This window comes from Schistocerca piceifrons, chromosome 4, assembly GCF_021461385.2.
Source record: "Schistocerca piceifrons isolate TAMUIC-IGC-003096 chromosome 4, iqSchPice1.1, whole genome shotgun sequence".
NCBI lineage: Eukaryota > Metazoa > Arthropoda > Insecta > Orthoptera > Acrididae > Schistocerca > Schistocerca piceifrons.
In genome coordinates, this window is record NC_060141.1 from 714,184,932 (window position 1) to 714,473,289 (window position 288,358).

Genomic DNA, 288,358 nt, shown 5'->3' on the forward strand with positions numbered 1-288,358 from the left:
AAAACTAAATACTGAATACTGAAATATGAATATGTGCATTTTTCTTGTCCATAAAGTGTAATAAATGTTCCCAGAATGAGGTTTTCGCTCTGCAGCGAAGTCTGCTCTGATACGAGACTTCGTGGCAGATGGAGTCTGTGAAGCGGACCGAGACTCGAACTCGCTACCTTTTCCTTTCGTGAAAAGTCTGCTCTGATACGAGACTTAGTGGCAGATGGAGTCTGTGAACCGGACCGAGACTCGAACTCGGGACCTTTTCCTTTCGTGAGCAAGTGCGACTCAAGACCTGTACCTCACAGCTTTACTTCCTGGGTGTGAGTCGTGCTCGGGAAACGCAGCTGGTACAGCATTTGCCCGCGAAAGACAAAGGTCCCAAAATCGAGTCTCGGTCCAACACACACGGTTTTAATCTGCCACGAAGTTTTGGAACAAATGCTGGGATTGTATGATTTATAATCAGTAGACGTCTAGCCTTGTAGCATCTAGGATGCCAAAAGTCTAATAGAGTACATGAGGCTGTACACCAATGAGTCTAGACACTACGATCAGTGCCCATGGCAGGGCTGAGTTCTGCCTGGTGACGCTGCGGTCACGTGACCCCTTAAGAAAAGTACATTAGCGAAGCAGAGACAAATTTGGACTCACTCCGGGTACGTGCAATGTAGCCTGCAAATGGGACAATCCACTGACAGAAGCGACTGTGACAAAGGGCTAATTGATATAGTCCGGCTTCTAGATCGAGCACCTCGGAAAAGGTGAAGCTCGTCGACTGGTCGCGTGTCGTGAGCATCCAAGGAAAGTGATTGGAGGACGGTGAAACTACGACTAGGTGACCAGGAGTTTGAAACGCACGCCTCATCACAGAACTTGGAGGTCGGAGACTCGCCCACTCTGTAAAGCAAGGTAGGCGGCGATCTGCGGCCGATCTGACGACAAAGTACCGTCCTGGTGTAGAAAAAAGTGTTTCGGTGCACATGGTTCAGAGCACTTTGTTGAACATGAGGATCTGCAGCAGATGACGGCTTATAGCGGGCAGATGATAACTGAGATTCGAAGGTGGACCAGTGGAAATGCGTCGGCTAGTTGGGTGACTCACGTTTCTTGTTGCCCTGTGTCAGTGATCGTGTCAGGATATTTTGTCACTCTGAAAAACTGCTGTTCGAAACATGCATCAAGCCACAGATTCAGGCCGGGGGAGACTGTTTTATGCTCTGAGGGATATTAATTTAGGTTTGCACTGGAGCTGTGGCAGTAATCGGAGGAAACATGACAGTTGTGGACTCCTTAATGTTATTGCTGACCACCGGCATTCCTTACTGCTTAATGCCTTTTCCGAATGGCGATTACATGCTCCACCAGAATAACTGTCCGTGTCGCAAGACCAGAATCGTACCACAGTTAACTGAAGGGTGTGATAATGAACACCAGCTTGAACATCTCTAGGATGCTGTCGTGAGCCAAGTCCGCGCCCAAAAACTCCCCGCCGGTAATTAACGAGGATCGCAAACCCATGCGTAGGGAGCTGATGCCACATAGAATCAAGACCTAAAACGCACTTGTCAAATCTATGCCACTTTGAATCACTGCTGTGACCGAAACTTGAACCAACTCGCTATTAACCCTCTAACGCAGCCATGGGCAATCTTTGGTGACCCGCGGGCCTGGTTCAGATTCTTCATATTCAGTTCGCGGGCCACCTTCGTGACGCGACAGCAGTGCTGCTAGGCAGAACTAAAGCGTCTGTGACGTTAATGTTTACTGGGTAATAAACTGACATGAATGGCATCCCTTTCACGATATTCCACGCCAACAAATTATACGTCAAAAACGCATTTTCGAGTGTACTTTCATGTTGACTCCATCTTTAGATGTTTGTATTTATTTATGCCGCATGAACATTTCCTTATTGATGACGTTATACGATAGCTAGCTCAAAAACTTCAATTGGAAACCTCTACAATGATGTCAGTAAAGAAACAATGGCCGGTCGTTGTGGCCGAGCGGTTCTAGGCGCTTCAGACCGGAACCGCGCTGCCGCTACGGTCGCAGGTTCGAATCCTGCCTCGGGCATGGATGTGTGTGATGTCCTTAGGTTAGTTAGGTTTAAGTAGTTCTAAGTCTAGGGGACTGATGACCTCAGATGATAAGTCCCATAGTGCTTAAAAAAAAGGAAATGTTCACGAAAAAAAGTTGATATACACCTCTGAAGGTTAGATGTCAGGCATCTTGAAATGTCACAGAGGGAAAAAAGTCAACTGCTTTCAGTTTATTCATTAAATTACTTGGAACTTCAAGAGCAGCATTGTTCTACCGCATCCAAAATGGACAATAACTATTCATAATATTAAGTTTTACTTATTTATTTATTTATGGACAAGAATTATGTGTAATTTTAATATGCGAAACAAAATAAAAACTAAATACTGCAATGAGGTAGGCAATCCCAATCGACAAAGAGTAACTTTGCAATTTTTGGCCACAGGCAAGTTATTAGACTTCTCAGAATTTAATGTACTAAATTCCACAAAACTGTAAGTCAGGTTTTTTTAAATATTTGTCCAAAAATACTTTTGCTAACTGATCAGATAGGCAATGGGTTGTTTCTGCAAGCGATCTAAAATTATAAGTAACGTGTGTGCGTTGTCAGCAGTGACACAGGCGAAAATATTTCTCCCCGCACTCTTTCAAGGAATGGCCTCTTTCCCCCACTATCTGCACGCCCATGAGCACATGAACCATGAATTCGCGCTGTGAACGGAAACATGTTTCTCTTTGTTGTTCAAATCCAGCGGTAGCGAAACTACTTTGTGCTTGCGCGCAGTAACCAGAATTTTGAGTGGTTTGCACCGTGAGCTCCGAACCCGAGGTGAGTGGGACGCTGGCGGAAAAATCTAAAAATGCGTTTAGTGTGAGTGCCTCGCTCTCTCTCTCACACGAATTTCTTCCGCGGGCCGGATGCAAACCTATCGCGGCCGGATCCGGCCCGGGGGTCGTCGGTAGCCCACCCGTGATCTAATGCAGGGTCTTCCCATTGTGCAACAAACCGAAAATTTACGTATATTGTTAAGGAAGCCAGTCGTATATGCATGATATTGCCGTGTGGCTATACTAACTGTCTGGCTGCGTCGACCTAGACTGCTTTTAGCGCCGTTATATTGGCAGAAACAGTTCAGAATAACCCACCTTTGCTGAAGGTCGAAGGACGTAAACATATGCGAAAACAGTTAAAGAGTGAATTATTTCTGCGCCTTAGATCACGACGAGGTACATTTTTAAGGTATGCAGAACGCTGCTTATGATATCATGGATTATACACTGAAGCGGCAAAGAAACTGCTATAGGCATGCGTATTCGAATACAAAGACGTAAATAGACACAATACGACGCTGCGGTCGGCAACGCCTATAAAAGGCAACAAGCGCTTGGCGCACTTCTTAGATCGTTTACTCCCGCTACAACGGCAGGTTATCACGATTTAGGTAAGTTTAAAAATGGTTCAAATGGCTCTGAGCACTATGGGACTTAACAGCTATGGTCATCAGTCCCCTAGAACTTAGAACTACTTAAACCTAACTAACCTAAGGACAGCACACAACACCCAGTCATCACGAGGTAAGTTTAACGTGCTGTTACAGTCGGTGCACAAGCGATGGGACACAGCATGTTCGAGGTAGCAATGAAGTGGGAATTTTCCCGTACGACCATTTCAGAGTGTTCCGTGAATATTAGGAATCCGATAAAGCGTCAAATCTCGGACAACGCTGCGGCCGGAAAAAGGGACCAACGACGACTGACGAGATTTGTTTAACGAGAGAGAAGTGCAACCCTTCCGCAAACTGCTGCAGATTTCAATATTGGGCGATCAACAAGTGACGGCGTGCGAACCATTCAACGAAACATCATCGATATGGGCTTTCGGAGCCGAAGGCCCACTCGTGTACCCTTGCTTCATTAGAATATTGCAGGCTAATAGATGGTGGTCATGAGTCTGGTCCCTCGTACTGCATATGTACAATGATTCGTGTGTTAATCTGAACAGTTTATAACAGGGATTTTATTTTTCCTTTGCCTGTTAACGCGGCTGTGAAGTTCGGTAGTGTTAAACGCTCGCGAATAAAAGTGAAATGCAGTTTTGTGTTGCCGTTGCCAGTCAATCTCCTAAATGTTTTTAAACTCTTCCGTAAGTTTTCCCCTTGTTAAGAAGTTTCTTGTAATTTGTACAATGATTCAGACGGCGGTTCTGAAAAGTATTTATTTGTACGCTGCGTGAATCGCATGTTGGTGTTATTGTGATTGATCAGACTCAGCTTCTACGATTTCTACTGTACGCTGGTTCCAAAGCCTATTCTAGGAGATGACCTCAAAGTGTTTTCTTCTGCAGAAATGTCACACTCTTGTCATGTGCGGGGGGACGTCATCGGATCGGTGTTGGTCTCCGGGGCGGCGCGTCGCGTCCGTACCACAGCGGACGTCAGTTAATTGCTGAGAAGACAAATGAGACGGCTGCTTGGCCACTGTCCGCTGACGAAGCTCACTAACGGGACTTCCAGCGTCTGACGGAAACCAAAATACCCAGCCCAGAGAAGACGCAGCTTAAATGTCTGCAACACTCCTACTGTTACTTGCTGAGAACTGACGTGAAATAGAAATATGACGTATGATTCGTACTGGCACGTTGTTTAGATGTGGCACGTGGTTGAGCAACATGTCGGCAGAACTGAGTATTCATGCTCTTTAGTCCGCTTACCGTACATCCTCTACAAACGAAAATGTGGGCAGTTTGCGAACTTAATCGTAACCACACACCAAACTGTAGAATGCTGGGTGCTCTGCAGCTTGTTTGCATTTGTTAAAGGACATCTTGTTGCACACTGTGAGCTGCACTTCAAAAGTGCACGTCTACATCATTTTAAGTCATTACAAAAATTTTACAGTTGCCGACCGACGACGATCTGTGTATAGTAATGATCGAGACCATTTACAAGCATCATAAAGAGTTTACGTGTGACACTGAAGTCGTTCGATGTAGATGTGTACAGTATACGACACTGATGATGCGCTGTCTGGCAAATAAATACTTGTGAAGTACAGCTCATGGTGTATAACCTGTTTTTTTATCAAATGACTGGGACTGCTGCATTAATCACAATCCTGGCAGTTCGTCTACATCTACGCTCTGCAAACAAGTGAGACGTGCGTGGCAGAGATACGTTCCGTTGCATCAACTATTACAGTTTTTCCCCATTGCACTCACGTATGGCGTGCGGAACGACTGATTGCTTATATGGCTCTGTGCGTGCTGTAATTAGTCTAATCTTTCTTTCGCGACTCCTCTGGGAGCGATACGTTGCGGTTGGTGGTATATTTCTAGATTAATCACCTAAAGTAGGTTCTAGAAAATTTGTGTGTAGCTTCTCGCAGGATAGCTTGCGCACGTCTTCAAGCATCTGCCAGTTGAGTTCTTTCAGCATCTTCGTGACACACACCCATGGGCAAACAAGTTCAAAAATGGTTCAAATGGCTCTGAGCACTATGGGACTTAACATCTGTGGTCATCAGTCCCCTAGAACCTAGAACTACTTAAACCTAACTAACCTAAGGACATCACACACATCCATGCCCGAGGCAGGATTCGAACCTGCGGCCGTAGCAGTCGCGCGGATCCGGACTGAGCGCCTAGAACCGCTAAGCCACCGCGGCCGGCTGGCAAACAAGTCTGTGACCGTTCCAGTTGTCCTTCATCTACATACATACCCTGCAAATCACACTTAGTGCCGGACAGAGTGTTCATCGTACCACCTTCACAATAATTATCTATTATTCCCGTCTCGGAAAGCGCGCGGAAATAACGAACACCTATATCTTTGCTTGTGAGCTGTGACTCTTTCTTTCTTTCTTTCACTGGTGCCACGTCCCGCGCTGACGCGTGGTCGACATTGTTAGAAACGGATCTGGCAAGGTTAGTGGAAAGGGATGGCCGGATGCCCTTCCTGCCGCCGCCTCGTACCCCCCGGGACGGAATTAGTGTACCCCTGCTGTCTGCGTCTAGTGAAATCCATTGAATAGTGCGAACGTGTTCAGATGTCTGCGAGTCGTGTAAGTGAGGCGGAACGTGGGAACCAGCCCGGTATTCACGTAGCGGGATGTGGAAAACCGCCTAAAAACCACATCCAGGCTGGCCCGCACACCGACCGACGTCGGTAATCCGCAGGGCGGATTCGATCCGGGGCCAGTGCGCCTACCCGAGTCCAGGAAGCAGCGCATTAGCGCTCTCGGCTAACCTGGCGGGTCTCTCCTTGCGAGCTGTGATTCCCCTTATTTTATTATGATGATCGTTTTTCCCTATATAGATCGGCGTCAACAATATATTACTGACATTTGAAGGAGAAAGATAGTGACTGAAATTTAGTGAGACGACACCACCGCAACGAAAAACACCTCCGTTCTAGTCATGTCCACCCCGAATCCTGTATCATGTCGGTGAAACTCTCTCCCCTATTTCTCGACGATACAAAACGTGCTGCTCTTCTTTGAAATTTCTCGGTGTACTGCGTCAGTGGTATCTGGTAAGGAGTCCAGACTGCGCAGCAGTACCACAAAAGAAGACGGACAACCGTAGTGTGGATCTGTTACATTTTCAGAGAGTTCTGGTAAAAAGAAGCAGCCCTTGGTTTGCCTTCCCCACAATATTTGTTACGTGTTCTTCGCAATTTAAGTTGTTCGTGATTGAAATTCCCAGATATGTAGTTGAATTTACGGCCTTCAGATTTGACGTATTTATCGTGTGACCGAAGTTTAACGGAGTCCTTTAAGCACTCATGTGGATGACCTCACACTTTTCATTATTCAGGGTCAATTGCCACTATTTGCTTCATACAGATATATTTTCTAAATCGTTTCACAATTTATTTTGATCCTCTGATGACTTTACTAGACGATAAACGACAGTATCATCTGCAAACGACCTAAGACTAATGTTCCGGCTGTCTTCTAAGTCGTTTATGAAGGTAAAGAGCAGCAGAGGGCCTATAACGCTACCTTGGGAATCCCCAAAAATCACTTCTGCTTTATTCGATGACTTTCCGTCAGTTACTACGAATAGTGACCTCTCTGACAGGAAATCACGAAACCAGTCACATTATTTAGACGATGTTCTATAAGCACGCAATTTCACTTCAAATCGCTTGTGTGGTACAGTGTCAAAAGGCTTCTGGAAATCTTGGAATGCGGAATCAATTTAAAATCCCTTGTCAGCAGCACTCACCACCTCGTGTGAGTAAATACCTAGTTCTGTTTCACAAGAAAGTTGGTTTCTAAATGCTTGTTGACTGTGTGTCAATAAACCGTTCTCTTCGAGGTAATTCATAATGTTCGAACATAATATACGTTCCAAAATCCTGCTGCATATCCACGTTAATGATATGGGTCTGTAATTTAGTGGATACTTCCTACTACCTTTCTTGTGGAACTCTCCAGTCTTTGGGGCGGATCTTTCGTCGAGCGAATAGTTGCATATGATTGTTAAATATGATAGCTATTGCATCAGCGTACTCTGAAAGGAATGTAATTGGTATACGGTCTGGACCAGAAGACTTGCTTTTATTAAGTGATTTAAGTCGCTTCACTACTCCGAAGGTATCTACTTCTAAGTTATTCATGTTGGCAGCTGTTATTAGTATCCGTTCAATAACCCCTCTTAGTCCTGTTTGGTTGAGTCTCACACACTTTAAATTACTTTCAAGACTATTCTTGATTTCATTGCCCACGTAAGGTACTGTGCTTTAATGATCTAAGTCTAATTTTAATCTTTATTTTGGTAATGAAATAGTGTTTCCCGTTACCAATCACTGAGAAGTTACCAACATTTATGCTTAGGCCGCTATAACACAGGTTGTTCTGCGTTGAATATGAAATACGGTGGAAACAGTGTGTTATTATGAGCACCTGCGAGAAATTTATAGGCTTTCGTCATTATAAGCGGAGTGGAGTCCTTCTGTGTGCTAGGACGTCTCACTACTTGGAGGTTGAGAGGGTAGCTGCCGTGGTGATATACTTGGTATAGAAGCTGAAGAACTATTTACCCAAGCGGGCGTTGACCGTAGTGAAGTTTCGTACTGCCTAATCGTGCTGCACTCATCTCTACGACTTATAAAAGCTTTGAATACAGGTGATGAAAAACAAAGAAGCGAGCAAGTTAAAGAAAATACGTGAAGCGTACTTGACATAATATGCAAATACATTCTGTTTAAAATCATAAAAACGTTTTCTAAGAACTGGTTCGAGAATAATTATTAGACATCATTTGAAAACTTCCCTTCACAGAATGGGCAAAGAGCATCGTCTTTATCTGGCTGGAGTCCACCAACCGAAAGGTCACATGGAGAATCACCAGAACCAGTTGAGAGCCGCATGACGTCATCGTCAACACAATCTGAGTCATTACTGTGCATTTCTTTTCGCTTAATCAAAGTTTTCTTTAAATGTCGACTATTCTTGCTAACGCCTCATCCACGGCCAAATGCACCAAGCCCTCTACTACGAGTTTGGGTTTGGGTTCCAGAAAAATATGGCTGTGATATATCATAAGTCAAGTTCCTTTTGATAGCTGTTAATTTCCCTCGTCTGCGTCCGCGGCCACGAAGATTAGCTGCATCTTTTTTTCACTTCTATGTAAGCTTCTATGAAAGCTTCTTTTATATGAAGGTCCTGTTACAAGACTAGCAACACACGGTTTTCGTCCACGAGACGATATTTTCATCTTCTCAGGTATGGGATGGATATCCCTTGGCGACACACCAAATGCAATAGGCTCATGGACATCAGTTTCAATAGCATTAGGATCCTCTTCAGTCTGAACTCTCTTTTCGAGTTCCTCTTGTTTCGGTTGGTCGGCAAACGCCGGAATCGGGACTTCTTCCTCAGCGATGAATTCATCTTCAAATATATTTCTTTCTGAGGGATAAATTCCTGTTAGCCTAAACCCATTTACTGCGTTAATGTCGGTTGTACACCGGAGATAGGGCTTGCCAAAGAGAGACGGTATATCATAGGGACCAACAGGTTTGCTTTCATGCAGCATCCATTGATGAATATTCTCGCTGTAGTGAGTCTTAAGTGCACCCATAAAAGTACAATCCCGGGGTAGCAGTTTGTGTGTTGTGTGTGAAGGCAGTGAGAAAAAGGTGATGAAGTTTTCTCTTGCCACATCAATGTTCCTTACACGGGAGAAGTGACCATCAAGGATGAGTACAATAGACGAAGTCTCTGTTTGCTTTGTTTTTTCAACAAAATGTTTCAATCAGCCTATGAATAGGTTTTTTTGGCCCAACCAGATGGGTTGGCTCTCCCAATTGACCCAGGAGGAGCAATTTTCATAAGAACGTTTGCCATATTCATTCTCGGGAATATGAACATCGGGGGAACATAAGATTCTCCCGCACTCATCGAACAGATGACAGTTACTACAGACCCTCGCTCTGCAGTAGTCAGAGAACAAATTTGGCGTTTACTTCTGCTTACACTTATTTGCGGTATCTTAGTCTGAACTACACTAAGGCCTGTTTCGTCGACGTTCCATAGACGATCTTCTGGATATTTATGTTTATGGTATTCAGCTTGTAGCAAGTCGTAGAATAAGTTAACTCTCTCGCAGGTAAAGCCTTTTGCTCGAGCATACGACGTTCTGGTTGGCTTTCTAATTGAAAGCTTATCTTGATGATGTAGAAGAAAATGGTCAAGCCAAGCCCTTCCAGCAATTTCATTTCGGAAGTTTGTTGCAATTCCATTCCTAACTGCAAGTTCGTAGGCCACTTTCGAACATCCATACGAGTAAAACCATAGAATTTGGCCTCCATATACTGTAATTAATCCACTAGTTCACTTTCTAGGACTGCTGGTAGAGCTGGTTTTCTTCCAAGCTTTTTAGTTTCAACATCTGCCATCTGTGAGCTATTAGCCTCACGCAAATACGGGCGCAGTGTTGTTTTTGGGACAGCAAAATGTTTCGATGCTTTTTTAATTCCCATCGTTTTGCCTGCGACAGCAGACACAGCGACTCACCAAGGCGTCTCACATTTTGTTTTTATCCCAAACCTGCCTTTTAGAGGTTGGTTTAGGTGCCAGATTAGCCTAGGCTTCTGTAAACAAAAATAAAAATATTTTACGGACTGCTTATAATATGAATCCCGGGGTCCACATTACAAGCACCATTGGTGGCCATATTGCAGTCACCTACACCTTGTAAACTCGTGTAAACAACTTATAAACGAAATAGGTCGTATGCATGGTGCTTACACCTAAGTATTAACCAATAATGCTATGTTAATAAAGTGAAATTCACATACCTCTCAAAGTTTTGAACAGTAGCTTGAAAAATATTACCTCACTGTCACTCAATCAGCTGCTTCCAGCGCTCCTGCAGGACAGTGAGGATACTACTACACTAGTTCCGGCTGTCACCACTAGAGTTCAGCTAAATGTTACTAAGATATTAAGGGGGGACCATATTTGTTGCAGGGGCTTTATTGCTACCACTTCCTCTACTATAGTCATAGTTTTCGTTTTGTAAAGTGTGAACCAACTTAATCTAAATTTTTGCTCAATTTTTAGTTCATTTTCATCGTTGAGATGCTTTGGCATGTAGTAAATAACGGAAGCAGCGCAACAGCAGTAGATGAAAAACGTCCAACGACTTGCTTGAATTAATGATATATTCTTTGTGATGTATACGAACTTTAATTACAGTTGAATAGGGACTGCATCTGTTGAGTATGGATATAGGGAAAACTGGGAACGGGCTATAAACAGCTGGGAGCAGTATTGGGCACTGTCGACAGGCTTCAGGTTGTGCTGTAGGCTGCAGTGGCCTTGGGGCACCTGATACGGACGCTACCGCACCTCTGGAGCCTATAGAGACATCTGGGATTGTTGGTCACGCAGCGCCTCCCGATTCGATCGTCCCGGTCGGCCGACACTTACCTAGCGCTGAATTTCAAATAGTGGCAGGGTCACGAATCTCTAAGTGGAAGAGGAAAAGTGGGTACAGGTCACATTGTTGTCCCTCTACGCCTTAAAAACAGCTTTGAGGTATTGCCTACTGCTGAAAGTACGTCTGAACCAACAGAGGACGCCTCGAATGTTGGGACTGGGGCTGATCTTCCCGAAAGGTCCGTAGAAGTCCGTAGGGTGAAACTGATTGTGATTAGGAGCTCCAACGTTAGGTGACTGACAGGGAGACCCTTAGGGAAATAGTGGGCAGGTCTGGAAGGAAGTCCAGTTTCCACCCTGTTTAACTGCCGCTGCGGTGAGGGGGGTGGGGGGCGGGTTGTCACATGTGAGTTGTGGAGGGGCGCTGCAGGAATCGTCAGAGTGCACTGCGTGCACCCAGCTACAAATTGTGTCTCATGTTGACATGAATGACGCCTGCCTCTTGGTTCCAGAGAGAATCTTTGGTTCGCACATGTGGCGGCATGCTTTGGTGAAGACAGCTACCGTTTTGCAGCATCGTTCATCGTTCTGAGAACAGATCGCGGTCTTCTGGTTTGGAGCCAAGTGGAAGGCTTAAACCAGAGGCTCAGATGATTCTCGCGTAGGATGCGGATTTATGGACCTGCACTATCGGGTGGAGAGTTGTAGAGCACCCTTAATACGAGAGGCGTGGGTTACACGCAGGAAGTGGCGACAGAGGGTAGCGGAGTACTTGTGGCGAATACATGTGTGTTTCAGAGGATAGAAAAATTCTCCCACAGGCCCAGTATGTTGTTATCTCAGACAGGAGAGAATGCTATGCCAATTAATTAAAGTGGGTACCATTCGTCGTGGAAGACGAGAGAAAGGAGAGGTTAATAAGGTTAATATATTAGTTAACTGCAGGAATGCCTATGGGAAGGTACCCGAAGTAGCGTTGCTTATAAACGGTAACAATGGCCACATGGTAGTGGAGACAGAAATACGACAAACCAGATGTTAATAGCATCAAAGCGAGCCAGTTCGTATACCCTATACATCCCACTAACTCTACTCCAACAACTTCGTTGTTTTCACTTTAACTTCCAATCTTGGTATGCAGTCCCACCTATACAAACGCATCCCAGCAGCACTCTCCCTGCACTCTCCTTAGACAGTTCTAACAGTATTTCTCTCCCATATAACGATACCTGCTCTAACATTTACTCATTCTTTTTGGTGTAGCTCGTTCTGTCTCTTTCCCACATAAAGGATTCCTCTTCTCTTCTCAATCTCTCATACATATCTTTCTGCTTATAACCATGCACGATCAGGTCTCCATCCTGGTTATATCTGCTTCATATGTTTTGCTGCCAGTCACCATCGTCCATTACACACTTTCAAAGATATCAACCCTCCTGCTACATTGATACACCACTCTATACACCAACACAACCAGTCAATCTCTCCTACATCAACGCTTCCCAGGGCATGCCCTTACTGTGTAAGTGTAGTGAAACACTTCAACAGGTTTTTCACTGTTTCTTTTAAGAGGCATCGTCGTGAGATCTTCATTTTAATAATTTTAAGAACATGGGAGGTATTTTATCCTTTTTAATATTTAAAACTTTTCCATTTCGCGTAAAGAGTTGTGGCTAGAGAACGGCATGTAGTCGCGCTGCCGTCCATGAAATGCGAAGAAATTAAAGAACAGTGAAGGTAAAGCAGCGTCGACGCACTATTTGTTCGTCAAGAACCAGTTTCTCTGCTTCCGAGAAAATATTTCATTATCAGTGTGGCGTTTATGCCGCGTCTCTGCCTACATGTTGCATTTTGTTGAAGACACAAAGGAATTTAGACATTAGCTGCTAGTAGGCACTGATTTATATCAATGGGGCAAGTTGAAAATCGTTCGCGACCGGGAATCGAACATGGTTCTCCTGCTTACTAGACAGACGCGCTGGACACTATCCCGCCCGTACACAATGGTCGCCACAACCATACTGACTACCCTAGCATGCCTCCCTTCAGACCCTGATGTAGTGCCCCTGCTCGTTAGCTTCATTACTTGCCGTATCTCGTCGATTCCCTTTAAGATTCTAGCCGTGATCCATTCAGTGCCGATACACACCAAGCTCGACCTTTTACGGGATCTGCAATATGGTAAGGCGGGTACCAGGTTGAGATTCATTGGGAGAGTCCTTAGAAAATGTAGTCCATCAACAAAGGAGGTGGCTTACAAAACACTCGTTCGACTTATACTTGAGTATAGCTCATCAGTGTGGGATCCGTACCAGGTCGGGTTGACAGAGGAGATAGAGAACATCCAAAGAAGAGCGGCGCGTTTCGTCATAGCGTTATTTAGTAAGCGTGATAGCGTTAAGGAGATGTTTAGCAAACTCAAGTGGCAGACTCTGCAAGAGAGGCGCTCTGCATCGCGGTATAGCTTGCTGTCCAGGTTTCGAGAGGGTGCGTTTCTGGATGAGGTATCGAATATATTGCTTCCCCCTACTTATACCTCCCGAGGAGATCACGAATGTAAAATTAGAGAGATTAGAGCGCGCACGGAGGCTTTCAGACAGTCGTTGTCCCGCGAACCATACGCGACTGGAACAGGAAAGGGAGGTAATGACAGTGGCACGTAAAGTGCCCTCCGCCACACACCGTTGGGTGGCTTGCGGAGTATAAATGTAGATGTAGATGTAGATATGTCGCAAGTAATGAGGCTAATAAGCATGGCCACTGCATCAGTAGTCTGCGGTTTAAGTTGAGAATTCGGATCTGACGGGAAGCGTGCTAGGCTGGTCTATGCGGCTGTGTAGACCGCTTTGTCCGGATTGATTAGTGGTCAGCACATCTGCCTAGTAAGCAGGAAACTCGGGTTCGAATCCAAGCCCGCACACATTTTCAACTTGCATCATTGACGTAAGTCAATGTCAAATGGCAGCTGACGTCTTTAATTCCTTTATGTCTTAATTTTTTACAATGATTGCTGGATTATAAAGGTCCATGAAATGCGAAGAAATTAAAGAACAGTGAAGGTAAAGCAGCGTCGACGCACTATTTGTTCGTCAAGAACCAGTTTCTCTAATTCCGAGAAAATATTTCATTATCAGTGTGGCGTTTGTGCCGCGTCTCTGCCTACATGTTGCATTTTGTTGAAGACACAAAGGAATTAAAGACATTAGCTGCTAGTAGGCACTGATTTATATCAATGGGGCAAGTTGAAAATCGTTCGCGACCGGGAATCGAACATGGTTCTCCTGCTTACTAGACAGACGCGCTGGACACTATCCCGCCCGTACACAACATGGATAACAGAACTCGTATATCATACTTCGTTGTTACGTCGCATGGGCAACCGATCGCTCGATAGATCGCATGTGTGTGGGAAAATCGTAGCGATCGGTCGCTGATCACACGGGTATCACAATCTGATAGATTTACTACGTAGGTGGTGATAGGGTAGGTGGGTGGGTGGGGGGGGGGGGGGCGATATGGCGCATCCGATCACTTGAATGCAACCGATGTAATACTATAGTATTTACTGACGGAATAGGAGTCCTGCTAGTTGCGGATAGTATCACAGAGGGTATCAGTACCAACTAAAACACTATTCTCAACAAGATTTCTCTTCGTAACATGACTCCTTTATGATAAAATCTGAAAGCGCGTGCTTGTCTGTTTAGCTTCTCATTTCGCTTTTTTTTTTCTGTAGGAAGTAGACCGTGATTGCACCAAAATGACAAAGAAACACGTTTATACGGATAGAAAAACTTCGAAAAGTAGCCCCAGTTGTGTAAACTACGCTTCAGTTGGCAAGCGGGCAAGCGGAAACCAGTAAATAAGTTTTGTCAAAATGAGTTTTTCGACATTTTCAAGATAAGGTCATTTCTTCGGTGATGGTATTGGCGATTAAAGGTTTGTTCAGTTTCAGTATTAAAAAAAACATAAGTTGAAACTTTAATTTGCTTTTTTTCCAAAACAACATGTTTCAGTTTAGCAGGATCTATAACTTATAAAATATACGTGCAGTTACATGATACCGGTTTGTTATTTGTGAGTCGGCTTTTCTTCTACTGTAGTAAGTAGGATTTTTGCGATATGTTTTAATTTAGACTTTTAGTGCACGTTTTTATAACATTTTTTGCCGAAAAAATGGCTTATTTCAGAGGGCCGCTATTTTTAAAGAAACCATTTTTTAAATGTCCTACGTAAAAACTTACACATTATCATCAGTTTCAAAGCAGTTTATGAATTTTTGTTCTAGGCTGAAAATTGTGGCGTTTGGAGGTTCCACCAAACACCCTCGCACTCCCCGAAGGCCTTTCGTCGATGTCATATAGTGTCCTCTGGGTGCAAGTTTTTACTTAAACAGTACTTAATAGAAAATTTAGGGAGTACAATAAAGGTTTGAAGTCAGTTCTGTAACTTGTTTTTTTTTTAATTGAAAAAAATCGTGAATATCGGTTCCAAAATCGAGCGTCACCCTGATCTGCTCACTTCAGTGGAAGTCTCCGATCATTTTCCGAATAGACGAAGTCTTCGATCAGTTACCGAATAGACTACACGTAAATTTGGCTATGCAGTGCGGTGTCAAGAAAAAGAGAGTAGTTGCCTCGGATGACGTACAGGTGCAATCTCACGTTAATCTTACACGATAGTGGGGGAGTCTACGATAGGTTTCTGAGGAGGCAAAACGTGATTGAGCGTGTGAAGTGCGATTTCACGTACAGACGGGACACTTTGCTAAAATAGTTACCTCGCAAAACTTACAAGTGTGATCTCATGCTCGTCCTGGGGCCGTGTGAAGTACTCCTACGACTTTTACGGCGCCCTGCAAGTAATGGTTTACATCTGGAAACTTTACTGTGAACACTGATAGCAGACTTCCTCTCGGAATCTTTTTCTCGATTTTGTGATTCTATGAATAACAGAAATTCTTTTGGAATCCCGTTATTTCCCAAGTCTCATTTTTAGTAGTGTTGAGATTTTTCCGTTTTGTCACTCTGCTGTGAAGTGTTCACTGCGTTCAACTTAGAATCTGCGGCCGGTGAAGAATTAATCGGGGCGACGACAACGAGTCTTCTTTTCAATACAGGACGTAAATACTTTGCCTCCAGTCGCGCTAGGAGAAGTGGGCGCCGATAATACACTCAGGGGTCCACCGTGTATGTTGCATCTGACGGAAAGTGTTGTATCAGTAACACACTGTGTAGTACATAAGGATTAAAATTTGTACCTTTTCGGAAAAAAGGCAACAGGCGCATGCCATCCCCTTTGTGAGGAAACAGTTTGAGTAAGTGCAACCCTCAAAAGTATTACACTTGGAATCCATGTCCGTGGATGTTTTTAAATATTGCACTTGACATACGATCATACGAGTAAGTATTCCATCAAGATGCAAACAAGTGTCATATGGCTTCAGTGAAGAATCGGCAATGTCCATGGAAGACAAAAAAAAAAAAAAAGGTTCAAATGGCTCTGAGCACTATGCGATTCAACTTCTGAGGTCATCAGTCGCCTAGAACTTAGAACTAATTAAACCTAACTAACCTAAGGACATCACACACATCCATGCCCGAGGCAGGATTCGAACCTGCGACTGTAGCGGTCACGCGGTTCCAGACTGAAGCGCCTTTAACCGCACGGCCACACCGGTCGGCCATGGAAGACAGAATGTGTAAAACACAAAGATCATTGTGAAACAGAAGACCCAAAGTGTGGTGCCTGGTGTTCAGAATTCTTGCTACGTGGTTAACTCTTGTCTATGAGCACATTTAGCGCTGGAAAAACCCTCCGCTGTGTGTCGCGTCCGGCCTGTCTCCACAGTCCAGCTGACCCGCACAATGAGTGACGTGTCCGGTGACGTATCCGTGTCGTGACGTCAGGAAGTCGCGCTCCTAGCGCCGCTAATTGGTATCAATTTGACGGACGGAGCTGGAAAAACTAAGGCGTAGAAGGTGCTCTTCAACGCTCACGTTGGGCACTCCACAGTGTCACTTGCGAGTGCCAGGATTCCCCACCGGGCAGCACTCGCGTGGGACCTGTCAGAACCACCAACGGAGTCGTGTGGGAGAGCGGTCCCAGTGAACTTAACTGACGAACCGTGAGCGCTCACTGGAAGTTGTCCGCAAACTGACTTCTCTGACGAAATGTAGCACTCAGATCACGGCAGTGCACACTTGTTAACCGTATTACTTTAAAAGAAGCACTATCCTCACCAGTATCCATGAAAGTTTTGTGCTTTTACTTGCCTCGTTGGTTTCTGACTGATAATTAAATGAAATTTTCGTATATTACTAGCCCCATGAACCATGGGCCTCGCCGTTGGTGGGGAGGCTTGCGTGCCTCAGCGATACAGATAGCCGTACCGTAGGTGCAACCACAACGGAGGGGTATCTGTTGAGAGGCCATACAAACGCGTGGTTCCTGAAGAGGGGCAGCAGGCTTTTCAGTAGTTGCAGGGGCAACAGTCTGGATGATTGACCGATCTGGCCTTGTAACAATAACCAAAACGGCCTTGCTGTGCTGGTACTGCGAACGGCTGAAAGCAAGGGGAAACTACGGCCGTAATTTTTCCCGAGGGCATGTAGCTTTACTGTATGGTTAGTAGCATGGAGAGCTGCATCAAACCAGTCTCAGGACTGAACACCACAACAACACTAGCCATTAACATTGCTACACCACGAAGATGACGTGCTACACACGCGAAATTTAACCGACAGGAAGGAGATGCTGTGATATGCAAGTGATTAGCTTTTCAGAGCATTCACACAAGGTTGGCGCTGGTGGCGACACCTACACCCCCGTGCTGACATGAGGCAAGTTTCCAACCGATTTCTCATACACAAACAGCAGTTGACCGGTGATGCCTCGTGTAAGGAGGACAAATGCGTACCATCACGTTTCTGCCTTTGCTAAAGGTCGGATTGAAGCCTATCGCGACTGCGGTTTAACGTATCGCGACATTGCTGCTTGCGTTGGTCGAGATCCAATGACTGTTAGCAGAATATGGAATCGGTGGGTTCAAGAGGATAATACGGAACGCCGTGCTGGATACCAACGGCCTCGTATCACTAGAAGTCGAAATGACAGGCATCTTATCCGCATGGCTGTAACGGATCGTGCAGCCTCGTCTCGATCCCTGAGTCAGCAGATGGTGAAGTTTGCAAGAAAACAACCACCTGCACGAACAGTTCGACGACGTTTGCAGCAGCATGGACTATCAGCTCGGAGACCATGGCTGCAGTTACTCTTGACGCTGCATCACAGACAGGAGCGCCTGCGATGGTGTACTCAGCGACAAACCTGGGTGTACGAATGGCAAAACGTCATTTTCTCGGATGAATCCAGGTTCTGTTTACAGCATCATGATGGTCGCATCCGTGTTTGCCGACATCGCGGTGAACGCATTGGAAGCGTGTATTCGTCATCGCCATAATGGCGTATCACCCGGCGTGATGGTATGGGGTGCCATTGGTTATACGTCTCGGTCACCTCTTGTTCGCATTGACGGCATTTTGAGCAGTGGACGTTACATTTCAGATCCCTGCGAAACCCTACATTTCAGCAGGATAATGCACGACCGTATGTTGCAGGTCCTGTACGGGCCTTTCTGGATACAGAAAATGTTCGATTGCTGCCCTGGCCAGCACATTCTAAAATGGTTCAAATGGCTGTGAGCACTATGGGACTTAATAGCTGACGTCATCAGTCCCCTAGAACTTAGAACTACTTAAACCTAACTAGCCTAAGGACATCACACACATCCATGCCCGAGGCAGGATTCAAAACTGCGACCGTAGCGGTCGCGCGGCCAGCACATTCTCCAGATCTCTCACCAATTGAAAACGTCTGGTCAATGGTGGCCGAGCAACTGGCTCGTCAGAATACGCCAGTCACTACTCTTGATGAACGGTGGTATCGTGTTGAATGTGTATGGGCAGCTGTACCTGTACACGCCATCCAAGCTCTGTTTGACTCAATGCCCAGGCGTATCAAGGACTTTATTACGGCCAGAGGTGGGTGTTCTGGGTACTGATTTCTCAGGATCTATGCACCCAAATTGCGTGAAAATGTAATCACACGTCAGTTCTAGTATAATATATTTGTCCAATGAATACCCGTTTATCGTCTGCATTTCTTCTTGGTGTAGCAATTTTAATGGCCAGTAGTGTACTTTTGCTTGCTTATTCTTCTGACACTTCTAGTCCATGTTACGGAGAACCGACACTACCCTGGTACTGAATGAGGCCCAGAACCTTTATGTATTATCAGTCCTTCTTATGGAAATTATAGCTCTGAAATAAATCAATAGCTACTAAATATTTGGGCATATGAATCTCCTTGTATACCTGTCCTGCTTCTCGTAGACTCATACGGCGACGAACGTTCCTTTATGCACTGAAAGAGATTTGCAGGGTTGTACAAAATATGGAAAAGCCGCAAGAAATGCATGACTGAAAATTACTGTAGATGTTTGCCAAGCGAGCAAGTTGCGCTGTTGTATTTTACCACGAACGGCACCTGTGCAATGTTCTCTATACTTTGCAAGTGTCATTTCTGGTCAGAGCAGTGCTCTACGTAGTTGCGAGTGTGTTATACAGGCCCGTATCTGGGGGGGGGGGGGGGGGTCAAACCTGGGCATCTATCCCGGGCGGTAATTTCAGAGGGCGGCAAATTCATATTCTTGAAGGAAAAAGAAAACCTTGTTGCACAAAGTGCCTATCGTCCAGCGCACATTCATCTAGATTTATACTCCAGCGGTGTGCGGCGGAGGGTACTTTACGTGCCACTGTCGTTACCTCCCTTTCCTGTTCCAGTCGCGTATGGTTCGCGGGAAGAACGACTGCCGGAAAGCCTCCGTGCGCGCTCGAATCTCTCTAATTTTACATTCGTGATCTCCTCGGGTGATATAAGTAGAGGAAGCAATATATTCGATACCTCATCCAGAAACGCATCCTCTCGAAACCTGGACAGCAAGCTACACCGCGATGCAGAGCGCCTCTCTTGCATAGTCTGCCACTTGAGTTTGCTAAACATCTCCGTAACGCTATCACGCTTACTAAATAACGCTGTGACGAAACGCGCCGCTCTTCTTTGGATGTTCTCTATCTCCTCTGTCAACCCGACCTGGTACGGATCCCACACTGATGAGCAATACTCAAGTATAGGTCGAACGAGTGTTTTGTAAGCCACCTCCTTTGTTGATGGACTACATTTTCTAAGGACTCTCCCAATGAAGCTCAACCTGGCACCCGCCTAACCAATAATTAATTTTATATGATCATTCCACTTCAAATCGTTCCGTACGCATACTCCCAGATATTTTACAGAACTAACAGCTACCAGTGTTTGTTCCGCTATCATATAATCATACAATAAAGGATCCTTCTTTATATGTATTCGCAATACATTACATTTGTCAATGTTAAGGGTCTATCGATTGTTCAAATGATTTTGAAACGCTTTCCTGTTGGTTTTTGAACATTGTTGAACACATTCTAAGTTGATATCTGAACGAATCATAAGTTGATTTTTGAATGTGTGCAAACTGTAAGTGATGTCCCTGCCAGGGGAATTCGCATCGCATCTAGAAATAAAGGCTTTCCCGCAGACAAAAGGGGACAGGGCTATACGAGCCGAGCCGAATAAACCCGAACGGGTGAATGCCTGTCGCTTTTTGTTTATGTGAATGACTGGGTGTGCGAATGCTAGGTGCTGTTATAATTATTAGTGTAATCCGTAGATTGAGAATACCAGAGTGGAAATAAACGACCAACAGAAACAACAGGTAGAACAGATCATATATTACTTCTAGGTGAATCCAAGAAAATGAAATTTTGACAGGAAATTTTAGCCAGATCGCTACACTACTAAGGGCCAGTTGAACAGGATCTGATTCGCAGTCGCTTAATTCTATTCTCGGAAAAGCACGAAAAACGCGTTATACGAAAACGTAATAATGCCTAACTGGAGAGTAAAAGCCGGATAACTACATCGGCGATTCTGGCATGGTTAGTGAAGTTAACTGGAGAATAGGTTTTGACAATGGCAGGAATAGTTACAAAATTAGTGATAGTAAGTTTGCTTGTTAGAACGAGGAAGGAGAAGAAATGGGGACGTCACACATATTATACGGAAGAATATGACGATTTCGAAATTTAAAAAAATTTCATCCTACTACTTTTCGATCTCATGCTCGAGAAACTGGAGCATATGAATGAAATGTGAAGCTATTTACTAAACATAGAACTTTTTCTTGTAGTGGGACTAATAAGCATCTGATTCTCGTATTTATGTGAATTATATGGTTCAATGGCTCTGAGCACTATGGGACTTAACATCTTAGGTCATCAGTCCCCTAGAACTTAGAACTACTTAAACCTAACTAACCTAAGGACATCACACACATCCATGCCCGAGGAAGGATTCGAACCTGCGACCGTAGCAGTCCCGCGGTTCCGGACTGCACCGCCTAGAACCGCACGACCACCGCGGCCGGCTATGTGAATTATATTTGTCGTGTTATTTAAGTAAGTGAGGTGCCAAAACTGTCTCGCTTATTTGGCGTGTTTTACAGTTTCTGCAGAATTAGAAAGGCCTGTTTCGTTTTATCTAGCAGATAGTAAGAAAATAGACGTAATCAAATCGAGAAAGTACGCCAGTCTTGGGTACTATTCGTATCAACAGCTTTTTCAGTATCACACAGCGACATATTGATTTTTCATGTAGCAAAATATTTGACGAACTTTGATGAGGTAATAGATTCTTTCGCAGAAACGAAAGCACGCCGTTTAAAGAGGTAGCAAGACAGAGAGAAAAAAATACTGGGACCTAGGGATTAGAGAAATGTGTACTGTTTTGCTTGTCTCTTGTGTTTAATGCTTTAATGTTTCCTATATTTAATTTTATATCACAGAAAAGACAAAGTTATCAGCTAATAGGCAACAAAGAGTGTAAGTTTTCTGTAGAGTTCTTACTCTCCCGGTCACAAATAAGCCCACACAGAGCTGGCTTTTTTTTTTTAAGGGCGTGGGATGTGGGAGTAGCCGACTCGGAGCAGGAGAGGCTTCACAGGACATTTTAATTTACACTGTCCTGAATATAGGTTTGATGACTTCCATTACAAAATATACATGTTTGAATTCCACTGAGCGAAATAGAGCGACGCGCAACAGAAGAATGCTGTGTCCACTTTGGCACACTGAAGACCAAATAATATGTCACACATTTCCTCGAACGTATCTTTCTAATACATGAAACTCTTTAGAAAGATGTGCGCTACAAAATGAACATATTTTTTGAAAAATCAGTATATTTTTTAGAAATATTTGGCGTCCCATCTCAAACGCTCCATGGTGAGCGGTGCGGAGGGGGGGGGGGGGGGGGGGGGCACAATCAAGTTTTTGCCCCCGTTCGGAAAAATACGTCCGGGGATGGCATTATGTCGCAGCTACGTGTATTCCAAGTCAGGAAACTGTTGTTGCTCTCATGATCGGTGTTTCCGTACCAATGGTAGCCGAAAGGTTTGGTGTTTCAAGGGGCACCGTAAGGAAGATTTATACTGCATACTGGGAAAGCCGAAAAACATCGTCGCGAACGAAAATGTGTGTTGAGTGGTCGTGACAGATCGCCATCGAAGAGACCTGTGACGAAAAATAAAGGGATGACAGCTGCAAAAGTCACCGCAGAACTGAATGTCGCACTCGCGAAACCTGTCAGCACCAAAAGAACTCGAAGGCAGCTCCATAAGCTGGGAATTGCAGGGCCATTAAGAATTCCATAACCAGGCATCAGTCATTCAAATACCTGTAACAAGAAAAGTTCGTGCCAAAGCCATAAAACTTTGACTATGAAGCAATGGAAGAAAGCTATTTGCTCCGATATATCTTGGTGCACACTGTTTCCAATTTCTATCGGAGTTTACATACCAAGAGTGAAACATGGCGGGTGTTCGGTGAATATTTGGGCAGCCATGTCGTGGTAGTCCGTGGGCCCCGTCGCATTACTGTCAAAGACTATGTGACTATTTTGGCTTACCGGGTCCATCCCATGGTGCCATGTTTGTTCCCCAATGGTGACGCTATTTGCTAAGACGACGGCGACCTCATTCAGACAGCTCGCAACGTCCACGACTGGTTTTGCGAGCGCGAGGATGAATTGTCGCATCTCCTGTCGCCATCGCAGCAACCAGATCTCAAAATTATTGAGACTTTGTGTTCTAGTTAGGGGAGAATGGCGTTTGATAACTACCCACCTCCGTTATCGTTACCTGAACTTGCTACTATTTTGCGGGATGTAACCATTTATCCATTCATCGATGGATGGAGGCTGTTTTGAATGCCAAAGATTTGCGACACTATATTAAACATGCCAATATATTGTATTTTTGGTGCTTCATTTTTGTTTTCACACCTGCCTGTACCCCTGCGCATTGTACATAGCTCACTCTGCCATAAAAGTGCGAGACTGTGATCACGGGAAAGGTAGGCTGAGAGTTACGGAAGACAGTTCGGAAGATAGTGTGAAATCAGTAACAATAATTTCCAATTAATCTATATTGAGACTAATACAACAAACGGAGTGGGGTTTCCATTCACAAAGAAAGTAGCCACATGGCGGAATACTAAAGGCATATAGTGCGTGACAACGCGCTATCAAAAATACAAATGCCGCGAACTCTTACAGCTATTATAACTGTAAAAGGCATTTAAAAACCCACTGATATGGATATAAGAAAATATGAGGTTTGACTGGTGTAGCAAGAAAATTCATACGGGCTAGAATACTTTTCGAAATACCGAATGGTATTTATAAACGACAGGTTTAGAGAAAATCGTCTAATGTAAATTCTACGTCCGGAATGTGGCTTCAATATTACCGGATAAAACAGGAAATACGAATGATCAAAATCCTTCCGCGTATCAAGAGTAATAGAGAATTTGTTACCCACAGCTGGCAGCGCTGCGTATCGGGAGGAGTTCCTAGCCGGCCGGTGTGGCCAAGCTGCCGGCACGGTAGCTCAGCGTGTTTGGTCAGAGGGCTGCGTGCTCTCTGTAATAAAAAAAACTCAGTCAAGACATCAACGATCAACTTGAACGGATGTCTTGTGACGTCCGCCCAGACCAAACGCAACGAACTATATCGAACAAAATGAAAAAAAAAGTGATTCTAGGCGTTTCAGTCTGGAACCGCGCACCGCTACGGTCGCACGTTCGAATCCTGCCTCGGGCATGGATGTGTGTGTTGTCCTTAGGTTAGTTAGGTTTAAGAAGTTCTGAGTCTAGGGGACTGATGACCTGAGATGTTAAGTCCCACAGTGCTCAGAGCCATTTGAACCATTGAATTACTTGCAAGTGGGCCCGACCGTTATATACAGGGTGGCCCATTGATCGTGACCGGGCCAAATGTCTCACGAAATAAGCGTCAAACGAAAAAACTACAAAGAACGAAACTTGTCTACCTTGAAGGGGGAAACCAGATGGCGCTATGGTTGGCGCGCTAGATGGCGCTGCCATTGGTCAAACGGATATCAACTGCGTTTTTTTAAATAGGAACCCCCCATTTTTTAAATTACATATTTGTGTAGTACGTAAAGAAATATGAATGTTTTAGTTGGACCACATTTTCCGCTTTGTGATAGATGGCGCTCTAATAGTCACAAACATATGGCTCACAATTTTAGACGAACAGTGGTAACAGGTAGGTTTTTAAAATTAAAATAAAGAACATACGGACGTTTGAACATTTTATTGCGGTTGTTCCAATGTGATACATGTACCTTTGTCAACTTATCATTTCTGAGAACGCATACTGTTACAGCGTGATTGCCTGTAAATACCACATTAATGCAATAAATGCTCAAAATTATGTCAGTCAGCCTCAATGCATTTGGCAATACGTGTAACGACATTCCTCTGAACAGCGAGTAGTTCGCCTTCCGTAACGTTCGCATGCCATTCTGTCATGCAGTGAAACATCTTGTAGTAACATCGGTAGAACATTACCTAGGAAATCAGCATACATTGCACCATTTAGACTGCCATCGATAAAATGGGGGCCAATCATCCTTCCTCCCACAATGCCGCACCATACATTAACCAGGCAAGGTCGCAGATGTTCCACTTGTTGCAGCCATCGTGGGGTTTCTTTTGCCCAATTCTGCATATTATGCCGGTTTACGTTACCGCTGTTGGTGAATGACGCTTCATCGCTAAATTTCTCTTGTGCCTATTGGCAGAGCAGTACACGACGTTCAAAGCCGTCGCCATGCAATTCCTGGTGCAATCGATATTGATGTAGCATTCTCTACACCGACGTTTTTGAGATTCCCGATTCTCGCGCAATTTGTCTGCTACTGATGTGCGGATTAGCCACGACAGCAGCTAAAACAGCTACTTGGGCATCATCATTTGTTGCAGGTCGTGGTTGACGTTTCACATGTGGCTGAACACTTCCTGTTTCCTTAAATAACGTAACTATCCGGCGAACAGTCCGGACACTTGGATGATGTCGTCCAGGATACCCAGCAGCATACATAGCACACGCCCGTTGGGCATTTTGATTACAATAGCCATACATCAACACGATATCGACCTTTTCCGCAATTGGTAAACGGTCCATTTTAACACGAGTGATGTTTGTTGTTGTTGTAGTCTTCAGTCCTGAGACTGGTTTGATGCAGCTCTCCATGCTACTCTATCCTGTGCAAGCTTCTTCATCTCCCACTACCTACTGCAACCTACATCCTTCTGAATCTGCTTAGTGTATTCATCTCTTGGTCTCCCTCTACGATTTTTACCCTCCATGCTGCCCTCCAATGCTAAATTTGTGATCCCTTGATGCCTCAAAACATGCCCTACCAACCGATCCCTTCTTCTAGTCGTTGTGCCACAAACTTCTCTTCTCCCCAATCCTATTCAATACCTCCTCATTAGTTACGTGATCTACCCACCTTATCTTCAGCATTCTTCTGTAGCACCACATTTCGAAAGCTTCTATTCTCTTCTTGTCCAAACTAGTTATCGTCCATGTTTCACTTCCATACATGGCTTCACTCCATACAAATACTTTCAGAAACGACTTCCTGACACTTAAATCTATACTCGACGTTAACAACTTTCTCTTCTTCAGAAACGATTTCCTTGCCATTGCCAGTCTACATTTTATATCCTCTCTACTTCGACCATCATCAGTTATTTTACTCCCCAAATAGCAAAACTCCTTTACTACTTTAAGTGTCATTTCCTAATCTAATTCCTCATCATCACCCGATTTAATTTGACTACATTCCATTACCCTCGTTTTGCTTTTGTTGATATTCATCTTATATCCTCCTTTCAAGACACTGTCCATTCCGTTCAACTGCTCTTCCAAGTCCTTTGCTGTCTCTGACAGAATTACAATGTCATCGGCGAACCTCAAAGTTTTTACTTCTTCTCCATGAATTTTAATACCTACTCCGAATATTTCTTTTGTTTCCTTTACTGCTTGCTCAATATACAGATTGAATAACATCGGGGAGAGGCTACAACCCTGTCTCACTCCTTTCCCTACCACTGCTTCCCTTTCATGCCCCTCGACTCTTATAACTGCCATCTGATTTCTGTACAAATTGTAAATAGCCTTTCGCTCCCTGTATTTTATACCTGCCACCTTCAGAATTTGAAAGAGAGTATTCCAGTTAACATTGTGAAAAGCTTTCTCTAAGTCTACAAATGCTAGAAACGTAGGTTTGCCTTTTCTTAATCTTTCTTCTAAGATAAGTCGTAAGGTTAGTATTGCCTCACGTGTTCCAACATTTCTACGGAATCCAAACTGATCTTCCCCGAGGTCCGCTTCTACCAGTTTTTCCATTCGTCTGTAAAGAATTCGCGTTAGTATGTTGCAGCTGTGACTTATTAAACTGATAGTTCGGTAATTTTCACATCTGTCAACACCTGCTTTCTTTGGGATTGGAATTATTATATTCTTCTTGAAGTCTGAGGGTATTTCGCCTGTCTCATACATCTTGCTCACCAGATGGTAGAGTTTTGTCATGACTGGCTCTCCCAAGGCCATCAGTAGTTCTAATGGAATGTTGTCTACTCCCGGGGCCTTGTTTCGACTCAGGTCTTTCTTCATCAATTAAATTCAATATTTCTTCTGTTACCCAAGGATTTCTACTAGCCCTCGTCTTTTTACCTATTTGATCCTCTGCTGCCTTTACTACTTCATCCCTCAAAGCTACCCATTCTTCTTCTACTGTATTTCTTTCCCCCATTCCTGTCAATTGTTCCCTTATGCTCTCCCTGAAACTCTCTACAACCTCTGGTTCTTTCAGTTTATCCAGGTCCCATCTCCTTAGATTCCCACCTTTTTGCAGTTTCTTCAGTTTCAATCTGCAGTTCATAACCAATAGATTGTGGTCAGAATCCACATCTGCCCCTGGAAAAGTCTTACAATTTAAAACCTGGTTCCTAAATCTCTGTCTTACCATTATATAATCTATCTGTTACCTTTTAGTATCGCCAGGATTCTTCCAGGTATACAACCTTCTTTTATGATTCTTGAACCAAATGTTAGCTATGATTAAGCTATGCTCTGTGCAAAATTCTACAAGGCGGCTTCCTCTTTCATTTCTTCCCCCCAATCCATATTCACCTACTATGTTTCCTTCTCTCCCTTTTTCTACTGACGAATTCCAGTCACCCATGACTATTAAATTTTCGTCTCCCTTCACTACCTGAATAATTTCTTTTATCTCGTCATACATTTCATCTATTTCTTCATCATCTGCAGAGCTAGTTGGCATGTAAACTTGTACTACTGTAGTAGGCATGGGCTTTGTGTCTATCTTGGCCACAATAATGCGTTCACTATGCTGTTTGTAGTAGCTAACCCGCACTCCTATGTTTTTATTCATTAGTAAACCTACTCCTGCATTACCCCTATTTGATTTTGTATTTATAACCCTGTAATCACCTGACCAAAAGTCTTGTTCCTCCTGTAACCGAACTTCACTAATTCCCACTATATCTAACTTTAACCTATCCATTTCCGTTTTTAAATTTTCTAACCTACCTGCCCGATTAAGGGATCTGACATTCCACGCTCCGATCCATAGAACGCCAGTTTTCTTTCTCCTGATAACGACGTCCTCCTGAGTAGTCCCCGCCCGGAGATCCGAATGGGGGACTATTTTACCTCCGGAATATTTTACCCAAGAGGACGCCATCATCATTTAATCATACAGTAAAGCTGCATGTCCTCGGGAAAAATTACGGCTGTATTTTCCCCTTGCTTTCAGCCGTTCGCAGTACCAGCACAACAAGGCCGTTTTGGTTAATGTTACAAGGCCAGATCAGTCAATCATCCAGACTGTTGCCCCTGCAACTACTGAAAAGCCTGCTGCCCCTCTTCAGGAACCACATGTTTGTCTGGCCTCTCAACAGCTACCCCTCCGTTGTGGTTGCACCTACGGTACGGCCATCTGTATCGCTGAGGCACGCAAGCCTGCCCACCAGCGGCAAGGTCCATGGTTCATGGGGGGATGTATCACGAAGCAAATACCGTCCGCACTGGCGGAATGTTACGTGATACCACGTACTTACGTGTCTGTGACTATTACAGCGCCATCTATCACAAAGCGAAAAAAGTGGTTCGACTAAAACATTCATATTTCTTTACGTACTACACGAGTATGTAATTAAAAAATGGGGGTTCCTATTTTAAAAAAACGCAGTTGATATCCATTTGATCTATGGCAGAGCCATCTAGCGGGCCAACCAGAGCGCCATCTGGTTTCACCCTTCAAGCTAGACGAGTTTCGTTCTTTGTAGCTTTTGCGTTTGATGCTTATTTCGTGAGATGTTTGGCCCGGTCACTATCAATGGACCACCCTGCATAGGGTGTTAAAAAAAAGGATCTCGCATACTCGTACATGCTATTAATACCAGAAGAAATGTTCCTATAATGATATGTCCGGAAACCAATACCTGCTGGTATGTGGACCAATCTGTTCTCTGATTCAACTTGGTCTCTTACGTAGAAGTAACACTACAGCGAGCGCAGCCTGACAAATCCTTCGGCACTTCGTCGCAGTGATTCATGCATTCTATCCCATTTCGAATTCCATCACATACATCGGTCACGCTTCTGAAACGTCCACACACTGTCTATGAATTGGGCATTCACAAATGCCTTTAAATGTCCCCATAGCCAGAAACCTAACAGATTCAAATCCATTGAATTTGGTCGCCATTCTAGCGGACATCTTCCACGAATCCACCGCCCACGAAACATTGGTGTCAGGTTCTGCTAACCACCCATAGAAAGTGGGGTAGCGGACCGTCGTGTAAAAACCATAGTAGTCGTCTTTGTGCAAGGGTAACGACCATCGCGCAGAAATCGGTGATACACTGCACCTGTTAACAGTTTTGTAACGTTTGTTGCTCTCACTATGTCAGCGAAAACTCCTTCACTGATGATGAGCGGATCCTGTTGCCTTACCTCCATGATTTGCTCGGGCATTTGCATCTGCTCATACTTGCATATTGTGGCAATTTACTGTGTCATATCCTATGAATCTTGCCACATCGACAAGTAATACGGCCCAGGTGTCAACATGGTGCTTGTTTCCGGACATATAATTGTTCAAATTTTTGTTCTAGTTTTCACTGCTGTGACGGGCTGTCGCTGATGAATTGGGTTCTGAACAGGTGAAGAATGATATGATTCTTGCACGCCTAAAACGTAAGAGCTGAAACATATTTACAGCCAAAATGGATACTTACCTTTTACTATACAACTTGTTCTTTGCTGTAGTGTTGATCAGAGCGTAGGTACATTTATAACCTATAGGTAGAACTTGTGATGAAACATAAGCACTGTTCAGTAGCAACTCTTACCTGTGGCACTGTTCAAAATTCACAAACATATGCAAGAACTTGGAGATTCTAATCGATTGCCTCTAACTCTACTGTCGCCAGACACGGTACTGTATACGCTGCTAGCTGTGGACCCGGCGTTGACTGGGACGTAACCTGGTATAGAAGTGACCTCGTGGCCGTGTGCCGATCTACACTAAAGAGCAAAAGAAACTGCTGCACCTGCATAACATCGTGTAGGGCATCCGCGAGCACTCATAAGGGCCGCAACACGACGTGGCAAAGACTCTACGAATATCTGAAGCAGTGCTGGAGGGAATTGACACCATGAATCCTGCAGGGCTGCCCATCAATCCGTAAGAATACGAGGGGGTGGAGATCTCTCTGAACGGCATGTTGCAGGGCATCATAGATATGCTCAATAATGTTCATTCCTGGTGAATTTGGTGGCCAGCGGAAGTGTTAGAAGGGTGTTCCTGGAGCCACTCTGTAGCAATTAGGGACGTGTGGGGTGTCGCATTATCCTGCTGGAATTGCCCAAATCCGTCGGTATTCACAATGGACATGAATGGATGCAGGTGATCTGGCAGGTTGCTTACGTACGTGTCACCTGTCAGAGTCGTATCTAGACGTATCAGAGGTCCCCTATCACTGCAACTGCACACGCCTCCACGAGCTTGAACAGTCCCCTGCTGACATGCAGGGTTCGTGGATTCATGATATTGTCTCCATACCCATACATGTCCAGGCGATGCGTAAAGCTTTGTGCCGTGCAGTCATCAAGAGTACATGCGTTGGGACTTCGGCTCCGAAGCCCATATCGATAATGTCTCATTGACTGGTTCGCACGCTGACACTTATTGATGGCCCAGCATCGAAATCTGCAGCAATTTGCGGTAGGTTTGTATTTGTGTCACGTTGAACGATTCTCTTCAGTCGTCGTTGATCCCGTTCTTGCAAGATTTTTTTCCGGTGCAGCGATGTCGGAGATTTGATGTTTTACCGAATTCCTGATATTCAGGGGACACTCGTGAAATGGTCGAATGGGAAAATCCACACTTCATCTCTACCTCGGAGATGCTGTGTCCCATTGCTCGTGCGCCGACAACACCACCACGTTCAAACCCACTTAAATCTTGATAACCTGCCATTGTAGGAGCAGTAACCGACCTAACAACTACGGCAGCCACTGTTGTCTTGTATATGCGTTGCTGACCGCAGCGCCTTAATCTGCCTGTTTACGTATGTCTCTATTTGAATACGCATGCCTATACCAGATCCTTTGGCGTTTCAGTGTACAACTTCTTCTTTGCTGTGATTGTGGCGCAGGTACTTTAATGTACATAGGTAGAACTAATGTAACACTTGTGATGAAGCCGGCCGGTGTGGCCGTGCGGTTCTAGGCGCTTCAGTCTGGAACCGCGTGACCGCTACGGTCGCAGGTTCGAATCCTGCCTCGGGCATGGATGTGTGTGATGTCCTTAGATTAGTTAGGTTTAAGTAGTTCTAAGTTCTAGGGGACTGATGACCACAGATGTTAAGTCCCATAGTGCTCAGAGCCATTTGAACCATTTGAACTTGTGATGAAACAGAAGCGCTGTTCATTAGAAACTATTTCCCGTAGCGCTTTACAAAGACAAAGTTCACAAACTTATGCAACAAATTGCAGATTCTAACTGATGTCTATAACTCTGTTGTCGCCAGACACGGTACTGTATTCGCTGCTTGCTGTAGACTAGGCGTTGACTGGGACGTAACCTGGTGTAGAAGTGACCTTGTGTCCGTGTGTCGATCTGTTTCGTGTCAGGCCGCTGACGGTGGTGAGAGGGAACTTCTGTTGGCGTGTTTCGCTACTTCCGTCTCATTGGTGTGGCCAGAGATGCACCAAGAGCAAGGATCATCTTTGTGGTGTCGATAGCAGGCGCCTATAGACTACACCACACTGACTAATACACTTTCTTTAAGCATGCTGCACCTTCCATCCAGACTGCAAAATACAGCAGATTTATTACTGTTATTCGTTATGTATTTTTGTTCATGTCACCTTCTGATAAAAAACTTTGATCTCAAAGATACAAACACCAGAGTCAAATGAGTGACCGTGCTCAAAGTCAATGGAAACGTCATTCTTGTTGATGTTGTGTGTGGCCACTCATTTGCGTGGATCTTAAATAGATCTTTAGAGTTGCGGGGGACTCACGAAATCGATGATTGGATCAGAAATTGGAAGCTGTGATCCGTATGACAGGGCATGGGACGGAAAGTCGCTGGAATCGAGAGATTAAAAGCTGTAATCGTTGAGGTAAGGTAGAGGGAGTGGTTAGAAGTGGGAGACAGAAAACTGTAGTTAATGGGACACTGGAAAAGTAGTGGCTGGAAGCAACAGACTAAAAGTTAGATGGACTGATGAAGCAAGGTATCAGTCGGGGTGTGGCTCCTTGAAGCTACTGAAGCGAAATCAAGTTTTTCTTCTTCACCTCCACATTAGCAGAGTTTCGTTCCCTGTCGAGCGGACCCATCACTGCGTAGTACCTGTGGCATACATCTGTTCGTGTGCTGCATTTTGCGAGAGTGTTCTCTGGCTGCTCGTGAGAGGGCAAACTGTTCGAGTGAATCTATGACATGGCAAGCATCAAATCACTGTTTCTCCCATAATTGCTCCTACCACAAATGTTGAAAATGCAATCTGAATGTTGTTCCAACATGTTTCAGGAGTGCACCTGGGATGTTAAATCGTCTCGTTCCGCTATTGCGGCTGTAAATTACACAGGCATTGTGGTGGAGTGTTGCCTAACTTCCGAGTGCGATGCTGAGATTCTTCGTTCGTTGAGTTGGTTCGGAAACAGAAACTCTAGACAGGAGGTACAGGTAGTTATGAATATGCATCGCATGATCAGACATTAACATTGTAATCTGACCCAAGCTCAGAAGGCAAATTGCTCTAAGATCGTTAGTGAGGCAGAGCTGATACAATGCATTACGTAAACTGAGATGAGGATATCTCGACTAATTAGTCTGCTGATCATAATAACACGTTTTTTATCTACTGTATGAGAAAGACTGAATTTTGAGCTTATTTGGCGTCGTCATAATTCACAGAGTGGGCAGAGAGAAAAATGGTTCAAATGGCTCTAAGCACTATGGGACTTAACATCTAAAGTCATCAGTCCCCTAGACTTAGGACTACTTAAACCTAACTAACCTGAGGACATCACACACATCTATGCCCGAGGCAGGATTCGAACCTGCGACCGCAGCAGCCGCGTGGTTCCGGACTGAAGCGCCCAGAACCACTCGGCTACAGAGGCTGGCTAGCCAGAAAAGATAAAACGATCAGCCACTGCAGATTTGTTTGACAGAAGTATGTGAATGTGCCGCCAGTCTCTGTTGCATCGTTCTGGTACAATACTTGTGGTTTGTCCTATACATAATATTAACATAGTGACGCATAGTTTTACATATTACGTGGCTTAACGCCTCCCAGAAGAGCTATGACTTTGACATGCAGGAGGAAAACCATTAGCACTAGACGTTTTCCCAGGAGTCTCGCTTTAAGTAAACACCTCCCTTCTCTTTTCCTCTTCTTCAGTGTAAAGAAATCTTATTTCCGTTACCCGTAGTGTGTTTTAATGTGCATTTATTACAAACCTTAGGGTTCGGGTGGCAGTGATTGTGCTTTCATGGCTCCTTGGCACGGAGGTACTATTGCTCGAACGGCTGAAACCGATACGAATGATTTTCAAATACAGATATTCATCTGTTGAGGGTTAACGTATCGGAAGACTACAGAAGGACAAGGAGCTTTACCGTGTAATCTCTTCTTGATCCAGAGTGGTTTTGGATAAATTGCAACTTACTGGGTATTTTGTTGCGGAGTCGTATGGCTGGAATCGAGAAGACGGGGAATGCTTTAGTGTTACGCAGAGGTACAGCCACGATGCTGGGCATATGGAGTAATGATCGATACTTGATATGCGATCAGAACGGTTAGCATGTCTTTTTGTGTTTCGATTAATGAAATTTCGATTAATTGTTTATGACGCATCGCTTCAGACAATTTATCGCAGACGAAATATCAATTTCTTCGAAAATTGTATTTTAGATTAATCATAAGAGATTCCTATTTCGAAGAAGTGGTTAGTTTTGAGACAGAAATCTGTTAATTAAATTTACTGAATAATAAATCTATCTTTGTTAATTTACATATCTATTTTGTTAAGAAATTTATTTAATTTCTATAGCTCCGTTTTTAGCGTTTTCATGAATTAAAAAAGAAAAGTTTTAGAGACAGTTAATTACTGTAAACCTAAATCAGGATAATCCTTTTTATTCCATTCTGCATAATTGCATCCACACTTCTTTTGCTGACTGACAGGTCCTACGCCAACTGCCGAGTCGTATTGCGTCTGTCCTCGCGAATGGCAACATCAGCTCGCTCGCTACAACATGCCAGTTGCGACAGCCGTGGATGGTCTCCCTGACCCCTGCAAATCGTGGAACTCCACCGAACTTCCTTCTGATGACCCCACTCACCGTTCCCAGCAACTAACGGTGCTTCTGTCGACATCAGGCGCTCCATAGACTTTGCAGAAGAGTTTGTGAATATTGCCGACAGTTTCTTTCTCTGCAGTGAGAAATTCAATGATGGTACGTTGCTTGTAATGTACGAGGGGGAGTCAAATGAAAACGTTAAATATTTTTTTAAATATTATTTACTGTGCAGAAGTGGTACAGAGCTGTATCGCTTTTCAACATAATCTCCCCCACGCTCAATGCAAGTCCTCCAGCGCTTACAAAGTGCATAAATTCCTTTAGAAAAAAATTCTTTTGGTACTCCGCGCAACCACTCATGCACCGCGTGGCGTACCTATTCATCAGAACGAACTTCTTTCCTCCCATTGCGTCTTTGATTGGTCCAAACATATGGCGCCATTCCTTGCTCGCTCTTTTCGTTTCTGGTTGGTGGAAGTGAACCCAGGTTTCGTCCTCAGTAACGATTCTTGAAAGGAAACCATCACCTTCTCGTTCAAAGCGCCGAAGAAGTTCTTCACAAGCATCAACACGTCGTTCTCTCATTTCAGGAGTCAGCTGCCGTGGCACCCATCTTGCAGACACTTTGTGAAACTGGAGCATATCATGCACAATGTGATGTGCTGATCCATGACTAATCTGTGAACATGCTGCAATGTCATTTAGTGTCATTTGGCGGTTTTCCTTCACTATGGCTTCCACTGGTGCAGTGTTCTGTGGAATCACAACTCGTTGTGCCTGACCTTGACGAGGAGCATCTTCCACTGAAGTCACACCATTTTCGAACTTTCTAGACTTTCTGCTGTGACAAACATGCATCACCGTACTGAACCTTCATTCGTCGATGAATTTCAATAGGTTTCACACCTTCACTACGCAAAAACCGAATAACAGAACGCTGTTCTTCAAAAATGTTTAAATGTGTGTTAAATCTTATGGGACTTAACTACTAAGGTCATCAGTCCCTGAGCTTACACACTACTTATCCTAAATTAATCTAAGGACAAACACACACACCCATGCCCGAGGGAGGACTAGAACATCCGCCGAAATCAGCCGCACAGTCCCTGACTGCAGCGCCTTAGACTGCTCGGCTAATCCTGGAACGCTGTTCTTCCCTGGTGCAAGTCGCAAGTGGGGCGGCCATCTTTATACTGATACTGCGACGGTATGTGTGCGTCTGCACTATGCTGCCACCTATGGACCAATCTGCACGCTGTTTGTAGCACTCTCACCAGCTTACACGATGACGGGGATAAATTTCGATTTGTTATTGCAAATATAAGGTTTTCATTTGACTCACCCTCGAACATTACCTACACTGAAACTGTCGTGTAACTACACCATTTGTCGGAAGTGACGGAAACTGGCACGGTCACTCAGGAGACTTCAAATTATACACTACAGGCAATTACAATTACTACACCAAGAAGAAATGCAGATGACAAACGGGTATTCATTGGACAAATGTATTATACTAGAACTGATATGTGATTACATTTTCACGCAATTTGGGTGCATAGATCCTGAGAAATCAGTACCCAGAACAACCACCTCTGGCCGTAATAACGGCCTTGATACGCCTGGGCATTGAGTCAAACAGAGATTGGTTGGCGTGTACAGGTACAGCTGCCCATACCGCTTCAACACGATACCATAGTTCATCAAGAGTAGTGACTGGCGTATTGTGACGAGCCAGTTGCTCGGCCACCATTGACCAGACGTTTTCAATTGGTGAGAGATCTGGAGAATGTGCTGGCCAGGGTAGCAGTCGAACATTTTGTGTATCCAGAAAGGCCCGCACAGGACCTGCAACATGCGGTCGTGCATTATCCTGCTGAAATGCAGGGTTTCGCATGGATCGAATGAAGGGTAGAGCCACGGGTCGTAACACATCTGAAATGTAACGTCCACTGTTGAAAGTGCCGTCAATGCGAACAAGAGGTGACCGAGACGTGTAACCAATGGCACCCCATACCACCACGCCGGGTGATACGCTAGTAGGGTGATGACGAATACACGCCTCCAATGTGAGTTCACCGTGATGTCGCCAAAGACGGATGCGACCATAATGATGCTGTAAACAGAACCTGGATTCACCCGAAAGAATGACGTTTTGCCATTCGTGCACCCAGGTTCGTCGTTGAGTTCACCATCGCAAGCGTTCCTGTCTGTGATGCGGCGTTAAGGGTAACTGATAGTCCATGCTACTGCAAACGTCGTCGAACTTTTCGTGCAGATCGTTGTTGTTTTCCAAACGTCCCCATCAGTTGACTCAGGGATCGAGACGTGGCTGCACGATCCGTTACAACCATGCAGGTAACATGCCTGAATCTCGACTGCTAGTGATACGAAGCCGTTGGGATCCAGCACGGCGTTCCATATTACCCTTCTGAACCCACCGATTCCATATTCTGCTAATAGTCGTTGGATCTCGACGAGCGCGAGCAGCAATGTCGCGATACGATAAACCGCAATCGCGATAGGCTACAGTCCGATCTTCATCAAAGTCGAAAAACGTGATGGTACGCATTCCTCCTCCTTACGCGAGGCAGCACAACAACGTTTCACCAGGCAACGACGGTCAACTGCTGTTTGTGTGTGAGAAATCGGTTGGAAACTTTCCTCATGTCAGCACGTTGTAGGTGTCGCCACCGGCGCCAACCTTGTGTGAATGCTCTGAAAAGCTAATCATTTGCATATGATAGCATCTTCTTCCTGTCGGTTAAATTTCGCGTCTGTAGCACGTAATCTTCGTGGTGTAGCAACTTGAATGGCCAGTAGAGTACATACGTATTTTGAGTTCATAGCATTGTTTTCGGCTGAGAAAAAAAAAAAAAAAAAAGGCGGTGCGTTACTTTCTGGGAAGCCCACGTGCTTCATCGCATTTACGTCTCTTAGAACGACAAAAACAAAAAAAAAACAAAAAAAATATGCGGAATATTTCTGGCACTCATTGTTTGCACTCGCCATTCGCAAATAGAACAGGGAAGGGGGGAAACAGATGACAGTACCTTTTTTTTCTTTCTTTTTTTTATTAAATAAAGAAAGCAAAATTTTCAGTCGAGGGCACATTTTTTTTTTTTTTACAGTCTGTCGCGCTGACCACTTTTTTTTTATTTTGCGCGGACTTTTTTTTTTTTTAAAGAAAAAGTAAATAAAAATAAAAACGCGGTTTCTTCGCTTTATGGTCCAACAACGCGACCACTTTTTTTTTTCTGGTAACCGGAAGGCAGGGTAAACAAACAATCTTTATTTGTACAATTGTGCTGTCCTATGGGAAAGTATCGAAACAGCAAAAACAATTTGGAAACCATAAAATATAAAATCAACGTAAAGGCCGCCCTCTTTTTTTTTCTTTTTTTCGTAACATGAATAAAGTAAATGACAATCCTAGTCACGGGCGGGAGTGAAAATGTTCTGCATCACAATCCTCGCAGCACGCGGTGTCGCATCATAAATCTGGCAGCAAGCCATATAATCTTGACCATATCTGTCAATGTGGGCGGCATGTATTTCTCCTGCGTCGACCATTCGAAGGACCATTATCTGAGGCGGTTTCGGTGGTTACCATCGTTTTTTTTTTTTTCACGTAAACATAATCCAGTCATAACTGGCGCCAACAGGCAGGGGCCAGTTTTCTCCTCAGTGTGCCATGTGCTAATTTAATTGAACCGCACAGTACTGTCTCTAGTCGTTCTGCTGCAGGAGTCTTCTCAGTTCTGGGACACCCCAGCTGTCGGGCGGATTGTGAAAAACACTGCCTAAAAAATTGGAAAAGTAAGTCCTGTATTTCGTATGACTCCGTATGAGCTTGTGTTGTTCTTGTAAATATATCGAATAATCCATCACGGACTTAATATCATACGAATACAAATATTTCGTCGCATGTACAGCGATCCAATTGACCGCATACGTCTTTTGCTTGGGAAAAAAGGTCTTGTCCGGTAGAAAGAGTACATCCGATGTGATATCTGTGTAGGTAGTGCGCCGTAAGAAGGCCAGTATTCGACGCGTCAGCATCCAGACATCCCTCGCTGCGCCACACACTAAACCATGTTCTTCCGTTGCTAACAGTCCACAGTCTGTGAAGAGAGGAGAATCGACCATATGAATTGTATGTAATCGACTCCTGGTCACAAGTTTACGGTTTATAAGAATATACCACGTCGATCTCGCTGCTGTTGACAGTAATGGAGTATGCACTGCACACCAAATGTGGTCCCACGTTCTCGACGGATATTTGAATTCCATTAAGTTGCGGCCATGTTGATCCATCAAGCACCTATAGATCTCCCGAGTCGTGGGTATTCTCGTCGAAGGTACTTTCAGACGAACATAACTGTAATCAACAAGAAATGAGGCAATGTGTGCAAGAGAAGGCGATATATTGCCCACCGCAATAGGGGGTTCGTACGAAGGCGGAACAAGTACTTCTATCAGAGCTGACGTTATGTTATGCTTACGTTGTTGCCAATTTCGTATCATCGCTCGCATGTAAAGCGCCAGAGCTTTGTTTCGCACGTTTGTGAGGTTGAGCCCTCCGTTCCGGAACTGTAGCGTTAACGTGTCATATTTGATCTTAAATAACATCCCAGTACTAACATAGTAACCAAAGGCAGCCATGAGGCGGTCTGCAATACCCTTCGGTATTGGTAGGATCTGCGCTAAATGGGGCAGACGTGACGCTATGTGAACGTTAGTGTATGCCACACGTTGGATCATGTCAAAGGCTCTCAGTGAGTTGTTGCGTATCGTCAGACGAACATTCTGCAGAAGCCGCCGATAACTCGCCGCCGCTGACCGCCGTAGTGAACGGGAAAATGTGATCCCCAGACATCTCAGCGATTCCACCGTCTGAAACGGTCCCGGTATGTCTTCCAGACCCCGTCCAATGTGCATAATTTTGGATTTCGTCATGTTAACGACACTGCCTGCCGCCGTCCCGTAAGAGTCTAGATGTTCAACAGCCTGACGCACTTCATATCCTGATCGGACGAGAAGGATCAGGTCGTCCGCATATGCGCGACAGGCGAAAGAGTTCTCATTAAGCGCTATCCCAGTAAGTGAGCGCCTCATAACACACATCAGCGGCTCAAGTGCTATCGCGAACAGCATCATGGAGAGTGGGCACCCCTGTCGGACTGAGCTGTTAATAGGAATCGAGCCCGCTTCCCGGCCATTTACAATCACCTTCGATGTAGCCCCTCGTATGAGCCTCATAACGATGGAGATGAAGACAGGTGGAATCGCCATTCGGCTCATGACTAACGACAAGAAGTCATGGTTTATCCTGTCGAGCGCACGATCGAAGTCCACAGATATCATCGCTGCTCGCATTTTACACGTTTCCGAAAGGGCGATAACGTCACGGTATTCACTTAACACCGAGGAGATGTTGCTTCGCACCCCTAGGCAAGCCTGATCAGGGGATATTGTCCTGGATATCGCCAGCTTGATACGAGACGCTAGTAGTCGAGCAAAGATTTTATAGTCGGTGTTTAGCATAGTGAGAGGCCGATATTGATTAACACTGCAACTCCCCACCATCTTCGGGATGGGAAGAAGAAAGCCCGTCACAAAATCCGACGGTAGGCGCATGTCCGGACGCATCGCCTCATTGTACATCGACACCAACTGTGGCATCATCATGTCCACGAATTCTCGATAAAACTCTAGCGTAATCCCATCTGGCCCTGGTGATTTATGAGCCGCTCCTTTTGTGAGTGCCGCCTTTATATCGTCTTCTGTGAGTGGCTCCATAAGCGCTGCCTTATCCGTCTCTGTCAGTGTCGCTTGCAGATGTTGAAGTATCTCTTCCCCCACCCGACGGTCTGTCGGTGTACCGGCACAGAGATGGCGGAAATGCTCTAAAAATTCTTTTGCAATGTCCTGTTGTGTTGTCAGTTGACGGCCATCTAAACCGTGGAGCACTGTTACCAATGCCCGGCGGTAACGTTTGTGTTCCCGCGACACATGGTGCATCGAGGTACTTTCCCCAGTGATGGTGTCGAGACATCTTGCCCGTATTGGGATGCCACCCAGTCGTCGTCGCGTGATCGATAGCATTTGTGCCTTGACACGATGAACTTCCGCATGATGTTCTGCAGACGGCACCTGGAATGACAGCTCACGAAGTATGGTGTAATAGTAATCAAGAGTGTCTCTTTGCCATCTCGTCTTATCCCGACCATACTGTATTAGAGCTCTTCTTATTGCCGGCTTAGTACACTCTAGCCACCATTGAAGCACGAAGGTATATGTTGGTAGACGGCGTTGACATGTGGTCCATACCGCCTCGACTCTCTGACGACATTCGAGGTCCGCCAAAAGTGACGAATTGAGCTTCCATGTCCCGCGGCTTCTCCACACACTTTGCCTAGGGAGTGATATGGTACAAATGTAAGCCAGATGATCAGTAAATGCCGCAGGCCATCGTTCCGCGTCGACCACCTTATCCTGTAGGCCAACCGAAACATATATTCGATCGAGTCTGCTCGCCGAGTGACTGGTAAAAAAAGTATAGCCCTCACGGTTCCTGTGCAGCAAGTCCCAGGTGTCGCTTAACTCCAGATCCCGGCATAGCACGTGCAATTCACGACAGGTATTGTAATGTGGAGTCTGGTCTTTTTGGGCTAAAACACAATTGAAGTCGCCACCTATAATGAAATGATCGAATCTGCCGGTAAATAAGGGCACAATCTCTTCCGAATAATATCTAGCACGCGCCCGTCTGTTGTCTGTGCCGGAAGGGGCATAAACATTGAGAATGCGAATTCCATTAACAGTTATCGCCAGTCCTTGTGCCGAAGGTAGATAAGCCAGGTCTCGGACCGGAATCCCGTCCCGGACCAATATCGCCGTTCCACTGTCGTTGTTCGAGTGCGGCGAGGTGTAGGAGATGTATCCATGTACTTCCTGGAACTCAGGAATGTAAATTTCCTGCACCATCAGTATATCCACATCCGACGCGTATATCATGTCCCTAAACAACCGCTGTTTCACAGGCGATCTAATGGTATTTACATTCACTGTCCCAATTCTGTATGCCTGGGGTCGAGTAGCTGTCATCTCCACATGATGTTAAAATGGCATAGTTTCACCGTATCGATAGTCCCTTTTCACATCCGCAGAGGGTCGCCCGACGGACGTGTCACTGCGGCATTAGGTGTCTTGAGATGCGGACGGATGCAAGTCCCCACCAATAGATTGGTCCGCAGCGGTGATTTCGTCGTCCTGCTCATACCATCTGATATTATTGGGATGCTCCAAATTTTCCAGTGCGGCATTGATGTGTGGCATCTGTTGTGCTTTCGCAGCATTAGACTCCGCCGCAGAAGGGGTATCAGGCCCCTGAGCGGATGCGTCATCTGAACGACATGACATCTTTTCACCGTCCGAAGTCATATGGTCTGCGACATCCGAAGCTTGTGGTTCCAAGTCAGACAGGTCCATAGAGTTAGACTCATCTGGGCTCCCAAGAAGAGAAGGGAGCGTCTCCGCAGAGTTTAGTCGGTGCTTCTTGCGGCGTTTTGGCGAGCGTTGTTTGCAGGCCCTAACCTCGGCCTCTGGTGTTGTCGAATCTTGTCTCTCCTGCGTTCCCGCCGCCGCCACAATGCCCCGGTGCCTTTCCACTTCAGCTTCCATGCCTACTGGGATGCTGTCATCCTCTTTCTGCACCGCCTGTAGTGTCTGAGATTGGAGGTTGGTCGGAGCCATTTCTTCTTCAGTGGGGTCCGACGGCTCCTCAATCAACTGCGGCGTCGGTTCGATAGGGTGTTCCGACCTCGGCGTCACCTCCCCGCGAAGCGCCGTCACGTAAGTCATTGGCAGTGACGTCGGTGTAGTCGGATTCTGGAAGTCGCCGCTGGGGATTTGCACCAGTCCCCTCTGCATACACGCAGATCGCAGATGTCCTTCACCACCACACCCGGAGCATGTCCGGGGCTGTCCATCATAGATAACAATAGCTCTACAGCCGCCGATGTTTATGTACGATGGCACATGCTTCGAAAGGGCAATTCGCACCTGTCGGACACTATTGAGCACTGGATACGTGCTAAAACTTGCCCAACGTTCGGCCGTATGACTAATAACTCTGCCATATGACTGGAGTGATTCAGTGACCAATGATTCGGGTACCTCGAAAGGCAGCTCGAAGACTCGAATCGTACGCACTACCAGGCCCGAATGAGCGACTAAAACTTCGCCAATATGACCATCGGAGTGTCGGAACTGGAATCCTCGTTTGGCGGCTTCAATGATCCTATCGCATGCTGCGTCGTCAATCATCTTTACGTAAAGGGTGCTGCTCACGATTGATAAATGAATTCCAATAATCTCCGTGTAATTAAGATGCACTTCGTCCCTCAAGAAACGTTCGATTTCGAAAGCCTTCGGTCTTGCATACTCGTTACAGAACGTGAACTGTATCGTGGTTTTTCGGAAATTGTGATCCATTGCGTTCGATTCAAACAGTAACACACGCGAGTAACGACGGTGTAAACACTGCTTCTTCCGCGAACGTTCGCAGCCGGGACGTAAACAAGTCCGAGCTGCTCCGCGGCTAAAGGCGGACTGTACCTGAAGTACCCCCTTCCACACACCGTCAGGTGGCTTGTGGAGAGTGCATGTAGATACCTACACGACCTGCCAAGTGGTTGCTTACATCTAATCTCGGGAATAGAACAAACTACGATAGGCCTCTCTCGAGGAAATATAACGATAAGACAAACAGGATAGTTACACAAGATCCTGTGTTCGCCGTTGACGGGTGTGCCCAGTGCAGGTGTAGAGGAGGAATGCGGCTGGCGGTGCAGCGTCCGAGACGAGCAGGGTTGAGGCTATACGCAGTGCTCCTGGTGGGGAGTGGGGCGCCTGCCGTGGACACAGCCAGCCGTGGAGATGCTATCGCGGTGCTTACAGAATCAATGCGCCGTGAAGGCCGCCGCGCGGGAAAGTGGTGCCGCTCCCGCCGCCCGTGGTATGCAAATGCCGCCGCCCCGCCCACGGCAGCGGCAGCGGCCGCCTCCGATAAAGGAAGAGGCCTCAATCAGTAGCGGGCTGGGCGCCTCTGGGCCCGGAGCACCACCACTCCCTCACTGCACCCGAACTCCTCGACACAGGGCTCAGTCTGGCGGTAAACACACGCGCTCACCTACTGCAATACTCAAGAGTCTGCTACTGTTGCGGATGTTTAGTCTGACCGCAGAAGTACCCCAGCTCTAAAGGATCAGACTGAACGAAAAATACCTTCTTTTTATTATATTCTGGACTCCACCGACAATATTTCAGTGGTTGGCCGGCCGGAGTGGCCGAGCGGTTCTAGGCGCTTCAGTCTGGAACCGCGTGACCACTACGGTCGCAGGTTCAAAAATGGATCAAATGGCTCTGAGCACTATGGGACTCAAATGCTGAGGTCATTAGTCCCCTGGAACTTAGAACTAGTTAAACCTAACTAACCTAAGGACATCACAAACATCCATGCCCGAGGCAGGATTCGAACCTGCGACCGTAGCGGTCTTGCGGTTCCAGACTGAGGCGCCTTTAACCGCATGGCCACTTCGGCCGGCCCAGGTCGCAGGTTCGAATCCTGCCTCAGGTGCAGATGTGTGTGATGTCCTTAGGGTAGTTAGGTTTATGTAGTTCTAACAAGGTGTGGTGTGCATACTGTAAGACCTTCGGTACACACACCATCAGATTATTTGACTCGTCGCTCTAACGAAGTAGGCGAGTGTCAGCAGTATGTCTCGTGGTCTTATCGTGGCGTGTTTATCTTCTGCCGTTAGGACAGACGATAGAAATGCCACTTGCACGCTTAGAGTAGCAGATTGACGGTGACCAACTTTAAACAGAACTTGGTTAATTTTCACACACATTTATTAAAATAACAAAAATCATAGACATTACGTAACTTGATTCTGGATGCTGTTTACAATTGACAATCTGATGTTCCTTTGGTCTTGGTACGTTAATCTTATTCTCACATATCTCTGATACTTGACAAAGTGTCTATTCATTTATCTTCATGGGTCTGTACAGGAATACGGTAATCTTATTAGGTGCAGACTGAAACTTGACTATAGACTGGCACAGACTAATGTAGACTGGTACGGACTGGTGCAGACAAATGCAGACTGACTAATCGGAGGTCTGTACACACGTTATAACACCTCGCACGTTCATGTATCACTGCGCAAGTGTGATCCACGAGGAGAAAAGGTTCTACATTAGCAGCAGTCTCATTGGCTGCGTTACATATTAATACGTGGATCGACGGAAGCAGAATTTGGTCCGTCTCTAAGGCAGCGCCATTTAGTAGTGCGGAGACGGACGAGCGCTGCGCCTGCGCTGTTGTGCTTAGTGGGGCGCGCTCTAGTGGGAAAGTTGTGTACGCGCTGACTACGCAGAACTATGTACACAACACAAGGGATCCTCCCCATCGCAAACCCTCAGATTTAGTTATAGTTTGGCATAGTGGATAGGCCTTGAAAAACTGAACACAGACAATCGAGAAAACAGGAAGAAGTTGTGTGGAACTATGAAAAAAATGAGCAAAATATACAAATTGAGTAGTCCATGCGCAAGATACGCCGTTGTCCCGTGGTTAGCGTGAGCAGCTGCGGAATGAGAGGTCCTTGGTTCAAGTTTTCCCTCGAGTGAAAAGGTTTACTTTCATTATTTTCGCAAAGTTATGATCTGTCTGTTCGTCCATTGACGTCTCTGTTCACTGTAATAAGTTTAGTGTCTGTGTTTTGTGACCGCACTGCAAAACCGTGCGATTATTAGACGAAAGGACTTGCCTCTCCAATGGGAACCGAAAACATTTTATCGCAAGGTCATAGGTCAACCGATTCCTCCACAGAAAAACGCGTCTGATATATTCTATACGACACTGGTGACGGCATGTGCGTCACATGACTGGAATATGTTGTCGACCCACCTAACTTGTACACTTGGCAAATGGGTAAAAAGATTCTTCTACCTTGCCTGATTTAGGTTTTCTTGTGGATGTGATAATCACTCCCAAAAAAGTGATGTAAACATAAGAGTTTGTCACATAAACTGCAACAAATGAATGCAACAGATTCACAGTCGCACAGTTTTCCCTCTGCTCTGTGAAAACATATGTTTTTGACGTTTTCAAATTTTTCCGTGTGTAGACCGTCAAATCCTGCATATGTCCAAGCAAATCTGAACACGTCCTGGAATTTTGGAGAGCGAAGTTGATTATGTGTGAGTGCCTGAACATTGATAATTATCTGAAAATAAAAAATTAAACTTCACTCGATGGAAGACCTGAACCAAGGACGTCTCGTTCCGCAGTTTCTCACGCTAACCACGGGACCACGGCGCTCCGGAGCTTACACTATCCTTGATGTTGCATATCTTGCACATGGACTACTCAGTTTGTATATTTTGCTTATTTTTTTCATAGTTCAACACAACTTCTTCCCGTTTTCTCTATTGATCTGTGTTCAGTTTTTCAAGGCCTATCCGCTGTGCCAACTTATAACTAAATCTGAGGGTGGGTGGGATGGGGAGGTTCCCTTATAAGTTCTAGGAGACTGATGACCTCAGATGTTAAGTCCCATAGTGCTCAGAGCCATTTTTATTTCAGTGGTTGTTCGTGAATAATTTATGATTGCTTTGCTACACTTACGTCTATGCTGTACAAGCCACTTTGCGGTGTGTGGCGGAGAGTACTTTGCGTACCACTCTCACTCTCCCCCTTCCCCCCCTCTCCCCTCTTTCCTGTTCAGTCGAAAAAAGTTGTCGACAAGAACGATTTCCTGTGGCTTCTTTTGGCTCGAATCTACCTAATTTTATCTTATTGATCTTTTCACGAGGTATACGTAAGAGGAATCAATATACACACTAAGACCAAAAAAGAAATTTGCGCACCAAGGAGGAATTACCCGAATGTGCAGATGTGATGTTTATGTTAACCCAAAACAAGTGATTACATTTCAGAAAAACTGCATGATTTACACAAGAGCAACAGAAAGAACTTCAGCAATTGATGGAGTGATTAACGCTTATGTTATATTATGTTATGTTAACCGGGGACCTAGAAACGACGGAGAGGCTCCGTCCCCGCCGCAGCCGCAGTGGTCCGCAACCCCACGACGACTACCGCAGCCCACTTCACCCCTCCGGCACTCCACACTGATTTTTGGACAACATGTTTGTGGAGAGAAGCAGCGATTAGTATGATTAATCAATAATCCAAGAACAGTCTTAATCGCATTTATTATTGTTACATAGTTTCCTGCCGTTATGTAGACAGGAGTGACACCACCTGCAGTCGACCAATGGTGTAAACGCCCAGAAGATGACCCCTACGTCGGGTTGAAACCGGTTGGCGGTATTATAACAATAATAAATGCGATTAAGACTGTTCTTGAATTACTGACACCGCACTGATCCCCAGGGTTATTGTGTGGTTCGGCCCCGAGTGGACCCCCCCCAGGGAACGTCTCACACCAGACGAGTGTAACCCCTACGTTTGCGTGGTAGAGTAATGGTGGTGTACGCGTACGTGGAGAACTTGTTTTCGCACCAATCGCCGACATGGTGTAACTGAGGCGGAATAAGGGGAACCAGCCCGCATTCGCCGAGGTAGATGGAAAACCGCCTAAAAACCATCCACAGCCTGGCCGGTTCACCGGACCTCGACACAAATCCGCCGGGCGGATTCATGCCGGGGACCAGCGCTCCTTCCCGCCCGGAAAGCCGTGCGGTAGACCGTACGGCCAACCGGGCGGGCTCATTAACGCTTAGTCCTCCTCTGGCCCTTATCCAAGCAGTTATTCGGCTTGGTATAGATTGACAGAGTTTTTGGAAGTGCACCTGAGGGATAACATGCGAAATTCCGTCCAACTGACGCGTTATATCGTGAAGATGGTTTTAGGGCCCGTCCCAAAATGTTCCTAACGTTCTCAGTTGAGGAGAGCTCCAGCGACCTTGCTGGCCAACGTCAGGTTTGGCAACCGCGACAAGCAGTAGCAAGCCTCGCCATGTGCGGACGGGCACTATCTTGCTGAAATGTAAGCCTAGAATTTCTTGCCATGTAGGATAACAAAACAGGGCATAGATTATCGTTGATGATCCGCTATGCTGTAAGGGTGCTGCGGATGACAACCAAAGGGGTCCTGCTATGAAAAGAAATAGCATCCCATAGCATCACTCCTGGTTGTAGGGCTGTAAGTAGGGCGACAATCAGGTTTGTATCCCACCATTCTGCGGGGCGTCTCCAGACACGTCTTTGGCCTGGAATCATATTGACTGGAGTAGAACTGTCTTCGGTGGTGATTCCCGCTTTGAAATGAGTACCCGTGACCAGCGATGACCTGTCTGAACATATGTCACAGAGGGACATGCAACAACTCTACTAAACAATGGCAAACCGAATAACTGCTTGCATAGGGGACAGGTGGACCAATGCGTTATTGAATTGCTCAATTTCTGAAGCTCTTTATCTTGAATAAATCATCCATTTTTCTTAAACTGTTATGATTTCTTCGTCTATACATGTAAATCACATCTAGTAATTCCCGTCCCATTCGGAAAATACCTTGATAATTGTCCGAAAAAAAAAAATTAAACTTTTCACTCGAGGGAAAACATGAACCAAGAACCTCTCGTTCCGCAACTGCTCACGGTTTTTGTCTTAGAGTTTTTATTTGTCGACTCAAATAGAAATATACGCTCTATAAACTTCAACAATAAACCACACAGTGATGCAGAACGCCTTTCTCGGAGCGTCTGTGACTGGAGAAGTGAACCTGTAACGAAACGCGCTGCTCTTCTTTGTGTCTTCTCTATTTCCTCTTTCAGTCCTGTCTGGCAACGGATCCAGAAATACTCAATTATTGGTCGAATGAACTAGTGTTTTGTAAGCTACTTCCTTGCTGAAAGGACCTGTGGTCTCCAGTAGCTCGTTACAGAGTTAAAATGTAATTATTTTTTATTTTATCTTTTATCTTGAAAAGAGCGTGTAATACGCGATCATCAAAACGTAGAACACATAACCGAGGGTAATTCAACAACCCTGAAACGATACCCAACCACTTTCAACACAGGGCAGTCGCTCTTCCACTGCATTCAGTGAAACAATATACGACGTGCAAACTGAACCGATCAGTACTTGTGCAATCACTTCTCGTCAGATCATATCATGGTGGGCTGGCATATGGATCCTGAGCATAAAGGTGTTGTGCAGCCATCTGCCAGCCTATCAGGATTTGATCTGACGAGAAGTGAGTGGACAAGACTGAACAGGATAAGAGCCGGTCACGCCAGGTGCAATGCTATGATACACAGATGGGGTCTCCAAAACTCCCCAACCCACGATTGTGGGCCCGAGAACACACAGTTCAGCATATTTTCACAGACTACCTGAGAGAAATTATCCAGGACCATTCAGTGATTTTAGTAATGCTTCTCCCTCTGCTACCAAATGGCTTGATTCATTGGACGTTCAACTCTGATTAAATGTAGCTACTTTAATTGACAGTCCTAATTTAATAGTTTAAGTGTTCTCCCTATTTGTGTTACTATATCCATAATTTTGTGAATTTAAACGTATCAGCTTTGTGTCTAAATCCTTAAATGCACAATTTGTTGGTTGGTTGATTTGCGGGAAGGGACCAAAAGGCGAGGTCATCGGTCCCGTCGAATTAAGGAAGGGTGAGGAAGAAAGACGGCCGTATACTTCCAAAGGAATCATTCTGAGATGTGCCTGAAGCGATTTAGGGAAATCATGGAAAACCTAAATCAGGATGCCCGGAGGCGGGTTTGAATCGTTGTCCTTCCGAATGCGAGTCGAGTGTGCAAAACTCAAACTATATGTATTCCTCAATAGGTTCTGTTCAGTTGAAGGCCGTTTCTAGGTCGGGTTTACCGGTTGCTATCACTGCCTTGAACCATGAACCGACATCTGCCACGCTTGCTTCGAGCAACAATGTATTGGTATTGTAAGAATGTCCGCATTTGTAATATTTCTTCACCACAATCAGTTTTCAAGCAATTTCGTTCTGTTTATGTGGAATCGCTGTCACTGTTAGGCGAATTCCCCGGCAGTTTCTGTATTTATGGAATGTCCTGGCCAATAAGTCTTATCGTTGTGAAAGGGTTGTACTCCAGTGTGTTGCTGGCTTAAGATATCTACATTTACATCTACATGACTACTCTGTAGTTCATACCTAAGTGCCTGATAGAGGGTTCATCGAATCACTTTCATACTACGGGATGTCAAATTAAATACCTTTAAGCCGTGTAGTTTCCAAACTTATGTTATTTGGCTACCAGTTTCAGCGTTTCATTACGCCATCTTCAGTTCCCTGACCGACGTGTAGGAAGATTTTACCTCGGTTATGATCAAAATAGGGGCCACAAATATTGGTATTAGTAGATTTCTGCTTGCTATAGTGATCATCTGGTAGTCAAATAAAACTAGACGGCTGAAAGGTATTTAATTTGGCATCCTGTGTCTAACAGCAGAGTCCCGCAACCGTCTCTAAAATCTGGACATACAGAGACTTTCATACTATTTCTCTACCGCTCCACTCTCGAACAGCACCTGGGAAAAACGGACACTTAAATCTTTCCTTGAGAGCTCTGATTTCTCCCATTTACTATGATCATTTCACCCTGTCAGGAGGACGCCAACAAAATGTTTTCGCTTTCGGGGTTGAACGTTGGCGATCGAAATTTCGTGTAAGCAACGAAGAACGCCTATGTTTTAATGATAGTCATCCCAATTCGCATATCACACCCGTTAAACTCTCTTCCCTATTTCGCTATGATACGAAATGAAATCCTCTTCTTTGAACGTTTTCGATGTCCTCCCTCACTCCTAACTGGTAAGGATCCCGTACTGCAATTCGAGACTCTAGCAAAGGACGGACAAGTGTAGTGTAGGCAACCTATTCAGTGGCTTTTTTGTGCATTCTAAGCGTCCTGCTAATAAAACGCAGTCTTTGGTCCGCCTTCCCCACAACATTATCTATATGATCGTTGCAATTTAGTTGAATTTACAGCCTTTAGATTTCTGTTATTTTTAGTGCATCCGAAATTTAACAGATTCCTATCAGAATTTATGTTGATGACCTCACACTTCTCATTGTTCAGTCAGCTGCCACTTTACGCGCCGTACATATATTTTGCCTGAACCATTTTGCAGTTCAGTTCGATCTTCTGATGACCATATTAGACGGTAAGTGACACCATCATCTGCAAACAGCGTAAGGTCGCTGCTCATATTATCTCCTAAATCATTTTTATAGATTAGCAACAGCAGAAAGCCTAAAACACATCCTTGGGAAACGATACATGTCACTTTTGCTTTACTCTACGACTTCTCGTTACTACGAAATGTGATCTTTTCCGACAGAAAATCACGAAACCATTCGCATAGCTGAAGCGAAACTCCATAGCCACGCAGTCTGATTAAAATTCTCTTGTGAGGAACGCTATCAAAAGCCTTCTGGAAACCTAGAAATATGGAGTCAATTGTGGACCCCTGGCGATAGTACTCATTACGAGTAGTTCATGACAATAAGGAGCTAGTTGTGATGCGTAAGAACAATATTTTCTGAATCCGTGCTGATTATTTGTCAAAACATCGTTTTATCTAGGTAGTTTATAATACTCCTGTATACGGGAATAATTGTACGTCTTTTATTTATTTACGTTTTTAAATAACAATATGTTCCATCTACTGATAATTCACGTAGTAACCACAACGCAGCTCGATCGCAAATGGGTTTGCGACTGCCTTTTGGGTAATACGTATCTCGGCTTTTTTAAGCAATGTTTTATGTATTGCGTTTTATATTTCCAAAATATTAGCCAACATTTTATGAACAAGGTTAATGAATTCTTTAATCTAAACTACAAGGTGTCTAGAAAGATACGGTACAACTTTAATGTGTTATAGCACCAAAACTAATTAAAATAATCATTCATTTTGGCTTTTGTGTGACCCAAGGTATGAGTCAAGCATAGTTACAAGAGTTCAAGAAATGGATCAACGTTAGGGTGGCTTATGTAGATCAAAGGAACTTACAAGCAGGGCGTAGAAAGCGACTGCCTTAGGATGTCGGTATGCCTGTGGTACAAGAATTTCATGCAGACAGGAATGGTCGATGTGAAGCATCATATTGGACGATCTGGAGCAAGTGATGCCGACACAGAACGTATACGGCTTTGCTTTTTCAAAGTTCACCACAGACGTCTGTGCAGAGGGCATTTGAGGAGCTGCAAACCCTTAGGGTAACTGTGCACCAGGTCCTTTGGAAATGTATCAATAGCGACTGCAACTGTTGCTCATACTGAAACCAGACGACAAGCCATAACGTATGTAAACGCTGTGAACGTTGTTCACCGTTTAGAGATGGATAAAATTTTTTAAAGTAATCTAGCATTTCCTGACGAAGCAGCATTCCACATGTATGGTAGGATAAACAGACACAGGGTTCGCATCTGGGGCACAACCAATTCACATACTGCGACTGTAGAAGTACGTGGCAGCCCGAAAGTGAATGTTTGGCTTTTTTTGATAGTTGATCGCATTGTGGAACCATTTTTTTCTCAGGAAAAAACAAACAGATAATTCTAGCAGTTCTCTCGATACGCTGGGGCTGTTTGCTTTACCACAACTGGCTGACTGCCAAGACACAGTCGTTTTACAACAAGAAAGTGCACCGTCACATTGGATTCAGACAAAGTGAAACGGTCTACGCCAGGTGTTTCCAGATCGCTGGACTGGCAGGGTGGTCTATTCCGAAGTCCCCTAGGTCACCTGACAATGCACCGATGGACTTGCTTCTGTGGGTGTATCTCAAGGACAGAGTTTACCAAACATCTATCTACCACATCAATGATTTGAAGAACTGATTCGTTGCAGCCATTCCCACAGTTGATGCGGATATGTTGTGTCGAGTGTGGATAGGGTTTGAGTACAACTGCATATTGTGCACTTCACCAAAAGCGCACATGTTAAAATTGACAGAACGGCAAAAGAACTTTGTGAGATAGTCTCCCATCAGAAAAACGAAGTGTGAATAATTTAATTAGTGTGGATACTATCTATATCCATACTAATAATAAAACTGTTGAACCATCATGTCCGTCTATCTGTTTGGACATGCTAATCTAGAAAACGACAAGACGAATTTTCATGAGGCTTCCACAGGTAAATGGAGCGTAGCTTGAAGCAACATATAGGCTCTTTTTTTATTTCATCAAAATCGGATCACTTTGAAAAAAAGATATCGTAAAAGTATGCTCAGCTTAGCAGTTCGGAAATTCATCTCAGTGATGGTTATTACACCAAAGAACCGGTGCCGTCAGTTTCGTAGTACAACGAAAAGACCAATATATGGCGCTATTCGTTTCTACCTCAGTTGGAGAAATATTTTCATAATTTTACGTCAGTGACAGAACTAAGCGCAGGAAATTTATTTAGGAATTTACTTGGCTACGATATGTGGATTTCATGATTTCGCTTTGATATTAAAAACTTAACGACATTGCTTTGCTTCTTTCGGTAGGTTTCTTTGCTAGGAAAAAAACGATTTACTAAGCTTGCTTTGTGATTTAAGCGCCTACCCATTGCACTTGGTTTATTTCTGTTTACGAATAAAAATTCACGGAAAACGATCTAATCTTACAGAATGATCCAGAACAGCTAGGAGACTGAGGCCTATGCAAGTCTCAAGAATCCAATGAAGACCGGCATGCGAGACTTTTTGTGGCTTCAGAATATCAGGTTTTAATTCGCTCTTTCTAAACTTCTTCCGAAAGCGAGGTACAGCGTATGTCTGATCGAGAGCATCATACATTATCCTGCCCCTCAGAACCCTTCGTTCAAAGTGGGTTAACACACAAAATCATAGGAAAGGGGTGCAGGCGAGCGAGTTTCTATAACCCGAATCCTGCTTACTCGTAACAATTTTCCATTTCGCTTCAAACATGTACAATTTTCAGTGAGATTATGTTATGCTACGACCACAAACTAAATAAAAAGCCAGACATTGTGTGTTGCGGGCATGAATCTTAGTGTCAGTTGCTTTTTGCATGGCCAGATCTTCATGGTTCTCTCCCATGTTAGAAAGGTAAACAAGCTCTTCATTCATGTTCCCAATCTACTTCAGACTTTGTATGCAGAGAATATCTATCAGTCAAAAATAAATTCCACGCTTACGAAGTCTTGGGCACAGCTATAAATAAATAACTGGTCTACGCCTGGTACTCAGCTACACTGGTGTCCAAAACTAAAGCAACAAACGGAAAATTTTGTAAGGTTGCTTTTATTTTGCCGCAGAACAGTAAAAACAGGTGATACCAAAGTAGAAACACTGTAAAGAATACAGAACGTAAACAACTGCAACATCCAGAACAGAAGACAAAAATGTTCTTCTTAACGGATTTGCACATATATTCCGACAGCTGGTTAATGTGCTCACTATGATGTGTGACCACAGCTGGCAGCAATAGAGGCCTGACAACGACGGAGCATGCTGTAAATAACGTCATAAGTATCATATTTGTGGTGTCACCGCCAGACACCACACTTGCTAGGTGGTAGCCTTTAAATCGGCCGCGGTCCATTAGTATACACCGGACCCGCGTGTCGCCACTGTCAGTGATAGCAGACCGAGCGCCACCACACGGCAGGTCTAGAGAGACGTACTGGCATTCGCCCCAGTTGTACAGCCGACGTTCATAGCAATGGTTCACTGACAAATACTATTAATGCTATTAATTTCTTTAACTGTTCCAGACCTCACGCCAGTCAGCGTGTAATTAAACGCGAGCATTTCGGCCTCCTCTAGAAACACAGTGTTGACTCTGCTGCCAACACTACCATATTGAAGGAGTAACGCCCATTCTTCCTGCGCAGGTGCTCGCAAGTCTTGTCGAGTTGTTGGTGGATGTTGACGTGATGCAACCCGTCTCCCTAGTGCATCCCAGAGATGCTCTGTGGCATTCAAATTGGGGGAGCTAGCAGGCCATCTCATGCGTGCAGTATCTTCCGTTTCCAAGAAAACATCAACCACTCGTGCTCTATGAGGCCGAGCATTATTGTCCATCAATAGGAAGTCTGGGTGCACAGCATCTCACAACAACCGTACATGAGGTCCCAAGATCTCGTCATGACACCTGACAGCAGTTAAACCTTTCCGGTACACCCTTAAAATTTCGTGATGATGTGTTCGAGTGGTCAACATAATCCCTGCCGACACCATTAGTGACCCTCTTCGATATCGGTCTTTTCCACAATGTTCGTGTCTCGAAATCGTTTTCCACATTCCCTTCAGATGCGAATCCGTCGAGAATCATTCTCCAGGCCAAATCGGGATTCATCTGTGAAAAGAACATTGGCTCACTGTTCGGTTGTCGACGTGGCATGTTGACGACTCCGCTCTAGACGCTCCCTACTGTGAAGACGCGTCAGAGGCACACATACAGCACGTCTCCGACAATAAAGGCCACTCTGTCAAACCATTCTCTATACTGTTTGACTCGAGAGCGTGCGAACCATTCAACGAAAGATAATCGATACGGGCTTTCGGAGCCGAAGGCCCACTCGTGTACCCATAATGACTGCATGACACAAAGCTTTACTCCTCGCCTGGGCCCGTCAACACCGACGTTGGACTGTTGATGACTGGAAACATGTTGCCTGGTCGGACGAGTCCCATTTCAAATTGTATCGAATGGATGGTCGTGTACGGGTATGGAAACAATCTCATGGACTCTGGGTGAAAGCAGGAGACTGTTCAACCTGATGGAAGGTGGTTTGGGATTCCTGATACGTCTAGATACGAGTCTGACAGGTGACACGTACGTAAGCATACTGTCTGGTTACCTGCATCCATTCACGTCCATTGTGTATTCCGACGGATTTGGGCAGTTCCTGCAGGACAATGCGAAACCCCACACGTCCTGAAATGCTACAGAGTGGGTCCAGGAACACTCTTCTGAGTTTAAACACTTCTGCTTGCCACTGAACTCTCCAGATTGAACGTTATTGAGCAGGTCTGGGATGTGTTGCAACGTGCTGTTCAAAAGAGACCTCCACTCCCGCGTACTCTTACGGATTTATGGATAGCCTTGCATGATCCATGGTGTCAGTTCCCTCCAGCACTGCTTCAGACAGTCGAGTCCACGCCACGCCGTGTTAAGGCTCTTCTGGATGCTCGCGGGTGCCCTACACGATATTAGGCTGGTGTACTCGCTTCTTTGGCTCTTCAGCGTATTTAGTCGTAGTAAGTGTGTAAGAATGTTATGATTCGCAAAATAAGTAGGATTGTCAGATTTGTATAAATTAGTGCTTAACAATCAGTATGTTGTATTGAAAGCCTCTTCGGGGTTGCTGCCGGATCCTAAAATCAACTTGACTCGATATTTCGGCGATCCAACTGTTCGCCATCTTCAGGAAATGCTGCTTCTGCTGATGAGCCCCGCTGAGAACTGACGCCAGGTTGCAAATCGACGTCCTATATAGGCCACCGTTCGGTACACGGCGCATGCGCCGCCCATCACGGTTTCTGCCTTCCAAAACAGGGAGGTGGCGCCGCTCTTAGTGAAAGACTGCTGGCAACGATATATCGCAATCAAGGCCGCACCGAAGAAAGTTAAGTTTTGTTGCGAGATAATACAGGATTCCATTGTCTCTGTTGATTAAATTATCAACCAACCTAATTTCAATCGCCTCTTTATAGACACTGTTCCAAAAACCGGAAATGTTGGCAACCACAACAGATTCCTCAAATTTCATTTTGTGTCCCTCATTTAGGCGGTGTTCTGCTACCGCCGATTTTTCCGGCTGGAGAGGCTCCATCCCCGCCGCAGCCGCAGTGGTCCACAACCCCACGACGACTACCGCAGTCCACTTCACCCCTCCGCCGCCCCACGCCGAACCCAGGGTTACTGTGCGGTTCGGCCGCCGGTGGACACCCCCAGGGAACGTCTCACACTAGACGAGTGTAACCCCTATGTTTGCGTGGTAGAGTAATGGTGGTGTACGCGTACGTGGAAAACTTATTTGCGCAGCAATCGCCGATATAGTACAACTGAGGCGGAATAAGGGAAACCAGCCCGCATTCGCCGAGGCAGATGGAAAACCGCCTAAAAACCATCCACAGACTAGCCGGTTCGCCGGACCTCGACACAAATCCGCCGGGCGTATTCGTGCCGGGGACCAGGCACTCCTTCCCTCGCGGAAAGCCATGCGTTAGACCTCACGGCCAACCGGGCGGGCTAACAATCGGAAGTCCAGTAATTTCAGAAGTAGTGAACCTGAGGACGTTCGGCTATGGATGACGATATCAACCAGGAGATGAGAACTTTTTACTAATGCGCATGACGGATATTCCGGCAGCTTTGGTATCTGCCAGAGATATTTTAGCTTGTAAATCTGTCGCAAATGTCCAAGGATGTCTCAGTTATTAGCACTCAGCACGCCAACTAGAGCACTGGTCTTAGATTAGCAAAGGGCACTTCCCCTACCTGTATCCCTTAGAGCATATCGATTGGAGCCCCGCTTCCCGCGGCGTCCCTCCTGCGCTGACAGCAACTCTGCAACAACAACGACCGAATAGTCAGACGCCACAGTCGACAGGATCGTTCTCTTCTATTTTAACATAAAACATCAGGTTAACATGTTTGTAACATCTAATTTTGAACACACATTTGTTATCTATATTTCACTTATGTACCATTGTTACACCGAAAATGCAGATAAAATACATTCTGCACCATCCAGAATTTTCGCCGTTTAACATCTGTTGACAACTTGTACTGTACTTACGTTTCTGAAGCCGCAAGCTTTATTATAGAAACTATATTTAATATTTAATCGATGTAATAGTGTATTTTTTTTTGACTGTATATATTGGGTAATAGCCAAAAGTTAAATGTATCGACAGCAACGACGAAATGGCAGTATCTGTGCCGTTGTTTATCTTTGCGTATGGAGACTCTCTGTCGCGTTGCGAACAGAGAGGAGGCAGGAGCAGCTTGAATTAAGAAAGTGCGGAAGTGTTTGTTGGGTGCTTCCGCCAACGCGATGTGTATGCTCACGCCAATGTAGACGCTCCTGGTCCATTAACCCGCGAGTATGGAGCGCACGGTACGAGTGGGTAGGCGGAGGAAGCTGCAGTTTCACCATCTATTGCCTGGGGGAGGTTACACCATCTTACTACATATACAGATTTGTAGCATTTTTCGAGAATATTGAAAGAAACAAGGTTATACTTGACTTTCGTTAGCCCAGCGATCACAGTTATTTTAACTGCTCCACGTACAACTCTTTGATACTGGAATCTCACTTGCAATACAATTAGGTCTTACTGCCAGGAAGGATAAGTTTTAATTACTGTTAGTATTGTCCTCGTTCTTGGATTAATAATTACGTTATTTTATTTATATTATGTCGTGCTTACATTGCAGTTTCCGCTGATGTTACAGGTTCTTGATGGATGATTACACTGTAACCAAGTTAGCCGACGTAAATCTCACTTATGGGGAGCCTTAATGCCGAAGTCGAGCAGCATGTATCCAGAACGTTTTCCAGGTAAATTTTTACCTAATCCTGTCATATTTCATGGCCGGCTTCGTGAAACAAGCGTCTTAGGGAAGACCGACGGGAAACAGGTAGTCCTGTCAGTGTGCAAACATTTCACTTTGAGGAAATTGTTTCACCATGAAATTATGACGGCCACAGAACTGGCACAAGATTCACAGTTAAGCAACTAAATACCTCCAACGCCAATGTGTGGAACGTTCTGCTCGAGATGGGAATGCATTCATTCAATTATCGCAATGACAAAGCCAACCAACTTATGACTTTCTCCAGTACGTGGGATTATGCCAACGTATCTACATCAAACTGTAAGCGTCCCTGAGCTCCAGATGTGTGTTTTGTTTACTGAAGAGGCTGCCTGCACAAGAGAAGGAGTACTGAATTGTCATAATAGCCGTGTGTGGGAATTGGAAAGCCTTAAGGCGACTCGTTTGTTCTACAACAGCAGAGATTTACTATGAGTGTGTGGGCTGGTACTGTTCACGAAAATCTGTTTTGGGCCTGTCTCCTATCTAACAGGTACAGGTGTGAAGCACAGGCCGGTCGCAAACTTTCGCTAGTTGAGATGGCCCCATGACAAATGAACAATGATAGGACTGTGAAACTTTACGGAAATATTTAAAGGACATGGGGAAGAGAAATACCGAATAAACCATTTAAAAAATCACTTTTTAATTTCCACATGAGAAGGCATTCCGTCTGCAGGCCACAAGTGGCCCATCGGGACCATCCGACCGCCGTGTCATCCTCGGCTGAGAATGCGGATAGGAGGGGCGTGTGGTCAGCACACCGCTTTCCCGGTCGTTACGATGGTTTTCTGTGACCAGAGCCGCTACTATTCGGTCGAGTAGCTCCTCAATTGGCATCACGAGGCTGAGTGCACCCCGAAAAATGGCAACAGCGTATGGCGGCCCGGATGGTCACCCATCCAAGTCCCGGCCACACCCGACAGCGCTTAACTTCGGTGATCTGACGGGATCCACATGAGAAGGTAACATTTAATTGTGTACAATGTTTACGTTTCAGGCTACAGACGTTACTCAACGTGACGAACATCTGCATCCACGGCAGTCTGTAACCACATAATAGTTAATGCTTTAGGAAACAATGATGAACCATGGAATGTTCAGCTGACGCGGCACAGCTCGTGCACTGTTTGAAGATCGAAAATTGCCCCTAGCATTCTCAGCCATGGTAGCTTCTTCAACAATTTGTGGCGCAATGGACAGTCTGCCTCTTCCAGAAACAATTGCTGCATCGCCAGTTAATTCGAACTTCCGAATCACGTTCTTCAGCCGCGTTGCAGAAACAGGGCCTCTCCGCATTATTTTAATTCGCCGGAACTCGCAAGGAGCAGCAGCACTATAGCTGTTGTTTTACTAAAAAAGCTTTACGTGTAAATACCAGCTCCGCTTATCCAGACCCATGCTGACTGTCTGCATCTGTTATGCTAGTTTTCAACCCTGCGTCGCCGTACCAATACAGGCGTCTATCGGCAAGTCACGACATTAAAACTACACTCATGGTCATAAATTAACGATAATGCTGTTGCATGGTGAAACAACGCTCTGGTGGGCGGTTTGTGGGTTTAAATCACCTCGGGGTATGACCATGTGGTGCATTTGACCTGCGGTCGTCGCACGGTGGCGCTGGCAGCAGACCACATACGCAGAGGTGTGTTGGTGCATGTCAGAGTGCGGTGCAGCGAGTAAGTGTGCAGACGTTTTCAGACGTGCTAATGATGACTGTGTTGAAAGTGGCTCAAATAACACATATTGATGACGTTATAAGGGGTAGAATACTAGGGCGACTGGAGGCTGGTCAAACACAGTAGGTCGTAGCACGTAGTATGGGCTCTCCGTGTGTCACAAAGTGTGATCTCACGATTATGGCAACGATTCCAGCAGACAGGAAATGTGTCCAGGCGCTAAAGTACGGGTCGTCCACAGTGTACAACACCACAAGAAGACCGATATCTCACCATCAGTGCCCGCAGAAGGCCACGGAGTGCTGCAGGTAGCCTTGATCAGGACCTTACCGCAGCCACTGGAACAGTTGTCTCCAGACACACAGTCTACAGACGACTTAACGGACATGGTTTATTCGCCCAGAGACCTGCAAGGTGCATTCTAGTGACGCCTGGTCACAGGAGAGCACGTAAAGCCTGGTGTCAACAACACAATACATGGTCATTGGAACAGTGGTCCCAGGTTATGTTCACGGACGAGTCCAGGTATAGTCTGAACAGTGATTCTCTCTGGGTTTTCATCTGGCGTGAACCAGGAACCAGACACCAAACCCTTGACGTTCTTGAAAGGGGCCTGTATGGAGGTCGTGGTTTGATGGTGTGGGGTGGGATTATGATTGGTGGACGTACTTGACGGAGGAACTGTAACAGGTCAGGTGTATCGGGACGTCATTTTGAACCAGTATGTCCGCCTTTTCAGGTGTGCAGTGGGTTGCACCTTCCTCTTGACGGATGATGCGCACGGCCCCACCGAGCTGCCATCGTGGAGGAGTATCTTGAAACAGAAGATATCAGGTGAATGGCGTGGCCTTCCTGTTCTCCAGACCTAAAGCCCATCGAGCTCGTCTGGGATGCTCTCGGTCGACGTATCGCTGCACAACACCTATGACACTTCAGGAGCTCCGACAGGCAATAGTGCGAGAATGGGAGGCTATACCCCAGCAGCTCCTCGACCACCTGATCTAGAGTATGCCAACCCGTTGTGCGGCCTGTGTACGTGTGCATGGTGATCATATCCCATACTGATGTCGGGGTACATGAGCAGGAAGCAGTGGCGTTTTGTAGAACAGGTGTTCGGGACGGTTTTCTCAACTTATCACCAATACCGGGGACTTACATATCTGTGTCGTGCCAGTTTTGTGTAGTACCACGTCGTGTGGCACCGCATTCTGCGATAATCCTTAATTTATGAGCATGAGTGTACTAACATCGCAAATCCAGCAGCACACAGTTTGAACATCATTCTTATAAAATTGGATACCCACGTAGTAAATAGTTTCCGTCTACTCTGGATCAAGTAGCGAAATTTTAATTTTAACCACCCTGTATTATCTGGAATGATGGAGAACGTCCCACTAGTATCAGGGCAACAATTTCGTTGCAGCATAACGGGGGCGCCACCACACCGTATCTCGATACCAGGAAACAGTGACATAATCCTTTTCCCCAAATTGTTTGACTGAGAGGGGAATTTATTTTAGTGGGGGAGATGAGGCATTTACGGGACAATTCTACAAGCTGAAGCTGCAGCCAGAACTTGTGAAACACAAGGTTGTTTTGAGCATGTCAGAGACAAAATAATACGCAGACGCCAGATGTTTATTAAGGTAAACAGACATTATGAGCAACATTGAAAGGAGCCTGTATCACTCAACTTTCATACAAATATTACTTATTTTACTTCGTCTGCTTTGTAATCAAGCTAGCAGCCTAGATTTCTTTCTTTTATTATTTTTTTTTATCCTGTGCTTGGGGAGAGAATTCGTATGGGGAAATTTGTTTTTTTGTGTCTGACATCAGTAACCTCTTTACCTTTCTTAATCCACGTCATGAGTAACTTTTGTAGTGTGTTGTGGGTGTGTGAATAATTGAGTGAGTGGTCATATGCTCTGGTAAAATTCAGAGTAGTACATCGCTTGCCGGCCTCTATGGACAAGCGGTTCTAGGCGCTTCAGTCCGGAACCGCGCTACTGCTACGGTCGCAGGTTCGAATCCTGCCTCGGGCATCGATGTGTGTGATGTCCTTAGGTTAGTTAGGTTTAAGTAGTCCTAAGTCTAGGGGACTGATGACCTCAGATGTTAAGTCCCATAGCACTTAGAGCCATTTGAACCAGACATATCTCGCTTCTCTGTGTAACGTGAAAATTTTTCTTCTGTTCAAACAGGACCTGTAACGTGGAGTGGTGTAGAGCCAGGCCCTCACCGCCTTATTATCGTTTTTTGATAGCTGAAGCACTCCACCAATCTTTTTAGCCTTTTTGATAGGTACAGCACTCGCCCAGTTGATTAAAAGGCAGAAGCTGTTACTAACAACCAGCGGTTTGAAAGTTCATGGGGACGTTGTTCCAGAGTATTCGTGCTTTATCAGAAAATTCAGGTTGCTCGGAAAATCGTTTACACATTCGCAGCAGCCGTATCGGGGAAATTAAGCAGAAAACTGACACTGTGTAACACAACTACAGAGTCATTTTTTCGAAACACTTTAAGAGTCTCCTGTGGCTACGCAGCAGTTTTAAATTTGACTCGAAGGTGCCTAAAACATCCGTGTGTCATGGTGCAAAATCGTGGCGTCCTGCGACGTCAACCTCGAGCTCGGCGAAGATCAAACAGCATCAAACAGCAGAACTCAAAATTTCGTGCGAGGTGTAAGGCCGGTTAATGATGTTACGCGGACACCAAATTTCACCATAATTCTGCCAACACAGTTGTGCACGTGTCACACGATGAGAAAGTGTTCGCACCCTATCTTACACATATTTCACGCCTTCTTTTGACGCCTGCGCGATGAAGGTTAGAACTACGACAAGCAGCATGAAAACCAGGCTATTTTCTCATGCGTGGCCGAGGAAAACCTACCATATAGACCGCCGTTCAGTTTCGACACGAACAGCCCTCTGGGGGTGACATAGGGAGGCGTCAATGAAACCAGTTCTTGCCTAGCACGTTGATTGCCACACATTTTGCAGTTGTCAACGACGGTTCGCAGTGTGATGAGCAAATAGGATATCCTTGACAACCTATGACATTGCTGACAGTCCCCGTAAGGATATCGTAAGCTCCAGCCTCCACTCGAAGTGAACGTAATCGCAACACCCCCCCCCCCTCCCCCTTCCTTTTGAGTGTAACACTACCGTAGTTTTTGTCTCTGGTATGCAGGGTGGAACGACCAGGAACCGTTCAACCGTTTTTAAGAAGGGACGTCGAACAGATGTGCAGAACTATATACCTATATCTCTAACGTCCATCAGTTGTAGAATTTTGGTACACGTATTATGTTCGAGTATAATGACTTTTCTGGAGACTAGAAATCTACTCTGTAGGAATCAGCAAGGGTTTAGAAAAAGACCATCGTGTGAAAACCAGCTCGCACTATTCGTTCACGAGACTCAGAGGGCCATAGACACGGGTTCCCAGGTAGATGCCGTGTTTCTTGACTTTCGCAAGGCGTTCGATACAGTTCCCCACAGTCGTTAAATGAACAAAGTAAGAGCATATGGACTATCAAACCAATTGTGTGATTGATTTGAAGAGTTCCTAGATAACAGAACGCAGCATGTCATTCTCAATGGAGAGAAGTCTTCCGAAGAAAGAGTGATTTCAGGTGTGCCGCAGGGGAGTGTCGTAGGACCGCTGCTATTCACAATATACATAAATGACCTTGTGGATAACATCGGAAGTTCACTGAGGCTTTTTGCGGATGATGCTGTGGTATATCGAGAGGTTGTAACAATGGAAAATTGTACTGAAATGCAGGAGGATCTGCAACGAATTGACGCATGGTGCATGGAATGGCAACTGAATCTCAATGTAGACAAGTGTAATGTGCTGCGAATACACAGAAAGAAAGATCCTTTATCATTTAGCTACAATATAGCAGGTCAGCAACTGGAAGCAGTTAATTCCATAAATTATCTGGGAGTAGGCATTAGAAGTGATTTAAAATGGAATGGGCATATAAAGTTGATCGTCGGTAAAGCAGATGCCAAACTGAAATTCATTGGAAGAATCCTAAGGAAATGCAATCCGAAAACAAAGGAAGTAGGTTACAGTACACTTGTTCGCTCACTGCTTGAATTTTGCTCACCAGTGTGGGATCTGTACCAGATAGGGTTGATAGAAGAGATAGAGAAGATCCAACGGAGAGCAGCGCGCTTCGTTACAGGATAATTTTGTAATCGTGAAAGCGTTACGGAGGTGACAGATAAACTGCAGTGGAAGACTTTGCAGTAGAGACGCTCGGTAGCTCAGTAGCCTACGGGCTTTTGTTGAAGTTTCGAGAACGTACCTTCACTGAGGAATCAAGCAGTATATTGCACCCTCCTACGTATATCTCGCGAAGAGACCATGAGGATAAAATCAGAGAGATTAGAGTTCACACAGAGGCATACCGACAGTCTTTCTTTCCACGAAGAATACGAGACTGGAATAGAAACCAGAACCGATAGAGGTAGTCAAAGTACCCTCCGCCACACACCGTCACGTGGCTTGCGGAGTATGGATGTAGATGTAGAAAGCCATTCGACAAAATTTGAACCGATGCAGCAAAGATGTTTAGGCTTCTTGAGCCCTTCTCTGGCGTGATCACAAACGGGGTGTGAGATTGACACATGGGTGAGTTAAACGGCAAAGGGTCCATGTAAGACCCCAGTTCGGCAACACCCGTGCTGCCACCGAGGCACCTTTGTTGAGCACTTTAAAAACATAGCAGTTCAGAGACCACCAGTCACTGATTATTTGGTGCCAGTGTAACAAGACGCCATTTCCACAGCACTGAGCAGAGTTGTCCCATGTCGAGAAAAATTGCGATTTAATAACACTCTAACGGAATGCGATCAGTTCATAGGTGTTACAGGCCCACGGTTGAAAGATTGAATCGCCCGCGGTCAGGAACATCATCCTGTAGCCCACTGCACTGCGAGCAATCGTTTTCGACCGCAAAAGTGTGGAAATCAATGCCCCACGCTTTATGCCACCCCTTGAGCTCTTTTCGTGTCGATACTCCGTGTGTGTGACATGTTTTCTTCGAACACCCACATGAATAGAACGTGATATCACTGTTGGACGAGCTGTTTTAGGCGCTACAGTCCGGAACCGCGCGACCGCTACGTACGCAGGTTCGAATCCTGCCTCGGCCATGGATGTGTGTGATGTCCTTAGGTTAGTTAGGTTTAAGTAGTTCTAAGTTCTAGGGGACTGATGACCTCAGCAGTTAAGTCTCATAGTGCTCAGGGCCATTTGGACCATTTGAACCACTGTTGGACGTCCGGTTCTGACCTCCTTTCCATTTAAACCACTGTTGGACGTCCGGTTCTGACCTCTTTTGCACAGACGCCAAAAGGAGTAGCGATATGTGGGTAAGATTGGGTGTGACGAAACGTCGTGCCAAGTGACATCATTACCCCACCTGATACCTCACATAAGCTTCTGGGCTCTGGCCTTTCTTCCGCATGCGCCTACACCTTGCTGTTCATAGAGCATCGCCGAGGTCGGTGATGTAGCAGGACCGTTACAGAGGAAGGTTGTAGGCACCTTCGTGCGAAATTTTAAACTTCTGCGTCGTAATGTGAGACGGTTACAGGGTTTCGATATAGTTACTACGTAATTCATATTGCCGCGTGCTGCTCGGCATCCGTTGTGGGGTAAAAGTGTGATCGTTGTCTGGGTCTCATCGGTTCAATTCCTGCCGTCTCTAATTAAATATGATTTATCGTTTCTGGTTTCCGGAAGGAAGGTTCTAGAACATACTCATAGATGAAATATCTTAATTTACTAGAACACACTATGTATTTGGATAGGTTTTAACTGAGACTCGCAAGTCAGTTTCGTCTTCACCTTCATGTGTGCTTCCTGTGTGAAGTGTTTGCTCCTGTTCGACGACTCTGCTATCGTAAAAAGTATTTAACTATGGATTTCACTTGAAAATATTCTCAGTAAGTGACTTCTCAATGTATGGCTGTGCTTCTATTCTCGAGAAATATGGACGTCGATGTAATTTAACTCTAAGGCAAGTGAAAAAAATAAAGTAAAATGAACTGACGCACAACGAATGAATTACCCAAAAGGGACAGAAATCGGCAGATGTGACATATATGTACAGACAAATAAAACAAAAGATTACAATTTCAGAAAAACTGGATAATTTATTCAAGAGGAAGAACTTTACAAAATCAGCAAGTCAGTAACGTTTTGGTCCATCTCCTGTCCTTAAGCAAGCAGTTATTTGGCTTGCCATTGATTAACAATTTTTTTGACCTTCTCCTGAGGATAAAGTGCTAAATGCTGTCCAGCTGGCTTGTTGGATCGCCGGCCGGAGTGGCCGTGCGGTTCTAGGCGCTCGAGTGTGGAACCGCGATACCGCTACGGGCGCAGGTTCGAATCCTGCCTCGGGCATGGATGTGTGTGATGTCCTTAGGTTAGTTAGGTTTAAGTAGTTCTAAGTTCTTGGGGACTGATGACCTCAGAAGTTGAGTACCATAGTGCTCAGAGCCATTTTTGAGCTTGTTGGATCGTCAAAATACCGAGGTGGTTGGAACAACGTTTGTCGCGGACAAAACGTTTGCTTATGTTTCCCGGCGACTACGCGTGTTTACGATAGGTAGCTCCCCTGACGGGCGGCTGGGTGTAACCGTTCAAATTCAAATGGCTTTGAGCACTATGGGACTTAACATCTGTGGGCATAAGTCCCCTAGAACTTAGAACTACTTAAACCTAACTAACCTAAGGACATCACACACATCCTTGCCCGAGGCAGGATTCGAACCTGCGACAGTAGCGGTCACGCGGTTCGAGACTGAAACGCCTAGAACCGCACGGCCACACCGGCCGGCTGTAAGCGTTCGTATAGAGTCTGTATTGCCTATAATGTACATCAGCATCATACTCCGCAAGGCACCTAACGGTTTGGGGCGGAGCGTACATCTGGCACCACTAAGTGATGGAGGAAGAATGATTTTCGATAAGTGATTATCGTTAAGCCTTTGTACTATTTCTAGTTCAGTCATCTGCTCGACGTGAAAGGGCTTCTAAAATATATCTCTCCACTTAGAGACATTCATTTTTAAAGTTTTTTTTTTTTTTTTTTTTTTGAAAATGATTCTATCAGTTGACTGGTGTGGCTAGTACGCTGCACAGCTCGTTGGTAGACCCAGCTATTTCGGTTCAATCTCGTGATCTCATGGCCAACGAATTCTATAACAAGATGCCTTGCGTAGAGGGGAAGCATCAGTGAACATTTTTTGTGGAAAAAAGTTGTTCGCCATGGGGCGTACTGTCGCCGCTAGACGTTTAATGCAAACGCTTTGGGACATCCTTTATGTCTCTTGGTCAGTGGCACAAATGGTCTGTACTGGGACGAAAAAATGGCATGGTGTTCACATTTGCAGATGAGTGAAGGCGTAATCTCATTTAAAATCAAGAATAACATTTGTGGAGTGGAATCGGAAACATTATGTCGATCGCTTAATGAGCAATGCAGTGCTGTTATACGTGGACAGAGAAATCAGAAAAAACATTATCGAAAACAAATACTGTTCTACATAATCCAGAATAAGCATGTCAAGTAAAACGACAGGAATTTCCTCCGTTTCAGAATGGATGCAGAACAACCCCAATGAGACACAAAAGAATTGGAAACATTGGTCACGAGCAGGCACTGATTTCAGTTAAAGAGGAAAGTTGAAAATTGTGCCGGAGCGGGATCCGAACACGTGTCTCCCACTTACTCGTCAGACACGCTGACGCCTCGACACCCAGACACAGTGGTCATTGCAGTTGCACGGATTACCGTAGCACGCCTCCTCTCAGATCCAAATTCTCAACTTACAACCTACTAATATAGTGGCCCTTTCCAATTATCCTCATTACTCGCGTAATTTCATCGATTACCCGTAAGAGTTCGAACCTGGTGTTCATCTGCACTGAAGAGACGATGAGCCGTCCTCCTCTCTCTTTCATACCACAGGGCTCGAACTTTTACGGGAATGCAGCGAGAAATGAGGAATGGGCAGGGGACAATAAGTTAGTAGTGTGTGGAGAAGTTACGAATTTGGATCCGACAGGAGGTGTGTCATGGTAGTCCATACAGTTGCGATGACCACTGTGTTCGTATGGCGCAATGGTCAGGACATCTGCCTACTAATAAGAAAGAGACCTTATAACCCTCCTACCTCTCCGGCTAGTTAGGCTTTTCTATATGACCGTGTACCTAAAGTCCCTAATCCGTGGGGAACAGGCATCCACTCCTAAAATAATGCAAAACTGAGAGAAGTAGATGAAGTTATAACCGAATGATTTCTGCTCATTATTTTAGCAATGACGATTACAAACAAAGTTCGGTTATGGCTCTGAGCACTATGGGACTTAATTTCTGAGGTCATCAGTCCCCTAGAACTTAGGACAACTTAAAGCTAACTAACCTAAGGACATCACACACATCCATGCCCGAGGCAGCATTCGAACCTGCGACCGTAGCGGTCGCGCGGTTCCAGACCGTAGCACCTAGAACCGCTCGGCCACCCCGGCCGGCAAAGTTCGGTTAACTTTATATATTTTTAATTACGTGAACTAGATTTTTAATTAACAGTAGGTAGGGGAAAATTTGGAAGAAAGGTTTTCAAAATATGTCATTAATGAAATAACCAACGGTCGCCGGAACAAGAATAATTAAATCGCAACTGCGCTTTATATTTGTAAGCAATCTTACGTAAGAGTAGTTACTGGCGTAATGACGTAGGAACGCACACATTCAAGTACTCCACACCACACATGTCACGTTAGTCACATAGTAATCAAATAGCAAACACATACAACATATCATATTAATTTTCAAAGATCAATTAAAGAACGATTGTTTACTGGCTGTGAGTCGTCCGGGGTGGCCGTGCGGTTCTAGGCGCTACAGTCTGGAACCGCGTGACCGCTACGGTCGCAGGTTCGAATCCTGCCTCGGGCATGGATGTGTGTGATGTCCTTAGGTTCGTTAGGTTTAAGTAGTCCTAAGTTCTAGGGGACTGATGACCTCAGAAGTTAAGTCCCATAGTGCTCAGAGCCATTTGAACCATTTTACTGGCTGTGGACAGAAACTTTTGTTACGTTACTCACTGTAATACTGACTGTCGTAGAAAGATTGTCTGAATTTAGCAGTTACTTTGATATTTTTTTTGTAATAAAAGTTACAAGTTATGCCACAAGCTATAAACTAGATATATGCTTTGACAATGAAATTCAGGATCAAATGGTTGAAATGGCTCTGAGCATTATGGGACTCAACTGCTGAGGTCATTAGTCCCCGAGAACTTAGAACTAGTTAAACCTAACTAACCTAAGGACATCACAAACATCCATGCCCGAGGCACGATTCGAACCTGCGACCGTAGCGGTCTTGCGGTTCCAGACTGCAGCGCCTTTAACCGCACGGCCACTTCGGCCGGCTAAATTCAGGATCCAAGTTACGTAATGGTTTACTACCAATTTTTTTTTTTTTTATTATGAAAGTTACTCTATTTTTAACAGATGAATTAATACTGGCTTTTGAATCATTCTATTTTTGACATTATTCATACTACAATCAAAGAAATTATGTTTTGATAATCTAATCAATTAATGCTCATTTCAGTTCATTTTCTGACTATTTGGGTTCATCCAAAGTAATAGGATGGAGACTACTTGTATAATGACCTAGGAAAATTATTTATGTGGCAATATGCACAAAAACAATGCTATTCATGCAATAAAATTCCACCTATGCTGTGCAGTCTGTTACACCTCTAGTTATAAAAGTCTAGATCTTACTTCACTTCATGATGCCGTTGGTTTGTCGAGTGCCTTCATTTAGCGGTAAACAGGACACAGGTTGATCTTCTTGCCATACCATAGCCAATAGCCAGGGCCCACGGTACTCATGACGTTATGTGAATTACTCTTGCTGCATCTGTACTGTGCCCAATAAATGCCATAGCTTGCCCATATTAAACATCCGCTAAAGGAACCAGTTCAGTTTTCGCTGCTCCACAATTTGGAAACAGACTTTTTCTCTCCGCACTTTTGCATAGCCACACCAGCGAATACACACAAACAACGACACTAATCGTCTCCTCGAAACTCCCAGCTGCTACTCCTTTTGGCGCACTCGCACGCCTAGCGATAATGCATTTACAATTTATTACAGTCCTTGACAATAGTTTTTCCCAGAGTAGGCCAGCGTGTCTACTTACAAAATGTTAACATTTCATGCGCATTCTCTTTCCTAAGTAACTAATAGCATTTATAACTTGACAGCATATTTACAAGAATAATATTCAGCACAACTAATAAAGCAAACTTCGCGAAACACGTAGAAAATTTATTACCATCCACCGAGTTGTGGTGTTAGAAACTGGATTCGAAGTTCACTCCGGCTCAACTTTTCATCTTTCTCCATAGGTTTAAATAAATACCAGCTCGTAGCCAATGTCTGTCGAAAGAACAAACACCGTATATATAATCCCACCAATTTTGTTGAATCCTGGCTACTATAAGCGACTATAAAGACGATGTTTACATGAAGAGTGAACTCTTAAGCAGCTCTCACATGGATCGTGTAAGCTAAAGCGCTGATTGAGCACCACGAGCTTTGGGGCGTCAAAACGTGAACCATTCATGCACATGAAGCACATATTAAGTCAAGTCGTATTTCGATAACGCTATAAGAACAGAAAATCATACCCAATATTCAGGCAGGCTTTAGAGAGAAAAAAAAGTCTACCAATGACCCCATGTTAAGATTAAAGGTGACATTACAAGTGCCTTCAACTGTGGCCATAGTGCTCTAGCCACATTTCTAAACATCGAGAGAGCTTTCGATAAAATGTCGCATAGCGGACTTCTAGAAGAAGTGGCAAACATGGAAATTCCGTCCAAACTAATAAGAAATATGAAGGAGCAGTTAACAAAAAAAAGTACAGAGTACATGCTGGAGTCTAAAAAGCTTCTGATTACTTCACACCAGAAGCAAGAGTATCTCAAGCAGGCATCATCTCTCCACTTCTCTACACCATAAACACTACCGAATTACCACTGTCCCCAAAAGGGAAGAAGCTACACTTAAAAACAAGTTTTTTTTATTTAAGGGCTAATAATTTTGAAGTAAAAATGCTTCAGTGTAATAGAAGGATCTTATAGTTAAACTTCCCTCAAGACATTCAAGTCCCATCTTTATCTACGATAACGTGGAAGCTGCAGAAATAAAATAAAAGTAGTGACACAACCGGAACTTGAACCCAGGTTTCCTTGTTTACTAGGCAGGAATTCTAGACATTATATCACCACATCACTATAGCTAATATTAATGCACGGACTACATAAGTCCAGTGCCCTCCCCAACACAATCTTCAACTCATACAGGGTGTTTCAAAAATGACCGGTATATTTGAAACGGCAATAAAAACTAAACGAGCAGCGATAGAAATACACCATTTGTTGCAATATGCTTGGGACAACAGTACATTTTCAGGCAGACAAACTTTCGAAATTACAGTAGTTACAATTTTCAACAACAGATGGCGCTGCGGTCTGGGAAACTCTATAGTACGATATTTTCCACATATCCACCATGCGTAGCAATAATATGGCGTAGTCTCTCAATGAAATTACCCGAAACCTTTGACAACGTGTCTGGCGGAATGGCTTCACATGCAGATGAGATGTACTGCTTCAGCTGTTCAATTGTTTCTGGATTCTGGCGGTACACCTGATCTTTCAAGTGTCCCCACAGAAAGACGTCACAGGGGTTCATGTCTGGCGAATAGGGAGGCCAATCCACGCCGCCTCAGACCAGTACTTTTTGAGGATGCAGGGACGATGGGACTGCAACATGGGGCTTTTCGGTTCCCCATATGCGCCAGTTCTGTTTATTGACGAAGCCGTCCAGGTAAAAATAAGCTTCGTCAGTAAACCAAATGCTGCCCACATGCATATCGCCGTCATCAATACTGTGCACTATATCGTTAGCGAATGTCTCTCGCGCAGCAGTGGTAGCGCCGCTGAGGAGTTGCCGCGTTTGAATTTTGTATGGATAGAGGTGTAAACTCTGGCGCATGAGACAATACGTGGATGTTGGCGTCATTTGGACCGCAGCTGCAACACAGCGAACGGAAACCCGAGGCCACTGTTGGATCACCTGCTGCACTAGCTGCGCGTTGCCCTCTGTGGTTGCCGTACGCGGTCGCCCTACCTTTCCAGCACGTTCATCCGTCACGTTCCCAGTCCGTTGAAATTTTTCAAACAGATCCTTTATTGTATCGCTTTTCAGTCCTTTGGTTACATTAAACCTCCGTTGAAAACTTCGTCTTGTTGCAACAACACTGTGTTCTAGGCGGTGGAATTCCAACACCAGAAAAATCCTCTGTTCTAAGGAATAAACCATGTTGTCTACAGCACACTTGCACATTGTGAACAGCACACGCTTACAGCAGAAAGACGATGTACAGAATGGCGCACCCACAGACTGCGTTGTCTTCTGTATCTTTCACATCACTTGCAGCGCCATCTGTTGTTGAAAATTGTAACTACCGTAACTTCGAAAGTTTGTCCGCCTGAAAATGTACTGTTGTCCCAAGCATATTGCAACAAACGGTGTATTTCTATCGCTGCTCGTTTAGTTTTGATTGCCGTTTCAAATATACCGGTCATTTTTGAAATACCCTGTATCTTCAGCTTATTTGTACCTTTCTTAGATCGTCACCATTGCTGAGACTCTTCGGCATTGGACTTGATTAGTCGGTGCAACAATGTTAACTATAGTGCAGCAGTGGTGTAATGGCTACCATTTCTGCCTAGTAAGCAAGAATACCCAGGTTCAAGTCCTGGCTGTGGTACAAATCATAATTCATCCCTTCAGCTTCCATCATTATCGCAGATAGAGATGAGATCCAAATGTCTCGAAGACAATTAAAGATATATAGATCACCTACACGTGAGGTACAGGATTTCCCCATTATTTGCAGTGCTGGGCTTGTACTCCAGTGTTGGAGAGCCTCAGCAATAGTGAAGATCTAAGAAGGTGAAGATAAGCTGAAGTTCTGAACTGAAAATTGAGTTAGGGAGGGAATTGGACTTCGGTAGTCCTTGCAGCAATACTAGCTGTAGTGCTGCAGTGATGTAATGTCTAGCATTCCTGCCTAGTAAACAAGGAGACTTGGGTTCAAGCCCTGCCTGTGTTATTAATTTTAATTTACTTCTTCACCATTCAATATTATCGTAGATAAAGATGAGACTTGCATGTCTTGAGGAAAGTTTAACTATAAGATCCTTCTATTACACTGAAGAATTTTTGCTTCAAAATTGGTAGCCAGTACATAAAAATACATAGGAATCAAATGATATGCACATTAATGTTAATAGGAATCATGTTTACTTATCCTGTAAACTGACTCAATCCACATCATCTCCATAAGAGAATTGTTTAGATGATCCATTTAATGTGTAACAAATTAACGTCAATAGGTCATAAGACACTCAAAGACATACACTCAACTTTCCATGGAAAGAAATGGTATTTATTTGCTTTAGTTAAATCTCGACAAGTCCGCTTACAATCAGTGAACACAATCCATCTAATTAACGGCCCATGCTCTGATATGAGATGCCTCTTTCTATCGGGCACTTGCTCAATCACTAGAAGTGCAAATCGCTTTGAAAATCTGGTATGGGTTAAACAAAATTGAGTGCAGCATTTCAGTTTCTTGAAGTTCTTCTGCAATTAGCCGGCTGCTGTGGCCGAACGGTTCTAGACTCTTCAGTCCGGAACCGCGCCTCTGCTACGGTCGCAGGTTCGAATCCTGCCTTGATCATGGATGTGTGTGATGTCCTTAGGTTAGATAGGGTTAAGTAGTTCTAAGTCTAGGGGACTGATGACCTCAGATGTTAAGTCCCATAGTGCTTCGAGCCATTTGAACCATTTTCTTCTTCAATTGAAAGGCAACTTTGTTTATCACGAATAGCTCCCCACTTCAGTCAAATGCTTTAAAACACAAATTCCACCCTTGCCACTTCAACCACACGAATACTGCCAGCATATTCCTCAATTTCAGAAGCTGCAAACAGCTCCATGAAGTTTTTCTAACATTAGCCAGTAAACCTCAGGAATAGAAATTCGGCATTCCATCGGCCATGGAACCACGTGACCGCTACGGTCGCAGGTTCGAATCCTGCCTCGGGCATGGATGTGTGTGATGTCGTTAGGTTAGTTATGTGTAGGTAGTTCTAAGTTCTAGGGGACTGATGACCACAGATGTTAAGTCCCATCGTGCTCAGAGCCATTTGAACCATTCCATCGGCCGTATCCTGTCTTGATAACAGCCCTTCGTAAGGTGCTGCTTCCTGCCACAACTTTCGGAAGTTTCTTTGCAGTGGGTACTGGTGAAAATGGGCCGTCACCGATTATCACAGGCCCTTAAGCCAATCTATTCAGCTCTAACCACAACCCATTTAGGTAGATTAGGAAAAGATGAGTCCGTTATCTCCAGGCAGATCTAGAACCCAATTCCTGATGCTACTGGAACCTAACCCTGGCGTCAGAAAAGTACACAGGCTCGGGCAGGAAATGATGTCACAAATTGTCATGATCGAACTTTCATTTGCAACAATCATACAAGTGTATTGTATAGCAAATTCAGTTACCACCAACAACAAAGCAAAATATTTCTGGTAACAACTAGGGATAGCAGAAATATTCTGATCCTAATACCATTTTTTTCTTTATTGGAGCTTTTCGGCCCATAGATCCTTGGGAAAAAATATAAATTTTCATGCTACTGTGATCCAAATGCAAAAACCACCGTCTTCTGTAATAACGTCTCAATCTCCCATTTTAGAGTTGATCTTTCTTTGAAAAATACATCCTGCCATACTGATCCAAGTGAAAGACCACACTTGGATCGTTATGGCTCTAATTTAGTACGAAATCTGGAGTGATCCAAGTGAAAATAATATTATGATTGTGACTTACAGTTTGGAATTGGTGTAACTTGTTACATTAAAGTCAAGAAAGGTGTTAACTTCTTATAACAATGTTCTTATACATATTTCATACTATTGACTGTAGAGTAATTTTTCAGCCGGTAACAAAAGAGATTGTTTACGTCTGCCGGCTGTCTCGCGTCGTTATTTTTTCAGTTTTTGTATGCTCTCTGGTTTCGACCTTGCTCACCATATTCTCTTTTCTGCGCACTACTTACACTTTGTGGCGCACGAATGTAGCGTTGTTGCTGTTTGTGTGTATATTTCCTGAGTCAAATGAACGTATCAGTGAAATGGACGACAGAAACAGACACTCTAGAGCGGAAAATACGTTAGCATTACAAAGTCCATCGAGCGATTCCGAAAGTAATCAGGATTTTTCCAACGCTAATACATCCTACTACCCCTGCCCCCTTCGACCTTCGACCCCCCCCCCCCCCCTCCTCCCAGACCAGGTGAATGAATCTCTCAACGAAACAGATACTAGAGGTAAGCATATCTATGAAGAGTCGTTATCATACAGTGGAATTTTCAATGACCAGCTTTTATCTAGAACAGCTTTACTTGAGATTTGACCGTCGGGCTGGTTAGTTCCACTTTGATTTCCTGCACGGGAGGTCTTGAGGTTTGGCTTTTATCAGAGATTTTATTACTTCCAGATACTTTTCAAGCGATTGGACAGTCTTCCTGTGGTGTGGTGGGTAATTTAGGAGAAGTCGTGGGCAATGAAGTGGGTTATGAACATATTAGAGGAAGACAGCGGCTAAGAAATACGGACGCATGGAAGGAGAATGTAAGAAAACGCAAAAGAACAGCAGGTCAGGAGCATAACAACGTTAAAACTAACATTGTACCAGCAAAAGTATTCATGCCTGCTTAATGTAACCTCTCCATTAAATGCAGTGAACACGTTCCCGTAGAAAATCAGGAAGTGGTACGTAACATGTATCACCAGTTATCTTCATGAGTCGCAAAAACTACTTGGTTATATAATGTTATATAAACGTTAGTACCCAAACTACGTTAGAAAGTCACAAAAATGTGACGAGGTAGTTTATATTATGCCACGAAAGATTTTGTGAATTTTTTTTTCAGATGTGGTCCAAATAAGCAATAAAAGATTTGACTTTGCACTAAGATTAAAAAAAAAGTCTTTGGAATACCTGAAAATGACCAAAAGGGGCGTAAATTTCCTCCAAACATGATGTATCAGGAGATAATGACATTGATCTGAGACCATATTAAAAGCTTTTAGGCCACTGTAGGGAAAGGAAGTCTTCGTATCAATACTTGTCCCTGAAACTGTCCATTAATAAAATATATGAAGTATTCAAAAAAGTATTCACAACAGAGCTCAATTTGGATTTTTATGTGCCTAAAACAAATACATGCAAAACATGCATTACTTATGAAGTAGTAATAAAAGCAGCGGAATACCTGGAAACCTGCTTAGTTTTAAGAACCTACAAAGACAATCATATCAAACTGGCAACTGAAAAGTGAAATATTTTGAGCGACTGTAAAGCAAACGTTAAAGATGACGAATCTTTGGCGGCTACAACATTTGGCTTGGAGCGCACACTCGCCCATCGATATTTAAGTACAGGTGAGGTCTGTTATCTAAGGCAACTTCAGATGCTCAATTTCGGAATATGTTCCTATCTAAAAGAAAGCGAAAAAAAAAGTTATGAACATGTGGCCTGAACACTGTGGGGCAAGGAGTTCAAAGAAATGGTTCAAATGGCTCTGAGCACTATGGGACTTAACATCTGAGGTCATCAGTCCCCAAGAACTTAGAACTACTTAAACCTAACTAACCTAAGGACATCACACACATCCATGGCCGAGGCAGGATTCGAACCTGCGACCGTAGCGGTCACGCGGTTCCAGACTGAAGCGCCTAGAACCGCACGGCCACACCGGCCGGCTGGGGCAAGGGGTTTACAGAAAATGATGTCCTCATTCCGTCACTACATATAAGATTCTCTAGCAGATTTTAGTGACTGCTGCTCTGGACAGAATAGAAGTTGGAACATGTTGCGTTTCTTACAGTTTCTGGTCAACAAATCATCCCATCTCGAAAATACAGTTACGCACTACCGTGTGCTCTGCCATACACACTTGCCAAACTGCGTAGATTTTCATTTCACAAGTCGAGAGGGAAAGAAGAGGACAGAGATATTTAAGCCTTAGACATGGATGCACCTCGAGCGTTACTGTCGGAAGCGTAAATCTTTCATAGCTGGAGACATGACTGATACGTTTCTGAATTTTGAAAACCAATCAGATCACTAGGGAGATTACGAAACCGTTTTTCGGAGAAGATGCAAAGATGTCAAAAACGCGAAAAACAAAGTTCTTCAACATCTCAAGCCTTATCCACTACGATGATGTATACAGAAAAGTATAAAGCAATTGACATCAAGCCGAGTGAAGCAGATTTGCAAACATTTCTGCTAAGGCTGTGAAATGAGGTACCTGCGCAGGTCAGGGCAGCAAAGCCAATAGAATCCAAAAATAAACGAGACATAAGAAAAATTCTTAAATTTGTTCCGCCAGTTTATCATCCGTTTTACCTATCAATTTATCATGTACCCCGAAAACTTAGAAGCGATGAGCGTCAGGGTGATGAAAATATGCTACCCTCCGGATTTGGAGATGATTAATTTTGATTACCTCCTTAGATTTTCAGTGTTACGATGTGACGCAACTGTAACGCCATTCTTTGTTTGTACCAGAGCGATCCAAGTGATTGTTAACGGTATAAACCAAACGTTTTGATCTTTCGGTAAAACTATTTCAATAACACATTTTTTATTTTTTTATTTATTTATTGTTACACAACATTTCATTACAGATTAAAGCTTAAAAATGATCCTTTACCTTAAAACAACATAAACGTGTGTGTCCAGTTTTCTCATAATGATGAGAACGCCCCTTGTACCAGTATGGTTGTACTGTCGCCAGTTGCTTTCATTACATAAATCTATATATGAATTGAGCTAGGTTTAGTTTCTTTCGTTAACGTTGATCAGTCATTTAGTAACCGGAAGCTCCTTTTGGTGATAACGTCGAATCGAAGAAACACATCGAAATACTAGCCAGGCAAACAACAACCTGTTCTTTCAGCTCTATTCAGCAGTTGCACTATTTTCAATTAAAATTCTGGACGATGAATATCTTAAGGTTCAAAAGGCTGTAAGCACTATGGGACTTAACATCTGCGGTCATCAGTCCCCTAGACTTAGAACTACTTAAACCTAAGTAACGTAATGACATCACAAACATCCATGCCCGAGGCAGGATTCGAACCTGCGACCGTAGTAGCAGCGCGGTTCCGGACTGAAGCGCCTAGAACCACTAGGCCACCGCGGCCGGCGATGAATATCTGACGGTGTTCTTATTCGCAGTGCAGAAGTTGTAATAAGGAAGCAAATAATACGCTACCTCGGGCGGTTGGTCTCTGCATTACCTCCGGGAGCCGTCCTCACGCGGGACGTGTTTTCCAACGCGAAGCTCGCCATATGTGGTGTCCGCTGTGGTTGCTGCACACGCTGTGGAACTACCTGCTACATCTCACAAGGGAACCTCCCCAACACCCCCCCCCCCCCCTCATATTTAGTTATAAGTTGGCGCAGTGGATAGGCCTTGAAAAACTGAACACAGATCAATCGAGAAAACGGGAAGAAGTTGTGTGGCACTATGAAAAAAAAGCAAAATATACAACCTCAGTAGTCCATACGCAAGATAGGCAACATTAAGGAGAGTGCGAGCTCAGGAGCGCCGTGGTCCCGTGGTTAGCGTGAGCAGCTGCGGAATGAGAGGTCCTTGGTTCAAGTCTTCTCTCGAGTGAAAAGTTCAATTTTTTATTTTCGCAAAGTTATGATCTGTCCGTTAGTTCATTGACGCCTCTGTTCACTGTAATTAGTGTCTGTGTTTTGCGACCGCACCGCAAAACCGTGCGATTAGTAGACGAAAGGACGTGGCTCTACAATGGGAACCGAAAACATTTGATCGCACGGTCATAGGTCAACCGATTCCTTCACAGGAAAACACGTCTGATATATTCTATACGACACTGCTGACGGCATGTGCGTCATATGACAGGAATATGTTGTCGACCCACCTAACTTATACACCTGGCGTTTCTTGTGGATGTGATAATCACTCCCAAAAAAGTGTTGGAAACATAAGAGTTTGTCACATAAACTGCAACAAATGAATACAACAGTTTCACAGTCGCACAGTTTTCCCTCTGCTCTGTCAAAACATATGTTTTTAACGCCCCCATACCATGGCGCAGTTACCTCGCATCGGACGGACGGACGGACAGATAATAAGTGTCTGAAAATAAAAAAGATAAACTTTTCACTGGAGGGAAGACTTGAACCAAGGACCTCTTATTCCACAGCTGCTCACGCTAACCACGGGACCACGGCGCTGCTGAGCTCAGCGTCTCCTTAATATTCCCTATCTTGCGCATGGACTACTCAGTTTGTATATTTTTGTTATTTTTTCATAGTTCCATACAACTTCCTCCTGTTTTCTCTATTGATCTGTGTTCAGTTTTTCAAGGCCTATCCACTGTGCCAACGTATAACTAAACCTGAGGGGGGTGCGATTGGGAGGTTCCCTTGTCAGGGCTCGTGCTCCTAGTCGTGATTTGCGACCGTAGCGCTCTCCAGCGGCAGTATTCGCATCTGGCCCGCGAATCACTCAGTTTCTTATGCGAAAACGGACGCGCATAACATAGCTGCATTAGCCCTGTTAGCGATTGTCGAAGAAGAGTGGACAAAATCGACAAGAGGGCTCCGCCTGCGTCGATCTACATCTACATCTACATGGCTACTCTGCAAATCACATTTATGTGCCTGGCATAGGGTTCATCGAACCACCTTCACAATTCTCTATTACTCCGATGTCATATAGCGCGCGGACAGAACTAACATCTATATCTTTCCGTACGAGCTCTGATTTCCATTATTTTATCGTGGTGATCGTTCCTCCCTATGTAGGTCGGTGTCAACAAAGTATTTTTTCATTCGGAGGAGAAAGTTGCTGACTGGAATTTCGTGAGAAGATTCCGTCGCAACGAAAACCGCCTTTCTTCTAACGATTTCCAGCCCAAATCCTGTATCATTTCTGTGACACTCTCCCCCATATTTCACGATAATACAAAACACCGCGCAGCAGTATCCTAAAAGAGGACGGACAAGCGTAGTCTAGGCAGTCTCCTTAGTAGGTCTGTTACATTTTCTACGCGTCTTGCCAATAAAACGCAGTCATTGGTTAGCCTTCCCCACAACATTTTCTATATGTTCCTTCCAAATTAAGTTGTTCGTAATTGTAATACCTACGTATTTAGTTGAATTTACGGCTTTTAGATTAGACTGATTTATCGCGTAAACGAAGTTTAACGAGTTCCTTCCAGCACTCTTGTGGATGGCCTCACACTTTTCGTTATTTAGGGTCAACTGCCACTTTTCGCAACATTCAGATATTTTTTCTAAATCGTTTTCCAGTTTGTTTTGATCTTCTCATAACTTTATTAGTCGATAAACGACAGCGTTATCTGCAATCAACCTAAGACGGCTGCTCAGATTGTCTCCCAAATCGTTTATATAAAGGAACAGCAATGGGTCTATAACACCACCTTCGGGAACGCCAGAAATCACTTCTGTTTTACGCGATGACTTTCCGTCAGATAGTACGAACTGTGGCCTCTCTGACAGAAAATCACAAATCCAGTCACATAACTGAGACTATATTCCATAAGCATGCAATTTCAATACGAGCCTCTTGTGTGGTGCAGTGTCAAAAGCCTTCCTGAAATCCAGAAATACGGAATCGATCTGAAATCCCTCGTCAATAGCACTCAACTCTTCATGTGAATAAAGAGCTAGTTATGTTTCACAGGGACGATGTTTCGTAAACCCATGTTGATTGTGTGTGAATATACAGTTTTATCCGAGGTAATTCATAATTTATGTTCTAAAACCCTGCTACATATCGACGTTAACGACATGGGCCTGTAATTTAGTGGCTTACTCATACTACGTTTCTTGAATATTTGCGTGACCTGTGCAACTTTCCAGTCTTTGGGTACGGATCTTTCGTCGAGCGAACGGTCGTATATGATTGTTAAGTATGGAGGTAATGCATCAGCATACTCCGAAAGGAACCTATTTGGTATACAGTCTGGACCAGAAGACTTGCTTTTATTAAGTGATTTAAGTTGCTTCACTATTCTGAGGATATTTACTTCTACGTTACCCATGTCGGCATCTGTTCTCGATTCGAATTCTGGAATATTTACTTCGCCTTCTTTTGTGAAGGCATTTCGGAAGACTGTGTTTAGTAACTATGCTTTGGCATCACTGTCTTCGACAGTATTTCCATAACTATTGCGCAGAGAAGGCATTGATTTTTTCTTGCCGCTAACATACATCACATACGACCTGAATCTCTTTGGAGTTTCTGCCAGGTTTCGAGACAACGTTTCGTTGTTCGTTGTGGAAACTGTTATAGCATCTCGATGGTTTGAACAGCAGTCTGCTGATAGAGGAGCACTACATAATGATGTACAACAATCTGAGATACATATCACAGTCCGTTTGAAGTTACTTGATAGCTGACGTTTGTCACTTGCGTCTACAGTGTTGCTACGTCGGCTGCCGGCTGCCGCTCGATTAAACACACAATCAAGTCAAGTCACTATAGAAATCCTGTTAATGTGTAACGCGGAATAGTGCTAGAAGTGGCCGCCTCGAAGTATGGCGGAAATACCAGATGCTCTGTCGACAACTGATTTTAAGTGACGTGTGACTGAACTGCGGCAGGAGTCACATATTGTTGCCCTGCCCTAAGCTAACCACAACCTCGTGATGTGTAATATATGCGAGAAACTGGTGGACAACAGTCTACGGCAGAACTAAAACCACGGCGCCTTTGTTCACGCCTATTAAAGCTAACCTTTACGAGAAAACTCAGGGCAGAGGAAGTTCAGTTTCAGTCCTAAAACCAAACAGTAATTTGTTACTATCAGTGGTTACCTGAAATTATCCTCTCACTGGCTACACAAACTGCCGCGGTACCACAACCGATGAGCGGTCCTCGTTGACACTTGGCTTCAGATTACAGACGACACCGGCAGATTCCAGACGAAAAAAGAATGGTAGGCAGAAAAATAAGTGCGAATAAGTCAATACCCCAAAGGGAGGGTGTAGTCTCATATGCAGATGCAGACGATATTGTAACAGGTGCAAATAATATTGCAAAGTTAAAAGAAGCGATAAACGATATGGAAGATCGGTGTGTCGAACACGGCTTCGAAATAAACGTGGCGAAAACAGAAATGATGGTACTCAGAAAAGGAGGAAGAACACCTGCATCAGCTGAGATCTTCATACGAGAGAGAAAACTGAAGATTGTACCGAACTACAAGTATCTAGGGGTCACAATACAAAAAACTGCAAAATGTTTCACAAAACATGTAATAGAGAAAGCAATGCAAGCAATAATGACAATACATGAAATGCAATACATCAGATCCCTTAGCCTAGAGACAGCAATGGCACTATTCAGAGTCAAAATCTTCCCAATTCTGACGTACGGCATAGAAATTATTGGACCACATCTTACAGTGAACAACCTAACAACACTAGGAAGAGTGGAGGCGACCTATATAAAGAAAGCAATAGGAGTGTCCAAAACGACACGATCCAGACTTGTATACCTGCTGGCGAGGAAACCCTTCCTCATTGAAGACCTTCGGATAATCCTGATGCTACCCAATAGCAGCGCCTTGGAAAGTCTACTTAAAACATCGAAGGAAAAAAGGGAAGACATACCTCCAGAATTTTACAGCACAGGTGCCACGATTGACCGAACTTGGACAAAGGAAAACATCGAAATGTGACACGTGATCACCAGATTGGCAGTCCATGGTTTCCACCACCTTATTTGCAACAACACGTCGTATCATGAACCAAACGAAATGTGTGAGTGTAAACTGTGTCACCAAATTTGCAAACGTTACCATATAGAGCTCTGTACCAAAAGGACATGAACAATAAGTGACTATGCAAATCACAATATGTGAATTTTCTAATTTATCTTATTATTATCACTGTACACTGAATTTGTATGGCTATTTGGCTGCAATAAACTCATTATTATAAGTCCATGTCATGATGAAAATATCGTGGAAAAGAATTATTAGTAAAAACATTACATTAATTGAATAAAAATCGTAATCAAATTCTTTTGATTAGATACAGGAATTAAAAAAATTCACGATGTTTGATTAGATTCAGAACTGTAAAAAAATCACATTTGACGGGTTTTGAATCTACAACATTTAACATGGCAGGTTAATACGATAACCATTGTGCTAAAGCACAACAGTGAGTCAGTTTGTTATATTTTTGACTGTGATGAATTGCAGCCTTCCAAAATGCGGTTTTTACGCAGTACGAAGCTTATCTAATGTAAACTGATCTCTGTGGACATGATACCAGCATATGTGACGCTGAATTGCATCTTGTGTGGAAATATCCAAAAGTGTTTAGTTAGTGCTGTGCATGGAACGTGTGTAATTCATTAGCATCATTATTTGTGTGTGTAGTTTGTGGCTGTCGTGTGTGATGAAATACGAAATAAAAGTGCCAGACCTTTGATTCGGGTTCCAATCACATCAACGCAGAACGCCGGACAAGGGATTCGAACTGAACAGACCAATTGTTGTGGCAATTTGACAATGGCGAACGGTCCGGGCGTCACGTTGAGCATTCTCATCGGAGGAAACCAGCTCCAACGCGGGAACCGAATTTTCAACTATCAAGTAATTTTAATAAGACTACATTACTAGGGTAATCCCAAAAGTAAGGTCTCCTATTTTTTTTATAAGTAGAACTGTTTATTTCTAGAATGCTTTACATCAGTTTACAGCTTGAAAATTTAGCTCTTTTTCGACATAATCACCATTTCTGTCGATGCATTTTTGTAGAATCTGTGGCAGTTTTTGTATGCCCATGTCACACCAGCTCGCCGCCATGCTGTTCAGAAAGTTATGAACCCCTTCTATCACCTCATCGTCGGAGCTGAATTGCTGGGACCACAATTAAATCTGACAGGTACTGTCAAACTCTGGAAAAACTCAAACGGACAATTCAGAACAGGAAAAGTGGAACGTTGAGCAAGGGCGTAGACATGACAACGCTCGCCCACTCATCGCTCGGCAAACCGTTGCTCTCCTGCAACAGTTTCAGTGGAACATAATCACCCACCCACCCTATTGTCCTGATTTGGCGCCCAGTGACTACCACCTGTTCCTTTTGTTAAAAGAACATTTGGCCGGAAAGCGATTCAGCTCCGACGACGAGGTGAAAGAAGAGGTTCATAACTTTCTGAACAGCACGGCGGCGAGCTGATATGACATGGGCATACAAAAACTGCCACAGCGTTTACAAAAGTGCATCGACAGAAATGGTGATTATGTCGAAAAATAGCTAAATGTTCTAGCTGTAAACTAATGTAAACCATTGTAGAAATAAACAGGTCTATGTACTTATAAAAAATAGGAGACATTACTTTTGGGATTACCCTCGTAGCAGTTATTCGCTAACTCAACTGAATTTCCATCCAATTTACGGTTTTAAACGGAATATAGTTAAAGTATAATGTCCCATATCCGTATGCGATGAGACAATACACATATTGTCGATGTCCTATTGACTACCATCACTCTGCAGTAAAGTCCTTCACGTAGGTTGCGTAATTTCATTTGAATGGAGACAACATTTTTCCGGAACTCCTCACCATCATTGAGAAAGATATTTTCACGTAAGATACAAACATGAGGCAGTCAATAAAACCAAGATATATTCTGGGATTTGACAGGAAGGATCATTCGAGGCAAAAAATAAAAAAAATAAAAATAATCCCATAGACATAGGCTCTAAAATGCGTTCCTTAAGAGCTATGAACGTCTTTTCAACTTCTATACTGTAAAACAAATCCTTTCTACTGCAAACCCTTTGCTTTTCATGTTTTGATTGGCGGTAGTATGGACCAAAATAAGAGAATAAATTGCCCAGCATACATGTGCTCTAAAGTGCTAGCCGTCTGAACACTTGTTCATCCTCCCTACTGTGAAACGTATCTCTCCTACTGAACAAGTGTTCATAGTTCTTAAGGTATGTTTTATAGAAGAAATTTTTACTTATTTGGCTCGTATTACCTCCTCCGAAAATATGGAAAGCAAAGAACTTGCTGTAGAAGAGATTTGTTTTACAGTATCGAAGATGAACAAATGTTCGTAGCTCTTGAGGTAAGCATTTTAGAGTTCAGTAGACTTTTTTGCTTCGAATGATCCCTGCTTTCTTGTGCCTAGATATTTACAATTGCTGCTTGAACACCCGGTACTTTTACACAAAGTTTCTTAGTAGCAAAAACTTCCTGCGTGTAACATGTATTTAGCTTCTGTCATAGACTGGCAATCAAGATTTCCGGCCACTTGAGGAACATTTCAGTCTTTGATCTATGCAACAAGAATTGCAGCAAGGAACGAGGGAAGGAAAGACGGTAGATTGGGTTTAACGCCCCGTCGACATTTGGGTCATTAGACATGAAGCACAAGCTCGGATGGTGTGAAAGACGGCGAAGGAAATCGGCCGTGTCATTTCAAAGGAACCATTCCGGCGTTTGCTGGAGCGACTTAGGGAAAACACGGGAAACCTAAATCTGCATGGCCGGACGCGGGTTTGACCCGTCGTTCTTCCGAATGCGAGTCCAGTGTAATAACCGCTGGAACACCTCGCCCGGTCAATTGCAGCAGATACATTATTTATAGTAAATATCATCGACTATTGCATATAATACTTCTATGAAATTAATAATAAGACACAGCTTCTTTTGTAAAACAAAAGGTGAAAAAATTTGGAGGTAGCTAGATACGAACCAAAAATTCACGACGATATCAAATACGCTACGGATTCTATGCTCCTGCAGTGCCTCAGTTACATGACATAAACTGTATAACGGCTGTATCTACAAATGTCATTATTTGATATTTAACTGCCATGGCAAATTCTATCCAAACCGATGCGCTTTTGATATATCAGCATTGTGCTATAGAACTGAAACGGTGTACTTTCATAGCACTCAAGTTACAACAGTGAAAGCATCAAAGACTGGGAACTGTGACATCTGCTTTTGCTGTCTACTGTACTTCCACGATCAGCGAAAGTGTAATGTTGTTTTTCTTTGCCCAGCCAATACTCTTCACCTCGTCGAGATACGTGAAAGCGAGGTGACACAAAACTATGTGTTATTGCAGTGAATATATTTTATCTCTGCTCTTTGCCCTAATCTGAGTCAGGCTCCCCCGTTAAAAAGTTTAGATTCAAATTATTACTATCGGCTAGCTGCGTTGTTTATCGGTTGCCGCCAAAGATGCTTATTAACAGTTACTAGGCGACCGATTCGCGTATCAAAACGAATTAATATCTTGGATTTGCGTAGCACATGTACACCGAATTAATTCATTCAAATGTCACAGGGTTCATTTAATACAGCACGATGTTTTGTCCATTGAAAATTATTCCCATTAATGTTAAAGTGAAATAAAGTATTATTGCCCAGAGATAATCCAATACACGGTTTACTTCTCGTGATAATCTATTCGAAATCGTAAGACACCACAGTTTTTCAAAAATGTTTCAAATGTGTGTGAAATCCTGTGGGACATAACTGCTACGGTCATCAGTCCCTAAGCTTACACACCACTTAACCTAAATTATCTTAAGGACAAACACATACACCCATGCCCGAGGGAGGACTCGAACCTCCGCCGGGACCAGCGCACAGTTTTTCGTTAACTCGGTTTTTATTAACTCATTTTTTTTTATATGATTCACTACTACGAATGGTCACACTTTATCCCGATAATAAATGTCCAAACAGGATCCATAATCGAAAGTCAAGTTGCGACGTGATGTTTGAGTAGTAGCTTCGACAACAGGTGAAATTCTTAAATTGGAATTAATGGTATCGATCTTCTATCGATTGAGATGTCCGCTGGTATTAGCTTTATCTCACTTCTGTTAGCTTTCACACTTCTGACGATAAATCAAACGAACAGAAATTTACTTTTAACTAGCCCGGCATCCAATGATAACTATTTCACACAATGAACTCAAGAGACGCGGATACTCAGGACTCAAATGCTAAGAGCTCGGACACTAAAATCTCGTACACAAGGTCTCCCAGATGCTAGAAAATGCCAGACGCTAAAACTCCCAGACGCTAAAGACGTTAGCACTACGTGCGTTGGGTTTGTGTAGAAGTTCTGAAACAAAGGGGACTTTCGTTAGAAAGTCTTTGAATAAAGCCCGTTGCTACTTTGCGTATAATACTCTATTCCATTGGCTCTTATTATCCTTTCATTTAATTTCCTCTGCTGTGAAACAGGAATTCGTGACTTTAAGTGAAATACGGGAATAAATTTTGGTTTAAAGAATGACCAGCTACTTAACGAGGGATTACAAAGCGTTTAATTAGCGATATGTAGTTTCTTATGGTTTTATGATACAATAACAAATCGTAACTAAACCAATGAGTTTTCGAAAGATCCTCAAGGTACTGCTAATACGAAAGAGCTTATGTTCATGCCAAGTATCTACAGTAGAAAATGACTCCAAATGTGGAGTTCATGTCTATACAATATGGCGGCTTGTGACTTAAAACCTATGCTTCTACTCATTGACTACGTTCCTCTCCGCGACACAAAGACATGACTCGCCAGATTTTTCGTTTCAAGCTTCTCAGTGTAGTGGAGCGCGGAATTGCACTGTGTGATGACACCAACTCCTGATCCACATTTGTTTTCTCGTCACGTGAGACGACGGCTTAACGGTAGCTGTTCCCGCTGCAAGCGGCTCTAAACTAGCTTTACCATTCAATTTGTCTTCAATGATTTATGATAAACGCATGTTATCCGAAAAAGCTGGAAGTACCGTTTTCGAGAATACGGTTTGCTATACAGGTTGGTAATGGTCACTTATATGATTTAGTCCGATAATGTTTAGGTATGCAAATAAGAAGAATATGATAACAGATGAGGTAAATACAGTACTGGACATTAAAATTGCTACACCAAGAAGAAATGCAGATGTTAAACGGGTATTCATTGGACAAATATACTAGAACTGACATGTGATAACATTTTCAGGCAATCTGGGTGCATAGATCCTGAGAAATCAGTACCCAGAACAACCACATCTGGCCGTAATAACAGCCTTGATACGCGTGGGCATTGAGTCAAACAGAGCTTGGATGGCGTGTACAGATCAGCTGCCCATGCAGTTTCAACACGATGCGACAGTTCATCAAGAGTAGTGACTGGCGTATTATGACGAACCAGTTGCTCGGCCACCATTGACCAGACGTTTGCAGTTGGTGAGAGATCAGGAGAATGTGCTGGCCAGGGCAGCAGTCGGACATTTTCTGTCTCCAGAAATGCCCGTACAGGACTTCATGCGTTCGTGCATTACCCTGCTGAAATGTAGTGTTTCGCAGGAATCGAATGGAGGGTAGAGCCACGGGTCGTACCACATCTGAAATGTAACGTCCACTGTTCAAAGTGCTGTCAATGCGAACGAGAAGTGACCGAGACGTGTAACCAATGGCACTCCAAACCATCACGCCGGGTGATACGCCAGTATGGCGATGACGAATACACGCTTCCAATGTGCGTTCACCGCGATGTCGACAGACACGGATGCGACCATCATGATGCTGTAAACAGAGCCTGGATTCATCCGAAAAAATGACGTTTTGCCATTCGTGCACCGAGGTTCGTCGTTGAGTACACCATCGCAGGCGCTCCTGTCTGTGATGCAGCGTCAAGGGTAACCGCAGCCATGGTCTCCGAGCTGATAGTCCATGCTGCTGCAAACGTCGTCGAACTGTTCGTGCAGATGCTTGTTGTCTTGCAAATGTCCCCGTCTGTTGACTCAGAGATCGAGACGTGGCTACCCGATCCGTTACAGCCATGCGGATAAGATGCCTGTCATCTTGACTGCTAGTGATACGACCAACGCGAGCAGCAATGTCGCGATACGGTAAACCGCAATCGCGATAGGCTACAATCCGACCTTTATCAAAGTCGCAAACGTAATGGTACGCATTTCTTCTCCTTACACGAGGCATCACAACAACGTATCACCAGGCAACGCCGGTCAACTGCTGTTTGTGTGTGAGAAATCGGTTGGGCACTTTCCTCATGTCAGCACGTTGTAGGTGTCGCGACCGGCGCCAACCTTGTGTGAATGCTCTGAATAGCTAATCATTTGCATATCACAGTATCTTCTTCCTATCGGTTTAATTTCGCTTCTGTAGCGCGTCATCTTCGTGGTGTAGCAATTTTAATGGCCAGTAGTGTACATTGTCTATGGCTGTTAAGAGCCAGGAGACAACAGGAGCAGGTAGCAGTTGCAGTGGGTCCGGCAGGAGCGACGGACATGGAATACAGAAGGGCGGCAGCGTCGTCGCAAGTCGCTGGCTACGCCCTCGCACGTACGCTAGTGCGCATGCGCGTGATCACGCATCCCGACAACCTGATGAACCACTCCTCCGCTTGGGGTCGAAAAGTTACCTCGTTTTCAAGCAGAAGCTCTGGGATTAGTATCATAGGCTCGGAGCTGCGCTAAGGGCACCTGTAGGTAAGTTTAGCCACTGCAACGCATTCCTGGATGTACTGCAGCTTTGTGTTTATGCATGGAATCGTTTCCATTGCACGTGGAGTACAGCCCGACATGAGATTTTCTCAGTCACATAAATTAGAAACACCTAGTTACACCGCGTTCACATGCGCGAGACAAACAAACGGAATTTAAGACGCAAGTTTTTCTGTCTTGTTTACACGTAAGACCAGAACTGATATAGCTAAGCCGGTTGAATATCTCTTTTCCGTGTGTCATTTTTTTACGTTATTTATGTCAGCAAAGAAGTTGAAGCGATTTCGTCATCATGATGGTCACTTCCTTCGTACCAGTAATATTTTTGACAAAGAAAGAAAACTATTGAATGCCATTGGACTCTTGAGGAGGAGAAGGAGATGGAGGAGGAGGATGATGTATTTGTCAAGAATAGGTGATAAATTCTGATCCAGGTCAATTAACGTCTGCAGAACTATCTTATTACGCCAAAGGAGTCACACGTGCCGTGAAGAAATGCGGCGAAGCAATAACTGGTTAACCTTCATTACACTCTGACGGTTTGGTGACCTGAAATGGCTAGGGAAATGTTTAATAAGTAAAAACACATTTTTATTCCTGTACATAGAATTATGAGGTATTTTTTTCAGCCATTGTACGAGAGCCTTTGTTGCTAAAAGCGAGAGTAGGTATACAGATGTACGAGTAAGTTTTCTACGCAGGATATAGAAGTGTTGACCGAGCGAGATGGTGCAGTGGCTGGCACACTCGACTCGTATTCGGGAGGACGACGGTTCAAACCCGCGCCTGGCCATACTGATGTAGGTTTTTTTGTGAGTTCCCTAAATAGCTTCAGGCAATTACCGGGATGGTTCTTTCTCTCCGTTCTAATACGGGGTGTTCAAAAGTCTCTCCGCACTGCCGTATGATGGTTAGCCGCGCGTGCCGTATGCCGCAGTGAATATACCGAAATGAAACTCGGTGAAATACAAGTTATTAATTTACTTAACATTCATTTTTACTTACAAATTTTCACATTAAATGTTGAAAGTGTCCCCCCTGTTGTTGAATAAACAATTTAATTCGTCTAATCATTTCTTCTGTAACAGAAGCAGTGAAAGTGGATATAGCAGTCTTCAGTTCATCGATGGATTTTGGACGGTTTTTATAGACAGTTGCTTTCGCTGCACCCGAGAAGAAACAGTCAGTTGGTGTTAGGTCAGGCGATTGTGGAGGCCAAAGTCCCTGTGAAATTATGCGATCACCAAAAATATCAGCAAGCAGTGACACTGAAACGCGAGTTGTATGCGCGGTTTCACCATCTTGTTGAAAATAAACGTTCAGTATTTCACTGAACACAAGTTCTCCTATGAATGGGTACAGAATATCACTGCAGTATCGTTGTGCGTTTATTGTTTCGTTGAAAAATGTGGGACCCACAATCCGACGTCTACAAATTGCAATCCAAACTCCTACTTTCACAGCCGGCCGAAGTGGCCGTGCGGTTAAAGGCGCTGCAGTCTGGAACCGCAAGACCGCTACGGTCGCAGGTTCGAATCCTGCCTCGGGCATGGATGTTTGTGATGTCCTTAGGTTAGTTAGGTTTAACTAGTTCTAAGTTCTAGGGGACTAATGACCTCAGCAGTTGAGGCCCATAGTGCTCAGAGCCATTTGAACCGTCCTACTTTCACAGAATGATGGATCTCCTCATGAACACACAATGGAATTGCAGTGCTCCACTTAAGAGAATTTTACAAGTTCATGCACCCGGATAAATGAAATCACGCCTCATCAGTAAAAAACGTTTCATTAAGACTATCCTTCCATTATCTTGGACGAAATTTTTGAACCATTGACAATAATGCAGTCTCTTGCCATGATCAGTATTTTTAGTTCTTGCACGACTGTCATTTTTACGGGAAAAGTTCTAATTTTTTCCTTGCAGCTATGTGGGCCGTTCCGACACTAACATCGATTTCCCAGACGAGTTTTCTTGCTGACTTTTTCGGACTCATGGACATTTTATCGGAAATATGGAGTAGTTTATCCTCAGACAAAACTCTAAGACGACCACTTCTCGGTGCATCTGTCACTGAACCCGTACTTCGAAATTTGTTAATCAAATCCCGCACAGTATAGCGATGTGGGAGTGTTGCCTCCGGGAAAACAGAATTAAATGTTTGACGAACTGAAACTCTGTATTTACCGCCAACTTTGAACACTTGTTCGATTAAAAACACACGTTCTTCCATCATTAGCATTTTAACGTGACAAAAACGAAACAAAGGAACTAAACTTAAACTTTCACGCCAACACGTAACGACACACACCAACGATGATGCTGAGGCTGGCTGAGATAAACGAAACAGTGGAATGTTGGGAGAGTTCACTTGAACGGACGTAACCCACTCAGGCGAACAGTCATACGGCACGCGCGTCTAACAATCATACGGCATTGCAGAGAGACTTTTTGAACACCCCGTACGAGCTTGTGCTCATTCTCTGATGACCTCGTTGTCGACGGGACGTTAAAAATTGATTTCCTCCTCTCTCCTTCTAGACTGCTGACAACTAGTTCACGCAAAGAAAAAATAGTGCTTCACGCCAATTAAATAAAAGAAATTAATAAGTTCCCATTCAATTCAGTTCTTTCTCTTTTCGGATACTCCACATAAGTTAACTACGTCCACATTAACCAACGCTTTAGAGCGCAAGTACTAACGCCACGACCAAGTCGCAACTCAGACATGGTACAGCGTTTTGACGGTCCCCGAAAACCGGTTGTGGAAGCTGCAGTCCGACAGCATTTCTGTAACTGATAGAAAACCAGAAACGAAAATCGGGAAATCGGTTTACGTATAAAATAGATTCGGGTGAAAGCGTAAACATGGTGCTATAATAGCAGCATGCGGCGCTTCATTTCGCTCTCTCGATGGCAGTGACCTCTCGTGGCATAGACTCCACGAGATGTGGAAAGCGTTGGAGAGCCTCCCTCACCCAGTGAGCCGTTGTGTCGTGAACTCCACGAGACATGGACAACACTGGAGACACTTCCTTATCCACGAACGTTCAACAGCCGCCAGCAGCTTACATAGACTGTTCACAACTGAGTCCAAACACTCACGATTTCGATCCATGCTGTTCCATGTGAGATCAGTAAGATCACGGTGGCTGCTTACGTCCGAAGAATGGTCTTCGCGTCGTTCTGACAGAAAATAGGGTGGGTTGGGGTGCGGCGTTGTCTTGTTGTAATTACAGATTGCCCACATGGTGCTGCAGGAGAGCAAACGGATGCACATAGTCGGATAGTGAATTCTAGTATAGTTTGCCGATGAGAGACCACGGCAGATGAATTAGTGTCCCCGTCTCACCCCATTCAAACATCTACTCGAGAACACTCCCCCGATCAGGACAAAAGGCGCCCTGTTGGCACGCAGATGCATCACCCCTTGTGCTTTCCGAATTGAAGTTGGCGTGTTATTTATTTAGCGTATGGCACACTTGGCGCTACAAGATTAGCAAATCCACAAAAAAACTATAAATTTCTTACGTGAGGCACAGTTACAGCTGTCCGCTTAAGGCATATGGATGTTGGAAAGAGAAACCCAATTGGATCACTTTAACACGTTCTCAAGTGGCATTCTTCAATACGGTAATGGACTGATTCTCTTGGAGCTTCACAGTTCGACTCCAGTGACGGAAGTGACGGAAGTTTTTCCCTCCTGCATAGAGATTTTGAGCTAATACCGTGTCCTGTACGAACTCGATTAAAATTTTCCATAAATGACAAGGGACTTGAAAATCACTGTTCATTTATTACGGGACTTAATAGATGACGTAGTTAGTAGGGGCGTTTTCATTCAATTCCAACTGTTGGGACTAAGACTGAAACTGTCATCAACGAGCTGTTGAGCAAGATCCCAAGGTGGGTGTCTGAATCGTAACCGAGTTCTTAGCAGCAAGCTTTGTATAACCTGGCGTATGTGCAGGTCAGGATTATTCGTGGCTTCTTTGTATTATTTGTTGAGTGCTTCCTCTCTGCGCAGAGGAAGTGAAACTATATAGTTGATAATTTGAAGGAAGCTTGACACATCCAGTAACGATCATCAGTGCAGTATGTTACTGGACGTGTAGGGTTTTGGAGCGAGCACTGTTCAACCAGACTGGAAAATGATCTAGAGCGATTGCTGGCAGCCAGGTCATCTTACCAAGATCCCTCGGATATTATGCCCGTAGACACACTAATTGAGGTGTATCAACATGGATCGAGATATACACTGTAAGACAAAAGGAACGACGCACCACGAAGGATTTATCCGAAATGTGACAGAAATCGTTAGATATAATGTGCGTGGACAGACAAACAAATTATTACAATTTCAGAAAAATTGGATGATTTATTAAAGAGAAGGAGCTCCACAAATTGAGCAAATCGATAATGCATTGTTCAACCTCGGGGCCTTATCCAAGCAGTTACTCGGGTTTGCGTGGATTGATAGTATTGTCGGATGTCCTCCTGTGAGATGTCGTACCTACTTCTGTCCGTTTGGCCCGTTACACCATCAACATTCCGAGACGGTTGGGTGACCCTGCCCATAATGCTCCAAACATTCTCAGTTGGCGAGAGATACGGCGACCTTACTGGCCAAGGTAGGATTTGGCAAGCAGGAAGACATTCTGTAGAAACTATCGCCGTGAGCGGGTGCGCACTAGCTTGCCGAGATGTAAGCCCAGCATGACTTGCCGTGAAGGGCAACAAAACGGGGTGTAGAAGATGGTCGACGTATCGCTGTGCTCTAAGAAAGCTGCGAATGAAAACCAAAGCGGTCCTGCTACGAAATGAAACGGCGACCCAGACCATCACTTCTGGCTGTCGATCCGTATGGCGGAGACACTCAGGTTGGCATCCCATCGCAATTACGAACAGTTAAGAAGCCATAGAAAAGGCAACTTAAAATATTAAAATGTTTATTCAGGATTAAAAAAGAGCAACAGTTAAGACTCGGAAACGTAGCATGCTTCGTTAACGAAGCATGATAACGTAAAAGATCGCAAAATGTGCATAGTGTATTCAGTAAATACACTACCAAGAAGAAATGCAGATGATAAACGGGTATTCATTGGACAGATATATTATACTAGAACTGACATGTGACTATATTTTGACGCAATTTGGGTGCATAGATGCTGAGAAACCAGTACCCAGAACAACCACCTCTGGCCGTAATAACGGCCTTGATACGCCTGGGCATTGAGTCAAACAGAGCTTGGATGGCGTGTACAGGTACAGCTGCCCATGCAGCTTCAACACGATACCACAGTTCATCAAGAGTAGTGAGTGGTGTATAGTGACGAGCCAGTTTCTCGAGCACCATTCACCAGACGTTTTCAGTTGGTGAGAGATCTGGAGAATGTGTTGGCCCGGGCAGCAGTCGAACTTTTTCTGAATCCAGAAAGGCCGTACAGGACCTACAACATGCGGTCGTGCATTGTCCTGCTGAGATGTAGGATTTCGCAAGGATCGAATGAAGGGTACACCCACGGGTCGTAACACTTCTGAAATATAACGTCCACGTTTCAAAGTGCCGTCAATGCGAACAAGAGGTGACCGAGACGTGTAACCAGTGGCACCCAATACCATCACGCCGGGTGATACGCCAATATATAGCGATGACGAATGCACGCTTACAATGTGCGTTCACCGCGATGTCGCCAAACACGGATGCGACCATCATGATGCTGTAAACGGAACCGGGATTCATCCGAAAAAATAAAGTTTTGCCATTCTTGCACCCAGGTTCGTCGTTGAGAACACCATCGCAGGCGCTCCTCTTTGTGGTGCAGCATCAAGGGTAACCGCAGCCATGGTCTCCGAGCTGATACTCCATGCTGCTGCAAACGTCGTCGAACTGTTCGTGCAGATGGTTGTTGTCTTGCAAACATCCCCATCTGTTGACTCAGGGATTGAGACGTGGCTGTACGATCCGTTACAGCCATGCGGATAGGATACCTGTCATCTCGACTCACAGTGATACGAGGCCGTTGGGATAGAGCAAGGGGTTCCGTATTACCCCCCTGAACCTACCGATTCCATATTCTGCTAACAGTCATTGAATCTCGACCAACGCGAGAAGCAATGTCGCGATACGATAAACCACACTCACGATAGGCTACAATCCGACCTTTATCAAAGTCGGAAACCTGAAGGTACGCATTTCTCCCCCTTACACGAGGCATCACATCTACGTATCACCGGGCAGCGCCGGTCAACTGCTGCTTGAGTGTGAGAAATCGGTTGGAAACTTTCCTCATGTCAGCACGTTGTAGGTGTCGCCACCGGCGCCAGCCTTGTGTGAATGCTCTGAAAAGCTAATCATTTGCATGTTGTTGTTGTTGTTGTCTTCAGTCCTGAGATTGGTTTGATGCAGCTCTCCATGCTACTCTATCCTGTGCAAGCTTCTACATCTCCCAGTACCTACTGCAACCTACATCCTTCTGAATCTGCTTAGTGTATTCATCTCTTGGTCTCCCTCTACGATTTTTACTCTCCACGCTGCCCTCCGATGCTAAATTTGTGATCCCTTGATGCCTCAGAACATGTCCCACCAACCGGTCCCTTCTTCTTGTCAAGTTGTGCCACAAATTCCTCTTGTCCCCAATTCTCTTCAATACCTCCTCATTAGTTATGTGATCTACCCATCTAATCTTCAGCATTCTTCTGTAGCACCACATTTCGAAAGCTTCTATTTTCTTCTTGTCCAAACTATTTATCGTCCATGTTTCACTTCCATACATGGCTACACTCCGTACAAATACTTTCAGAAACGACTTCCTGACACTTAAATCAATACTCGATGTTAACAAATTTCTCTTCCTCAGAAACGCTTTCCTTGCCATAGCCAGTCTACATTTTATATCCTCCCAACTTCGACCATCATCAGTTATTTTGCTCCCCAAATAGCAAAACTCCTTTACTACTTCAAGTGTCTCATTTCCCTCAGCATCACCCGACTTAATTCGACTACATTCCATTATCCTCGTATTGCTTTTGTTGATGTTCATCTTATATCCTCCTTTCAAGACACTGTCCATTCCGTTCAACAGCTCTTCCAAGTCCTTTGCTGTCTCTTACAGAATTACAATGTCATCGGAGAAAACCAAAGTTTTTGTTTCTTCTCCATGGACTTTAATACCTACTCCGAATTTTTCTTTTATTTCCTTTACTGCTTGCTCAATATACACCTTGAATAACACCGGGGACAGGCTACAACCCTGTCTCACTCCCTTCCCAACCGCTGCTTCCCTTTTATGCCCCTCGACTCTTATAACTGCCATCAGGTTTCTGTACAAATTGTAAATAGCCTTTCGCTTCCTGTATTTACCCATGCCACCTTCAGAATTTGAAAGAGAGTATTCCAGTCAACATTGTAAAAGCTTTCTCTAAGGCTACAAATGCTAGGAACATAGGTTTGCCTTTCCTTAATCTTTCTTCCAAGATAAGTCGTAAGATCAGTATTGCCTAACGTGTTCTAATATTTCTACGGAATCCAAACTGATCTTCCCCGAGGTCGGCTTCTACCAGTTTTTCCATTCGTCTGTAAAGAATTCGCGTTAGTATTTTGCAGCTGTGACTTATTAAACTGATAGTTCGGTATTTTTTCACATCTGTCAACACCTGCTTTCTTTGGGATTGGAATTATTATATTCTTCTTGAAGTCTGAGGGTTCTTCGCCTGTCTCATACATCTTGCTGACCAGATGGTAGAGTTTTGTCAGGACTGGCTGTCCCAAGGCCGTCAGTAGTTTCAATGGAATGTTGTCTACTCCCGGCGCCTTGTTTCGACTCAGGTCTTTCAGTGCTCTGTCAAACTCTTCACGCAGTATCGTATCTGCCATTTCATCTTCATCTACATCCTCTTCCATATCCATAATATTGTCCTCAAGTACATCGCTCTTGTATAGACCCTCTATATACTCCTTCCACCTTTCTGCTTTCCCTTCTTTGCTTAGAACTGGGTTTCCATCTGAGCTCTTGATATTAATACAAGTGGTTCTCTTTTCTCCAAAGGTCCCTTTTATTTTCCTGTAGGCAGTATCTATCTTACCCCTAGTGAGATAAGCCTCTACATCCTTACATTTGTCCTCTAGCCATCCCTGCTTAGCCATTTTGCACTTCCTGTCGTTATCATTTTTGAGACGTTTGTATTCCCTTTTGCCTGCTTCATTTACTGCGTTTTTATATTTTCTCCTTTCATCAATTAAATTCAATATTTCTTCTGTTACCCAAGATTTCTACTAGCCCTCGTCTTTTTACCTTCTCTATCCTCTGCTGCCTTCACTACTTCATCCCTCAGAGCTACCCATTCTTATTTTACTGTATTTCTTTCCCCCATTCCTGTCAATTCTTCCCTTATGCTCTCCCTGAAACTCTGTACAACGTCTGGTTTAGTCAGTTTATCCAGGTCCCATCTCCTTAAATTCCCACCTTTTTGCAGTTTCTTCACTTTTAATCTACAGTTCATAACCAATAGATTGTGGTCAGACTCCACATCTGCCCCTGGAAATGTCTTACAATTTAAAACCTGGTTCCTAAATCTCTGTCTTACCATTATATAATCTATCTGATACCTTCTAGTATCTCCAGGATTCTTCCACGTATACAACCTTCTTTTATGATTCTTGAACCAAGTGTTAGCTATGATTAAGTTATGCTCTGTGCAAAATTCTACCAGACGGCTTCCCTTTTCATTTCTCCCCCCCAATCCATATTCTCCCATTATGTTTCCTTCTCTACCTTTTCCTACTCTCGAATTCCAGTCACCCACGACTATTAAATTTTAGTCTCCCTTGACCACCTGAATAATATCTTTTATCTCATCATACATTTCATCAATTTCTTCATCATCTGCAGAGATAGTTGGCATATAAACTTGTACTACTCTTGTAGGCATGAGCTTCGTGTCTATCTTGGCCACAATAATGCGTTCACTATGCTGTTGGTAGTAGCTTACCCGCACTCCAATTTTGTTTAGTCGTTATTAAACCTACTCCCGCATTACCCCTATTTGATTTTGTATTTATAACCCTGTATTCACCTGACCGTCCGCAGCTCGTGGTCGTGCAGTAGCGTTCTCGCTTCCCGCGCCCGAGTTCCCGGGTTCGATTCCCGACGGGATCAGGGATTTTCTTTGCCTCGTGATGACTGGGTGTTGGGTGATGTCCTTAGGTTAGTAATGTTTAAGTACTTCTAAGTTCTAGGGGACTGATGACCATAGATGTTAAGTCCCATAGTGCTGAGAGCCATTTGAACCATTTTTTTCACCTGACCAAAAGTCATGTTTCTCCTGCCACCGAACTTCACTATTTCCCACTATATATAACTTCAACCTGTCCATTTCCCTTTTTAAATTTTCGAACCTACCTTCCCGATTAAGAGATCTGACATTCCACGCTCCGATCCGTAGAACGCGTTTTCTTTCTCCTGATAACGACGTCCTCTTGAGTAGTCCCCGCCCGGAGATCCGAATGGGGGACTATTTTACCTCCGGAATATTTTACCCAAGAGGACGCCATCGTCATTTAACCATGCAGTAATGCTGCATGCCCTGGGGAAAAATTACGGCTGTAGTTTCCCCTTGCTTTCAGCCGTTCGCAGTACTAGCACAGCAAGGCCGTTTTGGTTAGTGTTACAAGGCCAGATCAGTCAGTCATCCAGACTGTTGCCCCTGCAACTACTGAAAAGGCTGCTGCCCCTCTTCAGGAACCACACGTTTGTCTGGCCTCTCAACAGATACCCCTCCGTTGTGGTTGCACCTACGGTACGGCCATCTGTATCGCTGAGGCACGGAAATCCTCCCCACCAACGGCAAGGTCCATGATTCATGGGGGTAAGATCATTTGCATATCGCAGTATTTTCTTCCCGTTGGTTAAATTTCGCGTCTGTAGCACGTCATCTCCGTGGTGTAGCAATTTTAATGGCCAGTAGTGTATTACCACAGACTGATAACTTAGACTCAATTAATCTCGCTTATTTACAGAGTCAGGTAGGTGCAGCAGCACCTAGGGTCATTATAGAGCCACACAAAAAGTAAAAGTAGGTGCAGCGTCAATTAGGAACATTATAGTAACACACAAAATGTAAGACTAAGGCCTGTATAAAAGAAATTATAAATAAGATAAAAAAGGCACAATCACCAATCGATTGTAATAAATTTGAGGTTGAAAGCGGCTAGTTTAGAATTACATTTATTTAAAGTCGATGGTGGTGCCACGAGCCTGTGATGTGGCGGCGATTCATTATATGTTGGATACGAGGCTGGCAGCCGGAAGCGTCTCTGTAGAAACACAAGAAGGCGAGTCGGTTGCACTTAGGGTTTGGTGCCGGCCAGAGGAGAAGCGAAGGAGTGCGACGGGCCACACCACAAATGTCTTGAAACGCAGAAAGTGTGTCTGTGGCCCATGTACGTATCCGTTAAAACGTGCTTTACGAGTATCTGTAAGGTGCTAAAGCACTACAATATTCCCTTAGTTTTAACTCCTAAGCAAACCAGCATGTGAAAATTAAACAAATCATATAAAGGATTATAACGAGAACAGGATTCGTTATGAACAGGTAAGTAGGGCAGAATTGAGCTACAATGGAGTGTTCAGTGATGGGGTTCTCCTCATGAGATTCGACAGTAAACCAACACTGACAACAATAGTTCAGGTACACATGCCAACACTGCAAGCAGAAGATGAAGATGTGGTGTCATACAGAGATCGCTTTGTCACATCAAACTTGGCAAAGCAAATCGGTAACATACAAATTAGCGTAGGCTCACTGCAGTCCGCAACGACATATGGGAGGCGCTCCTGAAGACCACGCCTCCCTCACAGCAACAGCAGCGCCCTCACATGGAGGTCAATATAGTGTCGAGCTAGCAAGACCTCTGCTCCAGTTGGTGATCTCATATGAAGGAGCCATCTATATCAGAGACCAATGTGATAGTAAAAATTTCTGGTGTTTTGCATTTAAATGTGGAACAGTGTATTGCAAGATAATAGTTTCTTAATCTGTGCATCCAGTGCTGCTTCAACTGTCAATAACAGTCGTAACTAAACAAGCAATCCTGTGGCAAATAGTGTTTAAAAGTTAATCTCTTATTCATTTCTCTAATAAAGTGAACTAATATTTCATATGTTCAAGAATGAGGAATCTTCTTCCAGAGCAGTCGAAGAACCCACACTTGTGGCCAGATGGAAGTAGTTTCTAGTTCAGCATGCAAAGAGGTGATGAAAATCTACTAAGTATGTGGGATATGAATGCATTTACAAGAGAAGAAATAGAAGAAAGGATTACGAGGGAATATGGACTTGGAAGTAGGAGAGAAACAGAAGAAAGACTTTCTGAGTTCTGCAATAGATTTCAGGTTGTAATAGCGAATACTTGTTCAAGCCTCACAAGACGGGGAGGACGTATACTTGGAAAAGTCCCTTAGACACGGGACGTTTTCAGCTGCATTTCATAATGGTCACACGGAGAGTCCGAAATTAGGTACTGCATTGTGAGACGTACCCAGTAGCAGATATAGAAACGTATCATAGATTAGTAATGATGAAGAGTAGACTGAAGTTTAAGGTAAGTGGGATACTCAAGTACTGGGGAACGATGAGACTACTTTGAAGTTCGAAACTTCCTGGCAGATTAAAACTGTGTGCCCGACCGAGACTCGAACTCGGGACCTTTGCCTTCCGCGGGCAAGTGCACTACCATCTGAGCTACCCAAGCACGACTCACGCCCCGTCCTCACAACTTAAATACGGCCAGTACCTCGTCTCCTACCTTCCTAACTTCTGTAAAGTTCCGAAGGTAGGAGACGAGGTACTGGCAGAAGTAAAGCTGTGAGAACGGGGCGTGAATCGTGCTTGGGTAGCTCAGATGGTAGAGCACCTGCTCGCGAAAGGCAAAGGTCCCGAGTTCGAGTCTCGGTGCGGCACACAGTTTTAATCTGCCAAGAAGTTTCATATCAGAGCACACTCCGCTGCAGAGTGAAAATCTCATTCTGGAGTTTGAAGTTCGTTAAGGATGTGAATACTGTGATAAGGAATACCAGAGCATTCAGTTCAAATGAAGAGGAGTGGACATCTCTAAAAAGAGATATCACGTACGTTCGACATGTAGACATAGGTACAAAAAACTAGTGCGAACCAACCTTGGATAACAATAGAAAATACTTTTTTTGATCTACGGAAGAAGTATAAAATTTTTAGCGAAATGACAGGAATACAGCAATATAAATCCCTTAGAAATGAAATAAATCGGAAGTGAAAGACACCCACGGCGAAGTGCCTGCAGGGAAGATGCGAAGCAATTGGAAAAGAAATGACTGTCGGAAGGAGTGACTCAGAATGCAGAAAAGTTGAAACAACGTTCCGTGAACTTATAAGCAATGCTGTTAATGTTAAGAGAACGATGGGAATCCCACTGCTGAACGCACAGGAGAGAGCGGATGGTGAAAAGAATACACTTAAGTCTTCTATCATGTGGAGCACTTGTCTGATGACTTGAGAGAAGAAGAAAATGGAGCCGATGAGGGAGGCATATGGGATCCACTATTAGAATTTAAAAGAGATTTGGAAAAATTGACATCAAATAAGGCAGAAGGAACAGATAACATTCCTAAATTGGTTGGGCAAAAAAAAAAAAAACCACGAATATTCAAGTTGGTGTGTAAAATCTATGAGGCCGACGATGTACCATCAGACTTTCGAAAACATGTTATCAACTCAATTGCAAAGATGGCAAGGCCAGATAAGTGCGAGAATTATCGCACAGTCGGCTTAACGGCTGAAGCATCCCAGTTGCTGTCAAGAATAATATACAGAAGAATGGAAAATATAATTGATTGTCTATTAGATGACTATCACTTTGGCTTTAGGAAAGGTAAGGGCACCACATTGGCAGTTCTGAGGTTGGGGTTGCTAACGGAGACATGTCTGAAGCAAAATCAAGACAACCTCATAGGATTTGTTGACGAGGAAAAAGCTTTCGACAATGTAAAATGGTGCAAGATATTCGAAATTCTGAGACAAACGGGAATTAGCTGTGGGGAAAGAAGAGTAATGTACAGTATATACAAGAACCAAGAAGTAACAATAAGACTGGAAGACTAAGAACGAAGTGCTGGGATTAAAAAGAGTGTTTCGCCTCTGCTGTTGAATATGCACGTCGATGAAGCGGTGAAGGAAATAAAAGAAAAGTTCAAGAACGTGATTAAAGTTCAAGGTGAAGAGATATCAATGATAAGATTTTCTGATGAGTTTCCTATCCTTAATAAAAATGAAAAAGATTGGTTGGTTGGTTGGATGGTTGATTTGAGGGAGGGTACCAAACAGCGTGGTGATCGGTCCCATCGGATTAGGGAAGGATGGGGAAGTCGTCCATGCTCTTTCAAAGGAACCATCCCGGCATTTCGCTGAAGCAGTTTAGTGAAATAACGGAAAATCTAAATCAGGAGTGCCGGATGCGGGTTTGAACCGCCGTCATCCCGAATGAAAAAGAATCACAGAAGTTCTTGATTGGAATGAACAGTCTAATGAGTACAGAACATGGATTGAGAGCAAAACAGAAAAATTAAATATGTTTGAGACTGTGTCGGTTTGAGGGCGAGTTCAAAGTTATCTTATTCTTCAAGGCCGGCCGATGTGGCCGAGCGGTTCTAGGCGCTTCAGTCTGGTACCGCGCAACTGCTACGGTCGCAGGTTCGAATCCTGCCTCGGGCATGGATGTGTGTGATGTCCTTAGGTTAGTTAGGTTTAAGTAGTTCTAAGTTCTAGGGGACTGATGACCTCAGAAGTTAAGTCCCATAGTGCTCAGAGCCATTTGAACAATTTTTTATTCTTCAAGAATCAAGTTAGCCAAGATCTCTAGCAATCCTTTTTATTACAATGATCAGTTTCGACAGATCTGCGCTGTCATCCTCGGACCTTGTAACATTATTAGTTCTACATGTTTGTTACAATACTGAAAATGACTCACTGATGTTACATCAAATAAAATGTGGCAGGGAATGTTTTAATGGTGTGTTATTTTGTTTTTGACATCCTGATGTTTCCTGTCACGTTTTATTTGATGCAACTTTACTATGTGACTTTCAGTACTGTAACAAGCATGTGCAGCTTATAATGTTACAAGATCCGAGGATGACACCGAAAATCTGTCGAAACCAGTCACTGTACGATAAAAAATTACAAGCGATCTTGGCTAGCTTCGTTCTGCAAGAATAATGTAAACCAGCAAAAGACAGAGGTTATGAGGAATGGGCGAAATTAGAGTAACAGGATACTTAACATCAAAATTGGTGATCAGCATACGCAAAGAGTGCTCTCCTGGCCGAGGAAAGTCTACTAGTATCAAACGTAAGCCTTACTGTAAGAAAGAAATCTTTGAGAATGTGACTTTTGGAGCGATGCATTGTATGGTAGTGAGACATGGACTGGAGAAAACCTGCAGAGTAGAGAATCGAAGCGTTTGAGATGTGGTGCTACATAAGGTTGTTGAAAATTAGGTGAACTGATCAGCAAATGAGGAAGTTCTCCATAGAATCGGAGAAGGAATAGACGTATAGAAAACACTGTCAAAAAGAATAGACAGGATGGCAGGACATATCTTACGACACCAGGGAACTAGAGTGAGCAGCAGATAGTAAAAACCGAAGGGGTAGGCAGAGATTAGAATACATCCAAGAAATAAGTGAGCTTCTGTGATGGAAATACTACTCTGAGATGAAGAGCGACGTGCAATAGTGGAATTCCTGGTGGTCCGCGTCACACCAGTCAGAAGACTAATGACTCACAAAAGGAAAAAAAAAAAGTAGATCAAGATACTTCCACAGTATCTACTGTAAACATTAGTATCAACACGAAATGTGCTGATTTTCATCATCGTGTAAGAGACTGTATACAATCAAAATAGTGTCTGTTTTCAACGAGAACTGGTTATTCAGCAAATCTCTAGACATTAAGCAGACACGTTTATACATTTAAAGCTTTTTTTTAAGAGGTTCATTTTGCAATCGTTGTCAGCTATGTACAAAATTTCCATATTAAATAAAGATGGCGGAGGAAGAGTGTGTTTTTCGATTGTACTTTACATACGTGTATGTTCACGTTCTAACAATTTGTTTTTCCTAAACCTTGTAGACCTCCGAAGATGACAGATTAAACTGTCGAAACCAGTTCAGTGCAATATATGCCAGCTGTGCAGCTGACGACTGACTCCATTTTGAAAAAAAAAAGCGTCATATTTGCTGGCAAAATAACAGCTATCAACAAAGTCATATAAGTCACTTCCACGGATGCTAAAGGCAATTAATAACTTACTTTGCAATAAATTATCTTATCTGTATTTAAGTATTCCAGTTAATAAAGTAACTGTTAGCAATATTCATAGCAAGTGAACGTCTATTCTTAGGCCGGCCGTTGTGGCCGAGCAGTTCTAGGTGCTTCAGTCCGGAACCGCGCTGCTGCTACCGTCGCAGGTTCGAAGCCTGCCTCGAGCATGGATGTGTGTGATGTCCTTAGGTTAGTTAGGTTTAGGTAGTGCTAAGTCTAGGGGACTGATGACTTCAGATGTTAAGTCCCATAGTGCTTAGAGCCATTTGAACCATTTGAATCTATTCTTACAGGATGTTGATAACTGACGTTTAACGTGCCTTGTCTAGACTTTTCCAGTCATTACACTTTTAATGTGCAGTCACCCAAGTTGCCTGTGCAAGTTTTCCGGCGTCATCTCTCCACCTACCATGACGTCGTCGTCGCGGTGTTTTCTTATTCGTTGGAACCCAGCAAGAAACTCTGTAGTTCGCCTGCCACCCGTGTCCCAGCCACCACTATTTCATTACAGCAGTAATTACGTCTTCCCATGATTGACTAATATTCTTTGATAGAATCAATGTGCTAGTATATATATATTAGCTTAGCATCATAGGACAAATAGCACTTCTTTAACATAACTGAGGAAGTAACTGCCTTTTCTTTCTTGGATACTAAAACAGCTCGTGTAAATACTAATTTCAATATAGCAAACGAATTACATTTTGAGAGCCTTGTGTCTTTCCTCTTCGACATCCTTGAAAATTCATCAAGTTTTCGTCTCCAGTATACGAAGAATGAATGAGTGAGTGAGTGAGTGAGTGAATGAATGAATGAATGAATGAATGAATGATTCAATGGGCGCTGGCCTCAGCCTTCCCAGAGGAAATCTCAGTTGGCCCTATCGTGTGTCTTTCTGACGTCGTATGCTTTAATTCCTGGCCGTTTTGCTGCAGCAGTTGGCTGCCCCGCTGTGATTCTGTCAGTTGGTATCGCATTACTCTGCTCTCCCGCACGAGGCAGAGCCGGGATGATGACAAGAGGCCGCTGTCTTCTTTACGGTTTTCTCTGCTGAGATCATCTCCAGATCCAACTTCACTTAACCTGTCTCTGAACCTCCACAACAAGAAGAGACAGTCCCCAAGAAGAAGCCGCGTTTCACGTGTTGGTATCGAAGCAGATCCTCTACACTGTGAAGTCGGACAACCTCAATACTCCTTCAAACATTCACACGTTAAACACAATGAAACTGCTGAAGTCATTATGCACGTTATGTTACACGTCTATTGACACGTGCACCACGTTAATTGTGAAAAAAGCTTTTGTAAGATGAAAAAAAAGATGAATTTTATAAAAAGAGCTGTTACAAGTAGGCACACTACGAGTTAGTAAATCTAAATATCTAGAAGACATCATACAGGATTAGAAAGATTTACAATAAATGTAATAATATTAAAATTGTAAGAGCATATGGCTTAACTGAACATATCTATAGCAACAGATGCATCTTTAGAAATACAAAACTAAAACACTACACCGGGATGTGTATTCAAATGTAAATTCCGAACAATAAACGGGGAATAAAGGTACATGAAAGACGGATTGTTAGAAAAGTAATAAGAGGAATTCTAACAACAGAGAGTTCGAATCACGGAAGTAATGAGGATATCGACCAGAATAAACAACTGCAAAACATGATGGAGTAATGAGGTATTAACGATTAACCTTCCTTGAACGCTTCTACCGAATGAATGAGAACAAAGTAACGAAACAAACATTCCTTTATTTACGGAAAAACAAGGGAACAGTAGAACAGATTACAGAAGTAAAAGGAGCAACTAGAAAGAAAAATATGAAAGAATCGGGAAGAAAAGAGATAAACTATTTTAAGTATCGAATCTGAAATGTAGAAGGCTTTCAAGGAAGAAAAAATAAAAAAAATTCAGGATCTGAATAAACAAAATCAAAGAAAAGACATCACGTAGAGAAGATACAGTAGCACTGGAAAAACAGTGAGCAACATGAAAGAAAGAGGGATGAGGTTGGTAAGGAACCCACTTGGTCAGTGTGAAGGTAAAAACATAATTTTGGATTAACGGGAGAGAGATTTCGACACAGCTGTTAGCTGTGTAGTCGTTTGTACGGTGTTCTAGGCATAAGCATTTCAAAAAACCGAAATTTGACTGAAACAAAATGAAAACAATAAAATGTAAACGAGACGTATGGTCGCCTACGTCCATTAATGGAAAAGAATAGCCGGGCGGAGTAACCGCGCGGTTAGAGACGCCATGTCGCTGTTTGCGCGGCCCCTCCCGCCGGAGGTTCGATCCTCCATCGGGCATGGGTGTGTGTGTTGTTCTAAGCATAAGTTAGATTGAGTTAGTTTAAGAAGTGTGTAAGTCTAGGGACCGATGACCTTGGCGGTTTGGTCCCTTAAGAATTCACACACATTTGGACATTTTGAAAGCGAGGAGAAGAAGAAACCGTCAGCGCAATAACTACAGTAGCAGCTTGATCTTACGACTGTAAACAACAGACGAGCATTCAACCAAGGCAATGTTAAGTAGTTGGCGTACGACCGTAGACTGTCAATGCCGTTGTATCACGAAACGCAATGAAGCAACATCGCTAAAGCAAGTGTTTAAAATATTCTCCAGAACTTACAAGTTTGTCCGGCGCAGCCTGATACCTGAACAAAAACGAAGACACCTGGACACTTGCGGCGACTTGAGTGAAGATCAAATCGCGGACAGTTCTTTTCTGAAAAACCTCATCACAGCTAACGAAACTTGCTGTTATCAGTACGAACAAAACGATGCAGTGCAGAAATTGATGTGAAGGGTCAAGACTTCCAGGACGTAACTGACATTCAACCCAATGTGATACGTGAATAAAGGGACATCCCGAAGAAGGACTTTCCTGACAGTTTCACAGGATTGTATGAACGTTCTATATGTTGCCGTCAAATGGGGATGGTGGGGGGAGGGGCGTAGGGAAACTATGTAGAACACCTGAAGTACTGTCCGACCCCGGTAGCTGAGCGGTGCCGGTACAGTAGCTCAGCGTGTTCGGTCGGAGTGTTAGCTGCCATCTGTAAAAAAAAAAAAAAGGGTGAACGGACCAAGGAAGAGCCTTACCGGGTGTCCGCCCCGGACGAATTCAACGAACAATGTAGAACGAAATGAGCAAAAAAAGGGCCGGCACGGTAGCTCACCGTGTTCGGTCAGAGGGTTAGCTGCCCTGTGCAATAAAAAACTGAGTTAACGGCTCAACACTGAACTTGAACGGGTGTCATGCGACATCCTCACCGAACAAATGCACCGACCAATATCGAACAAAAAGAAAAGAAAAAAAAAAGTGGTCAGCGCAACATACTGTCGATCCTAAGGAACCGGGTTCGATTCCCGGCTGGGTCGGAGATTTTCTCCGCTCAGGGCCTGGGTGTTGTGTTGCCCTACTCATCATCAATTCATCCCCATCGATTCGCAAGTCGCCGAAGTGGCGTCAAATTTGACGACTTGCACCCGGCGAACTGTCTACCCGACGGGAGGCCCTAGTCAAACGACATTTACATTTTATTTTTACCTGAAGTACTAAAGCCATAATCTTAATGTATCTCATTTTTACTAGACTGATAGGTTACGACTGCCAGCTGAAACTGAACGGCTACGGAAAAGGGTTGGCAAGAGCGATCACGGGTCTATCTGACTTGCAGAAGATCATGACGAAAATGCTGTAAATCTGATCTTACAGGCGCTTGCGAAGACACGTCAACTAAGCGGCGAAAGCCTAGTGCTTCGAAAAGTATTAAGGAAACGTAGGGCGTCACAAAATCAGTTCATCATAAAACTTGGTTGTGCTAATGACGTTTACAGGAACAAACTATAAGCAGCGATCAAATAGTTTCCGTTCGAAGGCCATACAGCTCAGAGATGGTATGCCGATAGGCAAAATGGTCCTCAGCATTGAGCTAATCATTACACCGACGCACCAGTTTCAAGGTATCCGTTAGATAAAACAGCATATCCTGCACAGCCGACAAGAACTGTGAACCCTTCGAGCCCTTATTAAAGGGACGGAAGGCGTGCTATTCACATTCAGAGAGATCACGACTATAGGGAGCTTGCTGGAGAGCCCCGCACTTGAGTCTCTTATTTCAGGTTCAAATGGCTCAAAGCACTATGGGAGTTAACATCTGAGGTCATCAGTACCATAAATTTAGAACTACTTAAACCTAACTAAGGACATCATACGCATTCATGCCTTAGGCAGGATTCGAACCTGCAACCGTAACAGCAGCGCGATTGAGGACTGAAGAGCCTAGAACCGCTCGGCCACAGCGGCTGGCCCCTCATTTAAGGCTGGCTGGCTCAAATGGTTCAAATGGCTCTGAGCACTATGGGACTTAACTTCTGTGGTCATCAGTCCCCTAGAACTTAGAACTACTTAAACCTAACTAACCTAAGGACATCACACACATCCATGCCCGAGGCAGGATTCGAACCTGCGACCGTAGCAGTCGCGCGGTTCCGAACTGAGCGCCTTAACCGCGAGACCACCGCGGCCGGCCTGCGTCAGACACATTCTTCTTTCTCCGATGGATGTCTACATGTGTTTCTGCTTCGGCAGCCAAGAAACAAATAGCACCATGTTGGTTCTGTTTGGAAGCATTAGGTAATGACATCGCCACAGTTCATGTTTCCGCGCGCGGAAAGGACACGAATGCCACACTAATCCCTGCTCTCTATGTCGGTGCTTGTATACTCGCATCGGATTTGCGTTGCATGTGCGCTGCAGCAATCCTTTCAAACGGAAACTTTTTCATCGTCCCTTATATAACAGTCTTTGTATATAGCATCTATAGTGTGTGCAAGTCGGCGGCACGCCCTTTGCGTGGACAAAGCAGATGCAGCGTCACAGTGAGGGCCGGGTATGTAGGTTGTGCAGGCAAGGGTCAATGCCCCCTGCGGCGGAGCTGGTCTGTCTTTCACTATCCTTTAAACAATCAGTTCACCTCGATGGATAGGGTCCAGGTTGTCTGATCCTTCGCTCTGTGATGGTAGATACCGGTTTAGCCGATAAAAGCAGTGTTTACGCAAAGTCAACTAAACACCTACAACGCAAAGGCCACGTAACTCCAGTCCATGGGCAGCATATGAAAGTTAGTTAAACTAATGTGTGTTCGGGATTCTTGAATGACTCTTTTGAAAAAAAAAAGTCTAAAATTTCCTATAAGATGGGTTATTGTCTTTAAAACACAGAAAATGGCTATCGCGACCTTAATTAATATCCCGACATTACTTAGGAATTTTTACTGATTCTCTGTTCCAAGTTCACACCCGAAAGCAGCCGTAAGATACTTAGTCCGCCCCAATATTTTAAACGTCCTAAACAGTCACTGACCCACGACCACTTGCGAGGTAACTGCGTCAGTCGTTCAGTAGTCCCCTTGTACAGAAGTGCTCGCCAATAATGTCGCCTAATTTGCACTATACACACAACGTGAAGTTTATATACGACTTGAAATGTTCACAAGCGAAATCTCCTAAAATAAGTCACTCACAAAGCTCAAACTTTCACAAAATACTCAACACTGTCGACGCTTTTCATCAAGTACCGATGAAACTCGCCGATTTTTTCATTTTGGTACAAATTAGATCAGCGTGATTTAACATAGGTGTTTTCTAGATGACGGCTCCCGAGCGACTCTATCAACTCCTAGATCTGAGGGAAAATGCAGATTTCCTATTGGCTTGTATGTTAAGCGGCCAATCAGATCCTCTAGAGCACTTCTAAACATGCGGTATTTCTAATGTCAGCCAATCAGATTACCACACGTAATTGAAACTAGACGTCTCGTAATTCCAAGACTAGATAAAATTTAATGAAAACAAAATACGATTCCTTTCCACAAAATAAATCACTAACAAATTTAATACTAAACGCCCCATCTGCGTGCCCTTTGAAAAATCAAGCTCACTTGGACATACAAGCCGGCCGGAGCAGTTCTAGGCGCTTCAGTCCGGAACAGCGCGACTGCTACGGTCGCAGGTTCGAATCCTGCCAAGGGCATGGATGTGAGTGACGTCCTTAGGTTAGTTAGGTTTAAGTAGTTCTAGGTTCTAGGGGACTGATGACCTCAGATGTTAAGTCCCAAAGTGCTAAGAGCATTTGAACCATCTGATTTTTCTGACATACGTCACAAATTCCTCTATTACACAACAACTTTCTCACGCTTCGTAAAATTTTGCATTCTCACTCTACGTATGTCCTCCATTCGCTCTCTGTCTCTTCAGAGCACTCACACAACCAAAATGCAATGAAATAATAATTTTCCAGTGTACTGTAGATTACGTCAGGAATCTCTGGCAATGAAACTAAAGAAAATTGTAGAAAATTACACTATGTAAACCTATCTTGTTGGTTGTAGTTTTAATTGATGCTGTAGATGAAGACATTACTGTAACTAACTCGGTTTCACAATGGCAGCACGGTTATTATGTGTTTTAGGTAAAAATTTATAAGTCCGAAAATACTGAAGTTACTGATTTGAAATTTTAACAGTATGGTTGTTATATCCATATAATTTGGTAGAGTAAGTATGAAAAAGATCGATGAGTATCTAATAGTACTTCCTCAGATTCATAGTAGGTATGTGTAACGTATTGCACGCAGCGTTAGGTGCATCGCTCGCCCTGCTCACTAGCCAGCTTCAGCTATGCGATCTTGAAAACAAAACTCTGCTGTCCTCCTGCTCCACGGCAAGCTACGCTTTCTATGCAAGATGACAACTCGTAATGATCTGTTAAGTTACACGCCCCCTTTCCCCCCGCCTCCCTCGCCGCCTTATGTGGACGGTCACTAAGCGCGATGAGTAACGTTCACATCCCAAGTTCTCACCAGGGACGGTTCGACAGTAGTCAGACGCTAACAGCTAGAGAAGCGGAAATAATGATCGCAACAGATCTTCATCCATTTCCTGGCGTATTTAGCAATTGTTAATTTCTGTGGCTGGACACTGTCCCTGTCACCACATTAATATTTGCTACTAAGATGGAAGGAAAAGTTTTTAGATCATGTAGATTTATAATATGGTTGTAGAGGGACGTTATGTTAACATTTCATTACTCTGTATGAAATTGTAGGGACTACGCAATAACAGGAATCTTATGCCTGCACATCTACTCTGCAAACCGCTGTGAAGTGTACGGCAAAAAGGTACTTCTCACTGTATCGCTGAGTGGAATTTTTCTTGCAGTTCTGCTCCGATCAGCACTGAAGCGATACGTTGGGGCTTCAGTATATTCCTAGATTCCGCACTTAGAACTGGTTCTTGCAACTTTCTAAGTAGGCTTTCACGGGACATTTGATATCTTAGAGAGTCTGCCTAGCACTACTCTGATTAAAACAAGAATGATCATTAGTGCTGTTCAATGTCCTGTGTTACTCATGTCTGATATGTGTCCCTTACTCTTGAACAACATTCTGGACAGGATCGCATAAGTGTTTTGTAAGCAATGTCTTTTGTAGAATGGCAGTATTTCCCCAGTATTCTATCCATGTGAAGATGTTAGTCGTCTGTTTTACCTGCAATTGAGTGCCGTCCGGTGTGACCGAGCGGTTCTAGGCGCTTCAGTCTGGTACCGCGCAACCGCTACGGTCGCAGGTTCGAATCCTGCCTCGGGCATGGATGTGTGTGATATCCTTAGGTTAGTTAGGTTTAAGTAGTTCTAAGTTCTAGGGGACTGATGACCTCAGAAGTTAAGTCCCATAGTGCTCAGAGCCATTTGAACAATTTTTTATTCTTCAAGAATCAAGTTAGCCAAGATCTCTAGCAATCTTTATTACAATGATCAGTTTCGACAGATCTGCGCTGTCATCCTCGGACCTTGTAACATTATTAGTTCTACATGTTTGTTACAATGCTGAAAATAACTCACTGATGTTACATCAAATAAAATGTGGCAGGGAATGTTTTAATGGTGTGTTATTTTGTTTTTGACATCCTGATGTTTACTGTCGCGTTTCATTTGATGCAACTTTACTATGTGACTTTCAGTATTGTAACAAGCATGTGCAGCTTATAATGTTACAAGATCCGAGGATGACACCGAAGATCTGTTGAAACCAGTCACTGTACGATAAAAAATTACAAGCGATCTTGGCTACCTTCGTTCTGCAAGAATAATGTAAACCAGCAAAAGACAGAGGTTATGAGGAATGGGCGAAATTAGAGTAACAGGATACTTAACATCTAAATCGGTGATCACCATACGCAAAGAGTGCTCTCCTGGCCGAGGAAAGTCTACTAGTATCAAACGTAAGCCTTAGTGTAAGAAAGAAATCTTTGAGAATGTGACTTTTGGAGCGATGCATTGTATGGTAGTGAGACATGGACTGGAGAAAACCTGCAGAGGAGAGACTCGAAGCGTTTGAGATGTGGTGCTACATAAGGTTGTTGAAAATTAGGTGAACTGATCAGCAAATGAGGAAGTTCTCCGTAGAATCGGAGAAGGAGTAGACGTATAGAAAACACTGACAAAAAGAATAGACAGGATGGCAGGACATATCTTACGACACCAGGGAAGTAGAGTGAGCAGCAGATAGTAAAAACCGAAGGGGTAGGCAGAGATTAGAATACATCCAAGAAATAAGTGAGCTTCTGGGATGGAAATACTACTCTGAGATGAAGAGCGAAGTGCAATAGTGGAATTCCTGGTGGTCCGCGTCACACCAGTCAGAAGACCGATGATTTACAAAAGGAAAAAAAAAAGTTGATCAAGATACTTCCACAGTATCTATTGTAAACATTAGTATCAACACGAAATGTGCTGATTTTCATCATTGTGTAAGAGACTGTATACAATCAAAATAGTGTCTGTTTTCAACGAGAACTGGTTATTCAGCAAATCTCTAGACATTAAGCAGGCACGTTTATACATTTCAAGCTTTTTTTTAAGAGGTTCATTTTGCAATCATTGTCAGCTATGTACAAAATTTCCATATTAAATAAAGATGGCGGAGGAAGAGTGTGTTTTTCGATTGTACTTTACATACGTGTATGTTCACGTTCTAACAATTTTTTTTCCTTAAACCTTGTAGACCTCCGAAGATGACAGATTAAACTGTCGAAACCAGTTCAGTGCAATATATACCAGCTGTGCAGCTGACGACTGACTCCATTTTGAAAAAAAATGCGTCATATTTGCTGGAAAAATAACAGCTATCAACAAAGTCATATACTTCACTTCCACGGATGCTAAAGGCAATTAATAACTTACTTTGCAATAAATTATCTTATCTGTATTTAAGTATTCCAGTTAATAAAGTAACTGTTAGCAATATTCATAGCAAGTGAACGTCTATTCTTAGGCCGGCCGTTGTGGCCGAGCAGTTCTACGTGCTTCAGTTCGGAACCGCGCTGCTGCAGGTTCGAAGCCTGCCTCGGGTATGGATGTGTGTGATGTCCTTAGGTTAGTTAAGTTTAGGTAGTGCTAAGTCTAGGGGACTGATGACTTCAGATGTTAAGTCCCATAGTGCTTAGAGCCATTTGAACCATTTGAATCTATTCTTACAGGATGTTGACAACTGACGTTTAACGTGCCTTGTCTAGACTTTTCCAGTCATTACACTCTTAATGTGCAGTCACCCAAGTTGCCTGTGCAAGTTTTCCGGCGTCATCTCTCCACCTACCATGACGTCGTCGTCGTCGTCACGGTGTTTTCTTATTCGTTGCAACCCAGCAAGAAACTCTGTAGTTCGCCTGCCACCTGTGTCCCAGCCACCACTATTTCATTACAGCAGTAATTACGTCTTCCCATGATTGACTAATATTCTTTGATAGAATCAATGCGCTAGTATATATATTAGCTTAGCATCATAGGACAAATAGCACTTCTTTAACATAACTGAGGAAGTAACTGCGTTTTCTTTCTTGGATACTAAAACAGCTCGTGTAAATACTAATTTCAATGTAGCAAACGAATTACATTTTGAGAGCCTTGTGTCTTTCCTCTTCGACATCCTTGAAAATTCATCAAGTTTTCGTCTCCAGTATACGAAGAATGAATGAGTGAGTGAGTGAATGAATGAATGAATGATTCAATGGGCGCTGGCCTTAGCCTTCCCAGAGGAAATCTCAGTTGGCCCTATCGTGTGTCTTTCTGACGTCGTATGCTTTAATTCCTGGCCGTTTTGCTGCAGCAGTTGGCTGCCCCGCTGTGATTCTGTCAGTTGGTATCGCATTACTCTGCTCTCCCGCACGAGGCAGAGCCGGGATGATGACAAGAGGCCGCTGTCTTCTTTACGGTTTTCTCTGCTGAGATCATCTCCAGATCCAACTTCACTTAACCTGTCTCTGAACCTCCACAACAAGAAGAGACAGTCCCCAAGAAGGAGCCGCGTTTCACGTGTTGGTATCGAAGCAGATCCTCTACACTGTGAAGTCGGACAACCTCAATACTCCTTCAAACATTCATACGCTAAACACAATGAAACTGCTGAAGTCATTATGCACGTTATGTTACACGTCTTTTGACAAGTGCACCACGTTAATTGTGAAAAAAGCTTTTGTCAGATGAAAAAAAGATGAATTTTATAAAAAGAGCTGTTACAAATAGGCACACTACGAGTTAGTAAATCTAAATATCTAGAAGACATCATACAGGATTAGAAAGATTTACAATAAATGTAATAATATTAAAATTGTAAGAGCATATGGCTTAACTGAACATATCTACAGCAACAGATGCATCTTTAGAAATACAAAACTAAAACACTACACCGGGATGTGTATTCAAATGTATATTCTGAACAATAAACGGGGAATAAAGGTACATGAAAGACGGATTGTTAGAAAAGTAATAAGAGGAATTCTAACAACAGAGAGTTCGAATCACGGAAGTAATGAGGATATCGACCAGAATAAACAACTGCGAAACATGATGAAGTAATGAGGTATTAACGATTAACCTTCCTTGAACGCTTCTACCGAATGAATGAGAACAAAGTAACGAAACAAACATTCCTTTATTTACGGAAAAACAAGGGAACAGTAGAACTGATTACAGAAGTAAAAGGAGCAACTAGAAAGAAAAATATGATAGAATCGGGAAGAAAAGAGATAAACTATTTTAAGTATCGAATCTGAAATGTAGAAGGCTTTCAAGGAAGAAAAAATAAAAAAATTCAGGATCTGAATAAACAAAATCAAAGAAAAGACATCATGTAGAGAAGATACAGTAGCACTGGAAAAACAGTGAGCAACATGAAAGAAAGGGGGATGAAGTTGTTACGGAACCCACTTGGTCAGTGTGAAGGTAAAAACATAATTTTGGATTAACGGGAGAGAGATTTCGACACAGCTGTTAGCTGTGTAGTCGTTTGTACGGTGTTCTAGGCATAAGCATTTCAAAAAACCGAAATTTGACTGAAACAAAACCAAAACAATGAAATGTAAACGAGACGTATGGTCGCCTACATCCATTAATGGAAAAGGATAGCCGCGCGGAGTGACCGCGCGGTCAGAGACGCCATGCGCTGCTTGCGAGGCCCCTCCCGCCGGAGGTTGGATTCCTCCATCGGGCATGGGCGTGTGTGTGTTGTTCTTAGCATAAGTTAGATTGAGTTAGTTTAAGAAGTCTGTAAGTCTAGGGACTGATGACCTTAGCAGGTTGATCCCTTAGGAATTCACACACATTTGGACATTTTGAAAGCGAGGAGAAGAAGAAACCGTCAGCGCAATAACTACAGTAGCAGCTTGATCTTACGACTGTAAACAACAGACGAGCATTTAACCAAGGCAATGTTAAGTAGTTGGCGTACGACCGTAGACTGTCAATGCCGTTGTATCACGAAACGCAATGAAGCAACATCGCTAAAGCAAGTGTTTAAAATATTCTCCAGAACTTACAAGTTTGTCCGGCGCAGCCTGATACCTGAACAAAAACGAAGACACCTGGACACTTGCCGCGACTTGAGTGAAGATCAAAGCGCGGACAGTTCTTTTCTGAAAAACCTCATCACAGCTAACGAAACTTGCTGTTATCAGTACGAACAAAACGATGCAGTGCAGAAATTGACGTGAAGGGTCAAGACTTCCAGGACGTAACTGACATTCAACCCAATGTGATACGTGAATAAAGGGACATCCCGAAGAAGGACTTTCCAGACAGTTTCACAGGGTTGTATGAACGTTCTATACGTTGCCGTCAAATGGGGATGGTGGGGGGAGGGGCGTAGGGAAACTATGTAGAACACCTGAAGTACTGTCCGACCCCGGTACCTGAGTGGTGGCGGCACGGTAGCTCAGCGTGTTCGGTCGGAGTGTTAGCTGCTATCTGTAAAAACAAAAAAAAAACAAAAAACAAAAAACAAAAAAAAGGTGAACGGATCAAGGAAGAGCCTTACCGGGTGTCCGCCCCGGACGAATTCAACGAACAATATAGAACGAAATGAGTAAAAAAAATGCCGGCACGGTAGCTCACCGTGTTCGGTCAGAGGGTTAGCTGCCCTCTGCAATAAAAAACTGAGTTAACGGCTCAACACTGAACTTGAACGGGTGTCATGCGACATCCTCAGCGAACAAATGCACCGACCAATATCGAACAAAAAGAAAAGAAAAAAAAAGTGGTCAGCGCAACGTACTGTCCATCCTAAGGAACCGGGTTCGATTCCCGGCTGGGTCGGAGATTTTCTCCGCTCAGGGCCTGGGTGTTGTGTTGCCCTACTCCAATTCATCCCCATCGGCCGAAGTGGCGTCAAATTTGACGACTTGCACCCGGCGAACTGTCTACCTGACGGGAGGCCCTAGTCAAACGACATTTACATTTTATTTTTACCTGAAGTACTAAAGCCATAATCTTAATGTATCTCATTTTACAAGACTGATAGGTTATGACTGCCAGCTGAAACTGAACGGCTACGGAAAAGGGTTGGCAAGAGCGATCACAGGTCTATCTGACTTGCAGAAGATCATGACGAAAATGATGATAAATCTGATCTTACAGGCGCTTGCAAAGACACGTCAACTAAGCGGCGAAAGCCTAGTGCTTCGAGAAATATTAAGGAAACGTAGGGCGTCACAAAATCAGTTCATCATAAAACTTGGTTGTGCTATTGACGTTTACAGGAACAAACTATAAGCAGCGATCAAAAAGTTTCCGTTCGAAGGCCATACAGCTCAGAGATGGTACGCCGATAGGCAAAATGGTCCTCAGCATTGAGCTAATCATTACACCGACGCACCAGTTCCAAGGTATCCGTTGGATAAAACAGCATATCCTGCTGCGTGAAGAAGTCTGTAACTGCCTGCTGCACATTCACAGCCGTCAAGAACTGTGAACCCTTCGAGCCCTTATTAAAGGGACGGAAGGCGTGCTATTCGCATTCAGAGAGAGCACGACTATAGGGAGCTTGCTGGAGAGCCCCACACTTGAGTCCCTCATTTCAGGTTCAAACGGCTCAAAGCTCTATGGGAGTTAACATCTGAGGTCATCAGTACCATAAATTTAGAACTACTTAAACCTAACTAACCTAAGGACATCATACACATCCATGCCCGAGGCAGGATTCGAACCTGCAACCGTAACAGCAGCGCGATTGAGGACTGAAGCGCCTAGAACCGCTCGGCCACAGCGGCCGGCCCCCCATTTAAGGCTGGCCTCCCAGGTATACCGACGTCTTGTGTCGAATCGCGACCAGGACGGAACTTGCGCACCATTCCTCAAAGTTGGTTTTCGACAGGCTTGATGCGTTAGACACATTCTTCTTTCTCCGATGGATGTCTACATGTGTTTCTGCTTCGGCAGCCAAGAAACAGAGAGCACCATGTTGGTTCTGTTTGGAAGCATTAGGTAATGACATCGCCACAGTTCATGTTTCCGCACGCGGAAAGGACACGAATGCCACACTAATCCCTGCTCTCTATGTCGGTGCTTGTATACTCGCATCGGATTTGCGTTGCATGTGCGCTGCAGCAACCCTTTCAAATGGAAACTTTTTCATCGTCCCTTATATAACAGTCTTTGTATATAGCATCTATAGTGTGTGCAAGTCGGCGGCACGCCATTTGCGTGGACAAAGCAGATGCAGCGTCACAGTGCGGGCCGGGTATGTAGGTTGTGCAGGCAAGGGTCAATGCCCCCTGCGGCGGAGCTGGTCTGTCTTTCACTATCTTTTAAACAATCAGTTCACCTCGATGGATAGGGCCCAGGTTGTCTGATCCTTCGCTCTGTGATGGCAGATACTGGTTTAGCCGATAAAAGCAGTGTTTAGGAAAAGTCAGCTAAACACCTACAACGCAAAGGCCACGTATCTCCAGTCCATGGGCAGCATATGAAAGTTAGTTAAACTAATGTGTGTTCCGGATTCTTGAATGACTCTTTTGAAAAAAAAAAAAGTCTAAAATTTCCTATGAGCTGGGTTATAACACACAGAAAATAGCTATCGCGACCTTAATTAATATCCCGACATCACTTAGGAATTTTTACTGATTCTCTGTTCCAAGTTCACACCCGAAAGCAGCCGTAAGATACTTAAGTCCGCCCCAATATTTTAAACGTCCTAAACAGTCACTGACCCACGACCACTTGCGAGGTAACTGTGTCAGTCGTTCAGTAGTCCCCTTGTACAGAAGTGCTCGCCAATAATGTCGCCTAATTTGCACTAAACACACAACGTGAAGTTTATATACGACTTGAAATGTTCACAAGCGAAATCTCCTAAAATAAGTCACTCACAAAGCTCAAACTTTCACAAAATACTCAACACTGTAGACGCTTTTCATCAAGTACCGATGAAACTCGCCGATTTTTTCATTTTGGTACAAATTAGATCAGCGTGATTTAACATAGGTGTTTTCTAGATGACGGCTCCCGAGCGACTCTATCAACTCCTAGATCTGAGGGAAAATGCAGATTTCCTATTGGCTTGTATGTTAAGCGGCCAATCAGATCCTCTAGAGCACTTCTAAACATGCGGTATTTCTAATGTCAGCCAATCAGATTACCACACGTAATTGAAACTAGACGTCTCGTAATTCCAAGACTAGATAAAATTTAATGAAAACAAAATACGATTCCTTTCCACAAAATAAATCACTAACAAATTTAATACTCAACGCCCCATCTGCGTGCCCTTTGAAAAATCAAGCTCACTCGGACATACAAGCCGGCCGGTGTGGCCGAGCGGTTCTAGGCGCTTCAGTCCGGAACAGCGCGACTGCTACGGTCGCAGGTTCGAATCCTGCCAAGGGCATGGATGTGAGTGACGTCCTTAGGTTAGTTAGGTTTAAGTAGTTCTAGGTTCTAGGGGACTGATGACCTCAGATGTTAAGTCCCAAAGTGCTGAGAGCCATTTGAACCATTTGATTTTTCGGACATACGTCACAAATTCCTCTATTACACAACAACTTTCTCACGCTTGGTAAAATTTTGCATTCTCACTCTACGTATGTCCTCCATTCGCTCTCTGTCTCTTCAGAGCACTCACACAACCAAAATGCAATGAAATAATAATTTTCCAGTGTACTGTAGATTACGTCAGGAATCTCTGGCAATGAAACTAAAGAAAATTGTAGAAAATTACACTATGTAAACCTATCTTGTTGGTTGTAGTTTTAATTGATGCTGTAGATGAAGACATTACTGTAGCTAACTCGGTTTCACAATGGCAGCACGGTTATTATGTGTTTTAGGTAAAAATTTATAAGTCCGAAAATACTGAAGTTACTGATTTGAAATTTTAACAGTATGGTTGTTATATCCATATAATTTGGTAGAGTAAGTATGAAAAAGATCGATGAGTGTCTAATAGTACTTCCTCAGATTCATAGTAGGTATGTGTAACGTATTGCACGCAGCGTTAGGTGCTCCGCTCGCCCTGCTCAGTAGCCAGCTTCAGCTATGCGATCTTGAAAACAAAACTCTGCTGACCTCCTGCTCCATGGCAAGCTACGCTTTCTATGCAAGATGACAACTCGTAATGATCTGTTAAGTTACATGCCCCCTTTCCCCCCGCCTCCCTCGCCGCCTTATGTGGATGGTCACTAAGCGCCATGAGTAGCGTTCACATCCCAAGTTCTCACCAGGGACGGTTCGACAGTAGTCAGACGCTAACAGCTAGAGAAGCGGAAATAATGATCGCAACAGATCTTCATCCATTTCCTGGCGTATTTAGCAATTGTTAATTTCTGTGGCTGGACACTGTCCCTGTCACCACATTAATATTTGCTACTAAGATGGAAGGAAAAGTTTTTAGATCATGTAGATTTATAATATGGTTGTAGAGGGACGTTATGTTAACATTTCATTACTCTGTATGAAATTGTAGGGACTACGCAATAACAGGAATATTATGCCTGCACATCTACTCTGCAAACCGCTGTGAAGTGTACGGCAAAAAGGTACTTCTCACTGTATCGCTGAGTGGAATTTTTCTTGCAGTTCTGCTCCGATCAGCACTGAAGCGATACGTTGGGGCTTCAGTATATTCCTAGATTCCGCACTTCTTGCAACTTTCTAAGTAGGCTTTCACGGGACATTTGATATCTTAGAGAGTCTGCCTGGCACTACTCTGATTAAAACAAGAATGATCATTAGTGCTGTTCAATGTCCTGTGTTACTCATGTCTGATATGTGTCCCTTACTCTTGAACAACATTCTGGACAGGATCGCATAAGTGTTTTGTAAGCAATGTCTTTTGTAGAATGGCAGTATTTCCCCAGTATTCTACCCATGTGAAGATGTTTGTCGTCTGTTTTACCTGCAATTGAGTGCCGTCCGGTGTGACCGAGCGGTACTAGGCGCTTCAGTCTGAAACCGTGTGACCGCTACGGTCGCAGGTTCGAATCCTGTCTCGAGCATGGATGTGTCTGATGTCCTTAGGTTAGTTAGGTTTAAGTAGTTCTAAGTTCTAGGGGACTGATGACATCAGATCTTAAGGCCCGTAGTGCTCAGAGTCATTTGAACAATTTTTTTGCAATTGAGCTTATGTGTCCATTCCATTTCATATTCACAGAAACTGTTACTAACAAGAATTTGTACGAGTTGACTATTTCCAGTCGCGATTTTCTGGTACTGTATTCACAGGAGGCTATTTTTTTACGTTTTGTGAGCGGCACGATTTTAAGATTTAGAGCAAATTGTAAGACTTGCAATAACTAGGAGCGTCAGTCCATCGCTTTTTGTGAAACATCTTGAGCAGATTTGAAGTCATTTAGCAGTCAAGTCCACAGGGAATTAATATGTCAACCCTGTTTCATTTACCAGCATTGTTTCAGCAGAGGAACTCATCCAGTGAACGATACCTCCAGTGCAACATCGATGATTAATTTGTGGGCGGAAATGTTGGAGGAGAAAAGGTAAGTCAGAAAAATAAATCTTGTGACAAAAAAGTATCAACACCTATTATTGGCTACTGTGTACTTTGAACGTACATACAGAAATTTGTATGAGTTATCAGATGTTCCCCTTACATAACATGATGACTACACAGAATTACACCAAATAAAATGAAATTAAATAAATAAGTAACTGGGCACACTGGGATCTTATGAATGGAACGAATAGCTCAAAGAATTCAAGGACCAGCGAAACGAACTCTTTACAAAAACAGACAACTGAGGAGGAATGATTGACGTCAAAATGCGCTAAGAAAACGTTGTTAATTCATTATTTACAGTTTTTGTCGGAGTTGCATATAACATTTCTGTTGGTGGCTCGCTTTCAACATTTTTGTTCCTTCTCAAACCTGTACGTGCATTTCTCAAGTTTCCCTATATATAATACTTTTTTTTTGCATCAGATCGATAGGAAAAATGTTATTTGACTGTGTTATGGTGCTCATGCTAAGTTCAAAATTGGGTAGGCGTCTTTAGTTGCTTATTTGTTCGAATGTACCAGGCCAATCGTAATACAGTCAAATAACATTTGTTTTACTGATATGATGTAAAAACAAATACATTATGTACAGTGAAACATTACAAATGGCAACGGCCTTGCCGCAGTGGCTACACCGGTTCCCGTGAGATCACCGAAGTTAAGCGCTTCCGGGCGTGGTCGGCGCTTGGATGGGTGACCATCCAGGCTGCCATGCGCTGTTGCCATTTTTCGGGTCGCACTCAACATCGTGATGCCAATTGAGGAGTTAGTCGACCGAATAGTAGCGGCTTCAGACAAGAATACTATCATAACGACAGGGAGAGCGGTGTGCTGACCTCACTCCCTCCTATCCGCATCCTCCATTGAGGATGACACGGCGGTCGGATGGTCCCGGTACGCCAGTCGTGGTCTGAAGACGGAGAAACATTACAAATACAGGTAATGGTTTGAATTTGAACGAAAATGTTCGAAGTTACTCACTGATAAAAATATCATTTGCAACTGGTGACGAGAACCTTAATTAATCATTTGCAAATACATTGAGTTGCTACTCTGGAACCAACACAGTGCTGGAATTATGAAAAAAAAAGGAAGGAACATTTTAAGCTTGAAAGTAGTGAAAAACCACTAGACACCACTTGCAAGAAATAAAAAGCAACAGCAATGACTTCATAAACGCCAAACTAAAATTCTAAAAAAATAAACTGCAGTGAACGGAATATAATTTCGAAGCAGATAATACTAGAGAGTTCTGTCTAACTAAACTAAAAGTATCGAGGATATTCACTTTAGAACAACTGCTTTAAGACTAGTCTCGGTAAATTAATTTTGAACAGGAAACAGAATTGCGAACATTATGCCAAATATTTCATACAGCTACTCAACTGTGAACCTCCTCAGGATAATCTGGCTTTCAAAGACCTCCAGATTAAACTTCCGAACTCATTTTCACCCAATAAGAGGGATATATAAAAGATAATGGAAACTTCAAAAATAAGAAAACATTTATCAAGCAGAGGAGCTTAAATGTGCTGGCGACAACGTATTGGAACAGTTAGACAGACCGTTTCGACAGACAAGGAATGCAGAAGATGCTCGCGCACCCCCTTCACACAAAAAGAGATAAAAAAGCAATGTCAACAACTACAAAGGCACATCACATTGCATAAAAGTTAATCTGAAAAGCACACATGGATCAGATGACCGATCAGGAATCAGGAAAAAGACGGTAGTACGCACAACGCTTAACACTTCATCTAAACTAAGGTGCTAGCAGGAAGTGAAAAGATGATAAAAACATTTGTTGATTTTAAGAAGACGTATGGCTCCACTGACGGAGACACATACATAAAAGTGCTGAAAGAGTTTGGGATAGATGAGAAGAGAAGAGGTCGTACACAACAAACATTGACGCACCTACAATCACTATTTAAGTTATTGGGAGAACATTCTAAACCATCTGAAATCAAAACAACACTAAGACAAGGAAACGTCCTATCACCAATTCTGTTCAACTACCTAACGGAGAAGTTAATCCAAGAACGACAGAAATAAATGAGTGAAGCAGTACACCAAACGTAATCAGCTTAGGTTATCAGAAGACGTGGCTTAAATTCAGAGATGATGTGGCGTGTTTTCAACAAAAACATAAGCATTGCATCCGTACAAACGGAAGTAAAAGAAACAGCAAAGAGGACAAGATCACAACTTTCCTTTGAAAAGACCCAGTACATTTCTTTTGGAGTGACCCTCGTACATGCATGAGGCAAACATAAAAACTAATTTAAAAAAATCATGTTATGAGGAAATTGACTTTCAGTGGAATAAATAAATATCATCTTAAAGCTGTGTGGATATTTGGTAAGTAGCTGCCTCCACAGAAAAAAATGAATTTTTACCCTGAATTGGAGTGCACCATGATTTGCAACTTCGCAGCAGATTAAAAATGTGTGCCAAACCGGGACTCGGATCTGGGATCAAATGTTCGGTTCCCTGCGGAGCCCGCACTGCCAGGAAGTTTTTATATCGGAATACTAAATCCGTATTTTATAACGCAAAATTCAGATATTACAGTAGCGCAGTCGAACTTGAATGTTCATAGGCAGCAGAGACAACAGCCGGAAAAGGCCCCTCAAAAATTAAAAAAAAAAAATTTGTACAAAATCTTGGGAGCAAAACAAGTATCACTTACGTGAAATGTATTCGCAGTTGCGAATATGGGTAAACATCAGCTGTATAATGGAATGACAACAGTGAAAATTTGTGCCTGACTGGGGCTCATATCCGGATTTCCCGCTTATCACGAGCGGTCGCCTTACTATTAGTCTATCCGAGTACGATGACGACCAGACCCAAACTTCCATATGTCGTCAGCCATGTGTCTACAGCCTACACTCGCACATTCGTTATGTATATTGCAGTACAGAGAGGACAGTTTAAATGATAGTCGCTTGCTCAGTGTCGGCGGATAAATGCGATACTGCAACGCCTGTGTTATTCCGAAATACGACGCAAAGTTCAAATGGTTCAAATGGCTCTGAGCACTATGGGACTTAACTTCTGAGGTCATCAGTCCCCTAGAACGTAGAACTACTTAAACCTAGCTAACCTAACGACATCATACACATCCATGCCCGAGGCAGGATTCGAACCTAAGACCGTAGCGGTCGCACGATTCCTGACTGAAGCGCCTAGAACCGCTGGGCCACTCCGGCCGGACACGCAAAGTTCCTTCGCACATGCATGTTTGTCAGAAGGAATATTGCATGGTACTTCTGAATAACAGAGGCACTGCAATATCGTAACAACATATGTGGTCACATTTCACATAAGAAAAATCTGGATGGACCTCTATCACAAAAATAAGGATTGACCTCCATCACAATAAATAAAAGAAGGATGACTGTATATGAACAAATTAAAAGCATGAACCCAGACAGAGTTGAAAATGTATTCACGTACCAGGATATAAGGATGACATGAAGAAGTACCTGAGAATATAGAGCGGTGAGGGGCAGCACAGAAGATACGGAAAAGACAGAAAAGTTCAGAGCAGAAATAGTGTGAATGATGGCTGTGTATTGTAATATCTCTGTGTATTCGATCAATTAATCTTATACAATTCTACCCTTGAACGACGTTTAGTAATTTTCTATCTTCATACTCGCAGAATCCATGCGCAAAGTAGTTTCATACAATAGCTATGCCATGAGCGCATAATTATTCTTTGTAGTACTCTCTCAGGTGATTGTTAGAAAAAAACTTCCGAGATTGTCTTCGTGGAATTAATGATATTCATCGATATTTTGCGTAGTTGTTAATCAGAAGGGAACTTCCGAAAGACTGGATACGAACTGGCATTTAATAATCCAAGAGCTCCATTACTTCTTCGGAAGGTTAAACTTCATCAAAGCCAAATATCCGCCTGATCTGAGGTTTCCCAATTGATTATACAACGCTCCCAAAAATACGAGGCATTTTATTTGTACATATTAGCAGACTGCCGCAAAGTACGAGCCTGCAGAGAAGAAGAATCATCGCCTGATTTCATTCTAACAAGTAAAATTTCTGAATCATTTTGAGTGACTGAGTTATGACTGTGTTTCCTATTATGAATGATTGATTGCTCGAACGAATGGAGAACTACATAACTACATAATTACATAGATAGGAGGAAAAATTACAATATGACGTGAAGGCAAGATAAACGGGAAGAACATTTTTGAAAGAAGAGCGAGAAAAAGTGAGTAAGGCTATGAAGGAATAGTAGCAAACGATGAAACGATGAAACAAACAAAAAATTAAGAAGAGCATGTTTCGTACATTACTTACCAGTTATCTTGTGCTTAGCGGTCTGTATCTTCTTCCGCAGCCCTTCCGACATCACGTTCAGGAAATACGTTCTCATTACTTACGTACATCGCGGATGCTGATCTGGAAATGCGCGGTAAATGATACCAAGACAACAGTCTGATGACGGGCGCAACAGTCGTGCTCGCCGCACAGGCCTGTGTTACGTTTCTGTCCGTGCATCGCGAGAAGTAATGGTCCTTCTAATTCCAAAACTTTAACATTCGTCTCCAGTAGTAGGCCGTGAATGCTAGTGGCGGTACGTAGAACAGCTGACCGCGGACCGACACTGGAGATGTGCAGGCGTATAGGTGAGCGAGAGCAGAACCAGGCGCCGCGGAACTCAGGGTCGCCGGCAGCAGTGCCAGTTGTGTGGCGACCGTGGGTTCAGTACGGGGGCAAGGTCGTCCCGCCGGGAAGTACCAGAACAGGAGCACGGGGCAGAGGCGCGGCCGGGGGACCAGTCCCGCCGCGGCTGGGCTCCAGCCCGACGTGTGAAACGTACAGCGGTCACTTGTTCTGATCTTAGGCCAGCCGTCACAGTGCAAAACCTGTACCAGCACAAGGTGGAACACCTAAAACTTCCACCGAGCAGTGGTTAACACACCGGAATCGCATTTGGGAGGACGACGGTTCAAACCCGCGTCTACATCTACACCTACAACCATACTCCGCAAGCCACCTGACGGTGTGTGGCGGAGGGTACCTTGAGTACCTCTATCGGTTCTCCCTTCTATTCCAGTCTCGTATTGTTCGCGGAAAGAAGGATTGTCGGTATGCCTCTTTGTGGGATCTAATCTCGCTGATTTTATCCTCACAGTCTCTTCGCGAGATATACGTAGGAGGGAGCAATATACTGCTTGACTCCTCGGTGAAGGTATGTTCTCGAAACTTCAACAAATGCCCGTACCGAACTACTGAGTGTCTCTCCTGCAGAGTCTTCCACTGGAGTTTATGCATCATCTCCGTAACGCTTTCGCAATTACTAAATGACCTTGTAACGAAGCGCGCTGCTCTCCGTTGGATCTTCTCTATCTCTTCTATCAACCCTATCTGGTACGGATCCCACACTGCTGAGCAGTATTCAAGCAGTGGGCGAACAAGTGTACTGTAACCTACTTCCTTTGTTTTCGGATTGCATTTCCTTAGGATTCTTCCAATGAATCTCAGTCTGGCATCTGCTTTATCGACGATCAACTTTATATGATCATTCCATTTTAAATCACTCCTAATGCGACCTCCCAGATAATTTATGAAATTAACTACTTCCAGTTGCTGACCTGCTACATTGTAGCTAAATGATAAAGGATCTTTCTTTCTGTGTATTCGCAGCACATTACACTTGTCTACATTGGGATTAAATTGCCATTCCCTTCACCATGCGCCAATTCGTTGCAGATCCTCCTGCATTTCAGTACAATTTTCCATCGTTACAACCTCTCGATATACTACAGCATCATCTGCAAAAAGCCTCAGTGAACTTCCGGTGTCATCAACAAGGTCATTTATGTATATTTTGAATGGCAACGGTCCTATGACACTCCCCTGCGGCACACCTGAAATCACTCTTACTTCGGAAGACTTCTCTCCATTGAGAATGACATGCTGCTTTCTGTTATCTAGGAACTCTTCAATCCAATCACACAATTGGTCTGATAGTCCATATGCTCTTACTTTGTTCATTAAACGACTGTGGGGAACTGTATCGAACGCCTTGCGGAAGTCTAGAAACACGGCATCTACCCGGGAACCCGTGTCTACGGGCCTCTGAGTCTCGTGGACGAATACCGCGAGCTGGGTTTCACACGATCATCTTTTTCGAAACACATGCTGATTCCTACAGAGTAGATTTCTAGTCTCCAGAAAAGTCATTATACTCTAGCATAATAATCCATTTAGGTTTTCCATGATTTCCCTAAATCGCTTCAGGCAAATGCCAGGATGGTTGCCGGTCGGAGTGGTCGAGCGGTTCTAGGCGCTACCGTCTGGAACCGCGCGATCGCTACGGTCGCAGGTTCGAATCGTGCCTCGAGCATTGATGTGTGTCATGTCCTTAGGTTAGTTAGGTTTAGGTAGTTCTACGTTCTAGGGGACTGACGACCTCAGATGTTAGGTCCCATAGTGCTCAGAGTCATTTGAAACAACCAGGATGGTTCCTTTGAAAGAGTACGGCCGATTTCCTTCCCAGTCCTGCCCTAATCCGAGCTTGTGCTCCGTCTCTAATGACCTCGTTGTCGACTGGACGTTAAACACTAATCTCTCCTCTCCTCCACCTAAAACTTCCACCGCAAATGTTGCGTAAAAATGGAAAGTGCTACTGATGCGCGGTTGTCAAAGAATCGATTGATAGTCAGTGTTTCGCATTGTCAGCAGATAATCAGATTGTACACTGAAGCGCTAAAGTAATTGGCATGGGCGTGCGTATACAAATATAGAAATGTGTAAATAGGCAGAATACGGCACTGCGGTAGGCAACGCACAAGTGTCTGGCGCAGTTGCTAGATAGGTTACTGCTGTTACAATGGCAGGTTATCGAGATTTAATGTGTTTGAACGTGGTGTTATTATCGGCATATCTTCGAGGTAGCGATGAAGTGGGGATTTTTCCGTACGACCATTTCGTGAGTCTGCCACGAACATTAGGAATCCGGTAAAACATCAAATCTCCGCCATCGCTGCGGCGGGAAAAAAGATCCTGCGAGGACGGGAATAACGACGGCTGAAGAGAGTCTGTAAGTAGGCTGTTCAGGATTTTATGTTTTGGTAACGTCACCTAGCGGTCTGTATGAAAATCACTGGCTGTGCTGAGTGCAGTCTATGGCTGGTTGGCATTTTTGGAATATTCGCCATTGTAGTGTTGGGCAGTTGGACGTGAACAGCGCGTAGTGTTTCGCAGTTGTAGGTGAGCCGCAAGCACTTGGCGGATGTGTGGAGAGAGATGGCAGAATTTTAAGAGCGGACGATCTGGACGTGTGTCCGCCAGAAAGAGTAAATTTGTAATACTTGATATCATGAACTAATATATATATATATATATATATATATATATATATATATATATATACAGAAATTTCAACACACGGGATTTCTACAGGACGTTCGCCAACCAAGTCAAAGGATACTCACCACAGAACCTCTGCTTCAGAAAAGAAGACGGAAAACTGGCACTTACCAACAAAGAAAACTGTGAAGAGCTCGCGAAGTACTTTTCAAAATTACTAAATTGCCCGGAACCTAACTCAACCTTCGAACCCCGAGAACCGGCCAACGCACCGGAAGACTCACCATCACCAACAAAAGAAGAAATCCTCCACTGCATAAAGAAACTGAAAAACAACAAGGCAGCCGGTGAAGACGGAATAACGGCAGAACTGCTGAAGAACCTAGGACCAAACTCGCTAAACGAAATCACACAAATCATACAGAACACCTGGACAACCGAAATCATACCTGACGACTGGAAGACCGCACTCATTCACCCGCTACACAAGAAAGGTGACAGGACAGACACAAACAATTATAGAGGAATTTCCCTGCTACCGGTCATCTACAAAATTCTATCAATCTGCCTTCTCAAAAAAATGGTTCAAATGGCTCTGAGCACTATGGGACTCAACTGCTGAGGTCATTAGTCCCCTAGAACTTAGAACTAGTTAAACCTAACTAACCTAAGGACATCACAAACATCCATGCCCGAGGCAGGATTCGAACCTGCGACCGTAGCGGTCTTGCGGTTCCAGACTGCAGCGCCTTTAACCGCACGGCCACTTCGGCCGGCCCTGCCTTCTCACCAGAACGCAAGGACAACTGGAACCCGCCATCTCGGAATACCAAGCGGCTTTCAGACCCAACAGAGCCTGCCCCGAACAAATCTTCAACCTGAAATCAATCATAAAATCCCACATGACAAGCCCCAAAAAAATCATCTGCACTTTCGTCGACTCCAAAAAGGCTTACGACTCGATCGACAGAAAGTCCCTCATCCAAATCCTCAGAGAAAAAGGCCTAGACCAAAAGACCCGAAGACTAATCGAACAGACACTAACCAATACAAAATCCAAAGTCAAATTCATGGGCGAAATCTCGGACCCCTTTGAAATCCACCCTGGCCTAAGACAAGGAGATGGACTATCCCCGCTATTGTTCAACATCGTCCTGGACAAAGTAATGAGCGAATGGGAAGCTGAAGTCAGGAGACAAAACACCTGGAGACCAGTCACATTAGGAAGGAAAAGACTGGAAATCCCTTACCTAGCATTCGCAGACGACCTAGCGATACTGACCTATGACCCAACATCAGCAAAAACACAGATCGAAATCCTGAAAGAATGCGCCGAGAAAGTCGGCCTACAAATCTCTTTTGAAAAAACGCAAGTCCTAACAAGAGAAGGCGACGACATCACAACCAAGCACGGCAAAATTAAAGGGGTCACACACTTCAGATACCTAGGCGAAATCATCGAACCGACCGGAACAGAGAAACTGGCTTACGAAGACAGACAACAGAAGACACGGAAATCACTAGGTATGGTACGAAACGTCTACAACAAACAATGCATTTCCAGAAACACCAAGATCAGACACTATAACACAGTGATCAAACCCGCCGTACTGTATGCCAGCGAAACACTAGCACTCAACAGGAAAATCAAAATTGAAGAAAACAAAAAAGAAGAACGCAAAATCATGAGGAAAATTTTAGGAGGAAGACCCACACCAGATGGCTACAGACTACAGAAGAACTCAACAGTAGAAGCATATTCGAACATCGAGAACGATATGAGAAAAAGGCGCCTTAAATTCTACGGACATTTAGATAGACTCCCTGAAACAAGACTCACCAAGAAAATTCTAGAACACATCAAGACACTTAAAGTCTCGACACCCTGGATGGAAGGAGTCCGAAAAGACCTACAAGCAATTGGCACCACAAACACCACAGACAGAAGCACCATCCGAAAACACATAGACAATTGGGAAGTAAAGTCAGAAGCGCTAAAACAGCGGACCAAACAAGAATGGTCTGAGGAGAGAAAAGAGGCCCTCTCCAAGAGAATGAAGGAGTACTGGAAGGACAAGAAGAACAAGCCTTCAAGGTCATAATCTTAACGATTTCCTTTTAGGGAAAATCCGCCAACAACAATAATATATATATATACACTATTAAGGTAAATACATTGTTTGTTCTCTAAGTTAGAATCTTTTATTCAGCTGGCAGTATTGGCGCACGCTGTATTGCAGTAGTTCGAGTAACGAAGATTTTTGTGAGATAAGTGATTCATGAAAGGTACAGATTATTGTTACTCAGGGCCATTCTTTTTTAGGGATTTTTGAAAGTCAGGTTGCGTTGCGCTAAAAATATTGCGTGTCAGTTTAATGTTGATCAGAATAAGTAAAGAGTGAAATGTCTGAGTACGTTCAGTTCTGCTCAGCTGTTTGAAAATCAAATAACGTAAGGGGTTTATCAGCACAATCATTTATAATTTTTCTAAGGGGAGGTTTCAAGTCGTTCAACGTCACAGAAGTGCAAACATGCGGCAAATTGCTACAGGTTTCAGTGCTGGGCCATTAGCAAGTGTTAGCGTGCGAATCATTCAACAAACCATCATCGATATGGGCTTTCGAAGACGAAGGCCCACTCATGTACCCTCGATGATTGCACGACACAAAACTTTACGCCTCACCTGGGCCCGTCAACACTGATATTGGACTGTTGATGACTGGAAACATTTTGCGTGGTCGGAGGTGTCTCGTTCAAATTGTATGTAGCGAATGGACGTGTACGGGTCTGAAGATAAGTTCATGAATCCATGGACCCTGAATGTCAGCATAGGACTGTTCAAGCTGGAGGAGGCTCTGTAATGGTGTGGACCGTGTACAATTGGAGTGATATGGGAACCGTAATACTTCTAGATACGACACTGACAAGTGACACGTACATAAGCATCCAGTCTGATCACTTCCACTCAGCTATGTCCATTGTGCATTTCGACGGAATTGGGCAATTCCAGCAGGACAATGCGATACCCCACACGTCCAGAATTGCTGCAGCATTGCTGCAGAATGGCTCCAAAAACACTATTATGAGTTTAAACACTTCCGCTGGCCACCAAACTCCCTATACATGAACATTATTGAGCATATGTGGGATGCCTTGCAACGTGCTATGCTATTCGCAGAAGATCTGCACCACCTCGCACTCTTACGGATGTATGGACAGGCCTGCGGGATTCATGGAGTCAATTCCCTCCAGCACTGTTTCAGACATTAATCGAATCCATGCCACGTCGTGTTGCGACTCTAATGCGTGCTCGCAGGGGCCCTGTACGTTATTAGGCAGATATACCAGTTTCTTTGGTTCTTCAGTGCATGTTCTGTATATGTCTGTGTCATCCATTATCGTGTATTCGTGTCACATCTTTCCTGTCCCCGCTGTCGTCGGCTAGTATGCATGAGTGGTTTGTGTGTAGCTGGCGTTTCGGGTATTCTTAGTTGCCAGGAAGCTTCTTTCAATGTTAAGGGCACTTTAGCCAACCTTTGGGTAGAGCTTTGAATACGGCTATGTTGGGGCAAAGATTCATTAGTTGCCATTGGTCAGCATCCATTGTGAGGTTAGCACAGCTAGAAACCGCTTACGCTCTCTTGAGCCCTTCCAGGTTGCTGTGTAGAACCCAGCGATTGGGCAGGTCAGTTTTTCCCTTCTATGGGCCGCAGGTGAGTGACGACGCTCTGTTTAGTATCTATAGGTGCTAAGTTGAATTTTGTATGAGTTAGCTTTTTCTGAGTTTCTGGTAGTCACTCTCGTCTGCGGCATTGATAATCAAGTCACACCAACTAATTCAGTCAGGGAACAGTATTAATTTCATTTGTATGCAGTTTATTCGATGAGCTCTTGTGTACAACTGTAACTTGGCGTGGACGAGCGGTGCCACCACGTGGTGTACAGTTTTAGTTACTGTCATGTATGAATGTGTCGTGTGCTTTTTGGAATATTTGTGTTAAATTTTATTCAGTTTACTGTCCAATTTGTCTTTCTTTCCCTCGGACTTAGCAGCCCGTACTCTGCTGCATCACGTGCGTTTCTTTGTAAACCACGAGGATCCAATTCGACGTAAACACCTCTCGTGTACGAATTGGATCCTCAGTTCCGTCGCAGTTTAGGTGCGGTCACGTTTGATAAATTTATTTACAAAATTACTGAGTTGTATGGAACTTCAGGAATGGGCTTTGTTTTCTGAAATTGACCATTTAAGCTGGTCGCGCTCTGACGCAGTGAGCTTCATGTGGATGGAGTAGGGAAACTTTCTTCTAAATTCTAGCTTTCGTTGTGTGAGTGATCAGTGTGAACGTGGTGTGTGTGATCCTGATAAAGTAATTAACAGAATTGCCCCCCAGAGCTGTCAGTTCAGTTGTTGCATTGTATAATGTACCATGTGTTTAAATTCTCATGCCAGCATTCCAAGCAACTGTCTTTAGCTTAATGCCCATGGGTGTGACTTTTAATGAGGAAAAATATCTTAATTATTGCTAAATTCATCGCTACTACGTGTCACAGCTCCATTCCGATTCCTAGTCAAGAGCCTTAAATCAGTCAGCTTGGACATCAGTAGGTGAGCAAGGCGGTTTGTGGCCCATTTTGTCAGTGCAGGTTGCCTACGGCAGGAGCAGGTTTGCCCCTTGAGTGCATACCTGCTCCTGATACAGGCAACCTGCACTAACAAAATTGGCCACAAACCACCTTCCCCCCCTACTCACATCCCCATAACAATGTTTCAACGAAATTTATCATGAGTATCGTGCACCCAGTGTATTGGTACTTTATTAGATCATCAAATGATCTGTGAGGTGGCACCCTTTTACCAGTTTAATTAATTAATATTTAAATAAATTTTGCCCACTAATCAGGAATTTTGTGTTTGGTACTTGTTCGAAGCAAATGAACTTAGGCTCCACTTATACTGTCATTCTTGGGATTTTGGAAATCAGAAAAGAGAGATTTCGTGAATCTGATCTACCAGTATCTTGCAGTAGTAAAAGATAGGTATCATTCACATTAATAAACTACACTGAAAAGCCAAAGAAACCAGTAGAGCTGCCTAATATCGTGTAGGGCCACCGTGAGCATGCAGAAGTGCTGCAGCACGACATGGCACGGACTCGACTAATGTCTGAAGTAGTTCTGGAGCTAACTGGCACCAAAAATGCTGCAGAGCTGTCCATAAATCTGTAAGAGTATTAGAAGGTGGAGATCGGAGATCTCTTCTGAACAGCACATTGCAAGGCATCCCACATATGATCAGTAATATTAATGTCTCGAGGGGTTTGGTGGCCAGTGGAAGAGTTCAACTCAGAAGAGTGGTCTCCCGCTGGAACTGCCCAAGTCTGTCGGAACGCACAACGAATGGATACAGGTGATCAGACACGCTTACGTAAGTGTCACCTGTCACAGTCGCATCTAGATGTATCAGGAATCCAATATCACTCTAACTGCAGATGCCCCACACCATTGCAGAACCTCCTCCAACTTGAACAGTCCCCTGCAGACATACAGGGTCCATAGATTCATGCAGTTGTCTCCATACCTGTACACGCACATCCATTCAATACAATCTGAAACGAGACTCATCTGACCAGGCGACATATTTCCAGTCATCAACAGTCCAATGTCGGTGTTGACAGGCCCAGGTGAGAAGTAAAGTTTTATATCGTGCAGTCATCAAGAGTACATCAATGGGCCACCGGCTCTGAAAGTACTTATCGATGATGTTTCATGGAATGGTTTTGCACGCTTCTTACACTTGTTCGTGACCGAGCACTGAAATCTCCAGCAATTTGCGCCGACTGTAACACGACGTTCAAACACTTAAATCTTGATAACCCGCCATTGTAACAGCAGAACCGATTTGTTTTATACAGGCGTCGTATTCTGCCTGTTTACATATCTCTCTATTCGAACACGCATGCCTATACCAGTTTCTTTGGCAGCAGAGAGTAAATTTAGGGTGGTATGTGTTGCTGGATTCCAGTGCGACTCGGTTACGAGATACTGTATTTTGAAAAGTTTGCACACGGACACTTGTCTGTGCCATTCAACCTGCGTAGTTCAAATTCAAATGGCTCTAAGCACTATGGGACTTAACATCTGAGGTCATCAGTCCCCTAGACTTAGAACAAATTAAATCTAACTAACCTAAGGACATCACACACAACCATGCCCGAGGCAGGATTCGAACCTGCGACCGTCGCAGCAGCGCGGATCCGGACTGAAGCGCCTAGAACCACTTCTCCCACAGCGGCCGGCCCTGCGTGGTGGTTAGGTACGATCACGGATACTAGAATACGCTATAGGGGTAACGTGCAGGTGGGCGGTGTGCTCTGACGTCACCGTGGACCATCTCATCACGCCACACTGCACTGGAGCTCATTGGCACACCTATTTAACTCATATGCAGGTATGAATGTAATCGAGATTTTCCGTGTTTTAGTGTATGTACTGTTGTTATTACTAAGCTTTGAGTAAGATAGATTACCTTTCTACAATCGGTGAAATGCTAGTGTAAAGCCTCGAAAGGATGTCAACCTGTTTCACCATCTCGGAGGGCACTACTTTTTTTTCTGTGAGAATAGACTCGCGAAGGCTTAGGCCTCAGAGCCTCAGCACGGAAATGTCCGCTGTAACGTCGTTTCAAACTCTTTAACTGTATTAGCAGGTTTTCTTTTTCTGTTCTGGAAAATTACGTTACGACATTTTTTCTGTTTTTCTCATTATTCACTCTCAGTTAGTTTACTACCTTTGCATATTTTTGCCTTTTTGATAGCTTTCATTCTGATGAAAGTGCGTGTCCTTAAACACGTTAGAACAAAATCATAACAAAAGATAACGCTTTACAAGATGGACAACGTGAAGTCGCAGATTTTGTTGTATCTTCAGATGACCGTCCTTTCATAACCATTTGGTGTTGACAGAAAAACAGGCCTGACTCACTCTTTGAAATATTTTAACTTCAGTAATTCAACGCTTCATCGAGCGAGAGAGACGATCCTGTTAATCTACATTCTTTTACCTAAGGTCTTTTATTTCTGTTTCCGTAATTTCCTACTGTTGGTGTAAGCACGCATTGTTGCATTCACAGCTGTGGATGTTTTCAAGTTACGTTTTGTGTAGTAATAATGTATGTATTAATTAGTAATATATTTACCATTAAAATATCTTCTATTGCCTTACTGCAGCTTCGTTTTTCTGCTCATATATTTCTCTCAGCGCACCGGAGGATGGTACATTTAAAGTTGAAACAGCATCAGCATCAGCATCAGCATTCAACTTGCAATATTCAACATTTCACTATTCAAGCCCTTTCACAATCCGAATCAGTAAAATGTGTTGAGCAGACATTAGTATTTTCAACTAGACACCCATTATTTTTGAGTTAAAAACTTACTCTAAAAAATCGCTCAATATGCTGATAACTACGGCGTTACTCTGCGGTAAACAACCTTGTTTTCACTCGTAAACACAATTACCACACAATAGATAGTGGCAGCTGCGGGTTACTGAGCTCTGGCAGGAGTCACCTGTCGTCAGTCTCTCTGTCTGCTACTGCGCATACATCTCGTGATCCCTGAGCGATGTTCTTATGTTTCCTTACTGTGTGCTTGTGTGTCCCTTGAGTGCACTACACCTTTTTAGTTACTTAGTGCGTGGTAGTCCAAACAGTAGGTCGTGAGTGGTCTGTGGGATATGTCAGTGCGGGAAAAACTGACATGTTCGTGGTATATGGAGAGTGTAGGAAGAATACAGTTTGTTCTTGTACGGTCTATGCTGCAAGATATTCCAGTAGATGTCAACGACCTCGACAATTATAAATCAATCTGTTGAAGCAGTTACACGAAAGTGATAGTGTAGCACCTAGACAACGTAACAGAAGGGAACAAGTGACGACAGAAGAGAGGGGAAATGAATGTTCTTGATGCTGTTGCAGTTGATCCGCACGTTATCTCCGCGCAATCGCACGAGGAAGTGGCATGATTCAAGCAAGTGTCTTACGCATTCTCCATCGACCTCGTTTCCACGCCTGTCACATCTCATCTATCAAGAGCTACATGGAAACGATTCTGAGAATCGTGTTAACTTCTGTACATGGGCATTAAGACACGATACTTCATATGTATAATGTACTCGTTTAGTGACGAGAAAACCGTCGAAACATGCATCTTGCTCTGTTGACAATCCTTATTGGTTTCGTCAGGTGGAACGTCAGCGTCCATGCAGTGTAAACGTATGATGTGGGGTAGTGAACCACCAGCTCATAGGTCCATGTTTCATAGATGGAACTCTGAATGCGCACAAGTATCGTAGTTTCCTAACAGACCGTCTTCCACGGATGCTAGAAGACGTTCCTCTGCAGATTAGGAGGAACTTTGGTACCAATATAATGGCTGTCCAGCCCATAAAGCACGAAGTACTACAGTATATCTTCACAAATTGTTTCCAAATCCTTGGATTGGCCTGCCGAATCCCAGAATTTAAGACTGTAGACTTTATTGTGTGGGGAAATCTGAAAGACGCTGTGTAGAAGGATATACCAGCTACACCCGATGATACGCAACGACTTATTACTGCAGCCTGCTCGAACCTCTCCACTGAAATCCTGGCATGTGTGCCGCATTCATTCTGTACCAGATTGGGGGCGTGCATTGATGCTGCCAATGGTCATTCTGAACACACATGACGGTCAGTTGTCTCGTTACTGGTCAGAATCCACATAACTAGTTTATACACTGTTGTGTGTGTGTGTGTGTGTGTGTGTGTGTGTGTGTGTGTGTGTGTTTGTGTGTGTGTGCTCGCGCGCGCGTCGCGTGCGCATGTGTGCTTCCACAGGTATTGTACAACTGTCGGCGAGGTAACTGTTCACAATATGACATCTCCGACTCACACTAGAATCCCGCAACAAATATCAATGCTACTCTAATTTACCGTACTTTTAGGTTGTTCATGTCAATAGGCATTGTTCGATTTAAAAAAGTGTATATTTTCACAAAAAAATGTAATTGCAATCTGTTGACTGGCTAACAATAGACTACGAGTTCCCGGAAACCAATTCATTCTATGAAAACCGCACATCAGTAGCACTTTCAATTTCCCCAGTATTCGCAGTGCAAGTTTTAGAGGGTTCACATTGTGTATGAAGGCAAGCCGTTGTTTACTGATATTAACAAAAATCAGAAAATTTACTTGACCTATGTACTATTCAGACGGCCCTAGGTTATATATTTTATGTATATAATACGTAAATAAATATTTAATACAGGAAGAGGAAATGTTATTACCAAAAATCTCGAAAACTACTTGGCCAATTTACATCAAAGTTGTACACTTTACTCTAAGACACTTTGTGAGGGTCATAAGATACGTATTTGTTAGTGCGTATGGGCCGTAACGGGTACAAGTGTGGATATTTTAATATGTGCTGCATTAATATGAACACACATCGGTGTGTCTTCCCATAAACAAGCCACAAACTTCACGATTTTGTTTTCAGTGCGATCGTAAGTGCACGGGCCGTAACGGGTACAAGTGTGGATATTTTAATATGTGCTGCATTAATATGAACACACATCGGTGTGTCTTCCCATAAACAAGCCACAAACTTCACGATTTTGTTTTCAGTGCGATCGTAAGTGCACCACTAATTGGACTATGCGTGTCACTATAGACAATTTTGCGACCACACTTCAACAGCTGAGCTGCTGCCCACTGGAAGACAGTATTAACGACTTATTCTTGCTGCAAGTACTGGAGGTACCAACCAACCTAAAAATATACAGTATTGTAATACCTGCGCCGGCCGCTGTGGTCGAGCGGTTCTAGGCGCTTCAGTCCGGAACCGCGCTGCTGCTACGGTCTCAGGTTCGAATCATGCCTCGGGCATGGATGTGTGTGATGTCCTTAGGTCAGTTAGGTTTAAGTAATTCTAAGTTCTAGGGGACTGATGACCTCCAATGTTAAGTCCCATAGTGCTCAGAGCCATTTGAACCATTTTTGTAATATCTGCAAACGACGCAAATACTGATGTAATGTTATTCAGTGCTCTGTCCTAAGCTACAAACAGAAATATCTGCACACCCATTACACCCCGCATGTGTAATAATTTAACTAATATTTAACAGGGGAACATTGCTACCAAGAATCACAAAGTTTTTGACCAGTTTACTTAAAAATTTTACATGTTACTCTGGCAGACGTTCGGACAGACATACGCTATGTATTTTTGGTATATATGGTAATTCTTTCCACCATGTACAAACTGTAGGGATTGATCAATGAGAGGATATGGGACAAAAAAGGTCTAATGAACTTATGTCCAGCAATGCATCGTTTCCATGCAGAGATCATTTATTGAATCATATTTTGTTACAGAGACTGCGGTCTAATACGTGCTGTACCACGCAGTCACAGTATGCATGGTTTTCTCCTAGAGGATAGTACTTTCCCTCTCTTGCCATAGAAATTGATAATGTCATGTCCGATTCACTTCTCTTGCTGACTTACCTTGTAGTACGAGGTGCATTAAAGTTCTAAGAGCTCCGATTGTTTTTCTCCGGACTGGAAAGAGATAGAAATATGCGCATTGTTTTAAAATGAGGCCGCGTTCATTGTCAATACATCCCAGAGATGGCAGCACCGTACGGCAGATGGAATTTTACTGCCAGCGGCGAGAATGAGAACTGTTTTAAATACTTAAAATGGCGACGTTTTCCTTACTTGAACAGCGTGCAATCATTCGTTTTCTGAATTTGCGTGGTGTGAAACCAATTGAAATTCATCGACAGTTGAAAGAGACATGTGGTGATGGAGTTATGGATGTGTCAAAAGTGTGTTCATGGGTGCGACAGTTTAATGAAGGCAGAACATCGTGTGACAACACACCGAAACAACCTCGGGCTCACACAAGCCGGTCTGACGACATGATCGAGAAAGTGGAGAGAATTGTTTTGGGGGATCGCCGAATGACTGTCGAACAGATCGCCTCCAGAGTTGGCATTTCTGTGGGTTCTGTGCACACAATCCTGCATGACGATCTGAAAATGCGAAAAGTGTCATCCAGGTGGGTGCCACGAATGCTGACGGACGACCACATGGCTGCCCGTGTGGCATGTTTCCAAGCAATGTTGACACACAATGACAGCATGAATGGGACTTTCTTTTCGTCGGTTGTGACAATGGATGAGACGTGGATGCCATTTTTCAATCCAGAAACAAAGCGCCAGTCAGCTCAATGGAAGCACACAGATTCACCGTGACCAAAAAAATTTCGGGTAACCGCCAGTGCTGAAACAATGATGGGGTCCATGTTCTGGGACAGCGAGGGCGTAATCCTTACCCATTGCGTTCCAAAGGGCACTACAGTAACAGGTGCATCCTACTAAAATGTTTTGAAGAACAAATTCCTTCCTGCACTGCAACAAAAACGTCCGGGAAGGGCTGCGCGTGTGCTGTTTCACCAAGACAATGCACCCGCACATCGAGCTAACGTTACGCAACAGTTTCTTCGTGATAACAACTTTGAAGTGATTCCTCATGCTCCCTACTCACCTGACCTGGCTCCTAGTGACTTTTGGCTTTTTCCAACAATGAAAGACACTCTCCGTGGCCGCACATTCACCAGCCGTGCTGCTATTGCCTCAGCGATTTTCCAGTGGTCAAAACAGACTCCTAAAGAAGCCTTCGCCGCTGCCATGGAATCATGGCCTCAGCGTTGTGAAAAATGTGTACGTCTGCAGGGCGATTACGTCGAGAAGTAACGCCAGTTTCATCGATTTCGGGTGAGCAGTTAATTAGAAAAAAAATCGAAGGCCTTAGAACTTGAATGCACCTCGTAGTTGTGACACAGCGTTGTACAAAGTGGTTCCGTATTTGAATCGATAGCTCGCCGACATGGCGTTTACTTACAGAAAGATAAACGGCAACGGGCGGCAGGCAGCAAGGTCGTATCAGGAGACCTTATCCCTGGTGACAACAGCCACAGCATTCAATGACTGCAACAGTGTTTCACCGTTTGTCTCAGACAGGGTCGTTTCAGGAAGCAGGAAATCATGAAGGACATACCCGAAATGTTCGGACACCAGACTTGGAGGAAAATGTGATTAACACTGTGGAAGGCGACCGCCGTGTCAGTACCAGGCAGTCGGCCTGCCAGTGCTGGGTAAGCCAGACGTCCGTGTGTAACATTCTCCATGACATTGTTACTATCCTTATCACTTACAGCGTGTGCAGGGCTTACTAGTGACAGAATTTTCACATCGGTAGCAGTTTTGTCAGCGGTTTCTTCACCAGGCAACCAAGATTCATCGATTTGCGTCATCCATCCTATTCACAGACGAGGCCACCGTTACGTGGAGTGGTATCCTCAATTTTAATAACAGCAATATGTGGGGTAGTATGCAGAGCCCTCTTGGTATGGTGACAGCGAATCATCAGGATCGGTGCAGCCGGAATGTGTGGGCCGGGATAATTAGCGACAGTATTTTGGGACAAGTCTTCCTTGGAGGTCGTCTGACAAGCGTGAACTGTCGGCGTTTTTTGTTGCTGGGTTTGCCTCCCCTGTTGGAAGAAGTGTCACTGATGACTCGACGGGTTATGTGGCTGCTACATGATGGTGCTCCAGCCCATTTCACCGTTAATGCCCGGAAGCATCTCAGTCGTGTCTTCCATAGTCGATGGATCGGACAAGGGGTCCAGTTGCATGAGCTGCTTATCCACTGGATCTCAACCTGCGCGATTTCTTGTTATGGGACCATCTCAAAGGTATCGTGTATTCAGAGCTCAGTCCAGATGTCGAGACACTGGAGCAGCATACTCATGCTGCCTCTGACACTGTTCAGCTGCAGCCTGAACGGTCTGAACATGTGAGACAGAATATGCTACGGCGCGCACATACATGAGTTGATGCACATGGAAACTATTTTCATCACATGCTGTAACTGTGTCTGCATAGTACGGTGTGTATTAAATGATTGAATAAATGATGACTTGCATAGAAACCATGCATTTCTGATCATAAGTTCATTACACCATGTTTGTTCCATATCCTCTCGTCGATCAATCTCTAGAGTTTGTACACAGTGGAAAAAAAATCACCCTATATATAATACATAATTTCATATACAATATTATGCAATATCGAAACGTTGGTCGTAAAATACTCGAAAATACTTCTTGACTGATTTACTTTACATTTTTACATGATTAATAAACATTCACACGGACATGGGCTACATATTGTTTTAAACAACAACATTCAGGTGCTGGGCTCTGCTGTGAAAATGAGCAGTTTTATTCTCTTTCTCACACTCAGTTTTAAATACGACAGCAGGACATTTATATGATTAGGCAAATTGTTTCTCCCACCCATATTGATTCTCATTACATGTATTTCTTAAAACAAAAACTGTATACATAACAATGTGCTCTTTTTTTTCTTCCTTGCAGTTGGTTTTCGCAGAAAGCAGGAATGTTGTATTTATGTTTGTATTTATGATTAGAATACGTCCGCGCCCGGTAGCTCAGTGGTCAGCGTGACAGAATGTTAATCCTAAGGGCCTCAGTTCGATTCCCAGCTGGGTCGGAGATTTTCTCCGGTCAGGGACTGGGTGTTGTGTTGTCCTAATTATCATCATTTCATCCCGATCGACGCGCAAGTCGCCGAAGTGGCCTCAAATCGAAAGACTTGCACCTAGCGAACAGTCTACCCGACAGGAGGCGCTAGTCACACGACATTAGAATACTACTAGGAAAACTAATTGGCAATAATCGTAAACAAGGCTCAAGGGCAGAAGGGGAAGGAGGAGATGGGCAGATAGAGGATGGGTGGGGAAGAAATGTACAGAGAGAGAGGGAAGGAGGATGATATGGATAGAGATAGGGGTGAAGAGAAGAGTAGGACTTGTATATCCAATTCTGAAGCTTAATACATCTTCAGTTGCATGTCCAAGGTCTGCACTGCATCCACAACTACATGATAACTCTCTCATCCATACTGGGCTGCTTGGCACAGGGCACCAGGCATCTTTCTCTAACTTGCGAAGAATGAAATCCTAAATTTTCCCACGTGAGCTTTGATTTCACTCATTCTGTGATGGCCTAAGTTTTCGTCAGGATGAGGCGAAGATCGATAGTAAGCACCAGACCAAGTGCACCTATTATGAGAGAGGCCAGAGACACACCAACAAGCAACACGCCGCCAACGCCCTCTCGACAGCGTATATTTAGGCCGTTGCCAGTGACCAGAGGGTCACACTGACTCGCTCTTCCAGTTGTCGTTTGTCAGTACATTCGCAGAGAGGGTACAGTTCATCGCAGGCTTCGACAGTACATAGTGACCAGATTAGTGATTATAGTGAGAATAGCAGTGAGAGTAAAGTTTGTAGTAGCAAGATTACCGATATTGTCTGCAAGAGGATTATTGCTGATGAACTTGAACCACAGAACATGGACTATATGCCAGTTAACTACACGTTCATGTAAATAAAGAACTGTGTTAATCTATCTGTGCATTTGTGTTGTAGAAAGAGGATAATGGGCATCCATAACAACACCCTCTCCCTTGCTTCCTTGCGGTACAGGACTCCACGCATTTTATTACGTTGTACATTTCCTTTTGTAATGGGGAGACTGCAAGTTATAATTTTGAGGACAAAGTAGTTTGACATTTTGTGAAATGCTGCAATGGAAAATGCCTTTGTTTTCATGGCAGCTACAGCAAAGCGCTCATCTTAGCTATGAAGCTGTCATCTCTATTTCCCAACAATGCAAACGAGCTCCTTTGCTTGCAATTTTTCGATACTCTCTGTCAGTTCTAGCTTGGGAGAATCCTATACTACGGAGCAATATCCTGGAAGAGACTGTATAGGCATACTGTGAACAGGACACACTGAAGTTTTCCACCTCGTCTGTTTATCACAAGTATTTATTCTGTCTTGCACGAGTGGCCAATTTCGGTCCTACATCCACGTTACTCTATCTTGTGAAAATCTTTGCACACCTGCTTAGCTATTGCACTCTACACCCTCTTGAGCCTGCTTGCTTCAACGAAGCCTTGACCCTCTCTACAATTTTTATCTCCCCTCTGCACCTCCCCAACACAAATGTCCTTCCACGACGAAATTAACTATTGCTTGATGCCTCAGCAAACTCGTATGTGTATTATCAACAGATCTTTGCTTTTAATCAGGTAATGGGCCATAAATTTCTTTTCCCCTCTGTTTGATTTACTACCTCTTCCTTAGTTATCTCATCTGCACATTGTATCAACTAAATTCCTCTGTAGCACCACATTTCAAATGTTCATAAATATTATTCTTGTCTGTACTGCATTTCGCCCACGTTTCATTTTCGTTCAAGTCTACATTCCAGATTGATATAAGACATAAATCAGTTTGTAATTCCATGAATCAGTTTGTAATTGCCTCCTAAATCATTTTCGCACATCAGTAACACGGAAATGCATATTACACTTCTTTAAAGAACGCCAGAAATAAATTCGGTTTCCCAACGCAAGTTTCCGTTACTCAGTGCGTACAGTGGCGTTTCTGGCAAGAAATTAAGAATCTACTTTTCATAGCTGAGGTGATATTTCGTAGACAAACGATTTGATTAGAAACCGCTTGCGGGGAACGCTGTCAGATGTAGAATATGGAATCAATTTAAAATCACTGGTCTATAATGCTCGTTACTTTGCGCGAATAGAGAATCACTGGTGTCTACACAGAAATTCGCTGAATCGTCATATGTTGGATGACAGACGGTACCTTTTTATTGCTCTGTGTTCTACCGTTTCACTTTTCAGTGTCGTGCAGAACATAATAACCACAGTTAGGTTTATGCGTCTGTGCTAGAGGTACTGAGAACCAGTTTATGCAGTTCCCTCCAGTTATTTGACACGTTTCTCCAACTCGTTACCGGCGTCAGTGGCCGAGACTACTATCCGATTGCTCGAGAGGTGGTCCTCCGGTGGTAGTCACTTCGAATTCCAGTGGTGAAAAATATTTTCATCATCATTGTTTGCCTAGCAAGGGGACGAGTCATCACGGTGAAACATTCATGATGAGCAGAGTGTGGCAGTGTCCTGAGTTAAATCCCAAACTTCTCCTCATTGTCTCACGGAGTGAGCGCATGTGGCACTGTTGATGGTGCTCCGTCAGTCGAATGGGAACGTCCGGTTTGGCGTCCCCCTTCGTGCTATTTCAGATGAGTGAGCTGCGATCCGGCACCAGGTTTCATCCACTCTCCTCTATTTAATCAACACTAACAACACAAATACTGGAATGAGATTTTCACTCTGCAGCGGAGTGTGCGCTGATATGAAACTTCCTGGCAGATTAAAACTGTGTGCCCGACCGAGACTCGAACTCAGGACCTTTGCCATTCGCGGGCAAGCGCTCTACCATCTGAGCTACCGAAGCACGACCCACGCCCGGTCCTCACAGCTTTACTTCTGCCAGTATCTCGTCTCCTACCTTCCAAACTTTACAGAAGCTCTCCTGCGAACCTTGCAGGACTAGCACTCCTGAAAGAAAGGATATTGCGGAAAGGTCCCGAGTTCGAGTCTCGGTCGGGCACACAGTTTTAATCTGCCAGGAAGTTTCATATCAGCGCACACTCCGCTGCAGACTGATAATCTCATCCTGATAACATCCCCCAGGCTGTGGCTAAGCCATGTCTCCGCAGTATCCTTTCTTTCAGGAGCGCTAGTCCTGCAAGGTTTGCAGGAGAGCTTCTGTAAAGTTTGGAAGGTAGGAGACGAGATACTGGCAGAAGTAAAGCTGTGAGGACCGGGCGTGAGTCGTGCTTCGGTATTCAGATGGTAGAGCACTTGCCCGCGAAAGGCAAAGGTCCTGAGTTCGAGTCTCGGTCGGGCACACAGTTTTAATCTCCCAGGAAGTTTCATATCAGCGCACACTCCGCTGCAGAGTGAAAATCTCATTCTGGAAACATCCTCCAGGCTGTGGCTAAGCCATGTCTCCGCAATATCCTTTCTTACAGGAGTGCTAGTCCTGCAAGGTTCACAGGAGAGCTTCTGTAAAGTTTGGAAGGTAGGAGACGAGATACTGGCAGAAGTAAAGCTGTGAGGACCGGGCGTGGGTCGTGCTTCGGTAGCTCAGATGGTAGAGCACTTGTCCGCGAAAGGCAAAGTCCCGAGTTCGAGTCTCGGTCGGGCACACAGTTTTAATCTGCCAGGAAGTTTCAACACAAATACTACAGTACACGCCAGTCCTCACAAGCACTCGTTGACAATGAACTACAGCACAAACACTCACTCTTGAGAGCGAACAGTTACACTTGAGTAAGGAAAGACGGGTAAAAGGCGAGAATAACGAAAGCCTTTTCTACTGGGGCGGCTAAACTCATAGGAGTTTTCTGAGCCTACATTTTCATGAGACGTCTGTGCTTCGAAAGTGTGCCTGTTGCGATTTCTCAAGATTTGTGTTACGCTCTTGTATAAGACAAAAAGGCAGAGACCATTCTCACATACCTTCCTCGCCCAAGCTTGCTGTCCTCTGCTACTTCTCCCTGACACGAATTTGCAAGGCAAAAAGGCCGAGACCATTGTCACCCATCATCCGTGTCCATGCTCGATGTCCTGTGCTACTGCTTCCTGGCACGGATTTCCTCACTTGAGCAGATGTCCGGTATGGATTAAACGTTTTGAAAACGATTTCTTGCGGAGACAGACTACAATTTACAACATAACGTCACTAAATAGATGCCACCACTTTCTTGACAATCAACTGAGCTTATGTCATCGTCCCACATATCACCAAACATCAGTTTTTCCAGGTATTTCTATGACAGTTGTGACTCATTGTCAGTGGCCATTGCTACGTTTCGTAAATTACACAATTTTTCTTCGTCTACGTTAAGAGCCAGTTGTCAGTCTCGGCAGCAGGATGATATCTTATCCCGATACGACTGGATAGTTCCGAAACTTTTATCAGTAAGCACTTTCTCATACAACAGACAGCCCGACCTTTAGGGTAATCGATATGGAGTCCAAAAGCATCGATCATACGAAACGCAACAAACCATCATGCATGATATGTACATCATGTCCAGAACAAAACTATGTTGTTTACAAGTTTCTTAACTTCCGAAAACCGTTTCGTCGCTTTAATCGAGACGTCTAACCAGGTTTGCGACTGTACCGAAAAATTCCTGATCGGCAGGACTCAGCACGTTGTCTTAAATGATGGTCAACAGACATTGGATTAATATCTTGTGTGACATTGGAAAGTGTAATAGGACCATTGCTGTTCATGTTATTCATTAAAGATTTAACGGACAGTGTTTGTGCGAAACTCGTTAAACTGTGCTGCCGCTCACGTTGGTGCTGTTTGTAGGTTTTCGCCCTCTGTTGGAGGCCAGATCGTATCCTTTAGTTAGCATGATTGTTTGTCTTCTTCTCGTCTTGACTGGCGACACTCGTTTCGCAAGCGTTGCCTGTCCGCTAGTGGCAGCAGCGGCGGTTATCGACATGTAGTAAGTGTTGCCCTATCTTTGGGAGACGTCGTTGCTTTTCCGTGTCGTGTGAGTGGGACAGTTCGGTTGGGGACTCAGGAGGAGCCAGGTCCGCGCAGCGTGAGAACACGCCGGGACCGCTGGCGGCGCGCATGGACTGCCGGATGGAAGGCCTTAAGATGAGTGGATTTCAATTCAAGTAGAGGAACCTCTACCATTGTCACATCTTGCGATTCTCCAGTGACTTGGGTTCGTGTTGCTTCTCGTAGTGTCGCCAAGGCGAAGAGCAGCGAGTGGAGTGCTTGGGTAAAGCTGATCTGATTAACATTCCTCGATTTCTTATTACTATTTACTGCGTTCAGTTTGTTACAATTTGTTAAGTTCAACCAGCGGTAATTTTCTTGCCTGGTGCCTGATAACACCCCTGTTACCTGCCCTGGGGGTTAGTGTATGTAACGGCAGTGTAAGTCTCCTCGCCTTGCCGCTGCTGCCCCTAAGGCGTGTAGTTGTGACAGCTTTCTTGATTACAGGCCGTTGTGATTCTTCTACTGTGGTGGTAGTCATTCCTTTCTCGTTCCGCGCTCTAAGCACAGTATTCTGGGGGCATAGCGCAGTCCGCCAGTTCCGGCTTTGGCATGTTGTTCCATTCTTGCATTTGGTTTATTGGACGTCAGGTAGCTTCAGCAAGATTATCATTAGTCATTCGTTAGACTGCCACTAGTCTGAGTTACCATGTTGTGAAGTGAATTTAACTCTTGCCTGCCTGTGTCATCGCTCGCGAAAGTGTCTGTTGCCGGACCTTCTCAGAGGTCGATTCCTGGAGCGCCGTCTGTGACTGGTCCTTGTGTTTTATTATTATTGTATTATTTATTACCATACCTTGTAATGCTTACATTAAAGGTTATGTATATTTAGTTAACAGTTTTGGTCGCCATCTGGAATAAATCTAGCAGTGTAATGGTTGTGTTACAAGGTTACCATCATCTTATTTTACCAGTTTGGTGGTCAATTGCTTAATTCTCTTAATTAACCTTTGCTGTTTTACAGCAGGTTCCTAAATTTTTTTTATATAATTGCCATTCTTTTCGTGTAATGCCTTCACCATGATCACAGTGGCTTGTTTTTTTTTAAACATTATCTGTATCTGTATTTAATGGTGATTTGCGAAATTGTAACGCACTGGAAACACTATTATTTACACAGCTGTTTATGCCTTCATTAATAACGAGTGGTTTTTTTTACTTATTGTTGAGTCTGGAATTTCTGTTTTGAAAATAAATGTGTGTAATTGTAAAAGGCGACCAATAGTAACTGATTACTGTCCCGTCCACAATTGTAACCGAATACTGCCTTCCCTTGACAATCAGGTTTCACTCTATTCGCAGATGATGGAGTTGTCCACGACGAAATTCTGTCTGGCAAAAATTGCAGCATAATCGAATTTTATTTGGTCGGAATATCAGCATGGTGCAAAAACTGGCAACTACACTGCCTAACATCAACAGTGAAGCACCAAGAAGACATGGTCGGATAAAAATTCGTACAAAGAAGGACTGTTGGTTAGTGTCTGTATTGACGGGAGTTCCATTTCCTTGTGACAGGGGAGAAGGGCTACCACATTGCATTACTGTTGTTGGTGGTTAGTGCTGTTACCAGGCCTGGAAAGGTATATATGGAGTGTCAACGGCGTCAGATGTTGAGAGATTACTATAAAGGGCGCAGAGATGCCCTGAGGGTAGGCATACGCGTCGTTAAGGTTCCAGTCGAGCATGTCTAACCACAACAACAGAGCAGCACCGTCTTGTACACCAAGCACAGAGTAATTTCTTCACGTCTCCGCCTACCATCCAAGAACAAGTAATGGAGCCCCTGCAGCATTCTGTGTCATCCCGCATCACTGATCGGAGTCTAGGAATAGTCGGATTAGGGAATTACATTCCCGTACACAGGTAACCAGTAACACCACAACACTGAAATGGATTCACGTATGAATGATACAAAGTGCTGTGTTCGGAGTGGTTCTGTGACTGGGAAGCGTGGATTGTTGATGGATGGCGTCGCACTTTGCTCTGCACTAATCCCGATGGCCACAGTTGGGGAATATGGCTGCGACCTGGGGAGAGATCACTCTCTTTCTGTGTTTTGAAGAGATACAACGGTTTACTCCTGGTGTCATGCTGTGGGAAACCATCACGTGTGACTTCAGATCACGGTTAGTAGTGATTCACGCAATTCTGACGGCACAACGGTACGTCAGAGTCATACTACACTGAAGTGCCAAAGGAACTGTATAGGCCTGCGTATTCAAATACAGAGATATGTAAACGCGCAGAATACGGCACTGTAGTCGCCAACGTATATATAAGACGACAAGTCTCTGGTGCAGTTGTGAGATCGGTTACTGCTGCTACAGTCTCATGGTATAATGATTTAAGTGAGTTTGAACGTGGTGTTACAGTCGGGGCAGGAGCGATGGGACGCAACATCACCGACGTAGCGGTGTAGTGGGGATTTTCCCGTACGACCATTTCATGAGTCTTACGTGATTATCAGGAATACTGTAAAACATCAAATTTCTGCATTGGCTGTCGTCGGAAAAAGGTACTGCAAGAACCGGACCAACGACGACAGAAGAGAATCGTTCAACGAGACAGAAGATCAGCTCTTCCGCAAATTGCTGCAGATTTCAACGCTGGACATCAACAAGTCTCAGCGTGCGAACCATTCAACGTAACATCATCGATATGGGCTTTGGGAGCCGAAGACACTCTTGTGTACTCTTGATGACTCCACAATACAAAGCTCTACGCCTTGACTGAGCCCGTAACCACCGATATTGGACTGCTCATGATTGCAAACTTTTGCCAGGTCGGACGAGCCTCGTTTCAAATTGTATCGAGCGGATGGACGTGTATGGGTATAGAGAACTCACGAATCTATGGATCCTGCATGTCAGCAGCGGACTGTTCAAGCTGGTGGAGGCTCTGTAATGGTGTGGCGCGTGTGCAGATAGAGTGGTACGGCACCCCTGATACGTCAAAATACGACTCTGACAGGTGACACGTATGTAAGCATCCTGTCTGATCACCTGCATCCGTTCATGTCCATTGTGCTTTCCGACGGACTTGGGCAATTCCAGTGGGACAATTCAACACCCCATACGCCCAGAATTGCTACAGAGTAACTCCAGGAACACTCTTCTGAGTTTAAACACTTCCGATGGCCAGCAGACTCCCCAGACATGAACATTATTGAGCGTATCTGCGATGCCTTGCAACATACTGTTCAGAAGAGATCTCCACCTTCTCCCCCCCCCCCTCTCCACCCTCCCCAGTCCCTCGTGCTCTTACGGATTTGTGGACAGCCCTGCAGGATTCATAATGTCAGTTCCCTCCGGCATTACTTCATACAGTAATCGTGTCCTTGCCAACTCTTGTTGCGGCACTTCTGTGTGCTCGCTGCGGCCCTACACGATTTCAGGCAGGTGTACCAGTTTCTTTGGCTCTTTAGTGCACGTCCTAATGTGTTACGCCTCATGCGACAGTATCGTGGCGTCAGTTTTGAAGAGGTCAATGCTTATCTACACATAGCATGTGTCTTTAACGGCTGTATGCGTGATTTTGAGGTCCTCCCGTGGCCAGCAAGATCCCAGGATCTGTCCGCGATGGAACATGCGTTGGACTAAGTTGGGCGTCGTCTCCAGTGCCTATACTAAGGATGTCAAAGATCAGGTGTAACGACTGTCGGCCGCCTTACCTCGGGAGAGAATGCAACTGCTTTATGACACGATTCCCAACAGAATAGGTGGACGGATCCATACCAGAGAGGTGGCAGCGTCATAAAGGTAAGTCGGCTCATACGGTCAAAGATCTTTGTAAACTTGACTATTTTGTAATCACTGAAATAACATCACATACCGTCTCCAACCATAACGTTTCATTTTGTTTTTGCCTCCCGTTCCGCGTGCTTCACATTTTCTGTCGGGAAGTTTATGTCCGCAGAAAACTCAAAGAACCATCCTTCAGTACAGAAATTACGAATATTCTGCGGCCATTGCGTAGCCATTCCATCACAGACCGCATAGGCAGAAACAGACACATAACAACTCCGAAGTAGGGCTAATCGACATTCTTCGCGTCTCGCAACCGTGAATGAAACGGGGAGAGACCTTAATATACGATACAATAAGAAGAACGCTCTGTCAGACGCTTAAAATTGATTGTAGACGTAGATGTAGAACTGCGACATCATTAAACAGATAGCGACTGCTTATAGTGCTACGTCGTGAATATTTAAAGTGGGCAGTTGTGGTCGTATAACTCTGCCTTGTGCACAACTGAAATTGCTTCTGTGTCTGTGAATGACTCTCCTTAAATTCTAAAGTGATGTGTTTTGTCCGCCAAGAAAGTTTTTAGCCGAGGTACAAACCTGGCTGAACGTCAGTAATGAACGTGTTTCCCTTAGTAAGCGTGGTGTTGAACACGAAGCTACAAACACCGAATCTTACTGGTCAGCTCTACCTCTATTCAGTGGCTCCTACGACACTGGATGTCAAGACCATGTGTTGAAGGCATTTGACTCACATTAAGAAGAAGAAAGTGCAAATACCCGCGCTACTTTTTCCTTTCTTTCCCTACACATTAAGGATTACAGTGCGATGGTACTGCATCAGTGGACACTACACGACCAGTTTGTTTCTCCGTTTTTTATCCACTTCGGGTTTAAGTCGCATTTGTGGTACCCCTGTCGGCGAAAAGATTTTGAACACTAATATTCACTTTTTCCTTTGATCTATTATGATAGCAAATATAAATAACTTGGAATTGAAACCTGAACTGAAAATGGCTCTGAGCACTATGGGACTTAACATCTATGGTCATCAGTCCCCTAGAACTTAGAACTACTTAAACCTAACTAACCTAAGGACAGCACACAACACCCAGCCATCACGAGGCAGAGAAAATCCCTGACCCCGCCGGGAATCGAACCCGGGAACCCGGGCGTGGGAAGCGAGAACGCTACCGCACGACCACGAGATGTGGGCACCTGAACTGAAACTCGTAGTGTGACATCGGACATCTGTATCGACATCTTTCTTGAATAGTAACTAGTCGAGGTATCCATGATAACGCAACTGCTGTTCTACAAATAATATGATTACATGCGTTGTAAGTCGTGTGTAACTATGTGATTAATCTTCATTCTAGTGAAACCCTTCCTGCAGGATAAGCATTATTATTTATTCACTAGTGTCATTGTCATCACACCATTAGCAATGTTGAGATAGTTTAGTGGGGGAAGGAGAGCGTAATTTCTGTATTACCTCCATGCATGTACATCGTGCAACGTTACGCTCTGCTTCAAGGTCAGACAAATAACGGCTGAATTTTTTCTTGCGACAAAGAATTTAGGAAGTTTGTAGTACGCTATAACGAGGTGAAAACAGCGCCGTGAACTTTATACATCCGGCTGCAATGAATCGTACTCGAACCGTGTTTACAAGGAGCTAAAGAATTCTTACGAGACCGTCAGAGATTACCTGTTCCCCAAAGAATGCATTCCTTCCGCCACTCGCATGCCTTTGAACTGCATCAGAATATCGCCCTATCGCGAGAGAAGGAATGCAGATGTTAAAGATATAAATTCCTGGGCTCACGTAACCGCTGAGATAAGATAAGGCAAGCTCAGAGGTGTTTGCTAGCGTTCGCCCACCTGAGTCTCGAGCGGAATGTCAGCGTATATGGCGTACCGAAGCGGACAGGTGACATCCCCAACCCACTCTGGGAGATATCTTTTAGAGGCGCTCTACAAATGTTCGTTTCTCCTATTGCTTGTGGTCGACGAAGAACATCAGCTTCCGGTCTTCGCTTAGTGCATACGATATACGAGAGACGTAGTTTCTCACTGACGTCATTATCCAACTGATGGCCCAAGGAACATTTTATTGGCTGATGTGACTCATTCTCTGAAATGAAATGAAATGTCGTGTGGCTAGGGCCTCCCGTCGGGTAGACCGTTCGCCTGGTGCAGGTCTTTCGAGTTGACGCCACTTCGGCGACCTGCGCGTCGAACTCATTCTCTGTAACTGCTACGTCCATCAAATTGTTTTAACAAGGGTATCCGCCCTCGCTTTGACCTAGTAGACAGGGTCAATTCGCCACAATTCCTACACAACTGATTTAAGCTATGATACCATCTGGTTACAAGGTGAAACCTCCTGTCCCGTCCAGTGGACCAATCATCAGCCAACACTGAGCACTTTTTAAACACCAATCGTTGGTATTTCTTTGGAATGGACGACTGATGAGTGGATGTCAAGCAGGCTTGACATATTTAGCAAATCCGATCGAGGACGTACAATAGGCTATGAACCTGCTCCATGAAATTAGAGGTGAGTATTCCATAGCTTTCAGTCTTGTTCTAACTACAGAAAAAAGCAAGCTGGCTTACTCTTTCATCTAAGAGGAAATCAGATATCCTCAGACTGGAACTGAGGTGTTACGGCGCTTAAGACACTGGAGTCATATTTGAAAAGTGTAATATATCCCATTCAAAATACAGAAAGAAATGAGAAATAAAATGAATGTACTTGATTCCACCAAAAACTAATTATTTGGAGTGGGGATACATCACAGTGATCATAGCAGGAGTACGATTTAGAATGTAGATCAGCAAAGTATTAATTCTTACCAATACTTTACCCACTGTATGCTCAAAAATACGGCTGTATTACCTCCTGGAAGAAATCTTTCTTTCATAGTCAGGTTCAGAGTCGTTGTTAGGGAGCAGATAAGCTTAGCGACTGCGGGCCGTTATGTTAAGAGGTATAATGCAATGGAATAAAGTGCGTTACACAAAGAATAATAATGGTCGGACTTCCCGACGAGAAATTTACACTGTAAGATTTCATTTACAATAAGATGAAATAAAAGTATCAATGTTTTCAACTATGACATTATTATTAGCGAAATAGTAAGTAATTAGGAAGTACGTCCTTACATGAAGGACGGCAAAAGAAAAAAGATGACGGCCAGCAGACCATACGTGCCTCAGTTGCAGTCTTTTTTTAGATGAAGAACGAAAATCGTAGCAACGATGGCTACAGTGTAATACAGATGCTACGTACAATTTTATCGTTGAAGTATCAGAACAGATTAATTAATTACAGAGGACGATGGTTCGGATCACTCTCCGATGTTACGGATGTACATACAATCCTGTCCTAAATTACGTCAGGTAAATGCCGGGATCCCTACAATGATATGGACATTGCTATTTTCCTTTCACTTCTTTACCCCATCCAACTTTAATGACCTCGTCGCTGACGGAACATCAAACATTTCGGTTGATTGTGTCGTGTGACGCTGTAGTTTCAAGAGCTCTGTGGTAATAAGAATATTCGTCACCCTGAAAAAAGGCTGTCAGGCTGATCTGCGATGTCGCTTCGCGAACTTCGTGTAGGCTGTTGTTCAGGTACCTCGGAATTCTAACTCTGTCATTCCTGTATATATATTCCATCATGGGATTTGTTGTTGACAGTTTTAGTTCGTTCAGAAGAAACTAAAAACTCCATTCAGTGAATGCTAGACGGAAGAGCGATCCGCACTTGGGTAGCATTTCCTTAAGAATTGTACTGAAAGGTGGGCACTGTTCAGAAGTCTTCATTTTCAGTGCGCGTCCAGCAGAACTGAAAATAAGAGAGATTAATCCTAGGTTTTCAAATCCAAGTTAACAGGCTGCATTGAAACAGACTCCTATTCCGTACAATAGTTCCTCGCAGTCATTGAGAATTTTTCTATTTAAGGTAGTGTGCTCAGCAGGAATCCTGAGCAGCGCCTGTCCTTTCCCTGACATATACAACCATATTTACAGCAAAAAACTAAAGCCTCGTTTGCCTGTAGAAGATGCAATCATTGTGAGGTGTCAAAGCTACACGCCTCCATGTTAGCTGATATTTATCAATGCGCTCCTACATCTCCAATCAAGATTCTGTGTTTCACTGTTTTGCTTTGCAGTATGTGAGAAACTTGGCCTCCGACTATCAACTGCAACACACGCTGCCAGAGATTGATCTTCCGACAGCTGAAGTGTGATGCTTGTGTCTCGCCGACTCCATGCGGTGTGTGGAATAGCCGCTAAACAAAGCCACATGTGGTCGGCGTTCTGGGAGGGATGATGAAAATATTGACAAGTCGGTTCTGCTCCCGTCAGCCTTATAGCCTTATTGGAATGGATCGAATGAGAATAAGCCACTTGGGAACGACACTGGTCCAAAGGAAGCAAGCTTCAATAAAATATTAACTTCCTTTATGTAAATTCTGCTTGTCGGCGAACATATTTTTGTAATGTATGCAGCGTTGTTTCCCGATTCACAGTAAATTTTCCCATCAGAACTGTTGCCTGTAATATTTCAGACCAGTTAAATAATAGTACTGCTTTTAAAAAGTAGCAAATCTTTGTGAAATACGTTTTTATTCGTTATTACGTGTTCCATTTATGTTGTGGTACAGATTCTTCTGTTTTTCTGTTTAATTCACTCTTTTTTCAAACTATCGTAACAAATATCTCAAGCAAAACCATCTATTTGAACGGTGTTTAATCGTACTATGCCTCCCCAACCTCCACCAAATTTCAAGTTTTTGCTTATTAAATTACTTAATAGTACATTTTATACATAACATCTATCACAATTTCTCATCCCAGCTATATGTTCAACTAAATTTTGTGACCGAGTCGATTATTCCGTTGTGCAAAAAATCTTCATTTGTATATAACTAGACAACGCTCCACCTTCCCACCTTACACCATTACTGTTACACATTCAGATATCAACTGAATAACGTGGCAATGAATTCCATGTTTATTGAAATGAAACGTTCCTGTTCTCAGTTGTGTTTTTTCTACTTAACCGGTTTCGAGTCAATTACGAGTAGTTTCCACTCGACTCATAATTGTATCGAAACCGGTTGGTTGAATAAAAAAACCAACAGCGTTGTTGCGAACTGGAGAGTTTGCTTTCAGTATGCATGCAGTCAGTAATTGGAGAAATACTGTCAACTCAACTGCTTCCTCGTTAGCAAGGTAAGTTATATTGTGGTTAACATCTAAGAGGCTATCTCTTTTCTAGATAAACTAAAAAAATAAACCCACAGTCCATCTAGCACTTCGTACTCTGGAAGGCACACACCTTCGAACTTCTGCAGAAGCTGAATGCAGTCTTCTTTACGTTTACAATGTCATCCACACACAGCACCACTATTACAGTGGAAAGCTTTTAATTTGCGTGGTATCAGTTATCGGAGTCGCGTGAGATATTTATTGCGGAAACTGACCACAAGCAAATCTGTTACGGCCAAGAGAGAGATACTGGACCAAATGTGCAGTTACCTCATGAATTTCACATAGGTCCATGTTTATCGAGATGACTCTTCTACAGTATGTGTAGAAAGCAAAAATTTTTAACTCGAGAACTTGGGCCAGTTTAAAGGGAACAGCAGTTTCCATTCAATGACATCAAGAATTCGTAAGTACTATACGAAAACGTGTTCAACACTGTGTTACATATACACCTGCAGCGTCAACAGCTATTTATGGTTGTCAGTAACATATTACAGGTGTTGAAACTCAAATTAAAGTATCTTCTTCTGGCAAACTACTACTCCATCCTGCGGGAATATTTAGGGCCGACTTAGTTATACACTGAGGCGCCAAAGATACTGGTATAGGCGTGCGTATTCAAACACAGAGGTGTGTAAACAGGCAGAATATGGCGCCGTGGTCGGTAACGCCATATAAGACAAGTGACTGGCGCAGTTGTTGGATCGGTTACACCGAACTACAGTGCCAGGTTATCAAGATTTAAGTGAGTTTGAACGTTGTGTTACAGTCGGCCAAAGAGCGATGGGACACAGCATCTCCGAGGTAGCTGTGAAGTGGGGATTTTCCCGTACGACCATTTCACGAGCGTACAGTCAATATCAGGAATGCGGAAAAACATCAAATCTCCGACATCGCTATGACCGAGAAAGATCCTGCAAGAACGGGACCAACGATGACTGGAGAGAATCGTTCATCGTGATAGAAGTGCAATCCTTCGGCAAACTGCCGCAGATTTCAATTCTGGCTCATTAACAAGTGTCAGCATGCTAACCTTTGAGCGAAACATCATCGAAATGGGCTTTCTCAGCCGAAATCCCACTCGTGTGAGCTTGATGCCTGCAGGACACAAAGCTTTACGTCTCGCATGGGCCCGTAAACAGCGACAATGGACTATTCATGACAGGATCCATGTTGCCTGGTCGGACGAGTCTCGTTTCAAATGGTGTAGAGCGGATGGACGTGTACGGGTATGGAGACAACCTCATGAATCCATGGATCCAGCATGTCAGCAATGGAGTGTTCAAGCTGGTGGAGGCTTTGTAATGGTGTGGGGCATGTGCAGTTGGAGTGATATCGAGTGTCAGCGTGCGAACCATTCAACGAAACATCATCGATACGGGCTTTCGGAGCCGAAGGCCCACTCATGTTCTCTTAATGACTGCATCACACAAATCTTTACTCCTCGCCTGGGCCCGTCAACACCGACATTGGACTGTTGATGACTGGTAACATTTTGCCTGGTCGGACGAGTCACTTTTCAAATTCTATCGAATCGATGGTCGTGTACGGGTATGGAAACAATCTCATGGACTCTACACGTCAGCAGGAGGCTGTTCAAGCTGTTGGAGGCTCTGCAATGGTGTTGGTTGTGTGCAGTTGGAGTGATATGGGACCCCTGATATGTCTAGATATTACTCTGAAAGGTGACACGTGCGTAAGCATCCTGTCTGATCACCTGCATCCATTCATGTCCATTGTGTATTCCGACGGACTTGGGCGATTCCAGCAGAACAATGCGACACCCCACACGTCCAGAATTGCTACAGAGTGGCTCCAGTAACACTCTTCTAAGTGTAATCACTTCCGCTGTCCACCGAACTCCCCAGACATGAACATACATTATTGAGCAGATCTGGGGTGCCTTGCAGCGCACTGTTCAGGAGAGATTTCCACCTCCTCGTAGTCTTACATATTTTTAGACAGCGCTGCGGGATACATGGTGTCAAGTCCTTCTAGCACTACTTCAGACATTAGTCGAGTCCATGCCACATCGTGTTGCAGCACTTCCGCGTTCTTGTCGAGGCCCTAAACGATATTAGGCAGGTGTACCATTTTCTTTGGCTCTTCAATGTAGTTAATACCACTTCGGCGACTTGCGTGTCGATGTGGATGAAACGTTACCGGTAAAGGTAAAATTCACTACACATCCACAAAACACAGACGGACCGTGAAACATAAGTTGGGCACCAACTGCATGAGCTGTATTAATCTCCAAATCGTCGAAAGCTTTGTAAACAGTATCTCCTGTTATATTTACAGTGCTACTAGTACTAAGGACCACGAATCATCGTAAAATTAATGAATATGGATGTAAAAATATCAAGTATGTTGGTGATTTAACTCATTATTATAGAAATTAGTCACTGGGTGGAGAAAATCTCCAACCCTGCCGGAAATCGAGCCTGGGACCCTAGCACGGAATTCTGCCGCGTCGACCACTTAGGTGTGGAGGCGGACTTCACGTAATTTTACTTTTTATAATTTTACCACGGGACTCTTTTGTTGCGCAAATTACTTTAATGATTTTACCTATTGTAAGTTCGTCGTGTCCAAGACATCCTTCCCCATCATTCAACAATCTTAATAAACTGGTGTGCAAAAGTCTAGTGGTTCTAGGCGCGCAGTCCGGAACCGCGCGGCTGCTACGGTCGCTGGTTCGAATCCTGCCTCGGTCATGGATGTGTGTGATGTCCTTAGGTTAGTTAGGTTTAAGTAGTTCTAAGTTCTATGGGACTGATGCCCACAGATGTTAAGTCCCACAGTGCTCAGAGCCATTTGAACCATTTTTTGGTGTGCAAAACATAAGGACGAAAGTAGCTTACGGGTGATGTGTCTCTGACTAGTAACATATCTCTGTGAACCATGGATCATGCAGAGAAAGATTTGCTGCAGCAAAGTACAGAAGATAACTGAAAGAAGTAGGCAATGAGACGAACAACATTGATAAATGGTTCAAATGGCTCTAAGCACTATGGGACTTAACATCTGAGGCCATCAGTCCCCTAGACTTAGAACTACTTAAACCTAACTAACCTATGGACATCACACACATTCATGCCCGAGGCAGGATTCGAACCTGTGACCGAAGCAGCCGCGTGGTTCCGGACTGAAGCGCCTAGATCCGCTCCGCCACAGCGGCCGGCGAACAACATTGACACTTTTAGTCAAAGACAATAATTACACTAAAGTCATCGCTCTTTGTGATGGTCCCCCGGACATTAAAAAAGGTAAAACTTCCTAGCAGATTAAAACAGTGTGCCGGACCGAGACTCGAACTCGGGACCTTTGCCTTTCGCGGGCAAGTGCTGTACCAACTGAGCTACCCAAGCACGACTCACCCCCCGACCTCACAGCATTACTTCTGCCAGTGCCTCGCCTTCTACCTTCCAAACTTTACAGAAGCTCTCCATCCCCCAGACTGTGGCTAAGCCATGTCTCCGCAATATACTTTCTTTCAGGAGTGCTAGTTCTGCAAGGTTCGCAGGAGAGCTTCTGTAAAGTTTGGAAGGTAGGAGGTGAGGCACTGGCGGAAGTAAAGCTGTGAGGACGGGGCGTGAGTGTTGCTTGGGTAGCTCACTTGGTAGAGCACGTGCCCGCGAAAGGCAAAGGTCCCGAGTTCGAGTCTCGGTCCGGCACAAACTTTTAATCTACCAAGAAGTTTCACATCAGCGCACAAAAAAATGGTTCAAATGGCTCTGAGCACTATGGGACTCAACTGCTGTGGTCATCAGTCCCCTAGAACTTAGAACTACTTAAACCTAACTAACCTAAGGACAGCACACAACACCCAGCCATCACGAGGCAGAGAAAATCCCTGACCCCGCCGGGAATCGAACCCGGGAACCCGGGCGTGGGAAGCGAGAACGCTACCGCACGACCACGAGATGCGGGCGCATTAGGGCACACTCCGCTGCAGAGTGAAAATCTCATTCTGCATTCTGCATTACAAAAGGTGCTTGATGGGGTCTATGTCAGGGGAATGAGCATGCGAGTCCATTCCACGAACCTCCTCTAGTCTCAACAGCTCCTCCACCTGCGCTGTTGAACGCGATCGCCCATTGTCATCAGCTTAAATGAAGTCAGCGCCGACTGCACCTCTGAAAAGGCGCACATGGGGAAGGAGTACAAAGTCGCAATCACGTTGCTCAGTGAGTGTACCGCGTTCGAAGACTTGGAGGTCAGTACGCCCATACAACATTGTGCCTCCTCGCACCGTAGCGCCTGGACCACCAAAATGATCGTGTTCGAGAATATTCATAAATGCACGAAGTACACTCACACAGCGAGAGGTTGGTACACGTAATGCACCTAGGAGCATTCTCCAACATCATCGTTGTATTGGTTCAGGTGTTGCTGTGTGCGGAGGCGTAACGTTGCCTTGGTGTGATGACTTCCAAATCTTTGAAAATGGCACACTGACTGATCAACGTGATTGTGGTATGTGCTTTTCAGGGATAGGTTCTGCCTTGGCTTCATTTATACTAATGAGAATGCGCGGCCACTTTGAACAGCGCATGTGAAGGACCTCATGGAAAGAGAAGGTATTCACCGAAAGGAGTGACCCGACGGTTCCCTCGACTTAAATCCCATCGTGTACGTGTGAGATGCTTAGGAGATACGTACTGCCGCGAGTTTGTATGTACCAACAACCTTCCAGTGGTTGTCAACCGCGATGTTGGAGGGATGGAACGGTCTACCACTAGAAATCGTTGCTAAACTTGTGGCCAGTATGGAACAATTTGCAGAGTTTGCACTGCCTTCCGTGGTGATTACACACCCTGTTAAGAACCATGACCAGCCTTTTGTAATGGCCACGAAACTATCATAAATCGTGGCGACATTGTCTTTGAACAAAAGTGTCAGTTTTGCTCGCCCCGTTGCGTATTCCCTGCAGTTATGTTATGTACTACACTGTTTCAGTTCTTTCTCTGTATGGTTCAAGTTACTTGGCAGTGGCGCATCATGCGAAAGTTTGCTTCGTCCTTCTGCAGACCAGTGTATTTTAACGATAGTTCTTATAAAATTCGACCTTGTTAGTTTTATACAACTTACTATAATGTTTTGCCGAATGAAAATCCGTTATGCTCGTGGCATCCCTCCCACTGCCCCTCCCTGCCTTTCTTCCCCTTCTTCCAAACCACCTTACTCCACTTTTCTTCCCTCTTCGCTACTCTCTTTACCAGTTACCTAATTAAAACACGAGCGACAGTTGCACATTTCAGTATTTTGATGTGCGGTTCTGATACATATACGGCGCGACTACATACGTAAGCGCAACGTTTACCTACAAGCTTTTCTCCTTTTTATAATATAATGCTTAGTTTTGCTGTGTTTTAAGAGCTGAAGATGATCCACGGAGATCGAAACTAGTGATACAGTAAAAACAAAAATAAGAAAATGAAATGTCAACTGGTGCTGAAAAATAAACGACATACCAAATATTGAATTTAACTGACGAAAGGAGAAAATATAAAAATGCAGTAAATTAAGCAGGCAAAAGGGAATACAAACATCTCAAAAATGATATTGACAGGAAGTGCAAAATGGCTAAGCAGGCATGGCTAGAGGACAAATGTAAGAATGTAGAGGCTCATCTCACTGGGGGTAAGATAGATACTGCCTACAGGAAAATTAAAGAGACATTTGGAGAAAAGAGAACCACTTGTATGAATATCAAGAGCTCAGATGGAAACCCAGTTCTAAGCAAAGAAGGGAAAGCAGAAAGGTGGAAGGAGTATATAGAGGGTCTATACAAGGACGATGTACTTGAGGGCAATGTTAGAGAAATGGAAGAGGATGTAGATGAAGATGAAATGGGAGATATGATACTGCGTGAAGAGTTTGATAGAGCACTGAAAGACATAAGTCGAACAAGGCCCCGGGAGTAGACAACATTCCATTAGAACTACTGACAGCATTGGGAGAGCCAGTCCTGACAAAACTCTACCACGTGGTGAGCAAAATGTATGAGACAGGCGAAATACCCTCGGACTTCAAGAAGAATATAATAATTCCAATCCCAAAGAAAGCAGGCGCTGACAGATGTGAAAATTACCGAACTATCAGTTTAATAAGTCAAGGCTGCAAAATACTAACGCGAATTCTTTACAGACGAATGGAAAAAGTGGTAGAAGCCGACCTCGGGGAAGATCAGTTTGGATTCCGTAGAAATGTTGGAACACGTGAGGCAATACTGACCCTACCACTTATTTTAGAAGCTAGATTAAGAAAATACAAACCTTCTTTTCTAGCATTTGCAGACTTAGAGAAAGCTTTTGACAATGTTGACTGGAATACTGTCTTCCAAATTCTAAAGGTGGCAGGGGTAAAATACAGGGAGCGAAAGGCTATTTACAATTGTACAGAAACCAGATGGCAGAGACATGAAAGGGAAGCAGTGGTTGGGAAGGGCGTGAGACAGGGTTGTAGCCACTCCCCGAAGTTGTTCAATCTGTATATTGAGCAAGCAGTAAAGGAAACAAAAGTAAAATTCGGAGTGGGTATTAAAATCCATGGAGAAGAAATAAAAACTTTAAGGTTCACCGATGACATTGTGATTCTGTCAGAGACAGCAAAGGACTATGAAGAGCAGTGGAACGGAATGGACAGTGCCTTGAAAGGAGAATATAAGATGAACATCAACAAAAGCAAAACGAGGATAATGGAATGTAGTCGGATTAAGTCGGGTGATGCTGAGGGAATTACATTGGGAAATGAGACACTTAAAGTGGTAAAGGAGTTTTGCTATTTGGGGAGCAAAATAACTGATGATGGTCGAAGTAGAGTGGATATAAAATGTAGACTGGCAATGGCAAGGAAAGCGTTTCTGAAGAAGAGAAATTTGTTAACATCGAGTATAGATTTAAGTGTCAGGAAGTCGTTTCTGAAAGTATTTGTATGGAGTGTAGCCATGTATGGAAGTGATACATGGACGATAAATAGTTTGGACAAGAAGAGAATAGAAGCTTTCGAAATGTGGTGCTACAGAAGAATGCCGAAGATTAGATGGGTAGATCACATAACGAATTGGGAGGTACTGCATAGGATTGGGGAGAAGAGGATTTTGTGGCACAACTTGACTAGAAGAATGGATCGGTTGATAGGACATGTTCTGAGGCATCAAGCGATCACCAATTTAGTATTGGAGGGCAGCGTGGAGGGTAAAAATCGTAGAGGGAGACCAAGAGATGAATACACTAAACAGATTCAGAAGGATGTAGGCTGCAGTACGTATTGGGAGACAAAGAAGCTTGCACAGGATAGAGTAGCATGGAGAGCTGCATCAAACCAGTCTCAGGACTGAAGACCACAACAACAAGAATCAGAATTGAATTAAAATGCTATGCTATAGGTGATGGGAAGTTCTGCCCATAACATCATAAGCGAAAGTGTAGCGAGTGAGAGGATCAGAGAGTTTTGTTAATTATCTAAAAATGGAAAGGAAGAGATTGAGACAATTTAAAAAATACAAAGTGACATATCAAAAGTACTTGGAAGATATTTTGAAATATAAATCTTAATAATAGTTTTTCAAAGACTGAGGATATCATTCTTCCCCTTTTACAAGCATTTCTTAAAATTATTTTTATCTGGCTTTTTCTTCGATCAAGGAGGTGCAACTCAGTTGCTTTCATATGTTCGAGATTTAGATACACAGATAATTTTCAGTCGCAATATTAAGTCGAGAACAGAAACTTACTACCACAAAAATAGGAGCTTGGTTTTGGGATAAACAGAAACAGCAGCAGAAGAAGAAGAAATTATTTTCCTGACAGTGCACACAGTGCCGTTGGTTACAAACGAATCTGTATAGTGAACGTTGAATAACATGAAGTGACTGGTTCGAGTCACAAAACAAGCAACTCCTTTACTATTTTTGAAATACCTTACAAATTTGCAAATTAAAATTTTGATTACAAAATGTTGAATTACAATTCAAAAAATTGTGGCTTTTTATTTTTGATTACTGGTCATATTTAAGTAAATGAAAATTTATTACATAATAGATAACAAAGGTAAAGTGAACGAGTAAAAATAAACGAGCCCCAAAGAAGGACAGGTTACCAGGGAAATCGTTCCCCAAGATGAACGAGTTTGACTCCTTTTATAGAGTACATCCTAAAGCAGTTATCACACCGGATGTGAAAGGTGACGGGAGTGTAGATTTGGTCGAATTTTATAACATCACAGCGTGGAGTTTAACTTCACAGAGCATTTGTGAGCGTGAAAGGCAGGATCATACTAGTGAGACGTAGAGAGCAACATGTCTAGTGACTTTGGAGACGCAATACTAGTTTAGGTTGCGTTCAGTGGAGCCCATATTTGGCGACTTTTATATTGCAAGTTACGCCCTGTGAAAAAATGCTGTTTCAAAGCGTAACATCAACGGATCTCTTGAAAAAGCGTCATTTTTTTATCTTTCTTGTAACAAAATCACTGGAAACGATATAGAGGGTGATTCTTTTACACCATGTACAAACAATAGGGATTGATCGATGAGGGGATACGGAACAAAATAGATTTAGTGAACTTGTGTCCGAAAATGCGAGGTTTCCATGCTAGAGACCGTTTATTCGATCACACATTGTTACAGAGACTGCGGTCTAATTCGCGCTGGACCATGCAGCCACAGTTACAGTATATGTTGAAAACAGTTTCCGTGTGCCTCAACACATGAGTGTACGCGTCTTAGCATGTTCTATCTTGTACATTCACATCGGCCAGGCTGCATCCGAACAGTGCCAAAGTCAGCATTAATACGCTGCTCCACTGTCTCCTCTGGAATGGGCTCTGAATACCGATACTTTTGAAATGGACCCATAACTAGAAATTGCCCCGGTTGAGATCAGGTCATGCAACTGGACCCCCTAGTCCGATCCATCGACCAGGAAAGACACGATTGAGATGCGTCCGGACGTTAACGGGGAAGTGGGCTGGATCACCATCACGTAGCAGCCACATAACCCTTCGAATCATCAATGGCAATTCTTTCAGCAGAAGAGGCAAAGTCAATCGTAAGAAACGCCAATAGCTCCGCCCTGTTAAGCGACATGGAATGAAGACCAGTCCTAAAATAGATATCAAATTATCTCTGCCCACACATTCCGGCTGCATAGATGCTGATGATTCGCTGCTGCCACACCATGGGGGCGCTGCATTCTATACCACAGATGACTGTTATGAAATCTGAGGATATCACTTCGCGTAAAAGCGGCCTCGTTTGTGAATAGGATGGATGACACAAATTCCGGAATCGTGGTTGCCTGGTGAGGAAACCAGTGACAAAACTGCTCCCGGTATGGAAAGTCTTTCTCTAGTAAGCCCTGCACATGCTGTAAGTGATAATGGTAGTAACAGTTTCATGAAGAATGTTCCACACGCTTGTCTGGCATACTCTGCACGGGCGGGCCAACTGCCTGGCACCGACACAGCGGTCACCTTCCGCAGTGTTAATCACATTTTCCTCCAAGTCTGGTGTCCGAACATTTCGGGTACATCCTTCATGATTTCCTGCTTCTTGTAGCGACCCTGTCTCACAAGGGGAGGCCGCCAATTGTGAAATTCAGATTCGATTCATACTGCGCATAATAAAAGCTCATGGCCAGAGGTGTAATGTGGCAAAGCACCAAGATGCACTTCTCAGCCGTTGTCGAGAAAATCTACAGTTAAAAGAAACCGTTGCGGTGAAATACTCTCTACGATTAACAATTTTCTACAGCGTCGTGGCGCAGCGGTAAGCGCTCGGGTTCGTAATCCGAAGGTCGCCGGATCGAATCTCGCGCCATGCAACCCTTTTTTTTTAGTATTTGTTTTTTGTAATTTAAATATATATATATATATATATATATATATATATATATAATTCCCGGCAATCAGTTGCAACAATTATGCATATAATAAGTTGTTGAAAGTCGTTTGTCGTGGAAAAACTGGCGACTTCGAACATCATTATGTTTTCCGCAAACGAAGTTGTATTTCACAAATGTTATTAATTATCTTCATAATGTTGTCCACGTATAGTTAACGGAGGACGTAGAAACGATATTCCGAAACGAATACGTGTAGCGTAAGTCAAACGTTCGAATTAGAATAGAGACACCACGAACACAAATTTGCTGTGGCAGGTATGAAATATAAACTCCGTTACTCGCTCGTTACACTTGAAGGACAGATGTTGAATGGGCCGAAACGAGCCGCCGCATAACAGCGTAGTTGCGTGCTAACTTCGAAAGAAGGTAGATGCGGTCCCTAGCGTACTTATAACATCGTCGAAAATCAGTGCGGACGGGAGAGCTTTGGTACACCCTGTTAAAAAAAAAGGGAAAAATGGAGGCGGTACAATTGGAGAGCGATCCGCCTTCACCAACATGCATAAGCAATTCATTAATAGTATATATATATATATATATATATATATATATATATATATATATATATATACATATTTGAATTACAAAAAACTAATAATAAAAAAAAGCTGCATGGCGCGAGATTCGATCCGGCGACCTTCGGATTACGAACCCGAGCGCTTACCGCTGCGCCACGACGCTGTAGAAAATCATTAATCGTAGAGAGTATTTCACCGCAACGGTTTCTTTTAACTGTCGATTTTCTCGACAACGGCTGAGAAGTGCATCTTGGTGCTTTGCCACATTACACCTCTGGCCATGAGCTTTTATTATGCGCAGTATGAATCGAATCTGAATTTCACAATTGGCGGCCTCCCCTTGTCAGATAAACGACGAAACAGTGTTGCATTGTTGCAAACATTGAATGTTGTTGCTATTGTCGCCGGAGATAAGTTGTCCTGATACGACCTTCCTTTCCACCGCGCGCTGTTATTTGCCTTTCCGTAAGTAAGCACCATATCAGGAAGCTCTCGACTCAAATGTGGAACCATTGTGTACAACTATGCATTACATCCACTACAAGGTGAGTCAGCAAGAGAAGTGAATCGGACACAAGGTTACCAATTACTACGGCAGGAGAGGGCGCTAGGGTATGCCGTATGAGTAACAGCAGCGCCCTCTAGAAGGAAACCATGCATCTGTACCTGTGGCACGATAAAGTCCGTATTAGGCCGCAATCTCTGTAACAAAGTAAGAGTGAATTGAAACGAAGCATTTCTGGACTTAAGTTCATTAGACCTGTTTTGTTCCGTATCCTCTCATCGATGAATCCCCAGAGTTTGTAAACAATGGAAAAAAATCGCCCTGTATTTATGGTTAAAGACTTCTCGTGTTTGGTGGTAGTAATACAGGGTGCCCAGAAACTATTCGTTCAGACTAATACAGGAGATAGAGGACATCAAAACAAATATATTTCGATAGGGAACATATGGCCTCTGAAGTCAGCATGTATGTTAGTGAACATATTGTTACAGGCGCTAACGTATGTTGTGTCGGTGTCACTGACTGGGAACATGTTGTGACATTCAAAACTGCTCTGTGTACAGATGATTGATGTCTGCTAGGAAGCACCGATTTTAAGGATGTACTTCCAGCACGATGGTACGCCAGCCCAGTCCAGCACTGCTTTGAGGAATCATCCGAGCCAGCTTCAGGAATCGATGGATCGGCCCAGATGGCCCTGTGGCCTGACCTCACGCGTCTTGATGTCTTCTTCTGGGGCATGTGAAACAGCTGGTGTATGAAACCGTTGTGACAACAGAAGAAGACTTAGTCGCTAGTATTGCCGTCGCTGCTAAATACCAATGCGGACGTGCCAGGGCTCTTCGAACAGTCACGATAATAAATTGTCCGACGATGTACTGCGAGCGTACAGGTGAATGGTCGCGCGTTTGAGCAGTTCCTGCTAATGTCACTGCTGTAATTAGCATGCTATACTACCTTCTGGGTAAATCATCCCTAGAATCAGAAACTGCCGTCAGGGACCACACATACCTTAGCTAAATATATTTGTTTTGATGTCCCCTACCTCCGGTATTAATTTGAACGAATAGTACCGGAATTGGTCTAGCGCTTCTCGGCACTCAGTCCGGAACCGTGGGACTGCTACGGTCGCAGGTTCGAATCCTGCCTCGGGCATGAATGTGTGTGATGTCCTTAGGTTAGTTAGGTTTAAGTAGTTCTAAGTTCTAGGGGACTGATGACCACAGATGTTAAGTCCCATAGTGCTCGGAGCCATTTGAAGCATTTGAATAGTACCGGAACACCGTGTATATCTATGGGGGCTTTGTCGCACTTGGTTTACATTGTGACTTTCAAGCCACGCCCCCTTATCTGTGACGTCGTACTCATCACGTCACAAGTATTACCATTTTACAATAATGTCACACTGTTGGTAAATTTAAAAATTGTAAGATACCGGTGGTGTGAATTTTAATACTGCATGATTCTATTGCCAGCATTTTTTTCCAGGTAATGTGACGTCGTTGAACAAAGCTGCAATGTTTAAAGTCATCGTGACGGCGTCACAGAGAGTAGGACATAGCATTTGATGTCACAAATGTTAACAAAGTGTGCTACAGTGGGCATAGACATACTACGCGTGGTTTCAGTATTGTGTTCTATGCAAAGCATGCCGTTTCAAGGCAGAGGTGAGTTCAAAAATGCGTAGTTTTTTATTGTAGGATTTGTGATAGTTAAATGTCAGCTAATAAAAAATCGGCAGTTAGAACTTTCAGGAAATTTTAAGATCAATGGCATAGAGATCTAAAATAGGAAACTAAAGGCTTCAGGACATTGTAAGGTCAGGGGAATACAGACCTAACTCACTTGTAGGGTTGAAATCAATAACAGGTTAAGCGCCAATTTATTTTTATTTTATTTATCTATTTTTTGCATTTGATCCGAAAAACCAATTTAAGCACCCTTGTCAACAACCTGAAAAGCGGGCTAAGTGCTACGATCAATTCTAGTAATGCATTTAAGGCCCGAAAGATAGCATGGGCGGTATGTGGCGGCCCAATGGTGAAGCTACAGCGTGCGAAGTGCCACAAAGATTTGTAATTGTTTGCAGCGTGTGTCAGAGATTTTGCCCAGATTGAAAAACGTAAGGTGCTGGAAGAATGTCAGAGTGTCAATTACCAAAGAACCCTGGAAAACTTACTATTCCCAAATATATTTGGATTTAAGTGGGAAAAAAATTCATCTGGTATCGTCAAGACGACAACAATGCTTAACGAACGTGAAGCCTGCAGAACCTACAAGATTTCCAAGAAGCGCTACACAGCCAACCGTCTTGTTTTCTGCATAGCCTACCTCCATTACACAGTAGTCCTTAAAGAACTGTGACAAGAGCGCGAACAACAGGTGTAGACAGACTGGGGCATGTGTAACACCTCCGAAAAACTGTTATGTAATTTAACGTACAAGCGTTAAAGGTTATGTCATGAATTGAAATTTTTGTATAACATGCTGTGTCTACGTACTTCTTGCATTTTTAGCATTAATAATGGCTGCTTACTAGCCGAAATCTGCAACTACACTAATGGGGTTAGAACGGGAACGACGACTGACTGCTATTCTGTATCTGTCGTGGAGCGCATTCCACTTTCCTAATGGAGGGTAATTTGATGAAGTAATTTTCTGTCATTTCAATTGTTGTGGGTTGGCAGGAGAGCCAACACCGTGTTATTAGAGGAAGCCGAAAGGAACGCGTTTTAGCTCACGCAGGCTGGCGTGAGGTCCCGGAACAGGACAAGGAAATTAGAATTTAGAAAAACGGACGTAGCTGGTGGAATACTTAACTTCAAATCCATTAATGATGAGCGTCGCTCTTGACTGTACATCATTCAGTATCAATAGTAACTGGTAACGGCGCCTTGCTAGGTCGTAGCAAATGACGTAGCTGAAGGCTATGCTAACTATCGTCTCGGCAAATGAGAGCGTATTTTGTCAGTGAACCATCGCTAGCAAAGTAGGTTGTACAACTGGGGCGAGTGCTAGGAAGTCTCTCTAGACCTGCCGTGTAGCGGCGCTCGGTCTGCAATCACTGACAGTGGCGACACGCGGGTCCGACGTATACTAACGGACCGCGGCCGATTTAAAGGCTACCACCTAGCAAGTGTGGTGTCTGGCGGTGACACCACATCAATAATTCCGATTAAAACACTTCATTAGGCAGTTACTTCTCTCAGCCTGGGTAGGAGCGAGGTGTGAGCGTGTTTGGGCGGCGCTTGTTGCCTTGGTATCGGCTGATCGAAACATTCTACTTTTTCCCGCTCGTGCTAAGGGGTTGCGTAGTTATGACTTCGTGTGTTCGGCTCTTTCGGCCTACGAAGATAAACATAGAACGCAGACATAAGAATAACACTGACTGGTATTACGATAAATCCTTATGGTGTACCTCCATGTTCTTCCTTATACGTTATTAGCTTGTCACAGAGTAACAATGTTAACAAAACCGGACAAGCCGGACTTGTATATACAGGGTGAAGAAAAGTTCGCGCACTGGTTCCTAGCAGAGCTATTCCTCACCTGCTAACGATACTAAAATGTCTCTCATAAAATTTAGTTCTGCGCATATTTCAGGCAGTAAAGGGACGTTAAAGATTGGCAAACTGGCAACACTGTAATCACATGTACGGTAACTACATCTGTCAGCTGGAAGAACTGTGCTGTACAATTGGTGTAGAGGATAGCGTTTCGGGTTAACACGCAGGAGACCGAGGGCTCGATTGTGAGTCTAGGTTTGTTTTTATTTGCTAAGTGTAGTTGGCATGGTACGGTATCCACAATACAAGCCTTTTGCACGCGACTGGTCCCGGCGGAGGTTCGAGTCCTCCCTCGGGCATGGGTGTGTGTGTTTGCCCTTAGGATAATTTAGGTTAAGTAGTGTGTAAGCTTAGGGACTGATGACCTTAGCAGTTAAGTCCCATAAGATTTCACACACACCTTTTGTATGTCGTGCACGCGAACTGCTTCGCGCCACTGCCTCTTCTAGGTTGTAAACGTGTACCTCCACCACGAAATGTAATAGACCTGAACGTGGCAAGAATAGTAATTGGTATTAATCGATGGGACAATTGACGGAGGGTACACACAAAAAAGTGTGGAGTGTAGTAGACGCGGTTGTGTGAAACAATCTGTAACACGCCCGGGAGGAAAGGGGGCAGATATGCAGTACTAATAAAAGCTAGTCTTTAGCACTGGAGACTGTACAACACTCCCTAGACACAGACCCTGAGCCTAAACCCACGTACCTGGTCCTTTCCGCGATTGTTGACCTGCTGCTCTCTGCACTGCCTGCTATGATGTGTCCTGTAATAACTACTGTCTAGCAGAGAGAGGAGACACTCACACCAACAATACCAAGTTGATTTGGTAGAATTCACTGTATTGTCTTAAACTCTCGCACAGGGAGGGGCTCCACTGCTCACAGTTAACATAATTCCACAATGAACTTGATCAGTATTTGTACTCCAAGTACGTGTCCGCTGTGACGTAGAAGGTCGCTGTCTAAATGATGGCATCCAGTGCAAAAACACGGTGCATAGAACACAAAATAATCACTGTTCAACGGATATTTTATCAGTGGACGATTGGTACAGTTATTTCAACAGTACTAAACGATGCAATGGCTTATAACAAGAGTGTGCGTGTGACCGAATCGCGACGCGGATGCTCCATAAAATTTCGGATACCATATACGAACGAGAAATTACCTGCGCTCATGATATTCAGCCTGTCTAAACGATATGTGTTTCTTTCACTTAGAACTTACAGTTAAGATTACACCAGATTATACAAGTCCATTTTATTTTTCCTGAGCCGTCGCGACGCACTTGATTGTTGTTCTCCCGACACGACACACGAAACCGAGAAACATCACCTTTTGGATAAACATTGATACCGCCTATTGAACACTGAAATTAAACGCTAAACTTGTATAGCAAACATTTTCAATTACTTCAACATAACTTGTAAGATATGTGGTGCAGCCACGGTATCGACACAACACTGCGCACACGCTCCACATAAGCTTCGCCACGACTCTCCACTATTGCTCTGCGCACGGCAGGGGCGACTATCGATAGTCAACGATAGAATTTTATGCTTACAAATTCACGTCCAGAAAGTGCAAAATTTTTTCTTTCAAATTTGACTAATGAAAACTGTATTTCCATTTCTGTGTTCGTAGTAAGTAACGGCAAATGTTTTGTAGAATACCCACTGTAATCGCTGTAGGATCATTAAAACGGCAGATACCGTACCACGCGGACTACTCTTAGCCAATAAAAACAAATTAGCCTCAGCCCCGAATCGGACCCTCGACTTCCTGCAAGGTAACCCAAAACTCTATCCACTCCACCGGCTGTACAGCACTTGCTATATGCTGACAGATGAAGTTACCGTACGCTTGATTACAGTGTTCACAGATTGCCATTTACTGGTCGAAATATGCGCAGTACGAATGGCTAGCATAAATATTGACCAACAGAAGTGACATACAAAACAGATGGAAGACATACTTTACACAAATTCTCAACTGCAATGACCCACACTCTTACTTTAAATTGGAAGAAACTGATACATTTCATAAAGCTGATACAGTTACTACCCCATCAGTAAATGAAATACAGCAAGCAATAAAGAAATTAAAGAATAACAAGGCTTGTGGCGAGGACAAGATATACGCTGAGTTATTAAAGAATGGAGGCCCACAACTGGGATTAGAAATACAGGCGTTAATAGAAACAATTTGGGAGACGGAAATCATTCCTGCAGATTGGAAAACTGCAATTGTGTGCCCCATATTTAAGAAGAATGATCCACTAGTTTGTGATAACTACAGAGGAATTGCCTTACTGGATGTCACCTACAAAATCTTATCAAGCTGCCTATTAAACAGGCCGATACCAATAACAAAAGAACTGATTGGGGACTACCACTACTGTTTCCACAGAAACAGATCCACATTAGATCATTTATTCACCCTAAGGCAAGTAACTTAGAAGGCGTGGGAATTCAATGTAGAGGTCCACATATTATTCGTAGATTTTATAAAGGCCTATGATAGTATACACCGACAGACACTCCTAAATATAATGAAGGAATTTAAAATACCAGCCGGCCGCGGTGGTCTAGCGGTTCTAGGCGCGCAGTCCGGAACCGCGCGACTGATACGGTCGCAGGTTCGAATCCTGCCTCGGGCATGGATGTGTGTGATGTCCTTAAGTCAGTTAGGTTTAAGTAGTTCTAAGTTCTAGGGGACTGATGACCACAGATGTTAAGTCCCATAGTGCTCAGAACCATTTGAACCATTTTTTTTAAATACCATCATAATTAATCAGATTAGTTAAAATGTGTATGGATGAAACTGTATGTCGACTCTGTAAGTGCAGAACAGGGAATCAGTGATCATAAGGCCGTTGCAGCATCTTTGAATATGGATGTTAATAGGAATATAAAAAAAGGGAGGAAGGTTTATCTGTTTAGCAAGAGTAATAGAAGGCAGATTTCAGACTACCTAACAGATCAAAACGAAAATTTCTGTTCCGACACTGACAATGTTGAGTGTTCATGGAAAAGTTCAAGGCAATCGTAAAATGCGTTTTAGACAGATACGTGCCGAGTAAAACTGTGAGGGACGGGAAAAACCCACCGTGGTTCAACAACAAAGTTAGGAAACTACTGCGAAAGCAAAGAGAGCTTCACTCCAAGTTTAAACGCAGCCAAAACCTCTCAGACAAACAGAAGTTAAACGATGTCAAAGTTAGCGTAAGGAGGGCTATGCGTGAAGCGTTCAGTGAATTCGAAAGTAAAATTCTATGTACCGACTTGACAGAAAATCCTAGGAAGTTCTGGTCTTACGTTAAATCACTAAGTGGCTCGAAACAGCATATCCAGACACTCCGGGATGATGATGGCATTGAAACAGAGAATGACACGCGTAAAGCTGAAATACTAAACACCTTTTTCCAAAGCTGTTTCCCAGAGGAAGGCCGCACTGCAGTTCCTTCTCTAAATCCTCGCACTAACGGAAAAATGGCTGACATCGAAATAAGTGTCCAAGGAATAGAAAAGCAACTGGAATCACTCAACAAAGGAAAGTCCACTGGACCTGACGGGATACCAATTCGATTCTACACAAAGTACGCGAAAGATCTTGCCCCCCTTCTAACAGTCGTGTACCGCAAGTCTCTAGAGGAACGGAAGGTTCCAAATGATTGGAAAAGAGCACAGGTAGTCCCAGTCTTCAAGAAGGGTCGTCGAGCAGATGCGCAAAACTATAGACCTATATCTCTGACGTCGATCTGTTGTAGAATTTTAGAACATGTTTTTTGCTCGAGTATCATGTCGTTTTTGGAAACCCAGAATCTACTATGTAGGAATCAACATGGATTCCGGAAACAGCGATCGTGTGAGACCCAACGCGCTTTATTTGTTCATGAGACCCAGAAAATATTAGATACAGGCTCCCAGGTAGATGCTATTTTTCTTGACTTCCGGAAGGCGTTCGATACAGTTTCGCACTGTCGCCTGATAAACAAAGTAAGAGCCTACGGAATATCAGACCAGCTGTGTGGCTAGATTGAAGAGTTTTTAGCAAACAGAACACAGCATGTTGTTATCAATGGAGAGATGTCTACAGACGTTAAAGTAACCTCTAGCGTGCCACAGGGGAGTGTTATGGGACCATTGCTTTTCACAATATATATAAATGACCTAGTATATAATGTCGGAAGTTCCATGCGGCTTTTCTCGGATGATGCTGTAGTATACAGAGATGTTGCAGCATTAGAAAATTGCAGCGAAATGCAGGAAGATCTGCAGCGGATAGGCACTTGGTGCAGGGAGTGGCAACTGACCCTTAACATAGACAAATGTAATGTATTGCGAATACATAGAAAGAAGGATCCTTTATTGTATGATTATATGATAGCGGAACAAACACTGGTAGCAGTTACTTCTGTAAAATATCTGGGAGTATGCGTGCGGAACGATTTGAAGTGGAATGATCATATAAAATTAATTGTTGGTAAGGCGGGTGCCAGGTTGAGGTTCATTGAGAGAGTCCTTAGAAAATGTAGTCCATTAACAAAGGAGGTGGCTTCACTCGTTCGACCTATACTTGAGTATCGCTCATCAGTGTGGGATCCGTACCAGATCGGGTTGACGGAGGAGATAGAGATGATCCAACGAAGAGCGGCGCGTTTCGTCACAGGGTTATTTGGTGACCGTGATAGCGTGACGGAGATGTTTAGCAGACTCAAGTGGCAGACTCTGCAAGAGAGGCGCTCTGCATCGCGGTGTAGCTTGCTCGCCAGGTTTCGAGAGGGTGCGTTTCTGGATGAGGTAACGAATATATTGCTTCCCCCTACTTATACCTCCCGAGGAGATCACGAATGTTAAATTAGAGAGATTCGAGCGCGCACGGAGGCTTTCAGACAGTCGTTCTTCCCGCGAACCATACGCGACTGGAACAGAAAAGGGAGGTAATGACAGTGGCACGTAAAGTGCCCTCTGCCACACACCGTTGGGTGGCTTGCGGAGTATAAATGTAGATGTAGATGAAAGACACCGGTAGGAGAAACTGAAAATTTTAAAGTGTACACTGGACTGAGACAAGGGGATGCCATTTCATCTATTTTATTTAACCTTGTCCTAGAGAAGATTGATAGAGAATTTTCTAAAACCAGTCCAGTAGGGTTCCAGCTATAGGATGTGAACATTACAAGACTTGCCTGTGCAGATGATGTAGCACTAATAAGTAGTTCCAAAAGAGAATCAATCAGAATGATACAAAATTACTACAAAATTGCTGAGAAAACAGGATTACATGTTAATGAAGAAAAGGCAGAATACCTGCCCATAAGTAAGAAAACCAGAAAAGATGCACCTCTGACTAGATGGATTCAATTTCAAGACTGTTGACCACTTCATGTACCTAGGAAGCATTTTTAGTAATAACAACAGAACAGATATAGAAATAGATGCCCGTTTATCATCAGCAAACAAGACACTTTTTAGTTTCATCAAAATTCTAAGAGAAAGATCACTTAGCAGTAACTTCAAAATAAGCTTATATCAATCGACCATTATACCTGTGACGTTATATGGATGTGAAGCATTAATATTTAGAAAGAAAGATGAAGAAAAACTGTTAATATTCGAAAGAAAAGTACTAAGGAAAGTTTTTGGACCTGTATTCGGCGAAAATAACGTGGAATGAAGAATAAGAAGAAATGGAGAATTAAGAGGACTGTAAAAACACCGTAACATCGTCGAAGTGCTCAAGAGGAGAAGGTTGAATTGGGCAGGCCATACAGCAAGAATGACAGAGAATAGACTACCTAGAATGGCATTCAGCAGAACAATAGAGCCGGCCGGTGTGGCCGAGCGGTTCTAGACGCTACAGTGTGGAACCGCGGGACCGCTACGATCGCAGGTTTGAATCCTGCCTCGGGAATGGATGTGTGTGATGTCCTTAGGTTAGTTAGGTTTCAGTAGTTCTAAGTTCTATGGGACTGATGACCTCCGAAGTTAAGTCCCATAGTGCTCAGAGCCATTTTTTAGAACAATAGAAGGAACGAGAAGAAGAGGGAGACCCAGAATCAGATGGCGGGAGGACACAATGAGGGTGAACAGCAGCAACAACTGGACAAACAGCGCATTGGACAGGCAGAAGTGGAAGAGGCTCATAGAGCAGGCGCATGGTCGAAAGTAAAGAAAAGCATGTGAGGAATCGCGGAGCAAAGTCCGAGTGCACGAATTTTTCTTCGCCCTGTATTTGCCTAGAAACGGCCGTAAAAAACCGGGCATGACCGGCTAAAGTCGAACTCCTGCCATCCATAGGTGTGCTTCATGATGAGAAACACGTCCGTGTGAGGCCGGCATAAGGCTGTAAAACACCACCAGCTAGATATACCTGTCTACACAATCAGCGAGCTGGAAGCGCAAGGGAAATATGCACAACACTTCTGCTTGAACGTAAAAGAACGAATGAAGACTAACGTGTGCGTATGCAGCACAGCCTAAACAGCCATCGTAGACAGGACGCTGGAATCCACGCGCGCTTCTTGTAGTGGACCACCGGCGCCGCAGCAGGCGGTGCCCGGTACGGCGGCGGGCGTGAATCCTCGGTCGGGCGGGTGCCACACAGAAGAGAGCGCGCCGGCGCTCCTGGGTTCGCGGAACGCCTGACTCAGGCCGGGAAGCGTGATTCAGCGCGGGAGCCCCTGCGTTGCGCAACCTCGCTCCTGCCGCCAGCTGCCCGGCATCGCACACAGCCAAACAGGTCCCCCAGCACCAACGCTACCTGTTCGCGATCTGGACGCTTTCTTTCACGGTAAACTGCTTTCTCGCTACACGATCTGTTTGCAGCGTCACGGAGACTTTGTCATCACACGTGATTTTCCGTCCATTCCGCCCTCGTGGCTGCTTCCTTTTCTCTCTTAAGTCCGTCTCGCATGGAGCATGGCAGTAAGAGCATATGGACTATCAGACCAGTTGTGTGACTGGATTGAAGAGTTCCTACATAACTGAACGCAGCATTTTATTCTCAATGGAGATAAGTCTCCCGAAGTAAGAGTGATTTCAGGAGTGCCGCAGGGGAGTGTCGTAGGACCGTTGCTATTCACAATATACATAAATGACTTTGTGGATGACATCGGAAGTTCACTGAGGCTTTTTGCGGATGATGCTGTGGTATATCGAAAGGTTGTAAGAATGGAAAACTGTACTGAAATGCAGGAGGATCTGCAGCGAATTGACGCATGGTGCAGGGAATGGCAATTGAATCTCAATGTAGACGAGTGTAATGTGCTGCGAATACATAGAAAGAAAGATCCCATATCATTTAGCTACAATATAGGAGGTCAGCAACTGGAAGAAGTTAATTCCATAAATTATCTCGGAGTACGCATTAGGAGTGATTTAAAATGGAATGATCATATAAAGTTGATCGTCGGTAAAGCAGATGCCAGACTGAGATTCATTGGAAGAATCCTAAGGAAATGCAATCCGAAAACAAAGGAAGTAGGTTACAGTACGCTTGTTCGCCCACTGCTTGAATACTGCTCAGCAGTGTGGGATCCGTACCAGATAGGGTTGATAGAAGAGATAGAGAAGATCCAACGGAGAGCAGCGCGCTTCGTTACATGATCATTTAGTAACCGCGAAAGCGTTACGGAGATGATAGATAAACTCCAGTGGAAGACTCTGCAGGAGAGACGCTCAGTAGCTCGGTACGGGCTTTTGTTGAAGTTTCGAGAACATACCTTCACCGAGGAGTCAAGCAGTATATTGCTCCGTCCTACGTATATCTCGCGAAGAGACCATGAGGATAAAATCAGAGAGATTAGAGCCCACACAGAGGCATAGCGACAATCCTTCTTTCCGTGAACAATACGAGACTGGAATAGAAGGGAGAACAGATAGAGGTACTCAGGGTACCCTCCGCCACACACCGTCAGGTGGCTTGCGGAGTATGGATGTAGATGTAGATGTAGATGTGTCGATCGACAGCGGGCGTGGATGTTAGCTGGCAGTGACCCTCGATGCAAGGTCTCCGAGAAGTTGCTTCGTGGCAAACTGTCTGTTCCAAGCTGATGAACAATGCCCAGACGGAGACAATGCACATTCGAATACTTGATCTACAACACGGCTAAAGAAGTCTATGCCTGTTAGAGAACGTTAGCGTTGAATGAAAATAACTTTACAACCGGAAGCGTCGTACGAATGAGCACCAGATTTGTCCCGCCCGTGTAGCCAGTTTGCCTTTGGCAGGGAAGCAGTACGTACCGCACTCGGCCATCCACGCCGCTGCGCGCGCGGCGTCTTTCATTACTTCCAATGTTACCGCGCTTCTCAGTCGAACAAACTAACGTGGCCAACTCTTACAGGAACAACAATCTTGAATTCACCTTTTCGAATAAATACGCACGATCCAAAGCGCTGGCTGTCGAGCGCTTCCTACGCGAAGATATGAAGATTCTCCGTGACGAACTCGTTGGCATACACCTATCGATTGTATTGTATTGTACTGTATGTTAACCGGGGACCTAGAAACGACGGAGAGGCTCCGTCCTCGCCGCAGCCACAGTGGTCCACAACCCCACGACGACTACCGCAGTCCACTTTACCCCTCCGCCAGCCCACACCGAACCACTCTTTCAGGTTTATTGTGCGGTTCGGCCCACGGTGGACCCCTCCAGGGAACGTCTCACACCTGACGAGTGTAACCCCTATGTTTGCGTGGTAGAGTAATGGTGTACGCGTACGTGGAGAACTTGTTTTCGCAGCAATCGCTGACATAGTGTAGCAGAGGCGGAGTAAGGGAAACCAGCTCGCATTCCCTGAGGCAGCTGGAAAACCGCCTAAAAACCATCCACAGACTGACCGGCTCACCGGACCTCGACACAAGTCCGCCGGGCGGATTCCTGCCGGGGACCAGGCGCTGCTCCCCAATCCGGAAAGCCGTGTGTTACACCGCACGGCTAACCGTGTGGGCTACACCTATCGATAATTAGCAGTGTCGTTTATGTTAAGATGACTTCCGACGCTGCCTGCAACGAGATTATTCAATCGACGTGACATGGACTAAAATTCCGATACTCCGATGGGAACTTCGGGCCTGCGGATGTAGACCACGCAGGACTGGGACTTGACCGTGGTTTTGAACTGAATTTCGAGGTGCATGAAGATTATGTCATAGTGGCGCTAAGCCCGAATGGAAAGGTCCAAAGTCACTTAGCCGAGACATTGGCAGAATTTACGAAGTATCCCGTGCTTAATGGTAAGAGACAAGTCTGAATAGATCTCAAACGGCACGTCCCATTACATTTCTTCAGGCGGCTGCTGCACAGTGCTAATTTACAACGGACAACCTCGAATATGTTCCGGTTGTGGCAAAAAAGGCCACGTCCGTATTGGATGCCTGCATCCTCGCATCATACAACTACGGCACGACTGTATGAAATCTGACGGCACATACCATAAATCTTTCTCCGATCCCACGGAGATGCGTACTCCACAGGACAGTGATTCGTCCAACAGAGACTGTGAAGCCTTGAAACGTGGCACGCCCGTCGTCGCTGAAGCGATTGAGCCGACTCGGCCAGCGCCACCACCTCTCACCAATGTTGAGACTGACGGATCGTTTTCGTGGGTTGGTGACGGGGTTTACCACCTCCACTCGATGCGTAAATGATATCTGTTCCTCCGTTAGACAAACACTAAAATGAGGATGTTCCTACGACTACACCTGCGACGACTCTGGACTTCTACAATCCTCCACGACAACCTTCACCAACTATGGGCCTATCGACAGCACGGATCTCCTGCCAGGCATACCGAATGGCTACCATCAACGCCAATAGTATCGGCTCCCACGTTCAACTTCTCCGCGACACGCTGACAGCAGTGCACATCGACATCGCCCTACTACAAGAACTTAGGACAGCAACTTGGTCCGGGTTGCGAGAACATACAGGCGCAGCCATCCTCCTCCGAGAAGGAACTGCATTTTCTGATGTCATATATCTCTCAACGGCGCGAGGGGTGGCCGTAACAGTTTAACGGAATCAAAATCACGAGTCTCTGCGCTTCATTGGGGATAGATAAACGGACGGATCACTCAACGTTCTACGAACAAGATATCACGCCTTTATTTCTTGGAGGGTATCACCTCGTCATGTTCAAAAACGCCCATGCTATCTTTCGGGCCTTAAATGCATTACTAGAATTGATCGTAGCACTTAGCCCGCTTTTCAGGTTGTTGACAAGGGTGCTTAACTTGGTTTTTCGGATCAAATGCAAAAAATAGATAAATAAAATAAAAATAAATTGGCGCTTAACCTGTTATTGATTTCAACCCTACAAATGAGTTAGGTCTGTATTCCCCTGACCTTACAATGTCCTGAAGCCTTTAGCTTCCTATTTCAGATCTCTATGCCATTGATCTTAAAATTTCCTGAAAGCTCTAACTGCCGATTTTTTATTAGCTGACATTTAACTATCACAAATCCTACAACAAAACACTACGCGTTCTCGAGCGTACATACCAATACGCACCACATGTCCGGAACTTTGCTTCCTCCTCCGCGGCCTTCGTCTCGTCGACACTTGGAGAGTGGTACACGGTGATCGCGCGGGGCATACACACATCACGAGCCAATCTCTGAGCCGCTCTAAAACACGACGAAAGAACGTTGGCGGTCTAAATTTCCGGATCATGAAATCTTCATCTCTAACATCAACCTAAGTAGACAACCTATATGACGTAGAGCAGGACATTTGAAACTGAACGTCACGCTACTGCAAGACCACAAATGTCAACAACAGGTAACCGACACGTGGCACAAAAAAAAAAAAATGGTTCAAATGGCTCTGAGCACTATGGGACTTAACTTCTGAGGTCATCAGTCCCCTAGAACTTAGAACTACTTAAATCTAACTAACCTAAGGACATTACACACATCCATGACCGACGCAGGATTCGAAACTGCGACCGTAGCGGTCGCTCGGTTCCAGACTGTAGCACCTAGAGCCGCTCGGCTACTCTGGCCGGCGCCACGTGGCACATTTGTGTTAAACGCATCATGCATTACGAGACCACACTGCAACGGTGGATTATGCGTGGCAAACCAGCCATCCGATGCACCTTGACATAATATGGCAGAGCCAGAGCAGGTGGACTCACCACACAACAGATTTCTACTATAGCGCTCTATGCGCACTCATGGACCTTCTCCCGTCCCCGCATCGCCAAAAAATAAGGTCAACGCATCAGGTGAAAAATTTTAAGCTTCACCAGGCACTATCTGAAAGAAGCCATTATCTGAGCACGCGGCCACGACAGGATTAATGGTGAAGAACATTCTGTGCATCATATTGCCCAAAATGTTCGCCGCCGCCGACAGGCTTTAATTTCAACTCTAAGTTTACCTGACACCTTTAGACCTACCTGATGGATGACGCCTGAAATCGCACGCTCCCTTAGCCGATGCCTTCACAACGCGCCACAGACGTCTCAGTCGAGAGGAAGCGGCCGGTGCTGTGCTCTTGCCGAGGTTCCCCAGCAGATCCATCGTACACTAGACGCCGCGGCAGCAATTCTCCTTTCGGCAGAAGTAACCACCGACAACGTCCTTGGCGCTGTGGCCAAAGGATCACTGAATCGGTCTCCCGGCCCAGATGGTTTACCGCTCGAGTTTCACAGAACCTTCCAAGGTTTGATGTTGTTACGATGGAGAGAAATGTACTGGGAACATTCGTCTCGCGCGGCCCTCCCGCCACCAACATGCATGGAAGGCTTACTCGTACCATCCTGAAACCTACAGGAGGAGCAATGCTTGATAGTTATCAGCCGATCTCATTAGAAAAAGTTTCTCGTCAACAATCATCCTTAGGCGGCAGTAATAACATCGAAACTGCCCTCAGCGAATATCGACATGTGATCGCTGTGGGAACAAACTAGCTTCTGCCAGGCGTTTTGATCTCCATCGACTTCAACCAAGCGTTTGAACATGTCAGTCACGCATTCTTCAACGCAATGATGGACCGGATGGCGATTCCCCAGACGCCCACGCAGGTGAATATCCGGCTCCATCGAGGGCCAACATCCCGGCTTCTTGTCAACGGCAGTCTTACAGAAGCTATATGGATCGAACGCTCAGTACGGTAGCGTTGCCCACTGTTGATCGTGCCTTATTCCATTGCGATGGAACTACTCATCTGCGGAGTACGCCGACGCTTGACGTGTATCTCACTTCAAGACCATGTGTTCCGCTTCCGAGCCTAGGCGGACTACTTGGCCCATGTCGTACGTTCAGCGGCCTAATGCAAGCTACAATGCAGTGGATTACATGTTACAGCGAAGGGGCAGGAAGTGCTATGAACGTCGCAAAATAATGCGCCATAAAGATCGGCTGTAGCCTTCCCACAGACAGCATAGCCCCCTTTCAACTGTGGACTGCCTGTGCTGTCTCAGACTGGTGTACGTGCGAGATATTTGCTGCACTTCGGCGATCAATTTTGGAGAGATACTGCAACGCATCCCGGCAAACATACGGAATCACCTAGTACGCTTGCTAAACATGTGCCACAGAGTCACCTTCGATAATACCCATCTGACAGCTCGTACACCCTATATCGCGCAGATTCTGTCTATCACTGCGACCATGGCGGCCAGACTAGAGGCGACTTTCGAGTATTTTGTATGTTCAGGACACATCTTCAAAACCCAGTATGGTACCGAAGCGGGGTGGTGGCCTCGATATGTTTAACGTGAGAGCTAGAACCACGGACGTTTACACCAATACTATGCTCCATTTATGGAAAAGCCAAAATACTAGTTTTTCTGGAATGTCGATCAGAGACTTCCCACCTGTTTCGTGACGCCCGCTGCACGTCTTTGGCACATATCCCACCACCGGCGTTACAAGTCGGTCGGTTCTCTTTGAAATACAGCTGCACTACTGGCCGTTAAAATTGCTACACCACAAAGATGACGTGCTACAGACACGAAATTTAACTGACAGGAAGAAGACGCTGTGATATGCAAATGATTAACTTTTCAGAACACTCACACAAGGTTGGAAACGGTGGCGACACGTTGTGATGCCTCGTGTAAGGAGGAGAAATGTGTACCTTCACGTTTCTGACTTTGATAAAGGTCGGATTGTAGCCTATCGCGATTGCGGTTTATCATTTCGCAACATAGCTGCTCGCGTTGGTCGAGATCCAATGACTATTAGCAGAATATGGAATCGGTGGGTTCAGGAGGGTAATACGGAACGCCGTGCTGGATCCCACCGGCCTGTGTCACTAGCAGTCGAGATGAGAGGCATCTTATCCGCATGGCTGTAACGGACCGTGCAGCCACGTCCCGATCCCTGAGTCAACAGATGGGGACGTTCGCAAGACAACAACCATCTGCACGAACAGTTCGACGACGTTTGCAGCAGCTTGGACTATCAGCTCGGAGATCATGGTTGAGGTTACCCTTGACGCTGCATCACAGACAGGAGCGCCTGCGATGGTGTACTCAACGACGAACCTGGGTGCACGAATGGCAAAAGCCATTTTTTGGATGAATCCAGGTTCTGTTTAAAGCATCATGATGGTCGCATCCGTGTTTGGCGACATCGTGGTGAACGAAAATTGGAAGCGTTTATTCGTCATCGCCATACTGGCGTATCACCCGGCGTGATGGTATGGGGTGCCATTGGTTACAGGTCTCGGTCACCTCTTGTTCGCATTGACGGCGCTTTGAACAGTTGTCGTTACATTTCATTCTATCCCTGCTAAACCCTACATTTCAGCAGGATAATGCACGACCGCATGTTGCAGGTCCTGTACGGGCCTTTCTGGATACAGAAAATGTTCGACTGCTGCCCTGGCCAACACATTCTCCAGATCTCTCACCGATTGAAAACGTCTGGTCAATGGTGTCCGAGCAACTGGCTCGTCACAATACGCCAGTGACTACTCTTGATGAACTGTGGTATCGTGTTGAAGCTGCATGGGCACCTGTACCTGTACACCCCATCCGAGCTCTGTTTGACTCAACGCCCAGGCGTATCAAGGCCGTTATTACGGCCAGAGGTGGTTGTTCTGGGTACTGATTTCTCAGGATCTATGTACCAAAATTGCGTGAAAATGTAATCACCTGTCATTTCTAGTATAATATATTTGTCCAATGAATACCCGTTTACCATATGCATTTCTTCTTGGTGTAGCAATTTTAATGCCCTGTAGTGTACATATGCACCGAGCTCTCCAGGACCAGGAAGACGACCACCCGAGACATATACCTCCTTATCTGACCGTGCCCACCCCGGAACCCCGTCGACGCACGTCACTCCCAGGTTTCATGGCCTATAGTTTGGAAAAAGATCCATCTGCCATACCACACCACTGACTCCACTGCGCCCAGAAAAAGATATCTCTTATATGATTTTGCACGTAAAATGCGAGCTGTGCACATACGAATGGTGCCATTAGACGAGCATTAATTTCAGACCAATTAATTTCTTTTGCAAAAGGAACTAATCAATTCGCACAATTTACCAAGGCCTCAGCTGCGATTCGTCGTCCATATATTGTTTACCATACTGTAACTCGGACCTGTGAGTGGAGTCCATGAAAGCCACGCGTAGCCATGGATGAAGCCACGCACGTCTTCTCGATATAAAGATGTATACCGTAGGAGACCATAGTATCAAAAAGCGTATAAGATCAACTGCTTATTGCAGGGACGTTCCAACTGAGTGGCACTACAAAGGAAGTAGGAAGAGTCTTGCCCGTATTTCGGATTACGGCAATGGCACAATGCCGTTCCTTCGCATAAGTCCAAAAACTGAGAAAGTCTTCCCGCAGGTGGCCAAGAAATATCGAACTGCAAGACTGCGGAACAAATTCACACAGTCATTCTTTGTCTCTGGGTAGTATAGGTCATCCAGAAATAACATCGTGTGTTTTGTTATTGAGTCAGGAGTGGCACCCATGAGGAAGGCCAGACGTCTCCTGCCGGGCCACAGATGAAGCAATGATCGTCCGTCAGGCAGCCCGCACACGCCTCAAAGTGGGCAGTCGGCGAAGTGAACTTCGTGGAGACGAGAACTATTCAGCTGTTTCCCATTAACGGTGCCAAACGATGCAGAGCGTGCAGCAGCGTCTAAGGATAGGGATACTCGCCACCCCTGTAATGCGGTTTCACTGTCTAATAAGCAACGTGACACGTATGGTTATTAGTTATTTACACACGTGACACACGGATAACATAAAAACGTGTCACTAACCGAACAGTTACATTACATCGGCCTCGAACTCAAACGACACGACGAAAGCTTTCTCGTTCTCGCTCCAGACTCTTTGTTGATTCTTTTCTTTGTCGACCTATCGGTATTTTTTTTACGCCCCACATCACTAAGCACTATACCGAGCATAACTCTTTACAGCTTCATACAAAATTGGAACATAACGCAATTTTGCTGTTGTAAAACGAATTTAAACAACATTAACCAAATGTATGTATGAAGCAAATGAAACTTTAAACCACGCCGATGACTACAGCAGATAAAATTAACGGCTCAGAACTGCAATTTTAAATAGCTACACTAACTTTTAGCGGCTGTGTCCACAGACAGATTATGAGTAAGTATAGCTGTGAATTAAATGAGGCAGAATATGCTTTCAATTAACAACAGTCAAATAAAGCTGCACGCAGTTTGGCAGTGTTACTTTATGATTAAAAAATAAACAATGAGATTTTTCAAAAGAGCAGCACTGCACAAGAAGCAGAACAGTGTGTCATAACAGTACACGCACGGAAGCAAGTTCCTAACAATTCATTACAATTAAAGCGTAACACTGATTACATTAACCATAGGAGTACCAAGGCACTTTTCGTAACGTGCGTTGTCAAGGGGTTGGAGTACTTCAAACCCACCCGAAAAAAAAATTAAAAAGGGAAGTTCGTTAATTGTGTTGAATTATATTAAGAACATACTTTTAAAGGAAGAACTGGCGTGCAAGTAAGGTCTAGAACGTGAAAATATCATTTAGCACACCTTTAGCACTATCAACACACTTTCAAAAAACGTGTACTATAGACTTCACGACCACCACAAAAAACTTGAAACACGGAAATTTCGTTCATTATTGTTGATTTTTACTCTGTATACCTTTTTAAAGGGGTACTGATGAAGATCTTGAACCTAGAAATGTTGAATACGACATTCATTTCTGAAAGTGGCGTCTGCTACTGAGACTTGAATTTTTGGGTTGAGCCGAATTAAAAATTTAAAACGTATGTGAATTCTAGTAGAAGAATACACTAAAGTCTAAAATATTTTATAATAATTGTAAAATATGCAGTAGCTGAATACACTGCAATTTTTTCAAAAGGTGGGAATCAAGTACCGCCCGTTGGTACTTCGAGGGTTAAAAGAGAGCACCACTTTCAACCACCAGTTATCTCACGGTGAAGGCGAGAAATTATTTAAACGTAAAGTGCTCACCGTATTCAAAATGCTGCGCTGTAGCTTCCACAAATACGAGGGTAATCCGAAAAGTAAGGTCTCTTTTTTTTTTTATAAGTACATAGACCTGTTTCTACAATAGTTTACTTCGGTTTACAGCTTGAACATTTAGCTATTTTTCGACATAATCACCATTTCTGCCGATGCATTTTTGTAGACGCTGTGGCAGTTTTTGTATGCCCATGTCATACCACCTCGCCGCCATGCTGTTCAGAAAGTTAAGAACCTCTTCTTTCACCTTGTGAATCGCTTTCCGGCCAAATGTTCTTTTAACTCAGGGAAGAGGTGATAGTCAGTGGGAGCCAAGTCAGGACTATAGGGTGGGTGGGTGATTATGTTCCACTGAAACTGTTGCAGGAGAGCAATGGTTTGCCGAGCGATGTGTGGGCGAGCGTTGGCATGGAGAATGTGTACTCCCTTGCTCAACATTCCTCTTCTCCGGTTCTGAATTGCCCGTTTGAGTTTCTTCAGAGTCTCACAGTACCTGCCAGCGTTAATTGTGGTCCCAGTGGGCATAAAGTCGACCAACAATATGCCTTTGGATCCCAAAAAACGGTTGTCATGACTTTACCGGCAGACTGCGTTTGTTTGAATTTCCGGAGCTTTGGCGAAGAAGGATACCGTCACTGGTGTGATTGTTGCTTGGTCTCACATGTAAAGTGGTATGCCCAGGTTTCGTCACCCGTGACAATTGAGTCCAGAAAGTTGTCCTGTTCGGCTGCAAGGCGGTGAAGAAATGAGCGGAAAGCATCAACTCGTTGCTGCATGTGGTCCTCAGTCAGCATGCGCGGCCACCATCTTGCACACACCTTCCGGTAGTTCAATTTTTCCGTTAAAATTATGTGAGCGATGCTTCGGGAAACCTCAGGAACCAACGTGGAGAGATCATCCGGGTAATCCGTCGATCTTCACACATGCTTTGCTCAACCTTCAACACTGTCTCCTCAAAAATTGAAAGTCTCCGCGCGATAGCGTTCTCGCTTCCCGCGCCCGGGTTCCCGGGTTCGATTCCCGGCGGGGTCAGGGATTTTCTCTGCCTAGTGATGACTGGGTGTTGTGTGATGTCCTTAGCTTAGTTAGGTTTAAGTAGTTCCAAGTTCTAGGGGACTGATGACCGTAGATGTTAAGTCCCATAGTGCTCAGAGCCATTTGAACCTTTTTTTTTTTTTTTTTTTTACGGTCTCCCTCTCCTTTGTTCGTCGTGAATTTCGGTCCGACCGGCTGTAAACTCTCTACTCCACTTTCAAACATTTTTGACATCCGTCCACGACTCACCATACACTTCCGTGAATTGGCGATGTATTTCAATCGGCGTAGTGCCCTTTGCGTTCAAAAACCGATTAACTGCGTGCAATTCGCACTTGGCGGTAACATCCAGCTGGAGCTCCATTCTCACGGCTGCCAAGCCAAGGCTGAGCGCCTCAGCGCGGCGTGCCCATGTTTACACACAGCGCGCGAAGCACTCTTCATAACAGTGTGCCCAACTGCCACACAAACAGAGTTCTGTACTTATAAAAAAACAAAGGAGACCTTACTTTTGGGATTACCCTCTTAGGTTCCATGAGCCAGCTATATATCCAGTTCGAGTGCTTGACAGCCGTTAGGACATGATTTAGCTGACCCCTCCAGCTTTGGACCGTGAACAACACCGCACACCGCTGCTATACCAGCCGCCCCCATCTAAAGCTCAGTGTAGCAATGGATACACAGCACACCGTGCCCCAGTACAGGCCCCACATCACAAGGGGCCTGGTATAGCTCCGTAAACTCGAACGGAAACAGTTGCGAGTCTCTAACATCGCATTAAACTGGCGATTGGTTGGAATGTTGCCTTTTAATGACTGCGAATGGCTCCACAGTGAAGTAAAAAATATTGTAACTGTAATTGACGCTTATAGGGCAGAATATGCTTATGTTTTGCGAATACTCATCATTACAACACACATCTGCGTGGACAGGCTCTCGCAAACGTTTTCAGTGCTGAGAAGTGAGCTAACAAACACTCTAATACATTTATCTGGCGATAAATTGCTCTCCTCTCGAGACACCCACTTTCAAATATATGAGCAAGAAGCATTGTTATGATGAGAAAGTAGCTACCCGATATGATATCAGCATTTTCTCACTACACAGACAGTCCATCAGCATTCTACGAGGGTCACCCACAAAGTAGATCCGTTTCTGTTTCTATCCGCGGCAGCACTACGATCGCAGTTACGAGCTCGCGCAGCAGTTACTCTGACTCAAGGAGAAGACGTGCACGCCATTTTCAGATCGCTGCTGCCGGCGTGTGCTTTGTAGTACTTCTTTATAATGCCAGCCATAACTGAAAATGCCGACGCGCGGCGCAATTTCTTAATGCTCTATCAGTAACCATCTGCATTGATCGTTTGGGCTCGTGGTGAGAAATCAATCAGCAAAATGCCTGTTCTGTCCCAAAAAAACGGTGCACATGACTTTGCGAGGTATCAAGATCTGCTTAGGCTTAACCTTCGTTGGGGATGAAGTGTGCCTTCATTCCATTGATTGCCATTTTGTTTCAGGGGTGTCGTACGATAGCCAAGTTTCATCCCCCGTGACTGTCCGAGAAAGAAAATCGTCTTCTTCATTGTAGCGTATCAGGAACTGAAGTGCACTGCCCATCCGTTGTTTTTTGTGTTACTCAGTAAGAATTTTGGGTACCAAACGTGAGCAAAGATTTCGAAATTTCAGTTTTTCAGTAACAATCTCACGAATTAGTGATTGTGAGGTTTGAGGAACTTCCATAGCAAAGACACTGAGTGTAAACTTACAGTTGTGCTTAATCTTCTCTTCAGTTGTGTGAACCAGTTCATCAGCAACCACAGACAGTCGTCCACTTCGTTCTTCATCGTGCACTTGATCACGTCCTCCATTGAGCAGTCTGACCCATCTTCTAACCATTGAATCACTCATAGCATTTTGTCCGTAAACCTCATGATTTGCCGATGAATTTCCTTTGGTTTACTTTCTTTGCATTTAGAAAATGAATTGCCGATCTGATTTCACTCGCGGCGGCATTTTCAATTATGGCTGACATTATAAAGAAGCACTACAAGGCACACGTCGGCAGCAGCGATCTGAAACTGGCGTACATGTCTTCTTGAGTCAGAGTAACTGCCGCGCATGCTCGGCACTGAGATCGTAGCGCTGCCGCGGATAGAAACCGAAACGGAACTTACTTTGTGGACAATCCTCGTATAACAGTAGAACGGGAAGTGGTGCGGAACGAGGCAATTTTCGGTGTTCTGGTAGTTTCCGTCTTGCGTTGACAGCGGTGGGCTGTGCGGCAGTCGTCTTCGCCTGCAAACAGTTCATAGAATGAAAACGGAGTGTTGTGATGGGATCCAAACTGTAACATTGTGGTGGTGTCCAGTCTCTGTTTGGTTCCTATCGTGGCCCTCCGTTATCGTTCTATTAGCTGTTTGTCAGCAACCGGCAATTAAAACCTCACAATAAACATTACTGAGTAAGCCACACTGCAGTTAGCTAAAGTACGCTACTGTCCATTAAAACTGCTACACCAAGTAGAAATGTAGATGATAAAAGGGTATTCATTGGACAAATATGTTATACTAGAACTGATATGTGATTACATTTTCACGCAATTTGGGTGCATAGAGCATGAGAAATCAGTACCCAGAACAACCACCTCTGGCCATAGTAACGCCCTTGATACGCCTGGGCATTGAGTCAAACAGAGCTTGGATGGGGTGTACAGGTACAGCTGCTCATGCAGCTTCAACACGATACCACAGTTCATCAAGAGTAGCGACTGGCGTATTGTGACGAGCCAGTTGCTCGGCCACCATTGACCAGACGTTTTCAATTGGTGAGAGATCTGGAGAATGTGCTGGCCAGGGCAGCAGTCGAACATTTTCTGTATCCAGAAAGGCCGGTACAGGACCTGCAACATGGGGTCGTGCATTATCCTGCTGAAATGTAGGGTTTCGCATGGATCGAATGAAGGGAAAAGCCACTGGTCGTAACACATCTCGAATGTAATGCCCACTGTTCAAAGTGCCGGCAATGCGAACAAGAGGTGACCGAGACGGGTAACCAATGGCAACCCATACCATCATGCCGTGTGATACGCCAGTATGGCGATGACGAATACACGCTTCCAATGTGCGTTCACTGTGATGTCGCCAAACACGGATGCGACCATCATGATGCTTTAAACAGAACCTGGATTCATCCGAAAAAATGACGTTTTGCCATTCGTGCACTCAGGTTCGTCGTTGAGTACACCATCGCAGGCGCTCCTGTCTGTGATGCAGCGTCAAGGGTAACCGCAGCCATGGTCTCCGAGCTGATAGTGCATGCTGCTGCAAACGTCGTCGAACTGTTGGTGCAGATGGTTGTTGTCTTGCAAAAGTCCCCATCTGTTGACTCGGGGATCGAGACGTGGCTGCACGAACCGCTACAGCCATGCGGATAAGATGCCTGTCATCTCGACTGCTAGTGACACAGGACGTTGGGATCCAGCACGGCGTTCCGTATTACCCTTCTGAACCCACCGATTCCATATTCTGCTAACAGTCATTGGATCTCGACCAACGCGAGCAGCAATGTCGCGATACGATAAACCGCAATCGCGATAGGCTACAACCCGACCTTTATCAAGGCCGGAAACGTGATGGTACGCATTTCTCCTCCTTACACAAGGCATCATAACAACGTTTCACCAGGCAACTGCTGTTTGTGTATGAGAAATCGGTTGGAAACTATCCTCATGTCGGTACGATGTAGGCGTCGCCACCGGTGCCAACCTTGTGTGAATGCTCTGAAAAGCTAATCATTTGCATATAGCAGCATCTTCTTCCTGTCGGTTAAATTTCGCATCTGTAGCACGTCATCTTCATGGTGTAGAAATTTTAATGGCCAGTAGTGTATGAATTGAGATAGATTTCTAAGGTCCAAACAGTTTCGGCTTGGTTACATTCTGCAGTCAGTTAATGCTTGCTGACGGGCAATGGAGTGCCATATCGGAAAACAAGAGTATTGATTGACTGTTTGCTTACGTAGAAACTTTATAGCACTGAACATATAGTTCAAATAACGGATAAGAACTAGAAGTTCGCATTACTGCAGTCACTTCTTAGCATTATTAGCAGGGTAAATAAGATACTGCCACGTAATAATACCTGTGGCGAACGTGCGGTAATGTTTTTCCCTCAAAAATGGGTTAGACAGGTATTTTAAACACACCCATTACCTTACAAAACTGTTTCCCTTTCCTCAAGTGTTCTTCGACTTGTGACCGCCAGAGAATTTTTTCCACTACAGCATGGGAGCAAAGCTAAAGACAGAAAGACGTTTCTACGAAGAAAATTCATTTTTAGAGTTAATTTTGTACCAATCTGACACTTATTCGTCCTTACACGTTTTCCGTAAAATGTTTCAGCCAAGGAGCCACGGACTTGCCGTTTACGAGAAGAGCCGGCCGTGGTGGTCTAGCGGTTCTGGCGCTGCAGTCCGGAACCGCGGGACTGCTACGGTCGCAGGTTCGAATCCTGCCTCGGGCATGGGTGTGTGTGTGATGTCCTTAGGTTAGTTAGGTTTAAGTAGTTCTAAGTTCAAGGGGACTGATGACCTCTGAAGTTAAGTCCCATAGTGTTCCGAGACAATTGAACCTAAGATGTTGAGTCCCATAGTGCTCAGAGCCATTTGAACCATTTTTTACGAGAAGAAGATCTCACCCGGTAGGTCTCGGACACTCAATATATTTCAGTAGATTAGTGAACATCCGAAAACCCTGACAGAGATATGAGTCGCAATGGTGAGACTAGTAATTGGGATAGTGACAGTCCGCGCCCTGTTACAGATTGTCACAGTTCTACAGAGTGACACATGCGCTTGCATTTTGTAAGTCTAACAGACCGTGAAAAACAAAGAGGTACTACAATTTCATCACTTTACACTGATGAACTAGGGCAATTGTGCAATCGATGTTGCGACTAACAACAATCGATTCCTCCAGACAGAAGGACGAAACAATCGTCCCATCACATTTGGCGAAGACACACTGAAGAGCCAAAGAAACTGGTAGACCTGTTAATGTCCTGTAGCGCCACTGTGAGCACGCAGAAGTGCGCAGCTTGATGTGGCATGGACTCGACTAATGTCTGAAGCAGTGCTGGAAGGAATTGACACCATGAATCCTTCAGGGTTGTCCGTAAATCTGTGAGAGTAATAGGGGGTGGAGATCTCTTCTGAACACCACGTCGCATGGCATCCCACATGTGCTCAACAGTGTTCATGTCTGGGGAGTTTGGTGGACAGCGGAAGTGTGTATACTCAGAAGAGTGTTCCTGGAGCCACTCTGTAGCAATTCTAGACGTGTGGGGTGTCGCATTGTGCTTGAATTGCCATCACACTCGTATCTAAACGTATCAGCGGTCCCACATCACTTCAACTGCACACGCCCCACGTCACTACAGAGCCTCCACCAGTTTGAACAGTCCCTTGCTGACATGTAGGATCCATGGATTCATGAGATTGTCTCCATATCCTTACACGTCCATCCGCTCGATACAATTTGAAACGAGACTCGTCCGACCAGACAACATGTTTCCAGTCATCAATAGTCCACTGTCAATGTTGACGGGCCTAGGTGAGGCGTAAAGCTTTGTGTCGTGCAGTTCTAAAGGGTACACGAGTGGGCCTTCAGCTACGAAAGCCCACATCGATGATGTTTCGTAGAATGGTTCTCGCACTGAGACTTGTTGACGGCCCGGCATTGAAACCTGCAGCAATTTGCCGAAGAGTTGCACTTCCGTCACTTTGAACGATTCTCTTCAGTAGTCGTTGGTCCTGTTCTTGCAGGATCTTTTTCCGGCCGCAGCGATGTCGGAGATTCAGTGTTTTACCGGATTATTCACGGCACACTCGTGAAATGGTCGAATAGGAAAATCCCCACTTCATCGCTACCTCGGAGATGCTGGGTCTCGTCACTCGTGCGGCGACTGTAACACCACGTTCAAAATCCCTCAAATCTTGATTACCTGCCATTGTAGCAGCAGTAACCGATCTAACAACTGCCCAAGACACTTGTTTTATATAGGCGTTGCCGACCGCCGCACAGCATTCTGCCTGTTTACTTGTCTCTGTATTTGAATATGCATACCTATAACAGTTTCTTTGGCGCTTCAGTGTATGTGGGAAACACACAAGATCCGATCGTGGAACATGCTTTCAAGAAAATAATTCGCTGATGAATTACAAGAACAACCTTTTATTTGCAATTGACAACGGGCAACCAAATGAGAGAATATTAGTGTTTGTGGACGTCCAAGCTGATTGGACACGTAAATCGTACATCCTGTTGGAATGAAACGAACACCATTCCAGCTGTCTAGGCTTTGCTAGGGAACAACGAGCGAGAAATATACGATTGTTTTTTTAAAGCTAATAAAATAAACATGCTTTCATGAGGGACTTCGAAATTGCCATCGTCCAGTCAGCCATAAGTTTGTTTCATGAATCCGAGATTATCGGTTGCAATTATAATTGTAATCGCTGGTTGCGAAAACAAGTTCATTGTTGCGGCCTTGTTCCTGCATATGAGAAAATCGAAATGTGCTAGAGCATCTTCCCCTGTAGATGTTGGATGATAGTTGTTTTTGTGGTTAGGAGAGTGTGTGTGAATGTAAAAAGGTTCAGGTATTTTATGACTGTTTTGTGGATCAGTGGCTCGACTGTATTGCAGCAGATATGTGAATTGCAGCGAAAGGTGCCATCGCGCTAGCAACGTCTCTAAAGGATGGAATCGAAAGATAAATACGTTAATATCGAAAGTTCACCCAAATGTTTACTCACTAAAAGAAATCTTCGAGGGAATGCAGAGTACCATGACGCCAGTTCGACCGATTAATTTTAAATTACGATGGGAAAACAAGAAAGAAGTCAGCAATTAAGACGGTCAACACTATTGCAAAGGCTTTGGAAAAACTTTAAGTTTTTATTGATGAGATGTTAAACGAACGTGTTCTGGCCTTCCTTTCATATCCCCATTCATAGTCCGGCCTCGATTGTTTCATTGTCGTCCTTACATAAACAATGATCTCAGTTGACCTTGTCCCCAGATCTCTTAATCTTCCTAATATAAAAAAATGATGTCACTTAGCCTTAGCCTTATGTAAACATAATTGTGACTTGTGCTCTTACTAAGATAAACAATGACATCACTGTTATGTTTATCCAGGTGTAATTTATGACTCTAATGCAAAGAAACTGTGCTCTTTCAATTTGCTGCCTCAGCACTCAATCTCCCACTTCTCTTTGCCAGTTGGGCGATGTAAAAACGGCAGGAAGTTCGAAGAGGGCCTTCTTCTATAGGTTAAGGCTTAGGAGCGTATGTCACTTATAATTTATTACCCAGATACCTTTTAATATAATTTGTTACCCCTTCCAAATTTAGTCTGATTCTATTTTAGTCACCTGTTTATTAATTCCTGTGATTAATGCCAGACACTTTGGAAGTACAGTTTATGTACAAAAAATGGTTGGGTGTTACCCTTCTGGATAAATTACTATTATTTAATGACGTCATGGCTGTCCAGTAACATTTTCTGCAACATGTGACCACCTTCCATTTATATTTACAGTTTTGGGGTAATATGTTACAATTTTGTTGATTTTCTCCCAGTAGTCCAAATAATCACTTTTCAGAATCATCATCCACAGACACACATAAATATGAGACTTTATCTCTTTAACACTCACCACAGTGTATCTTGCATTAATAGTTTTAACACTGTTAACCTGAAAAACACATCCATCACATATAACACAGTAAACATCGGCACTATCGCATATTTAAAAAGTTTCCCCGACTCACTCATTCTGTTACCACGACTAGCTTAGGAATAAGACACTTGTTGAGTTTGCCGCGCGGGACTAGCCGAGCGGTCTAGGGCGCTGCCGTCATGGACTGTGCGGCTGGTCCCGGCGGAGGTTCGAGTCCTCCCTCGGGCATGGATGTGTGTGTTTGTCCTTAGGATAATTTAGGTTAAGTAGTGTTTAAGCTTAGGGACTAATGACCTTAGCAGTTAAGCCCCCTAAGATTTCACACACATTTGAACATTTTTGAACTTGTGGAGTTTATTTAAAACAAACAAAATGCAGGGAGGGGACCTTGTGGATATACGCACTTTAGCCAATGCCACACCGTAAGCAGTCTTAAATTCCAAGAACCTTTTGTACAACTCTTCTCAATCAATGGAGGTGTTCAGAAATGAGACGTTATGGACATTCCATCACGTATTTGCTCTGTAACAAGATCTTTACAATAAACATTTTTATGTCTGCTGTTCTATATACCAGAAACACTCATCATTCTGCAGCGGCAGACCAATTATGCTCCACGTAGTGTACGCTGTTGCCATGTTGCAAGCATTAATTCGTTTTTCATTATGAACAAATTGATTCCAGAGCGGAATTATGCATGGTCATTCGATATAGCGGCTAGCTTAAGAAAAAATGTACGGGTACAAAACCCTTATTAATTTTTGCACATTAATTTACAAACCGAAAACAACTCATTCTTTATGTTTGCTTGGTATAGAGTTAATAACATCTGTAAGTCTGCAGGCTTTCGTGGCCGTTGTCACTGAATTTAAAATCTTCTGGGTTATTAGGGCGCGTCATGTTTGTTCTAAAATGCTCGACGTTTCGACCCCACTGCTGGGATCATCCTCAGGATCTTTTGGTGTCCACTACTGCTAGAACACTGCCAGAGACGAGTGTCGCGTCCACTTATAAAGGGGGAATTTTCTGGCGTTCGTGCTGGAGTAGAGATAGTATTGGTTAAAATTCATATGGCTACCGTTGGTGGGCCATAGTCATAGGCTAATACAAAAGAAAGGGCGTAGGTAGCTCATCTCCTGTGGATACCATTGGCGATCATCGTGATTGGACAGAAAGGTACTATTCCACACTTATGCTGGAGAAGGGTTATTGGTTGGAATGCTTGCTAGCGCCATTGGTTGGCCGTCATCAGAGGCTAGATTCGAAACGGACAGAGCAAGAGAAGGGGAATGTTTACCCAAAATATTATTGTCCGCCTAGGTGACTTGCAGAGCGTTGTTTATATCGCGGCCGCGCATTTACTTCCTTGATGGCGGGAAGCCACGATGCCGGAAGCCTATACCCGTCCTCTCTATTGAAATTAGATGCAGTCTTAGAAATTTCAACCGCTTCTCGGACCTTTCTTCTGCAAATGTTTGTTTCTTTCGCCAGTACACGTAAGTTATTAAAATCGATGTCAGAGCCACAGTTCTCGTGATGTTCCGCAACTGCCGCTTTTGCACTTTGTTTTAGCCGCATGTGCCGTTCGTGTTCCTTAATGTGTTCTTTAACAGTTCTTCCCGTTTAGCCTATATACACTTTGCCGCAGCCACATGACACCCGATAGACGCCTGCATTGTGGAGGTAGTCAGGTGTATCCGTTTTCTGTCAGAAAAAGTCTTTTATTTTTGTGCCGGCCGGAGTGGCTGAGCGGTTCTAGGCGCTACAGTCTCGAACCGCGCGACCGCTACGGTCGCAGGTTCGAATCCTGCCTCGGGCATGGATGTGTGTGACGTCCTTAGGTTAGTTAGGTTTAACTAGTTCTGGGGGACTGATGACCTCAGTAGTTAAGTCCCATAGTGCTCAGAGCCATTTTTTTTATTTTGTTTTGACTAAAGAAAGATGTCTGAATACGATTTTTCTTTAAAATTCTTTTTATGCGGTCAGTGGCCCCAGAAACGAACGGTAACCTGACGGAGTGAGAAGGCGGTTCCTCGTCATTCTTATTAGCGGTATAAATATTTCGCCTAAAGGCCCTGTCGATTGAATAACTATCATACCCATTTGCCTTCAATGTCCTGTTTAAAAAATTCAACCCCAATTCTAAGTTGTCGTCATCGCTGATACGGGAGGCACGAGAGGACAGCGTGTTGAGTACTGCTTGATTCTGGGCTGGGTGGTGGTGCGAAGTGGCATCTAAATACCTGTTTGTGTTAGTCGGCTTTCTGTACACTCTGTGACCTAGAGTGTTATCAGATCTTCTGTATACCAACACATCTAGGAACGGGAGACCGACCTCACTCTCAACCTCCAAGGTGAATTTTATTTTGGGGTCAATTCCATTTAAGAAATTGTGGGAAGAATGAAGTTCTTCTTCGCCGTGTGGCCATTTAACAAATGTATCGTCCACATAGCGGAACCAGCAAGAAGGCTTCATAGTAGCACTACTTAACCCCTGTAGCTCAAAATGTTCCGTAAAAACGTTAGCTGCAACTGGCGAAATGGGTGAGCCCATAGCCAGGCCGTAAGCCTGTTCATAGAATTCACCATTGTATTTAAAATAGCTCGAACGAAGACATCGTTCAATTAACTCACAAACATCTGGAGCAACATTCTCTCTTATGATCTCCATTGTATCTGATACTGGGACGTTAGTAAATAACGATGTCACTTCGAAGCTAACAAGATATCCTCAGTGTGCGTATAATTTCAAAAAAATGTTTTGAATCTTTTATAAAAGTATTTGCTTTACCAACTAGATATCTCAGTTTTCCAGATAAATGACGTGCTAAAAAATAAGTCGACGAGTTAATCCCATTGAGTATAGGCCTCAAAGGAACCGATTCCTTATGTATTTTTGGTAGTCCGTACATTCTGGGTGAGACAGGTATTCGAGGTGTTATATTCTTTGTAGTAGAGTTGTCCAGTCTAGAGTCCGATATTAGGTTTTTCACTTTCCGAACGATTCTGTTCGTCGGATCGATTTTTAACTTGCGATACACAGGATCAGCTAGTAGTTGTTCCATCTTTCTGTGATAATACACAGCGTCCAAATGAACAGTGGCATTCCCCTTATCCGATATTGTTACAACGATGCTTTCGTTTCTCATGAGTTCAATAAGAGATTTACTTTCCTGCGCCGATATGTTGCTTTTCGGAGGTTTCGATTTCCGTAGAACTCTCGACACATCTTGTCTTACTTCTTCGGCCTGCACCTTCGCTAGATGAAACAAGGATGCTTCAACGGCACTTACGATATCTTCAACAGTTATTCTCTTCGGTGGAGTTGCGATATTCAGACCTTTGCACAGAACTGAAACAGCTGCTTCATCGAGTACTTCTGACGAGAGATTCACCACTACTCGTTTCGGATCCACAGTAGCCTCTTCCTTCTGGACTGTAACCGTTAGCTTCTCGAACTTCTTTTTTTGTTAAATCCTGAGGAAGATTCCAGCAGAGGGGTCGAAACGTCGAACATTTTAGAAGAGCCGGCCGGTGTGGCCGTGCGGTTAAAGGCGCTTCAGTCTGGAACCGCGTGACTGCTACGATCGCAGGTTCGAATCCTGCCTCGGGCATGGATGTGTGTGATGTCCTTAGGTTAGTTAGGTTTAATTAGTTCTAAGTTCTAGGCGACTGATGACCTCAGAAGTTAAGTCGCAAAGTGCTCAGAGCCATTTGAACCATTTTAGAAGAAACATGACGCGGCCTAATAACCCAGAAGATTTTAACTTAATAATATATATTTTAATTTTTAACTTATAGTTTAAATATATATCTGAATTCCTTCTCGAAACAGTAATTTGTCAAACACAATATATATATCTAATTTCTGTCTGTATGTCCCTATATGTACACAAATCTCTTTTATCTTTATCTCATTATCATTATGGCAGATGTACGATGGCGGCAGCTGAATCTCATTATCATTATGGCAGATGTACGATGGTGGCAGCTGAATCTTCTAACACTGTCCGCTGTATAATTTATACTTACATCATTTAAAGCACGTCCTTGTTGTTCAAGAGAGTGGGAAGAATGATTGCAACCGCCATATTAACTCCATTTTTGCCAGTTTGGTTATTTGCAAAGTGTATATGGGAGAAAGTAGTATAAAAGTTGTTTCATATATAAGCCAGTGACTTTCAATCATTTTGAAGGCACTGGTGTACAGAACCTAACGCCAAGAAGAGGACGTTTATATTTTGCTTCACAGAGTAAAATCTCCAGATACCTAGGATAGCCAATACTCTAGCAACGATGAAGCTGCTCTCCCAATTTAAAATGTCGTGTGACTAGGGCCTCCCGTCGGGTTGTCCGTTCGCCGGGTGCAAGTCTTTCGATTTGACGCTACTTCGACGATTTTCGCGTCGATGGGGATGAAATGATAATGGTTAGGACAACCCAACACCCAATCCCTGAGCGGAGAAAATCTTCGATTCAGCCGGGAATCGAACCCGGGCCCTTGGGATTGACATTCTGTCGCGCTGACCTCTCAGCTACTGGGGTTGGACGCTCTCCCATTGCTGACTGTGCATTCACTATATGATCAAAGCAACTGGACATCTACTGGTAGACATCAATGTAGTGTCAGTCTACTGCCAGAAACACTCTATGTATTGAGGTCTATTGCAGAAAAAAGTACGGGAAACGAAATTTGCTGTATATCTCGAAGGCAACAGTTTTTTAATGACGTGAGTATAGGAGAAGGTAACATAATAGTTCTCGAGAGCAATGATCAAATAAACCTTGCTGCTGCACGTTTAATTGTACTGTGCTTAATATTGTATCGACTTGATACCAGATTTCGAGTAACATCGAATAAATCTTATACCACAGGGACACTGCGCGTGTGTTACCTCGTCACCCTTTGGCTCCTCGGTAGTGTGTTGTGTGATGCTCATTATGCATACACTGTGTAATCAGAAATATCTAGACACTGAATAATGGACATTAATACAGGGTGTGTCTTCCATTCGAATTGCGACTGACAAGGCTACGACATGCTTACAGGATTTATAATTGTTTGCCTGTTTCAGAATTCCTCCTGCTACTTGTTCAGACACATGCCTTTGCAATCGCTGGACTTGTTTCTCATGTCTGCAGTAAATGTGGACTGCATGGAAGAACAACAACGTAGGTCTTGCCAAACTCTGGGCAATATTAGGGAATTAATGTGTTTCCCACTTTACTAAGAAAGCGAAATTTTACGTACCGATTCGATAAAGTGGTCTCAGACTAGTTACGTGTAATTCATCTTACTTAACATTACACAACTCATATATATAAAAAAAAAGGTTCATATGGCTCTGAGCGGTACTTAACTGCTGATGTCATCAGTCCCCTAGAACTTAGAACTACTGAAACCTAACTAACCTAAGGACATTATACACATCCATGCCCGAGGCAGGATTCGAACCTGCGATCGCAGCGGTCGCGCGGATCCGGACTGTAGCGCCTAGAACCGCTCGGCCACTCCTGCTGGCCAACTTATATATATATATATATATATATATATGGTGTAATATCATGGTGTAGTATTAAGATAAATGAATCACGATAGACTGATCTGCGATGGCTAAAATCATTTTTTTAGTAATAGGACTATCAAATATATCCTCTAGAATTACCCAGCAAACTTTCGCGAGATGTACATTACTGTTCCTCCATGGAACGCACATTTACTCTGTAGATGCAAAAACAGTCCTTGGATTGCATATGTATATGTCCAAACAACTATCAAGCTGAAATGAAAAAGAGTCATACGAACAGAAATCATATACACATGTCCCAGCCCTGTCAGTCACCATTCTCTTTTTTAAATACAGTCTTCATTTCGAATAGACGACACATCCAGTATTCATGTCCACCAGTTAAGTGTCTACATACTTCTGGTCAGATGGCATACGTATAATGTGGATCACATAACACACTATCATGTAACTAAATGGAGATGAGTTAACACATATGCTGTGTCCATGGGGATGAAATGTACTTAGTCGAAGTACACTAACATCTAGATACTACGCTAAGCACAGTGTAGTTAAAGGTACAGCAGCAAGGCTTATTTTATCACTGCTCTGGAGTACTATTATGCTACTATCGCCATTAAAAGCTACTGTCTTCAAGATATGCAACAAATTTCTTCGTCCATACTTTTCTGCAATAAAACTCAATACGCTGTGTCTTTTTGCTAGTAGGCATGCATTACAATAATGTCCACTAGTAGAACCCCAGATTCTTTTGATCATACATGAATGCACAGTGTATATTGCACTGTGTACTAGGGGAGAGCAGGCTCCTCACTCTCGAGTATCTGCTACCCTAGGTATCTGGGAATTCTACTCTGTGAAGCAAAATACAACTGTCCTCTTTCTGGCAAAAGGTTTATACCAAAGTAACAGATCACAAACTACTCAAAAAGACTGAGCCTTCACAACAAATGTACGTAACTGTCTTCTTTATAAAATAAATTTTGTCTTTCTTTCTCCGATACACATTTTACAAAAATGATTACACTGGGAAAACAGATTTAACATTGGGATTTACTGACAGTCATTCTTCACATTCTCGTGAATAGAATAGATGTGGGTTAAATGATGCAAGTATAAATGATGCAGAGGTTAGTGTTCGTAGCTCCAGCCACTATCCTCGTACATCTGACAAAGAGTAAAATAAAAGAGATTAGTGTTTGTGTTACACCAGGTGAATGTAAAAAAAAAAAAAAAAATTTTCTTGGATTAATTCGGGACTGCTCCATTGAGTGACCGTGTAAAATTCTGCCTTACAATCACTTTCTTCATTACGGGAAACAATCCAATAGTTGTAACATGATGAAAGCATACAGAGTGCGATACGTGACTGCCCTCGATCAGTAGCCATTGGAGAATGAAGTTTTTTGTTTTTTAGTATGCATTACAGGTGATGTAAAAGTATCTACTTTACAGGTCTTGCTTCAGAGGAAATATGCCAGAGTGATGGAGTGCTCATAGCGTTCCATTTCTGGAAATATCCTCAACGAGTAAGATACGAGGTACATAAAAAATTCTTGAATTTAAGACTACCACTACACACGTCTTCATCTATCTGAAGAGTGGTTGCCAGCACATGTGCAACTACCGACAGGTCATACCGTGGATCCTTTTCTGTACACCCACTGCCTGCGTGGATGTGGGTGTGCTTTAATTCAATTGCTGCTGACAACCGTTGGCAAGCAGTCAAAACGCTCGCACTGGAACAGCACTGGTAGCGGCAGACGGCGGTGAGGAACTGACAGAAGCCTGGGCGACCACAGGACTCCTCCTCACACTTTGGAACTTTGTCTATTTTTTATAAAATGTATATCTGTCATATCCTATTCCTATTTTAGTGGCAGTTCAGCATGAGGGGGTTGGTGGAGATTGTTTAAATGTGGCATATTAACTACGTTTTTTTGTGTGACCTGCACAGGGTACTTATTCTGATTGAAAACATTAAAAGTTACAAATTCAGGGTATCAGGGTAACTTTTTTAAACAATATATCTAATTTATGTGTGTGTGTGTGTGTGTGTGTGTGTGTGTGTGTGTGGGTGTCTTTGGATGATGATTCTGGCAGAAAATCGTCAGAATTGTAACAGATTACCCCAAAATTGTAAATAGAGGGTGGTCCATTGATAGTGACTGGGCCAAATACCTCACGAAATTAGCATCAGACGAAAAAATTATAGAACAAACCTGTTCGAGCGTGACGGGAGAAAACAGATGCCGCTATGGTAGGCCCGCTAGATGGCGCTGCCGTAGGTCAAACGGATATCAACTGCGCTTTTTTAAATAGGAACCCACATTTTTATTACATATTCGATTTGTACGTAATTAAATATGAATGTTTGATTTGGAACAATTGTTTCACTTTTTGATGGACGGCGCTGTAATATTCTCACGATTCTAGCAACGCACCCGATAGCACTGTGTGCAATTAACTACTTAAATTAGGAATGATAATACGCTTGTCTAAGGATACGGATCCTGTACACCTCCCGTCAACTTGATCCTCCTCACCCGCTCGTGTCCCCGATCCTCTCCCATCCCCGCCCGCTGCCGCGCCTGTATTCCCACGTCCCACCCGGTCTCCATCTCTCCACCCTCCTTACCCTCTCCCAAGGTGGCTTCCGCCAGCTCCCCCTCCCTGATGATGTCCTCCTCCCCTGCATCTACCCCTCCTATCAACTTTGATCCTCCCCCCCCACCTCCTGTGTCCTTTCCTTCAGGCACCCTCCCTCCCCCCCTTTCCCTTCCCTTCTCTTTCCTTTCCCCCCTCCCTCCTACCCTCTCCTCCGGGCTTCCCTCCCCCTTCCTCCTTCCCCCTCTCTCCTTTGCCCATGGCATCTCTGCTCTCCCCTCTCCCATTTCCCCTTCCTCCTCCTCCACCTCCTCTCTTGGCAGGTCCCCGGACTCGTACACGCTGAGTGGACATTCGCGCGCCGGAGATCATCGCCATCAGTGTCTCGTGAGTGCCGTCGTGTTTCTTGTTCAGTGACACTCCATCGTTCACCTGTGCCATCTGATGTGTCGGCAGCTGGGCCAACACCTTGTAGTTCGAGATGGCTGAAAATGCACGCTAGACTAACGCAGACGGGCGTGAAGTACTGGAACAGGCTACGTAATTAATGCTATGAAGAAAAGTATGTAGCTAGATTAATACTTATCTTTAATCAATCATTGTGGTACATCGCTCATGACTATACACAGGAGACTTTAATTACAATCACTGTAAGGCTAATGGTGCCTTGCTAGTTCGTAGCCATTAACTTAGCTGAAGGCTATTCTGTCTCTCGGCTAATGAGAGAGAAAGGCTTCGTACATCTAGTCGCTAGCTAGGTCGTCCGTACAACTGGGACGAGTGCTTGTTCGTATCACGAGACCTGCCTTGTGGTGGCGCTAGGTCTGCGATCACACAGTGGCGACACGCGGGTCCGACATGTACTAAATGGACCGCGGCCGATTTAATCTACCACCTAGCAAGTGTGGTGTCTGGCGGTGACACCACACCATCGCCATCTTCAGTGTTAGTGCGTCGTGACAACAGTTTGTAGTGAATTATCGTCGAGTGTGAACGGCTCCGTGTTTGTCTTTATGTGTCTACTGTTTTCTTACCCACCGTTATGTCACATTTGTGTATTCTTTCTGTTCTTTCTTTATCTCCTCTACGGCTGAAGAGCGGCGTACCATGCTGCTGACAGCCTGCCTGTTTGTACAGGTTTGAAAATAACAATAAAGAAAGAAAAAAAAACGCTTGTCTAGTCATAAAAATCATGCAGAGGACATAATCTTGTTAAAATGGAACGTTTAATGACAGGTCGATTGGTCGTAGAAGCACCAAACCGCGGCCTGCACGTTCAACGGACCTTAAATCTCCAAGCTTCTCTCTTTGAGGAAAATTGAAAGATATTTGTTATCGTGATCCACCGACGACGCCTGAAAACATGTGACAGCGCATTGTCAATGTATGTGCGACAATTACTGAAGGAAGGTCAGGAATGGCAAAATTAAAAGAAAATTGAACGAGGGGATTAGCTTCCTAGCTCGCCCGTTCTTCATTCAGGAGCTACAAGACGCCATCAACGATTTGAAAAACAATAAGGCCGCTGGCCTCGACGATCTGAGATCTGAGCAAATTAAACATTTTGGACCGGGAGTACAAGCATGGATCCTAGAGCAAATGAATAACTGTATCACAACAATGCAAATTCCTAAACTGTGGAGGAAAGCTCGGGTTATTGCGTTATTAAAACCAGGGAAAGACCCAGCTGAAGCTAAAAATTTCCGGCCTGTCTCACTGCTTTGTTATTTATTTAAAGTGCTGGAGCGAATGATCCTCAAACGCATAGCTGATTGTGTGGACAAAGCCCTCATTAACGAACAAGCTGGATTTCGACCAGGAATATCATGCTGTGGACAAATCCTTAATCTCACACAGTTTATCGAAGACGGCTGTCAGAGAGGAGAAGTAACTGGGGTCGCATTCCTGGATCTCAGCGCTGCGTATGACACAGTTAACCATAAGTTGCTTACCCAGAAAGTGTATAATGTCACTAAGGACTACACCCTTTCTATGTTCGTGCAATGCATGCTACAGAACAGACGCTACTATGTAACCTTACAATCTAAAAACAGCCGATGGAGGACACAGAAAAATGGACTTGCACAGGGTAGTGTCTTGGCTCCAATATTATTTAACATCTATACCAATGATCTTCCCATCAGCCACCAGACACGAATGTTCGTATATGCTGATGATGCAGCAGTGGCCACTCAGGATAAAACCTTTGAAGAAGTGGAGGAGAATCTCACAGGAGCCTTAACAGAACTTGCTACCTATTACGACGGCAATAATCTCAAACCAAACCCTAGTAAATCTCAAGTATCCGCCTTCCATCTTAGGAACAAACAAGCCAAACGGAAACTCCGAGTCATGTAGCAAGGGGAAGAGCTGAAACATACAAACAGCCCAAAATACCTGGGAGTAACACTGGACAGAGCACTCACTTTTAAGCAGCAGTGTCACAACACTAAAAAAAAGGTCTGTGCCAAGAACAACATACTGCGGAAGCTAACAGGTTCATCGTGGGGAGCTCAACCACATGTTTTGCGCACCACAGGTCTGGTGCTGAGTATCTCAGCAGCGGTATACGTGGCGCCAGTTTGGAGGAACTTTGCTCACACTAAGCAAGTTGACGTCGCTGTAAACGAAACTGTACGTATTGCCACAGAATGCCTCAAACCAACTCCCACAGACATCATTTATCCCATCATAGGCATAGCACCACCCACTATCAGCAGACAAGTAGCTGCCGAGATCGAAAGATCAAAACAAAAGAATGATCCTCGCACCCGATGCATATTAACCGAAAACAACGTGTCCGGCTGAAATCCCGCAGGAGCTTCATTGAAACTACTGAAGAGCTCGCCACCAAGCCCGTCGCAAGGCGGCTATCTCTTTGGGAAGAAATGGTGCCACACTCCACAATGGAACTACTTGAGAAGGGACCTGCAGGATTTCAACTACGTATGAAAACTTGGAGGTCATTAAACCGGCAGCGTACTGGAGTAACTGGGTGTAAATCAAACCTATTTAAATGGGGTTACAGTGATAGCGATAGGTGTGAATGCGGAGCAATACAGGACTTGGACCACCTACTGATTTGCCCAGATATGTCTATAACATGCACTAAAGATGATATTTTGAAAGTCAATGACAAAGCAAACTACGTTGCTAAGTACTGGGAAGGGAAGATATAATTGGTGCATCCGGATACGGAAGAAGAAGAATTACTGAAGGCGATCTATTCGCTGTTGAGAGGAACTTCGTTACGCGGATTGCCAAATGCATTGAAGTTGAAGGACATCATTTTGAACATTTATTACATGAATGAAGTTATTACGGTTGCTCACGCAGTAACAGCATGCGTTTTCATAATTTATGATAAGGTCAAAAATGTAAATTATCACATCGGAACAACAGAAATAAAGTCCAAACGGAAGTACTTTTTGTGTTTTAACTTAAAGAACCACATTGTTACCACCTGTTCATGTAAATAGGTGAGGCATATTATAAGTTTTGGAATATTACAGCCCCACCCATCACAAAGCGAAACAAATGTTCCAAATAAAACATTCATATTTATTCACGTACTACGAGTACACGAATACGTAATAAAAATGGGGATACCTATTTTAAAAAGATGTTGTTTCTATCAATTTGACCTACATCAGCGTCATCTAGTGGGCCATCCAGAGCGCCATCTGTTTCCCCCCGTAACTCTCGAACAGATTTGTTTTCTTTATTTTTTCGTTTGATGCTAATTTCGTGAGATATTTGGCCCAGTCACTATCAATGGATCCCCCCCTGTGTAAATGGAAGGTGGTCATACATAGCTGAAAAAGCCATTGGACACTCATCAAGTCATTAAGTTATAGTAATTTCGCTAATAGGATAACTCCCCACCATTTTTACACATACACTGTACTGTCGAAGTATTTGATGTCAATCCTAGTAATTAACGTGAGAGTGAAGTAAAAACAGAGACAGCCGTACTTTGATAGTGGTAACAAATACATCCCTCAATTTCTTGTCGTTTTTAATCACCCAGTTGATATACAGGAGTGTGGGAAGGGGGGGGGGAGGCTGCAACTTGGAACAAAACTGTTTTTTTTTTTTTTTTACATTAGGGTTGCAAACTTCAGTTGTATAAACATTACTTAAGATCATACATGCGTGATCTAAGTCCAAGCACAAGTGGCATTGTTTATAGTTGGGACATAGCTAATTAGGTGCTCTGTTTACATTGGAATCTTAAATTAGACTTGCATAAACTTAACAGAGTCAATTTTTGTATCATGTCAGTAGGCCAAGAGAGAAGTTCGGAGATCTGGCAACCATGCAGGTTGGGCTCATATGTCCAATCTATGGCATAATTTCCATTTCAATTTCCTGCAGTTTTTAAGTCGCTAAACTCGCCTAGAATTTTGAGGGAGGTGGACAGGGGAGGGAAGGTGGAGGTAGTGGAATGAGAGAGCACGGTTTGTGAACATTAGGATCATAAATTATCCTCGCATTAACATAACAGTAATGTCATTCTTTACATTAGGAAGATCAGAAACTGCCGTTTTGTTTACGAAAACGCGTAGGCCATGTGACGGAATTGTTCATAGTTCATATTAGGCAGTACACACTTACGTATTTTCGTTCCAAGTTCAAGTGGCACAAATCGGACCATTTAGGACGGACAGGTACGTCCCCACTACTCGAATGAAATGTGTAACTTATCAGTCAAGGCCCTGACGTAACAAGCGCAATGTTCCGTGCACCACACAGTCCCTTCTGCTGAGGAATGAGTCGCAGTCCTCTGCTAAATTTGCTCATGCGTGGGCGTGTACTTGCTTGTTGAGTGAGATGGTCATAAGCCGCCGACTTGGACTCCGTTTGGTACAGTGTTCGACGAAGGTTGGTCGTTTGTTTCACTAATACTCATCTCAACACAGCTGAAATCGAACAACTCTGCTAGTTCCGTCTGGTACAGTTGTCCGTGAAATTGCAAATCCCCAGAAACCTAAAAATGTCATATATCGACGCTTTTTAATTCCTCTTCAGGCAATACTGTGCCCTCAGAATGAAAAGTCACATTGCTGTGTGCCATGAGATGTGAAATACGAAATATGGCCACTGCGCCGAGTTTTCAGCCCGGTGAGGCAGCACATACGTATGATCATTCGGTGTGAATTCGGCACGGTGCTCAAAATGCGCCGCCCATTCCTGCAGGTGTTACATACTGGATTTTTCCCCACTCTCCACGATTTCATCAGTACAAGAGTCGTTCCAGATTACGACAGCGCCATGTTGGCAGTCGCAGAGTGACTTTTACGTAGTGGGGGATTTATCACAACTTACAGAAGAACAGGAAAGAGACTTACGTCATTTGCGAAGGATGAAGGATGAGGTAAATGAATTAGACGTGCTGGATAGAGTGACGTGCAAAAGTTCTGTAGCGTACGGTGTGACGTTATAACTCCAATGTTAAAGGTCAGAGGAAGCGGTATGACGTCCAAAAGTTGGCCTCTGGTAATGCAAGGTGAGACGAGAGGAGTTGCACCTGGTATAACCACAGGAAGCACTGCGACCTTAAGCTTGCCGCGGTAAAAAAGTTACTTAAAAATAGCACCACGATGCAGATGTAACGAGGAAAATAACTACTTCCGGCTAAACACTCAACACGCTACCATACAGAACCGCGACTGAAAGCGTCAGTGGCGACGGCAGAGTAAGTGAGTGATTAGACATTTAAGTTACTTAGCGTAGTGCTCGAAATTTCATGGCGTGTCTGCGAATCTGTCTTCAGCAAAAAGTATTGAAAATGAGATTGTTTCGTTATTAGGTAACCATAGTTTATTACGCTTAAGAAATTTGCTCATGGCAACAGAAGCGGTAGCGTTCAACGATCAATGAGAAACTACACTACTGGCCATTAAAATTGCTACACCACGAAGATGACGTGCTACAGATGCGAAATTTAACCGACAGGAAGAAGATGCTGTGATATGCAAATGATTAGCTTTTCAGAGCATTCACACATGGTTGGCGCCGGTGGCGACACCTACAACGTGCTGACATGAGGGCAGTTTCCAACCGATTTCTCATACACCAACAACAGTTGACCGGCGTTGCCTGGTGAAACGTTGTTGTGATGCCTCGTGTAAGGAGGAGAAATGCGTACCATCACGTTTCCGACTTTGATAAAGGTCGGATTGTATCCTATCGCGATTGCGGTTTATCGTATCGCGACATTGCTGCTCGCGTTGGTCGAGATCCAATGTCTGTTAGCAGAATATGGATCGGTGGGTTCAGGAGGGTAATAAGGAACGCCGTGCTGGATCCCAACGGCCTCGTATCACTAGTAGTCGAGATGACGGGCATCTTATCCATATGGCTGTAACGGATCGTGCAGCCACGTCTCGATACCTGAGTCAACAGATGGGGACGTTTTCAAGACAACAACCATCTGCACGAACAGTTCGACGACGTATGCAGCAGCATGGACTATCAGCTCGTAGACCATGGCTGCGGTTACCCTTGACGCTGCATCACAGGCATGAGCGCCTGCGATGGTGTACTCGACGACGAATCTGGGTGCACGAATGGCAAAACGTCATTTTTCCGGATGAATCCAGGTTCTGCTTACAGCATCACGATGGTCGCATCCGTGTTGGGCGACATCGCGGTGAACGCACATTGGAAGCGTGTATTCGTCATCGCCATACTGGCGTATCACCCGGCGTGATAGTATGGGGCGCCGTTGGTTACACGTCTCGGTCACCTCTTGTTCGCATTGACGGCACTTTGAACAGTGGACGTTACATTTCAGATGTGTTACCACCCGTGGCTCTACCCTTCATTCGATCCCTGCGAAACCCTACATTTCAGCAGGATAATGCACGACCCCATGTTCAGGCCCTGTACTGGCCTTTCTGGATACGGAAAATGTGGGACTGCTGCCCTGGCCAGCACATTCTCCAGATCTCTCACCAATTGAAAACGTCTGGTCAATGGTGACCGAGCAACTGGCTCGTCACTATACGCCAGTGACTACTCTTGATGAACTGTGGTATCGTGTTGAAGCTGCATGGGCAGCTGTACCTGTACACGCCATCCAAGCTCTGTTTGACTCAATGCCCAGGCGTATCAAGGCCGTTATTACGGTCAGGGGTGGTTGTTCTGGGTATTGATTTCTCAGGATCTGTGCACCCACATTGCGTGAAAATATAATCACATGTCAGTTCTAGTATAATATATTTGTCCAATGAATACTCGTTTATCATCTACATTTCTTCTTGGTGTAGCAATTTTAATGCCCAGTAGTGTATACAAAGTAAACTCAATGGGCCGTGAGTTTCCCTAGTGTAACCGTACGAAGAGATTTGATGTGTAATGATTATTTCTTGGTGAACCAAGTGAGAATAACAAGAAGTGTGCACCTGTAGGCAACAGATGAGATAGTAATCAGTACTAATTGTGTTGAAAAGCAGCTTAATACATTAGAATCTTAGAGCCGGACAGAGTCCCGATGAAGTCCTGTCCAGAATTTGTGAGTGATGAATGCTCGTCTCTTTATCATAACTTATCCCAGGTCCCTTCACCAGAGAAGTGTTGGCTCTTTTTAGAAAGCAATGGAGGTCACATTGAACTACAAAGCAGGGAGTAGAATTGATCGATAGAACAACTGCGTTGCATTACACACATATGTTTGTAGCAGAATTCTAGAATATATTCTGCGTTCAAACATTATGTCCTGGTCTTCTCCATTGTAAGAAGCGTAGTTCTGAAAACAATGATCATGTGAAAGTCAACTCCTACCTTCCACACTTGATGTCCTCATTACGACTGGTAGAGGGAACCAGATTGAGTCGGTGCTTTTAGACTTTACAACCACAGCGACGGTCTCTAAGGAAAATACCTTCCTAGAAGACATTTAGCCAGGTCTGCCACTTGATCTGAAATATTCTGACAGGCAGAACGTATCGCGTTCTACTTAATATTGAATCATCACCAGGCGGGGAAATGAAGTCTACTGTAACGAACGGGAGGATATTAAAACACTTGCCATTCTTGTTGTACAGACATTAATGAGACAGAAGATGGTAGCAGTTGCAGTATCATCTCTTCCGCAGATGATGCAGTTTCCCATGAAAAAACTCTATCTGGTAAACCTTCAGTAGCACCTATTCACATCTCGAAAAAAAAAAGTCACCCAGCTGCAAAACCTAGCTACTACCTCTTAGTGTTTCGCACGTTACGAAACTTAAAAGTGTTGTCTAACTGGCTAGTGAGTCACAATTGGAGGGAATTAGATCCCATAAATGTATGGGACTAACAATATGCAGTGAAATGAAATGCCTTTGTTGTCGCTCAGGTATCATTTACGTAAGGTAGGGAAGTCGTGTGCCTCCTTGTCTGCGAATTGGGTTAACATTCTTCTGTGTATCAACGTATTTTAATTGTTTGTGTAGCATGTTGTTTGAGGGGACCAGCCCAGAATCATCGTAAATAACAGTGGGAAATCACCCAAAAATCACACTCAGGCTGCTCGCCTTACGGTATATGCGCAGATCAGAAAACCGTTAAAAAAATTAAATACAATTAACCGCAATTAAAAGCTACTCTCACGAAAGTGTTGGCGCGTGTAAGAAAACAGTAATTTATAGGAACTTTATTTGGCGACGTAACATATGCAGTATGCTGAATACTGAGTGAAGTATTAAAATGAGAAGTGAACACATGCAAAACATCATCGAGAACAGGACATGCGGTAAAACTTCGAGGAAAACTTTTATGGTTCTCAACAGAGCTATAGACGAAAAAAAAAAAAATTGTCGGCGAAGATGGCGATTAGATATATTCCACGGCTAACTGAGAACGTTCGGTGCAGGTGCTACTGCCGCCCGAGGTGGACGAGCGCTTCTAGGCGCTACAGTCTGGAACCGCGCGACCGCTACGGTCGCAGGTTCGAATCCTGCCTCGGGCATGGATGTGTGTGATGTCCTTAGGTTAGTTAGGTTTAAGTAGTTCTAAGTTCTAGGGGGACTGATGACCTCAGAAGTTAAGTCCCATAGCGCTCAGAGCCATTTGAACCAATTTTTTTTGCAGGTGCTACTCAGAGATGAGGAGACTGATGCAAGACAGTCGCATCAAACTAGTCTGAAAACTGACGAAAAGAAATTCTAGAGATGCATCAGAACAGTGCAACCACATAAACACTGCTATATCAGTAAACGTATATTGCTCAAAAAGTGATGTGAGCACACAAAAATGAGCTCAAGGGCTCGTAAAGTATCGTATATCTTGAATAAAATCACAGTTTGTGGTTGAAGGAGCATCTACGTACTGTTCAACTGTTCAAAAATTTAAAGTCGTGAGGGACGACTACTTGCCCCACACTAGAGAATAACATGATGTATCTCCCGCTCGTGTGTCACATGAGAGGGGAAAAGAGCTTCTCGCCTTTCTGATAAATGTTCATCTCCCAGCTTTGGCATTGTTGCTACAGAAGCGACCATTTTTGTGTAAAATGATTTTGGTGTTTCTCGAGGAGGGATATGGCACTAATGTTAAGGAACTGGATTTCCAATGGAGAGTTTTTTAAATATTCGTGCGCCCATCTTTAGTATCCGATGGTGATTGGGATTCCCCACCTGGCGCCAAGTATCGACAGACAGAACTGTAAGAGATACATGGGCTCCGGATGGCAGATGCGAATCGCAGAGTACTTTGATTTGCCTGATACGTTACCTGTGATTGTGATACATGTTTAGACGACTTGGCCACGATTTATTGATTCACCTCGTGTCTTTCACCTGCTAACCCGTATGTTTTCATTCCACAGGCCTCCAAATTACCAGCAACTGTTATAAACTGTTTCTACCTACAGCGAGTAGGACAGAAAACTGGCGACGAGAACTTTCTCTCCGTGCAACTACACTGCTGTCCCAAATAAAAGTAACAAACCGCTACTTTTCGGTCCTGTGTCTAACTCACGATACAACCATGTAAACTGTCAACGGATATCCGTACGGCCGGCCGCGGTGGCCGAGCGGTTCTAGGCGCTTGAGTCCGGAACAGCGTGACTGCTACGGTCGCAGGTTCGAATCCTGCCTCGGGAATGGATGTGTGTGATGTCCTTAGGTTAGTTAGGTTTAAGTAGTTCTAAGTTCTAGGGGACTGATGACCTCAGATGTTAAGTCCCATAGTGCTCAGAGCCATTTTTGATATGCGTACGATCGTGTGCTGCACGGAAGATGGCATTTCGGTCAGCGGACAATGACGCCGACAATGACGTCAGGGCAACTATGAAACAGGGTAGTGTTTGTCGGGTAGTCCCACATCCATGATCACTGTGTATACAGTCACAGACGGTGCAATATGGCATGGAGAAGACGCCTACCAGACGGTCGGTAGTAGAGGGCCATAGGAAAAATGGAAGCGAAACAGTCGCAAACTGATGTGGCTTTATGGCGTAATTTGAGTCGTTCTGTTGCTTCTCGGATGTGGCGACACTTCATAGAGACCGAAACTGGCACTGACCAAGTGTGACATCAGAAAGAGAGGACCGTTATTTGGCAGTATGGGGCACGACGGTACCACCTTAGTACCGCATGGTAATTGACAACTGATCTGGGCGTTTGTACCGAGGCGATTGGTATACAGAAGACTTCATAAGAATGGCTTTCACTATCCAAGACCTCGTGTATGTGTACCTCTGACGTGTCTTCACAATAGAGAGCGGCTAAAATGGAGTATCAACATGCAAGCTGGACAGTCGAAGTGTGGGCCAATGCTCTTTTCACAAAGGAGTCCCGATTTGGTCTCGAGAGTGATTCTGGACGTATTCGCATCTGGAGGGAACGTAGTGCACGATTTCGAGACCCAAACAATGTGAAAACAGACCGATATCGAAGAGGAGCTCTAATGGTATGGGCAGGGATTTTGTTGGCCACTCGAACAAGTCTTCATGAAATTGTACAGGTGAACTGGCAAGGTTTAACTACTTTCAGGTACCGTGATGAGATCTTGGGATTTCATGTGCGGTTGTTACGAATTGCTATGGATCCAGACTTCCTGTAGATGGACGATTATACTCGACGTCATAGAACACGGGTGGCCGATATTTTCTTGGAAGCTATGGATATTGCATGCAGTGCGTTGTCTGCTCGTTCTCTTGATTCGAATCCCATAACGCATGTATGGGATGCACTAGGGACACCGGCTGCATTACGTCAGCATTCATCAACCACTCTAAAAGACTTACGAGCAGCTCTGCAGGAAGAATGAGTGTTACTGCCTCAACATGACATCGATGGCATCATCCACTGAATGTCCTGTCGTTTTCAGCTCTGTATTACTGCAGGTATTCACGATCCATACCGAGCACATTAACCAGTTGTCAGAATGTGCGTTCAAGTCCGTTAAGTTGGAAAAAACGAAGAACATTAATGTCTGCCGTTATGGATGCTGCGGTTGTTTACGATCTGTATTCCTTACATTGTTCCTACTTTTCTATCACCTGTTGATACCGTTTTGTGGCAGACCAAACGCAGCCTCGCAAAATTTCCGTTTGATGCTTTAATTTTGAACAGCAGTGTATTCAAGTGCGGCATGGATCCCAAGGTTCTCACGTAGTGGCAGCAACAGCTGCAGCTGCTTCAGCAGCAGTAACTGCAACAATAACAATAGCAACTACAGCAGCAAGAGAGAAAAATGGCTCAAATGGCTCTGAGCACTATGGGACTCAACTGCTGAGGTCATTAGTCCCCTAGAACTTAGAACTAGTTAAACCTAACCAACCTAAGGACATCACACACATCCATGCCCGAGGCAGGATTCGAACCTGCGACCGTAGCGGTCTCGCGGTTCCAGACTGCAGCGCCAGAACCGCGGTCGGCAGCAAGACAGAAGCGGGAGTACAACGGCAACAGAATGCAGACGTATTACAGCTTCTGCAACACCAACAGTAGTCGGTGGCTGCGGTTGACTCTCCTCCACCTCCGCAATTTGCTTGTTTGGAGGAACCACAAGAGAATTGGGAGCTCTGTTTACCTCATTTTGTTCTTCACTGCAAGGCAATTCAAATAACTTACTCCATGCGCCACTTACGCTCTTACTGATTTCCAGTAGTAAACTGTAAGAGCCGGACGCTGGTGGCCGGGCGGTTCTGGCGCTACAGTCTGGAACCGCGCGACCGCTACGGTCGCAGGTTCGAATCCTGCCTCGGGCATGGATGTGTGTGTTGTCCTTAGGTTAGTTAGGTTTAAGTAGTTCTAAGTTCTAGGGGACTTATGACCTCAGCAGTTGAGTCCCATAGTGCTCAGAGCCATTTGAACCATTTGAAACTGGAAGAAGTGACGCAAAGCTTACGCCCACTTGGTTGAAATGGCTCTGAGCACTATGGGACTTAACATCTGAGGTCATCAGTCCCCCAGAACTTAGAACTACTTAAACCTAACTAACATAAGGATATCACACACATCCATGCCCGAGACAAGATTCGAACCTGCGACCGAAGCGGTCACGCGGTTCCAGAGTGAAGTCCCTAGAACCGCTCGGCCACATCGGTCGGCTTACGCCCACTCTCGGATCTCAATAGTCTGATGTGAATTCTAAAATTTTCGCGGCGAACTGAATGTTCAAACAAATTTCGGACTTACAGGCTGTCGTCGTTTAATTCATCTCAGCCAGCCATTTTCAGGTGAGCCGTCGATGGCTGACTTATAAGGCTTGGCACGCATGTGTGACTTTTCCTGTAAAGAGTGCGGCGCGTCATACGCGGACCCCTTAATTCTTGATATCATCCGCTCAAATGGTTCAAATGGTTCTAAGCACTTCGTGACTTAACATCTGAGGTCATCAGTCACCTAGACTTAGAACTGCTTAAACCTAACTAACCTGCCGGCGGGGTGGCCGAGCGATTCTAGGCGCTACAGTCTGGAACCACACGACCGTTACGGTCGCCGGTTCGAATCCTGCCTCGCGCATGGATGTGTGTGCTGTGCTTAGGTTAGTTAGGTTTAAGTAGTTCTAAGTTCTAGAGGACTGTTGACCTCAGAAGTTGTCCCATAGTGCTCAGAGCCATTTGAACCTAACTAACCCAAGGACATCACACACATCCACGCCCGAGGCAGGATTCGAACCTGCGACCGTAGCAGCAGCGCGGTTCCGGACTGAAGCGCCGAGAACCGCTCGATGTCATCCGTCTCGGCCCAGATTGGGACGTTAGTACGAAAGGTTTAGAGGTTTCTGATCTCATCTTGAGTGACGTGTTAGAACTTGCCAAAGCTAACGAAGCACAAACTCTGTTTCACCATTCCGCGGGTGTCGACGCTGTTACTAGTCAGTCGCCGTTTTGTTGATGACTTCCAATCAGCGTCATCATCCGATTTATCGAGCACCCATTCGTCCAGTAGCCGGGCGACACTGGATTCACTAGTAGTGCAGCAATTAGTCACTCCTCCCTCGTCGTCGGTAGACATTCACATACGGAAGCGCTTTGTTCGTCATCGGCATGTCCCCAAGCGAGCAGAGGCTCGTTCAACATTTTCCTTCCCGTCGTTGTTGACAGACCCAGAAGAGTTCGTGCCGTCTAGTCGTCTCCAGATTGCGGCCTAAAGCATCAACGTCACTGGCGTTTCCGTGACACCTGTATTGCGTGATGCAAGCCAAGGCATCACGCCAGTGTCAGACTCGGCCGGCGTGCGTCAACCGCTTCGGTCGTCAGCACGCTGCACGCTCTCTTGACGCCGCCTGGGGCAGCAGCGGGCGAGGTGCGCCATTTCACGTTGCAACTGCACGTTCATTGGACGACGGCGGATTGTCAGTTGGACACGGTGCGGCCTAGTCTCTGATTTCTGAGGACACGCAGTGAAACACTGGCTCCATGCAGCTGCAGTCTCCTCAGGGGGAAGTGGTGACGTACAGTGGCCACTCGATCCAGTTGCGGAGTCAGGTCATCGTCCAAACCAAGCATAAAAACGTCGCTCGGTCGCTAACTTTCCTGTAGTTAACTCTTAGAATACAGCAAAAATTTTTGGTTCAGACGACTTCTCACTTTTGGTTTTCGAATTCGGGGCCTGGTTACGTCATGTTAATTTGGTCTAACATGCGAGCGCCTTTCACGGAACTTCATGCGTTGTGTGCGGAATTTAAGCAGTCGTTACTCCCACATAAGGTTGTCCAACAATGTTCCCAGGTCCACATTTCCTCAAAGCAATAGGCAGTGTCTAAGTTTCGCAGGGCTCGTCGAGTGCCTTTCACCATGTGCAAACAAGTTAAAGCAGAACCACATAGGATGCACAATGTGGCTGTTCTATCACCAGCATCGTCTAGCGGATGGGCTACGTGCAGGTTTGCGGTTCGGAAACTTAACGGATCACTTCGCATTTGTGGTGATTTTAAGCCTTAATATTCTAGCAAATATCGACTTGTACCCACTTCCTCGACAAGGGGAATTATTGGCTAAATTGGCGGCGGGCCAATATTTTTCAAAGATAGATCTCGTTGACGCCTACTTTCAGTTGGTGGTAGGATGATCACACGAAACAGTTTTTAGTGCTTAATACGCCATTCAGCATGTATCGTTATAACAGGCTGCATGCGCTTCGGCAATATTTCAGAGATATCTCGAGCAACTCATTCTAGGTATCCCCAACTGTGTTAATTATTTAGACGATTTGTTAGTTACCAGGGCCACACGGGAACGTCACTTAAGCAGTCTCCAGATGTTGTTTGAGCGGCCCCAAGCAAGCTGTACGCGCTGTCGTAGAAGCCGACCCCGGGGAAGATCAGTTTGGATTCCGTAGAAATGTTGGAAGACGTGAGGCAATACCGACCTTACGACTTACCTTAGAAGAAAGATTAAGGAAAGGCAAACCTACGTTTCTAGCATTTGTAGACTTAGAGAAAGCTTTTGACAATGTTGAATGGAATACTCTCTTTCAAATTCTATAGGTGTCAGGAGTAAAATACAGGGATCGAAAGGCTATTTACAATTTGTACAGAAACCAGACGGCAGTTATAAGATTCGAGGGGCATGAAAGGGAAGCAGTGGTTGGGAAGGGAGTGAGACAGGGTTGTAGCCTATCCCCGATGTTATACAACCTCTATATTGAGCAAGCAGTAAAGGAAACAAAAGAAAAATTCGGAGTAGGTGTTAAAATCCATGGAGAAGAAATAAAAACTTTAAGGTTCGCCGATGATATTGTAATTCTGTCAGAGACAGGAAAGGACTTGGAAGAGCAGATGAACGGAACGGACAGTGTCTTGAAAGGAGGATATAAGATTAACATCACCAAAAGCAAAGCGAGGATAATGAAATGTAGTCTAATTAAATCGGGTGATGCTGCGGGAATTAGATTAGGAAGTAAGACACTTAAAGTAGTAGAGGAGTTTTGATACTTGGGGAGAAATATCTAATGAGGGTCGACGTAGAGAGGATATGAAATGTAGACTGGCAATGGCAAGGAAAGCGTTTCTGAAGAAGAGAAATTTTTTAACATCCAGTATAGATTTAAGTGTCAGGAAGTCATTTCTGAAAGAATTTGTATGGAGTGTCGCCATGTATGGAAGTGAAAAGTGGACGATAAATTGTTTGGACAAGAAGAGAATAGAAGTTTCGAAATGTGGTGCTACAGAAGAATGCTGAAGATTAGATGGGTAAATCACATAACTCATGAGGAGGTATTGAATGGAATTGAGGAGAAGAAGAGTTTGTGGCATAACCTGACAAGAAGAAGAGACCGGTTTGTAGGACATGTTCTGAGGCATCAAGGGATCACTAATTTAGCATATGAGGGCAGCGTGGAGGGTAAAAATCGTAGAGGGAGACCAAGAGATGAATACACAAGCAGATTCAGAAGGATCTAGGTTGTAGTAAGTACTAGGAGATGAAGAAGCTTGCACAGGGTAGAGTACCATGGAGAGCAGTATCAAACCAGTCTCAGGACTGAAGACCACAACAACAACGTCCAGACTAATGTAGTTTCTTTGCGCCAGTGATATATTCTTTGAGTTATATATTAAGTCGAGATTGGCTCACTCCGAAGCCGGTTTATGTGGCCACCATCGTTGACTTACTGACTACTAAGAACTTCAAATAACTACAGTCGTGCCTCAGAAAAGTAAATTATCACGAGAAGTTTATTCCAAATGCGGTCCACATTTCCCATACACTCAGTCAAAAAAGAAATTAAATTCGTGAGGCCACAGGCGTGCCAGAAGGATTTCATGCAACTTAAAAAGTGCCTTACAATGGCCTCTTGTTTGGCAATGTTCAGGCCGAGTGTGTGTTTGACGCTGACCATTGACAGACTGAACCGTGGCTTTGGTGCTGTACTGTCCCACAAATATGCAGACGGTACAGAACAGCCCATTGTCTTTATGTTTAAAACATTAAATTCAGTACGGAGGAATTATTCACAAATTTTCTGTTATCCATGACACTGAGAAGTTTCATATGTTTTCGTCCATGTTGTAAAGTTCTACCTGATCACCGCTCACAAGCCTCTTATTTCTTGTTGAGCCCCATTCGAAATTGCCGCAAAATGGCGAAGCGCCTGCAGCAGTAGGTGCTGTTCCTCAGTAACTACGCCTATGAGATCCATTATCACCTCACTGTTTTTTGCCTTAGACAGAAACCAGTGACACACCCTTAACGGATTATCGATCATGGCGCGCAAGTAGCTACAGAAACGGCCCGTGAAACTCTCTTGGCCAAGGTGTTGTCCACAGTGTGGCTGGGTTGGTCGGAGTATTTGCTTATGGACACTGACCCGGAATAGTGGACCTATTTTGCCTTAGAGTACACATTTCACGTTGCTGAAAGGGTCTATTTTTGTTTGTTTTGTTTTTTAGCGGACAGTGTTGAAAGCCGGGTGATAGTTCCGCCCACCCTCCACCCCCACATACTGCAGTTTCTCCAGACTGCATGTTGAGGAGATTGAAAGGAATAGGGCGACGTCATGTTTACCGGCCTGGGATTGACGCTGCCATTGAACTCACTGTCCAAAACTGTCATGCTTGTCCCCGAGTGCAGAGCTTCAAGCTTGTCCCCGCCCTGACCATCCCTGGATAGCGATACTCGTTGATTTCATTGATCCATTTCGGGGAGCGATGTGGTTGCTAGCTATCGATTCCCACTCTAAAGTTCCATATGCTATATCGATAGCTACAACTACTACGACTGCTACTGTCAGCGCCCTGTTAGTTATATTCACGATAGATGGGGGACACATCCACACTGGGTTCCAACAATGGCCCTTAGTTCATGGCATTTGCGTTTCAGGATTTTTTGTTGGCGCACCAACCCACAACCCCATTCCATCCCGCGACTGTTTCGCAAGCTAAGAAGATGGTCAGGACATTCAAGATGCTGATTCATGAACTACTATCGCCAGACGACTTCGGTGAAGCGTTCATCAGCTTCCTCGCCTTCTACCCATCCACCCTGGTGATTCATCGGAACCGAGTTGAAATTATGTACGGGTGCAGTGGTCGCAAGCTGTTCACCCTGTTACACTCAACTCCGCACGTGCCCTTAGCGCTAGGATTTCACCCGGAACAAGTCCCGCCCATTCACCCCCCCTCCACGCCTATCTGTAGTGTAAGGCCCTCCCCTAAACAGCCGCCAGTTCCGCTAACTGGAAGCTACAGCAAAGTTGTTATCGTCACTGTTCAACACATGTTACACTGTGATGAAATTCAGTAATGATAAGAAATTTAAGTTTTTCTGGATAGTAATATAACACGAATTTGAATTATTAAAGAAATAAAGATATTTATAGAGAATTGAAAGCATCGCCAGCAATAGAAAACAAAAAATAACGTGATGTTATTTAAGGGCAATAAGGACAAATTTTCATTAACTAATTCACTTATTATAATACGTTTATTTGAGGGAAACAGCAGAGCAAACATACAATGCGAAAACAATGGTCTTGAATCTGTCATGTCGGTAGTAAAGCCACGGGTGCAGTCGACTAACTCTGTTGTCTAACATCAACGTTATATAGAAATAAGTGAAAGTCGTTTTGTTTATGTAGGCCCTCATAGTAACTCACGAAAATTAAAGAATATAAGAATGCCATAAAGTAGAAATGCCTAATGAAAGAAGTAAGATATTTGCTTATATGACATATTTCGTTAGTATTTGCATGGGTAATGGGTGAATTTTAACTTGTAAATTCTTCCAATGCCATACCTGCGCATTATAAACGAGGTTATAAAGAATTGTGGCTGTTTCAGTGTGATTAATGTACTATATGCTGTTGCAAACGTCTCAGGAAAATAATCTGTCGTTATTCTTTGTCCTGTCTATTTTTAACCAAAAGATTTATTAATTTCATAAATGCCATTCAAACCATTTTTTTAAAATGATAATGATGATGTGTATGTTTGTCACAGAGCAGTTATGGAGGAAATAAATGCTGCAGTGTTTGACGGCTTTAAAACGTTCTTCATGCTGTGCAGCTCTTCTTCCACCCCTAAAACTTTTCAGCAAAACTATTCAGTGAATAACATGCGAAAACACACTGGATCGATCTAGCAAGAACAAAGTAATTTTGATGCCCTCTGGAATTATAGTGAACACTGGTGCCTGTTTCGCGTATACTGTCTAAGTTCTGAAACTCGAGTGTCAAATATACCGTGGTTCCTATTTCTCCTAGCAAATTATTCTTTGAGGGTAGGTTTCTTCTGTTTTCCTTTTGGGTGCTTTTTCTCACACAGAAGTATGTTTCTTTATAGGCTATTCATCTGAATACTGAGTTCTCGCATTTAAAGAATTCAGTGCTAAATTGTTTTCTCTTATGTTTGCTGTGGAAGTACCTGGCACAGCTGAGGCCAACTGTACACGTTTTTTGTAACGTGTCTTGTAACTATGTGGCAAAATTTAAGACCTAGCAAGATATTAATCTAACATTCACGCCGAGCGAGTGCAGCTGAACGCGGTAAACCACGTGGGTCAACTGAAACGATGCCCAGGCGCCGAACAAAGACCGGGAAGACCGGGGGTGAGTGGGCGGGACTTGTTCTGGGTGAAATCCTGGCGCTAACGATTCCTCAACTCCGCGGGCCCACTGCCCATGTGCACAGCCATATTACCGCATGGGCATCTCCAGCTGGGCTCGTACTTCCAAGGCTGTAACCCTGGGTGGATACAAGGTGTCGTCGTCGGCAATAGGGGAAGGCAGATGTTTGAGGCTGAGATCGGCCAGGAGCGAAATCAGTCAGCTTCGTCCACCCTGTGACGCACCCCACGCCCGCCCCTCCCCCCACCCCCCACCCCCTCGTCCATTTCTCGCTACCGCCTACTTGGCATACCTTCTTCCCTTATGCGACCACTCCAGAGACCGCCCAGCCAACCAGCCTGCCTCCTATTGGTCCAACCGCCTCCCTCGTATTACGCATCGGCATGAAGTATACAATAGGACTCGCACAGACGGCGCTGCCTCCCAAGCCGGATGATTACGGTAGAGATCCCCCGCAGCCGCCTGTGGCGGACATTCCTACATCCCTCTTTCCCATTCCTCGGCTAAGACTGCAGAATCCTGGCCACATTCGGCCCAACATGCCGATTACAGGGCGGATGGGCTTAGCATCCGTGGTCTAACAGATTCTCTGCCTAGCCCGGGTACCGACAGAGAAAACACGTCAGAGATACTCGGGTTCCAGACGAGAGCCGCGGCGATGGCAACCAATTTCTCGCTAGCCACTGAAGCCAGAGTATCGCACTGTTTTGCTGAGTATTTCAACCTCGCCTGATGAACAGTCTGTGATTTGAATTTTCCCTTGTATTGTGGTATATGTTTACACAACCTGTCTGCGCGTTGTACTTCGTTATCCTTCACCTCGTCATCTCTGCTGTCATTCACCTGCAGGCCAGCCTGCTTTCATTCCGCTGGTCTACACATTGCCACCAATGTGAGTTGTTATAAATTGTGTTTCTACCTACGCATAGTAGAATAGGAAACCATCCGCACTGAGGTTTTCATGGCTTCCGCAAATCGTTCATAGGCAAATCCTAAACGAAATCTACCGTACTTGCTTCCCCATTCTTCTCCAATTCAGTCTCGTGTTCCGTCTCTCATCAATTGTTCTGGCATAGCTGGTCTCATTGTAATGACCTGTCTTCTTTTTTCTTTCATCCAGCGTATTTTGTAAGGTAACAGAAATGAGTTACGAATGAATACCCCAAAATTCTATAAGATTCTAAAATTATTTTTTCCCTTTTGCATGATGATGGATCATCAATAGTGCCTGTTACTAGACGACGGAGTGGCGCTCTATGAAATTAGTGATAAAACAGCGCTGGCGAGGAATTGATAATCATTTCCAGCAGAGAGCAACAGCAGAAACATAGAGAATAAAGCCTGGAAGTGAAGCTTTCAAAATGGTTCAAATGGCTCTAAACACTATGGGACTTAACATCTGAAGTCATCAGTCTCCTAGACTTAGAACTACTTAAACCTAACTAACCGAAGGACATCATACACATCCATGCCCGAGGCAGGATTCGAACTTGCGATCGTAGCAGCCGCGTGGTTCCGGACTGAAGCGCCTAGAACCACTCGGCCACAGCGGCCGGCGCGAAGCTTTCGATCTTACCTAGAGCAACTTAGGGTTGAAGGAATTTTTATACAAGAGTGGTGTTGTTTTATTCCAGAAAAAACTGATTTTTAGAAATATAAATATAGAAGAAAAGAATGTTGAAATGAAATGTTCAAATGTATTTGAAATCTTATGGGACTTAACTGCTAAGGTCAGCAGTCCCTAAGCTTTTACACTACTTAATCTAAATTATCCTAAGGACAAACACACACACCCATGTCCGAGGGAGGACTCGAACCTCCGCCGGGACCAGCCGCACAGTCCATGACTGCAGCGCCTTAGAGCGCTCGAGAAAAGAATGAAGATGTTGGATGAGAAGAGAAAAACATGTATATGATGTGATTGAAAATGTGAAAATGATATCCTAGGTTTATTCTATTTGCTTATATGTGATATTTTAAAAGCTATATTAATGGGCTGTAACAGATGTCAACTGATTTGCATTAATGTTTCTTTTAATACAGACCTTCTGGTGCTTAATGGATTAAGTAAACTGAAGTATTTTATAACGTCTCAAAATTTTGTAACAGTTTTTATATGATCAATTTTCCTATGCTCCAGTAATAGTCCCATAAAAAGGAAAGTTTGAAGCACATTCTGGTGCAGCCGTACTTTCGGGCATCACAGCACGAGCAAACAGTGACAGTGTAGGCCAGTGGGGCCGAGTGGTTCTAGGCGCTTCAGTGTGGAACCGCGTGACCGCTACGGTCCCAGGTTCGAATCCTGTCTCGGGCATGAATGTGTGTAGTGTCCTTAGGTTGGTTAGGTTTAAGTAGTTCTAAGTTCTAGGGGATTGATGACCTCAGCTGTTAAGTCCCATATTGCTCAGAGTCATTTGTACCATTTTTGTAGGTTAGAGGCGAGACGCCAGAGTTCAGAGCAACTCGGTAAGAGAGTGGCCAAGTGAATTTTGGACTGTCTTACCTAGCATACTATGTCACTTTAAAAATAATATATCCTTTAGTCTATAGTCACACCTTTTTTTTATTTTGCCTACTGGCTACCGGTTTCGGTACACAGTACTTCCCTCAGGCGAGCCCATAGCACGAGTCGTCACACTCGTTTGCCAAGTAGGTGTGTGAAACAGAGGTCACAGACAATATTCAGACTTTGTTTTAAGTTCTCACTTTTTGGCTTAGCATCATTCAGTTAAGAGTCTTTCAAACAATTTACAGTTTTTACATATGGAAAATAGAGGTAATACCTTAAACATTCTTGAAGAAGTAGAAATAATACACCTACTGAAAAAGTTGACCGACTGTACACTTACCAAACAAGTATAGACGCGGCGTAGTAGTGTATTGACTAATGTTGATTGCTTCTGCAGTAATGGATTATACAAATCTATAATGTTCAGTTACGTTCTACTACCTTTTGACCCACTCATTTATACGTGTCACCCTAGTTTTGTTATTTCCTCCGCTGGTACTTTTAGAGTAAAAGTGTAGATTCTTTCCCGCCCTCTCCCCCTCCCACACTCACCAGGCCACCTCAGATCGGCCTGTATGGTGTTTTTAAAATAGTATCATCGAAGCTGCTAGTCATAGCTGAATTGGCTACTTGCACATTTCATATAATTATTAAGTTAGTAATTTTTCGGTTTAGCCGGCTATTTCATTTTTTATGTAGGTTTTTAATTTTATGTACAAAGCGCAAACCCCACCACTTCTGTGCTTATCCATATTTCGACATTTTTGTTTATTGACGTAAGCGATTCTAGATGCACTCAAGCGTATATTAACATTTTGTATTGTGTATTAATTCTAGGGAATCTAACTAGCCTACTCATCTATCCCTCGAGAGCTTGACACCCTCGTTCAGCCCGCATCTCGTGGTCGTGCGGTAGCGTTCTCGCTTCCCACGCCCGGGTTCCCGGGTTCGATTCCCGGCGGGGTCAGGGATTTTCTCTGCCTCGTGATGGCTGGGTGTTGTGTGCTGTCCTTAGGTTAGTTAGGTTTAAGTAGTTCTGCGTTCTAGGGGACTGATGACCATAGATGTTAAGTCCCATAGTGCTCAGAGCCAGCCAGACCCTCGTTCAAAACCACTGCCGTTTCATGTCCGTGTACACACTTCGTTGCTCATGCCCACGCTGCCTGTTGGCCGATTACTTGTGTTTCTCGGTAGTACTTGGGCTTTCCGGTGTGCACTTACCTCATCGGCCCGTGCCGCTGTTTTTGGTGAGTTTTTTCCCTTGTAACCAATCTTAATCACACCTTCCAAATTTGTAACGTATCATCCTGTTTTTGGATATTATTTAATTTACTTACTGCCGTTCCTCCACTACACGTGATACCATGCGATGGTGATTGTTTACGTCTACAAATTAACGTTCGTTGGGTGCCTTTTACATATCCTCATTATCCACTGTGACATTACATAAAATTCCTCTTCATTGCTTTCGTCCTTTCTCCGTCGGTTTTACCGGAGCTTGCTCCAGCATATTTCATTACCTTTAGGACATTCGCCCTTTTTGTGGATCATGCGTTGCATAGGACTGACTACGAACCATGGGTCTTCCTCTAACACACTGACGGAAAAAAAAATCGCACACCAAGGAGGAATTGTGCGACGTAACCGAAAGCTGGCAGGCGTGTTTCTACATCTGAAAAATGGTCTGTCTTCAGTTTCCGCGCCAGTCGCATAAGACTGGCACCAGTAGGATGCAAATCACCTTGCCTTTAAATACACGCTGTAGCGGTCGTGATCGAGATTGGACGTGGTGAGTTGATGTCAGTCAAGAATGCCTTGAGTGACATAGAAGTCATTATCAACATCTCACTCAGTTTGAAAAAGGTCGTACGATAGCATTACGATAACCTGAATGTTCCTTCAGCGATACTACAGAAAGATTTGGCAGAAATTTAGCCACTGTATTATATGTATTCTGAGAGTGGCGGTCACTGTAACATACGCTCGCAAGAACAGCGAGCTCCAGACGGTAATGTTGCAGTACAGGGAGGGAAAACCATCGTGTTTGGGGTATGACTGTGGCGCATTGTACTGCACCTGCTGCATCATTGGAGGGCAGGGTGGAGATCTGTTGTGTTAGAAAAACGGTGGTCGTGTGTTGGCCAGTTGAGGGCCTGCAAGCAACCTGACAGCATGCTAGACACACTGAACCTACACCTGGAGTTATGGTCTGGGATGCGGTTTCGAATGGCAGTAGGCGCACTCTTGTGGTTATCCTACGCCCCTTGACCGCAAATTTGTACGTTAGTATGTTAATTCTACTTTTTCTGTTGTCATTCATGAACAGCATCCCAGGAGGTGTTTTCCAACAGCATAACGCTCACACACATATCGATGTTATAGCCAAACATGCTGTACAGATTGTCGACATGTTCCCTGGGCCTGCTCGATTACCAGATCTGTCTCCAACTGAAGACATATGGGATATCATAAGACGGAACTTCAGAGTCATCCACAAACAGCGTAACCGTATCCGTATTCACCCATCAAGTGGAACAGACGTGGAACTTCTTCTCTGCAACTGACATCCGGCACCTCTACGACGCAATACATACACGTTTTCATGATTGCATTCAAAGTTCTGGCGTTTACACCTGTTATTAATGTACTAGCATTTCACTTTACAATGACCTTCCTCGCGCTTAAATTAACCTGTGAACTTGCAACGTTAAGCACTAAAATATGTTACCTAGACAAATGTATTCCCAAAATTTCGTTTCCCTATCTTAATTATTTTTCGGAGGTGCGATTTTTGTTTCTCGTCAGTGTATGTTATACGAGAGTAAGTCAAATATTATCAGCAATTTAGTTATATTTTTGGTTATTTTCGTAGTACTGTCGTTTTACGTTGATGACGCATGCTTTGTTTATTTGTTGTTATATCTTTGCAATTTTCAAGCTGCTAGGTTAGTTTCGTTATCTCTGACGTGCTGTTAATCATTGCTGCTCCGCTGCCTATTTGCACCAAAGCAGAACACCGCTCAGTGATCCGGTTTTTGTGGTCTGAAGGAGTATCAGGGGCCGAAATTCATCGAAGACTTCCGTTACAGTACGGTAACAGTGTTTTGGCACAACAGAGTGTCTACCAATGGATTTAAAAATGCCGAAATGGTCGCAAAAATGTTGCGCACGATAAAGGAGACGGACAACCGTTTACCGCCACTAATGAAGAAACCATTAAGCGTTCACGTGTAATGATTATCTTAGACAGACGATTAACTATTGACGAAGTGGCACATCGTCTACAAATTAGTCACGGTTCTGCCTACGAAATCATCCACAACAGACTTGGGTTTCATAAAGTTTGTGCAAGATGGGTCCAAAAGCAACTCACACAGTTGCATAAACAAACGTGCTTGGACATCTGCAAAAAACATTTGGATAGCTATGGTTGCGAAGGGGACAACTTCTTAGACAGGATCATTACTGGTGACGAAACATGGATCCATCATTACGAACCGGAGAGTAAATGGCAGAGTATGGAATGGAAACATCCAAATTCGCCGTGCAAGAAAAAGCTGCAGACCCAACAGTTCGCAGGAAAACTGATGCTCACGGTTTTCTGGGACGCACAAGATCCAGTACTGGAACATTATGGGGAAAGGGGCACATTAATAAACAGTGTACGTTCCAGTGAGACGCTTACTGCCAGGCTAAAATCTGTAATTCGAACCAAACGCCGAGGACTGCTGTCAAAAGATGTTGCGTTGTTGCACGACAAGGCCCGTCCGCATACTGCTGCCCACACTGCTGAAACGCTCCAGAAGCTGAAATTTGAAGTACTGGGTCATACTCCATATATTCCCGGACCTGATCCTTCTATCACTTGTTTGGTCCACTCAAACAGGCATTAAGGGGCCGTCGATTTGCCTCGGACGAAGCAGTGAAAGAAGCGGTCCAGTCCTGGGTCGCAGCTCAACCGAGAAGCTTCGTTTACGAGGGCATCAGGAAGCTTGTACAACGATGGACCAATGCGTTCTAACGGAAGGAGACTATGTCGAAAAATGAAGTTTCCTATCTAATTACAATAAAATTTTATCAATTTTTTTCTACACGATGGATTTTCCACTTATATACGGTGGTCCATTGATCGTGACCGAGCCAAATATCTCACGAAATAAGCGTCAACCGAAAAAACTACAAAGAACGAAACTTGTCTAGCTTGAAGGGGGAAACCGGATGGCGCTATGGCTGGCCCGCTAGATGGCGCTGCCATAGGTGAAACGGATACCAACCGCGTTTTTTAAAATAGGAATCCCCATTCTCTGTTACATATTCGTGTAATAAGTAAAGAAATATGAATGTTTTAGTTGGACCCCTTTTTTCACTTTGTGATAGATGGCGCTGTAATAGTCACAAACATATGGCTCACAATTTTAGACGAACAGTTGGTAACAGGTAGGTTTTTTAAATTAAAATACAGATCGTAGGTACGTTTGAACATTTTATTTCGGTTGTTCCAATGTGATAAATGTACCTTTGTGAACTTATAATTTCTGAGAACGCATGCTGTTACAGTGTGATTACCTGTAAATACCACATTAATGCAATAAATGCTCAAAATGATGTCCGTTAAACTCAATGAATTTGGCAATACGTGTAACGACATTCCTCTCAACAGCGAGTAGTTCGCCTTCCGTAATGTTCGCACAGGCATTGACAATGCGCTGACGCATGTTGTCAGGCGTTGTCGGTGGATCACGATAGCAAGTATCCTTCAACTTCCCCCACAGAAAGAAATCCGGGGACGTCAGATCCGGTGAACGTGCGGGCCATGGTATGGTGCTTCGACGACCAATCCACCTGTCATAAGATACGCTATTCAATACCGCTTCAACCGCACGCGAGCTATGTGCTGGATATCCATCATGTTGGAAGTACATCGCCTTTCTGTCATGCAGTGAAACGTGTTATCGTAACATCGGTAGAACATTACGTAGGAAACCAGCATACATTGCACTATTAACTCGTAGATTGCCATCGATAAAATGGGGGCCAATTATCCTTCCTCACATAATGCCGCACCGTACATTAACCCGCCAACGTCGCTGATGTTCCACTTGTTGCCGCCATTGTGGATTTTCCGTTGCCCAACAGTGCATTTTTGCCGGTTTACCTTACCGCTGTTGGTGAATGACGCTTCGTCGCTAAATAGAACGCGTGCAAAAAATCTGCCATCGTCCTGTAATTTCTCTTGTGTCCAGTGGCAGAACTGTGCACGACGTTCTAAGTAGTCGCCATGCAATTCCTGGTGCATAGAAATATGGTACAGGTGCAATCGATGTTGATGTAGCATTCTCAACACCGACGTTTTTGAAATTTCCGATTCTCAAAAATGGCTCTGAGCACTATGGGACGCAACTGCTGAGGTCATTAGTCCCCTAGAACTTAGAACTAGTTAAACCTAATTAACCTAAGGACATCACAAACATCCATGCCCGAGGCAGGATTCGAACCTGCGACCGTAGCGGTCTTGCGGTTCCAGACTGCAGCGTCTTTAACCGCACGGCCACTTCGGCCGGCTCCCGATTCTCGCGCAATTTGTCTGCTACTGATGTGCGGATTAGCCGCGACAGCAGCTAAAACACCTACTTGGGCATCATCATCTGTTGCAAGTCGTGATTGACGTTTCGCATGTGGCTGAACACTTCCTGTTTCCTTAAATAACGTAACTATCCGGCGAACAGTCCGGACACTTGGATGATGTCGTCCAGGATACCGAGCAGCATACATAGCACACGCCCGTTGGGTATTTTGATCACAATAGCCATACACGATATCGACACGATATCGACACGATATCGACACGATATCGACCTTTTCCGCAATTGGTGAACGGTCCATTTTGACATGGGTAATGTTTCACGAAGCAAATACCGTCCTCACTGGCGGAATGTTACGTGATACCACGCACTTACACGTTTGTGACTATTACAGCGCCTACTACACGAATATGTAATAAAAAATGGATGTTCCTATTAAAAAAAAATAAAAAAAACTCTGTTGATATCCGTTTGACCTATGGCAGCGCCATCTAGCGGGCCAACCATAGCGCCATCTGGTTTCCCCCTTCAAGCTAGACAAGTTTCGTTCTTTGTAGTTTTTTCGTTTGACACTTATTTCGTGAGATATTTGGCTCGGTCACGATCAGTGGACCACCGTATATAAGTGGAAAATCCATCATGTAGAAAAAAATTGATAAAATTTTATTGTAATTAGATAGATATTTCGTGAGATATTTGGCCCGGTCACGACCAATGGGCAACCCTGTATAGAGATTTGCAACTGAAGATGTAGCTGTAAGTGCTGTGAAACCGGCAGTGCCTAAGAATACAAGGATTTTACAGCTGATACTTCCGAATGAACTATTTTCAAAGTCTATTGCGTGCTGTTCCAACCGACGAGAGCACGCAGTACGTAGCTGCCGCGAATACATCACATGTTTCCGGCTGTTCCCCGTCGATGCTGCCGGTGTGAGCACGTGACTGGACGTAAGTGGGGGATCGTCTCCGGCGGTCCCAGGCACAGGCAGAGGCTCGCCCGCGGCCGGCCGTCCACATAATTCAGAGGTTCCAGCCGGCCCACTCATCTCGCAGCCTATCCTATCCTATCCTCTCCTCTGCTATCGTATCGATGCCGGCGTAGCGCGGCGCCAGCCTTCACGGAATATGTAAACAAGCGAGCGATGCCATCTCGCCCGCCGCTGCGGGCCTAACCGCGCTTAACGACGGGCGACGTAATCAAGTGGGGCGAGGCAGCGCGCCGTACACCCAGGGCTGCGTAAGCAGCCAGCAGGCCTCGCGACATCAGCGCTCCGGCAACCACTCATTTTTTTTCCAGATTAAACGTGTCATACGCCCCACCGCGAGGTGCTGATCACATTAATATGGATGAGCTCCAGTCGGTCATCACGCCTGCTGAAAGCCGTAAACTAGTACGTGTCTACATGGGACTCTTTCAACTAATTTACATCGACTTATACGTTTCTCTGTGGCTCGCTGCAACAGTGGGTAAATGATAGACTACCAATCCATAGGTCTTGGGTTGTATACTTGGCTGTGCAAGACGACACTATTTTGGATATCGTTCCCAGTCGATCTGTCCTCATAAACGCTGCCTCTGATGGAACCTAACTGCACGTGGATGTGGTTTGGATTATCTAAATATACGGTCCAGTCACATTGGCTCAAATGGCTCTGAGCACTGTGGGACTTAACATCTGAGGTCATCAGTTCCCTAGAACTTAGAACTACTTAAGCCTAACTAACCTAAGGGCATCACACACATCCATGCCCGAGGCAGAATTCAAACCTGCGACCCTAACGGTCGAGTGGTTCCAGACTGAAGCGCCTAGAACCGCTCGGCCACATCGGCCGGCTCCAGTCACATTAATGTGACACCCGTCAGTAGCATTAATAGTCACCATTTGCGGCGCGGGCGTGCAGAAAGTGGGTCAGTGAGGTTTTGGAAGCCATGCCGATTCCAGTGCTGTTGTCAGTTCCGCTAGGTCTCTCGATTGAGGATCCGTGATGCAAACAGCTTGATCAACGTAGTCTCACAGATTCTCGGCTGGTTCAAATGTGTGTGAAATCTTATGGGACTTTACTGCTGAGGTCATCAGTCCCTAAGCTTACACACTACTTAACATAAATTATCCTAAGGACAAACACACACACCCATGCCCGAGGGAGTACTCGAACCTTCGCCGGGACCAGCCTCACAGTCTATAACTGCAGCGGCCCAGACCGCTCGGCTAATCCTGCGCGGCGATTCTCGGCTGCTTTTAAATCCAGGGAGTCTGTTGGCCAGAGGAGTACGGTAAACTCACGCTAGTGCTCTTCGAACCGCGCACGTTACAGCACTACAGCCGTGTGAACTAGGTAGTCCAGCAGCCTGGTCTTCACCCTACTTGGTCTTTTACTCTTTGACCTCCCCCCCCCCCCCCCAACCCCATCTCTCTCGTGTGGTCCGTTAGACTTGTTCGTCTTTTGTCTCTCTGTGCTTCTCTAGCCCTGTCCATGTTCTAGTCTTTCCGAGGCAATTTCGGAGTGGAGTACCTTTGGTAAGTGGCGGGGGCTATGGGATGTATGTCCCTTGATTGCACTACCGGGTGCTCCCTAGATGGGGCACCTTGCTTCGCCTTTACACTCTGTCTCCCCTTCTTCTTTTTGTTCTTTACGTCAGCTTCGCTGACATTGGTTGACCTTGGGGTTTTCTTCACGTGGGTTTTGCGTGGTAGGCTATCTCTGATCTACAGTCATGAAGACCAGTCTGTTCGAGGACAAGGGGACTGATGACCTAGTAGTCTGCTCCCTCTAAGCATCCAACCAACCAGCGTACAGCGCAAGCTGTGCCACATGTAGCATTGTCCTGATGGTAGATGCCGTTGTGCCGAGTAAGAAACAAACTGCATGTAACGTAGACATGGTCTCCAAGGATAGATACACACTTGTGTTGATCCATTGTGCCTTTCCGATTTACGAGGTCACCCAAGGAATGCCACGAAAACATTTCCCAGACTATAACAACGATTGTTGAATGGCCGCACACTACAATGGCCATCTGTCCGATGGAGTATTAAACGTAGTTCATCTGACAAGGCCGCCTGTCGGCATTGACGTGTAAATTACAGCCTTCGTCGCTGATGAATAATACCCAACATAGCTGTATGAGCCAGGCACCTGCTGCGGAGGCCCATATGCACCAACACTCGGTGAGCGGTCGATGAGGAGACAGTACTGGCACCGCCTTTGTTCAACTGGGCGTAAAGTTGCATAACAGTTGCATGTCTGTTCACCCCTACACACCTTTGCAGCCATCGTTCACTCGTGTCATTTATGGCCAATGGAGCGCCACAGGTGTCTCAACGCCGGTTTCGGATAGTGTCATTTTGCTACGCACGATATGCTTTAAACACGGTGGCATGCGAACAGTTTACAAAAAGCCAACGATGATATCCTTTTGGATGTCAGATAAATCACTATGTCTCCGCACTACGATAACGACTGCACTGTTTTCCGCATCCCCCCGACACGCTTTATACACACTCCACTGTCAGTGCTGCCGCCGTCCGTGAGTGGTTATTGCATGTTGATGTCTAACATAGGCGGTTGTCACATTGCTCTCACTGGACCGGATATAAGATCATCTTATACTACTTTATTCCGTTTCACAAGCGTTTCTAACGTTCTTTTCATGAGCGGATGGTTTTTGGAGGAGGAAAGGAAATGGCCTGTGGTAGACTTACTCTTGGCAAACGGATTTCATTAATTCACAAAACTGGGAACAACCCACTTTAAATGACAAGATGTCACTGAAGGCGTAATAAGATAATACTCTCTTACTGATAATAATCTTTGGAGTGGAGAAAAACTGCAAGGAAGACACTAGATTACGAACCTCATGACGGTGTGAGGAGGAAGGTGGTCAGATATGCGGATAAACGGAAGACAGACCTGCATTAATATTCTACCTGATTCACACACGTGTCAACGCAAGCATCAAAAACTGTAGTTCTCCACCATAGGATACACGTGGGTGTACAGAAGAGTGCACAAGCTTCGAAACAGAGGTTTTCCATTGACGTGTGCCGGTGGAGCTACTCACGAAATCGTGCTTCAAGTACAAGCTACCATCCTGAGTTACACGAGCCGAATCGCGTAACGCAAACAGCTAAGGTCGAGTGGTTGCTGATGGCAATAAACTCGGAAGGGGGATCGCACAGTGATTATTATGCTTCATACATGGTTCACATTGGTAGATTAAAATCATTCAGACGCACCGAAACACCGAGGTTCTGTCAAAATTGATGTGATATACGAACTAATCAAGAAAATGCTCCACGTAATTACTCAACTGGGAGATAACTGCTGAGTAGACATGTTCGACTGCATCGTGAAGGAAGTCAGTACTTTTCCACACGTTTTTCTCATTAGTTAACTAACTCGATTTACGGAAATGAAATGAGAACCTCCAAAGTTCTAGAAACTGATTGAAATGAATGTATTTTACTGAAATTACGTCAGCACTAACCGAAGTACGATCTTATCTGCGTGCCGAAGGAACAATAGGTCTTACCACTTCATCGTCTAGAGGACGTCGCCTGATTTCAAGATGGCCAATCCAGGCCACAGGGGGACAGGCACTTTTTCTAGGAAGCGCTCAGATTCATGGATACAGAAAATCAGGAGAATCTTCTGGAAAGAGCTAACAGGGTAAATTACTTGGAGAAACGCGTGATACACACTGTGCTGCCTTACAATATACTTATTCACAAACGGTGTCGATCATAGACCATCTTCATAGTGAAAAAATATCTATTGTGAAAACTTCGCATGTCGCACATACTGTATAATCAGAAAGGTATGTATCATTGCTGACCTGAAAACGTCTGAAAATGATACCTGACTAAATAAAACACACAAAAACATGTTGTAATATCTCTTTATATTCTACTAATTACCCCTGCACAATTCTATGAGTGAATTACGTTTCCTACTTGACCATCTATATAATCGCAGAATCGATGCGCAAAGTAGTACAGTACTATTACTATTCCATGAGCGCATAATTACTCTTTGTAATATTCTCTCTGGTGCGTGGAGAGGACTTCTAGGATCTTCTCCGTGACGAATAGCCGCACTGAATAACTGTAATTTTGCTATCGAAATTACTGGAAGAAAGAGATTGAAAATACACTCCTGGAAATTGAAATAAGAACACCGTGAATTCATTGTCCCAGGAAGGGGAAACTTTATTGACACATTCCTGGGGTCAGATACATCACATGATCACACTGACAGAACCACAGGCACATAGACACAGGCAACAGAGCATGCACAATGTCGGCACTAGTACAGTGTATATCCACCTTTCGCAGCAATGCAGGCTGCTATTCTCCCATGGAGACGATCGTAGAGATGATGGATGTAGTCCTATGGAACGGCTTGCCATGCCATTTCCACCTGGCGCCTCAGTTGGACCAGCGTTCGTGCTGGACGTGCAGACCGCGTGAGACGACGCTTCATCCAGTCCCAAACATGCTCAATGGGGGACAGATCCGGAGATCTTGCTGGCCAGGGTAGTTGACTTACACCTTCTAGAGCACGTTGGGTGGCACGGGATACATGCGGACGTGCATTGTCCTGTTGGAACAGCAAGTTCCCTTGCCGGTCTAGGAATGGTAGAACGATGGGTTCGATGACGGTTTGGATGTACCGTGCACTATTCAGTGTCCCCTCGACGATCACCAGTGGTGTACGGCCAGTGTAGGAGATCGCTCCCCACAACATGATGCCGGGTGTTGGCCCTGTGTGCCTCGGTCGTATGCAGTCCTGATTGTGGCGCTCACCTGCACGGCGCCAAACACGCATACGACCATCATTGGCACCAAGGCAGAAGCGACTCTCATCGCTGAAGACGACACGTCTCCATTCGTCCCTCCATTCACGCCTGTCGCGACACCACTGGAGGCGGGCTGCACGATGTTGGGGCGTGAGCGGAAGACGGCCTAACGGTGTGCGGGACCGTAGCCCAGCTTTATGGAGACGGTTGCGAATGGTCCTCGCCGATACCCCAGGAGCAACAGTGTCCCTAATTTGCTGGGAAGTGGCGGTGCGGTCCCCTACGGCACTGCGTAGGATCCTACGGTCTTGACGTGTATCCGTGCGTCGCTGCGGTCCGGTCCCAGGCCGACGGGCACGTGCACCTTCCGCCGACCACTGGCGACAACATCGATGTACTGTGGAGACCTCACGCCCCACGTGTCGAGCAATTCGGCGGTACGTCCACCCGGCCTCCCGCATGCCCACTATACGCCCTCGCTCAAAGTCCGTCAACTGCACATACGGTTCACGTCCACGCTGTCGCGGCATGCTACCAGTGTTAAAGACTGCGATGGAGCTCCGTATGCCACGGCAAACTGGCTGACACTGACGGCGGCGGTGCACAAATGCTGCGCAGCTAGCGCCATTCGACGGCCAACACCGCGGTTCCTGGTGTGTCCGCTGTGCCTTGCGTGTGATCGTTGTTTGTACAGCCCTCTTGCAGTGCCCGGAGCAAGTATGGTGGGTCTGACACACCGGTGTCAATGTGTTCTTTTTTCCATTTCCAGGAGTGTATATTGTATGCTACTCAAGAAAATATATACTGAGCATTTACGTCAAAGGTGTGTAAGGAATTTCAGTATACATGTATTCTCTAATCGGAAATTTGCACGGGGGTGTCGTTTCGTTGGTTATCAGAAGGGAACTTCCGATGAATTGGAAACGAACCTACAATATTATTAGATCCAAGAGCTCCATTATTTCATCGGATAATGAAACTCTATCAAAGCAAGCTTTCCGCTTGATCTGAGGTTTCCCGACTGACTCCGCAACTCAAGAAAACCAATACATTTTATTTACACAGGATTGCAGATCGCTTCGAATCGTCGAGACTGCGGACAGGGAGAGTCATCGTCCGGTTCTGGTTAAACAAGTAAAGCTTAATTATAAGTTTCTTGAGCGACTGTGATGACTGTGATATGGGTGCTTATGAATGAGATCATTAATAAAATACTAATAACTAACTTTCCTCCTCACCAGCAATCAGTATAAACACAATATTAATTAAAATTATAATGTAACAGAAGTAGGTGCGCAGTACCTTTGGTCAGGCACACCAACGCCCAGTTTTCTGCCTGCTTAAGCCGTATTATGGAGTTACGCATCGTTCTCTGATGTTTTCAAGTCAGCACTGGTGTATATATTTCTGGTTAAATGGCATGTGTGACATGTGAAGTTGTCCCAATAGATATTTTTCCACTGTGAAGATGGTCGATGATCGAAACCAGTTGTGAATAAATATATTGTAAGACAGCACAATGGGTATCATGCATTTCCCAAAGTATGTCGATGCTGTTGAAAATCGTCTGTAAAAGAATTTTTGGTAACAGAAATTAAGTACACTAGATTATCTGTGAAAGAGCAGAGAGAAAAAGAAATGGTGGATGCAGGAAATAAATATGCAATAGCACAATGGACATTCCCTTCACTAGACTTAAATGACATACGAAAATCATCTGTACAACTTATGTACAGTAAGATGTAGCTGCTCGCACGTATGGGTTTTATACAATCTGCAAGGCCCTCAAAATACAACGTGCCAAATTTTTATGTTTTCGTGCTTGCTAGGTCCAAACTACAAGTCTTACAGAAGTAATGAACATGATATTTTACTGTTAAATTTTATGTAGCTGAATTTTGCACTGGGAATGGTTTTCGATGGAGAACACGGTTTTAGAATGATTCAAGCAAAACACGCCCCCTGCGGGTTCGGGGGTAAGAGTAGGCCCGCGGTATTCCTGCCTGTCGTACGAGGCGACTAAAAGGAGTCTCAAATGTTTCGGCCTTCTGTGATGGTCCCCTCTCGGGTTTGACCTCCATCTTTCTAAATTATTCCGAAGAGCGAGCCAATTGGGGAAGGGCGCCTTACATGGTGCACTGTATCCGTCGTGCGTTGAGACCTCTACCCGGCTTTTTCGTCGTTGCACTGGGGTCCCGCTCGTTTTCCATCTCTTGGGCGAGGATCCGTCCCTGGGTGCGATTCCCACGCTGCAATCTGCAGTGTTTCTTTTAACTGCGACGACGACCTTGGACAGTTTTGCACCTAAGATCCAGCACGGTAGCCAGCCCGTTGTGGTGGGGCCGCCATGTACCCTCTTGGTTGTAGCCCCCTGACAACACAGGGATCGCTCTACTGATGCCTGCGCCGTTAACTCCCCACGTATGCCAAGGAGTAGATGCCCATCTCCTTGGGGCATCAGGACTCCCGGCAATGGCCGACCTGCCAGGTGGCTATTGCTGCGGCTGGGTGGCGCCCGTGGGGAGGGCCCTTAGTCGGAGTAGGTGGCATCAGGGCGGATGACCCGCAATGAAGCGTGGTACATCATCTCTCGCTGGCGGCCAGCCGCCAGCAGTCTCTAAGCGTTCTCGGGCTCAATTTAATGCTGAAAAGTACAATCCGAAAACGTTCCCCTCTCTGGCCACGCCGTGGGAGGAACGTAAATCTCAGGATGGCGGTAGCAGTTATTCGCCCCGATTCTTAGTTTGTACGAGAGCTGATGGGGAGTCTTTTCTCTCCACAAAGCCTCAGTTCTTCATCGAGCATTTAGAGGACAAGTTTGGGGAGGTGGAGGGCTTGTCAAAAATGCGCTCTGGATCGGTCCTGATCCAAACGGCATCCTCTGCCCAGTCACGACGGTTACTTGCTTGTGACAAGTTGGGGGATGTTGTTGTTACGATCACACCGCATAAGAGTTTAAATATGGTCCAGGAAGTTATTTACCATAAGGACCTTCTTTTGCAGTCTGATGACGAGCTGCGCGCCAACTTGGAGCGCAAAGGTGTACATTTCGTCCGGCGCGTTCATCGGGGTCCGAAGGAAAATCGGATAGCTACCGGTGCCTTCATCTTGGCCTTCGAGGGTGATACGTTACCGGAAAAGGTCAAGGTGATGGTCTACCGATGTGACGTCAGGCCCTATATTCCTCCCCCGATGCGGTGCTTCAAGTGCTGGAAGTTCGGCCATATGTCTTCCCGCTGCACTTCCAGCCTCACATGTCGAGATTGCGGACGCCCGTCTCATCCCGATACTCCATGTGCCCCGCCTCCCATCTGTGTCAACTGCGGGGAGCACCATTCACCTTGCTCGCCAGACTGCAGAATCTTCCAGAAAGAACGCAAAATCATGGAATATAAGACCCTGGACCGACTGACTTATACTGAGGCCAAAAGGAAATACGACCGATTACATCTCGAGAGAATGACGTCACCCTACGCCGCTGCTACACCACCTGTGCTCGCCCCATCAGTTTCGCGACTTCCGGCCGGATCGCTGAGTGGTACAACTCCTCCTGCCCCCTTGCCAGTGGGGGGCACTACCCACCGGGTTGCTCCTGCGCCACCTACCTCAGGGGCAACACCATCCCCCCCATCAGGGACGTCCGTCCCTGCTTCTAAGCCGGAGAAGTGTCCAACTTCATCGGCTTCTCACGCTCGCAAGGGGTCCCTCGGGTCCCTCCCTTCCCAGGTTTCCACCAGTGGGAAGGCTGACGACCGACAGTGGCGTAAGTGCCCGCAATCAGCTGGTCGACGGGCTTCACGATCCTCCTCAGTCCTGGAGACTGAATCGGTGAAGCCCTCCCAGCCAGTTAACCCCAAGGAGCAGTGTGAGAAATCAAAGAAGAAGAGCTCTAAGCCCAAGGAACTCGCGGTGGCAGCCACCCCACCGCCACCTTCCAGCTCTGCGTCTGAGGACGAGGTGGAGATCCTGGCGTCCGCTGAGGACCTCGACCTCGCCGGTCCCTCAGACGCCATGGATAGCACTAGCACGGGTGCTCAATCGGAGGTAGCAGGTGACCCAGCGGCGTAATCTGCCTTCCCAGTCCCGTCACGCCTTTCTCCGACATGGACAATACCATCCTCCAGTGGAACTGCAGCGGTTTCTTCCACCATCTAGCTGAGCTCCGCCAGCTTATCAGCCTTCATCCTTTCCTTTGCATTGCTCTGCAGGAAACTTGGTTTCCGGCAATGCGAACCCCCGCCCTCCGTGGCTATCGGGGTTATTATAAGAATCGAGCAGCTTATGAAAGGGTGTCTGGTGGCGTCTGCATATATGTCCTTCACACTCTGCACAGCGAGTCTGTCCCTCTCCAGACGCCTTTAGAGGCTGTCGCTGTACGCGTGTGGACGCCACAGGCTGTTACCATCTGCAGTCTTTACATTCCACCAGATGGTGATGTCTCGCAGCATGTCCTGGCTGCACTGGTCGCCCAATTGCCGCCACCTTTCTTGCTATTGGGCGACTTCAACGCCCATAACCCTCTGTGGGGTGGGTCAGTGGCCACAGGTCGAGGCGCCATCGTTGAGCATTTATTGTCGCAGCTCGATCTCTCCTGTTAAATGATGGTGCCTTCACACACTTCAGTGTGGCGCATGGCACCTACTCCGCCATTGACCTTTCCATCTGTAGCCATAGCCTCTTACCGTCTGTCCAGTGGAGTGTGCATGACGACCTGTGTGGTAGTGACCACTTTCCGCTCTTTTTGTCACTACCACAGCGTCACTCTTCTGGGCGCCCTAGCAGATGGGCTATAAATAAGGCTGACTGGGATTTGTTCTCCTCCACTGCCGCTTTTGAGCCTCTCCCTACTGATGACATTGATGCGGTGGTTCAATCGGTCACCACCGGCATCGTTACTGCCGCCGCATCTGCCATTCCCCGTTCTTCTGGGTCCCCTCGGCGGAAGGCTGTGCCTTGGTGGTCCCCTGCGATGCTGAAGCGATTAAAGATCGCCGGCGGGCGCTCCAGCGTCACAAGCGACATCCCTCCTTAGCCCACCTTATCGCCTTCAAACGGCTGCGTGCGCGGGCCCGCCTCCCCATCTGCCAAGGCAAGAAGGAGTGCTGGGAGCGGTATGTGTCCACCATTGGCCTCCATGTCACTCCCTCGCAGGTCTGGGCCCAGATTCGACGCGTCTACGGCTATCGGACCCCTGTCAGCGTCCCTGCGCTCTCACTGAATGGAGCCGTTTGTACTGACTCCGACGTCATTGCACATCGCTTAGCAGAGCATTTTGCTATGAGTTCCGCTTCTGCGAATTACCCCCAGGCCTTCCGCTCCATTAAAGAGCGGCTGGAACGTCGGAGCCTTTCGTTTCGTACCAACCACCCGGAATCTTACAATGCTCCATTCAGTGAGTGGGAATTTCGCAGTGCCCTAGCTGCTTGCCCTGATACCGCTCCTGGGCCAGATAACATCCACTGTCAGATGCTGAAACACCTTTCAGTGGACTGCCAGCGGCGCCTTCTCGATCTTTACAACCGTCTTTGGGTCGAGGGGGAGTTTCCGTCGCAATGGCGGGAAGGCATTGTCATCCCCGTTTTGAAACCTGGAAAGACCCCTCTGGAGGTGGACAGCTACCGTCCCATTAGCCTCACCAACGTTCTTTGCAAGTTGCTTGAACGGATGGTGAGCCGGCGCTTGCATTGGATACTGGAGTCTCAGGGCCTTCTGGCTCCGTCTCAGGGTGGGTTCCGTAGAGGCCGCTCCGCCACCGACAATCTGGTGAGCCTGGAGTCGGCCATCCGTACTGCTTTTGCCCGCCGTCAGCACCTGGTCGCTGTCTTTTTCGACATGCGGAAGGCGTACGATACGACATGGCGTCATCACATTCTTTCTACGCTTCATGGATGGGGTCTTCGGGGTCCTCTGCCGATTTTTATCCGCAATTTTCTGTCGTATCGTACCTTCCGCGTGCAAGTCGCGGCCTCGTATAGTTCCTCCCACGTCCAGGAGAACGGTGTGCCACAGGGCTCTGTTTTAAGTGTCTGTCTGTTTTTAATAGCCATTAACGGGCTTGCTGCGACCGTGGGAAATTCTGTCTCCGCTTCCCTGTATGCTGACGACTTCTGCCTTTATTACAGCTCTACTGGCATTGCAGCTGTTGAACGTCAGCTACAGGGCGCTATCCGTAAGGCGCAGTCTTGGGCCGTAGCGCATGGGTTTCAGTTTTCGGCAGTCAAGACCCGCGTTATGCATTTCTGCCGGCGCCGAACAGTCCATCCTGAGCCGCGGCTTTATCTTGCCGACGAACTCCTTGCTGTGGTGGAGACCCACAGGTTTTTGGGGGTGGTTTTCGATGCCCGGTTGACTTGGCTGCCTCATATCCGGCAGCTTAAACAGACGTGTTGGCGGCATCTAAACGCTCTGAGATGTTTGAGCCACACCCGCTGGGGCGCCGACCGCTCTACCCTGTTGCGGCTCTACCAGGCGTTAATCCAGTCCCGTCTGGATTATGGGAGCCTGGCTTATGGCTCAGCATCCCCATCTGCGTTACGGGTGCTGGACCCAATTCACCACAGCGGGATACGCCTTGCCACTGGTGCTTTCCGCACGAGCCCTGTGGACAGCGTACTAGTGGAGGCAGGTGTCCCTCCCCTGCGGTTCCGACGCCAACGTTTGCTGGCCGCTTATGCTGCCCATGTTCTAAGCTCGCCCGGGCATCCCAACTATCGTCTCCTGTTCCCGCGATCGGTCGTCCGTCTGCCAGAACGTCGGCCCCGGTGTGGTTGTACAATAGCGATCCGCATCAAAGAGCTCCTCTCTGCGCTTCAGGTTTTCACTGTTCCACCTCCTTTCTGGGCTACTTTGCATACACCCCCATGGTGTGTTCGTCGCCCTTGCCTTCGGCCCGACTTGGCCCAGGGCCCGAAGGACTCAGTCCCTCCAGAGGCCTTCCGCCGCCGCTTTTATTCCATCCTGGCCACGTATCAGGGCTCTGGTATTGTTTACACTGACGGTTCGATGGTTGCTGGTCGTGTCGGGTATGCGCTCACTCTAGGGGACCGTTCTGAACAACGTTCCTTGCAGGATGGCTGCAGCGTTTACACTGCTGAACTGGTCGCCATCTTTCGTGCCCTAGAGTATATCCGCTCCTGCTCAGGTGAGTCCTTCGTTATCTGTAGCGATTCCCTGAGCGGTTTACGAGCTCTCGACCAGTGTTTCCCTCGTTCTCGTCTGGTGATGGCTATCCAAGAGTCTCTACATACTCTTGCCCGTTGCGGCCGCTCTGTGGTCTTTGTGTGGACCCCCGGTCATGTCGGTATCCCAGGTAACGAACATGTTGACCGCCTGGCGAAAGAGGCCACCAGTAAGCCATCTCTGGACGTTGGCCTCCCAGAGACTGATTTGCGGGCAGTCTTCCGCCGCAAATTCTTGGCGCTATGGGACGATGAATGGCGCGAACTGACAATGCGCAATAAACTCCGTTCTGTCAAGGAGACGACGGCTGTGTGGCGGTCATCCCTGCGAGCCACTCGCAGAGACTCAGTCGTTCTTTGCCGGCTCCGCATTGGCCACTCCCGGCTGACACACAGTTATTTACTGCGCCAGGAGGACCCTCCTCTATGTCGCTGTGGGGCGGCTTTGACAGTGGCCCACATTTTGATGCCCTGCCCCCTTTTAGCTGTGGTCAGGCAGACATTTGCGCTGCCTGCTACGCTCCCTGCCCTTTTAACAGACGACTCCACTATGGCTGACTTAGTTTTACGTTTTATTCGGGCAGGGGGATTTTATCATTTAATCTGAGTGTTTCTGTTTTATCTTCTTGTTTTGTGTTGATTTTGGCCTTTGGCCTATGATTTTAAAATGATTTTTTAATGTGTTTCTAAGTGGTTGGCTTTTCCTTTTTTATTTCTATGGTCGGCCAACCACCGTCACACTCTGTGTGGTTTTAGTTCGTTTTGTCTTTTCTTTGTCTCAGTTTCTCTTGTTCTCTATCGTCTGTGATCTATTCTGTTCCTCGTTTTTATTCTCTGTGGGTGTTCTTTGTATTTGGACAAAGGGACCGATGACCGTAGCAGTCTGGTCCCTTTAATCCCCAAAACCAACCAACCAACCAACCAACCAACCAAGCAAAACACGTTTAAAGATCACTTTTGAACGTATTTCTTGAATAATTCGAAAAATATAGTTCCTGGCGAAACTGTATTCCATTACAAAATTCAGGGGAGGGTGTAACCGAAACCCACTGCAGCCAGGGTTATTAATACAAAGATCTAAAATTTTGCATGTATAAAGAAAAATAATTATATTTTAACGGAAACTGTAATAAGACGTGCAGGATTATTTTGCCAGAAATTTGAATTTCCAATTTATACTGCCTTTTTTAAAATAAAACCCCATAACTCAAATTCTAGTCAAACAATGTATTTGACAATGTTATTGTAGTGTTCTAAGAAGGTTATAAGACCACTGAACTACAACAATTAATTTATTGTACAAATTATATTATTAAAAGAGGTCTGAATTCTGTGCATCCAAAATTAAGTTTTTTTTCTATATGCAATCCTATAAAAATCAGAATGACTTTTTGAGAAAAGACTTCTAATAATGCAAAAATATAAAACCGACAAAATGAGATTCAAAGAATTTCTGCTCATACTTCTACATGTAATAAGCTTACCACGATTTAAATGTTCTCCATACTGATTGTCCTCATCCTCCATGTATCTCTCCTCACCCTTTCCAATCTGCCTGCCCACTATTTGTAGGTAAGACACTGATCTATCGGTTGTTTTTTTTTTTTTACCCTGCTCCCATCGATGCTTCTGTGGTAAGCACACCTAGATCGATAACAACCCTCTTCAGTTCTGCCACTACTTCCGTCACTAGAACGCAAAACTGCATCATATACACCTATTTTGGTACTTCAAATCCACAGAATGCCCTTTTTGAGCATCTAATCCAAATTAAATTGTTGAGACTTTCATTTGCGTTCTGTGTGTCCCATGAAGACACTTCCTCAGTAAATCAGGGGTTGCAAGAAACCTGAATGTGGGCTTCATTGCATTTATAACAAATTCTGGTAGTAAGTGTATATGTAAATACGTCCCACTTTTTCTGTTGTACTTGTACCAATCGTCGTTCGGACACAGATTAGACAGACATTGGTGTTTGGTCTGTGGATAGTTTGTGGAAAAAAAATTGCCCACGGAGCACTTCTTACTACCTCTACGTTTTCAGTAACCACCCTTTCCTCATAGGGGTTTTCCATCTTTAAGTGCTCACAAAACGTAAATAAACTACCTGCATGAAACTTGTCAGCGAAAGATATACATGTCAGCCAGAGACATCGAAAGAAAATAGCCTTTATATTTACAAAAATTTCGCTGAAGCAAGCAGTTTTCCAAATGTCGTAAAAGGGGAGTGGCTGCTATAGTTCAATTCTTTTATCTTGGCGGCTCGCGCATGCCCGCCCAGACGCGGGAGATTGCAGCGTTGCCAGTTGCACACGACGCACGCGCCAAGAGAAGCAGCGCCATAGTATAGTACAGTTCGCAAGCTTACGTTTAGGGGGGGAGGGCGCAGTTCATGAAGTAAAGCCATCACGGCCGCATTAACCCTTTCGCTGCTACAAAGACGTGCTCCCTGTTTTCCGCTCTGTGCGCGATTTTGTCACTGCACTGCTCGCCTGTGCAGACACATTGTGTTCCGATTGCTTTGACACTCTTTATCATTCGATTCCACAAAAACTATTTGGCTCAAAAATTAGATTTTTACACATCTTCTTGACTGATACCTTCCCCCCATAAATGATTTAATTTTGTTTCGATGTTCAACGCAGTTATTATACAGCATTAAATATAGTAAACCTTTGCACGAAATTTTGAAGAGTTTGCAGAGGTAAAGTCCATAGAGTATACTTTCCGGATGGTCGATTTTAGTTGCCACAATGTTGAGAATGAAATGTGGACAAGATACCTATATATTTCATTTAATTTGAGTACCACATAAGTGTCGTATGTAACATTGAGAAACATTCCACCTTTCGCGACTGTAACAAAAGTTTTACTTACACTGGGCAGGTTGGCTTTATTTTAAAGCACTTCAATCAATCAAAAGGAAGTAGACAAAATACATTAAACAAAACTGTGGACTTACAAAAACATTAGGACTTGAATATACCGTCTGTCAGTGAAGTGCTCAGAGCTATCTCAAATATAATTTTGTGTGTGGCACACACAAACAGCATTTATTTGCTAAAACACTGATGAGCCAACACAAACGTTGAATATTGTGCTACCGCAGCACAAAACTACGAAAGGTGACTTGGCGATGGAGGACACAAAATACAGTCCTCTTATGATGCTTCAAAAGAGAGAAACGCGTCTGGTCTAAATAAGTCGTTTATTACAGTTGCAGAAGAGGGATATATTTCAGTACCACTGGTAAAACAGCGACTGTGGAACAAAAACAAGAAACAGAACATGAATACCATTGTTTATGTGCCATACCTTTCACCGATGGAAGTGCTTTAAAATAAAGCCAAACGCGCCGTGTGTAAATAAAACTTTTACTACAGTCGCGAAAGATGGAATATTTCTCAATATTACATACGACACCTATGTGCTACTTAAATTAAATGAGATATTGTTATACAGTAAATATTATATAAAATTTAGGTATCTTGTCCACATTTCATTTTCAACATTGTGGCAACTAAAATCGACCATAAGGAAAGTATACGCTATGGACTTTTACCTCTGCAAACTCTTCAAAATTTCGTGCAATGGTTTACTACATTTAATGCTGCACATCAAAACAAAATTAAGTCATTTATAGGGGGAAGGTATCAGGCAAGAAGACGTGTAAAAATCAAATTTTTTGGCCAAATAGTTTTTGTGAAATCGAATGATAAGTGTATCAAAGCAGTGGGAACACCATGTGTCTGCACAGGCGAGAAGTGCAGTGATGACAAAATCGCGCACAGCGCGGAATGCGGGGAGCACGTGTCTGCAGCAGCAAAAAAGTTAATGAAGAGGCAAAGCACTAGAAATTTCACTCAAACGAATAAAATTCGTAAAGTAAGGCACTCCAATATTGTTTTTAAATAAAGAAAATATTAAGCACCTCACAAGGTTTGAACCTTTTACTTGGCAGCCCAACACCTTAACCATTCCGCTACCTCAGCTTATCCATAAGGACTCTAACACCTCACGCAACTACTTATAAACACTGTTGGTATGACTATGAATTACTCACGCTTCATCAAAGTACAATAGAAAATAAACAATTACCGCTGTTCTTTATTGCGAAAAAGCAGTTCGTGAGATTGAAACAAACACCTTTCCTTGCTATCGCCTGAATTAGGAGAGTCTTATTGCTTGTTTGGTTTAATTAATTAATAGAATATGAAGCAATTGGTATAAAGAATGTTTTTTTCCAAACTTTCTGTAAAACAAAGTCTGCTATCAAGACATTGCTTTTGTTCTATTACTTTATTTATGACTGAACGTTTCTAAAACTGAAGACACTCGTCCGTGCTCTGCACTGCAGTCGAGATCTGGCAACGTCGTTCTCTGTTCATTGGCTGACTGTGTTTTGTGACGTCAGATGCGCAGAACGAACCTAAACTCGGCCGCCAAGATATATGACGCGCACTTTAGTACAGAGTTAAACAGTTAAATATTTTAAAGGCATTTCTAATTCTGTTATCACTTAAAATTCACACGCAACATAGATTAGATTATTAAGAAAATAATATTGTTCAAAAATTGATTTTTTTTTTTGGACACAAACTCGTCACATCCCCCCTAAATACATCAAATTTCCTAAAAAAAAGGTCTGTTCATTTTTTTCTGTAGGACTGACAGTTTGCATGTAGCAAGCGAGAGAATACGAAAATTCCCACGTGATATTTGAAGGCATTGCTGGTTACATAAAACTATAGGTAGAGGCAGCTGAATTACCCTGTATGAATATCAATTACTGTGAGTCAATCAGTAATGAAAGTCGGCCTCCGCAGCGGTTTTTCACCTCGCCCAAGCATTTTTTGGTCACTTGGAATGATTTTGTGATGTGAAAAATGGCAAGTTGCGCCCTGATTTGGACTGGTTAGGTAATCAGTCTAATCACTAGTTCGATGCAGTACTCCACTTACTCTTAACATTAAAGTTCTTCAGCTTCAAGTATCACCACACCCAACCCTTTCAAACGTCTGTTGGATATATTTCAATACCTGTCTTCCCCTACAAATTTTGCCCTCGACCACTCAATATCGTAGCATGGATTTCATTCCTTGATGTCTTCACGCATATCTGACTATTGTTTTCCTTATTCTAATCGACTGTGCAAAGAACCTCCTCATTACATATCTTATCGGTCCCCTTACTTTTCAACACCCTTCTGTAGCACCACTTTTCCACCACCTGGTTTACCTTCATTTCCGGTTTTCCCGCAGTCCACGATTAACTACTATACACTGCTGCAAATTAAGGCCTGTGATTAGTACTAACACCTCTTTTTTGTGTCAGTGTAGGAGAATTTATTAATGATGGTCTTTCAGCTTAGTTCATGTTTGCAGTTTGATGTTAAATTTATTTCTAATATCGTTTCTGCTACTGCTCATTATTTTTTGTGTTTTCATTTACTCTCAATCCATATTATACGCTCAGTAGATTGTTCTCTCTATTCATCACATCGTGTAATACTTTCTTTCATCAGTACCATCATGGATCTTCTTATTGGTATCTTTTCTCCCTGGATTTTGACTTCACTTCTTCCTTTCTTATAGCTCCTCCTTCATGCTTGTCCATTTGTCCATACTGTACATTATTCGTTTTCCCTATAGCTTTTCCCAATTTTTATTAAAATGAAAATATACTTGGGTGGTCCTACTCTTGAGACCGATCCATGTATATTTTCGTTTTAAATAGTTTCATTAACATAGTTGAAGGTGTTTCACTCTAACACATTGATAAAACCCATGTAAGGGTCACTATTTTCCATTTTAGATATGGATTTCGCATCTGATATAGGGTTGTATGTAAACCTTATTAGGGCTTCCATCACGTGGTGCTTCCTCTACACAGATGTGTGGAATATAGCATATGTAAGTAGGCTGTTTAGGTTTTCATGTTGGTAACGCCACGTAACGCTCTATATGAAAATCACTGGCTGTGCTGTGTGCAGTCTGTGGCTGGTTGGCACTGTTAGAATATTCGCCCCTGTAGTGTTGCGCAGTTGGAAGTGAACAGCGCGTAGGGTTGCGCAGTTGGAGGTGAGCCGCCAGCAGTGGTGGATGTGGGGAGAGAGATGGAGTTTTGAGAGCGGACGATCTGGACTTGTATCCGTCAGAAAAAGGAAATTTGTAAGTCTGGATGTCATGAACTGAGATATATATATATACTATGACTTTTAAACACTATTAAGGTAAATACATTGTTTATTCTCTACCAAAATCTTTCATTTGCTAACTATGCCTATCAGTAGTTAGTGCCTTCAGTTGTTAGAATCTTTTATTTAGCTGGCGGTATTGGCGCTCGATGTATTGCAGTAGTTCGTGTAACGAAGATTTCTTTGAGGTAGGTGATTCACGAAAGGTATAGGTTATTGTTAGTCAGGGCCATTCTTTTGTAGGGATTATTGAAAGTCAGACTGCGTTGCGCTAAATATATTGTGTGTCAGTTTAGTGATGGTCAGAATAAGTGAAGAGAGAAATGTCTGAGTACGTTCAGTTTTGCTCAGCTGTTTGAAAATCAAATAATGTAAGAGGTTTACCAGCACAGTCATACATTATTTTTCTAAGGGGACGTTTCACAAACTATATGCATTACAAATTTCTTTATGTCACTTGGTAACGCCCATTATGAAGTATAGCGATTGTTTCAAAATAACGCAACAGTCTACGCAGGAAATTGATTTCAATCAAGGAATTTACAGCAGTTGTTACCCTTTGCACACAAAACTCTAATGATACTTCTATGTTGATGATAGTCACGTGAAGAACATCTTCACAAAGTTTGATATAAGGGGCAGGCAAATGAAAACGAGACAGACAGGAAAGAACTATTTACTATTTCAAAAGTAATTACCATAAGTGTTAATACATTTATCCCTCTGTGACAGAAGACGGTCAATGCCATCGTGGAACAATGTTTGCGGTTGCCTTTGGAACCATGATTGGACTCAGGCGTTTTCTTTTCATCCGAAGCAATCTGTCGGCCACCAGTTTCGTTCTTCAGGGCTCCAAAAATACGGAAATCGCATAGGAAGAGAACAGGACTGTATGGAGGATATTTCACGGCTTCGCAACGAAACTTCTACAGTGTAGTCGAAACAGCCTTGGCAACATGGGGGCTTCCCAACGAAACTTCTACAGAGTAACTATAACAAGTTTGCCAACATGGCCACATGTTGTCAAGGTTATTTGGAGTTTCCCTGGGAAGCCCTTACACAAACTCGATACAGTTCCGATCTTTCCCGACGCGATTTCCATAATTTTGAAGCGCTGAAGGAAGACGTTCGTGACCATCGATTTGCTTCGGACGAAGAAGTGCATACCTGGGTACAATATGGTTCCATAATCAATCGCAAACATTTTCCCCTGAAAGCACTGACCGTCTTGTCTCGTTGTGGGATAACTGTATTAAGAGATATGGCAATTACCTTTGAAATAATAAACAGTTTACGTACTTTTTTCCCATCTGTCTCGTTTCCATCTGACTGTCCCTTTTCGATATTTGGCTGGTGATACACGATATAAGCTTTCCGTCTGTGTAGATGACATATTAAAACATGTATTGATGTGTGATTTTAAGCTTTCCCGGCGTACAACTGTGCCTGCAATGTTCTCAGGTATCCACGTGGGTGGTGTCGTCACCCGACTGAATAACCAAGAACGTTTGAAAAGTAGTATGCGCTGCAGTAGAGTGTAGCTCCAGCAACATACCGCCTCAAGTTTTCCGTAGTGGCAAGAAACCTTGCTCTTTTTCGTCTGCCACTGTATGGCCGCAGGAAGCCCAATCATAGTAATGCGTGATTTGCAAGACTTTCGGTGAAAACTTTCCATTATGAGTCGAATCCCTTAACTATCTGAAGAAAAATGATAAGCATCTTCTTATCGTTAACGGTGAGGAATTTTTGAGACGACGGTATGCATGAACAGATTCCACGCAGTGATGGAATTTATGCAGGTAAGAAGTGACAGTCATATAATCGTACAATATACACCATTGCCAACGAAACTTACCGGCGTATCATCACAGCGTGTGAATTCTACCCATGTCTTATATATTGATTTGCCCTTAGAATGTTGTGTTCTTATTTGCTGTGTCACCTTCCCAGACTCCACCTTGCAGTAACTACCCTCTTATTATTTTTACAACCGAAATAAAGGACCCTCTGCAGGCAGTGTCTGAGGTAACTAATCTGTACTCGAAAGAACACTGCTCACGGGAGGAACACACACACACAAACACACACACACACACATAACACACATACACACACAACACACATACACACACCTCACAAACGCTCACACAATTAACGAGGCTATTACTGTGTTCTCTGCTCCCTGAGCTGTTCGCACCTTCAATTTACATTCAAGGCAGAAAAACCTTGATGTTTTCACGAGATAAAATCGTTCGAGGTTGTCGTAAGCAACGAAGTATTCGGACTTAGCAGATAGCGCTCAAGTACCATTCCAACTGCTTCTGTTCAGAGTAATCCTATGTGTCAGATAAAAGGAGAACTGTAATAGGAATGTTATGCATGTGTCATCAGGAAACGATTGTGTTTTGATATCAGCTTGGTATCAATGATTTCATCACTTGATCGGGCGTATTTTGATTTGCATCTGAGTCTCGCAGGCAAGCGAATTTGAAATACAGATGACCAGGAAACGTAAAGCAATAATCAGGTGACATTTATGCTCCAATGAAGCGCTGGTACTAGTATTAGTCAACACGCCCAACTGCGAACCCGATCGTCGTAGGAAATAAGTTCGGTTATGTGACAAGCGAAGTGCTGATGGTTGTTATTTTGTTGACGGATGTGTTTACGTATGGATGCGACGCTGAGACACTGTCAGTAAGTTAATTGATCACTAGAAGGAGCTCGTAAGGATACAACTAAAGAATATACTTTCAAAAGACCGAATGAGCCCAAAAGAACACGGCTGTCAGCAGTAGATACACATTTACAAACTCCACAGTGAGTTTTTGCTAGAATGACGACGTCATGCTCTTCTACAACTGTACGCAAGTGACAGTTTTACATTTTTAGTTGTCCAGTCTTCCCCTTTGCGGTCAGCACATAAAAACCAGACAAATTCGAGCAGCACTCGCGATTCGAGAGTTCGTAAAAACTTAATTATTTGTATGGATGATAATAATAGCCTGATGCGGCTCAATGACGTGGTGCGTGTCTTCGCATTAGGCGCCATATCAGTGACCTGCGTAGCGCTAACCTACTACATTTATCCAACCAGGGAAAAGGGACCTACAATTTAGCGTGGAATCAGAACAGCGTGTTGTTTCTAGCAACTCACCAGATCGTCGTGAGGTAGTCCGAACGAGTCTCGATCCTACGACCTCTTGGTATCCAGGCACCCGCTTAACCGCTAGATTACCGGGATCGACACGTATATAGATAACTCATTTGTAGGTTCTGTTGTGTGAGTTTACGAGTATCAAAATATGTGTCGTATAAGGCGGTATATTTTGATTGCATTGACTTAGAAGCTTAAATTATTCATACCGCCAAGGGAACGTAGACCTTAGTAGCTGACATTAATTTCATGTTGATAGGCCTTCGCATACCTGGGAAAAGTGGGTCTTAACTGTCGGGCAGATAGACAGAGATACACACACTAACACACATACACAAACACACACACACACACACACACACACACACACACACACACACACGCACACACGCACACACGCACACACACACACACACAGAGGTACCTCTAAAGGTTACGTTTCCAACGATTACGGTACAACATATTGCAAGAAAAACATTTTGACGCCATTTGACATCAGATGTATTTTCTACACTGAAATTCGGAAGAACATACTTGACGTCTCACAAATATTTATTCTGTCATGCCAGTACATCTACATTTACATCTACATGGATACTCTGCAAATCACATTTAAGTTCCTGGCAGAGGGTTCATCGAACCACCAATTCTCTATTATTCCAATCTCATATAGCGCGCGGAATGAATAACCACCTATATCTTTCCGTACGAGCTCTGATTTCCCTTATTTTATCGTGGTGATCGTTCCGTCCTATGTAGGTCGGTGTCAACAAAATATTTTCGCATTTGGAGGAGAAAGTTGGTGATTGGAATTTCGTGAGAAGATTCTGTCGCAACGAAACACGCCTTTCTTTTAATGATTTCCAGCCCAGATCCGGTATCATTTCTGTGACACTCTCTCCCATATTTCGCGATGATACTAAACGTGCTGCCTTTCTTTGAACTTTTTCGATGTACTCCGCCAGTCTTATCTGGTAAGGATTCAGTAAAGCTAGCGCATCCCCTTCACTGCTTTAGACGCAGAATGTTTTGCTTGCGCTATCGTTATATAAAAGAATAATCACGTTATAAAAATTGATGATGATTACTGGGCGACTCATGCCTTCATAGGTGATATCGTATGTAACATGCCTGAACGAAGATTAATTATTATGATTTTCCGCTGAATAGGTGGGTGGCACACTTCCTTGGACACATGAGACGAAATTCATAACATGGTCATAGAAAGTATTTACACGGATGCTCCATTAAGTTCAGCAAAGGGATGAAAATCCAAACAGGTTCATTTCTAGCCCTGTAGCAACTCGACAACAAGTTCAGAGATCATCTATTCGGGAAGTGGATGACGGCATTACACTTCTTTACATCTCTCTCTCTCTCTCTCTCTCCCCCTCTGTTTAGAACTAAGCACGATGGTACTGTGATTGCAGTTTATCTTCTAGGGAATTCAACAAGGTAATCTAGAGTAGATTTTTGGTGTTTTAGTTTCACTAAGGATATTTTTTTATCGAGAACTATCGCTCTTTGGTCTGCCTCTATGCAGCGTGAACATGACTTTTCATCTGATATATATATCGCAATGGTGCGCGTCCTCTGAGTCTTTGGCCGTCGACTTTTCCCTCTGTCATCGTTCTTTCCATTGCCTCTTGCCTTCTGACAATGTGACCAAAGTATTTCAATCTCAGGATCGCTTCAGTAGTTCGATGTGCTGCCCATAGTATTGGGAGTAATCTCCTATAGCACCACACATCCAGAACATCAACCCTACGACAGTCCGATATTTTTTTCGTCCAAGTTTCTGCTGTATAGGCCAATACAGGGAAAATTACATTTTTGACGAGGGTGAGCTTTGTCTTGGCAGTGTTGGATGTGTCCTTCCAGATGCGAGCAAGTTTTACCGTAGAATTTGTCGCCATCGAAATGAGCGTACACGTATAATGCTCGCAATCTCCGGTGTGAGTGACAACAGACCCTAAACACTCGAAGCGACTGACGAATCGTAACGAACAATCTTGTGACATCAAGTCAGTTGTCATTAGGGCGATCTACCATCATCACTTGGTCTTTTGTTGTTGATCTGAAGACCATATTCTCTCCTTCGTTCGGCCAACCCTCACATGATGGTTTCCAGTTGATGTTCGTCTGCGACACTTTGTCAGAATGTCCCATGCATATCTGAGAGTGTTAGTTTTCTGCTACCTACAACGATGCCTTCAAACCAATCTTTAAGAACCTCTCTTGTAGTGTGCTCACTATATGCATTTAACAGTAGTGGAGACAGAATTCAACCTTGCCTCACGCCGGATTTAGTAGAAAGGATATTTGAGAAGGTGTTACTGATTCTTACTGTCGCTGTCATCGAAAAGTGCAGTTGCCGGATTAGGTATCCTAGGCGTCTCGGTGTACCGACATCCGTCAAAGAATATAGTAACGTTACAAGTAGCGAGTCACTCGCCCACCTAGGGCTCGTTGTGAGGTGAGCTGAATCTGCTTGCTTGGATGGGTGCGAGTAGGAGGGACGAGGGAGTTACGCGTCCGCCCCAGGCGAGCTCAGGTGCAGCAATATGGAGCGCGTCGACGGGATTGGGTAAATAGCTAAGCTGGGAATATGGACGGCTGCTGCTCACATGGCATTTATGCACGAGACAATGTTCCAAGAAATAGCGGAGTGTCAGACAAACTGGAAGATGGCTTCTTACAGCTCTTCAAGTATCTGTAATAATTCACAGTCAAGTATGAAAGCAAATCAAAACACTGGTGATCTCAGATGAATGAGGTGCATCCAGTGACACATCAATATTGAAATTTCTTCAGATTTCGCCATCACAGTCTATAAACGTTTACAAAATGAGCCTCTGAATTAACAACTTTTAGTCGCTTCATGCAATTTCAGCAAACGATATCTCAGATGATAGCACTGCTGTATAGCTATTATTGCTAAAAGCAAAGTATTTGTATCTAATACAATTTATTGATTGACAATGTCTTTTGTATCTCCTTCATTATGCGAATGTTTGTCAGAACATCGTATTCTTTACAATCCAAATGAATGCAGCACGAATACCTCACATATTGTCATACTTGTGTATTTCTTTACTGAACAATTTACTATTTGGCCAGCAACTTTATTTAAATGTTGACTGCAATGCTAATTTAGAACTGTTTAGTCCCATGTGCTAGCTGACATCGCAATTGAAAAGAGAATCAAAAGACATTTCCGTTAAGAAAACATAAATAATTGTTTCACAATATTCAAGGGCAATGTGTGTTATCTATTGAGAGCACATTTGTGAAAGAATACTGGTTTATTTAATAATGGACAAAGCTTTACTTACGTTCATTGTGAATGGTCTGAGAGTGCTTATAACATTTCTTTACTTACATATTGTTGTAATATGTTACTTTAGTGCCGGCCGGAGTGGCCGTGCGGTTCTAGGTGCTACAGTCTGGAGCCGAGCAGGTCCGAATCCTGCCTCAGGCATGCGTGTGTGTGATGTCCTTAGATTAGTTAGGATTAATTAGTTCTAAGTTCTAGGCGACTGATGACCTCAGAAGTTAAGTCGCTTAGTGCTCAGAGCCATTTGTTAGTTTTGTCTGGGAAAACATCAGATTCAATCACATCATATCTTTAGAGCGTAAGAACGATGTATTTTTGGTAGCCACGGCGTTCAGCCAATGGATACGCAGACAGTAGCGGAACACAATGGGTGTTAATTGGAGACTGGGGCTTTTCGAGGGAATAGCTCAGGGTAGCGATTCTGACCACTTTTACACAAGTTCTGGAAGAAGGAAGACCAGTCTGCTGTAACATGTGTGATTCGCTCGTCTAGGTAATTGATTCTAGGCAGTAAACGGTTGATACAGTACTTTACTTAAGGAACTTTATATTTCGAGAAGTATGAATGCACTGCAGAGTACTATAACTTTTTCCATTTGTGTTATAGAACTAAGTATAGACATACTGTGCATTACTATTCTCAGTATTGTGTGTGTTGGATTGCAAATCATCATGTTGAACTCTGAACTGTGTTTATCTGGTGAAAATTTCGTGTATTGTGATCAAGTAATGGTCGCCATTTTCGCGTATATTTATAATTATTTTCGATTATTTCCTTTTGAGAGAGCAGTTTAACTTGAGTAGACATGATTTCTTCTTCTTTCTTCGTTCTTCCCAAATTCTCTTCATACGTTCACTGTGTTCTCTCTTGCGTTCTTCCGACCATCTTTTCTCCGTTCTGTTCTCCGTATGTTGTTTAAGTCTGTGTTTCTTTATGACGTTTCTAAACTATTATCTATTGTTTATACTATCTTGTGTCATCCCCAGTTATTTAATGTCTTCTTCTGCTTCAGTGATCCAGTTTTTGCTCTTGTTTACCATCTCAAAGATTTGTCTTGTGAGCCTGCTTTTAATCATCCTGCTGATTGATATGTCCATAAAAATTCATTCTTCTCTTTCAAATGGTGTCTGTTATTGTTTCTATGTCTTTGTAAATTTCTCTAGTTGGCCTTTTCATCCAAATTCCTTCCCGAAACACTGGTCCATATATTTTCCTCAGAATTTTTCTGTCCTGCTTTTCAATCTCTCTGATGTTAGTACGACCATGAATCACTGTAGCTTCTGCAGCATAAAGTGCTTCTGGTAGGACTACTGTGTTGTAATGCCTTAGTTTCGCATTGACAGAAATAGATTTCTTATTATAGTGATTCCAAGTGAGCTTATATACTTTTTGTAATCTGGAGATTCTATCTTTTTTGGCTATTGAGTTCAGTCCTGAAGGTTGGATTAACTCTCCCAGATATTTAAAGTGGGGAACTTGGGCCATTTTCCCGTACTGAGTAGTAATGGGGAGATTATCTACAGGTTTGTTTTCCATATACTGTGTTTTCTCGTAGGAGATTTGTAGCCCAGTTTTCTGTGAGATTTCGTGTAGTTTTTCCAATGCAAGTCTGGATTCTTCTGTATTGTTCGTTAGAATGGCAAGATCGTCCGCGAAAGCCAGACACTTCACCCTAATTCTCTGCTCTTTTTTAATCCCAAGATGAATTCCTTTTATTTCCTTTTCCCATGTCCTCACAATTCTTGCCAGGACCATGTTAAACAGAAGGGGGAACATTCCATCTCCTTGGCGAACACCAGTATGGATATGTAATGCATCGTGTATATTTGATAACAGTTTTGCAACTTTATTGCATTTTAGAAGAGTATTTTTGTCTGTATTATATTTGACTATCATAGACTACTTTCCGTTCATTTCAGATGCCCTTTCTTAAATAAACATTATTCAGCATAATTCTCTGTCATCTACATCAATTAAAGGCATTACCGTTTTTTTAAATTATTAATTTATCTTTTATATTTCTGCGTATTTTATTAATTCACAATTCTAGCCAATATATCTACTATTTTACTGCAGATCACAGCAACAGACCACTATTAGTAGCGAGTTATCTGCGGGTAATGAAAGCAGACGTGGGCGGCTCGATCCTATGACTACATCGAGCTATTCTTTTTAAATACAGCTCTGTATAGCCCATCAGGCAAAGTCATAACTGGTTTTTCATATGGCCTACTATTTAGAAGAGCTGCTGCACTAGCATTAACCGATAGCTACTGTCGCCACATGACTATCTTGATACGATATTCGTTTGTCCTCTGTATGATTTCCTGGATGTTTAGGATCTGCACACGGGTTCCCTTATCTGATGTTTGTAGAAGTAAGAATATCTTCAGCCTCTCTTTCCATATATTGAGAACTACTGCCTTTGAATATCTATGAAAGGAGACAAGTCATACAACTGTAGTCTAGCGCTGATGAGGCAAACAGGTAGACGTAACACTGACAAAGAAAATCATCTGAAGAAATTGTGCCCCCTTATCATTTTTATAGCAATCCACTCCTTCTTGGTAACCGTAGATATGGCACTCGTTTCATTCATTACGCCCAGGCGGGTGTTCTAAAGGAGGTCCTAGGAGCAACTTGTAATATTTCTGTAACACCCTGTGAGAATGTTCAAATGTTTTGTGTGGACAGATAAAGTCACGATCAAAATTATCTTTCGGAGGTAGCTGATAGAAATCGCAGCTGGGCACAGTCCCACTCCATGCTCGTTCTCGTGAATGAACCCGATATCCGCCCACTCATCTCTTCTGGCATTCCAGTGACAGATTTCCTCATGCGTCAACAGTAGTATAAAAAAGAGGAAATGAATATAGGGAAGGCCTTCGTTCCGAATCATGTTTTCTGTTTCCCAGAGGTAACTACGGCCGCATTGTCGGTATGTCGGTATATCCCTCTCGACCGCTCTGAGCGGAGAAGCAACTGGCATCCCAGACGTACCTGTGAAAATTTACGTAGCAAGACGTGAAGAGGAGGGCAAAGAAAGTCTTCGTAATCGCCAAAAAAACGCGAAGTGCCGGAACTGAGACCGAGCGTCGACAATTCATTCTCGTCAGCCACAGGAATGGGCACCAAAGTAGATCTGCCAGGGAATGTCATTACTGTCCGCTTGAGACTCCATGCTATTGGTTTGCCTCACCGGTAGCCTACAGGAAAACAATCTGTTAAGCCGTCGGCACACGGGATGAGTTAGCTAACGTTGACCGTGGCGCTTACGAGTTTTGTGACGTCACTTCCTGCTGTTTCCCGTTGAGAAGCCATTTCCTCATGTTCAGCGATATTTCGGTGACGTGTCACGTAAAATAGAACCAGTAGCAAGCAGGAATGCTGTCTCCGTAACAGACAGAAAGCTTGAGGCCCGCAGAAAGCAAGGCGCCATGTTGTACTTGTGTTATTTAATGGATGCCCGTATTCGGTGAGTGTTACGTTATACCTTACACCCTATGATATGCACCAGCACACCGAATGTCACGAGAACGAATTGCTATTGGGATGATTTATTGTAATAAAACAACAGAAAACATCATATTAAGCACTCCGTCTTAAGGCCACAAGTGGCCCATCGGGACTATCCGACCGCCGTGCCATCCTTAGCTGAGGATGCGGATAGGAGGTTCGTGTGGTCAGCACACCGCTCTCCCGGTCCTTATGATGGTTTTCTTTGACCGGAGCCGTTACTGTTCGGTCGAGTAGCTCCTCAATTGACATCACGAGGCTGGTTGGTCATCCATCCAAGTGCCGGCCACGCCCGACAGTGCTTAACTTCGGTGATCCCACGGGAGCCGGTGTATCCACTGCGGCAAGGCCGTTACCAAAACGGCATATTGGTGGTTAAATGTTTGCTCATTTAGTTACTATCGCGTTATAACTCGCATGTTATCACAGAAAGCCGTTTTAAGGCTACGGTGTATTAAAGATTCGTGAAAAGCGCGTCGTCTTGTTAGGATTTGTTATAGTTAAATGTGAATTAATAACATATCAGTGATTAAAGCTTATAGGAAACTATAACATAAATCACATAGCCTGCCACAGTGTGTAGAAGCACCATGTTATAATGCAGAGAGTAGGTTGTTATAGGTTTCAAGTCCTGTAGTACCTACTTAATTTTTCTTCGCCTTCGCGCTTTCCAAGGATTGTGGGCTGGCTCTGAGCACTATGGGACTTAACAGCTGTGGTCATCAGTCCCCTAGAACTTAGAACTACTTAAACATAACTAACCTAAGGACATCACACACATCCATGCCCGAGGCAGGATTCGAACCTGCGACCGTAGCGGTCGCGCGGTTCCGGACTGCGCGCCTAGAGCCGCGAGACCACCGCGGCCGGCAAGGATTGTGGGACTTTCCTATGAAATTATTAGCATTAATTTCTATAATACTTAATGTTATGTAAATACAAGTGCGTTCTCTGTCAGGCGTGAGTTTGTTCGACTTGGTGAACACTTACAAGCTGATGCCCTCACGAAACTGGTGTCATCACTAACCTGGACATGTGTCTTTCCTTTCTGTCTTATTACATGTTCACGGATATTGAAGTTTTCATTGATGTATACCACATACAAAACAACACGACTAGTGCATGGACAAGGGAAGAAATGTGCGTTTTAATAAAGCTGACACAGGAATTTTATGCGCGTCCATTTTCGTGAACAAACTGTATTGATTGCGAGCCAAATAAAGCCGACAACTGCCGCTGTAGAGTGCTGAGAGCACAAAATCATGATAACCGGCTCGTCTCATGTGCCGACTCTTGTGACGTTGGACATCCCTTCTGCGTGCACGTCAACGTTACCTGCCTCGTCCCCTGTGTGCCGACAGATTTAGAATCGGCGCCCACCAACGTGCTGCGACAAACGAGGAGTGGAAATGCCAAACGCTGTGTCAAATCTCACATGTGTCAGGAGAATCAAAAACCAATGTATCTCTTTTTGTACGTAGCTTACTTGTATACAAAATACTGAGAAGGTATTCTCATACCACAGAATTGTGCTGCACACCTCATCACAGAAAAAAAGAAGACAAACTGAAAAATAAATAATTTGGTAAGAAGATGGCAAGCCAGGAACTGACTGGTTCCGTGTGCCGCCAACAAAATTCTTGTCTGAAGTGCTGTTAGTGCTGAGGCAAGACGTTTTTATTTGTGGTAATAGAAGTACGGAGACACAGTGGTAATGTAAGTAGCAGAACAATAATCAACGAAAACCTTTTCTTATCAAATGTTGAAAAGTCTTCTGTAAAGCTCCGAGTGCTATTCACACAGAAATTGCTTTTCATTACCTTTTCAAGACACACGTTTTGTTTGTTTTCCAACTTTTAAACACTAATTACCCCTTTCTACAACTTCTTTACTTTTTTTAAACGTTAATTACCCGTTTCTCCAACTTTTCACTATTTATAAAACGTTAATTACCTCTGTCTCCCACTTTTTTACTGCTTTTGAAACTCTAATTGCCTTCTTTCCATTACAAAGATGCTTCATAGATATAACTAAAAACCTTACATACACATTGACACCATAGAAAACATGCATCAAGTAAATGGGGTAGACATTCACGCATGGCACATGGAAATCCAGAGGGAAGTACATAGGCCATGTGCCATCATGTAATGAATGTTTTGAGCATTTTCCATGATATGTAACAGACGGAAAGCCATCGAGTATAACAGAAGTAATATCCGGCGTTCCCCTAAGAAGTGTTACAGGCCCTCTATTGTTCCTCAAATATATAACGACATAGGAGACAATCTGAGTAGCCGTCTCAGATTGTTTGCAGATGATGCTGTCATTTACCGTCTTGTAAAGTCATCATATGATCAAAACGACTTGCAAAATGATTTAGATAGATATCTGTATGGTGCTAAAATGGCAATTGACTCTGAATAAAGAAAAGTCTGAAGTTACTCACATGAGTACTAAAAGAAATCAGCTAAATTTCGATTACACAAATCTGAAAGCTGTAAATTCAGCTAAATACTTAGGGATTACAATCACAAATAACGTAAATAGGAAATATCACATAGATAAAATTGTGGGTAGAGCAAACCAAAGACTGCGATTTATTGGCAGAACACTTGGAAGGTGCAACGGGTCTACTAAAGAGACTGCTTACACCACGCTTGTCCACCGTATTCTGGAGTATTGCTGTGCAGTGTGGGATCCGCATCAGGTGGGACTGACGGATGACGTCGAAAAAGTACAAAGAAGGGCAGCTCGTTTTGTATTATCGCGAAACAGGGGAGATAGGGTCACAGACATGATACGTGAATTGGAGTGGCAATCATTAAAACAAAGGCGTTTTTCCTTGCGACGGGATCTTCTCATGAGATTTCAATCACCATTCTCGTCCGATTGCGAAAACATTCTGCTGTCACGCACCAACATAGGGAGAAATGACCGTTAAGATAAAATAAGAGAAATCAGGGCTCGCACAGAAAAATGTTAAGTGCTCGTTTTTCCGCGTGCCGTTGGAGTGTGGAACGGTAGAGAGACAGCTTGAAGGTGGTTCATTGAACCCTCTGCCAGGCACTTTAGTGTGAATAGCAGAGTAATCACGTGGATGTAGATGCAGATATGGCACTGGGAAAAAGTCTCGGAACATGCATCAGAATGCCGAGAATGTAACAGCACAGAAAATCCGTTTTGTGAAGAATTGACACTCCGATCGTTTGACATTTCGACACTTCAAGTGAGGTGACTCTTGCTGTGGAAAACATGTGGCAGTGAAACACAATGCAAATCACCCCATTGAGAAGTGACACCCAGAGCCAGAAAACCAACACAAGCTGAGAACAAGAATATAAGAGGACAAACACATTACGGTGAACAAAAATACGAGGTGCGGCTAGAAAAAAACCGGACTGATGCTGGAAAAAACATTTACAATTTCATGTTATCTCCTTCAATGTACTCTCCTCCTCGGTCTCTACACCGCTCCATACGAATTTTCCACTGTTCATAGCAATGCTGCAGATCATTTTCGGTAAGTCCATACATTACTTCCGTCGCTTTTTCTTTTACTGCTTCAACAGTCTCAAATCTAGTTCCTTTCAAAGCTGACTTGACTTCAGGGAAAAGAAAAAAGTCACAGGGGGCCAAATCAGGTGAGTAGGGTGGATGATCTAAGATGGGAATGTTGTGTTTTGCCAAAAACGTCTTCACTGACAACGCACTGTGAGCTGGGGCATTGTCTTGGTGAAGAATCCATGACTTTTTTCTCCACAAATCGTTCCGTTTTCTCCGTACTCGCTCACGTAGGGTAGCCAGGACGCTAATGTAGTAATGCTGATTCACTGTTTGTCCCTCTGGTACCCAATCAATGTGCACAATCCCTTTGACGTAAAAAAAAACAATCATCATTGCCTTGAATTTCGATTTTGACATTCGTGCTTTTTTTTTTTTTTGTCGTGGAGAACCAGGAGTTTTCCAATGCATCGATTGGCGTTTAGTTTCGGGATCGTAAGTAAAAAACCACGATTCATCGCAAGTAATAACATTTTGTAAGAAGGTGGGATCACTTTCAATGTTTTCCAGGATGTCAGAACAAATCATTCTTCGGCGTTCCTTCTGTTCAATTGTGAGACACTTTGGAACCATTTTTGAACACACTTTGTTCATGTTGAAACTTTCATGAAGAATCTGCCTAACACTTTCCTTGTCAACTCCTGTTAACTCAGACACTGCTCTGATTGTTAAACGGCGATCTTGTCGAACAAGTTTACCGATTTTTTCAATGTTTGCATCAGTTTTTGCTGACAATGGTCTGCCAGTGCGAGTGTCATCACTGGTGTCTTCGCGGCCATCTTTAAATCGTTTAAACCACTCAAACACTTGTGTTCGCGATAAACAATCATCGCCGTACACTTGTTGTAACATTACAAACGTTTCATTTGCAGATTTTCCTAGTTTGAAACAAAATTTGATGTTAACAGGCTGTTCTTTCTGTACACTCAACATTTTCCGATGCACAGACAAAGCGTCAACTACTTAAAACAGACGCCACGGGCAGACTGACTGCAGGACGCAGATGAAACTCGAGCAGTAGGCGGAGCGAGAGTCACGTGACAGGCCACGCGACTTTCAGCCTTATTGCATTCGTTTTATTGTTTCACCCGTACTAGTCCGGTTTTTTTCTAGACACACCTCGTATGCTCGTCTATCAAGCATGTGTGCTGAGCATACCGTTGTGTGGTGCTGAGACCTGGGCATCATACGCGAAACGAGAATGTAAGCTCAGCACCTTTCGTCTCCTGTGCTTACGAAACATTTTAAGCGCAACGTGGAGGGACCAAGTGACAAAGGAGACAGTCCGTGAAGCTACCGAGTATCACCACCACTCTCGAGGAACGTCCCCTACTCTTGCTACGATACTCACATCGTAGGTCCACTCCCGTCTTTCCTGACGCACACCCCGTAGTGAGACAGCACACGGCAAGGTCGTCCATACTACCTCCTCCCAAAATATGGAAAGCAAAATATTTACAGTAGATGAGATGTGTTTCACAGTATTTGAAGGTGAAAAAGTGCTCATAGCCGTTAAGGTATGCATTTTGGATCCCGTGTTTTCTGCACTTCTTGTTTTGGTCCATACTACCACTTACAAAAGTTTGTCGGTGGAGTTCTAGGTTACCCGGCATATAATGTGGATCAAAATTAGCAGGAAAAACTGGCACGCGTTAAAATATACAACTATAAAACAAAACATGTTCTGATAAACATGGGTCCGCAAATGAGCCATTTGCGATATAATGTGATTATCAGTGTCACTGACTTCAGTCTGAAATATTTTCCTGGTTAGTGTAAATGTAAATTAAATTTAAACTTTTCGACTATGTCATAATCTAATTGGGCTCAAGTTTCACCGACGGCTTGTTATACCGTGGTAAAGATTAGGAAATGTGGTACGAGCATGGTGGGGCACAGGTGCAATTAGCTGCTGATGTAAGGAGAGATCTCAAGCGTCTGTATGGCACACCATGGATAGGTCGAGGCAGTTTCTGGGCCTCGAAGGTCACCTGAGAATCCTCTGGATTTTTCTTTCTTGGGTCATCTCAAAAGTGAAACTGCAATATTTATTAGGGCCGCACTTGCCCAAACTATTACCTCATGCAAGGGGCGGCAATTATCTATTGGCTGTTTTCCCAAAAGATGCAAATTGTAACCCTCGTATACTATACGCTTTTAACCAAAATATTATGTCAGGTGTAACATATGCCATGGATTTCCGTATGTAACATCCACGCCTACTTCTCCTAGGACAACTGGAGGCAACTTGCTTACCTCTTTTCTCGTGAAGATGACTCGTTGTCGTCATCCCGATTGGTTTCTTTTCCGCTGGCTACAAGTGAAACGTCCCCTTTAAACAATTATACAAGACTGTGCTTAAACTGACACACAATATTTTGTTAGCGCAACGCAATCTGACTTTCAAAATTCCCTACAAAAGAATGGCCCTGACTAACATTAAACTATACCTTTCACAAATCACTTACCTCACAAAAATCTTCGCTGCTCAAGCTACTGCAATACAGCGAGCGCCACTACTGCCAGCTAAATAAAAGATTCAAACTATGGAAGGCACTAACTACTGATAGGGATAGTTAGCAAATGAAAGATATTAATAGAGAACAAACAATGTATTTACCTTGATATCATCATATATAAATATAGCAGTTCATGACAAATTTCAAAACTCCGCCATCTCTCTCCCCACATCCACCACTGCTGGCAGCTCACCTCCAACTGCGCAACGCTACGCGCTGTTCACAGCCAGCTGCCTAACACTACAATGGCGAGTATTACAACAATGCAAAGCAGCCACAGACTGCACACAGCACAGCCAGTGGTTTTCATACAGAGGTGGCGTTACCAATAAAAAAACCTAAACAGCCTACTTACACAAGGACTGACGTGTACGCAATAAAAAGTGCATAACAGTGGTAAGTTCAGAAAATTTCAATGCTACTCGTACTAAAAATGAGAATTGAGAAATAATGGGAAGCCACTTGGTTTTCTCTTGGTCATAGAATCACAAAATCAAGAAAACAATTGCGAAAGCCAGTCTACTGTTAATGTTCACAGCAAAGTTTCCGGAAGCTGATCGTTGTTTCCCGAGCACCGTAAAAAGTCTTAGATAATACCTCACACGTTGTTAAAAGATCAACACGAGATCATATTTCCGAGGCAACTTTTCGAATCACGTGTTGCCGTTTCCGAAACCGATCGTAGACTCTTATATCTGATTTTAAGGTTAACATGATATTGCGTCTGTACTTCATCCGAGGTAAATTCCAACAAACTGTTTCCTTTCACACGAGATCGCACTTCATACAAGGATACACTATTGTCTCTTCGGAAACTGATCGTAGACGCCTACTGTGCTATCTTAACATTTTACCACCAGCCCACTTACGATGACAGATTTGTGATTGTTTTATCTTGTCCACTAGTGACGGGTAACTCGTGACTGATTCGTTCAAAATGAACGCTTCACTCCTAAGAAGTGTGAAGTAACCATAAAATTTCAGTGAACTTGGCTTTCAAACATTTCACGCTTATCGCACTTCACAAGATTCGCAACTCATTCAATTCTGCTGTGGCTTGTTCACTCATATTCTTTCCCTCTTCCTCTACATCGCCTCTGCGTCACTCATTACCTCTTCATAGTTCCATCCTGTCTGTCAGCTGTAGTCATATGCCATTAAAGATACGAGGGTCATTCAGTGAGTAATCCCTCACATTAAAAAAAAAAAAAAATCCTTTAATATACATACATAAACGTTCTTGTCGGTGGTTCACATTTGATGTTTGTTCTGTGCGACGGTGAATTTTCGAACCGTCTTGGCAGATGGCAGAGCCATAGTACAGTGTCAAAATGGCGTTTCCAATCAACTCGCGTTACAAGCGCCGGCCGGAGTGGTCGTGCGGTTCTGGGCGCTACAGTCTGGAGCCGACCGACCGCTACGGTCGCAGGTTCGAATTCTGCCTCGGGCATGGATGTGGATGATATCCTTAGGTTAGTTAGGTTTAATTAGTTCTAAGTTCTAGGCGACTGATGGCCTCAGAAGTTAAGTCCCATAGTGCTCAGAGCCACTTGAACCATTTTTCGTTACAAGCAGAATGCTGTTATTGAATTCTTGTGTGCAGAAAAAGAAACCATGGTGAACATCCATAAATGTTTGAGTGCAGTGTATAGTGATGCTCCAGTTGATAGAAGTACAGTTGGGTGATCGGTAAAGGACGTTAAAGCCTCAGAAAATGCAGAAGCAGAGCTCCATAATCAGCCAAGGTCTGGACGTCCTGTCACAGCCACTGCTCCAGACATGCTGAATCGTGCGGATGTCATTATTTATGTAGACCGGCGCATCACAACTCGACAATTGGCTCTACAGTTGTCGGTCAGCATTGGAAGTGCGTCTGCAATGATCGAGAATCTCGGATGTTCAGAAGAGGTGCTCACGATGGGTTCCACGAATGCTCACAGCAGACCATAAGATTCAAAGAAAGGCCATTTCATCTGAATAGTTGGAGCGTTTTGAGACCGACGGAGAGACCTTTCTGTCACGTATCGTTACGGGGGACGAAATCTGGGTGCACCATTTTCCGTTGGAAACAAAAAGGTTGTCCATGGAGTGGCATCAACCTCATTCACCACGAATGAAGCTGGCCAGTCTGGCCGAGCGGTTCTAGGTGCTTCAGTCCTGCCTCGAGCATGGAGGTGAGTGATGTCCTTAGGTTAGTTAGGTTTAAGTAGTTCTAAGTTCTAGGGGACTGATGACCTCAGATGTGAAGTCCCATAGTGCTCAGAGCCACTACACCACGAATGAAGAAATTCAAGGCAACCCAGACTGCTGGAAAAATCATAGTAACAGTCTTCTGGGATTGTGATGGCGCCATTCCCGTCGATGTTATGCCAAGAGAGTCAAAATCAATTCAGAGGCATACGTGAAGACACTGAATAAAGTCAAGAGCCGTTTTCGACGAGTTCGATGGGACAAGAAGGCATCAGAAATGTTGCTGCAACACGATAACGCACGCCCACACACAAGTCCGAGAAAGCGCTAACACATCGCCAAATTGGGTTGGACATCACTGCCTCATCCACCCTACAGTCCAGACCTGGCTCCCTCGGACTTCCATCTCTTTCGACTGCCTAAAGATTCTCCACGCGGGATACACTTTGAAGACGACGAGAATGTCAGTCAAGCAGTGGAAACATGACTACGCCTACAGGACAAGAGCTTTTACCGGCAGGAAATACATGCTCTTCCACAACGTTGGCGTACGGCCATAGAACGTGATGGAGACTACGTAGGAAAATAGGACATGGACAAAACATTTTGATGTATAGTGTCACCAAATTCTGACTCTTAACAACATGTTCTGAGAAAAAAATGTGAGGCATTACTTATTGAACAACTCTCGTATAAACGAAGAAGTAACAGTCCGAGGACAACAAGCATGAAAGTAAAATGCTTACCTAGTAACTCTGGAATTACATGAGCAGAGTGCGTGGCCGAAAGAGAATCCTCGTTGTAGGAATGTTTATCTCATACACATTACTTAAATTATTAGATACTCTAAATGATTCTTCGCAGATGAGCGTAATTAAAAATATACTTACATGAATAAAAATAAACTGATTCGCTATCACTTCTGAGCGAATGCTTGGAGATCACAGTTTAAAGACATGATCTGTTCCACTCTTTGCTCCTGCCAGATCATTTTTTCTGTCTGTTATAAGGTGTCCTGCCTTCGAGAACAGTCTTTCACACGGTTTGGAGGTTACAACAATGCGCAGTCGCATTTTTGCAAATTCAAAGAGTGAGGGGAATACTGATAGTATTTCAGACCATCATTCAACTTTATACCTTTGCCCAAGTAGTAGGGACTCTTGCAAACATTTGTCCACTTCCACTGCTGCAGTAGCTCTCGGATGTGGATTACTCTACAACCAAGAAAGCACCTCGTCATATTCAACTCAGAGACAAAAAGTAAATTCGGTGACTAGAACAGGGATTTTCACAGTAGCAGTGAATGCGCCAATCACTTGCTTCACACAATGCCTGATGAGGATTGATTTTACTTTCTCGCCAGATTTTTTGCCAGAAAATCTAAATAATTTGAAAGGGGGTTCAAAAATTTGCCTCTGCGAAAACTGAATGTTCCTGCGTTCTGTGAAATCGCCGGTTTAGCTCTTCAGCTAACTTCTGGACCATCTGCTGCACAAATACCATGAATTTTAGAGTGGGCACCAAGTGTAAAGGTATTAACAAAAAGAAACGAACTATTGTTTGAACTAAACATCCACATAATTTTGTAATCATTTAACAAAAATTTTCACATTACAGAATAAATAAAACGGAAACCCACTGATGATGGCAAAATGGTGCTGAAACATGTTCGGATTACTGAGAAAAAACGGTGTTTTACATAACTGGCGGACCCCACACCCTAGAATTTTTTAACTGCAAACACGGTCAACAAAAGGAGCTGCAAATACAAATGATGAATTTTAGTGTTATTCACAAATTAGTAACATCATCATTTCAACGACCCACTGACGAATATAGGTTTCCAGGCACTGACCATGCTTTCACTACCAAATTCCTCAGTAGAATATCCGAAAACATTTCACAGGTTTGTGTTAAATTTACAGTGTCGTCTGTGGTCAAATTTCGAAGATCGGGCTACTTGACAGTTATAAGCGAAATAAGAGAAGTTTTGACACGAGCTATTCTTCGCAGCATATGAGAGGCTGAATCCCACCTAATGGTGGTATCCTGCTTTAGTGACTTTCAACAGTTGCTGCGCAGTTTTAAGTTTCGTGATGCCCGGCGAATTTCTTTTAAAAAATTTAACAGTTTTTTCCACTTTATTCAGAATGAGTTGGATGTGCTTAAAGGCCATTTAGAGCAACTGTGTGCAAAACAAGACTGTGTTTCGATCCTGTGTGTCTTATAGCCGCCTCAATATTACCAGCACTCTCGGTATCTGCTACGCGCACGATTATTCTTCTTCAGTGCCCCGTTCACTGTTAATACGTCTCAGTTTTTCGGCGAGGTTTTTGTTGTGTACCTTTAATCACATTTGAAGCATTTTTTTCACCACTTCCATGGTCATGACGTATTGTTGTTACATTGTGTAAGGGCCACTCATTGTCAGAATACCTGCGAACTTTGGAAATGCTTGCTGTCAGCTGTGCTAAATTGGAAGTATTCTGAGGTGACAAAAGTCATGGGATAGCGATCTTCACATATGTGGCGGTAGAATCGTGTACACAAGGTGTGAAAGGGCAGTGCATTAGCGGAACTGTCGTTGGTACTGAGATGATTCATATGAAAACGTTTCCGACGTGATTAAAAATGGTTCAAATGGCTCTGAGCACTCTGGGACTTAACTTCTGAGGTCATCAGTCCCCTAGAACTTCGAACTACTTAAACCTAAGTGACCTAAGGACACCACACACATCCATGCTCGAGGCAGGATTCGAACCTGCGACCGTAGCGGTCGCGCGGTTCCAGACTGTAGCGCCTAGAACCGGTCGGCCACTCCGGCCGGCAACGTGACTACGACCGCAAGACGGGAATTAGCTAACTTTGAACACGGTGGTAGACTCATGGGATATTCCATTTCGGAAATAGTAAGGGAATTCAGTATTCTGAGCTCCAGCGTCAAGAATCTCAGGCAACCCATATTCCAGGCATTACCTCTCATCACAGACAATGCACTGGCCGACGGCTTTCACTTCATGACCGAGAGCAGCGGCGTTCGAGTAGAATTGTCAGAGCTAAAAGACAAGCAACACTGCGTGAAATAACCGCAGAAATCACTGAGGGATGTAGGAAGGTATCCGTTAGGACAGTGCGCGAAATTTGGCTTTAATGGGCTATGGCAGCAGACGACCGACGCGAGTGCCTTTGCTAACAGCACATCACCTGCAATGCCTCTGCTTTTCGTGGCCATATTGGCTGGACTCTAGACGACTGGAAAACCGTGGCCTCGTAACATGAGTTTCGATTTCGGTTCTTAAGATCTGATAGTAGTGTTAGAGTGTGTCGCAGAACCCACGAAGCCATGGACCCAAATTGTCAACAAGGCACTGTGCAAGCAGGTGGTGACTCCATAATGGCATGAACATTGTTAACAGAAACGTCCTCTGTCCTCTGATCCAAATGAACCGATCATTGAGTGCTTATATTCGTCTACTGGGAGACCATTTGCAGCCATTCATGGACTTCATGTTTCCAAACAACGATGGAATTTGTATGGATGACAGTGGGCCATGTAGCCAGGCCATAATTGTTCGCGATTGGTTCGAAGAACATTCTGGAAAATTCGAGCGAATGTTTTGGCTACGCAGATCACCCGACATGAATCCCATCGAACATCTATGAAACACAATACAGAGGTCAGTTCGTGCACAAAATCCTGCACCGGTAACACGTTCGCAGTTATCGACGGTTATAGAGGGAGCATGGTTCGGTATTTCTGCAGGGAACTGCCAACGACTTGTCGAGTCCATACCGTGTCAACATGCTACACTACGCCGGGCGAAAGGAAGCCCAACACGATATTAGGAGGTGTCACATGACTTCTGTCACTTCATTGTAATCTTCGACCACAGTCTCTAGTAGTGCGACGTCCGCCTCGTGAATTCTTTTGTTAGGCAGAAGCTTCGTAAAGCACATATCCAATGTTCCTTGATTTAATGTCGGTTTAATGCTATTAAAGTGGTTCTGTTTTCCTCTGGTATTGACTACTGTTCGTTTTTAGCAATTTCTGATGTTGGTTGCGGATCGCCCGAGCTATCTTCCGAAGAAATATGGAAACGTGCAGAAGCAGGAGGCGCCAAACGCTGAGAAGCAAAGACATTGTTGGCTGCCCATACGAAGAAGACGAACAGGATTAAACATATTATGTGAAAGAGACATTGAACAAAAGTTGCAGTTGGCTTTTCCATCACCTAAATCGGCGAAGAAACCCCAAATTTCTCTATTTTTCCGCGATCGTGAATTGCTAGACATCGCATAACAGCGAACAGATGCAGAGCCGCTTATCGTTTAAAAGAAAGTAGGATTTTACCTGAAATGATACCAATGGCTCAGCGTGACACTTTACTCTTTGAATTTGAAGGATTAGCATTCTCGACAAAATAAAATTGACAGGAAAATTAATGCCAAAGTAATTAAGGTAGGTATATAGACTTTATGGACGTGGTAAACATATTCATTCGATTTACGACAGAGATTTTAAGAAAAAAGGCACTCCGTCTTCAGGCCACAAGTGGCCCATCGGGACCATCCAACAGCCGTGTCATCCTCAGTTGAGGATGCGGATAGGAGGGGCGTGTGGTCAGCACGCCGCTCTCTCGGTCTTTATGATGGTTTTCTTTGACCGGAGCCGCTAATATTCGGTCGAGTAGCTCCTCAATTGGCATCACGAGACTGAGTGCACCCCGAAAAACGGCAAAAGCGCATGGCGGCTGGATGGTCACCCATCCAAGTACCGGCTATGCCCGACAGCGCTTAACTTCGGTGATCTCACGGGAACCGGTGTATCCACTGCGGCAAGGCCGTTGCCCACAGAGATTTTAAGAGGAGCATAACATTATGGTGCGTGTCACTGGTAACCCTGGAGTTTATTGTCAGAGAGCACAATGAACAATTTATCACTTGGGAGATAAGAATTTTGCTGGCAGCGTCACGTGGAAATGACGAGTAAGGTCAAAAGTTTTTCCTTATTTATATGAGATAGGCTTCTCTGTTTATCTTTTCCTTGTCCCCTTCAAACATAATCTATTGAAATTAGATCAGATTCTGCAAGTGCATAAATTACTGGGTGTCCAATTCCGTAGTTGTACCATTTATTGGTAATATTATTGAATAGTACGAAGCATTAATGAGTCAGAGACGCTTAGTCAACGAAATCGATGCTGATTAAGAAACGGAGCATTTTTGTCAGGTTTCAGTGCTTCACGAACGAGCTATTCCATTTGAGCACTTTATATTGAAGAGTGTGAATGAGTGAAGTAGTTCACAGGAATGAAATTGTTCGAACCATCGCTATTTTCTACCAATGATTATCAGTGGCAAGTGAAATTTTCAATTAATCGTGGTTTCTGAATATGAACTGAGAAGTACTGAAATTACTGTTAAGAAGTTATCAGTGCAGGTAACGACAGCTGCACAGTTGGCGATGTATATTAACAATCAAACAGCAATTCTTGGCACCAAGTCTCGTAGGTGAATCCCCGCTGTTCCATCTCGCTCCCGCTTGAGGGCTCCGAAGTGTGGCGTGTAACATGGCGGAGTGTAACGTAACTAAGTCGGTGCATGAGAAACTGCGTGCTGTAACAGCGTTTATAGCTGCAGAAAACGTGCCTCCAATTGAAACGCACGGAAGAATGAGAGTTGTGTATGGTGATGGCCGTATCGAGATCAGTAATGTGCGATGCTGGGTTGTTCGTGCTTGTGATGAACGAAACGATGGTGTCAACCTAGACGTGTATGACATCCGACTTCCAGCTGTTTCCAGAACAGAAAAGAACAGATTTGAGGACTTCCCTTTGTTAGCGTGCAAGCAGAGGTGAGGTTGCTCCTCCGTCAACAAAGTCAGACACTCTGCAGTGATCGTATCAACAAACTGGTCTCTCGGTGAGAGGAATGTGTTTGTCGCTAGGGTGACTACGTTGAGAAATACATATGCAGACACGAAGAATAATACGAGGGTCGTCCACGAAGTAAGTTCCGTTTCTACTTCTATCCCAAGCATGCGCGGGAGTTAACCTGACTCAAGGAGAAGACATGTGCGCCATTTTCAGATCGCTGCTGCCGACGTGTGCTTTGTAATGCTTCTTTATAACGTCAGCCGTAATTGAAAATGCAGCCGCGTGTGAAATCAGATCTGTAATTCGTTTTCTAAATGCAAAGAAAGTTAAACCAAAGAAAATTCATCGGAAAATCTGCGAGGTTTACGGACCAAATGCTGTCAGTGATTACAATGGTTAGAAGATGGGTCAGACTGTTCGATAAAGGACGTGATCTAGTGCTCGATGAAGAACAAAGTGGACGCCCGTCTCTGGTTACTGATGAACTGGTTCACACAATTGAAGAGAAGATTAAGCACAGCCGTAAGTTTACACCTAGTGCCCTTGCTACGGAAGTTCCGCAAATCTCACGATTGCTAATTCATGAAATTGTTACTGAAAAACTGAAATTTCGAAAACTTTCCTCACGTTGGGTACCCAAAATTCATACTGAACAAAACAAAAAACAACGGATGGACAGTGCACTTCAGTTTTTCACTCTACAATGAAGAAGGTGATGGTTTTCTTCCTCGGATAGACACGGGGGATGAAACTTGGGTATCGTACGACACCCCTGAAACAAAACGGCAATCAATGGAATGCAGGCACACTTCATCTCAAACGAAGGTTAAGCCTAAGCAAATCTTGACACCTCGAAAAGTCATGTGCACCGTTTTTTTGGGGCAGAAAGGACATTTTGCTGATTGATTTCTTACCATGAGGCCAAACAATTAATGCACATGGTTACTGCGAGACCATTAAGAAATTGCGCCGCGTAATACAGAACAAGCACCGATGTTTACTGTCAAGATTTGTTGTTTTTTTCCCACGAATGCCCGTCCTCACACGGCGAATTTGACCAAACAACTCTTACGGGAATTTCACTCGGACGCGTTTGGTCATCTTCCGTACAGCCCGGACCTCTCTCCTAGCGACTTTCATCTCTTCTTACACTTAAAATCTGTCCTTTGTGGTCAACACTCCAACGATGATGACGAGCTGAAATAATATGTTACCACATGGTTGAATACACAGCCGGCAACCTTCTATGGAGTAGGCATACAAAACCTTGTGCCACGCTGTGACAAGTGCCTATAAAATTTCTAAAGCTATGTACAAAAGTAGTTTAACAGTTGTAGATTTTTCTAAAATAATTATTTTTTATGCATCTGTACACGTTTGTTTTATATAACCGAACGAAGCTTACTTTGTGGACACACCTCGTAATTTAGAAAGTTAATAAAGTTTATTTTATGCACAAAGTTTTAAGAGTGTTCACATAAAAAAATCAGGGGCACTACAATTTCAGCATGCCCTCGGAATAAACCTGTCTACGCAGAGAGTGGAGACGAGCCGTCCGGCTGGTGTGTCATCGGCTCCAGCAGTTCGCTCCCGGGCTCTTCCAGGTAGCGGCGCTTTCGCGGGAACACCTCTCTGCCCATGGAGCCCATCCGCCACGTGCTGTGACGCAAGGCTATTGATTCAGACGAAAACTATTTGCCACTATATTTGGCAACTGGATCCATTGTAGCGCTCAGAAGTCACGTTTCACGAGAATTCATTTCGTAGAAAAGCCATTCAGTACACTAGGTACATTGCAGAAATGTGATTGTCCCGCTGACAAACTGGGCAGTGGAAACCTTAGTGACGAAGTGTTTCAGACGCAGGACGTGTGATCCATTCAAATTCACGTCCAGTCCTCTTTTGAATTTCGAATATATATCTCCGAACCAGCATAATGCTCCGCTTCTTGCAGATGTATAGGACCCCCAGTTTGGTAGAGCAGTTCCTCGAACTGTCGGCCGTAAGGTTTTCGAAAACATTTGGTTCCCAAGTCTATTTTACCCGTCGCTGTAACGACGGAGCAACTCTTCCTTGCATCTGGACGTTATCACCCTTCGAGTCCCAAAAATTTGAAAGAATATATAGCTTTAAATTTTTTCGGAAAATTAAACCTCGCTATCATAGAAAGCAACTAACACAAGAAAAACTGGCGAAAGATGAACAATCAGTTATTTAATGGAGGTGGTTTCACTTTGGAACAACTGGGGACATACAATTTGCAGCCACTCCTCATTTCATGCGACACAGATTGAAATCAGTATAAAAAAAAAAGTTCAAATGTGTGTGAAATCTTATGGGACTTAACTGGTAAGGTCATCAGTCCCTAAGCTTACACACTACGTAACCTAAATTATCCTAAGGACAAACACACACACCCATGCCCGAGAGAGGACTCGAACCTCCGCCGGGACCAGCCGCACACAGCAGTATCACATTTTTCCTAGTCACAATCCGACATCTGGAAACTTCCGCGAAGACAAGATGCCTACAACAAATTATAACCCTAAATAACAAGCATAAATGGACCTAAAAATTATTAAATTTATGTCAAAAGTACATACTGCGTCATTGGTTCCATTTCGAAACTTCCCGTAAAAGCAGTAGAACAAACTCGAATTTACATTACAAGAGCTTCTGATATACGTACTTTCACTGTCAATATTCCCCTCAATATGATCATTATGGAAAGAAACACGTGTCACGATCTTCGATCTTCTACAATCATGTAGCACAATCCCCGCGTCGACTGTTGCTTTGAACGCTGTTAAGTGACTGCTACAATGCAGTACATTCGTAGAAAGTGTCTCAGTGTACCAATAGACTTTCTTGTCATGCAATAGCATTGGTGGTTTCATACTGAAGGCACTGCTACTTTAGAGCAAAAAGAATAAAATGAGTCCAAAACCACTGGGGCTGAAAGGGTTCAACGTTACTAATGTGAGACATTTGCACTGGCAGTGCACTGTGTAATAAGACTGCCTGCAAAGAAAAGCAAAGGTCATTATTTTCCATTTCGGAATACGGGGGAAACTGCGTATCGCTTCTAAGCCGTCTGACTCTATTTAATCACTGCAGTCAGGTAGGTTGTGGTAAATTTAATCATAAATGATGATATGGTATGATAACATTATGTATTTTGCATAGTATTTGTTGATTATTTATTTTACTGTTATCTACAGATCTGAGGATGATTCATATTGAACAGAAAACGCTCGTTTGGAAAAATTAGTGCATCAAAAATCTGCTTCAGAACAAGAGATTACCATATTTCCTCAAGGACGTTATGTCTGTTTTTACTGATCCTTGAAGGTCAGTAGAATTCAATGTTCAGTATTTTTCGCGCTGCCTGGTTGCCTGAGGGGGCATAAATAAAAGTCTGCCAGTGGTTCAAAAAATGGCTCTGAGCACTATGGGACTTAACAGCTGAGGTCATCAGTCCCCTAGAACTTAGAACTACTTAAACCTAACTAACCTAAGGACATCACACACATCCATGCCCGACGCAGGATTCGAACCTGGCTGCCAGTGGTCCATCAGGTGACAGCGGTCTGCGGTCAGCTAACAATCACTCACTGCTGTTTGTCTGTGCGAATCGAACAGACCAGCTGGCCATGTTGTTGGCATGTGACGTTTTTAACTAACAATTTCTAGCCCGCAATGCTGTTACGGAAGGGCAGCATTTCTCTGTCTACTGAACGATATCTACGAATGCCCATTGCGCCGATATATCATTGTTATGTTCTGGTGTATGTTCGCATCAGTACATAGCAAGACGGCTGCATGGGGCAGACGGCCACTAGTCTTGGCAAGTATAACAAACTGAATGTGTGGTGTTTGTACTTGAGCTGAAATATGATTGGAAAATATAGTAATTTGAGCGTTTATTATCGTTTCTTACTCTTATAAAATGTGATACTGATTTGGATATATTTGGAGATAAAAATTTGTATGAATCAACTTAGTGATTATCTTAACAATCGTAACCTTATCCTCTGCGCTCTCTGAATACCTACAAACCAGGTTTCAAATGTTCGAACTACACGCCATGCCAGATAGCATCAACATGATGAGGAAAGGCACACTGCCGGAAAACTACGCTAACGACCAGACAACCAGTGCTGGTAACTGGGGCGTTAACGGCCACAGGCCAGAAAATACCGCTGGTGCACTTCATTGGCAAGTAACAGTCAATTTAATAACTAATCACAATATAGGAAGATGGCTGAAAGATTCCGCCGACTACAACACATCATACATTGCTGCTAGCCCGAACAGCCCAGGGAGCAACAGACCGCAAATGAACGAAGAGATGTCACAGTAGTTGAGGTTTCATAACAGGTTAACTGATCACTCAACTCCAGCGTCCAGGTTCCGTGCGCAACGAACTTTGTCGCTCTCGCAGCTAGCGCCTCACGATCCGACAGTGGGTGCACTCCGCCAGCGGTCCCGGCCTGGCCCCACGCTGCGGAGTCTTCCTCGCTGCTCCATCCCAACCAAGTGACCACCACACACACCACCACCACCTGGAAATACTAGCAGTCACACCAAAGATAGTACGACACTACTAGTATCGATAAGCGCTGCTGCTGCCACTCAAGGAGGCAAGCCAGCAACTTCATTACGCCAGTAAGTAAGGAAGAAACAAGACACCAATCGATGTGACAAAATGCCAAAGAACAAACGGCGTGAACGCAAGCCGCACACGTCTCAAACGGGTTATTTTTACTGGGTTCAAAAAGGAAACCTGATGTTTTGAAAGAAATTACTTACATTAGCTTCAGATATCTGGATCATTCGCTAGAGGAATTCTGGAGTATCTGATGAATGACACTGTGTCTGATTAAGAGCTGAGTTTGGAGTTTCAGATGATAAATGTAGAGTCTTGTACCGTAGGAAGCAAGAAAGAGGATGTTACACACAGCTGGTATTCTCTTTCTGCAACAGAAATGCAGATGTGAATTTATATGGTTCTTTGTTTACTTGTATTGGATACTTAATTTTAGTAGAGTCCATGTGATGTGGTACAAGTTCGTCAGTAATAGTCCTCTTGCAGACAATATTGGTATTCTTGCTATTACAAACTTTAGTGTTGCAATGGGTAAAGTACAGGTCGCGCTATCAACACTAACCTGGTCGCAATGTACTGTCGTAGCCAGTGATGTGAACTGGCAGAAGCCAACTGGAAGTAAGTCAGTGAGGCCCTGCGGTCAGCGGCGGCGGCTTAAATACTTGCTGTCGAGTGAGTGTTGGCGGCCGCCAGTCTGTCTCTGGCCTCTCTGGTGATTGGCGCGCGCTTGATCCAGCGCCTGCTATCGATTTTCGCGCTACATCTTTGCCAACCAGCTTACAGCAGCACAATAATTGTTGAGTCAATATTTTGCAAATGAAGATTTTCGAAACTGACATTCACACCTGCCAGAGCATATGGCTGTTTCAGAACCGGAATTATTGTATTCGTCTTGAAGACTGAAAGTATTACACCTTTTGCATATATCTCGATTACTAGGGGGAATATTTCTGTCACGGCCGGCTCCCGCAAGGATCTCAACAATTCTGATAGAATGTCATCTACTACAGCGAACTTGTTTCCAATAATGTCTTTCTGATCTCTGATCAATTCTTCTCGCAATATTATACACTATGTGATGAAAAGTATCCGGACACCTGGCTCAAAATGACAAGTTCATGGCGCCCTCCATCGGTAATGCTGGAATTCAGTATGGTGTTGGCCCACCCTTCGCATTGATGACAGCTTCCACTCTCGCAGGAATACGTTCAACCAGGTCTTTGAACGCTTCTTGGGCAGTGGCAGCCCATTCTCCACGGAGTGCTGCACTGAGAAGAGGTATCGATGTCGGTCGGTGAGACCTGGCACGAACTCCACATTCCAAAACATCTCAAAGGTGTTATATAGGATTCAGGTCAGGACTCTGTGCAGGCCAGTCCATTACATGGATGTTATTGTCGTGTAACCACTCTGCCACAGGTCGTGCATTATGAACAGGTGCTCGGTCGTGCTGAAAGATGCAGTCACCATCACCGCATTGCTCTTCAACAGTGGGAAGCAAGAAGGTGCTTAACTCATCAATGTACGCCTGTGTGTGTGACAGTGCCACGCAAAACAACAAGGCGTGCAAACCCCCTCCATGAAAAACACGATCACACCGTAACACCATCGCCCCCGAATTTTAATATTGGTACTACACACGCTGACAGATGACGTTCACCGGGCATTCCTCATTCCTACAGCTTTCCATCGGATCGCCACACTGTGTACCGTGGTTCGTCACTCCAAACAACGTTTTTCCAATTAAATCGTCCAATGTTGACGCTCCTTACATTTACCGGCGTGATGTGTGGCTTATGAGCAGCTGCTCGACCATGAGATCCAAGGTTTCTCACCTCCTGCCAAACTGCCGTAGTACTTGTAGTGGATCCTGACGCAGTTTGGAATTCCTGTGTGATGATCTGGATAGATGTCTGCCTATTAGACATTACGACCCTCCTCAACAGTCGGCGGTCTCTGTCAGTCAAGAGACGAGGTCGGCCTGTACGCTTGTGTGCTTCACGTTTCCACTTCACTATCACATCGCAAACAGTGAACCTAGGGATGTTTAGGAGTCTGGAAATGTCGCGTAAAGACATATGACACAAGAGACACCTAATCAGTTGACACCGTTCGAAGTCTGTGAGCTCCGCGGAGCACCCCATTCTGCTCCCTCACGATGTTTAATGACTACTGAGATCGCTGATGTGGAGTAGCTGGCAGTAGGTGGCAGCACAATGCACCAAATATGAAAAACGTATGTTTTTGGGAGTGTCCGGATACTTTTGCTCACATAGTGTATTTCCCACACTATCTTCATTTACATCGTTTCATCTTTGTGTAATCCTGTCATTAGTTTCCTTGCATAGCCCTTTTTTATACCGGGTGTAATGGGTATAAGTGCAGGACATTTCTAATGGTGACTGAGGACAGTGTACGCAACAACACCACGTAAGTATTTACGTTATATGTGTACTAAAACTTATAGCTGTTACAATTCGTGTGTTTTTAGGTTGGGTAGTACCTCCAAGTACATGTGGCATAATGTTAATTCTCGCCACGGCAGCAGGTCGAATAGTGAAGTGTGGACACGTAGATGTAAAAACGGGCAATCTATGCTGCAAGACGTAATTGAAAACGGAAACCACGTGTGTACGTGTACCTCACCCCTCATGGTAATGTACATGTGCGTCAGTGAAAAAGACCAATAAAAAGGTGTTAGCATGTGGACGTAATGCGCTGTTCCAGTCTCTTCTGTACCTAAGGTCCATCACCGTTCCCTTTGGATCCCTATGTAATTCGGTGCTCTCCGATACACACGATCGAACAGCGGAGGAGTGGTACTCAAGCGTCAACTTAAGGTTACAATATCTCCGGATGTAATTAACATTTTACAATGCAACAAACGGCACTGATTACGTATTTGTTTATATGTTCAGATGTGCTAACAAAACTAACGGGGTTCCATTTAAAAAAACGTAGGTTTGTGTTAAAAATCATACTTCCGTGCATTTTTTTTAATGGTTTGTATTAACCAATTACACTAGCCCCTCTCCTCACGTTTGGTCTGTGGAATCGATTCGTCAGTATTTGATGTGGTTTACGAAATATATCCAGCGGTAATGTTAGGTGACTCACCCTGTATTTTGAACTGGTAAAGAATCCTTATTTACTACTTTATTTTAAATAAGAAGTTGTTGAATAGCTGTGCTGCTGAGAATACACTGAGGTGATAACAGTGGGGGTAGCGCCGTGCAGGCATACGGATGACGGTAGTGTCGCGTACACAAAGAATAAAACGGCAGCGCGTTGTACCAGAGCTGTCATTTGTACTCAGGTGATTCACACGAAGAGGTTTGCGGCGTGATTATAGCCGCTCGACGGGAATTAACAGACTTTGAACGCGGAATGGTAGTAGGAGCTAGACGCAGTGGACCTTCCATTTCGGAAATCGTTAGGGAATTCCATATTCCGAGATCAATAGTGTCAAGAATGTGTTGAGAAGACTGTATTTCAGGCATTACCTCTCACAATGCAGTAGCCGATGGTCTTCACTTAAAGACCGAGAACAGCGGCGCATGCGTAGAGTTGAATAGCTATGCTGCTAACAACAAGCAACACTGCCTGAAATAGGTGCAGAAATCAATGCGGGACGTACGACGAACGTATCCGATAGGAAAGTGCGGCGAAATCTGGCGTTGATGGGCTATGGCGGCAGACGACCGACGGGAGTGCCTTCGCTAGTAGCACGACGTCGTCTGCAGCACCTCCCATGGGCTCGTGGCAATATCGTTTGGGTCGAAGACGACTAGAAAACCGTGTCCTGGTCAGATGAGACCCGATTTCACCTAGTAAGGGCCAATGAGAGGCCTCGAGTGTGGTGCAGAGTGATACCATACAGTCATACAGGTGCTCCTAGTAAGCCGGTGCACGAAACGAAGATTATGTTGAAAAACGTGGTTTTGTAGCGAAAAGAGTGGTAATACTATAGAGCACTGGGGTCCTGAATAAAACGAACCTGCTTACAGAAAAAAAATGTGTTGCATTACTTATTGAGCGCCCCGCGTTTAAGTCTTTTTGCAGTTAAGGCGTAAATTGAATCGATGTGAAAAGCGGTATGCCCGTCCAGCTACTGTTGGATCTGTGTGTGGTAATATTGACTCTAGACTGTTTACTAGCATGCCTGTATCATCATAAAATGTTAGTTTTTGAACAGATCCTTTAAATGAGTGGAACAACAGAAAACAAGATGGCTGCTAGTTTTAACAACCGATCGAAGACTTCACACAAAACACCCTAATAGAATTACTTCCATCATAACTTAATCAGGTACCACAGAAATTACTGACGAGAAAAGTAATAATATCTAGGCACTATGTAGGTTCTAAAACTTACTTTATTGCATTTTGAATGGTTTCAAATGTTTTCACCTCCATATTTAGGTGACAAATATTTAGCTTATCACTGCACAAAGCAAGTAAGAATTATCAAGCTGCCTTTTTCTCGCTTCCCACAACTTCGTCTTCTTGCTGATGTGACTACATAATTCAGAACGCACACACATTATGTGCCTGATACGCGCGTAAAGTAAAACGCAGAAAACAGCTTTCAATGGCGAACTGGAAACGACAACCGCAGTCGATTTCTACGAAGTCAACATGTTTTCTTTTCATTTATACTTCACGTTCATTTCTATGTTATATTAAATCTGTGAGTTTCATCAAAACTGTGGTGTCACCGCCAGACACCACACTTGCTAGGTGGTAGCCTTTAAATCGGCCGCGGTCCGTTAGTATACGTCGGACCCGCGTATCGCCACTGTCAGTGATTGCAGACCGAGCGCCGCCACATGGCAGGTCTAGAGAGACTTCCTAGCACTCGTCCCAGTTGTACAGCCGACTTTGCTAGCGACGGTTCACTGACAAATTACGCTCTCAATTGCCGAGACGATAGTTAGCATAGCCTTCAGCTACGTCATTTGCTACGACCTAGCAAGGCGCCATTATCATTTGCTATTTATCTTGTGATGCATGTACCGTGAGACCGATGTTCACCAATTATGGATTAAAGTTAAGTATTCCAGAAGCTACGTACTATTTTTGCTACTATAAAGACCTTGTCCTGTTCCAGACCTCACGCCATCCTGCGTGAGCTTAAACGCGTGCCCTTCGGCCTCCCGTCCTAGTGGATTGGCTGTCTTCCCAGTCCAAAAAAAAACTGCCTGGAAACCCAATTTTCCTTAATTTAGCAACTGTATGCGGAACAACCATTTCACTTTACAAAAACATGGCAAATACAAATCTTGTCACCACACTTACACACACACACACACACACACACACACACACACACACACACACACATAAATATCTACAACTGTCTTAATATTCGTCAGTTCCTGTATTACAATAATGCTTTATGGAAGAATTTGATTTCATTGCCAAATTGTCTTTGTAGAAATGTATGGTAAATTTAATTCACATATTCGTGTGTCTATTCGTTTGTACATAAAATGCGTGTTGTTAATTTCATTGTAATTGCTACATATTTGTGGAGGCCATCGTAAGTAAAAAAGAAATTCTTATTTGGCATACGTTTATCAACGTAAATCGCATATGATGTACAATTTGTATTTGTAAAGATGGCATTAGTGGATGTCGTAAGTATGATATTTCACAGGAATGTTAATTATTTCTCTTTACAATGTTTTCCAAGGTGACATGTAACCAGCTGGGCCAAATCTACACAACTAGATGAGATATTTATGATAGCATATACTAGTTAGTAACAATCCAGTGAAAGACTCTAAACTGTTTTGGTACGTGCCACATGGAAGCCATTCAACGTAAATTAAAATATCTGTTGTTAATTGTTCACAGTTTTGATTTATGTTAGAACACTACTGAAAATGCAACTTGCATAATAATGTCTGTGGCTGAGAAAGAGTTATCCAACAACGCTTTTCCCCTCTACGGTTCAATCAGTGGATGTTGCTGCGCCTTTCGATGAATCTATAACAGTAGCCCAGGAGAGATTATTTCTAGAATTACAATTCTTCGACCCCTCACCACTGTCATCGGCCAACATCAAGTACGCGATGTGATACAGCAGACTGAACTGATTAACCTTTTCATTCCTTAAAATCATTGTGAACTAAACATAAACGGCACGCATACTGATTATGTAAAAGTCAATTCGTATCTCACCACTGTATGTTGTTGCTGTGCCACAGGTGAAAAGGTCTCACGAAGTGAATATACACTCCTGGAAATGGAAAAAAGAACACATTGACACCGGTGTGTCAGACCCACCATACTTGCTCCGGACACTGCGAGAGGGCTGTACATGCAATGATCACACGCACGGCACAGCGGACACACCAGGAACCGCGGTGTTGGCCGTCGAATGGCGCTAGCTGCCCAGCATTTCTGCACCGCCGCCGTCAGTGTCAGCCAGTTTGCCGTGGCATACGGAGCTCCATCGCAGTCTTTAACAATGGTAGCATGCCGCGACAGCGTGGACGTGAACCGTATGTGCAGTTGACGGACTTTGAGCGAGGGCGTATAGTGGGCATGCGGGAGGCCGGGTGGACGTACCGCCGAATTGCTCAACACGTGGGGCGTGAGGTCTCCACAGTACATCGATGTTGTCACCAGTGGTCGGCGGAAGGTGCACGTGCCCGTCGACCTGGGACCGGACCGCAGCGACGCACGGATGCACGCCAAGACCGTAGGATCCTACGCAGTGCCGTAGGGGACCGCACCGCCACTTCCCAGCAAATTAGGGACACTGTTGCTCCTGGGGTATCGGCGAGGACCATTCGCAACCGTGTCCATGAAGCTGGGCTACGGTCCCGCACACCGTTAGGCCGTCTTCCGCTCACGCTCCAACATCGTGCAGCCCACCTCCAGTGGTGTCGCGACAGGCGTGAATGGAGGGACGAATGGAGACGTGTCGTCTTCAGCGATGAGAGTCGCTTCTGCCTTGGTGCCAATGATGGTCGTATGCGTGTTTGGCGCCGTGCAGGTGAGCGCCACAATCAGGACTGCATACGACCGAGGCACACAGGGCCAACACCCGGCATCATGGTGTGGGGAGCGATCTCCTACACTGGCCGTACACCACTGGTGATCGTCGAGGGGACACTGAATAGTGCACGGTACATCCAAACCGTCATCGAACCCATCGTTCTACCATTCCTAGACCGGCAAGGGAACTTGCTGTTCCAACAGGACAATGCAAATCCGCATGTATCCCGTGCCACCCAACGTGCTCTAGAAGGTGTAAGTCAACTACCCTGGCCAGCAAGATCTCCGGATCTGTCCCCCATTGAGCATGTTTGGGACTGGATGAAGCGTCGTCTCACGCGGTCTGCACGTCCAGCACGAACGCTGGTCCAACTGAGGCGCCAGGTGGAAATGGCATGGCAAGCCGTTCCGCAGGACTACATCCAGCATCTCTACGATCGTCTCCATGGGAGAATAGCAGCCTGCATTGCTGCGAAAGGTGGATATACACTGTACTAGTGCCGACAATGTGCACGCTCTGTTGCCTGTGTCTATGTGCCTGTGGTTCTGTCAGTGTGATCATGTGATGTATCTGACCCCAGGAATGTGTCAATAAAGTTTCCCCTTCCTGGGACAATGAATTCACGGTGTTCTTATTTCGATTTCCAGGAGTGTATTATCGATTCCGAGATAACGTACGCAGCTGTAGCACCAGGAAAACGAAGAAGTTGCTGCGTGACGAAAGTAAGTACAATGAATACTAATTTACTTTGTACAGATCTAAAGAAAGCCGGCCGGAGTGGCCGATCGGTTCTAGGCGCTACAGTATGTAGCCGAGCGACCGCTACGGTCGCAGGTTCGAATCCTGCCTCGGGCATGGATGTTTGTGATGTCCTTAGGTTAGTTAGGTTTAAGTAGTTCTAAGTTCTAGGGGACTGATGACCTCAGAAGTTAAGTACCATAGTGCTCAGAGCCATTTAAACCTTTAAAGAAAATAAACAGGTACGTTCTGAAGGCTAATTAAGAAACAACGCAAACTAGTGAAGGCGAATCGAAATAAATTTCAGAAACAAGATAGTGACTGATTTGCGAAGATCTGCTCTTCAGTGCTAAACACTACAGCGACTATTTTCAGCTGTCCACTGTGGAGGAAAGTCGTACTTCAGAAATATTTAAATACTGTTTGTGTATCATGTTGAATACTCCGCTGATCTTCTCAATGTAACATCGGTTTCAGGCTTCGGATTTGCATCTACTGGACTAAAATTTGACGTAAAGTGACCATCTGAAGAACCATCATATGATTTACATATTTTTTTATTTA